Source organism: Prionailurus viverrinus, chromosome D2, assembly GCF_022837055.1.
Source record: "Prionailurus viverrinus isolate Anna chromosome D2, UM_Priviv_1.0, whole genome shotgun sequence".
Classification (NCBI taxonomy): domain Eukaryota; kingdom Metazoa; phylum Chordata; class Mammalia; order Carnivora; family Felidae; genus Prionailurus; species Prionailurus viverrinus.
Genome location: NC_062571.1, coordinates 57,383,250 through 57,671,607, shown reverse-complemented (window position 1 = coordinate 57,671,607; position 288,358 = coordinate 57,383,250). Strand labels below are relative to the sequence as shown.

The following is a 288,358-nucleotide window of genomic DNA, read 5'->3' as shown; positions in this document are numbered from 1 at the left end:
GGTCAGAAACAAGGAATTCTGTCCCAGGGCTTAGAAGGAAAACAAATACCTGTAATAACTGAACTGACCAGATGTGGCCAAATCTTGCTTACACACCTTCATGGTTAGCTTACATCCCAGGCAGGCTGCTCCGGGAGCCCTGCATGGCTCCCACAGCTCTGGCCTCTGGGAATTTATCACATGGGGTATGACAGCAGCTCCTGCTGTATGTAACAGCAAATGCTTCTTCCTCCTCATGCCAATTCCTCAGGCCTCCTCTCTTTTTTCTGTTCTTCACATTAAAAAAAAAAACTGGCTGGCTATTTTTCATGAATTTTCTGCAGTGTTGCCTTTCTTCCTCACTTTTTTTACTTTCTCAGTGCTAAAAGAAAGAACATGAATCTGTAAGAATAGTGTTCAAAAAGCTGAAGCTAGAGAAGGAGCCAGTTGTCCAGGAAAAGCTAAAAGGAGCCAAAAGGACACAATAGCTCTGTTTGGAGGAGAACAGTAAGCAAAGGCTGAACTCACTGCTGGTGGAAACTATGGAATGTACAGGTAACAGAGACGAGGAAGTTGAGCTATTCCTTGTTAGTTTTTTCCCCACCTTTCCAGTATTTATGAAGGTATTCAAACAAACTAGAAATCATATGATGATCAATACAAGAATGTATAGAATCCAAACAGAAGGAAAGCCCCTAAACAATTTACAGCAGGGTCACATCACACAAATTCAACTATTGGCGTTTGGGGAAAGAGAGAAACAAAGAGAGAGAAAATGAGCAAGCAATTACAATTCAAATCGTCTAGCACATTCTGCCTGCCTTTCCACTCACTGAGATTATGTTCCAGTTTGAACATGAGATGGGATACAATAAAATAATTGTTGATATTAACTGGAATACTTACTATGTGCCAAGTTGCCGGTCTAAGGACCTTATATACATTAATGAACTTTGTCCACAGTACAACCCTATGAGGGTATATGAAGTTATAAGCATTATAATTTCATATTATATGAAATGGGATATTCTATTATGCCATTTTACAGATGAAGAAACTAATGCAGGTTGAGTAACTTGCCTATAGTCATATAGCAATAAGTAAGTGATGGAACCGGGATTCAAAAAGAGACAGTCTGGATCGAGCACTCACAAACGCCTCCTACAGGAAAAGCATGAAACCAGATGAGAGTGATTTGGATATTCAGAGATCCATGTTTTTTCATACTGCAGGGCTCCTAATGCAGACAAACCGATTCCTTGGGTGCACAACTAAAGAATCAGTGATTTGTTGCAATGCCAAGGATATTCAAGGAAACTTCCAATGATAGGTCACTTTTAGCTTTCTATGCTGACTTGAGAATGTAACCCTCATGCTGGATGTGAATTCTCTGTGCATGCAATTTGCCTAGGTGCCTAGGCCTAGGTGGAAATCTCCCAGACAGCTGAAAGAATTTGCAGATCTCAGAGCCACAGTTATAATCTTTGAGAAATCCTGAAAAGTAGGACATACCACACTATTTCAAATGAGAAACTATTTGGGCTCATTTTCAAAGAGATTGTACTTGTTTCTAGAAACTGTAATCAAGTACACAGGATGTTAATATCAACTGCTGCTAGTTTTTTAGAGGAAGTTATCAAGAAGGTTAACTCATTCGCTCACTCCACCAATATTTATTTGCTACCTGTTACATGTCAGGCCCTATTTGTTGCACTAGGGAAAAGACAGGAACAAAACAGACCCATGTCTTCCTATAGCTTATATTCCACTAGGAGATTGTTACTTAATAAATAAACATGGGGCACCTGGGTGGCTCAGTCAGGTAAGGGACCAACTCTTGGTTTCAGCTCAGGTCCTGATCTCACAGTTCATGAGTTTGAGCCCTGCGTCAGGCTCTGTGCTGACAACGCAGAGCCTGCTTGGGATTCTCTCTCTGCCCATCCCCACTCATGCTGTCTCTGTCTCTCTCAAAATAAATAAATAAACGTTAACAAATAAATAAACAAACATAATTTCGGGTAGTAATAAATGTTATTCAGGAAATAAGGCAGGGTGGAAGGATGGCGGGAGGTGTGTTTTAAGTCTCTCAGCACAACTGGCAATGGAACAGAGACTGAATGAAGTGAGGAGACAAGCCACAGGGAGGCCTGAGGGAATGCACACAGCTGAGAGCCCCCTAAGACAGGAACCCGGGGGTTTAGGGGACAGCAAGGAGGTCAGTGTGACCAGAGCAGAAAAGTGGAAGAGGTCACATGGGCAGTGAAAGGTGGCCTGGTGCCCAGCCATGCCGGGTCCTACAGGTCACTGTGAGGACCTCAGCCTGACTTCTGAGCATGACAGGAAGCCATGGATGGTCTTGAGCAGGACAGTAATGCCATCTGATTTGGTTTCTGAAGAGATAACTCTGGCTGTTGTGTAGACACAAGAACAAGGCATCTCTGCTCTCTTCGTTGGAAGTAACATTTCCTTTGTACATCCACAATATTTAGCCCACGCTTGTTAGCGTTGGTTTTTGTGATTTCTGGGTGTGTGTCTTCCCCTACCCCCACAAGAGTGGCGTTTCCTCGGAGAGAAAAATCTAAGTTTACTTGTCCTTGTCCTTTGGCCTTGACTGCCCCCCCCCACCCCTGGAGCACTCAGGTCCACTGGCACACGTACACCCATGCACACACAATGCCTAGAATATTGCTGAGCAAATGAAACCCTCAATAACTCTGAAAAATGACTAACAGGACAAGGAGGCAGGTTTCAACTGAAAAGGAGGAACTCTTGAACAGAGGAGTCAAAAAAATGGAATGGCCTGCCTTCAAAGATCACAGTTTTCTCTTAGAGAAGATACTCAAGACCTCCGCCGTGTGTAGGGCATGGTGTAGCCTGGGAATTGAATCATCAGATGGGTGATCGTGCTTTTTAAGCATCTTCAGAAATCTGAGCTTTTATAATTGTAAGAATAATTGTTAAATCCTGAAAATTAACAGGAGTTGGTCCATGTAAGAGTCTGCATGATTCACCCCAAACAAGTTGTGCTTGGAGACACCTTGATGTGCCTTGTCAACTTGGCGAACTCCTTTTCATCGATCAAGCCTTTACCTAAATGTCCCTCTGTGTTGGCTTGTATTCTGTGTGTATTCTGGGCACCACAATTTGAGAGGAAGATAGACAAATTAGGGCATGACCACAGGAGGTTAACCAGAGAGTGAAGGGTCTGAAAACCAAATTCTGTAAGAAACAGCTAGAAGTACTTAGATTTCCTCTAGGGAAAACAAACTAACAACAACAACAACAACAAAACAAAACAAAACAAAAAAACAACACTAAGGAGGGAGAGAGGAGGTACAGAAGGCACAGACATCTGCAGGTAGTGAAAGGGCTCTCATGTAACAGGGCAGATCCATACTGCGTTTTCTTCATAAGGCAGGCGTAAGGTCAATGGGAAGAATTAAAAGAAGGCAGATTTCTGTCCTGCTTAAAGAAGCTCCTTCTCAACACCTAACCAAGGCCTTTCCTGCAGTAGGAACAGTGTGTTTTAATTGAATGGGAGGTTTAACAGTTCAAGCTATTCAACACCCAAATAGTCTCACAAAGCCTCTAGAGCAGCTTCCAGAGAGCTGTAGAAGGGACACCTACTGGAATGATGTTAGACTGAATTGAATCAGGGGAGGTGGAAAGCGTTTGCATTAAGTCCAGCCATGAATGTTTGGCTGTGGCTGCCTGAAACACTAGTGAGAACATTCTGAGTCTACATCTCTGCTCAGCAAGCATGTGGATGTCAATGGGCAACGTCTGCTGTAGAGAAGTAGGGAATGGCAGCAAGAATGCCAGCCATAAAAGCAAAGGGCTCTTTTGACCCTTCAATTGTATGTTCCTCTGTCGCTATATGCTTGTGTATTGGGCCCTCGGTGGCCCGAGTACAAATACAAGTATGAAATTCAATAAAGTGTCTTCCAGTCTCCCAAATGGGTACACATGGTTGTATTCTGCAAAGTCAGCATGAAGCCCCCATCCATGAGCTCCATGGCTTTCAGATCTACTCAGAGACCTGGGGCAGGTGGCATTGATTCTGTTTGTTTCCGTAGAAAGAACAGTATTGATCTACCGCACCGTGAAACCTGCTCCTGGGTCGCCTGGTTCCAACAAGCAATTCCCTTGTCTTTGGCAGCCATTTCAAAGTCCCCTAGACACTCTACTTCTATTTGGCTCAGCCTCCAGCTAACAGTCTCCTTGTGCTGGGCACCACCAAGCCGCCCCCAGTTTCGTCAGTATGTAAAACTACTATTTTTCCACCTTCCAACAAAGCCACATCGAACACCTGCCCCTTCAGTGCCAGGAAGGGCACCGAGCACGTGGCGTATGGTTGGCTCCAAACTTCAGTCTCATGTAGATAACAGATAAACAGATAAGTCACCAAGTCTGACGTAGGCAACTCTGGCAAACAAAAGTGAAACTGTGGCTGGGCGATGGCAGAGGAGGGAGGCCATGCTCTGCCAGACGAGAGGGCTGGGGTGGCCAGCTGCTGCTGGGTGTGCCTTGATGGAGGCTCCGAAGAGGAGGGAGGTGGGTCTAGGAGAATGAGTAAAGAGCTCTCCTGAAGTAATTAGTTCAATGTTACAGTTTGGAAGTCATCTCGAACGACCTGACAAGAGTTCCAAAGATTGGTCAACAAAGTGTGAAATCAGGGCCAGGGCTGGACGTGTTGTGAGGAAGATAAAGTTTGGCATTTCCTTTCCTCCTGGATCCTCTCTGCCTCCAACATGGCTGGACACACTTCTTCAGGCCCAGGAAACCATCCCTTCCTCTACCTCAGCCTACACCAGAAGAGGGCGCTCTGAGGCCTCTCGCGATGTTGAAGGTCCCCTTCAAACACAGGGCTTGCCCACCAGGGCTGTGCTTGGGCCCCACCTCAAGTGAATGTTGCCAAACTCCAGAACACTCAGGCTCCCATCAGAACTGATCTTCCCCACCATGTTTCTGGCAGCATTATTCTCAATAACCAAAAAGTAGAGGCAACCAAGTGCACACCAAATGTGGTATAAGCACATGGAATATTATATATTCATATAAACATATATAATGTTATAGTGGAATGTTAACAAACCTTAAAAAGGAAGGAAAATCTGACACACGCTACATGAGAGACCCTTGAGGACATATGCTAAGTGAAATAAGTCAATCCCAAAAGGACAAATACTGTACGATTTCCCTTACGTGAGTAGTCAGATTCATAGAAACAAAGTAGAATGGTGGTTGCCAGGGCTGAGGTGGGGCGGGGGGTGGGGGGTGGGGAGGGAGAATAGAAACTTGTTGTTTAATGTTTACAGAGGTTCAGTTTTGCAAGACAAAAAAGGTCTGGAGATTGGTTACACCACAGTGGGAATGTACCATATTGCTACTGAACTACATGCTTAAAATGGCTAATATGGTAAACTTTATGCTTTGTGTATTTTACCACAATTCAACATTTTTTAAATTATAAATACAAAATGAAACCAAAAAAATTGCAAAACTCCCCCAATCTTCCCGTGGTGGGATCCTCCAGAACTGAGCATAAGCTTCTGGAGGGAGCTGGCCTCACATCTCACTGTCTCTGATCCTGTGATCTCTGCCAAGAGAGATGCTAGTTCAGCCAACAAACTGATCGTTCGAAATGGACGATAACAGGACAATGTGATACTTCTCCCAGATAGTGCACCGTAACTGGAATCTTCTGGAAATCATTCCTGGAAGCCAAGGGTCGTATGGAGCAGAGAACACTTAGGAGCTGCAGTAGTCCTTGCAGAGAGAGGTTTGGGGGACCTCACTGGACTGGAAGCCCTGTGAGAGAGAGCTGGTGCTTTTCATCACTGTTGTCAAAATTCAGGAGGAAAAAAAAATAGAATTAAAACCAACGAATCACCAAAGTAGTGATTAGTAAAAGTTGGTTGTGCACATACCAAAAAGTCACTTTGCAAACTGGGAGCGCTCAAACCAAAACATGGAATGGGGCTCAGGGAATATCATTATAAAGCAGCATATATGGTGAGAAAGCAGTGACTGCTTATTCTTCACAGCGATTAATTATAATATTAGAATTTTCTTACATGATAGGGAGTTTGGTCAGTGGTTACCTCACATCAACCTTGGGAAACAGTTTAAATTTTGCTTATAATTTTCAGAGGCATAAGCAAGAAATGACCCAGGTCAAGCTCGTCCTGCAAAATAAACTAAATTAAGCCCAGTTTGTATGACTGAAGTGGTGTTGTCTGCTTAGGGAATTTTCAAAGCTGGTCTCCATTCAATTTTTATTTTAACATTTCTTCCCTTTTGGTCACGCTCTCAGGCAGCTGACCAACCCGTGGAATGCTGTCCTCGCTTATCACTGCTGATGTAGCCAGATCGAAAAGTCACACCTTCAGTGTTCCCACTGAGTTGTCAGGACAGAGGGCCACGCAGTCACTGTCTTCATTATTTGTGGTTGTTTTTGATTTCGTCCCGTTCTCTGAATCTGATGGATACCATTTGGCATTTGAGTGGCTGCCGGCAGGCATCTAAAACCCTCACGAGTATATCACGCGCCAGAGAGGTTAAGATGATGACTGTAAGAATAACAGCCAAGGATTGAGAAATTCCCCAGAGTAGAGATTCCCCAAAAGTGCCAAGGTTTAACCAGTTATATAACGCAAACAGGTTATAATTTTTTAAAGTTATTTACATAAGCACAAAACGATATGCTAGTAAATACGCATCCTCATGACTACTCAGGACAGCACAAACATGAGGGTGTTTCCTTTCAGGAGGTGCTATTGTTGGTGACCTTCCAATTAAGTTAGACCTCTACATGATGTGAGCAATCAGGTGACTTAATGAGAGGCATTTCTATAGAAACATAAGAAAAACAAAGGTTAATAGTTTGGGAAAATTATAAATTCAGCTTCTGAGTTTGGATCACAGCCAGTTGAGAAGATGTCTAGATGTTGGGTTCTAAGCATCTTCCGGTGGAGCGAGGGCAGGCAGCAGCAATCCAACAAATTTTTCTGGTTTGCAGTGTGAATGTCTCTGGTGATCTTTCTGAGTGGCCACGCAGCCACAGGCATGAAAATTGTCCACACGTGAGTTGTTGCAGTGGCTTCCCTGAAGTTTACATCAAATTGTCCAGCTTCAGCTTGCATGGCTTTGGAAAAGGGCAATGTTAGTTTCATAGTGATTCCAAGTCCAAAGAATGGGAGAAGATTGGAAATGTTTGTTTGCAGAGTTCTAGCCAAATATTAGAGGAAACTGGAAGAATTCATAATCCTGTCCAGCTTATAGCTAGAAAACAAAACCTCAAAGACAATTAGCAGCAATCAAATCTGATATCCACAAAGGCACGTTACTGAAACATAATTTTTCTCTCTATAATCATCCCCATTTCTACCAAAGATAGCCATAGTAAGGCTAATTTGTTTGCAAATGAACTCTAGTTTCAATAAACTTGGCCTGATTATTTACTTAAGTGCAGCAAGAATAGTGATTGAACATAGAGGCTCTTTTAAATCTGCTTTGCTGGAACTTTTCATAGGAAATCTCAGATTGGACTTTCAAAAGCTTCGCAAGGCTTGGAAGCCAAGCCAAGGACTTGTCTAATTGTGTCTTGTAACAAGGAGAATAGATTCTTACTGAAGTTATGCAAATACATATACTGTCATTAAAAAAAAAGAATATTTAACAAGAGTTTCAGAATTCTGGAGGGATCAGAGAAGGAGAAAAACAGAAATGTTTCAACCTTCGTTGCAAAAATACACTGTATCAAATTGCTGTAAGGTATAGACAGCTTAAAGAGAGGTGGGAAAATGTCCTTTACATCGGAAAACACTATATTAAAGAACTAGCATAATACCTGAGGAGGGCACTTGCCGGGATGAGCACTAGGTGTTATATATAAGCGAGGCACCACAGGACTCTACCCCAAAAACCAAGAGCACACTTTACACACTGTATGTGAGCCAATTTGACAATAAATTATATTTAAAAAAAAAAGAACTAGAATGTTTTGAATGAAGTCATAAAAATTATAATCATGTTCATCAGTTCATTCAATGTTATACAATTAACTCATTTTTGCCTCATCTTGGGTCAGCAGCTTTATGAATCAATCTGTTTTCCATAAAAGTTTTAGAAATTCTTACCAAGTTTAGTGTTATGATCTTAAAGTTATCAAAAACCTACCTTTTAGAATTACTCATCAGGGGCTTTTCCATGGATCTTTTTGAACATGAAGCATTTTTGCAGGGACACTTTGCAAAAGCCTCAGAGAAAAGCTGTCTGTATATGGCAAAAGACTTAAAAATGGCCAAGGTGAAAGATCTGATGAGAGTTCACATATACACACACCCCCCAAAAGGATGTAATTGGCAACTAAATTTGGTTGTTTTTGTGATGTACAATATTTTAAGATAGTAGCTGGAATTATGATTAAAAACATTATACTAGGATATGTCAGATTTTTAAGAATTTCATACGAATATAGGGGTGCCTGGGTGGCTCAGTTGGTTAAGCATCCAACTCTTGATTTGGGCTCAGGTAGGTCACGATCTCGTGGGTCATGGGATTGAGCCCCACGTTGTGCTCCATGCTGACAGCATAGACCCTGCTTGGGGCTTTCTCTCTCCCTTTCTCTCTGCCCCTCCCCCCATAAATAAAATTTTTAAAAACACTTACAATTTTTTTTCATACAAATATATATCTAAAGAAAGTTTGGCATCACTTCCTATTTGACAATGCTTCCCATGCAATTTAACATACACAAAAAGTTACATGGTTGTAAAAAACAGTTCTTTTGATAGAGAAGACTAATTTTTCTTAAGTAATCGAAAACCTGATAAAGACAAAACATAGTCTTTGTTTTCTAGGCAGATGACATTAAAGGTGAACAAACTTCGCTTACAATTTTTTTTTATTAAGAGCAGACAATCGAAAAGTTTGTGATTTTAACAAAGAGAAAATCAATTCTGATTTTTCACCAGTGTACTTTTTTTTTTTACAGTTTATTTATTTATTTATTTTGGAGAGATGGAGGGGCAGAGAGAGAGGGGGAGAGAAAGAGGATTTCCCAGCAGGCTCCACACTGTCAGCACGGTGGAGCCTGATGCGGGGCTCAAACTCACCAACTGGGAGATCATGACCTGAACCGAAATCAAGAGGTGGAGCCACCCTGGTGCCCCTACCAGTGTACTTTAGATATTAAAATTCTCCTTTTCTTTTTAACTCAAATCTTTTCCAATCCTATTTGACTACACCTAAAATTCCTTTCTCAATGTTCTTTTTCCATAAACCATCTGTAACTTTCTATATTCATTCAGCTTTTCCCCTGTCTTTTCCCTTCTTATTCTAGAACAAACATTTTACTTTAGGACAAAAGTACTCTGTTTAAAAAAAAAAATTCCTGGGGCGCCTGGGTGGCGCAGTCGGTTAAGTGTCCGACTTCAGCCAGGTCACGATCTCGCGGTCCGGGAGTTCGAGCCCCGCGTCGGGCTCTGGGCTGATGGCTCAGAGCCTGGAGCCTGTTTCCAATTCTGTGTCTCCCTCTCTCTCTGCCCCTCCCCCGTTCATGCTCTGTCTCTCTCTGTCCCAAAAATAAATAAACGTTGAGAAAAAAAAAATTAAAAAAAAAAAAAAAAAATTCCTATGTCCTCCATATCTTTCCTTACCCAAAACAAAACAAACAAATAAACAAAACATATTCTGTTTTCCTTACCTATTTGCTTAATAGTCATTTTCTTTCACCCTTATCTCTAGTGGTTTTAATTACTTATATTATTAGAACTCTTAATTATGAGAACCCTTAGTTCCTAGTGAACACTAAGAAGAAAGCAATTGTGGACTGGAAAATTTATAAATACATTTCATAATCTGTGGGAGTATATTTTCTTCAAAGTAAATTTTTCAATGTGGCACAAAACATGTTTATTAATGGGCCCCAATAGCTTTTGTCTCTATGTAAAAGAAATTTTCAAGCTAAAAGTAGATAAACTTATATTTAGCATTTAATGTTTATCATCTTTGGAAATAATTTAGATATTTAATGAATATTCATTCTTTAGTTTAACTTAGTATGAACATTCATTTTATTTACATCCATTTAAATTACTTGTTTTCAACAATTATTCTTTAATTACATATTAAACAGCTAACCATCACCTTAAGTTATTTTTCTTATTGACGAATTTTTTTTAGTGTTTATTTATTTTTGAGACAGAGAGAGCACCAAAGAGGGAGGGGCAGAGAGAGGCAGGGGACAGAGGATCTGAAGTGGCCTCTGCACTGACAGCAGGGAGCCTGATGTGGGGCTCAAACTCAGGAACTGCAAGTTCACAACCTGAGCCAAAGTCCAAAGTTCAACCGACTGAGACACCCAGGAGCCCCTTTCCTGTTTACAAATTTTGAAGACACGCCTGCTTTTATTAAACCAACAAATTCAAACTAGCTTTTATTTATCAAACATCCCAGATTGTGTGAACTTAAAAAACATTTAGGTTTGGGGTATTTGGGTGGCTCAGTCAAAGTATCAGACTCTTGATTTCAGCTCAGGTCACGATCTCATGGGTTGTGAGATCCAGCCCCGTGTTGGGCTCTGCGCTGACAGTGAGGAGCCTGTTAGGGATTCTCTCTCTCCCTCTCTCTGCCCCTCCTTTCTGCCCTCTCTCTCTCTCTACCTCTCTCAAAATAAATAAACTGAAAAAAAAATTTTTTTAGGTTACTTTCTATATTTCTGAGACTATGTTTGATGTATATAAATGCTTGATTTTCTTGAAGTCAATTAAATGGAGCTCTTTACAAATTAATTTTTGCAATACCATCCAGAAGTAGGAAAATATCACATATCTATAATATATATACATGGACATACATCAACATACAAACAGATCTCATAGCTGTTGTTATAAAAATTTTTTAACCATGTCTCAGATAAAAAACTTAAAAGAATAATTGTATTCAAATTACATTTCTGGCAGAGGGACTAAGTTAAGGCTATTTATTCCAATGGCCAAAGAGTTTTCACTAAAGATTTTTTACTTGCATGCTGTCAAGACCCACTTAGAGCTGTTTGTGGAGTCATTTAATCTTTTAGAAGCTTCTGCAAACCAATCAAAGAATGCATTTCATTGTCTCTGAGATGTTTGGAATCTCTCTTTTAAGGATGCCCTTTAAGATAAACTTATCTAAGTTAAAGTTTCTCCAAAGTGGTCACTACAGTTCCAAAAGTTCACCCATTTTCCAAAAAGGCACAAGATTTTGGTTCATAGACCACGTGGAACCGTCTTTACCTTTAGGTTTCCTAAAATGTCTTAACTATGAAGGATCCTAGTTTTCAACAGCAGTTCCAAAACACAGAGAGTCACGTGCCCCCACCCTTTTAAACAGAATAGGGTGACTTACCAAGATACTTCCACAAATAAAATCACAATATAGTCCGAGAGCTCCAAACACAAAGAAAGTGGAGCTTGGATCCAAGAGAGACTGACCCTCAAATACTGGGGTCGGCAAGAAAGCAGGGGGCTCGGCGGACTCTGTGGGCACCGGCACCTGTTTGCTCACCGGCCTCCGAGTCATCAGGCGTCTTCTCTGAATTCAACTTCTCACACCATGAAATGTCAAAAGTTCAGAAATAACAGCAGCAATACCGATGACTCACCAAAGTAGTCATTAGTAGAAGTTGAGTGTGCACACACCAAAAAAGGCAGTTTGCAAACGGGGAGCACTCAAGCCAAAACATGCAATGGGGCTCAGAGGACTATTGTTAGAAAGCACATCTACAGCGAGAAAGCGGTCACTGCTTATTCTTCGCAATGATTGGTTATAATGTTAGAATTTCCTTACATGATAGGGAATTGGTCAGCGGTCACCTCATAACAACCTTGGGAAGCAGCTTCAGTTTTGCTTATAGTTTTCAGAGGCATTACCATGCAATGACCCAGGTCAAGTTAGTCTCACAAAATAAGCTAAATTAAGCTTTGTTTTTATGACCAAACTGCTTTTGTCTGTTGAGGGAATTTTCAAAGCTGGTCTCCATTTGTTTTTTATTTTAACACTGCTTTACCCCAGACCTTGGCCCTGAGCCTGGGGCTTAGAGACACTCAAAATGGTTTTATTTTCCCCAATAACAGTGAATGAAGCTGGGCCTCTTGGATAACACAAAGCAGGCAGTTTTAAGCATCAAGCACCTTATGGGAAAGGATGTATTTTCTACTTGTTCACGAAACAAGTTTTGTCTGCTGACATCCCTTCCTTTAGACGGAATGTGTCTCCCTCATTCCTGCAGTTGGTCAACCACTGCATCCTTCACCATGGGCCATAGGGGTGGGCATATGACTCTGGTTGAGTCAACTATAGCACTACATCCTTTGGACCCACTGTCTGGTCCATATGTGGGTACAGGACCCAAGCAGGGTCAATAAGAATCCTTCCATGGGATCTGCATGCAGATGCAAAGATAGGTTGTGAGTCCTTTTGGCTCATAAGAAGGAGTCATCCTTCCCACCAACTAGACAGATCTGGCCTCAGAAGGAAGCCACAGAAGCAGGGTCCGGAGCTGGAGAAAAGGAGATAGCATGCCAACTTCGGTATTTTAACCCCTGGATGCAGCAGTGCTTAAACCCAGACCCACTCTAGAACATTTCATTTATGGGAGTCAATAAATTCTTTTTTTTTTTTTCCTTTAAGCTTGTTTGAGTTGGGCTTATAGACCTTGCAGCAAAGAATCCTGACAAATACAGTCTGTTCATTTCAGTTTGTGTGTTTCCCATATGTATTTCACCTTATCACATTGACTATTTTTAAGAGCCCACAAAATGTATTCTGCACATCTTTGTACGCAGGGCACCAAGACCCAGCATACAAATCAGGAGGGAAAGATTTAGAAAAGCCTGTGTTTGTCCTAAGGGACATTCTAATACAAGTGAAGGGTTAGGAGAAGGAAAGAATTTCATTTAACCAGTATTTTTAAATTATCTGCTATGTACCAGATGTTTTCACAAGTAATTGTAGTTCATCATCCCCAACCCTAAAAATAAGGTAGTCATATATGTACTTTACAGATAAAATCATAGTTCAGAGAGGTTAAACAACTTGCCCGAACTACCCAGCTATTAAGAGATAGAGAAAGCTTTCAAACTCAGGCCTCTAATTCCAAGCTCAGTGGCCTTGCCACGGCACAAGCCTGCCTCTTAGACAGGAGATAAGACAAGCTCAGTGCCAGGATAAGGAAAATAGAGGAATTCATTCATTGATCCATTCAAAAAATTCTTATTCAGTGTCTGTTATTCACTAATGTCTGTGAAAATCCTTATTAAACCAGGCTATACTACATACATGCAAAATATTATCAACATGTGCAAGTCCCCACACTAGGCACTATAGAAGGGGGGAATACAAATGAATAAAGCAGCCTTTTGCTCAGGGGCATACGATAAAGTAGACCTAGAAACACCACATGGCAAAGTATGATTAATGGCATAAGACAGGTTCAAAGTGCTTTGAGAGTTCTGAGCAGGAAATGTTCACAACTGATTGAGGGAGCCGGAAAGACTTCATCAAAAAAAAAGTGTATTAGGTAAGTGCAAATGAATGTAGTGCTAATGATGTGTTTACCCAGATGCCAATGGGATTTTGGAAAGAATGGGAAATAAAAATGAAAAAGAAAAGGAAGAAGAAAGGAAGGGAGAGAGAGAGAAAGGAGGGAGGGTGGGAGGGAGAGTGGAGGGAGGGAAGATGGGGGAGGGGAAGGGAAGAGAAGGGAAGAAAGGAAAAGGAGAAAAGAAAGGGAGAGACACAAGGAGGGAGGAGAAAGGAGGTGAGCAAGCATACGGGCATGCAGGGGCGGCATGGCCGCAGGGCCGTGGCCTAGGTAGCAGGCCACGGAATGGGTGTTCTAACCTTTTGTTCCACAGACACTTTGTTAGCGCAAGCAGGCCTCTGGCTTACTCACTCATCCATTTTACTTATCACTGCAAAATAATTTAAATTATTACTTAATCCGGTAACCCCCACATCTTATATCAGAAGAAACCTTGTGATTGCAAAACTCTACAGGTTTTTAACTTGAGTAGGAATAAGAATCACCGGGGGAGCTTGCTCAAATGCAGACCCCCTAGGCCTTCTCTCCAAAGATTCATTTTCAATAGTACTAGTTTGAGTCTAGGGAATTTTTTTTTTTAATCTAAATCCAAGTCAGTTAACATATAGTATAATAATGGTTTCAGGAGAAGAATTTAGTGATTCATTACTTATATATAACACCCAGTGCTCATCCCAACAAGTGCCCTCCTTAATGCCCATCACCCATTTAGCCCATCACCCCACCCAACACCCCTCCAGCAATCCTCAGTTTGTTCTCTGTATTTAAGAGTCTCTTGTGGTTTGTCTCCCTCTCTGTTTTTATCTTATTTTTCCTTCCTCTCCCCTATGTTATCTGTTTTGTTTCTTAAATTCCACGTATGAGGGGAATCATATGATATTTGTCTTTCTCTGACTGACTTATTTCGCTTAGCACAATACATTCTAGTTCTACCCACATCGTTGCAAATGGCAAGATTTCATTTCTTGATTGCCCAGTAATATTCCATTGTATAATATACCACATCTTCTTTATCCATTTGTCAGTTGATGGACATTTGGGCTCTTTCCATAATTCGGCTATTGTTGATAGTGCTGCTATAAACATTGGGATGCATTGTGCCCCTTCAAGTCAGCATTTTTGTGTCCTTTGGATAAATGCTAGAAGTGCAATTGCTGGGTCGTAGGGTAGTTCTATTTTTAATTTTTGAGGAATCTCCATACTGTTTTCCAGAGTGGCTGAACCAGTTTGCATTCCTACCAGCAGTGCAAAAGTGTTCCCCTTTCTCCACATCCTTGTCAACATCTGCTGTTTCCTGAGTTGTTTATTCTGACAGGTATGAGGTAGTAACTCATTGTGGTTTTGATTCGTATTTGCTTGATGACGAGTGATGTTGATCTTTTCATGTGTCTGTGCCATCTGGATGAACAGGTTCATGTCTTTTGTCCATTTCTTCCCTGGATTATTTGGTTTTTGGGTGTTGAGTTTGAGAAATTCTTTATAGATCGCGAATACTAACGCTTTATCCAATATGTCATTTGCAAATATCTTCTCCCATTTTATCCATTGCATTTTAGTCTTGTTGGTTGTTTCCTTTGCTGTGTAGAAGCTTTTTATCTTGATGAGGTCCTAATACTTCATTTTGTTTTTGTTTCCCTTGCCTCTGGAGACATGTCTAGTAAGAAGTTGCTCTGGCCAAGGTCAAAGAGCTTTTTGCCTGTTTTCTCCTCTAGTATTTTGATGGTTTCCTGTCTCACGTTTAGGTCTTTCATTCATGTTGAATATATTTTTGTGTATGGTGTAAGAAAGTGGTCCAGTTTCATTCTTAAAATAGTCACTTAGGTGAATCTGATGCAAGTGCTCTGTGGCACGCGTTTCAAGAAACACTGAAGCCTAACTCTATTGTCTCACAGGTAAAGGAGTCCCAGAGAGGTCAAAAGACTTGTTCAAGGTCACACAGCTAGATTAGTGAAAGATCTAGGCCCAGAACTCAGGTCTATGGACTCCTAGTCCATTGTTGTTGTTGTTGTTGTTTCCCCCACTAGCATTACTAGCTATACACCTCAGGGTTTGCCCTACATGTTGATAATGTAGGAAGGTAGATCAGCCCTCAGCTTCCAGGAACATCCATATGGACCATGCTCTGAGAATCAGGGTTCTGAAGCACCCCAGGGTGCAAGATTTCTAAGCTTGCTCCCCAGATTCAAGTGTTAACTCACAAATAGCACTAAATAAATATTGGTTTACTTGATAACTCGCTAGCTGGAATACAATAAACAAAAAGAAAACAGGACGTTTCAGTGACTCTACAGGTAAAAGAATAAGACCTCTTCTCAGGCACCTTCTTACAGCATCTCCTCTCCATAAGGTTACCCTTGATTCAAGCTAATGTAATGAGTATTTATTTAAGCAACTTCTATTTTCAAGGCCCTATGCCTTGTGCTTAAGAGATACAAGAGTAAAAATCTACTTGTCTAATTGGATGAGTGCCACAAGAGTGACGCATTGTAGGGGTTCAAAAAAGAAATATTTACCTATTCAGGGAAATCAGACTATACCCCAGTGAGATGTGTTTTGAGACGAGCCTTAAAGAATAAGCAGTATTTCATTGGGTGAAATATGAAGGAAAGGTGATCCAGGTGGGACCAGCAAGATGTGAAAGAAATAATAAATAGCTCACTTTGGCAGTAGCTTGGGAACCAATGAGAAAGTAATGGGATTATAAGATCAGAAAGATCAGGAAAGACCCTGCAGTGGAAGACTTACAGATTTAGGATGGAAAGTTTGGACTAAATCTGAAGCATTAAGAAATCATTGAAAATGTTTGATTGCTTTGATGTTTTAGGGAGATGTTTCTGATAAAGGTGCTGTGTAGGGGGATCAGAAGGTGGGAGAGCCAGGAGGCAGGAACATCACCCAGGAAGATAGTCAACTTGAGAGAGAAGTAATGAAGGTGAGGACGCGACCAAAGGCAAAAGTGACCATAACAGTTGATTGTCTGTGGTAGGAAAAGGACAGGAGCATATGGATGACCCTGAAGTTTCAAAGTTGGACAACTGAATAATCAGACGTGGGGAAGCAGAGAAGTAAAGTTGATTTGGCTTGGGTAATGGTGAAAATGTTGGTGTTAAATGCTAAGATGACAGCTTCCTAGACACATACAACTACTTATCAAAAAGCTGGCCATGCTGGAGTTGGAGATGAGGAGACAGGGGTTAGGTAGGGATGTAGAGGAATCATCCACAAAGATGTGATCATGGAAGCTGCTAGGATGGGTGAGAGCAATGAGATAAAAAAAAGTATAAAGGGAGAATAGCGAAGAGGGCTATAATGGTTACAAGTTTCAACTGCAAGTAACAGCCCTAAGCATTATGATTTAAACAATCCAAGGAATTTATTGACTCATGTAACTGAAAAATCCTAGCTTCTGACCACCGCACACAATCAGGGATCTGGATCCACCAGGCTTCAGTTCTCTCAACTCTGATCTAGTCTGTGTTTTGACTTCATCTTTGTACTAGATTGCCTCAGGGTTGTAAGATGGTGGCCAACAGCAATTAGCAATCAGATTTATATGCTTTCTCATTTATACCCAAGAGGAGAGAAAGAACTGGCTTCCCTCAACTACGAAACAAAAGTCTTGAGCTTTGCTCTCACCCAATCACCATAGGTCACATGTAAATGTCACATGTTGATTGCTCTGGTCTTCTTTCCCGTGAACTATCACTGCGGTAGGAGGAATTGGCTTATACTCATGGCCTTAGGTCAGTCATCGCTTACCACTACAGCTGGATGTGGGATCAATTCCACCCAATTCTTCTGGCTGCCATAGAGTGGGATGTAGAGATAATTTAAAGTTCACTAAAAGGTCCAAGAACAGATTCTTCTTGAGGTATAACGTTGGTAGGAGAGAAGGAGCTCTAAGGAAATTGCACTGCCACGGAACCCCAGACAGGAGATAATTTCACAACAGTCAACAAGGTGGTGGGGATGATGACTGACAAAAAATCGTTTGCTCGGGTGACTAAGAAAATTATTGGTAACCTTGAGATGGCCGCTTCAGCTGAGCGTTGGTCATCAGTGAAAGAACAAAAGGCTGAGAAGGAAGTGGCAGGTGAGAAGGTGAAGTGGAGATCATTCCCTTAGAATGATGGATTGTGACAGAAGAAGAGAATAGTTCGGGAGAGAAGGAAAAATTGCTTGTGGCTTTTAGGAAAAGGGAGATGGGGATATTTGCAGGCTTTGGAGAAAAAGCAGGAGGGACAGATGATGGAAGAGTGGAAAGGCAGGTGCAGCATGGTTTTGAAGAGACGGGAAGGAACAAGGTCAACCATGCAGGCAGTGAGGTTTGTTTGGAGAGGAAATTTGGCACCTCTTCCTCAGAGATTGTCCTCAGAGGGGAGCCAGGGTGAAAATAGCAGGAAGTTGAGGAAACTCAGGGACACACGCCTGTAAAATCACCTCTGGAGGGTGGCTGGATGCCGCAGGCAGGCCCAGAAGATTTGGAACAACCTGCAGGAATTCATTAGGAGGCTACAAAAATAGGAATAAAAAGACTGGAGAATTACGAACTAGTAGTCTTCCTGGAGACCAGTCTGGCACCTTGCGACAAAAGCCATAAAAGTGTTTCTAGCCTTTGACCCAATAATGTCTCTTCTGGGAGTATATACCATGAAAACAACTGAAAAGGAAATATAAGCTATTTGCAAAAAGATGTTTATTGCTGCCTTGTTGATAATAGGAGAATCCTGGAAACCATCCAAATGCTCCACGATTGGGGAATGGTTAAGTAAACTATGGAACGTTAATACGATGGAATATTATATAACCATTTCCAATGATAAATAGCAGTTCTTGTCAACACATGAGAAAGTGTTACACAGAAAAATGTTAGGCGAACAAGGTAGAGTATGAAATAGGACGGATACGTTGATTTCTACCCCCAGAAAATGATGCTAACACAATGCTGTGGTTCATGAAAGGTCACTGAATTACGTAAACAGTTGGTGTGAGGAGGTGAAGAGATTTTTTTCCCCCTTTATAAAATGGCTCAAATACACATTTTTAAAAAAGCTGTCAAGCAGCTGGAGCTAGTCAGCGTGCATTCGTAGTGATGCTGATCTGCAGGGCTCCGGGGCAATCTCCTTCTGCAGAGAAAGGAAGAGTGAGAGCCATCCAAAGCCAAAGTCTGGTAAGGTGGTAGGTCAGGAAGGCAGGGGGGAGAAACCGAGGCAAGAGATGACCAAGTTCTTTGCTAAATAGCTCCTTATGGTGCAGGCTTTGTAGGGAGGTGAGCAAAGACAGAAGAGATAAGGGCACTCAGGCAGTGGAGGGCAGGGGAGAGACTGAAGACCCCTGGAGGGGGTGGGTTATGCTAATGGAAGTGAGTAGGGGGGAGCTTTGGGGTCCTTGGGTGGCATGACAGAACTGGGGGCCATGGGATGATGAGAAGAACGGACTGAGGTGTGGTTGAGGGGGAGGGTGGAAAGAGGTTCCTGGAGTAAAAGAGCTAGAAGGTCAGCGGTGTTAGATAAACAGGTTTGGAATGAACCAAAAATTATTATAAACATAATGGTCATCCATTCATTTATTCACCCAACACTTACTGAGCTTTAGCCACGTGCCAGGCTCTGTGGTAGGCACTAGGGAACCAACAGTGAACAAAACAGTGTGATTTACTGCACCTAGACCGCACCCTGCAGGGTGGCCCTGAACCACTTTTCCTCTCTACTGCAGGTCCTACTATCTGATTGGCATTTAGTTACTTTTGGTTAAGAGAATATAGAGGAGGGAAGGCCGTCAGGGCCCACTGACCTGCCCTAGAGCAGTTGGAGACTTGCTACCCCTAGGAGGTGGGCACAGCAGAGATGGAGAGTCAGAATTGGAGAGGAGAGGAGAGGAGACACCATCCTTTCTAGAACCAGAGGGAGTGACATGAAGATTGAATGCAGGGATACATGAAGATAGAGAGTGGCATATCTGGGAATGCATGCCTAGAAGTTCTCAGTGTCTTCCATGAAGTCATTCATTTTACCATTTACTGGGCATCTACCTGGGTGCACAGGTCTGGACTGGGGATTGTGGGGTCTGTAGAGATGAAAAAACTCCCTACTATTCTCAGAACACTCATAAAGCTGTAAAATCAGAGTTGGTCTTGAAAACTGGGGCTTAGGAAGAGAGGAGGCACTCCTGAATCCTCCAGTGAAGGAAGAAACTGTGACAAGTGCCCAGGACTCTGTCCCCCTCCAGAGTTACCTGAAACCTGGGGCCGGGAGCGAGAACACTGCCCTGTACAGGTTTTCCAGACCTTAGCCAGAGGCTACAGGAACACAGGGGTGGGATGCTGCAGGGAGAGGAGCTGAGATGCTGGCTGCATAGCAGGGCTGGGGAGGGAAAGTGAAGGCGGTTGAGTGATGGGGGCTGGTTCCCGGAAGGTGACAAAGATCCTTCTCTAGGGCCTTGCCTTGTCTGGGGAAGAATAGACAAAGGCCTTCAGAGCAAGCGGTATGATGTCCTAGAGGCAGAGAAAGCCTGAGCACAGAGGGCCGGATTGATGGGATCTGGCTTGGGAGCTAGACATCAGCACAGTCCCTCTGCCAGTCCACCTAAGAGACTACTGGCACCAGAGGGTGCAGTCATTTAGTCAGTCAACAAACATTTACTGAGCTCAGACAGTCCTGGCTTCTATTTCTTACTCTGCCATCTACTAACCCCGTGTCCTTGGACAGGTCCCTCTACTTCTCTAAGTCTCAATAATGTATATGAAGGACATTCAGAATGCTGAATAAGCCATCAGTACATGCTAGCTAGTATTTTTATTAAGAACTATGTCTAGTTCCGTGAGGGATACAGAGAGGAGCAAGATACAACCCACCCCTCCCTTCCTGCTAGAACTTCCTGTAATGAAGAGAGACAGATATAAACAAGGGATTACAAACAACTAGACTATAGTGCAGTAATTGTTAAAACAGTAGCATGCCTGCTATGGGAGCCTGGAGGAAGAAATAATTAGTTCTGCCTGGAGAGGTCAGGGAAGGCTTCCCAGAGGAGGAGACATTTGAGCTGGGCCACAAAGCGGATCACCTGGCAGAGAAGAGGGAGAAAGGCATTACAGGCAGAGCAACTGCCTTGAGCAAAAGCAGGCAGGCATGCAAGCAGCGTGGGTTTGGGGAATAGTGACTAGCACTCCTAGAGAGCAGTCTGGCAGGGAGAGGTGGGCAGAGAGCTGGAGGGCCGCTTGGGGCCATGACCGGAAGAGCCTTGGGCTCAGGGCCTGGGCTAAGGTGTGGAGATGGCCTCCTGCCGCAGTGGGCAATTTCTGAGGTTTTGTCAGCAAGGGAGTGAGATGTCTCTGGTGGGACAGGGGGGGGGGGCGCGGGGGGGGGGACAGAAGGAAGAAGTTGAGAGCAGGTGCAGGGACGCCAGCAGGAGCCTGAGGCTCAGCTCAGATCCTGCCCCCTGCCGCCACGCTCCAGCACTCCCCCAAACATTTCTCCGTTTCTGGCTTGGGGATCCCATCGCTGCACCCATAGCAGCCAGGCCACCCACACATTCCCTGCAGCAGGCGACAGGTTCCCCTTGCGAATACAGTGCCAAGAACCACGGCTCCAGAGTCCCTCTCCTGCCATTCTGGGGGTGCTCTGTGAGGCCCACACCAGTTTGGGGACCGTCGGGAGGCAGCCTTGGACTCTTTCACAGGAAGAGTAAAAGGACATTCCCCACCTGTTAAGTTGATTTTCCTTTTCAAAAAGAGAGAGCTTTGCTGATGAAGAGCGATAAGTGTCTTTCACTGGTGAGGAAAGGATTTTAATAATGTCTGCTGATGACTCTTGCCCTGCTCCACCGAGATACAGAGACTCATTCTTCTTTCCTTTAATAACCCGGCTTGACGGCACCGGGAGGGAGCCAGCTCCGGCCTCTCCCTTTTCCTCACCCCAGGGACACGCAGCTCTGCGCCCCCAGCTCCTCCGTCCCTCAGTCTCCTTCTCTTTCCTTCTACCAGATTCCACTTCCCTTTTCTTCCCTCCTCTGCCTCTCATTTGTCTGAGAGAGTCAGGAGGCTGCGAGACACCTTATTAACAAGGAACTTGCTCCAAAGAGATAAATGAGCTGGCCAGTAGGGTAGTGAGCTCCCCGTCACTTCGGTCCTGATCACATTGGCTGGAGTTCTTGCCAAGGAGATTCGTGTTCGCAGATACAATGCGGTTCTCAGACATCAGCGTCTTCAGGAATCACCTGTGGAGCTTATTAAAAGCATAGTTCCAAGCCCTGCCCCCGAGTTTCTGCTCTCCGGTCTGCAAAGGGCCAAAGAATTGCAGTTTCCATAAGCCCCTCAGGAGACCAGGGCAGGAGGCCATTGGCCAGTTTTTGAGAAACTTGGGTGAGCCTGGACGCGTTGCTGCCTCAGACTTGCCTGCTCACCCAAGCTAACGGCCTTTCCTCCAACGCCACCTGTTTGCCGCCGTCCCCGTAAGTCCTGACCCGTTTTGGTGGTCTGGGAGCTCCAACCGTATGGTAGGTTAAACTTGGTTTTGTAATCGCAGTAGCTAACGGTGATTGAACACATGTGTGTAAGGAATCTGGGTAAGCACTTTGTACGCCACTCATCTGACCCCCCGGCTGTGCTGTGAGCACTCCCTCTACTGCCCAGGCCTCCAGGGTGCTCAGGCAGAGCAGGCGCTGTGGCCCGGGCCCCTAAGCCCGCTCCATGTGGCTCACGGCACAAGCCCGCTGGAGAGGGGCTAAGGAGAGGAAACCCCCCGCCACAGCCCCTCTGGCTTCACCCCTTGGTTCCTCTCTGGCCTCATGCCGGCCCCCACTACCACCACCACTCCATGCCTGGAAGACTTCTTAGTTATCCTCCTGGCTGGAATTCAGTCCTCCCGCTCTCCAGTATTCTAGGGTGGCAGAGTCGGTTACATCTTCCTAAACTCGTCCCTGTCATCTTGCATTACCTTGCTTAACCATCTGCATTGGCTGTGCATTGTCTTCCACACAGAGCCCAAGTCCCCGGCCGCCCCAACTCACGGGTCCCTGCTTCAGCGGGGTGAATCCTCTTTTCCCGCAGGTCCGACAGGTTTATGGTCTCCTCTCCAGCCACAGGCCTTTGCTTCCGGCCCCTAGACATGCCCCACCCCATTTTCTTGAATCCCAACCCTCCCTCCTTCAGCAGCCCAGCTCCAAGCTCCTCACCCCCCAGAGCCTCCTCTGGCTGAGTCTACCTTCCTTTGCTGTTAATTCCCTGATCCGCGGTGTGCAGGCTAGCAGCCCACACTCTCACACTTATTTATTTGTTGTCTTAGAGTTGTGCTGAGGTCGTTTCAGGTCTGTGTGTTTTTCTCTCCCCAGCCAGAAGCTGTTGGTGTTTAAGAACGATAACCAGACCACCTTGCTCTTCAGCACCCCCTCCCCCACAACACAGGGAACGGCTTTAGTAACTTTGCATCAAATTGAAACAATTCCTAAATGACCATCCCTTTAATTACAACGAATGACTCTGAAGTCCAAAGCCAGTGGAGTGTGTGCTTTGTGTGGATGGAAACGATCAGATGATATAATGGGGACAAAGAACACGGGACTAACAGGTAGAACGCCTGCTTCATAGGCGCGCATTTCCTCCGGAGCAGCTGTATGATCCAGGACAAGTTACTCCACGCCTCTGTGCTGAGGGGTCAGGCCAGACGTTTTGTGAGACCCTTTCCAGCTCACGTGCTCTGATCTGTGCTGACCCAACCACCCTGTCTCCTAGCCAACGATCAAGGACACGTGCGTCTCTCTGGACTTTCCTTTACTTACACGTGAAATGCAAACTAAGGTGATGGCAACTAATTTATAGAGTTGTTGTAAGGATTAAATGCAACAGTTCAGCTCTTGGCCTAGAGCCTGGGCCCATAGAAAGTGATAATAAATGGTAGCTATTATTACGTCACTTGGCCAGGGTTAGGAGAGTGGGATGTGCCCACGGGAGAAAAGAAGGTGGTCCCCTAGGGTTCTGATCCAAGTAGGAAGTCCCAGTGTCCATGAAGCCATCTGAGCTCTGAAGAGGTCAGGCTGGGGCACTGCCCAGTGGCCTTGCAGGGGCTGGAATGCCAACTGTCCCGTTAATGACAGCACTGCTGGCAGTTGGGGTGACCCTGTTGTATATCCCATCGATTTTCCCATTACCCTTTAGTGCTGTGTATTAAAGGCTTTGCAGATCCACTCTGTTACCTTCTTTCTTTATTATCTCCAGGGCCTGTCCAACAACTGCTTGGGAGGCTAAATTGCCTGGATGCAGTAAACCTCTCCTGAGGGTGAGACACCCCTTCTCGGGCACAGCTTGGAAGCCAGGAGCCATGGAGTCCTTCCTGGCTCTCTCCTCGAGTTGTGCACACACTGAGCAGGACCCTGCAGGGAACACAGACTGTGCACTTGGGGCCCACACACAGGCCACTGCTGGCTGCAGGAGGAGATACTGGTGGAGGCAGGTCCCCACCCCTCTGCTGGGCATCTCTTCTGGTCTCCCCCGATCTCAGTCTGCTCTTGGGGAGTAACTGCCTTTGTTTGATCCTTCCATCCCATGTTCCTCACTTTGCTTCCTCTCGGCCACTTCAGTCACTGGCCCATCCCACGATCTATCCTCCAGCTCTGCCTCCCGGAGGTCTCTTTGTTTAGTGATTCCATTTAGTATTCTAGATCCCCCTACATTTGCAGCCTCGCAAAAGAAGCTTTATTCTGAACTTAGGTTTGCCTTGATTTTCTTATTTGTGAAATGGGACTATGGGTCCTCTCATCGGGACCAAGGGGAGATGGAATCCATATGGTTCTCTGAGCAAGAGAGACCAGGAGACAAACACTGCTATTATTTTTGAGGTGGGACCAAAGATAATGAGGTTGCTATTTCATACTACAATCATCTATGCAAATTAATTTTCTCTCATTCACCTTGAAAAGCAAAACAGCAGTTCAAAGATGTACATGCAACCTGTCCATGCTCGGCTGGCATCCACAACAGCACGTCTGCACCCTCTGAGGGCAGGTTGGAGTTTTGGATACGATTGATCAGAATTAAGTCCAGTGAACAAATTAAATGATCAAACGGAATATTATTCTCCTCCCTTGAAATCATATAAAGTAAGGAAATGACTTGATTGTTAAATTGGTACTGAGGGAGTTTTTTAGAACTCAGCGAGGAGTTCTAAAACGTTCTTTGGAGTAAGTGTTGCTTCCCAAGGTGACAGTTTTGAGGGGAAATGCACTTACATGATTAAGTTTTGATCTACTGGTATATTAAACAGAAACTTGTTTGGTGGCAGGTGAAAGACATCTCCTTAAAGGGAAGAATAATTTATTGTCTCAGGAATTGAAACACCCGCAGTTAGGTTCTCTTTCAGGCATGGTTGCATCCAGGGGCTGAAATAATATATTCAGGACCTGGTCTTTCTTGATTTCTCAGTCCTTTTCCTGTGCTTTCTTTTTACTCTCAAGCAGGCCTTCCAAACATGGTGGCCCCCAGCTGCTTAATCTTCAAATCCAGTGGAAAAGAGAGATCCACTTTCCTGGCAGTTCCCAAAAAAGCCTCAGGATGGGCCCTCATTGGCCTGGCTTGTGTGATGCCCTTCCCTAAACAATCGCCATGGCCAAGGGGATAGAATTCCCTGAGTGACCAGGCCTGGGTCAAATGTGCTTTCTTGAAACCAGATTTATCCCACATGGACCAAGCGTGGGAAAGGGGTGTCTCCACAAAGGAAAACAGAGCAAGTGCTTGCTTGGCAGACAAAAACAGCAGACATGCACTGTGGCTTTTTTTTTTTTTTTTTTGGTGGGTTTCATAGTTGCTGTATTAAAGTGATGGAATCGTAAAAGATTTTCTTTTAAAATAGTATTTTATTCTTGCATTACAGTTAATAAAATAAATAGAAATACAGATGTCCCTCAAAAGCAATTTATTCTTAAGGGGAAAGAAAAGAAACTGCTTCATTCATTTCTGGTTGCATTTTATGGTGTCCTTGCACTGAAGTGTAAGGGCATTTGTCTGGAGAGGTTTTCAGGAAGGTCTAACCAATTAGCATGGATATGTTCTCATTTGTTCTCCTCTTTATGCAACATCTGGCTGGCATGTTGGGCAACACTCTCCGGTTATAGAATAGAATTAAGGTTTTTAAACTCTCTTTAGAAGTAGAACCCTTTTTGCAAATACCATCTCCTTAACTTGTCAGACAGATGACGATAGGGCTGCTCTGGTGGACCTGGGGTAGGAAACCCAAATCCCATCCCCTAAGCGTTCTCCTTCTCCTGTTCTCACCTTTCCCTCAGCTTCTGATTCATGACTGCAGAATTCTGAGGCTCCAGGAAATGCAATTTGAAAACCACTGGAATATAGCAAAGGAACTAGCTCTCTAGAACAAAGTCTGGAGCTTTGGCTTCAGCACCGTAGATGGGAGATGCACAGAGCATTTATTAAACACTTACTGTTTAGATGCGATGCCTTCTTTGTGTCATTTAATGCCTATGACAACCCCATGAGGAAGGAATTATTATCCCTTTTTACAGGTGGGAAGATTGAGGCTCAGAATATCACAAAGCTGACCAGGTTTCAAAGCCTGTCCTTCTGATTCCAACTGCCCCACGCCTGCTTGGATATTCACGGAGAATCTCCTGTATGCCGGGTGCCATACTAGGCGCTTTGATACAGATTATTTCATTTGATCTTTTCAAAGCCCTTTCCCTGAGGGAAAGAATCCAGATCACAAAGGGCACATATTGTATGATTTTATATAAATTTCAAAAATACATCTACCCAATCTATAACTATAGACCTCAGAAATAGTGTTTACCCTTGGGGGAGCAGGGAGGGAGTGGGTGGGAGTGACTGACTGGGAAGGAGACTGACGGAGCCTGGTGGGGTGCTGGCAGTACTTTGAATCTTGGTCTGGGTGATGGTTGCACAGGTACACATATATATAAAAATCCACCGAGCTGTATACTTAACATTTATGTGATTTATTATATGTGAGTTAAACCTCAGTTTTAAAATTAAAACAGCACATTTTTTTAAAGTATCATTGTACATACAGAGGAACAATGGTTCGGGAAGGTAACTTGTCTAGGGTCCCCTTGTCAGCATTGGAATCGTCCAAGGACAGTGTGATGCAATCTTCCTGCCATGTGGGCTCACCTAGGGCACGTTTGGCAACCTTCGGGGGAAAGCAGAAATATGCATAGACTGTCATCCAGAAAGGGCTGTGTGTTGCTCAAGATGGTGGTCAGTCACTTCAGATACTCAGGGCGATGTCCTTACCCCCACCCTGTGCCATCCCCACTGCACCCCTATCCTCTTCACTGTGTGGCTTTGGTTTGACGGGGCCTTAGCTCTCTCTGGTGTTTCTGTGTTGGCCTGATGGCTATGCAGGCCCTCCCTGGGGATAAGGACAGAGCACTGGGCAAGGCGTGGGCTCAGAGCCAGGAAGAGCGTAGGTGGTGAGTGGGTGAGGGAAGGAAAGCCAGGCCGTCCCGAATGCCATCAGGGATGCTTTGTCTCCTGCCAGAAGGCTTGGCCTCTGCTCCCTCTCACACTCAGAGTCTCCGGGGTCAGTCTCCACGTCCCCAGAGAGACCTTCAGGCATCACTTCTGTCTATTCAAACCCTGCCTGGGTTCTTTGCCTCTTCACTTACACTATAAAAGCGGCTTCTATTTTTAGGTTCCATTGTAAGGGAGACCCTGGGATTCAGGCCAGGGATCCAGGGAGCTGGGAAACCACAGTCCCAGGGGCCGGATCAACTGTATGACTGAGTGGATAAAATGGCAGCAACCTTGGCATCAACTAGGTATAGATCTAAGTCTGGTGATGAATCCCTGGAAAGCCCTGAGCGAGCCCCTGGATCCACGGATCGGAGGTGCTGGACGAGGACCACGCTCAGAGTGAAAGGCCTGCCTCCCTCCCCTCCCCTCCCCCTCAGTTCCATCCCCTAAGAAGCTTTAGGGACAATCAACCCTAACACAAGTCTGGCCACATCTTTCCCTTAAAACTCTGAAATGCCTCCCCTCGCATTCGGCAGCTAAGGAGAACCATCAGAGGGTTTTTAAGGAAGGAAATAAGTGCTACACTAGTGTTGGGCATCTCAGCCAAGTCTTGAAGGATATGTAGCATTTCAGTAAGTGACCAGAAAATCCACAAAGGGGACTCAGGAGCTTTGAGTAAGACAGGTTGCCATTGTCAGCGCCAGGCGAAGATATTAGACTTCGCACACAGGCACTGACAACTAGTGACAAACTTTTTTGAAAAGAAGAATAATCTGGCAATGGTGTTTCCAAAAAAAAAAAAAAAAAAATTGTTCTGCGTAAGAAGATCCGGAGAGAAAATATGCTGGTGGTAGGAAGATCATTTATTTAACCATTCAACCAGCATTTATTGAGCACCTATTATGTGCCAGACACTATGCTGGGTCCTGAGGAAACAGGGTCAAACAAAGAAAATATGGATCTTGCCCTCCTGGGCTTTGTCATCAACAGAAAGGAAAAATACTGAGCAGGAAACTGTCAGTGTGACACATGATATGAAGGAGAAGTCCAGCAGTGGTAGGAGTGCTCATCAGGGAAATGTCATCCCGTCTGGGGCAGTTGTGATGGTTCAGCTGAGACCTAATGGGGGGGGACAGGAGGGGCGGGGAGAGGGGAGAAGGATTCCAGGCAGAGGGAACACGCATAAAAGGTCTCTGCAGCCAGAAAGAGGAACGGGACACTTTTGGAAGTTTTTAAAAAGTTGAACATGGCTCAAGTTCAGGATGGGGAGGAATCCTGGTAGATGAGGCTAGAGAGGAGAGGGGTGGGTGTGGCTGGGGAGGTTTGAACCCGCAGTCCTGTGGGAAAGTCCACCTGCCATTTTATTTTTATTTTTTATTAAAAAAAAATTTTTTTAACATTTATTTATTTTTGAGACAGAAAGAGAGAGAGCATGAACAGGGGAGGGTCAGAGAAAGAGGGAGACGCAGAATCTGAAACAGGCTCCAGGCTCTGAGATGTCAGCACAGAGCCCAACGCAGCGCTCGAACCCATGGACCGTGAGATCATGACCTGAGCCGAAGTCAGATGCTTAACCGACTGAGCCACCCAGGCGCCCCCACCTGCCATTTTAAAGATTACTTTGGTTCCAGGAGAGTGGGTGGGATTGGGCCACAAGAGGGCTACAGGGCCTCCATTTAGGCGGTCACTGTGATGCCAGGAGAGAGATGATGGAGGCTATGGTTGGGGACTGGAGAGGAGTGGATGGATTCCAGGTCCTTGTGGAGATAGACTCAGCAGGACCTGGTAGGGAGGGAGAGGGAGCCATCAGGGAGGGCTCCAGCATTCCCGGATTTGAAGTGACCACACACAACAGTGGAAGTCTTTTTCCCCTTTGGTCCCTCCTGACCACTAAATTGTGCATTCCAAGCTCTGCCCTTTAACTGAATCAAAAGCTCCGGGAAGCCGAATAGCAGGTCTCGCTTTGCCCTGGACAACATCTATCCTAGGACGTTCCAGGTACAAGATGCTCAGTAAATCGCTGCTAAATGAATGAATGATAACCACTAAGGAAACATCTGAATTGATCCCAACTGTGGCTGACCGTGGCCAGACGTGGCTTTTCCCCTTTCTCTTCTCCACTCCCCACTAGTGACAGGCAGAGCCCAGGGGCAACGGGCAGGAGTGGCTTGTGGGCGCGGTGCCACCTGGAATACTTAAAACATGAATTGCGAGTCAAGTGGCCCCTCTCACAGTTAATCGATGGCAGCATATCCTGATCGCTTTCATTATTATTATTTTCTTATGCATGTGTGATCGGGAGATTTATTGTTGAGGCTACAGAGGCAAAATCAATTATTCATGTTATAAATTAGAAAATGATTTATGTCTACAGGAGACGGGGCCTCAGCGAGCCGAGCCCATTACAGATAAGCTTTGCTGAAAGGACCAAGATTTATCTGTAAACTTCACAAATTGCAGCTCGCCAATCCAGTCCTGTCCCCAACCCCTCCCCCAGGGCACCCATCCCTCTTCCTGAGTCATTCTGTCTTCCTCTGTCGTCCGCCATCCCCTTGACTCCTATTTCCTCTCCCTGCTTCCCACTGACTCCTTGTTCTTCTTTCCTGTTTTTTACCTTTGACAAATTCCCCATTGCTTGCTCGTATCTCTTTTGGGGGAAGACACTCCTGAAGCTTCTCAATAAACTTTCTGGTCTCTGGGTACGGCCCGCCCTGTCCACGAAAGAGTCACAGACAGGGGAAGAATCCTCTTGATTCATCGGCAAACCTGTTGAGAGGACTGAGTCACATCTCGCACAGCAGATGATTCCTGCCTCCGGTGAAAACACAACCATTATCCAGCATCTGCAACTGCCTTTCTCTCGGGTCCCTCCCGGGGGACATGGGGATGAAGAGCAACGCGAGGCTATGGAAGGCCACAGGCTTTGGAGTCAAATGGACAGGGAGTTGAATCCTAGCTGTGCTGCCAACAGTGTGACTTTGGGCAAGTCATACTCTCTGAGCCTCAGTTTCCTCATCCGCAAAATGGGCTTCCAGCACCGGCTCTCCCTCCTGGGACTGTTGAAGAAGTGATGGGGACAGAAGCCCCAGCACTGGGCCCGGCACAAAGGGAGTGCCCCCAAGATGTGAGTGTATTTGGGTGGACGAGACACTGCAAGTGGAATATCCCTCTTCCTGCTTCTCACTTTTCCGTCAAACATCAGTGCCTAAACTCAAAGAGAAATTGATCCATCGTTGGGGTCGCGGGGGGTCCTGTGAGTAAGGGCGAAGTATGTGCTGATGATGACCACTTCCAGTACAGGCATCGGGCACACAGGGACGAGGGCTCTGCCCCAGGAGTCGGGAAAGCAAGGTTACAGACTTGCTGTCTCATGAACCTGTGACCACAGGTCCCATTACTCTCTGGGTCTCCTTTCCCCCACCTGTTGGATGTGGATGACAATACCTGCCCTGCTGCCTCAGAGGTTTTGGTATCAAAGGAAAGGAAGGCTCTAGAGTTGTTTGGAAAACCCGGAACCCCTCAACAGTCTTGACAAATCACAACACTTTCTAACATTCTTATTGGGTGACATTATAGGAGAAAATCAGCAAAAAAGACTTTTGGGTCAGTTGGAGGGCAACTGCAGGAGAAACGTGCTTAAGAAGAATTAGTCTTTCTCTCTCTCTCATATATATATGAGAAACAGAGAGGATCCCAAGCAGGCTCCATGCTCAGTGCAGAGCCCAACAAGGGGCTTGATCCCACAAGCCCTGCCCTGCAGAGGCACCTGGGTAGCTCAGTCAGTTGAGCGTCCGAGTCTTGATTTTGGCTCAGGTCATGATCCCAGTGTCCTGGGTTCAAGCCCCATGTCAGGCTCCGCATTGAATGTGGAACCTGCTTAAGATTCTCCCCCTCTCACCCTCTCCCTTTTTTATGCATGTTCTCTCTCTCACTCTCTCAAAAAGAAAGAAAGAAAGAAAGAAAGAAAGAAAGAAAGAAAGAAAGAAAAGAACACTAAAAAGAAGAAGAATTAGTCTCTTCAATGGTTGGGTAAATGCACCTAGAATGCCCTGAAGTAGCCACAGAGCCCCCTGAGGAATCATCACACTGTACCAGGGGCTGTGGTGATCCTACCAGCCCAATGATGCCTGAGCCCCTGGCCCTGACAGACTCCCAGATTCCCAGATCCAAGGCTTTACCCTTTTGAGTGCTCACAATGTGCCAGGCACAGCAGCTGCCCTCAGGAAGCCTACAGTCTAATGGAGGAGGCATACATGAACAAATGACACACATGTAAACCTATGAATTGCAAACTGCAAGAGAATTCTATGATGAGGACATACAGGGAGCTGTGAGATCCAGGGAGGGGGTCTAGCTCCAGTCTGGGAGTCAGTCAAGTCCCCTACAAAGAACTGGTCTAAGCCAAGACCAGAAGAACCAAAGGGCAAACAGGGGTATGGAGGGGAAAGGGACAGGTAGGATAGACTGCACGAGCCCCCCTCAGGGAGGATAGCAAGAGGTTAAAGGAAAGAGAGCAGGCCAGTGTGACTGGAGTGTAGTGAGTCAGGAGGTGGGTAATTGCGGGGAGGGGGAGGCAGGCATGGGTCAACTTTGGAGAGAATCCAAAACTGCCTCCAGCTAGCTCCCCAGCTAACACCGAGCCTGCTTTTGAGTGACTGTCTAATTGAAGTTCAGGAGCCTGATCCCAGGGGCACAGTCCTGGCCTGGGAAACTTAGCCACATCCTCTTCCAAAGGGCTGGAAGCCTGGGATCTTCCAAGGTTCCTCCTTCAAGAGATCTCGTGTTAAAAGATAGAGCTCCTCCCTCTATTCCATGGAAGATCACCAGAGACTAGGCCGCAGTCTCCCTGAGGAAGTTCCAGAGTCCACTTAGCACCACCCCAGAGCCCTGGACTCTTTATCCAAATTCATGGGCCCCTGGCCCTGTGGGTCCTGAGGACTGAAAGTAATTTTTCTCACCTCCCATGGCTCTTTCTTTACGTCCCTATACCTGGTCTTTAAACTGATGGGAACCCCCTGTGCCCAGTAAGACAGCCTCTACACCTCCTGCCCTAGCCCAGGCAAGGACCACATCCCTCAGAGCCAGCCTTGAGTGCCACTAGGGACACATGGGTCTTCTAATGCCTCTCCTACTATTGACCAAGCAGCCTCGGACTCACCTCAGCTCTAAAAATATTCTCACTAGATTCAACTTTAATTCTTTCGTCTGATTCTCCAAGGAATGGTGTTCAGCTGTTTCTTTAGAGTACCAGATAATCCCCCCCTGAAATCCCGCCAATTTTAGAGCCCAGATCAGATGATCTCACTCTCTATCTCCAAATCCCAGTGGCTCCCCATTGGCCATGTCTATAATGAGGTTCAAAGTCATTAACATGGCAGAGAAGTTCCTTGAAGTGGGGCCCCACATGCCCACCATGTCCCCAGCACTATCTGTTCCCAGCTGTACAGGACCACTTGCCATGCAGTGTCCTTCATCCCTTTCACATGCCATCTCTCACCATCAAAATCCTGCTTGTGCATCACAGTCCAGTTCAAACATTGCCTCTCAGGAGGCCCCTGCAGGGATGGAGACAGCATAGTGCAGTAGAGAGATCCCAGGGCTTGAATCTTGTTGAATCTTGGCTTCTCTACTTAATAGCGGTGTCCCCTCACTCAAGACCTAATCTCTTTGGGCCTCAGTTTCTCCATATCTTAGATAGAAGTAGACCATTTCCCTCCCAGGTAACAGTAGAGTCCATGTTTTGGGGCAAGAGCTTGAGGCCTAAATCCAGTTAAGGCGACAGATGAAAACTCGAAAAAAGGCAAAGAGATAGGGAGCAGCATTTTAGAAGCCATTTCTAGGCCTTTTAGGGGCCACAGAGCACTCTTGGAACAGGGCTAATCACTAACGTGAAGCTGAGAGGAAGCCTGTGAAAAAGCATCATAAGGGTTAGATTGCTGTACTCATCATAGTCATCAGCTCTGCATTATCAAAGAAGGACATTGGGGACTTTGGAGGGAGTGGAGGTGTCAGAAGCACTCATGGCAGGAGCTAGCAGCTGCCCCTGGGACACCAACCAGCTTGGATCGGGATGGGAACTTCAGCTCCCGCTGGAGAGGAAAGTGCAGGCGGTTGATGAACTAGCTTTGGCAACGCTTGGTTACCTTGTCCTGCCAATAAAGTCACCAGGATTGAAAAATGAAACCAACTCCCTCCCTTGCCCTTGTCCTCGGGTGTTCTATGTGTCTGAGCTCTGTCCTTTCTGTTGCCAAATTACCTTTACTCCCCTTGCTCTGAAAAGCTGGTGGTGAAATCACTCTAACCGCGCCCCCCCCCCCCCCATCATGTAGGTAATACAGCAACACTGCCTCCCTCATCATGTAGGTAATACAGCAACACTGGATGTGTTAAGCGTGTGGATGGTGCTGGAACTGAAGGTGGCTGGATTCACAGGGGAGGAGAGAAGGGTCTGAAGGGAAAGGACCATCTGGACTCTCACCTTAGGTGAGAAACTACCCATGAGGCTTCATCTAAAGTCTACAGGGAATCAACAAAAGTGTTTATTCACACCAGTTTGGAATCAGGTAGGCCTGGAATGGAATATGGGTTCTGCTACTTAGGAGCTGTGTGATCTTGGGAAAGTTGACTTAAGCTCTCTAGGCCTCAGTGTGCTCACCTGAAAAATGGGGGAATAATGTCTACCTTCGTGAGTTGTAAGGCTTAAATGAAGTTACATGTGTAATTTAATGCCTGATTATAAGTGGTTATTGTAAGTAATAGCCATTATTATTATTAACCCTCCCAGCTGAAACTTCCAGCTTTCTCTCAGAACCATGTGATAGGGCCAGGAATTAAAGTAAAGCAGACTGGGGAAAAAGAAGCTAAGACTGACATTAGGATGGTGATTGAGGCTCAGAGGAAAATAGGTTTGGGTGGGGAGAGACATTGCCCAAGAACTTGAGAGCCCAGCCTCAAATTCCCTTTGGCAAGCCCTCTATTGGGCGGAGGGGGGCGGTGAGCATAGGAATAGAGCAGCCAGCATTTACCTCCCCCCTCCCTAGCCTACACAGGGCACAGATAGGGTCTTGAAAACACTCTAGGTGAGGAACCAGGCTGGTATAACTATAACTGAGCCTGAGTTTCTCCTCTTTAGAAATTAGCTCTCTATGCCTCTGTGCAGGAAAAAAAACTGGTACAAATATAATAAATGCTTAATAAATTTTTGTTGAAAGGAAGGGAGATGGATGGTAGGGAGGGTGTGAGAGAAGAAAGGAGGAGGAAAAGAAAGGCAGACTCTAAAGAAGGAAGCCAGTGAGAGCAGTATGGGGGCCAGGCTCACACCTGCTCCCTGTCTGGGAACCTGTGAGGTAGCAGTCTGCATCTGGTCAGCCCCGTTGTCTCAGAAGCTGAGCTGTGTCTCTTATAGTCTGATCACTTCCCCTGCTGCTCAGAGGCCTGCAGCTGGTCCACAATCCCTTTGTGAAGGTCCTGGCAAGCTTGTGGGCCCCTCACCTCCAGCCCCAGGCTCAGGCTGGGCAGCGTAGGTAGGAGCTAAGAACTCCCAGGCCACTTGCTGCCTCCCTCCTCCTCTGACCCCACGGATCTTTTCAGCTTCCATCCCAGCTCCTTGCCTTGCTTCACTGACCAAGCAGCTCATCAGCGCACTGCCCCTCGGGCTCCGGAGCCTCCACGCCTTTGCGGCATTGGCCTGTCACCCTTCAGAGAGAGCAGCATTGTCTGAAACCTCCCACATCCTCCTGCTGGCTTGTAACTGCCTCTTCCTTTGCCTCCCCATTACTGACTCTCCTCCCTCTTACCACAGTAGCTTCTCTCATCCTCTGGATGGTGGCCCCACTGCCTTTGGAATTAAATCAGAGTATCTGGTTCTGTCCAATGTGGGCACTCAGACATCCAGGGTCATCTTAGGAGGACTCCCTCCCCTGAGCCACCTCCAAACTTGATCACATCCTTGGTCCAAAACATTTTTCCCTCCCCTTGCTACCCCATCATTCTCCTCCTGCCAAAGTCTACAGATGATGCTGTAAGTCCCTACACTTAGCTTACCTCTTCCAGTATAGACTGTACATAAGGCTCATAAGGCCACCTCCTCCGGAAGCCTTCCCAGAGCTCAACCATCAGAATCAATCACCAGTGCTTTGCCTACAACAGTTCTAAGCAAAAGTCGCAAGCTTCCTGCATGAGACTAGGTCATGTGGCTGCCTCCCTACCACACCCCTACCTTTATAAACTCCACCCCTAGTTTTATAAACAGGAACCTTATTCATCTCTGCATCCCTGGGACCTAGCTCGCTGCTTAAAATAATGTATGTTGAGTTGCCTAAATGGTGGGCACTTCTGGATTGTCTGCTTTATCAGGCCCTTGGCTCCCTCAGAAGATGAAAACTTGTACTGTTAAGAAGGACATCGCTTCATGTTCACAGTCCCCCAGGGACAGAGCAATGGCCTGGTAATTTTCCTGTCCAGCGCTGTGGCCTCCAGCGCACACAGCGAATGGCCTCTATGTGCGCAATTCCCATCTGTCATCACACCGCCATACTGGGACCATTGTCTACCGCCACATTGATTTCTACTAGGACCCCCAGATCTTTTTTCATCCATGCACATATATAGCCTCATAGTACTTCCCCAACCTCCACACATACCTTTTCATTTATATAGGTTTTTTTTTCCTTTTTGCATAAAAACATAATTTTGATCCATTTGTCTGTATAATTCCCAGGAAATAACCAATTGGGGCCAGTATTCATCTTCATCCTTTTCCCAATTTCTGTTTTCCTCCTGCATGACAACTTCAGGTTAAAAACGGCAGGCATTTTTGCATCTTCAGATTCACTCCTTCCACATAGCCAAGGAGTCAGTTCATTCTTGGGAATGTTTCCAGATTCATCCCTCCTCTCCCATTTTTAGAGCTGTCACTGTCACGATCTGGTCCTCAACACCTCATACCCAAGGACAGCTCTACTGGAATGCTAGAGCAGAAAGCGACATTAGAAATCATAATCCAAATTCCTCATTTTAGAGATGGGGAAACCGAGGTTCAGATGTGAACTGCCTAGTATCATGATGAGAGAGAGCAAATGCCCCATGAGGGCAGGCTCCACGTCTGCCATATTCAGCTCTATACTCCCAGCACCTGGCAGAGTGGCACATAGCATTGGACCCAATAAGTACAAGGCTTGACCAACAGAATCAAGCTCAGAGCTGGGTCTTCTGCCTCTCACCCCAGGGCGCTGTCCTCCCTGCCCGTGCCGTTGCCACCTGGTTCATCCCCCAGCTGCCAGCCCATCCTAGCCGCCAACCTAAACTATGCCTCAACATCCAACAAATGCTTCCTTTGACAGGCAATCCTCCTGCCTCCAAACTTACCATGGATCCCTATTCACTGACTTGTCATGAAACACACTTTCCCTCCCTTCTCAAATCATAGGGGCACTTATGTTTTTCTTTCAGAGGAAAAGATCAAATAGTACATATTGTTGAGGGAGATAGAAAGACAAGAATAGGCTTCAACTCCAAAATTTATGAAAATCCAGACCTGGTCTCTGGGCAACAGGACCCCAGGCTGGGAGATGATGAACTGTTCAAACTGGCCTGATGAAGATGAGGAGAGGGACAGAAGGGAGTACAGGGCCAGGCGAGGCAAGGTAGAGAAGCCAAAACTAAAGGAACCTTTGCTTTGTCTAGGGGAAGCAGAGCTCAGCAGCCAGGCTCTGTCCCCTAGCTGGTAAGCTCTGCCCCTGGGGCTTATCAAGTAGAGAGGTCAGAGCATGCTCAGTCTTCAGAATGGAGACGAGAAGTCTTCACACAAATTGATGTCTCGGCTGAGTGTTCCTTGTCTTGGGGTCGAGAGCTACAATGCCAAAGGGAAGACCACCACCAAGCATCTGTTGTCTTTATCCAACATCCAAGACTGGTCCTCTCCCTCCACATTCACCTGCTCTCTGGCTGCCAGAACAAAGTATCACCAACTGGGGGTCTCAAATAACAGAAATATATTTTCTCACAGTCTTGGAGCAGAAGTCTGAGATCAAGGTGTCAGCAAGGTTGGTTTCTTCTGAAGTTTCTCTCTTTGGCTTGTGGATGGCCGTCTTCTCCCTGTGTCTTCACGTGGTTGTTCTTTTGTGCTCACACATGCCTGTGCTTGAATTTTTTCTTCTTATAAGGGCACAAGTCATTTGGATTAGGATCCACCCTAATGACCTCATTTTAGCTTAGTTATCTCTTTAAAGATTTTGTCTCCAAATTCAATCACATTAGGGTCATTAGGACTTCAACATATGAATTTGGGAAGAGGGATGGAATTCAGCCCATAACACCCTCTCAGAGGAGTCCAGGGTAGATGAGGTCTGCAGAGGACCTACGTGGATTCTTTGTGACATATGTCCATGGGTAGGAGAGACTTGAAAGTAAACACAAGCTGATAAATGCCTGTGGGTTTGGGGGTTTCCAGTTAAAGACCTTTGAAAGAGCACTACCTCTGAGCACTACCTCTTGTGGCAGCAGTAAACAGGTTCTGAGCATTCAGTGTTTTTATCACAGTCCCAAGAAAGGCAAACCCAGCCTAGGTAAGGGATATCCATAAGTCTACCTGGGCAGAACCAGGCTGTCAGTGAGAATCAGCTTGTCCTATTGGCAAATGGGCTGTGGGATCCCAGACAGAATAGAACTCTCGATGATGAGGGTTGGGAGCCAGATAAGCAGCTCACTCAGCAGGACCAAGATGGTGGGAAATAGAGTAAGACAGCAGAGTTAAATATCTTGGGAATGGATGCCAGGTATAGACTAGTTGTGTTAATAGCTCCAGTTAATGGCCTTGCTGAATTATACCCTCTACCCTATAATTTTTTAGTCCTGCTCACCTTGACTCTGGACTTGGCCAAGTAGCTTGCTTTGGTCAATAAAATGTTAGCAAACATGTGTGTGATCAGAAACTTAAAAGGTGCTTGTGTGTTTGCATTCCCTGTACAACTGGGCTCCTTGGCTGTGCACTTCTGCCATACCACGAGAGTATGTTTGGGCTAGCCTGATGGACACTTGACAGAGAGCTGAGTCATTTCAAATATCCCAGTCATCCAAGATCAGCCAACAGCAAGCCAACCTCCCCACAAATGTGGAAGGATGCAACCATTACAGGAAAACCTTCTAGATGAACACTGTCCCACAGCAAGCTAAATAAATGCTTATTGTTTTAAGCTTCTGGATATTGGAGTGGTTAGACAGCATTATTGTAGCAAGTTCAAGAGACAAAGCAAGACAGGCAGCATCCAAACACCAGACAACAGCCAGTGATCCAGAAACCCTTGGATCTGAGAGAGTCTGACAATTTGAGACCCTGAAAACACAGACTGGCAGAAGACTGGAAGCCAGAGAAACAACAAGACTTGAGCCCTGATGTCAAGGAAAATTCCTCCTCACATTGTATCCCCAATCCTCCCCAAGTCCTGACCTTCACCTGCCTTCCATCAAGGTTATTTAGGAGTTTGCCTAATCCCCCCCTATTAAATATTTTGGCTTATCCCTCATGTGTCTCCCCTTCTTTCCATCTCCCAAAGGGGCTGGAAAAACACACTTGCCAGGAACCAGAAGCCTGACTCTTCTTATACTGAGTGACCTTGGGCATCTCACTCCCCATCACTGATACTCAGTTTAATTTTCTGTCAAGTGAGGGGTGGGGCCAGATGATATCTCGGGTCCCTCCAGCATTGACATTTTAGGGTTCCCTGTCACTGGTGATCCCAGATCTCTAGTTTCTTCCTTTCACCTTCCACCCTCCAGTTGTTTTCTTTGCCTTCTTGTCTGTATGCAGTTTGTTCCAGCTACCCGAAAAATAAAGTACTGAAAACCTATGCATTTCTGGTGCCATCTATTATCAGCGTTCCCTCATCATCTATTAGGAAGAAACATTTCCCCTTATCTTTCTCTTGTTCCTAGTGTATTTTAAAGAATGTTTTTCTATTTCCTTTTATGTGTTTTGCAGGTTGCATCTCATTTCTTTCTTTGATTTTTCTCTTCTCACACCTATAAATTCTGGCTATTTCTTTGTTCTCTTCTTGGGCAATTGGGCCAAGCTTCCTGTTTTTGCTTTTCCAACTGGCAGATCTGTTCCCTCTGCAGGTTTTTGTCTAACCAATGAGATTTCTCCTTATCACTTACCAATCCTGTTTGAGTTGGAGTTTTTTTCATAGGCCTTTAATTCATTCTGTATGCTGGAGAGCTGGTTGGTAGTCACAGCTCTGAAACTTAACTGAGTGACCTTGGGCAGGTCCCTTAGCATCTCAGAGCCTCAGTTTCCTCACCTGTAAAATAGGGAAGTAATAGCAGCCCTTACTACCTGCCAGAGTTATTATGAGGCTCTCAGAAGAAGAAGGTAAAAGTCTTTGGCAAACTGCAAAGAATGATGGTATAAAGACAGGAGTCATTATTTTTGTGGACAAGTGATCTTCTGCCTTATAAAGGTGAGCTCTTCATGTAAAACCAGGAACCAGAGCTACTTTTTGTCCCAAAGAGCCCACTAATCAGGGATTGCTCACCTTTCCTGAACCCTGTTTCCCACAGCCTCCATACTTCCCTCTCAGAAGACAAGATAATCTAGGGAGCCCCTGGCCTAACTACCTGGGACTGTGTGTTTATACTACAGGGCTCCAGAATATTTAACATTTTTCTGCGTCCAGTTTGATTCCTTATCATCTTTTTTCTGGTTCTTTAGTTAGGTCCTCCCTCACTTGAGGTGATACCATTTGAGCCATCACCTCATCATCTATTCCCTCTGTGTGTGCCCTTCTCCCCCCACCCCCTGCAACAAGTAAAACCATGAGACTCATGTTGATCTGTCAGAGTATGTGAACATGACCTAAGGAGGGCTAATCAGAATCTTATCTGTGATCGGCTTATGGAAATTGGAAGGGAGAGGGTACTTTTCTGCTGGTGTTGCTAATCAGATAGGGAGTGATTCCTGGCAGCCATCTTGTCATCACATGATGACAGCCTGTCTCCAGAATAAAGCAAAGCAGAGAATGAAAGCTGGAGGGAGGGGCATAGTCAGGACGACATCATGTGATAAACATCCCACATTCTTTCCTCCCCCTGGCCCCATCCTCCACAAGATTCAGCATCAGAAGCTGGATCTACACTTAAATTTCCTAGTCTTCTGAGCTACTTACCTATCTTTTTGATTAGGCTTGTTTGAGTTGTAGAAATTATCATCTTACTGAAATATTTCTGCCTAATATACCTCGTATATCTCAAATAGTTCTGGAGTCTCTCCACTCCCCTTCGCCACCAGTTGGTGCTGTCACATGGCTAAGATGGCAAAGAGACAGACACTTAGAGGAAAAAGGGAAGCAGACAAGTTGGTCTTTCCCTCATCAGTTCACACAAACTCTGTACAGACTAGAAAGTTCCTTCCTCACATGGTGGCCTTAGGGGGTGATCATGAGGGTTTATAAAGACCCCAGGTTTTAGGTGGAAACAGACATGGGCCTTGATCTTGCTCCTGTTTATAAGCCATGTTGTTTGGGATCCATACCCTCTCCGGACTCCTGTCTTACAAGCCTATTTAGAAAGAATGTACGTACACATCCAGGCTTATAGTAGACACTCAATAAATGTTAACTACTATAAAAAGTTTCCTAATCCTTCTGAATTCAACTTTCTAAACTGAAATGGTCTTTCTTTTGTGTTTCTTTTCCTGTTTTCTTGGAAAACTTTGTTGTCATGGTTTTTGGCCATTTCCTCTAAGGTTATCTTGAACTTTAAAATACTCAAAGACTTCTTCTTCCCTACTGTACCTGGATGCTGCCTGCATGAAATAAGCCCTCAGTGAATGTTTGTGGGATGAATGAGTTCGTGAATGCTGAATTGAAAAGTGCATTCACCTCATTAGAGCTCTACTTTCAGCACCATGGAGCTGTCCGCAGTACTCTCTGGAATCAGGGAGTCCAGTCAGAATTTAAAACTTGAATATGGATTGTCTAGCAGACTTCTTTAACTATTTCAAATGTATTATCTGGTGTCTCAAACCTGGAGGTAGGCTCCTTGGTAAGAGGAAACTCTCCATATGTTTTATTTTTTTCCTTATTCATTCATCCAACAAAATTTGATGCAAGTTCCTGTGCTAGGGAGATATCTATTGCCTTCAAAGAGCCTATAGACTCCCAAAAGTAAACTTATAAAAACAAAAACTTTCCTCTAAAAATTTATAGAAACATGATGTCTGGTCCATGGGGATAAAAACAGAATCACATGACATTAATGGTGGAAGAAAAACCTTCAAAGTCATTAAATACCCCACTCTCAGCACCTCATCCCACTTTCCCAACTACAATTTATTCATACACACAAAAACGAGTGACCAGTGACTTTTCCAAGGCCACACTTCTGGTTGGTTATTTGTTTTTCCAACAAAAAGATGTTTTCATGCACCTATATTCAAGTAGTAAAAGGTTTCCATCTTTGGAATTCTGAAGAGCAACCCAAAGTTCTTCACAATTTCTGCTCTGGTCAAGTGCCCTCTGGTACCCTTGTCATGGGTCTACATTGCTCCCTTCCACACCATCTTCTGCATGAGTTTGCCTTGCTTTGTGTTCGAGGCCACACCACAGCTCTTTCCCTTTTTCATGTATTTCTTGCTTTCAGAGTAGTCTGGCTGCAGAGCTGGCCCAGAATTCCAGTCATACACATCACATCATGGTCACCAACACCAGGAACCCCTCCATGGGAGGATGCCTCTAGGAAGTCAGAATCTCCCTGCCAGAATGCTCTGTCCTCTTCCCCATCACCTTTGGATACAAAATTATTCACCATACTTCTTTTCCTTGCATAAACCAGAAAAACTCCTTCATCTTCCTACAATTCATGTCATTAAGTAGAGGTTGTTATTCAGACATGGGACATTAATTTGACCCTCAAAAAGGGAGGCAGTAATCACCTAGTAGGGTCAGAAAAAAACAAGAACCTGTGTATGATCTTCAATATCCTTTCAGACCATCCCTTACACATTTCTAATCTCCCACTCTACCAGCCCCAGGCTAGTATGCTTAGAGTCCTTTTTTTTTTTTAATGTTTATTTTTGATACACAGAGAGACAGAGCATGAACAGGGGAGGGTCAGAGAGAGAGAGAGAGAGAGAGAGAGACAGACAGACAGACAGACAGAATCTGAAGCAGGCTCCAGGCTCTGAGCTGTCAGCACAGAGGCCGACGTGGGGCTCGAACTCACAGACCATGAGATCATGACCTGAGCCAAAGTTGGAAGCTAGACAGACTGAGCCACACAGGTGCCCCCCCCCCGCCTTTTTTAGAGTCCTTTTATATGGATATATTACCCCTGCCTAAACTCTACCCATATCTGGCAGAGGCTTCCAGAGGGAGAACTGTGCTTGGAGGGAGGAGAGCAGAGGAGAAAAGAAGTACTTGTATGTTTGTTAGCTTATTGCTAGCTCTTTCCACACCCTCCAGATCGTAAGCTCCATGAGGACAGAAACCAAGTCTATTTTGTTCACATTGTTTACCCAGTACCTGGCACATAGCAAGTATTAAATGAATACTTGTTGAATGAAAAAATAACCACCAAAGAAGAGAACTAGAGGGACAAGCAGAGGAGAGGCACTTCCTGTACACATGTCTCTGTCTTGTGGCTAATGGAATGGGATGGATGAGAGGGCAGCCTGTCCTCAGAGGCTTGTCCAAAGGGCCTTTGTGCTCCCTCCCCTCACCAAAGGGCCAGGGTTGCTTTCCATGATTTCTGATCCAGAGCTGACATTAGTCCTCAGAGGAAGACACAACGGGCAGCTGACTCTCTCTCCTTATCTTTGTTCAATCATCTGTAACTCTGACAGATGGCAGCTAGGAAGGGCTGCACGTGAAAAGGGGCAGAGGCAGTGAAAAGACGAAGGAAGAGAGAGAGGAGCTGCCTCTGGAGTTTCAGATTCAGGTCACTTCTGAGTTCCAAATAGACAAGATGGACAGGATTTTTGTTGTTGTTTGTCTACCAATACAGGCTGAGAGACATGGATCTGGAGACATGGAGACATGGGCTTTTTGGGCCAGTCTGTAGCACTGTATGAGTAAGGCATTGCAGACAATATTCCTAAGGGAGAGGCCAGGATGCCAGAAGTTACCTCAGCTTCTTTAGAAATGCCCACAAGTGCTGTAGGCTCTGAAGGTCTTGGCTTGACAATCTAAGCCTCCATTATTTGACCTTCATACTACTTTACCACCGTTCCCCCAGCCCATTACACTCCTTCTATGCCTCAGGGCATTTTCTTCATGGCCTGTATAATTTTTCAGGGAATTTGATTAGCAACTTCTAGAATTCATACAGAGGAGTCAATGAGCAAGAATACCCATAAAATATTTTTTAAAAAGAACTAAGACAGGGGTTTGTACTATCAGATGTCAAGACACATTACAAAGCTATATGAATTTAAATAATGTGGTACTGGCTCAGGTACAGAGAAAGAAGACAATGAAACAGAACAGAATCCAGAAAGACACCCAAATAAGTAAGAGAATCTTATATAAGAAAAAGATGCTATAATCAATTAGTAGAGAAAGGATTAACAGTTCATTAAATGGTAAATGGTGTGGGAACAATTAATCATCCATATGGAAGAAAATTAAGTAGATCCCTACCTCACGTCACATAAAATATATTCCAGATACGTTACAACTTTTATACACCCTCTGTCCTACTGCTTATATTTCCTTAAACATGGATTTCTTTAAATATGCACTTCCACATCTTTCTGCTTTTGTTTGTATTGTTCCCTCCGTGTAGAATATTACAAACTCTAACTCTGCTCCCTCTCTCCTCCAAACAACTTTGCTTTGAAGGCCCATATTGAAGCCCTTCATGGTTTCCCCCATTGGATTGGAAGCTTCCCCAAGAGAGGAGCTGTATCATACTTCTATATACCTATCCTTAAAATCTAGAAACATTCCTTGTAAGAATAAGGAGTTCTGTAAATACTAACTAATGATAGCGATTATGGTGATGATGGTGGTGATGGCGATGGTGGTGATGATGAAGAAGCTTAACCAGATACTCTGGGAAACAGGTTGGATGACTCATGGTTTGCAAACAAAATGATCTTCATCAAGCTTCCAATCAGAGTGAGAGTCAGGACTCCAAATTCCTTCTCTGATATCTATCTATTAATTCCTGATCTGGAATTCAAAACTGAAAATTATGCTTGTTCATTCATCTATTGATATACACTTGGATTGTTTCCATATCTTGGCTGTTGTAAATAATGCTGCAATAAACATATGGGGTGCATATGTTTTCTTTGATTTAGTGTTTTGTTTTCTTTGGGTAAATATCCAGTAGTGGAATTATTGGATCATATTGTATTTCTATTTTTAATTTTTTGAGGAACCTCCACACTGTTTTCTACAGTGGCTGTATCAATTTACATTCCCACCAAGAGTGCAGGAAGATTCCTTTTTCTCCACATCCTTGCCAACACACCTGAAACTAATGTAACGTTGTGTGTCAACTACACTCAAATTTGTAAAAATGATACTTGTCAGCCAAGGCCATCCAAGATCTTTTTTTTAAATTAAAGTATAGTTGGCATACAATGTTATATTAGCTTCAGGTATACAAAATAGTGTTTCAACAATTCTATACATTACTCAATGCTTGCCATGTATGGTGTATGGTGTAGTCACCATCCAAGGTCATTGATGGCCCATACTTAAGAAAGTGAAAATGCCACTATTTGGAAATAAGTAGTAAAATCATAGGAATCAAATTTTTAGAAACTAATCAATTAATTAAAAAGCATTTATTGAGCTTTTCTTCTGTGCCAGGATCTATAGAAGATACAAAGAGCTAAATTCAAAGTAACCAGTTACAAAAGATATACAACGGTACATGCCAAATTCTAGTTCTGTAATTAAAAACATGTGTTTGAAACCAGAAATATGTGGGTCTTAATCCTGACTCTGCCACTTGCTATCTTTATGGGCTTGAGCTGATTATTTTACTTCTCTAAGCCTATGCTTTCTCATCTATAAAATGGACATTATATAAGTATCTATTTTATAAGTTGTCATGAGACTCAAATGGAATTTATGTAAAGCACTTAGTGCTTAGCATCATGACAGACATATAGGAAATTCTCAATATATGCTATCAATACTTCTTGTTGTTGTTCTAGAACAGCAGTTTTCAATCTGTGGGCAATAGACCCTAGTAGGGGGTCTATATTATAGAAGAACCCCAAGTCTGCATGACAACTAAGAAAAAGGTATAGAATTGATAAATAATATACTTCTCACACATGTATGTTACTATTTTTCAAATGGATATAAATGTTGCTGTAATGAAAAAAAAACCTGATCTAAAATAAGAAAGGAATATCATTGTTCACTTTATCACTTCATTTTTTTCCCAACTCTAAGCTACCGCTAATCCAAAGACAGTGAGAAAGTTTTGCTTCCTTTTCCTTGGGAAACTCAGAAACATGTTCAAGAGTGGTAGGCAAAGGACTTTAAAAGACCTTTCTATGCACAAGAGTTTGGAAAGAATTTCCCAAATTTAGAGATTTGAGCTAGAGGTTATGTATCCCTCTCACTACCTTCCCTTATGTCTGTAATTGCTCACAGATGGGAACCAAATGACCAGGATCCTTCCTGATATCAATGCTCAGCACGGGGTGACTGTACCACCACTAATCCTCCAGTTTTCCTATAGCTGTCATTACAGAAAAGAAGAAAAGCCCCAGGCAGAAGCGGGTCCACCTGAGGAGGGTGCTGGTGAATAGAGACCCAAGGAAAGGTTAAAAGGCTACTTCTTAATAGAGCACAAGGGATTTGGAATTGTGAAAGGCAACATTAAGATTGATTTCCCTGCAAAGTGCCTTTTTCGTAAATGCTATCTTTGGGTGTTTAAGTGGATAATCTTTATTTTCAGGAACTTTTCTGAGGGAATTGGACTTGAATCTTTTAAATGCTGAAGTTTCATTTGTTGAAACCCCCATTGGTCTCTGATGGCCCAATATTTTAGTCTTCTCTAACATTATTGCCAACTTTAGATCTCCCAACTGACAAATCCAGGCACATACTGGAAGGTATGGCTGAGAGGGTGTGTATAAAGAGCAGGGGTCAGGTCAAAAAGACTATAAGCATCTCACATAGCAAGACCCAGACACAGAGGCCAAGTGCTCAGCCTTCCCAGCAGAGAGACATAGAGACAGAGAGAGAGAGGTGGGGGCAGGCGTGGAGGGTAGGGGATGATGAAGGGTTTTGCTTTATCAGTTTCCAGAATTATAGAATCAATAAGCCACTGAAGCTCAGAGAGGGAAGACTCCTTACCAAAGCCAAGGAATGAAGGTCTGGAAGAGCTGGAATTAGAATCCAGGCCTTCTGGCTCATCGGTGACACTCTCTGAATCTGCCACATAGCCCTTTCCCACAATGACACCATGGAGAGGGAGATCTAAGATACAGGAACCCCAAGAGCCAAAGATGGGAAAAGAAGTCTATGCTGACTCACTTTTTGCCATGCAGCTTCTAATTGGTGCCAGAGTAAGGATTTGGCAGAATCATAGAATGGAGAAGCAAGGAAAATGAACAAAATTTCCTATGGAATGTGGTTAGAAATTCTAAACAGGATGACCATTGATTTCTGGTTTCTGTGCCACTACCCCCAGTAACATTGGAGGCCTAGGCTCACTCAATTTCCAGCCTACCTCAGCCATTGAGACATCTTCCCCTGTTTCTGTTCAGGAGAATTGCTTCCAGAGACAGAGACTTAAGAACAGATTCAAGGAGTCTGACAGTGGAATAAAAAGTGGCCCCTGACTCAGCAGTATTTGGACATCAGGTGTTCTGAGCTCATTTGAAATGTAACATGGTCTCTTCTGGTCAGTGGATGGGAACGACAAGCGGTTTGGTTTACTTTGGAAGAGACAACACCTGGGCAGGGGCTACTGTCTGGAGCCATGTATAATTATATAATCCAGGATATGCTGAAATGTTTTTAAAGCCCATAATTGGACTCTCCTACTCAATTTCATTCACTCCTGTAACAAGCAGAGTTGGAAGACAGGCATCAGTAAATTCTATCAACAAATTAAGATGTTCCAAAAGAAAGGTGAAAATGGGGAGTATTGTCTTTGTTAGCCCTTCTGGGTCCAGTCTCCCAAGATGGCACCCGATATTCCCATCCCTACCCATCCCATCTTGCCCCCTCTGAAAGGAGTTGACCTCTCTATCAAATGTGAAATCACAGGTATTCACTCCTGTCTCCAAAATCCATCCAGTTACCTCCCATCTGCCACTTTTGACCTCTGGGTAGGTAGGCATTCTTGTATCCCCTGGCTTTCCAAGCTCCATTTTGTTCTGAGTCTCTGGATGGTAACATCAACACCCACCCACTCCTTGTTGATGATCATTAGGTATCTTTCCCGGATCAACTTCCACTCTATTCCTCATACTCCATTCTTATATTTCTTGCCAAGCCCCTTACACAATGGCCCAGAAAAAAAGACATCTATTCAGCCTGCTTCTGTGGGATAGACCATCTTTTTGTTCAGGACCACCTTGCTTAAAGTGCACTCTTTCGGCTCCTTTCTCTTTAGCCGCTACAGTTCAGTACTGAAGTTCTACTGTGTCAGATACCAAAGATGCAAAGATAAATGAGACAACAATCCTTTCTTTCAGGAAGTTCACAATTTGTTGGGAGAGAAAAAGCAGTAAGCAAGGAAAACATATCAGTCAAAATTCAGTTTTACGTGACAAGCTTAGGGAAGAAGGAGGAGGAGGAGGGGAGGAAGAAGAAGAAGGAGGGGGAGAAAAAGAAGGAGAAAGAGGAGGAGAAGGAGGAGAAGAAGAAAAATAGGAGGAGGAGAAGGAAGAAGAAGAAGAAGAAGAAGAAGAAGAAGAAGAAGAAAAGAGGAGGAAGAGAAGAAGAGGGGGAGAAAGGAGAAAGGCAAGGGGGTTGAAAGATGAATTTATTAATTTGTTGTAACATATACCTTAAAACTTAAGGGTAATAACTTCAGGCATAACTTGATCCAGGACTTCTAAAGATGTCCTGAGGAATGTGTCCCTTTCCTCTCTCCACTCTGCTTTCCTGTCTCTACTGCTTTCCTCTGCCTTTATTCTCAGACAGGCTCTGTCTGCATTATGTCCTCCACCCCTATCCAGATGCTCCAGCCTTACACCCCACTAACTCAGCAACCCTAAAGAATATAACTCTGTCCCAAAAACTGCACACAAGTCTAGAGACGGCTTTCTATTGGCTTGATTCAAGACACATGCCTATTTGTGAACAAATTACAGTGGCTGAGGGAATGCAATGCTCCACCTGGCTAAGCCTAGGTCACATGCCTGTGAAATTCCATGGACTAAGATTAGAACAGGGATAATTTCCCAAAGAAAAATCGGGATCCTGTGTCTAGAAAAAAAGATGTTGGGCAGGCAAAAGCAACAAGTACCCACTCCACAACCAAACCATACTGTCTTCTCACCTGTACTCCCCCAGCCTTTCCAGGCCATCAGCTGACTAGCTTGACACCTAGGATGGCTGAGCTGTTACTGTGCACCTGTGTGGTCCCATGTCACCACTTTCTCATCACATTTGTATACCATTGTTCTTCACTGAAAGGCCCAATGCCACACCCTCTACCAGTGACCGAATGTGGAAAATCGCAGTCATCAAAGCGGAAGAGGGGTGGGGAGACTTTGAGAAAGAACAGCCTTTGACGTTCTTCTCAAAAACCAGGCCCCATCAGCATCTTTTCCTTTGATCCTCAAAGAGCTGACCGGGGTTAACGCCACACTCTACTTGTATGTAACACTACTTTAATTGCACCATTTAAAGGCAAACACTGCTGTTTGTACAATAAAGACTCAAGTTTTTCATCACAGGGTGTTTGTGTATTGTGTGCATGCCTCGGTTTATTTCAAGCACAAACAGCCCAGCTTGAATCGTTAAAAGACTTCATCATTTGTCAATATACACATATAACCCCTCTGTCTTCCAGCTACCTCCACTCACCCTCAAAACTTTGAAAGCATTCTGCCACCACTCTTGCTAGGCTGCCTAGAACAGGGTTAAACTCTGTGCCATGTTGAAAGAAAACCTATAGGTTAGCTAACTAAGCTATTTGGCTTACATCAATTGTCCCAACTGCCACAACATTGGCAGTGTCCTGCCAAGGAATGACTCAACATTGTCAAGAATTCAGGAGTAGCTAAAAAAGAAATAGAGGTCCACTTTCCAGCCAAGGATGATTCGCTCAACCTAGAAAATAATGTGCTGGCCATAAAAGTAATGGGCTAAAAGCACAATGTGTTTGAGGCCATGCTCTTCCCCACCACTGAACTGGAGTACCTGAGACTTTGATAAGCAGGAGGCTAGATGAGTCCCAAGACCATCATGAGTCTGTTTGTGTCTGCATCCTGGGCTCTTCCTCAGGGATTATGTCAAAGAACCACCTTCCTTAGGTAGTGCCATAGAATTGAAAACTTCCAAGTTTAGAGATCAGACATACCTGAGTTTAAGTCTTGGCCACGCCACTTACTTGCTCTGCAACTTTGGGCAAGCCTCAGTCTTAATATTGTAAAATAGAGAGGATAATACCAACCTCCCAGATGGCTGTGATGACTTAACAAATATTTACGGAGTACCTACCTACTCAGCTCAGACTCTGGGGATATAGCAGCGAACCAGATATGTGGTACCTGTCATCATAGAGCTCTAATTATATAGGCCATACAATAGTGTATGCAAAGTAATTCCCCATTGGAAATGCAGGTTGTTAGTTATGATGGAGACCTAGGAATTCCAAAATCTCACTGCTATTTGGGGGAAGGAAAGTGATGGAGGGAGGCAGCAGGAAAGGGCCCCATGGGGAAGTGGGCTGAGCTAACATTCTCCCTCAACAAAGAAATGTTTGTTGACAAACCATTAGTGAGTGCTGACTTTTAAATAAGAAAAGTCATCTTCAAGGCTTAGTTGGGGTAATCAGAATCCTCTCAAGCTTAAAGCAATCCTGACAGTGGTAGATTGCTGTCCTCACTCCACCCATGAGGGAGCTACAGCTCAGAGAGGTTAGGTGCCTTGCTTAAGCTCACACAGCTGGTAAGAGAAGGAGCTGGGAGCAGTACCTGAGTCTGTCCGGTGCCAAACCCCCTGGTATAGAACCTACATCTGGGCCATAGAACCTACATCTGCATGAGAGGAATGTGAAGCTCTCACACTCTGAAGGACACAGCCTTTTCCCTGAGGTCCACGCAGCTGCTAGCGATACTGAGCCCAAATACTGAGCCCAGATACCCTGAACAGTAGTCACTCTCCTATTCGTGCAACAAATATTCACTAAGTGTTAGGCACTGTTTTGGCTTTGGGGAAACAACACTGAACAAGATGGACAAAAACCCCTGCCCTCATAAAACTTATATCACAGTGAGGGTGAGAGACAGTTAAAGAAAGGGGGGTGGAACTATATGATAGGTTAGATAGTGATAAGAACGAGGGAGAAAAATGAAGCAGGGAAGGAGGCGAGGGGATGTTGGACAGAAAGTTGCAATTCTAGACGGGGCAGCCAGGGAAGGCCTTGTAAAGAAGGCAGAAGTGAAAGTAAGCCCTGTAGATACGTAGGGGAAGACTAAAGGAAGAGGAAGAATCCATCGAAGGATAGAATCGTCTATGACTTGGTTTTAGGCAGGCCAAAACAGATAGGGTCATGGTGGCCATGAGAATGTGCCTGGCAGACCACCATCTGCAGGGACAAGATTGACCAAGGCTCCCAGTGCCGGGCTCTACAATGCATCACCCAGTTGACAGCAAGGCCCTGCTTCCCCTGGGCTGCTCCCCATCGATGACTGAGCAGAGCAGGGATGCTATGGCTGGGTCATGCCCAGGCGATATCAGATCCCTTAGACAGCCAGCCCAGGCTCAGAATACTCCAAGAGCCTTGGTGAATGTTCTTTATACTGCAGGACAGTCAGGCACACCCAACCTTCCCTCCTGCACTCCGGGTCAGACTTACATTGCTTCTTCTGGCTGTTTTTAGCTCCTTCCCCATTTTCTCTCACACAGGTACTGCCCCCCGATAAAACCGATACTCCCTTAAACCTGTCTTGGCCTCTGCTTCTTGGAGAGCCCACACTAACATAGGGTGGAGGTAAATAAGAAAGAAGGAAAAAAGAAAGAGGCAGAAGAGACAAGGAAAAGAAAGAAGAGAAAAAGAAAGAAAAGGGAAGAGAGAAAAAAAGAAAAGAAAAGGCCTAGGTTTCCAGTAGGTTGTGCTCACTGAGCTCATCTTAAGTTATCTTGGGCTGAAGGGTCCCTGCTCCGCAAACTCATCCTTTTATAGGCTTTTGTACTTTCTCTTCTGGGTTTGTTTGGGTAATTTACTAGTGGAGTTCCTTTTAAGTAAACAGGCACAACAAAAGCTCCAGTGCTGTTGCAGCTGACCTAAGGGGGACTGTGCTCATCCACATCCTGACACACACACGGCAGAAGCCTTGATGACAGTGGCAAGGGTTGGGGGGATCAGAGGCCAGATGTAGTGGTGGCAGCAGCCAGCCTGGTGGGAGGCTGAGGAAGACATTAGCGCTGGAGGCCATCACAGGATACGAGCGGGGAGGGAGGAGCAGGGCAGCCGGGAGTACCTCTCCCATCTCTCAGACCCCAGTTTCGGAGATGTTGGGGGGGCGGTGGTTGATGTGTGGGTATTTCTGGGGACATGAAAATCCTTTGCAGGGATCAGCAAGGTCCGTTCTAGGCTCAATGACTTCAGTTTCCCTATCGGTTTTAAAGGCAAGTAAGTCATTTCCGGCTGTTCTGCAAACATCAGCTCCAATCGATAGCATGGAATCGTTTCTTTGCCCCATTTGTTTTCAACAGCCCGCCACTGGCAGTCCCCCACGCTGACTTTCTCCAGTGGCAGCTGTGTTCTCTGTGCTCTCGGGGCTCCCTGTCGGTGTACGACAGAGGTCCCCAGCCGAGCAGCAATCACAAGTTCAGGCCTTTAATCTCCTGCTCAGAGGGATGAGGCCCCGGTTCACCTCCCAGAGCAGATTACAGGCACTTCCTAGTGCAAGCGACAGCCCTCCTTTGCCTTGTTCTGCGTTTGCTCCTGAGAATAGCGTTTCTGGGTAAGCAGGACCCTCCCTCCCTCACAGACATTCCTGAGGACCTTCCTTGCACACCTCAGCAGCTGCAGGGATGGCTAACAACTAGGTTTTCAGGAGGAAGAGACTCAGCAGGAAGAAAAGGCTTGTGTTCCATGTCCCCCTTGCCCAAGGATAAGGTCTGCTCTTGGACAAAGCCCTGCCATGGCTAGATACCCCAATCAAAGCTGATTACCAGAGTGCCTCGTCCTGCCCTCACCCAGACCCTTCCAAGAAGCTCTGATTATTCATTCCCCCATTTTACCACCTACCCACATTTCTTCAGCAAATCTGAGCCCCTCCTACCTGCCCAGCTGTGTTGTGGCACACACAATGCCTGTCCCCAGTGACTGCAGGAAAACAGGAGGGAGGGTTGTATGGACAACTAATTGCCATCACTCCTTTAGCCAAACTGAAATGGTCTTCAAGTCCTGGAAAACAGCATGGTTGGGCATATGACCTAGAGAAGGGGTGGAGGGAGGTGTTATTTGCTTTGCCACTTATCTGTTTTCCTTTACATATTGGTTTATAACGAAGTCTGATTATACCAGGCAACGGATTTCAGCCATGTTGGGGAGTGTTCTATAATATGGAGGACAAGAGACTCACAAAAACACATCAGCCAAGGAAGAAAAGTGATAAAAATAGAAAAGAAATGTATTAATTAAGCAGTGTGGGTGGAGCTGGGTAATAACCCCACTAGAATATAAGTTCTACATGGGTAGGGAATTTAAACTGTTTTGCTCACTTCTAGATACCCAACTCTTGGCACAGTGACTGGCACATAGTAGATGGTCAATAAATACATATTGAAAGAATGAGTATTGACTACATGGACAAAGAAAGAGATGGGATTTCAAAATTAAGATCCAGGTCTATACTGTATTATTCATTAAAAACAGAAAATAACGATGAATATACTTCTTTTTACTGCTAAGTTGAGAGAAGACACAGGAAGGGAAGTCATCAAGACTGTGGCCAGAGGGAGACACTGAAAAGAGTCTGAGACCAGCAAAGTGCAACCAGTGACTGGGCAAGGCCCACGTTTCCCTCTTGCTTCTCTGACCCATTGTGTTCCTTGCTCACTGCATCCGCTCCGCTACCCAACCTCTCACCAAAATACACCCTCAAAACAATCCAGATTATGAATATTGCAAGCCTCTAGATCCCTCACATGCCAAGGCTGCCAAGCTTGGAAGATCAGTGTGTGCAGTGGAAAGGACAAGCGTGGAACACTATTGGATGATCTCACTCAGGCCTCAGAATGACCCTGCAGGGTCAACATTATCATCTCCACATCATGGACAGGGACGATTGAGGTTCAGAGGGTTAAGTAAGATGTCCAACATCACACCATTAACAAACATCAGAACTGGGAGTTATTCCCAGGTCTGACTTGAAAGCTCATTCTAGTTTTACCTCTGCCACTACTCATGCAACCCTGGTTAAGCCAGTTCATCTACTTGGGCCTCAGTTTCCCCATCTGTAAAACGAGGAGCTCATGGGACATCCACCCAGTATGTTCCCACTTCCAGGACTATATTTCTACCAAGGCAGACCTCCCCCAGTCATCCTTTGTGCTGCCTAGATACCCCCACATAACTCTGTAGCTTGGACCCCCATCCGGCAAACCACGAGTCCCCAAATCCCACCACTTATCTTCTCCACTCCAAGCCAGCCTGACTCCTAGAGCTACTGCTCATCGTCAGCTTCCTCCTCTCTATACCCCCTCCTTCGCTGGACCTACTCCCTCTCTGCATCCCTCAAACTTCAACCAATCAGGAACCACACCTTCTTCTAGAATCCCAGCAGCTCAGGGAGTGAAATGCCTGGGAGAACAGAGTGAGCCCTCCTCAAATTCTGGAGCCTTCCTTCGTGCTGCCATTAGAGTTGCTGGCCAAACAGACAGATGCTCAATTGATCTGTTGCTGCAAATGGTGGGAAGTGGGCAGGAAAGGACAATCTTAGAAGCATGACATAGGCCATGGTTCTTTCTCCTTCGGTCCTTTTCCCTGTACCCCATGGCCTGGGACCTGGAGTTTGGTCTTCTCAGATGTGCAAAGCAGCACCTGATTATGATAGCACTGGTGCTACATGGCAGGCTGGGGTAGAGGGCAAATGGACCTGCAGCAAGTGGCTGCTGGAGTTGGTGAGGATTGGTTGCCAGGGTTGGGAGCTGGCCAGGGCACCTGGGTGAATGCATTGGCAAAACAGGTCAGTGTCCTGGCGCATCTTCTCTCCCTGGGATTTGGGTTGAGTTCTGGGCTGGAAAACAAAATGCCTACTCAAATTCCTCTGAGGGGAAACTGGGGGGAGGAGGGGTAGAGGTTGAGCCTTAGAGAAGCAGGTGGAGAGGTCTCTAGTCAGGACTCCAGCAGAATCACAGGCTGCACATCGCCCCAGGCAGCCGGGACACTTAGAGCTGCTCAACCAATAATGATAATGGCAATGTCTTTTATTGGGCAATGCTCAGTGTTTACAAAGCCTTTGCACCAGGGCTCATTTGATCCACACAATAATTCTGTAAAAAAAGTAGGGCATGAACAGTCCCCACTTTACAAATGAGGAAACTGAGACCAGATACAGCATTCAAACCAGAAATTCATGAGTTCTTCCATGGCCCAGGTACTGCTCCTCTTAGCAGGGACACAAACTTAGATATGTCACAAATGACACAGGGCCAGGAAAGGTACTTTCCCTACAGAGAGGCACCATGGACTATGGAGCCAAGCTTACTGGGTTTGGATCCTGGCACCACCACTTACTAGCTGTGTGATGTTGGGCACACATGCCTCTATTTCCCTCTCTCTTAGAAAGGGATTATAATGGCATTTATTTGATAGGTTGTTGGGAAAATTAAATGCATTTTTAAATGTTTACTCATTTTTGAGAGAGAGAGACAGACAGAGTATGAGCAGGGAAGGGGAAGAGAGAGAGGGAGACACAGAATCCAAAGCAGGCTCCAGGCTCTGAGCTGTCAACACAGAGCCCAACATGGGGCTGGAATTCATGAACCACAAGATCATGACCTAAGCCAAAGCCAGACACTTAACTGACTGAGTCACCCAGGAGCCCCTAAATGCATTTAATACTGGCCCCAAAACCTTGGTACCACACTACATAACTACTTAAGTGTTGCCTATTGTTGCCACAATTAGGTGGGGTTTTGAACTCATATCTCAGTAGGCTGAACTGTGCAGGGACACTCTGCCCTCATATCATAAGAGACCATTTATTCCCTTCAATGTCCAAACTTAGGTCTGGGAACAGGATGTGCTATGAGATACAAGATCACCCCAAGGAAAGAAAGGGCAAGAGAGCAAGAGAAAGGGTTTGTCCCAATGCCTAGAGTGTTGCTGGTCTAAGGCTTCTCCTCAAGGTTCCTTATGTATGAGGAGTCACCCCAAGCCTCATGGCCTTGGGAAGAAAGTATGGGGGTGGATAATGGCATCTTATTACAAGGATGCTGACATTGGACCATAGCCCAACTTCACCATCCTCAGGGTGGGCCACAAATTAGGGTGGCCAGGACCAGGTCCATCACCTGACAACTGCTTTCTGCCCCTTCACCAAACCTCTGTAGTGGCCAAACAGAGCTCTTTTTTTTTTTTAATTTTTTTTAACGTTGATTTATTTTTGAGACAGAGAGAGACAGAGCATGAATGGGGGAGGGTCAGAGAGAGGGAGACACAGAATCTGAAACAGGCTCCAGGCTCTGAGCTGTCAGCACAGAGCCCGACGCGGGGCTTGAACTCACTGACAGCGAGATCATGACCTGAGCCAAAGTCGGCCGCTTAACTGACTGAACCACCCAGGCGCCCCTAAACAGAGCTCTTAAATTAGCATGTTCTATCATCCATGTAGATACAGAACCTGGTCTGCAACTCAGATCCTCTGTCTCTAGTCCTGACTACCCACAATGCTGATTTCAATCTGCACATCAACTCTATTGGCCACTGTCCCAAGCATCTCTGAGCCTTTTTCACCACTGATAAAATGGGGGCCATAATTCTAAATGATCTCACAGGCTAGTTTGGAGTTAGTCTGGGAATGGCAGGAAAGGCCTTTGCAAATGGGGGGGGGGGTGGTTATTCAGACGGAATGAATAGCCAGTTCAGGCTCATGTACAGTGCTTCTAGAAACAAGCAGGGTATGACAGAGTAGGACCTTGAATTCCTGGGGCTAGAGAAAGACCCAAGGGTGAGGCACCTGGGTTGTTCAGTTGGTTAAACATCCAACTCTTGATTTTGGCTCAGGTCATGATCTCTCAGTTTGTGGGATCGAACCCCACGTTGGGTTCAGTGCTGGGTGTGGAGTCTGCCTAGGACTCTCTCTCCCCCTCTCCCTCTGCCCCTACCCAGCTCATGCTCTCTCTCAAAAAAGAAAGAAGAAAGAAATGAAAGAAAGAAAGAAAGAAAGAAAGAAAGAAAGAAAGAAAGAGAAAGAAAGACCAAGTAAAATGGACCCATATTTGGAATGGCCCCAGATATCCACAGCACTGACTCCATTGTCTTTCCACACTCTAAGGAATTCTGCACACCAGATTTTACAGCAATATTTGGAAACTATAGTTTTTCTACAGCTTCACAACCCCAGGGCAGTGTTTCCCAGCCTTTGGGGGACTACAGACCCCTTTGAAAATATAATTAAAGTTATAGGCATTCTCCCAGAGAGATGTGTAGTGTGTGGGTGCTCACAACATGTTGCACACAATTTGGAAAGCATCACAGTCCCCTCTGAATACTGCCCCTGAAAACCTGATGCAGGGCATGCCTTTGGGTTTGGAAGGTATGTAGAAGAGACTAAGTTACCTAAGCAACCTGAGAGTAATCAGAATTTTTACATTTATTCAGTACTTCACATTTTACAAAAATGTTTTCCTTTCCATGCCCTCACAGTCCTTGCAGCCATCATGTTCATGATGGAAATGAGGCTCAGAGGACTTAACTGACTTTTACCCAAGGTCACAGAGTTAATACTGATAGCTACAGTTTACTACAACTAGCTTCCAGGTGTTTTAGAGATGTTAAATCTAATTTCCCAACAGTATCATAAGGCAGATGCTAATCATCATTCCCAGTTTGTAGATGAGGAAACTTTAGCTTGGAAAAGCTGAGTAGCTTACCTGAGATCACCCAGCTACCAATGGCAGAGCAGGGATTTGAACCGAGGGCTGCCTATGTGCAAAGCCCTTCCTGGACATGTAAGGGATCCTTGGAATATGAAGCAAGCATCTTTGTAATAAAAGGCTGTCTGGTTAACAAAGGAAAGAATTTTGTTTAAAAGGAGCATTTGGATAGTGTAGATATATGGGTGTTTCTCCAATATGGAGCAGGAAAAATTGTGTATTTATATGCACTGGACAGTCATAACGGTCTGCCCAGATCCGGGTCTTTCAACCAGGCCAAAGCACTCCAGGCTCCATGCAGCTGGCTCCAATAATAGCAAGCTCTAGGCTTACTAGGCATATTTGCAGTGAAAGTCATGGACCCTCTCAGAGCATGCCCACTTTTGCTCCTTGATTTTTCTAGCACTTACTTGGCACCCGCCCTCTTGGCTTGTCTCCCATGTCAAGCCCCATGCCAACCCCTCATACCTGATGACCAATTGAACTCAACTTGTCCTTGAGCCCTGACCTCCCTCTCAGATGCTGCTTGAGTACATCTTCTGTACTTGCTCTTGCCCTCTCTGGGATCCCCTGTTCCATCCCCCACAAATAATCGAGAATATTCAGTCAACATCCTCCAGCCAGGCATGTGCCTCTCCCCTCCTGGTGGGGTCAGACAGTAGTTCTCAGAGTAAATTAATGGGCTGCATTCTGGTGTAACAATTAGCCTCTTGTAAAGTTGGTTTGGTTAATATGAATCACACATGCACTGATTAGACTCAGCTCAACTTTATGCCTAGGTACAAGGTCTCCTGGTGTCCTTGCTCCTATGCCCTTACTGTGTCAGCAGGGAGATATGACCATTCGTGCATGTGTGCATTTTCACACATTTATTGAACACCTTTTGAATGTAAGGCCCTGTTCTATATGCTGTGGGCACAGAAGGGGTATTAATATTTTTTGGGCTCCTATATTGGGCCAGACTCTGGGCTGGGTGCTTTTCATACATTATTATGCAATGATTAAGACACAGTCCCTGACTTAAGGTGTATATTTTTGAAAACATTTGTTGATAAGAAATGTAAAAGTGGCTTAAACAAAAAATAAATAAATAAAAGAAGAAAGAAAAAAAAACAAACTCAAAGTTTCATGGGGAAGAAAAAAATGCATGCAATAATTACCATACATGATAGACTGTTAAAACAATATACTGGAAAGTGTTATGCTAAGTGAAATAAGTCATACAGAGAAAGACAGATACTATATGTTTGCACTCTTATGTGGATCCTGAGAAACTTAACAGAAGACCATGGGGGAGGGGAAGGAAAAAAAAAGGTTAGAGAGGGAGGGAGCCAAAACATAAGAGACTCTTACAAACTGAGAATAAACTGAGGGTTGATGGGGGGGTGGGGTGGGTGAATGGTATTGAGGAGGGCACCTGTTGGGATGAGCACTGGGTGTTGTATGGAAACCAATCTGACAATAAATTTCATATTAAAATAAATAAATAAATGAAACAATATAAACATTTGGGGCAATAGGGCAATCTTTGCTAGTGGGAGAGGTTTATGTACTAATCCTTCAACTTCAAATGGACTTCCCTAAATTTTTCACAGTGGCTCCCTACATTCTCAGTCATTTATACATTCATTTTTCTTTTCCACCTCTGAGATGGGTAAATATCTTGCCCATTGCATGTCAGCGGCAATTCTACTTGTTCAGGCAGCAGATCAAGGCAACGATATGGACCCAATGCATCTTGATTTCAGCACGGCGTTTGACAAATGCTTTACCTGGTGCCCTTGAGGATGTGATGGGGAAATGAGAACTGGGTCACAGGACAGGAAGTGGAGTCATAGCTGGATGAGCAACCATAGTCAAAGAATGTTGATTAGTTTTTCTGTGTCAACCCAAAGGAGGTCTCTAGTGGCATGCCATAGAGCTCTGTCCTTGGTGCTGACCTCATTGGCATTGTTACCTGTGACTCAGAAGACAACGTACAAGGTGTTCTAATCAAGTTTGCAGCAGACACAAAGCTGGGAAGTATAGTTACCACTATAGATGTCAGAATGGAAATAAGAAATGACCTCAACAGGAAGGAACAAAGGGCTGAAACCAACATGATGGAATGAGAATAGAGAAATGCAAAGTCCTACATTTAGGTTAAAAACTAATTGCACAAGTACCGGATGGGGTAGACCTGGTTTGGCAGCAGTCCAAGTGAAAATGACCTATTTGTTTGTTATTCTGTAAATTGGCCACTAGCTCAGCCTGGTCCAACTGTGTTATGTGGTTGATACATGATACATAAAGTGAACACAATCTTGGCTACATTAAGGGAAGTAGAATGTCTCTGGTCTAGATCATAACGTAGCCTCGATTTACTCAGAACTGGTCAATCATGTCTGGAGCACAGGGCTCAGACCTGGGCATTACAGAGTAATAAGGACATTGAGAAATTGGGCCACATCCTGAGAATGGCAGCCAGATGGTGCAGGAGATGAAAGTCATGTCCATAAACAAGGCTTGAGGGAGCTGGAAAATTTTGGTCTGGGAGAAGACGCAACTCAAGGGGCACATGAGCGCTGCTTCAAACATGTGACAGGTTGTCCTGTAGAAGCTGGAGCAGACTTCCTCAGTGGGTACCTCTAGGAAATGTCACGACTTCTCTCTTGTTTCCCCATCTCCCAGGAGAAAGACCCTTCTACAGCCTATCAGGTCTTGAGGGTACTGACCGGGGCATCCTCATAGGGGTAGAGCCTGAGCAGGGTGGGGAATAAATAAATGCACAACATGCAAATATGCCCTTGGTCTCTTGTGCTCTCATGTACCTCTTGCTGGCAAGTATGGCCTTTCCTCGAGTGGAAAGATTAAAAGCCAAGCGTTGGGTAGACATTTTGGCATGGAAGTTGGCAGAGCAGGCCTTTAGGCTGGCTTTGGTTCTAGGCTGTCTTCACTGAGGTAAAAGAGTTGTCCAAAGGGTTCAGTGTGACTCATTGGCACCTTGCATTGGAGATTGGGGCCAAATTCCAAGAATTATAACCCGTTCCTTTGCCTTGCCTTGTTCCTTCTGTCCTGCACTTCTGGGTGCCTCTCATGGAAACATGGCAGGATTCCCTTACTGGGTCCCTGGGCAAGAATTATATGAAGTTCCCCAACTGTCTCCAATAGCGATGGAATAATTAAAGTTTATCAAGGTAGACAGACTTACCTACCTGTTCAAGACCTTGTTCTGGTTTGTCAGCTGGGTGACCTTGAGCAAGTTACCTAAACCTCTCTTTTCAGCTTCTTCATTTGTATGAATGAAGCTAATAATGGTTCTTACCTCCAAGGATTAGTGTGAGGGTTAGATGCAATATTACACACAAAGTTCTTAGCACATTGCTGGTCACAGAAGAAGGGCTCAGTATTAGCATAATTGTTGACCCATGCTTTGCTCCCTGCAATTACTGCCATCCCTGCGCAGAGATAAGAGAGGATATGGGTGTGTGCAATGTTTATCATGTGGCAGTAACACCACACTTTCTCTTCTAATCAAGAAAGCGCCCAGGAACCCAAGTGAGTAAAAGCAACATTATTATAGGAGTATTCTTAAATCTGCACAATTAAATTTAAGAAGTAAATAATTTGAAAATTATTCCCCCCCCCCTTTTTTTTTTAGGAAAAATGACTGGCAGCATTTGTCACAACTGATTACACTGTTGGGCACTGTGACACCTAGATGGGAGCCCCTGCCTGCAGTCCAGTTCTTATAACACTGTGTGTGTGTGTGTGTGTGTGTGTGTGTGTGTTTGTGGGGGGGAGAGAAAGGGACAGAGACAGAGAGGGAAAGGGGGAAGAGAGGGAGGAGACACAGAGAAGATAGGGTAGAAAGAGATGGAGAGAGAGAAAAGGAGACAGAAAGTGGGGGGGGAGGGGAAAGAAAGAGACAGAGAGAGAGAGAGAGAGAGATACAAATCCCTGAGCTCTACCCTTAGAGATCTGTAGTACCCAATAGGTCTTGGAGGGCACTAAATTCCCTGACATATTTTCTGGAATTTTGAGAAGTACAGTTCCGGAAAATAGAACCTGGAGTTATTTATGAAATCAAAGCACCCTGTAAAGGAAGATTCAATAAAAAAGGGGACTTTTCTGAAAAGTAGAAGCATCCAACTATGGGGCAGACAGGACCACCAAGCTCCCCGTCACTGGAGGCTCTCACACAGGAATCTGCCACAAAAGCTTACAGGCAGAGCATGTCTGTGCTTACCCTGAGGAGGGTGGCCCCAGGCCAGCCGCCTCCCTCCCTCATTGCTGGGAGCCCTAAGCGTCTGGTTGGGATGCCGAGGAATTAGAGGGGAACCCCCACCACATACAGGTCTGAGAAGCAAAAATTTGTCTCAAACAAGCTTCCTTTCCTTTCCCTTCTCTCTCCAGTTTGGGTGGCAGGGAGGTGGGTAAACACTCAAGGTCAAAGCCTTTGTCTCTGGGGCACCTGGGTGGCTTAGTTGGTAAGTGTCTAACTCTTGATCTCAGCTCAGGTCTTGATCTCACGGTCATGAGTTCAAGCCCCTCACTGGGCTCCATGCTGGGCATGAAGCCTACTTAAACACACACACACACACACACACACACACACACACACTCCATCTCTGGTAAGCCATTCCTTAAAAGAACTGGAGAAGCCCTTCTCTCAGAAGTGCCTGCATTTTAAGAAAGCGACTCCTGATGGGGTGGCTGGGTGGCTCAGTCGGTTGAGCGGTTGAGCGTCTGACTTCAGCTCAGGTCATGATCTCACGGCTTGTGAGTCTGAGCCCCACATCGGGCTCTGTGCTGACAGCTCAGAGCCTGGAGCTTGTTTCAGATTCTGTGTCTCCCTCTTGCTCTCTGCCCCTCCTCTCTCTCTCTCTCTCTCTCTCTCTCTCTCTCTCTCTCTCCCGAAACTAAATAAACATTAAAAAATAAAAAAGAAAGGGACTCCTGATATTGGCAAAACCTATGAACTTGTAGTTAGGAGCTAGTGGGGACATTCTTATCCTGTCATAACCTGGCACTTCAGTGTCTACAAATCCTCATTGCTGGAGACAAGATAATGAGAGGGTATGAGCAGGCCACGCAGTCCAGTCCAAACAGAATGTGAGCTACTTATGTCATGTAAAATGTCCTAGTAGCCACATTCAAGATAGGAAAAAGAAACCGGTAAAGTTAATTTTAAAAACATTTTTTATTTAAATCAATGTATATCCAAAAACATAACCATCTTAACATGGAATCAGTATAAAAAATTATTAATGACCCATTTTACATTCTCCCTCTCTTTTTGCACTTCTTTTAAATTGGGGTTATAATTTACAACTAAAGCTCACTTCAGTTCAGACTAGCCACATATCAAGAGCTCAGTAACCGTATCTGGCAAGTAGCTACATTATTAGACAACCTATCTGCAGTCCCTAAACTATCCCAAAGGCTTCCTAGCTTTTCTACTTTACTACTGGCACATGACCTCAGGCAAGTTATTGAACTTTTCTTTATCTGACTTGCCTCCTTTGTAAGTAGTGATAAAAATAATAGTGTCTTCATGACAGAGTTGCTATGAAGAGTAAATGAGTTAATATGTGTAAAGCATATAGAATAGTGGCCAGCACAGAGCAGGTTGCTCAGAAACTCAACCCTCTGAGCTCTGTCGCATAGAAAGGGCAAGAGTTTTCATCTCTTTCTTATAGATAAGACAAGAACATTTATTAAGCCCCTCAATATGGCAGGCTCAGAACTAGAGGTCATGATCTCATTAAATTCCCCAGTAACCCAGAGAGGAAGAGATGACTGCCATGTTTTAATAATGAGGCTCAGAGCAGTCATTGAACTTGTCTCAGGCCACACAGCATGTACATGGCAGAGCAGGGATTCAAACCCAAGTCTCTTGGCTCTAAAATCCAATTCTTTTCACTAAACTGCGTGGCCCAATATGAAGAGATGGCCCATGCTCTTAGAGCAGGTGAGGACAACTCTGGGATTTGAGCTGCCATCTGATCCTCCGGCAATCTCCCCCTCCACGAAGCTGCCCCTCTCCAAGAGTAGAAAGAAAGTCACCGTAATAGGGTGACGGAGACATTTTTGGTGGGAAGATCCTCCCGGGCGTTCCTTCAGATTACATCTCTTTAGATGGATCCCCAAGTCTGCCAACACTACGGGGCCTTGGCACCCAAGCTGAAGATACAGAGGGGATGGAAGAAATGGGAGTTTCTCCGATTTACCAAAAATACTTCACAACTTTGGAGCCTATTCTTGTCTAGGCTCTGCCCAATGTCTATTGCTTAAGTCCTCAATGCTTTGAAAGAAGAAAGTGGGCGCTCTGGCCAGAAGGGCACAGCAAAAGGATGCGCCCCATTGCCTCCCTCTGGCTGCCCCTTGCCCCAAGATATCCCAACTCCACAGCCTGCAGGTGAGAGGTGATCACAGGAAAATGACTAAAAGGAAAACAGGAGGCCCAGGAACCAGGATACAGTTATAGGGAGAAAGGGGGGGACGAGAGAGATAGTGAGAGCAATTGAGAACGGCAATGCAGCAAAAAGAGCTTTTAGTGATAATTAATAATTAACATTTCTAATGATGTCCCGGCGACAGGAAGAGGCCAGCACAGGGCTCTGGGGCACGACTCACTCGGGGTGACTGCGACCTCCAGGAGGACCGGCAGCTTCATTAACCTCAGTGAGCTCCCCATGCACCCCTCATGCAGCCAGTGGGCTGCTGGTGCCGAAATGGCCATTGTCATGACAATCAGAGAAGGGGGAGGCTAGGGGTGATTTAAGGGGGATAGGCTGCCAGTATGAGAGGGCGCTAGGGAATTCCTTCTCTGGACTTATAGATCCAGCTCCTATGAAATCCAAGTTTCCCTTGGCCAAGGCAAGGAGCAGAGGGAAAGCATGTGCAAAGACACAGAACACTCCTAGGGAGCAGCACAGCTAAGAGCCAAAAAAAAAGGGGGCAAGGCAGTGGAAGGAAATAAAGACCAGAGAATGCTTTGTGGGGCACGGGGAGCTGTCCTAGGAGGGGACAGTTTTGGCCAAAGCCAGGAACAGGAAGGACTGGCTATATGGCTATGGCTATCGTGGTAATAGTCAGTCTGAATGGTCCCCCAAAATGCATACATTGAAACCCTAATCCCCAGTGTGACTGTATTTAGAGATAGGGCCTTCCAGAAGTAATTAAGGTTAAATGAGGTCATAAAAGTGAGACTCCAGCCAGATGGGATCAGTGTCCTTACAGGAGGAGAAGGAGACACTAGAGAGCCCCCGTCCTCCCCACAAGCACACAGAACTAAGGCTATGTGAGAACACGGCGAGAAGTTGGCTGCCTGCAAGTCACAAACCAAATCAGCCAGAACCTTGATCTTGGACTTCCCAGCCTCCAGAACTGCAGAAATAAATTTCTGTTAAGTCACCCAGCCTGTGGAATTTTCTTTGGGCAGCCTGAGCAGACCAACACAGTGATGGTTGGAAACATCATGGCAATCAAAAAATGAGGTATAGGCTCTTGGCAACCAACCACCCCAGTTTTCCCAGAACCAAGGATCCTCCCGGGATGCAAGGTCTTCAGTGTTAAAGCTGGGACAGTCTCAAGCAAGCCAAGATGGTTGGTCACCCCAGCTAGTAACAGCAGTGGCAGTAATAGTGATGGCATATGTGGCAGAAGTGGTATAATAATTAACTGATGCTTTATATGACATTTATATAATAATTCTATATTTATTCACTTGTAAGCTGCCGCATTCCTAAAGTCTGAGGATGCTTTAAGCCCTCATACATATACAGGGCTCTACGGGTACAAAGCATTTTCAGAAACACATCTGCCCTGCCCATGTAAGCCAGCTCTTTGCCCACCGAACTCAAGTTTGGCCCATTTTACCCCAAAGGCCAGTATGGACTCAGCTAGGTGGAGGGTCCCTCTGCCAAAGGCCCCCTAGCCTGGAGGAGAAGCCCCCCCCACCCCGTCACTAGGTGCCAAGCAGATGTCCAAAGCTTCATTCCCGGAGCTCTAGATTCCTTCCAGCCAGGTGCGCTGGGCCTCGGCAGGCTTAGTGAACTTTCCAGGGGGTTCTGAGGAAGAACCGTGCTCCAAATGCCAAACAGTGGTTCTATCTACTGCTACTTGGGTTTACTTTACTTGTTATAGCTTTTTATTTCAATATAATGCCAAATTTACAGAAATGTTTCAAGAACTTTCTAAAAAAAAAAATCTCATATCCCCTTTTCCCAGATTCACCAATTATTCACGTTTTGTCCATTTGCTTAATAGTTTCTCTCGTTCTAGGGGCACCTGGGTGGCTCAGCCAGTTAAGCGTCCAACTCTTGGCTGGGCTCAGGTCATGATCTTGCGGTTCATGGGCTGGGCTCACGTTGGGATCGGCAGCTAGCAGCACGGAGCTTTCTTGGGATTCTCTCCCCCTGTCCCTCCTGGCTCACACTGTCTCTGTCTCTCTCAAAATAAATTAATAAACTTAAAAAGATCATTTCTCTCATTCTTTCTTAATCTAAAAAATAAAACAGAAAGAAAGCTGTCCTAGTGTATATAATACACACGGACAGAAGGACATATATGATATACAAGTAAATGCATCCGTATATTGGGAGACATATGTGTATTTTGGCAGCTCAATGCCTGCTTACTAATAAAGATGCATCCTCATAACCTTTGGTGGCAAAGATCATGGTTGTCTGGGGCTGGGGGTAAAGGGAGATTGACCAGGAGGAGGGGTGATGGAAATGTTCTATATCCCAGTTAGTGTATATATATATATATATATATATATATATATATACACATATATGTATATATATACATGTGCCAAAATTCATCCATCTAAATGAATGCTTACTATATATATGTTACTGTAAGCAGTTTGTACTTCAATAAAGTTGACTTTTTAAAGTGTAGGCTTTTTTATTTTTTAATGTTTATTTCGTTATTTTTGAGAGAGAGTGTGAGAGTGCGGGAGGGGCAGAGAGAGAGAGAGAGGGAGACGGAGGATCCGAAGCGCGCTCTGGCCTGACAGCAGCGAGCCTGACGTGGGGCTCAAACCCACAAACCGCAAGATCATCACCTGAGCCTAAGTCGGACGCTTATCTGACTGAGCCACCCAGGCGCCCCCACCAGGCTCTGTTCTAAGTACTTTACAGAATGAGCTCATTGGACCCTCACAACAAGCCTGTGGTATAAGGGCTATGACGGTCCCATTTTACAGATCAGAAAGCAAGGTTAGCTAGAAGCCCAAGATGGCACAGCTAAAAAAGTAACAAAACAGGACTCAGCACCCAGGCAGGCTGGCACCAGGGCCCCTGCTCTTTGACACTAAACTAAACTACCTCCTAATGTGATAGCAAGAAACCAGGTCCTGTGTAAATGTGGACTGTGTGCCACACAGCAGAGGTGTCCCCCGAGTGCCTGGGACCAGCCAGCGGGCAGAGCGAAACCGGCTGTCCCTGGGATTTCGTTGCACAGCACCCACACCACAAGGCTCTGCTCCACGGTTCCCCACCCTCCACACTCCTCGCGTCTGTCAGTCCTGTCTCTAGCGTTTTCCAACTGCCCGGTTTTAGGAAGCACCCACTGATGCCTTCTCGCCTAGTGCTGGAGACAGACTTGAACATTTAAACCACTCTGCCTGTCCCCAAGAGATATTAATAGAAAATAAATATGTGTGTATGATTTCCTGAAGTTCTCCTATGTTTCAGAAGCTGGAGATGGCCTCCTCATGACCTGTGTGCTTCCCGTAAGTCAGGGTTCTGTGTGAGGAGAGCACTGGACCAGATTTCAGGAGTTCAAGCATGGACTTTGGGACTGAATTGCTGTGTGATGTGAGGAAAGTTACTTCCCTTCTTCTGGGCCTCAGTTTTCTCACCTAAAACAATAGGGGTTTAGATCAGTTCAGGGATTCTTTGCTGATGGATCCCTGGGAAATCCATGGATGGGCTTCAAATGTTCAAGGAATCCTCCAAAATTTGTATGCAGAGCGTTTTGTGTATGTGGCTTCAGGGGCCCATAGATTCTTTTGATTTTCAAAGGGACATGCTATTATTCTAAAATTTCAGCATCACTTGCCTGCCAAAATCCTGTCTAGTTCTAACAGTCTAAGATTCTACATGTTAATCTAAGTCTTTGTACTGCACACCAGCCTGGAACCTTCATTTACAGAGAATGACAAAGGAGACCCAGGACATTTGTGGCAAAGAGAGGACTAGCACATGAGTCTCCTGGTTGTAGTGCAGTCTTTTTCATTCATTCACTCATTTATTCATTCACTCGCCGTATATCCATTATGGTAATTGTGTGTTATTCAAATGATAAGTTTTGACATACGGCATGAGTCCCTACAATGCTCCAGGGTCTAACACAGCACCTAGCACATAATAAATACTTGGTGGATGGAACAGTGAGCAGAGAAGCTAACCAGGTCCTGGGAATGGGAATATGGGGAGAAAAGGCTGAGCCCCAAATTAGGAGATCCAAGTTTTGGCCTCAGCATAGCTCCACTCAAAGCCTCTTCTGCTCTGCCCTTCTTTTTCCATCTGTGAAATGAGGGAATAGACTAGCTAAGCTCCAAGGCCCCTTCTGGATTAAGATTCCAGGATGTCAAGACTGGCTCTGGCTACTTAGATGGAGCTGGGAAACAGCAGTGCCTAAGAGCTCCCCAACCCCGGGGAGGCCGCTAGCTCGGTGTATGAGTTATCTACTGTGCTGTAACAAATTAGCCTAAATTTCAGCAACTTAAAACAAAAGGGCGCCTGGGTGGCTCAGTCAGTTAAGCGGCTGACTTTTGGTTTTGCCTCAGGTCATGATCTCACGGTTCACAGGTTTGAGCTCCACGTGGGTCTCTGTCCTGACCGTGTGGAGCCTGCTTGGTATTCTCTCTCTCTCTCTCTCTCTCTCTCTCTCTGTGTGTGTGTGTGTGTGTATGTGTGTGTGTGTGTGTGTCTGCCCTCTCCTCTTTCTCTCTCTCTTTCTCTCACTGAAACCCTGCTGCCCAGCACAGCCCTACAAGGATGAGGACAGAGCTGGGCGGGGGGTGGGGGGGTGCGGGGGGGGGGTGGTGGTGAGGGCTCATTGGAAGCTACCCAAATAACCCAGGAAAACCTCAATTAGCCAGAGAAGAGTAAGATAGTGCCTTCACTTAATCACAATTTTTTCCCTCTTCAACTACCCCCCCCCCTCCGATACATAAATCTAAATACTATGGCTGATGACAAGGAGACAAAAGGCAAGCAAGTATATTGCTGTTAAAGAATTTAAAAAACCCTCACAGGGTCTATACCTATGAGCTTGCATTCTGTCTACATCAAAAATATTGTGAGATACTGAAAAATCCAGAATTATCAATGAATGATCTGTTACCTTTATTTTTGCTTGCTAAGAAAGAAACGCAAAATAAAACATTTTAGGAAGTTTTTAAAAATTAACATTTCTAACAATGCAGCCTTTCTTCTGAACTTCCATCTAATTAGGAAATTAAATTAACCAGACGATTTCACTTCCTCAGTAAATGGGATTGGATTTCTTGTGGTGGCGACTCAGACTCTTTTCTCGATTTCCTTGACATATCCGGCTCTTCCCATCCGTCTTTCATTCCTCCTGCTACCTGGAATTCTTTCTGATCCTGCAGTTAGAGTAGGAAGAGGTGGGTTCTAGTCTGTTCCAGGGCATGTCTCTTACATCCAGGGCATGTGGCCTCTCTGAGCTCCTTTTCCCTCAGAGATTAAAGCAGATGATTCTTTAGGTCCCTTTCATTCTAGGACTCCCTACACTGACCCTATTCTCTCCCTCTTTGCTTTCTAAAATCCAACCACTTTTTCAAGATGCAAGTAAAACGCTTATCACCACCTTGGAGCCTCCCTTATCTCTGTAAACACAAGTGATCTCTTGCTTCTCTATGATACTGCAATTAGATGTTACATTGTTTTATGTATTGTGTGTAATATATATGCACATTTTGTCTCTCTAACCAAACCCTAAGCTCTTTGAGGATAGGGGTCTGGTATTTCTCATTTTTATATCCCTTAGCACTGCACCTGACACATAGTAGGTGCTCATTCTGTGGTTTGAAGGAAATCCAAAGTGTTGTGGTTTTGCAGGACACAGGTGTATTGGATGCCCTTAGCCAGCAGGGGGAGCGCGTCTGCTCCTTAAAAGAAGAAACAGGCTCTGAACCTTTACTCTGTGGAGAGCTGATGGATAGATTTACCTCTGAGAATGAGAGGCCCATGGGACTGGGATGAACGCAGGGACGAAGGAGAGCCTGTTATTTCTCACCAAGAAGCCACCATGTATTTTGTAAACTTGGTAAACAGAATACCATCTCAAGAACAGAAAGTAACCTTCATGATAAATTCAGAGCATTTCCTATCTCTAAAGCTTGCATGGAGTTACAACGGGGATACGTTCTTGATTAAACACTGTGTACCTTGACGCATTAAGTCTATGATAAATTGGGAGATAGGGACCCACAACCTCATTTCTTTTAAGGATATTTAATTACAAAATTCTGTAACAAAATTACAGCCTTATTAAAATGGTTTCTCACCAAAGAGAGGGTCTAGAAAGAGGATACAATGCCAATGGTAGCTTTTGGGTTTTCCAAGATCTCTCCCTGTGCTGCTGCACTCTATTCAGGGGTCAGCAAGAGGAGACAAACATCTCCCTTCAGAAAATAGCTCCTTGGGGAAGGGAATCTCTCTCTTCACCTACCCCCATGATTATGGGGTGCCAGGCAGCTAGGATCCCAGTATGCAGAGAGTCTGGTGGATAAACTAGCTTCTCTTTAAAAGGACAAACACCTGCCAGTAATGAGTGACGCGTTAGTCACTCACACCTTAGTATGAATCATACCGATCATTTTATTCTGGCACCCCTCCAAAATGGGGGGTCAGGAATGGTCAGTTTGGTTGTATACTAAACGAAGTTGTGATTCTCTGGGGGAGGAAAGCCAGGGTGATGACCCTTTATGGAAGGGCTTTGTGCAGGCAGAGAATGGTGTGGGGGATAAGGAACAGAGGGAGCCCCAAGATGTAGGTGATTGTGCCAAGAACCATGGTGACAGTAACCATCGCTGGGTTTTTCCAAGAGCCTGCTCCATAACCAGTCAAACCATGTGCCCCAATTTCTCATGAGGAAAATACAGCTCTTTGGCTTTCCTGGCACGTTTCCTCCTCCACCACCAAGAAGCAGAAATAGGCAATCCTGGTGGTTTGACCTTGGGGTCTGGGTCTTTGTTTCACCTCTCAGAGACTGAGACCGGATGTCCTCAACCAGCAAGTAGGGAGGGTCGTCTGACTCCCCTCCAAAGAAATACGCTGCTAAGGACATTGCTCTGCCTGGTGCACAGCGAGCCCTCAGCCGCCGCCACCGCTGCTGCCGTCAGTGCCCGGCACACGAGCAGCCCTCGAGAAACACTGGCTGCTGCAATTACAGAATCATTCTGGGCCCTGTACCCGGGGTCGGCCTGCGACACAAGGTCTGCTGCTCATTACTTACATCCACGTTAGCTTTTCACCCCTCAGCTGCCTAATTAGGAGCCAGAGCGTGGTGCTGGAAAAAAAACAAGAAATCTGACAACCCCAGCTGTGCTCTCCCTTCCCCCGGTCACTGTGCGAACGCAGCAGTGCTCCTCAGGAGGTGGGCACCACTTCTAGGAATTAAACATTCTGGAGCATCAGGTGGAGATGGTCTGCAAGTGCCAGATGCTTTGTGGCAAAGCCCCATCACGTGCTGGCTATGTGACTTCAGGCGAGTCGCTTAATTTCCTTTGCTGTTTCTTCTCATCTGCAAAATAAAGACCATGAGGACCTGACGCCACCCACGCCCATTCGGTGCCCGATGCAGAGTAGGAATTCAGTCAACATTAGCTTCCTTCCCCGCCAACTCTTTCTTCTGCTCCCCCCACCCTACTAGGGCCCAAAACGCCAGAGCTATAGGGAATCTGAAAAACGGCCAGCTCTGTCTTACCTTTCCAGATTAAGGAAGGACACAGAGCAAGACAGAGGCGGCCCAGGATGAGAAGTCAGGCCGCCCCCTCCCAGTCCGTGCTCATCCGCATTATGGCTCTGCCGTCACATGACCGTAGTGGGGCTGTCAGCTCAGGGTTCAAGTCTCCTGGTTTCATTTACCCTGATCTGTGGCTCTCCTCATTCCCTGAAATTATATCAAGGAAGCTTTAACGACCATCAGCCACGGTGGTTTTTCCTTTCTGAGGTCACTCACATCTTTGGCTAGAAACTCATCTGTGTAAGCAGCTGTATTCTGCGCAGATTTGCAGCGGACCCTAGGAATTGTGCCTGGGCCTGGGCTTCTCCTTACAAGTGCGGGATTCTAAATTCAAATTCACAAACCGAAGCCTGTTTTCTGGAGCACGGCCAAATGTGGGTGAGTGAGAACAGGCAGTTTATAATCCTGAGATGCTAATCTACCTTTCCAGGTTCTGACTGTGGTGGAGGAAGTAATAAAGTTGGAGAACAGAATAGGTTCCAAGCCTGAATGACCAATTAAGCCTCTTTTTAAATGACCAAGAGCAATATCTATAAGATACAAGCTAATTACAAGAATTAACAACAACCACTACCAAAAACCCCCAGACGCTTCAACTATATCAAATGCTGAGGACCAGAAATGCAAGCCATCTTAACAAGATGCTCTCAGAGAGTGCCTAGCCCTGAGAGGACAACATGGGAAATTAATGGGACAGTGAGGAACGGGCCTTACCTCGACGCACCCTGGATGGATGGTTGGAACAGCATCTTTGAGGAGGTGACCACCATAAGTTGAGACCTGTGTAATGAGTAATAAGCGATGGGTGAACCTGAGAGAACATTCCACACAGAGGGCACAGCAAGTGCCAAGGCCCAGCTTGAGGATGATCGTGAAGAATAGAGAGCAGGTCAAGGTGGCTACAGCTCAGGGAGCCAGGGCTGCGGTATGAGATCGGAGAAGGAGGCAGTGGCCCAATGGTGTAAGGGAGAGGGAGGCACGATATGGAATGGTCAGGTAAAAATGGTCTCTGAGGACAGACAAACCTGGATTTGAATCCCAACTTTAAGATTTACCAGCAGCATGACCTTGTGCGGGTCATTTAACCTCTGAGCCTCAGCTTCCTCATCTTTGAAATGGGGATGATGTTAATAGAACCCACCTCACATGATTACGTGAGGAGTAAGTGACAGAAGCCATTGGGGTACACTTGGCAATCAGTAAGTTCCAACTTCTACTACGGGCTTCTTATCATGGACCCTCCCCACCCACCCCTCCAGGCCCTGGACCCAGTTCAGCCGCCACCACTCAGGATACCACCAGGTGGCAGTCTTTCAAGCTTTTCCAGCTTCACCAGTGCCTGGTCCTGCCTGGTTTGTCCTTGTTTTTACCCGTTAGGGAAGTACAAAGACCCCAAAGACTCTTTGGGGGCAGAGACTGGTTGAGTACAGGGTTACTGGAAATGTTCAAGGAATATTCTCTTATTTCAGCAAGAAAATGTAATGGCGAGAATACCAAGTCACAGCTGCAGAATACCGATTCTAGCCTCTACTTCACCTGCAGACCAGTCGAGCTTGGCAGTGCATTTGCTCCCTCTGGGCCCCAGTCGTCCCCGTCTACCTGTACCATGGTATCACTGTGAGGCCCAAGTGAGGCACCGTGTGTGGAATGGCTAGAGTCTGCCTAGAATCTACTGTACAGCTTTGCCACTTAGCTTGCTGTTTACTTAACCTCAGCCTTTTCGTCCGTAAAACGGGCATAGTAATTAGAATCGTAGGCTTGTAGGGATGATTGGAGCGCTAAAAGCACATGAACAGCACCCAGCACATGCAAGCACGGCTCAGTGTGTGCTGTTACCATTGGTAAAGTACCGTGTAGGTAGATCGGCTTATGAGCACAGGCTGTGGGGGCTTTGGGTGTGGTGCGTGCTGGGGAGCGTTTGACACGGGATGGGCTCTCCGAAGGCCACGAGTAAGCAGAGAGAGGGGAGAGCTCTACATGGGGACGGGGAGGGAAGGTGTCCAGTAACCAAGCCAGGGAAACCTCTCCTGCCCTACAGTTCCCAGGAGAGGCTGCAGGATGAAGGAGGAGGGGTGTCACCTGCAGGCCACATCTCCCCAGCCCGATTCTATTCCCTATCTCTTTCTGCATGAGTTCAGCATCAATTCCCTGCTGTGTTGTAAGCTCCTTGAAGGCAGAGAAGGTCTCATTCATCTTTGTTCCCCCACTGGCCTAACACAGAGCCCACACCTAACAAGCTCTGAATAAATGCTGGCGGAGGCCCATCCATCCTGGACCGTGTAGCAAATTGGTCACATCCCAGAAGCCCCTGGGCTGTGCACTGAGCTGGAACTCCTCCGACCCAGGCTCCGAATTGGATGCTCTGCCTGTGACCCGGGGGTGTTGGTGTCTCTGTGCTAATGTCCTTATCTGTAAATGTGTGCAGAGCATGCCACAAGCACGGGCAAGAGAAAAGGCACAGATACCAGCTGGATTTCCCAGGCTTGCCATTTGTCCTGGACCTTTCCCTCCTGCCCGGAAGGCTCTCTGGAGGGGGCACTTGGCAGCGAGCGCTGTGTAGTGGGGAGGATCGGCAGAGTCATGGGGAAGGGCGGCGGGTACAATGAAATAGACTCGGCATGCCAAAAAAAGAGCACCCACATTCCTAGGCCTCCTCTGCCATATGAGAATTTTGCTGAGAAGGAGGGATCACTCCCTCTTTCTGGGCCCGTTTCCTCAACTCCACTACAGGGAAAATATAAATACCCACTTCTTTGTCGTAAAGGGCATAGTGCCCAGCCCACAGAAAGCGCTTAAATGCTCGTTGACTATCCCGACGAGGCAGCACATGAGACAAGGCTTTGTAAATACTGGAGCAGCTCTGTTAAAACTTCTCTGCCAAAATACTCTCAAAGCAGAAGAAAGGGTATCCCACAGCCCCAGCCCAGGGGTCTGGAGGGATCTCACCCAACAGGAAGTTTGAAAGGTCTTTTGTCTAAAAGATGCACGTACAGTGCATTTGCATTCAACTCTGTGATGTATCTAGATTTATCAAAATGGAAAGCGTATTTTCAATTTCTTACCAGTTAAATTATCTACCAACACCTCCTCTTGCCCCCTGCCCCTAGCACATCTTCCGGTAAAAATGGGTAGTCCAGGAAGACGTGGTGCTTTTATCTGGGGTAATTTGTGGTCCTGGAATACTCCCCAAACATCCCTGTTTAAGGAGCACAATGAAAAAGCACTCTTCAGGTTTCATTATTTGCATTTAATCTTGTGGTGGGCCAGCCTCTGCACCCTGCTTTGCTGAGGTAAAATACTTGGCCTTTGTCTGTTTGGGTCCAATCAACTCCCGAGGGTCCAGAATGAGCTCCCTCCCTGCACGCTGCAGTGCTCACGGGGCCAGCCAGCAGGCAGTAATTGGACAGATCAGACAACAAACAGCCTGCGGGGCTCTCTACTCAGAACTCAATGTTGTTACTGCTGTTCTTGTTGCCTGAACCTCTGGCCCCCTGCCTCCCTGGGGCCTGCCCTCCCCTCCCTGCTCCAGCCCCTAGCCTTGTCTTTGAGGTTTTGCCTGCCTCCCGAGATGTCCTAAACCGCACCTCCCCCCCCCAAAAAACCTGTGCCCCAGCTTTCCAGGCAGCCGTTGTTGCCACCTCGCTGGAAAGCCGAATTGTGCTCCAGCTCTTAAAGAGCTCCAGGGGAGCAGTTTCTACAACCTCTGCAGGAATCTGGTTCTAACATCTCACAACTCTCGAGGAGAAGAAAGCCTTCTTTTCATGAAATCTCAATTCCTTTCTGTTGCAATGAGCATGGAGTTGCTTTTATTCTCTATAGTTAGAGCTACACTTAAACAACCATAATTCCTCACGATTTTCTCCTCGCTCACCAGTGTGTGGAATGTTGGCTTTGCTTCTGCTGGTCAGCCTTCATCTACCATGTGCACGGCCCTGGGGCAGGGCTGGGCTCTTCTTGCCTCTGAGGAGTGAGTGGAGTGACACTGAAACAGAGTGGACCCTGCCATCACAGGGGTAGGGCTGAGCCCACAGTGACCCTGCGCTTCTTTGGGTGTCTGGAAGAAGTGACTGAAATGACCCCTGTTGAGGGTCTCTGGTGTGCCAGACCCTAAAGATGTTTACGGGATACGTAAAGCCAGGTCTCTCTGAAAGGAGCAATTACTTGCTCGGCTCTGGACAGTAGGCACTGCCCAAGAGACATCAGTTTGCATCCCAGCTCTGCTTTTCGTTAGCTGAGCCAGGCTGGGCAGGCCACTCACCCCTTCGAGCCATCATTTGTGTCAATGAGGAATTTTTTTTTTTTTAATTCTGTAAAGTTCTGCACAAATTGAAAGACTCACTGTAGATCGGGTGGAGAGATTATGCAGGCAGGGGTACCTACAGATCTGCCAGTGCGGGAATATAAAAGTGAGATGCTGAAGGTCTGGGTGGGAAGAGAAAGAGATGAAAGTGAGTGGCATTTCAAAGGAAGGACGGGCAGGTGGAGGGGACAGATTGTGCACTGAGATTGGAGGAAAGAGAATGACAACAGGTACCATTTATGGAACGCTCGCGATGTACCAGGCGCTCTGCTAAGTGCTTTGCCTACGTTATCTCATGTGTTCCTTATGAAAGTCCTGTAATCGTGTTTATTGTCCTCATTTTGCCCCGGCATCTGGCCGGTCATAGCAATACCTCCAGACCCTGAAACTGAACCTGCGAGAAATCCATTCTATCTTGAATGGAATGTGGCGTCAAGATGAGGATAGAGTTTTAGGGCAAATCAGGAAAGAACCAAGAGGTGCAGGGAGAAGCAGTGGGGGGAAGGGAGTACTCCACAAACCCCGGTTAATGAAATCACGATGGAGTAATAAAAAATAATGCCCCTTGCAATTTCAAACATGAATTCCTTTTCCCAGACGCCATCAATTCTTGTCCACCTGTTCTTGTTAGCCCTCCACTTCTAACCCACCTCCTCTCCAAATGGTCTGACTCCTCCCTCCTCCCTCTCTTTTCCCAATGGCTCCTCCCTCCCTCGCTCCCTCCCTCACTCCCTCTCTTCCTCGCCACCCAATTACCCTTTCCATCTTCTTTTGTGTCAATACTTGACTCTTTTTTTTTTTTTAAGTTTATTTATTTATTTATTTTGAGAGAGACAGCATGAGCCAGGGAAGGGCAGAGAGAGAGAGGGAGAAAGAGACAGAATCCCAAGCAGGCTCCAGACTGTCAGCACAGAGCCCGACACAGTGCTTGAACTCACGAACCATGAGATCATGACCTGAGCCGAAAACAAGAGTCAGACCCTCAGCTGACTGAGCCACCCAGGCACCCTGATACTTGACTCTTTCTTGATGACAAGATCTTCATATTCAGTTTACACATTCAAAACAGATTAGAAACATTCTCCTCCACCCTTCGCTTCCTCTCCAATATCCTTCCTCCCCTTTCTATCTCCTCCTGATTCTTTCCCTCTTTTTATTTACACCTTCCTGTTCACTTTCCTCTCCTGTTCACTTTTCACACATTTCTCTCTTCCCTTAGGATGAAACTGGCCAGGGCACTCCCAGCCCAGGGGCCCCTTGGCATATGCTGCTGGCAAATGCCTGCTTCTACTCCCCAACTGCTAAAGGCTTTTTTATTATTATTCTTTAAGCCGTGACCATGAGTTCATGTCTGTCAGAAACCTGGCTGGGTTGGCAGCTGGAGATGCCAGACCAGGAGTGGCTGGAACCTGAATCAAGATCTACCCACCAAGGCAGGGCCAGGATCTTGGGAGGTCCTGGCAGCTGATGGTAGGAGGAAGTGAGGCCAGGTTGGGGGAATATCAGAGGAAGCTGGCATGAGGCAGTCAGTGGGCAGAGGCTCAGGAAGGCAGTTGATATCAGGGATATGAGGCAGCAGGTGGTAATGACTCAGCTACAGGGAGGGAAGAATCCGGACCCCAGAACCCTAAACACCTGGGTCATGTGGTTGGGTACCAGGATGGGAGAATGAGACAGAGACCCAGTTATTGGAGCAGGAGGTACCAAACAGAGCTCAGTCAGAAGAAAAAGGTAAGAGCGGGTACTAGGACCTGGAGCAAAGGCAAGGCAGGACCAAGGTCAGCAACAAGGCCAGCCTTAAGATTCAAGATGAAGCTTTCCTGCTGCTGACCTTGGGCTCCAGGGAGCCCCCTGACCATGAAAGCTATTGCTGGCTGGCCATCTCAAGCACGAATAGAGAGCTGTGCAGTCGGGGGTTCTCCATGGCCCTGCCTTGTCCCTGTGTCATACTCTTAGCCAGCCTCTCCGATTGCAAAGCCACCCTACAACAGTGTGGGAAAACTTCAAAGCATCCAAGCCACCTGGGTACAGAGTAACATGATTATCAGACGTCTACCCGCAGCATTGCTCCCAGGCTCCCCCACACCCCACCCCGCAGCCCTAAGAGGCTCTGACCTTTCTAACCAGCTTTTCTAGGATTCCATAATGTTCTCCTTTTTCTAGTCTCCTTTCACAGGTCTGCCCTCTTTCCACCTGGACAAGTTTCCTGTAGCATGCACTCCCATTCTAAGCTGTTCTGAATGAGCTCTCTCTGGCCAGCTGGAAGTCCACCATGGTTTGTGGCTTCTCTACAAGATCTGCACCCTCATCCCTACTTGCCTCCCCTCATAAATCCATTCCATGCATCTGTCACTTCTAAGCCACTGTTCACACAAGTGCATCTGAAACTCGCCAGCCATCTGATAAGTACATGTTCCTTAGAAGAAAGGACTACAGCACATTACAAGTTGGTTGGAGAAGGGGTCATTTCTCCACTGTCCCTTAAACTCCTCACTTCTTTCAGTGTATGGTTTCTCACTCGCAACTACCACTGCTGTCGCTTGCCCTCACCAAACCATTCTTTTCTTTGGGGGCAACCAAAGCTAATTCCACAAATCCCTCATCTGCAACTCCAAGTTCTCAAATCTCTCAAAATCAAGAGGTGGATTTTTGTTTTGTTTTGTTTGTGAGTCTGTTGCCAAAACTCAGCTGGTGACAAAACCTGACCTCAACTGATGGGAAGCCACTTTATCCTCACACCTGCTTAAGTGAGAACATTCACGTATCTTACTGCAGAAATATTAGTGCATCCTGTTAAGGGATACCGCCCAAGACCTCACAGGGGACGTTTCAGAGTGTATGGTACATTTCTGAATTCTAAAACCCCTTTGGCTTCAAGGGCTGCAGATAAGGGCTTGGGGACCTGTAGCAACCTCTCTGTTCTTTTGCAACAGACCTGTTGGAACAGAAGCATCTCTAAGATCTGAGATTCCCTGGCCTTTTCTTTCCATCTGGAGAGTGAGAAGACAGCCAGGTGGATCAGTGAGGGTGACGAGAAAAGCAAGGATAGCAAATCTTCTGATGTGGAGAAAGAAGGGCTGACTTACTGTGACTCTAAGTGGCTCGTGTAACCCGTCTGAGGCTGGACTATGGGAGGGAGCTCGTTCCCAAGAGTCCCTGCTCCAAAAGGCTTTCAAGATAACTGAAGTGACACCCACAAAATGTCTTGAGCTTTTAGAAAACAAAGTGCCACATTAACTTTTTAGTATTTTTTAAAGTAAACATGTTTAACTGGAATAAATTAATCAGCGAACACCGTGTGTTCACTCAGTGCCCAATTTCACACCGGCTTCCATGAAGTAGTCAAGTGTAACATATAAACTCTGGGCTCAAAGGGCTCAAATAGGATGGCCCAGTTTTATGCCTAAGAAATAATTAGAAAACTGGAGTGCTAAGATGTTGCAGACCTGCAGGAGAGCAGAAGAGGCAAAGCTTGCTGGCCAGAGTGGTTTGGGAAGGTGGTGTGGGAGGTGAGATTTAGTCTGGGTGTCAAAAGATGAGAAAACCTCTTAGGCAAGTGTCCCAGATAAGAATGCACATTTGTGGGAGAATAGTATGGAGAGAGACATCACCAGAGTGGAGAAGGCTGGAGTCAGGGTATTGGGAGGAGACTGAACACGCCAGATTGGGTAAGGAGTGGGTTGAAAAACGTGTGTGTCTGTCTGCTTATGCAGTCGTAACAAAATACTACAGGCTGGATGGCTTATACAACAGAAATGTATTTTCTCACAGCTGGAGGCTGGAAGTCCCAGGTCAAGGCTCCGGCAGGTTTGGTTTCCTCAGAGGCCTCTCTCCTTGGCTTACAGATGGCCACTTCTCTCTGTGTCCTCACATGACCTTTCTTCTGTCCACGTGCAGAGAGAGAGAGGGAAACCTCCAATGTTTCTTTATTTTTTTGTAAGGACACCAATCCTAAGGATTAGGGTTCTACTCGGTGATCTCATTTAATCTTAATTACCTCCTTAAAGGCTCTTTCTCCAAATACAGTCACATTGGGAGTTAAGGCTTTAACATATGAATTTGGAGGCGGGGTGGGGTGGAGAGACACAATTCAGTCCATAACAGTGTGCATGTGTCCCGAGAAAGCAGGGTGTATCTGGGCAGTTTGTGAGGGCAAGATGTCTACAATGAGGCAGGGCAGGGCTAGCCTCTGAGTGGACACAGACATGAACTGAGTGAATGGACATGGAGGACATTAGAGGAATTAGAAATTATAGGACCAGGTCTGCTTGGACCACAGGCTCAACCCTCCCAAGTTCAAGTGCAGAAACCAGATTGCATTCCCTAGAGAACTTCCTGGAAAGAATGTCTCCGTCATTTCCTGCATTTCTCTGTCCTTCCCCAGCACCTCTGGTCTGTTGCACCCTTACTTGTCTAGCTGCAGGGAAGTGTGACATCATTATAGAGCTGTTTTGTGCAGACAGCCTATTCACATCTGGATGACTGATGCTGATAATTACTGCATTGGTTACTAAATCTGCTGGGTTTAGGTGAGGCGAGGCTCCACAGCTGGGGCTGCTGCTCACAGCTTCACCAGCAGAGAGAGAGGTGAGAACAAAAACCAAGAAAGGTGTGCTTAGGTGCTTGGGATTGAGTGAAACTGGTTAATTACCAGTCACTTGCTATCTCCCTGAGTTGAAGTTTCTAGCTAAGGAACACTCATTGATCAGACAGAACACGACAACCTGCAACTTACCTCCACACTAAGAGGGTGGTGGGAACCAAGATGCAGAAAACAAGCGTGGAAGTGGCCTCTGGGATGCCAGGGGCATCCATATGACTCAGATGCCCTCTGAACAGGATGACGGCGTGATACAGCAGCAGACCGGACTCCTTATGGAAAGAGCTCCGAATCAGGTGTGTCCTTGGGGCAGAGTTTCTGCTAAGTGAAGGTCCTTAATTTGGGGTCTTAGATTAACTTTTAAGGGTCCATGAACCCCCTAAATTTGCACGGCAACATGTATGCATGCATGTGATTGACCATTTTTCTGAGAAACAAACCCCTACCATTAATCAGATTCTTGAAAGGCTCAAAAGAGTTGATCTCCCAAAGGGAAAAGATTATACACCACTGCCCTAGACCCCCAGAGAAACAGGTTGACATTGGGCAGAGCCCCAGGAAAGACTTGAGATCCCTAATGATCCTGACATGATACTCAGAGATGTGTTTGTGTGTGTGTGCGCATGCATGTGTGTTTATAGATTTTTCTAGAGGGAGGATTCAACAATTTTTGCCAGATTCTCAAAAGGGTCCACAACCCTCAAAAGACTAAGAACCTGAGCGAGTTCCAGTTCCAAGACTAAGAACCTTACCCATTTCTTTCCAGAGGACAGTCACAGAGACGGGAAAACAGGGCCCAAAGTAGCCTCTGGTAGTTCTGCTAAAACCTGGCGGTAAGTGGGGCCAGGGACTAGTTGGCAGGAGGGTCTCCATTAAACACACACACACACACACACACACACACACACACACACAACCAAAAACCACATTGGAGTCATTTTAAGAGTCCAGTGCCCAGAAGCCAGAGTGATGGTCACAAAGCCCTCAATAGATGAAAAAAACAGTCCTAGCTCCCTCCTTTCTGATGGTGTATTCCCAGGTCTTTCTCTTCCAGTGCCCCCTGCCCCAGCTTTCAGAAACGCAAAGACTTTACTCATGGAAGCTCAAATTTCATCCAATAAATCCTTACTGATCACCTACTATGTGCCAGGTCTATTCTAGGCGCAAAACAAAGGACTTGTCTTCAGAGTGTTATCGACCTAGGCCCATTTCCTGCCCAACACACGGGTATTTTGGGCACTGCTGACCTGGCGCTTAGCCGGCCCAGCCCCTGGTCCAGAGACACTGAAACCATCTCGGCCACTGCAGCGGGCTGGGGGTCGAGGTGGGGGTTAGCAGTACCTGTGAGAAAAGCGGTGAGAGGGACTGGAAGGACCCGAGCGGGTAGGCCTACCGGTAGACCCCAGATTAAGCTCAGCCCCGGCGCTGCCGGGGTGGGGACACGGCGGAGGCACTGCCGGCGGCTCGCCGGAACTGGGGGAAGGGGCTGCGGCCCGCCGCCTCCGCCGCCTCGGCCGCCACGCCTGCTCTCCGAGCCGTGCTCGCCCGCTCCCCGCCCTCTGGGGCCGTCGCGAAGCTCGGCTCTCCATACTGAGCAGTCCCCGGGAGGCGTTCGGACACGTTTCCAGGCCGGATAAAGATCGGCTCAGCGCTCGCTCCGCAGCGCGAAATCGCGCCATCAGCGCGCCACGCGCGGCCGCTATGGCCCTGCCCGGCGACGCCAGATCACTATCTGGGGGGGGGAAAGGCAAAGCAGCGCCGCCGCTCCCGCCGCCACCCTCGGCCCTGCGCGCTGGGGTGGCCGCGGGGCCCAGGGGCTCGCCTCCCTCCCCTCCCCCCTGGCCTGCGTTCTCGGCGCTTCCTCCCGAGGGACCCCCGCTTCCCGCCGGCCCGGGGCCCCCAGTGCCCCGCCAGGCGCCCTCGCCGCCACCGCCCCCCCGGCCGCCCGCCCGCCCCCAGCCAGGCCCCGCTGCCTCCTGAAGGTTACGCGACGCAGCCGCGGGGTGCGGGGGGCGCCCGCCCTCGCCGCCGCCTGCGCCGCCGCCCACCCCAGCGCCCGCCGCGCCGCGCCGGCCCGGCCCGGCCCGGCCCGGCTGCCGGCTGCTGCCACCGCAATCCCCGCTCCTAAATCAGCGCGAGGAGGCGTCCCCTCCCCCCACCGGCTGCCCGGGCTCCCCGCGCCGCGATTGGCCGTGCGGGCGCCCCCCGCCCCGGGCCCCCCCGCTCCAGCTGCCGCGCCATTGGCTGCGGGTCTCCGCCAGCCTTTACATAAGCCCGGGCGCGCTCGAGTGGAGTTGTATAAAGCGAGCGAGCGGTGGCGGGGCGGGAGGCTCGAGGCCAGCCCGGGACCGGGGCTGGGAGCTGGAAGGCGGCGGCGGCGGCGGCGGCGGCGGAGGCAGTGAGTGCCCGCGCTCCGACGCCCCCAGGCGGTGGGGCTGAGAGAGCCCCAAGATGGCTCCGAGCGCTGACCTCGGCGTGAGTACCCGCTCCCGTGCCCCCACTCCCTCAGGCGGAGAAAGTTTCTCCCGCTCTGCGCGCCCCTCCCGACTCGCCCGCAGGGGTGGCGGGGATGCCGCCGGGGAACCGGGAAGACGGACACCGCCACTGAAGGCGGAGGCTGTGTGTCCAACTTGCGCAGGACTCGACCGGCGCGCGGAGCCTCCCCCGCGGGCTGGGGGCGAGGCGGGCGCGGGGCTGGAGGTGGAGGAGAGGTGGGAGCGGGGGTGTGCGGACGATAGCCCACTCAGCTGGCAGGGAAGGTGTTGGGGGCGCCCTGGAGGTCAGCCGTTTGGGGAGGGGGGCACTGGGGCTGCTAGGGGGGCGGAGCAGGTGAGGAAGGATGTGCTGGGGGTATTTGGGAGTCACCCAGCTGGGCTCAGCTCCGAGCCGGGGAAGCTACTGGCCTCGACCAGTAGTAGCTCACCCACTACGCTGCTAGGATGGGGAAGAGCCCCGGGGAGCCTGTGCTTCTTCCCCGGGGAAGCCGAGCTCCTAGGCACAGCGCTCCGTGGCCGAGAGCTCCAGGAGCCAGCCCCGCGAGCAGCGTAGCTGCCAGCTGCCTTTGCTGGACCGAGGTGTGGTCTCCTCGCTCGCAGCCTGTTTCAGGCAAACCAGCTTCAGGCATTCCAGGGGGGAACGGGGGTCTTCCTCGGCCCTTGGGGGCACATGGAGGCTCTGATGGGGCAGCAGGCCAGACTTGGGGGCATGCCCAACAATGCAGCTCGCTTCTTCGCAGTACATACAGTAGTTGGGAACCCTGGTTAGTCCCGTTTCTGCAGAAACCAACTCAAGAGTCCAAAGTCATCCCAGCCTGGATGGGAGCCTCCCAGAGTGGTCGGGAAAGGCTCCTGGGGTTGGAGGGGGGTGGGGGCACTCCCCTTCCTCAGGGAATGACTAATGAATATTGCTGGCGCCTGTGGTGGAGTGTGCACCTAGTGTGGCTCCTGTGCGTCCCAGGAGGTGCTTCTGCTCTCCAGGCAGGACACGTTCTCGAGTCACACTTGAGATGTCTTCTGGGATGGGTGCAGGACTTCCCAAGTGAAGCCGGGTGGAAAAGAAGGGTAAAAGGTTCCAAGAATGGGGGACAGCTCTGTAGTGCCGCCTTGAATTTGGGGGACTCACGTGGGGAGACAAATGCTGATGGGAGATTTTTTTACCCTGATGGCTTGGGGCTGGACATACCCAAGACTGAACCAGAGTGAATTCAGAGTCTTGCTGTACGTCACTCTTGGCCCTGAGGAAGGGGATGATGGAGGATGGAAAAGTGGGAACATGGTAGTTCTTCCAATACACCTTTTGAGGAAGCATTTTCTCTCTCTCTGGCTTAAGAACATCATTCTGGCAGCAGGTCCCAAAGTCAATTCAAGAAGCAATGAAGGGGGTTTAGGGTCTTGAGGCTGGCGCAGTGGACCACAATTAGAATATTCTGGTTTCCAGTTGGCACTGATGGACTCTGGAGAAGGTCAAAGGCATGCTCCTCAGTTGGGGTATATCCTTCACCTGTATACCATTCCTGAACATGAGTGGGTGTTTTGAACTCCTAGAGGAGCTGCTTCAACCTGGAGATCTTTTAGGGGGGTTATCAGTCCATAACCCCAGACCCAGCTCCATTCTCTGCCTGCAGTCAACGTTTTCTGCTACATTTCCCAACACCTTCTCTCCAGTGTGGATTTGTGCAGCGAAATACCTGCTTGTTGCTCTTTCTTCCCTTCTCTCCATCTGGGTTGCACCTGGTGTTCTGAACCCTGATGTTTATTTTGTGGCATCTTGATGTTTGCTTAAGATGTCCCATCCTGCACAGGTTGCCTGTAAATGTGTGGACCAATAGTCTGTGTAATTCTAGGGAGTGAAACATACGCTGTTGTGGAGAGAGGACCAGGGACCACAAAGGCAGTACTATGAAAGTGCTTATGACAGTCTCCTGTTCTCAATCTTCCTTGCTGCCTGCTGAAGCCATCAGGGGTTAAAGGTGAAGCAGGCTCCTTGGTGTCCAGTAGGGGGCGCCAAAGGCACCCAGGTCAAGACTTTCCCACTTCTTGCTGTTCACTGACCATGGTAACTAAACCTCTAAGCAAGCCGAGACCACAGCCCCCAACCCTCACCTTCATGATTGAAGCCCTTCTACCACAGGCTTCCTGGACATCAGGTGGTCCTGTCATCTCAGGTGCAATGGGGCAGATGCATGTACAACATTCCAAGGACAGAGAGCTAGTACTCAGCCCCACCTGCTCTCTGAGATCATTCCTTTGTGCTTGGTTCTGGTGTGTCCTTTGAACTTGTTAGCAGCTCCTGGAGTCCAAGAGCATTAGGGATAGAAGGGAGGATCCTTGAGGAGCATCTAGTCCAACCTCATCCCATCCCCAGCACTCACATGCATACTTAATTTACAGATGAGAAAGCTGAAGCCCAGTGAAGGCGAGTGTCTGGTCCAAGGTCACAATGGCTCTTTGATGGAAGACACTGGATGAGGTTTCAGGATTTCCAGTTCTCTGCTCAGAGCTCTTTCCACTCTGTGACCTGCTTCCTCCCTTTTTACTATGGAGATGGTGTGTTCTTGGCACACTAGGTACTCGTAGCTGCTGACATTGGTGAATTAATAAAATTAGTAAATTTGGGGAAATTGTCTTCAAATCAATTATTCAGAGTGAGGAGCAGATAAAGTTCTTGTAATGTACATATGCAGGTAATAGAAATTCCTAATCGTTTTTTTCCCTTTCGTCCATTATCTTATCTCATTATTCCAAGCAGTCTTTTAGGCAGAGACAAAGCAACTCCAGTTCTCTGTCCATGCATGTAGGAATCAGAAGTGCCCAGTCCCTCTCTGTGGCCTTGAAACCCAAGTCAAAGCTCTTCCTTTCTTTCACAAAGGCGTGCTGGAGTAGGGTCTCCCTGTCCTGCATCATACCACTGCCGCTGACACCTCCATTACTCAGATACTGGGTGGAGTGGAGAGTTCCCAACAGTTATTTGCCCATTTCCCCATCTTTGCTGCTCCCAGCTCAAGGTCAGAGTGCTAGGATGTTCTATTTTTGCAAAATCCTCGTATTAGGGCTTCTTGGGTGACCTGGAAGATGCTACCATTTCCACTGCCCTTTTTCTGTTCTGTAAGTCTGACTGTCGACATCTGAGCTGGGCCCCGGGAAGGAGGTTTGCTGAGTAGCCTGTGGGCCGCCCCTCCATTTCCTCTCCCCACCCCATTCCTTTGCGCACTGCATGGAGCTCCTCTGGGTTCCTCCCAGAGCCTCAGCAGACTTGGTGGCGACCCTCAGAAGGAACTAGTGCCTGCCAAGCCCCAGAATTCTGAGAGCCAGATCCTCTTCTGTCCCTAAAGCTCACCCAAGGGATGCTTGTTGCCGGGGAAGATGCTTGAGTTTCCTCTTCTCCTCCAGGCTCACAGGCAAGTTGGGTCTTAATCTTCAAGGGGGGAGGGAGGTAGTAAGATTACATGGACCACCAGACAGCAACAGCCCCTCCTTTAAGAAGTGGGGTTCTGAGAGACCGTGCTTGAGATCCATGCCAGCTCCCGGCTCTAGCTGAAGAAATGTGCCTGCATTCCCAAGGCTTGGTCTAGTCTGGATAAGGAGAGGAATATAATTACGTAAAATATGGCTGTAGCATAGGATCTCTAGATTTTGGTTTAATGGAGGAGAGGACATAGAGTTTGAGAAGTGGCATTAGACCCTGAGAAATCAAGAAGCCACTCGTTTCGCGAGCCCCACTGGATGGCTGACCCTTACCTTACTCTCATTGGGAAGGCAATCCGTGGAGTAGAAAGGACACAGGCTTAGGATCTGGCTCCCCCACTTACTGGCTTAGAGACTTTGGACAAACTGCTTAACCTCTGCATGCCTCAGTTTCCTCCTCTGCAAAATGGTGAAGACGGCAGCCCTGTGATGAGGGTAGGATAGACAGTGAAGAGCAAGGAAGATAGTCTCTAACATGCCTCTGCCCTCAGTAAGACATAAAAAGGTATTCAGCTGGAAGGGGATATTGTTGTGGGATCACTGGGAACCACACCGAGGCTTCCTTTTCCAAGCAAGCGAGGCCGAGTGTCCAGGTTTGCATATCAGCCCTCTGCTCACAGCAACATCTGGGCTGATGGACAAGGCCTTCCTGGCAGGGCTCCCTCCTTGCCTTCTTCCTTCCCCCACCTTGGGGCTTCGTTTGGGGGTTCTGCCATACTTGGGGAAAAGAAATTTTACAGGTCCCAGGATAATTCTGAATGTGATGAAGGGCCCTGAGCTATTGATTCCTAAGGAAGGATCTTTGTGCTGGGAGAAGCCTTCCCCGAGCCCAGTGATTTAAGAGTGCTGACAAATCTGTGCTCACCGAGCCTCCTGCAGGCTGCAGATACAGGCTTCCAGGCCAGCCAGGGCTCTGCGAGGGATTTCTGGGGAGCCTGGCTGGTTGCTTAGGGGACATAAACCTGTGAACTCTCCTTAGGAAAAAGTATGAAATCAATTGGCTTATTATCACACCCAACACACCCTGGACCACTTAGGGCAGTTAAGAAATGAGAAGCAGCAAAGGACTTGGAGGCTGTATTTGAAAACCATACAGAAAGGTGTGAAGGGTTTGGGGACAGGAAGTTCACACTGAACCACTCGTGATCTTGACCTTATTGAAGCTCTTTGGCACTGACTAGGGGGCCTACTTTGCCTCCCAGACATTTGGCAGTATCTGGAGATACTGGTTGTCACCACTGGGCTAGAGAGTGCTACTACCATCCAATGGGTAGAGGCCAGGGATGAGGCTAAATATCCTATAATGCATAGGACAGCCCCCCCAACAAAAAAATCGGCCTAAAATGTCAGCAATGCCAGGCTGCGGAACCTGGACTGGAGCAGTACCACACAGAATCGTAGCATGCTAGAAATGGGAGGAATTTCAGAAGCGTTCTCATCCTGCTCTCCCATTTCACAGTTGAGAACACTAAGATCTAGAGAGGTAAAAAAACTAGCAAGGGTCCTACAGCAAGCGGGCGGCCATGCTGGTCTGGAACTCAGATCTGCTGTTTGCTGAGACCAACTTACAGACTCTCTCAAAGATGTGAAGATTCACTGTGAGCTGTGAAAACACTTAGAAAATTATAAAGAGACTATTATTAATATTGCTATTATTAAGAATTTGGGAGTTTGGAAAGTTCTATTTCTGACTGTGCCACTGACTCATTGTGTAACATTGGGCGCATCATTCCCCCACCCCCAGGCCTCTTTGAGTGTGTGTGTGTGTGGATGGCGGGTGGTCTTAGCAAATGGTAAGTACATCATAATCATTATCTTTAGAGAAAAGTACAAAGATTTGCCCTTCAAAAACCCTAGGCACTTAAAAAGGAGAAGATAAAAATTTTCCTTGAAAGACATCATGTTGACTTCGTAAGAAGCAAAGCGTTTTCTTCTTGGAAAAATTCCAGTACCCTGGCCCTGTAAGTTGGTTCCAGCCCAGGAAATCTGATCAACATCCGGAGGACAAACTGATAGCTCCACAAATGACAAGCGATTGGATTTGTCCCCACTCCCTCCGGGAAGGGGAGGTGGGAACTTCTTCACCCTTTCCTGCTCAACCCTCTTGGCACAGGGAAGTTCTGCAAAGAACTTCACTGGAGGGTTGAGAAGGCGTGTCATTAATTAGTAAAACCTTGTTTACTTAACAGACAAATTCTTAAAGATCTCTTCCAAGGGACGTTTTGACATATTACTTTAATTAGCCACAGAAGAATTGCAAGTACAGAGAGTGTATAAAATGACCCTTCCTGTTGTTTCTAGTTACTGTTATCTTTGTTTGTACCCAACAAGTACAGTGACAAGGTCATGGGAATCACCGCTGAGCTCAAGGTGTCCCGTTGACCAAGGGAGAGACTGTGGGGACTTCCACCCTAACAGCAGCCTCCACCTGCCTGGAGAGCAGCCCCCAAGTGGAGCTTCCTCCCTCGGCATCCCTTCCCTGCCTTCCTTTGATGTCTTCTTTATAAGGACCTGTTGTGCCAGGTGAATCCTGACTCAGCTGTCTGGGTAGGAAACAGGCCTGGGAGCCCCATCCCCACCTAAATGGGCAGAAAAGCTCCTTCAAGATTGATAGGAGCGGCCTCGGTTGGTGTTTTTCACTGAAGGCCCATCTCTGGTCTTGCTTTCTGTGCGCTGAGGATTGGAGGTAGGCAGTCACTTGAGTCTCACCTTAGAGGATCAAGGTTACACTCTGGTCAATCCCTGTAATCAGAGGAGCTAAGCAGACAGGCCCTTTCCGTCACCTACAGATTCGTTGTCTAAGTGACGTCGCATTCCCTTTCATCCTGGTCTCTAAGAACAGACTTTCTTGGAAATCGTAATCATGCACCTCTCCTCTGAGAAGCTATATATGTCCAAGGAGGCTTTTGCAAGTGGGGACACAAGAGTCCCTGAGAAGGAGAAATACTGCCTCGTAAGCAATGTCAAGGCAGGCACTGTGTCTTTTGTTCTTAGCCATAATAACCTCAGTGCCTGGCATGGTGCTTGGCACATGGAAGAACTCCGTGGCTGCTTGAATAAATAAGTGAATGTGGGTGGCTGTTCTGGGGCAGAGGTGACTCTTGGTATGAAAGCGGATCTCCAAACTGGCCAGTCTTCCTTCTGGCTCCTTCTTCCGAGAGGGCTCTAGGGACCTCAAGGTCCCACTGCTCAAGCAAGGGTTGAGGAGTTCAGGCAGGGCCCACCCTACAAGGTGGTGGCAGGCTCTGAGCCTTGGGCAAGGCTGAGTTTCTCCTCCTCTTTACCACCCTCCACGCGCTCACTCCCCTTCCCTCCACCTTCCCACCAGGCTGCTGCAGGGAAGCTCAGTGTAAGTATGACTTTGCTTTCAGCTGATAGAATAGATGAGAATTTGGATTTCCACTGAAGACAGACTAGGGAGGGAATCACTGCTTCACCAAAAGATTCCCAGGGGCATGCTTCTAAATAGCAAGGTCCACTAATGCATTTTAAGTGATTTAGGAAAAAAACAAAAAAACAAAAATCCCTGACCCGTAGACTCTTAGGCCTGGAAAAGAAGTCTGGAGGTTGTCCAGTGCCATGCCACTGCCCTGCCCCAGGACGCCAGTCCCCTCTGTGAAACTTTTCAGAAGCTCACTCACTTTTCAGAAGCACAGCCTGCCCGTCCTGAACACTGCTGCCCCAAATCTAAATCGCTCTTTCTCATTAAAAACAATTTTTTTTAATAAAATGCAAGTCTGATCATGTCTTAGCCAACGCCAAACCCTCTCCCACGGTATGACTCCAGGCTCCTGACCTTGCAGGCTCCACAGGCCACAGCTGCTGCCTCCACCTTTTCCCACACCCTGCACTCCACACCCCCGACCCTGCATTCCAGCAACAACTGCCTTTGCCTAGTGCACCCAAGCCTTGATCTGTAAATCCACCTGGAATGCAGCTCCCTTGGAATCTCAGTTTTCCTTCCTTCCTTCCTTCCTTCTACCTGCCCTTCCTACCCGCCTCCCTAGACAACTCCTCTTTTTTTTTTTCAATGTTTATTTATTTTTTGGGGGGACAGAGAGAGACAGAGCATGAACGGGGGAGGGGCAGAGAGAGAGGGAGACACAGAATCAGAAACAGGCTCCAGGCTCCAAGCCATCAGCCCAGAGCCTGACGCAGGGCTCGAACTCACGGACCGCGAGATCGTGACCTGGCTGAAGTCGGACGCTTAACCGACTGTGCCACCCAGGCGCCCCTAGACAACTCCTCTTACAGGCTGCAGCTGCACGTTGTACCTGTTGCTGCTCTGAGCTTATCCCTCCGAATTGTGCCTCACCCCTGCTCAACTATAAGCTCCTGGAGGTCAGGAGCCATGCCTTAGCTGTCATTTCTGACCTGGCCCATGGGCATCTACTGTTTGAGCATGCATGTGTATGTATATGTCAGTAAATGGAGGGGTCCTGTGTGTGGAAGGCAGTGCTGAAGAAGCCAAAGAACTCCACCAGCCTCCCTAGACAAATGAGTCACAGAAAGAAGCCTATCTCTCGAAGTCTGACAGTCAGTCCCCAGGCATTCCATTCAACTTTGGCAACTACTTCTGGAAGGGGAGTACCTGGTGGGCCTGGGCTCCCCCTCCTGAACTGCATTCCTTCATTCAACATTTGTTAGCAGTAGTAATAGTGTGATTGCTGTTACCGTCACCTACCATGTACGGACTTTGTGTTTGCCAGGCACTGTGCTCAGCACTTAACAGGCATTATCTCATTTCATTTCCCGTTTCACAGACCAGGGAGTCTAAGCAATTAACAATACTTCTGAGGCACCTGCTGTGTGCCCTGTGCGTAAGGCTAGGAGACTCCATTTGTCCTCTCACTTTCGGTAACCCCGTTTCATTAGCCTGCTAGTCTCTGTGGCACCTCCTAGCCTGGGTCCCCTGAGTTTTCCTCTGGCTTTTCTGGAGCAGGACCAAGTCTGCTTCCTATCCGTGAGTGCAGCTGCAGGCAGTATGTGGTGTTTTCCCCAGGTAGAGGGAAAGAGAAGGAAACCTTATATTTTCTGGGTGCTGGGGAAGATGCATAGGACTTGGTGGCCCCTGAGGTGGGGGGCGGCGGGGGGAGGGGCAGATTCTGAAAGTCTAGCATTTGGCAATGCAGAAGATGAGGACAGAGACAAGGTGGAGAGACACTCATGACTGAGGCCTCAGAACATATACTCCGTGGGGCAAGGCCTTTTGTTTGTTCTCAGTTGTCTTCCCAGTGTTGGGCACAGTGCCTGATACGGTGTGGGTGTGCGGGAATATGGAATGAATAAATGAGTGAGTGACTGAGGGGCACCTCCAGCTTTCTCTCCCACTTGGGCACAGTATTTGCTTCCCAGCTGGCATCTCAGCTTCCCGCTGCACCCTCCCATGGCTTCCTCCACACCCCACTGCTACACTGGGCTTTCTAACACACCACCCCCAGCTGGGTGGTTCCCTAACCCACTCTGGCTAGTACTGCTCATGAGACTGCCTCTGTTTTCCAGCCTCCTCAGCCACCCTCCTTCCCAAAGATTGCCCTGCCCCATCCTGTGCTCCAGCCACACAGAGCCTCATTGCACAGCACAAGCCTGCTTGTCCACGCCTCATGCCGGCCCCTCAGCCTGGGACACTTTCTCCACCTTCTCCCCTTGGCCAACTCACCACTGCCTCTCTCTTGGGCCCCCCCTGCCACCGCAGGCAATGGTGCTTGCTCCTTCCACTGCGTTCCCATCTCACTTGGTTTAAGACAAGTTTGGTATAGTGAGAGAAGGTGTCTGTCTAGTGTAGTGTCCAGAATACCAATTCTGGAGCTGGTGTGCTTAGACACAAAATCTGGCTCCACTACGTACTAGCTTTGTGACCTTAAGCAGGTTACTTAACCTCGCTATGCCTTTGTCTCCTGTGAAATGGGGTCAGCAGCAACACCTACCTCACAAGGTTACTATGAGGATTGAATGAGATCATCTCGGCGAAGGTTTAGAGTAGTGCCTGGCACCTAGTCAGTAGTTAGGTAAGTGTTAATATTACTAGCCATTCCTCATGTGGTACTTGTTATGCAAAATTGCAGTGGAAATCTGTTTGCCTGGTGTACAGAGTCCCATGAATTAAGCTAAAGAGAGATGTGATCAGTTCGGAGATTAGAAACAGAGCTCTGATAGGCATGTGGAAGTGGGGGAGCTGAGAGGAAGGGGGTAGTTAGTATTGCCACTGTTCGGGTGAAAGACAGAGGAGCTGATCTCCGGCAGTGGGGGTGGAAAGAACGAGCAGTTTTGAGAAATATCCATGGAGCAGCATGGACGTGGTGATCCAGCAGGTGTGAGGAATGAGGAAGAAGCAAGAACCAATTATGACACCGCATTTCCAACCGGAATGACAGTGTTGGGGTTGGAAGGGGCCCAATGAAGAGCATCCCCCCTCCTTACTCAGGTTCAGAACCAACTGAGAGAGAGAAGGGGAGAGGAAAAAGGGAGGAGAGAGGCAAGCCTCAGGCAGAGATTAGAATGCCACGGTCACTACAGATACCACTGTTTGGAAGGCCAGGCTTCAGAGTGGGGTCTGTGGGGCACCTCACTGCGGCCCTCCCTGCGGGTGGGGGAAGGGCTGAGCCTGCCTGACCCACCTCAGCACTGGGCAGAGAGCAGCCTCTGCAGGGAGGCAGGTCCATAAAGGGCTCTCCTGCCCAGTTCTTGCACACTGACCGGTCTGTGAGTCCCTGCTCAGGCCCTCAGGAGGAGGAGTTGGGGGGAGAAAGGAGGCTGGGAATGCTGCACCAGCACTGGAGGTTCTCAGTCGCACCCTGTTGGTGATTTGGGCTGGACACTTCTTTGTTGTAGGGGCGGTCCTGTGCACCCTAGAAAGTTTGGCAGCAGCCCTGGCCTCTACCCACTAGATGCCAGTGGCACCCCCCTTCCCTGGTCTGACAACCAAAAATATCCCCAGACATTGACAGATACTCCAGGGAGCAGGTGGGGAAGCAAAATTGCCCCCAGTTGAGAACCCTTGCTCTAGGCAAGTGGAAGGTCTTCTGGATGGAAACTTCCGGACTGGGAAATTAATGCTTCCTTCCAACTCATGATCAGGGGATTGGGGCCTTTAAATAGGCAGTGCTAGGGGCGCCTGGGTGGCTCAGTCAGTTAAGTGTCTGACTTCAGCCCATGAGTCATGATCTTACAGTTCATGGGTTCAAGCCCTGCGTTGGGCTCTGTGCTGGCAGCTCAGAGCCTGGAGCCTGCTTTGGATTCTGTGTCTCCCTTGCTCTCTGCCCCTCCCCCACTAGTGCTCTGTCTCTCCCTGTCTCAAAAATGAATAAAAAAGTTACAAATAAATAAGTAAATAAATAGACAGTTCTAGAAGGCCAGGAAGGCCGGGGTGGCTTAACAGCCGGGTCCTCCACACCTTTGGGTCTGCTCTCTGCTCCTTCTCTCCTTCCTCTCCTGTCTGCTACCTCCTTAACATCTTTAACCTGTGGCTACAGCACCTACAGCACCCTATCTGTGTGGAAGCACTCCAGTCTCCCACCGCCCCCCCTTCCCCCCCCCCCCCCCCCCCCGCCGGGCTAAGTTAGGTTTCTCTTTGTGCGTCCTCTTCCATGGCACCCTTCACCCTGTACTGCAAATGTTGACTTCCTCCCTGTGACCTTAGTGCTGCCAAGCAGAATCCCAGGCTCATCGCGGGTCCACAGGGAGTGTCGCTATGGGTAAATAAACCAAGACGGCTTCTGTTGCCTCTTCTCCAAAGATGCCTTAGTTCCAAGCCCTCCTCCGTGGGACTCTGCATAGATTTGGTGGCCCAGCCTGCACAGGGCACAGTGACCCCGCAGCTGTCTTTCTCCCTGGAGCCTCTGCCCTCTTACAGTGTCTGGAAAGGGTCTGGGCTCCCTGCTCATCTCTAACATCCGAAGCATCCAGAGCTCTTTTGTAGAGTGAGACTCTGCCCTCCTACAATGTCTGGAAAGGGTCTGTGCTCTCTGCCCATTCCCAACATCTGAAGCATTCCGGGCTCTTCTTTTGTGAGATCTCGGGGTGGTGCCCTTGGCTCTTTCGATAATTGCTAAAGAACTGCTTGCCCTGAAAATTGTCCTGGAAGCCTCTCCCCACAGCTGCCTGACCCCACATCCGAGATCTAGGTTGCTTGGTTACCAGTTTTCAGACCCAATTCAGGAAAGTCCCAAGGCCGCAGAAAACTGAGCTTGGCTGCATGTGACCCCCAGCCAATGTCTAAGGACGATCTAACCTAACACTCTCCGTGTGAAAGGAAGGGAAACGAGCAGTGAGCAGCGCTGCCCTGCCTGGCCCCCGGCAGGTGCTCACTCGCTCACCTAACCCTTGAAACCTTGGTGTGGCATATGATTCCCACCTCACAGATGAGGACACTGAAGATCTGAACAATTAAGGAACATGCCCCAGGTCCTAGTTTGTGGGGCGGGGCGGGTGTTGAGATCCAAATCCAGGTCCCTGACTCCAGGCTTTGGGTTTTTCTTTCCCTCTTTTTATCCCGCTGAGGATTGCTCAAGAAGTTTGCTTAGAGAGCTTTTTTTTTTTTTTTTAATTATTATTACAAAGCAATTCTTCTCACTGCCTGAAACACAAGTTCTGCCATCTCTTGCCCTTGTTAAGACAGACCCCTCTCTGCCCCTGCCCGCTCCTCCCCTGCAGGCGCAGCCCATGTTCCTTATGTAGCTAGGTACAGGTACCCTGGCCCCACTCCCCCACCTGCTCAAGCTTTGCCTTTGGGAGTCAGCCTCGCCTCCTCCACGCCGCTCTGCCCCTACGTCCGCCCTTTGCACTTACACGCTTAACTTACCGCTCGGCACCACTCAGCGCTCGAATACATAGTAGGCACTTAATACCCGAGCATTCAAGAAAACAAAAAAATTCAGTTCAACCTACTTTTTAATTCTATTTTTAACTTCTCCACGCTCTCCCACAAGATTCAGATGTTCACAGTGGTGTGACAGGAGGTTTCCCAAGTCAGCCATGTAAAATGTGAGGTCACTCCGGGTGCCTGCTGTGCCGCTGCTTCAGGCGGTCCCATCCCGCTCGGCTTTCCTCCCCAAACTCCGCATCTCACGTCTTCCTTTGACATTCTCTAGCTAAGCAGGCTTTCTTAGATACTTCAACAAGCTGCTGACGAATTTTGGTAGCAGAAACATTTTTCACTTTAAATCAGATTGTAGCTTACACTCCCGGATATCTGAGGACCATGCTCCTGGGGCAGTGGTTCTCAGCCCAGGCTGCCCATCAACATCATCTGGGGAGCTTCTAAAAATATACAGCACCCAAGCCCACCTCAGACCGATGTAATCAGAACTGGGTGAAGGAGCTGGGCCACAGTGTGTTTCTAAACACTGCCCAGGTGATTCTGTTGGCCAGCTAGGATTTAGAACCGTTGGTCTAGAGCCTTGCTACTAAAAGTGAAGTCTGCAGACCAGCAGCAGAGGCATCCTGTGACGTTTTGTTAGAGTGCAGAAACTCGGGCCCCACCCCAGACCTACCAAATCAGAAACTGCATTTTACCAAGATCTTCAGGTGATCTGTAAGCACGTTACAGTTTGAGAAGCATTGCTTTCGGGAAAGAGCAGTTTTTAAATAAGTGTTTGACAAGTTGCAAGCCATTTCTGCCGGTTCACATTATCATTTGGACATATTCCTTCCTTTGTACATTTAACAAATAATAATTGAGCACCTACTAGTACCAGGCACTATGATGGTTTTTAAGAACACATTGGCATGCATCTCTGTCTTTTTTTTTTTAATATTTTTTTTTTACGCTTATTTATTTTTGAGACAGAGACAAAGCATGAACGGGGGAGAGTCAGAGAGAGGGAGACACAGAATCTGAAACAGGCTCCAGGCTCTGAGCTGTCAGCACAGAGCCCGACGCGGGGCTCGAACTCACGGACCGTGAGATCATGACCTGAGCCGAAGTCGGCCGCTTAACCAACTGAGCCACCCAGGCGCCCCATGCATCTCTATCTTGCCTGCAAATTCCTGCCCATACCCCATTTTCTGTAAGCCTTTGATGGTAGCTATCTCTTTTCTCCTTGACCTGACCCCCCTCCAGTTCCAACCCTTTTCCTCTTCTCACTTTTTTGCAAAAACTGGAGTCAGAAGCCTTCTTTGTCACTCCATATCAAGTGTGGTAATTTAACTTCAAGCTGAAGACAGCTAGTACTTTGAGCGTATAAGGATAAACTGAGCCTGCAGCCCTGTGGATTGCATAACCCTCCCTTGATTTCAGCTCCTTAGATCTGGAGACAGAGGAGAAGGTTCTGGAACTAATCTCGTACCTTCACTGTAGTATATACCCTGGTTTCTGGCCTGGGAGCTGTGGGATAGCTGTTCCTTGCTATTCAATGTGCAGTTTGTAGACTGGAGCCATTGGCGTCACCTGGGAACTTGTCAGAACTAGAGAATGTTGGACCCTACTACAGATCTACCTAGTCAGAATCTGCATTTTAACAAACCCCCAGATGATTCGTATGCACATTAAAGTTTGAGAAGTACTGAAGCACTCGTATAGAACAGCGTTTCTTAAATTTTGTGACATATTATGATCACATGGGAGCTTTTAAAACTCTGATGCCCCTGCTGCAGCCGGTGCGAGTTAAGTGGGAATCTCTTGGTATGAGACCAGACATCTATATTTTTTTATTGTGCTAATATATATCAAGAGAACATAAAGTTTGCCACTTTAGCCATTTTTAAGTTACAGGTCAGTGACACTGAGTGCATTCACATTGTTGTGCAACATCACTATCATCCGTCTCTAAATTTGTCATCTTCCCAAACTGAAACTCTGTATCCATTAAACACGAACTCCCCGTTTCTCCTCTCCCCACCAAGCCCTGGCGGCCAGCATCCTATTTTCTGTGTCTGTGAACGTGACTACCCTGGGTACTGCATCTGAGTGGAATTATAGATTATGTATCCTTGTGACTGGCTTACTCCACTTAGCATAATGTCTTTGCAGTTTATCCATGTTGTAGCATGTGTCAGAATTCTCTTCCTTTCCAAAGGTTCTAGTATTCCATTCTATGTATAGACCACATTTTGTTTCCCCATTTGGACTCTTGGGCTGCTTCCATCTTTTGGCTATTGTGAATAATGCTGCTGTGAACATGGGTGTAGAAATATCTGTCTGAGTCCCCTCTTTTAGTTCTTTCCAGTGTAAACTCAGAAGTGGGATTGCCGGATCACATGGAAATTGTATTTGGGGCTTTTTTTTGAGGCACTGCTACATAGCAGTTTTCCGCAGTAGCTGTACCGTTTTACATTCCCACCAGCAATACACAAAGGTCTTACTCCTCCACATCTTCACGAACGATTGCCATTTTCCATCTTTTTTGTTTTTTTGGTTTTTTTTTTTTTACTATAACCATCCTAATGGTATGAGTGGTCTCTTACTGTAGTTTTGATTTGCATTTCCTTAATGGTTACTGATGTTGAGTGTCTTTTCACATATTAATTGGCCATTTGTATATCTCTTCTTTGGAGCAGTGTCTATTCAAGTCCCTTACCCATTTTTAATTGGGTTGTTCTTTTGTTGTTGAGTTGTAGGAACTCTTTATATATTCTGGATATTAATCCCTTATCAGATGTATGATTTGCAAATATTTTCTCCTGTTTGGTGGGTCACTTTTTTGCTCTGTTGATAGTGTCCTTTGATGTGCTAAAGTTTTAAATTTTGAGGTAATCCATTTTATCTGTATTTTCTTTTGTTGTGTGTACTTTTGGTGTCATGTCCAAGAAATCATTGTTGGACAACAGTATTTTTTAAAAACTCCCCCAGTGATTCTAGTATACAGCAACAGCTAAGCAGTGTTTCTCAAACTTTAACGTGCATTTGTGTCACCTAAAGTCTTATTAAAATGCATACTCTGGGGGTGCCAGGGTGGCTCAGTCAGTTAAGCATCTGACTTTGGCTCAGGTCATGACCTCATGGTTCATGAGTTTGAGCCCCACGTCCAGCTCTGTGCTGTCAGCTCAGAGCCTGGAGCCTACTTCAGATTCTGTGTCTCCCTCTCTCTCTGCCCTCCCCTGCTCTCTCTCTCTCTCTCTCTCTCTCTCTCTCTCTCAAAAATAAATTAACATTAAAAAAAATTTTTAATAAAAATTAAAAAATAATAAAATGCATATTCTGACTTATTAGGTCTGGTGTGGGGCCCAAGATCCTGCATGTTAACACACTCCTGGCTGATGTTGATGCTGGTCTGGCGAGCAGTCTGTGTAGCCATGGTTTAGAGGAGCACTTGAGGGATTTCTTTCATGTGAGCCCTCAGAGTAGAAGGGGATATTTTCCAGACCTTTTCCTGAGTTTCTTCATGATAAAGTGCGTGTTCTCCCTGCACCATGGGGGAGGCTGTCCACTGCGGGGTGATTTCAGATTCCAATCAGATGGCTGATTCCTCTCTGGCCTCGGCCCCTGTGGGTGAACTACTGTAGAATCCTGCCAAAAGCTGTTTTGTTCAAAATATGTTCAATATGCTCAGAAAAGAAAATCACACAGGTTGGTCTCAAATTTTTGGAAGGAGCTAGGGAGAAAAACTACTGAAGGTCTGCTTCTAAAAAAAAAAAAAAATCCTTTAATTCATCATAGAATTTTAGAGCTGGGAAGCACCTTTAGAGTCTATTCCAAACCTTCATTTTGGAGAAGAAAGCTGGGACCCAACAAGGCTGTGACTTGTTCAAGGTCACCAAGCAAAATAGAGGTCAACCCATAAGTGTATTACTTCTTTTTAGTCTTGCTTTAGGGTATTTATCTGGAAATGGTTAACACAGAGTAGCTACCTCTTTCATATGGCTCCTTTAATTAAAAGTTCACCTTTTCACAGAAAAGGTGAAAATCAACAGGCTGGATCAGGCTTCTTGCCTCTCGTGGCCTTCATTAGAAAATTTCTACCAGTTGCTTGTATTACCCTAATAGGGGTACCTGCCTCCCTGGTGGCAGTGACCCAAATTGCAGGAATGGTGCCCAGGAGGGACTACCTAGCTCCTAGAAGGTATACCCAATGCCACTTTCTCTTCTGTGTCCATTGAAAACCTTGTAATCTGATCACAGTACTCTTTCAATCCACTACCAATCAATTGGATCTGGCTCTCAGGTTGAAACTCATTTGCTGTCCCTATAATAGAGGTCATACCTTGAAAAGACCAGTGACCTTCAGATCCACCTTACATTTCAGCATGTCTACACTGGTTATTAAATACTCTTTGGCTTCTCATTTTTACCACCAGCTGCTCATTAATCCAATTATAAGTTTCCTTCATCCAACCAAACTTCCTGCCGAGTGGCAGAACTCTCACAGTGATGCATTTGCCTTCAGTGATTAGACAGCCCACTAGAAGATACTGTCTTGTTCAGACATCTCTGTAATTTAGACTTGACCTCACTCTGACAGTGCAACACCCAACATGTGCCCTGTGAACAGGCTCCAAGAGCCTCCTTCCCGGAAGGTTCACTGAGATTAGTTTCTGCCCTGCACTTGGAGCCCTGCCCCCTGGGTCTCTCTCCGGCCTCACCAGCAAGGCATTAGAGAGACTTCTGAATCATGTTTGACTGTGAAGGCAGTGCCTGGGCCCCTCATTTGAGTTTCTGGGTCCTGAACTGAGGCTGGCTCATTTGCTGGCAGGAGTGTCTGTCTCCGTATGGGAAGCCAGCCTCCCCATCTTCTTCATTAAGACCTCAGCCTCACTCAGCCTTGTTCTCAGCTGCCAGACGCACCAGCATGCCAGCAGGAAAAGTTCCATCAAGAAGGGGTCTGCTGCCTTCTGAAGGCAGGAAGGCCCCACTTTGCCTGCAAGACCGGACCTACAGCCTTCGTGGGACTTGTTCCAGGAGGGCCTTTAGAACACTCTGAGTTCTGATTCCAGGCCTCCAGGCAGAGTCTCAGGGTGGTGCCATCTGTAGCGCACACGAAGAGGGGGTGGAGCCCTTCTACCTCCTTGGCCGTTCTCATCAGTCTCCTGGGTGCATGTCACCAGCTCCCATGGCCCCAGGCTGCTCGGCAACACCCTGAGTTATGTTAGAGATATAATAATGAATTATACAATGGATTATACATAATTAATTTATAATAAAACACGCACACAATGGTTTAATTTATCCAAGTGAATGATGTACCACCCGCCAGATCCTGCTGGAATACATTCCCTAACTGACTGCTTCCTGATCTGGAGATGATGGCCAGCTGCCCTAGGGAGGGACCTTGGCCAGAGGAACCTGCCAAGTCTCAGACTCACTCCAGGCTACCTCTGGGGTATCTCCCATAGAAGGATAATCCTTCACTGCCTCTATTGTTGTTCTAGACCAGGGTACTCATGGGGGCTCGCTCCATACCTGGACTATTTGAAAGTGGTTATTTTGTACCTTCCCCCAATCTTTCTTTCAGAGTATGGGAGATGCTTATATATTTATACTCGGCCATTCCTTCCTTCCTTCATTCACTCAAGTGTGTATTGAGTGCCTATTATGTGTCAGCCCCTGTCCTTGGCTCGATGCCAGCGAGTTAGCAAAGCACAAAGATTCTTGCCCTGGTGGAGCTTGCATTCTAGCAGAGGGAGACAGATGATAAATAGTAACCACAATGAATAAGTAAATTACGCAGTATGTTACACAGTGAAAGGTGCTAAGAAAAAGATAAAGCAGAGCAGGATAACTATGATCAGGTGTGATGCAGGCAGGCTGCAGTCTTAAACATGGTAGTTAGGGCAGGTCTTAGGGGAAAGTGGCAGCCTAGGAATTGCCAAGCCCTCCGTGAACAGGGGGGAAAGGTACTTATGTGCCTACTCTGGGCTGTTTGGTTATCAGAACTTGCAGTAACATTCGTAACTTTTGGTTTCAGGTGTTCAGGATGTTATTGTTCCTGCTGCTGCTGCGGTTTCTGCCCCCCATTGAGGGGTCCCAGCGTGCTGAACCCATGTTCACTGCAGTCACCAGCTCGGTCCTGCCCCCTGACTATGACAGCAACCCCACCCAGCTCAACTATGGTGTGGCAGTCACCGATGTGGACCATGATGGAGATTTTGAGATCGTTGTGGCAGGGTAAGTGCCTCCTACCCTGAGTTTGACAGGTATATTAGTCAGCTTTTGTTGTGATAAGGCTGAGTAACAACCACCAAAAGCCAGTGGCTTGCAACAACACATATTCCCACCCATAGGTCTCAGCTGGGCTCAGCTGGGGCTCTAGTATGCCATGTCCTTGCCTTTTGCTATAGCAGGGAGAAGATGGAGCATGGATGGTTTTTCAGAAAGAGAATTTGAATACTCTGCTTCAAGGCATTCTCTTCATGTTTTTAAACTTCCTTAGTTATACAAGCATTACTTCCTTACCAGTGTAGACATCCCTACATAGGAGTGGCTTAAAGGTGACAATTATGATAGATTGGGATGCTCAAAGCTGCCTTTGCACAGTATCTTCCATAAGGCCAAGAAAACATTAATTGTCCACTTCAAAGAAGGGAGGAAGATGGGAATTCAGGGTAGCTAAACATCCTCTAAAGCATGCCTTGGTGCCCACTGTTCCCTTCTCTTCTGAGAAGCAACATTGCGTAGAAAGACAAGCATGTGATTTAGAGTCCAAATAGCTTGAGTTCATGCCCTAGATCTACAGCTTTCTAGTTGCATGACCTTAAGTCAATCCCTTACTCACTGAGATTCAGGTGTATCAGCTGGAGAAAGGGGAATAATCATAATGCTTTCTTGTCTTGAAGCCTCAATAGGGTATTGCATGTACCAGTGCATTGTCAATTCTGCCAGTTACCATGGATAGTTGTTATTTATGGATCTCTAATACATTCCAGGCACTGTGCTAAGCCTTTTTCAGAGGCATTGTTTTATTTAATCCTCCTGACAACACTATGAAGGACATATACAAGGAAAGGAAATTAGATGGTAAGCCACCTGCCCTAGTCAATGAAACAGGATGTGGATGGGTCAGGATTCGAACCCCTGGGCTTCCTAACTCTAAAGCTGCTGAACTACCGTTGTGCAAAGTTTTGTCATCACTTCAAAAATCAGCCGACCAGTGAAAACACAAGGGCATGTCAGCGTCATTCTGGGAGGCCCGAGCTTTTATGGCAGCACTGAAAAAAGTCACTGGCAGGTAACATTATTTGTAGCAGTTGCATGTAACAGTAGAAAGCACTGACCTTGGAATTGGAAGACCTGGTTTTAATTCTAACAATACCACTCAATAGTTGCGAACTTCATGTAAGTTACTTAGCTATGTGGTGCCTGCTTTCCTCATCTGTATAAGGTGCCTATTGAAGTCTACCCCCACCTACCACCCAGGGCAGTCGTGAGGATCAGGGGTGATGATGTGTAGAAAAGACACTTTGTAAAGCACACTTCTTCTTCCATTTATTCATTTCTTCTACCCTGTGAAGAGTAGAAGGTACCTGATTCTAGACCCTCCTAGAAGTCTGGATAAGTGCCCCATCCAGTGGAACTTTCTGTGATGACATAGATGTTCTGTGTTGGTGCTGTCCAATATGGTGTCCATTAGCCACATGGGACTGTTGAGCACTTGAAATGTGGCTACTGTGACTGAGGAACTGAATTTTTAATTTTATTTTATTTAAATAGCCACATTTAAATTAGCAAGGTTCTGGGTCTTAAGAAGGAAAAACTAAAGAGCAGAGTGTGCTAGAAAAAGGCAAATCAGAAGTGATTGTAGTGACCCTGTTGCCTGAGTGACCTGAGTAGGGTGGGGCCAAGCAGCTTGTCTGAATTCAGTGCTGTGACGGTCCAGTGTCTCTCTGAATCAGGGAGCAGCCCACCTCATCAAATCATTCCTCCCAGAGCCATGAGTCTCTGGTTAGACTTCGATGCATTTCTGAAATGTTCTAGTTGGCCCTGCCTCCTGTTAGGTGACAGCAGCCACCCCTGGTAGACCCTGGGAGTGACAGAGGATGGTGGGGCAACCATCCTTCCCTCCTGCTGGACCCTCCACAAGTTGCTGCTGTGGTCATGCCCTCCCTTCACCTTGGACGCTGGCTTCAAGTGCAGCTCTCCATCACACCCATCCTTTGACGTGCATGGGTTGTACTGCGTCTCCTGAACATGCAGCTTCATTCTTTCCAAGTGCTGGGCACTCATTTCATCTTCCCTTTCAATGAAGTCCCTCTCTCTCTCTCGAGAAACCTCAGGAATTTGCTTCTGTGTCCTCTGTGGTGGGGAGGCTAGACCGTCGTTTGTAGTCAGCTTAGAGTAAACCTTGTCTAGCTTGCTGCTTCCTGTGGGTCCTATATAGCACTTGGGAGTCATCCTCTGAAAACAAACCCACACCATCCAGACTCTTCATCCTGAATCAGCCAGAGATCAGGGAAAGACTGTTCTCTTTAACGCCAGGGGAGGGTTGAGCCAGGTGGGCCCTGTCTGAGAAAGCTTGGGCTGCTGAGTGTTCTTCTGAAAGATGCTATTGCCCACCCCCAGCAAAGGAGAAGGCTTGCATGGAGGACAGGATGGCGAAATTGGGCAGCCTCCCAGCTCCAGGTCAGGCCTTTTTTGTGGCTGTTGTGAAGCATTGTGAATTCTCAGAGCATCAGAAAGACACATTCTAATTTAAGTACCAAATACATTCCAAAGACAAATATAACTTTTTATTATCTTCAGCGTAGGATGATTTGTCACTGTCTTCTTCTTTGGACTGGATAACCAAGGGTTGACTATGCAGACATATTTAAATCAGGACCTTGGGAGGTCATTTGGTCCACCCCTTGCCTTCCAATAAGGCCACACCTATAGTTCTTGGAGGCTCCATTTATTTAAAGCCTTCCAAGAGAACATGTGCAATCTTTTTGTAATCTAGCTCAATTATTTATGTCAAGAATCTGTTTGACAAATCTGAGTCCCTCATATTAGAGTTTAATAAGCCATGTCTTTTAACTTTTGTTTTGCTCTTGCCTTTGAAGATATAAACCAAGTGGTCACCATCCTTTCAAATAAAAGACAGCTAGGATCACTGCTCTGACTTTCATTCTCTGTGGACATGCCACATTTCTGGCTTTGACTCTTATTCTATTTCATCTATTCTGTACCCATAATTAACTCTGTTTCCTTCTCTATTTGATTGTAGACTCTGTTTAAGAATCATGATGCAAGAGTTGAAATTTCAAAAAATTAAATGTGAATGCCTTTACCTGGGGCACCTGCGGTCCAGTTCATGACAGGCCCCCTCTGTATTATCTTATAGACCTTTCCACTAGCTGGTCCCTGAAGGCATTTACGTTTGCGACCCCAGGGATAATGGCTAGCTCTTCAGTTTATAAGGCGCCCTGTACCTGAACTTGTCTTAGATTTGTTGACCTTGTAGTGTGTCTGACTCGAGCCCTGTTGCTTTGAGTATTTACTCTTTGAATAGGTTTGTTTTGTTTTGCTTTTTTGGTATCCTCGTTCTGGGTATTGATGGTATTGATTTTGAGCATGTTGCTGGTGAGTTTGTGTTGTGTTTCAGTTTCTTGAGTTAATTGTGATGGAAGGCGTGTGTGCGTGCATCTGACTCTGGGAGGAGCAGAAAATGACCGCCCTTTGTTCTGCGGGGATGGGGGAGGGAAGGGGCTGGCTCTGCTCCTCTGCCACAGCTGGGCGAGTGCCTCTGCATATGGAGGGCTTATCTGCTGACCGGCAGGTGCTGATTGCGGTCTCTACACACAGTCTCCTCCCTGCGGGGTGAGGGGGGGGATTTGATCACCCCCGGAGACATCCGCACACGCACAGACCATTGAGGGTCTTCAGGACTCATTCCCGGGGTAAGTAAAAGGCTCAGTAGCTTCCCCTTTCCTCAGTGGAACTAAATACCAAATCTACAGTCTCACATCGTCTAGAAAGGAATTCCTGTTGGTGTCAATCTTGCACAATTCCTTTAGAGCAGCTTTTGTTTCCTGGGATATCCCCAGAGGTCTGAGATAACCCCCCTACCCTTTCAGTTTCCAAGAGAAGTTTTGCTCAAATGGAAAGATCATAGTGGTTGTAAAGTTTAAATCACGATTTAGATCAGTTTTTCTACACAGAGCATTCATTTGATAAAACCTTAACACATTCTTCACACTTGGAAGGGTTTCATTTAAAGGGATGCTACATATCATAAAGCAGTGTTTCATTTTGTCCTTAATTTTGCAACTGTGTAAGAAAACTTTTTAATTTACTAAAGTTAATTGAATTATTTAAAAGGCAAACCGTATTCAATTACCAGATTAATCATAATCATATAGGAGATATTTTTGCCATTATAAATAATAAGAACAATGATAAAGAATGAGATATTTATCTATGATTTAACCAAAGCAATATTTATGCATTTTATTGTAAGTATATATAGATGCGTGCAGCATATCTAGATATATATCATGTGTATGATAGATGGTAGATAGATAAGTAGATGTAGTATCCATATAAATATGTTTAGATATCGTAGTCTATGTGTATATATACATGTACACTTTTAACAAAATAGGAAAAAGAGTTTTGAACTTTCTGTCCTAAGTGTTGCTTTGTAAAAACATTTTAATGGATTTGATCATCAGTTTTGACAACTTTAAAACATTAGGTTATTTCATTCAGTTCAGTTTATCTTTCTCTTTTAATTTAAAATATATCTTACAATTTGATAACATGTACCTGTGTTTTGTTACCAAAAAATTCACACAATATAGGTGAAAGTAAAAATTCATCTTTAGCAACCCCTGCTCCAAGCACATGCCAGTCCTCTCCCAGAATAACAGTTGTCTTGAGTTTGGTGTTTGTACTTCGAGAAATTTCTGTTACATATATGTTCGTAAGTTACAATTATATCATTTTTGGAAGAGCCAAACAGATATGTATTGTTCCAAAACTTGCTTTTCTCACTGTACAGTATATTTATTGTTCATACATATAGATCTAGCTTATTTTTTTTAAGTTGTTTAGTGTGGATATACCACATCTGTTTTCCTACCCCTCAAGTGACATTTAAGCTGTCCCTAATCCGTGACCACTGCAAACAACACTGTAATGTACATCCTTAGCCACATGTGCAAATATTTCTCTGGGATAGATACCAATAGATACCAATAGATACCAATCAATATTGCCAAACTATTTCCAATCTCAATCTTTTTCTACTTATTCATAGCCTAGAAATAAAAGGTAAATTTGGGGATTATTGAATTCAACAGCTATTCAAGCCCCTACTATGTATACAACCCACATAGGCTCCAGGGTCTGAACTTAATCAATTTAGATCTAATAGTTCCCAGAAGGAAAAATAGGCCTATTCTACATCTGGAAAAGGAGCTGCTGCTGTTAAAAACCGGATTGAGGAACTTCAATACTTTCTGATTCAAACTGCTAAGAGGACTTCCTCTAAAGCCTTGTCTGCAAAAATATATTTCTTAAATGGTTCACCCTTAACCTCAAGATTCATTGTCGCTGGTATCATGGGAGAATGATTGCGGGGTGCCGGCTCTTCTGCTCTGGTTAAGCATGGACTACCCCTGATTTTGAATACTAATAAGACATGAACTGGAGCAGGAACCAGGGCTTTTAAACCCATTTTTAAGACTTTTCTAAAAAGGTTACTCAGCAGTGCATGGCAGGTTTTCCAGAGATGGCTTTTTGCTGTATCTGAACTTCCTCTCCCCAGAAGCAGTGGGTAAAAATTCCACCCTATCCACCAAGTCATACACTCTCCTGACAGCCTGAAGGTCTGAAGCCCCTTCGCAGTTACCCTGGCTACCCGCGCCCCTCCCCTGCAGAGGGAGGTGACAGAAGGTGTGGTAGGCAGAATAATAGCTTTCCAAAGATGTTGTGTCCTAATCCCCACAACCAATGAATATGTTACCTTACATGGCAAAAAGGACTGTGCAGATGTGATTAAGACCTTGAGATAGTGAGATTATCCTAGATTATCCAAGTGAGCCCAGTGTAATCACAGGGTCCTTTAAAGTGGAAAAAGGGAAGCAGAAGAGGAGGTCATAGTGTTGTGATGTGAGAAAGACTTAAACTTACCATTCCTGGCTTTGAGGAGGGAGGGAGGGGGTCACAGGTCAAGGAATATGGGTAGGCTTTAGAAGCTAGAGAAGGTAAGGAGATAGATTTACCCCTAGAGCTTCTAGAAGGGAATGTAGTCCTACCAACATGTTGATCTCAACACAGACCAGTGATGTACTTCTAACATACAGAAGTGTAAGATAATCAATTTGCATTGTTTTATGCTGCTAAGTTTGTGGTGAGTTGTTACAGCAGCAATAGGAAACTAATACATCAGATGCTTGGTGTGATTTTTCGGAGAGGAGATGGCCATCACCTCAGAGAATTTTACTAGTATTATTTTAACAATCTCATAGCAATAAAATAAATTCACCACCCTCAAGCATAGTATTTAAAAGACTAAAAGAAGTTTACCACTAACGAAAGTATGATTTTTAATCAATGACCATCCCTTGTCTTAGGAACATGTGCGGTTTTAGGAAGAATCCCTAAAAAGCACACTTTGTTCCTTAGTGATCAATCACCTTAATTCACCAGGCAGTTCACTGTTTGACAGCTGGTGCCTTGGATGGTTGGAGGTGGGGAGAGGGATTCAGAGCTTTCAAAGATCTCATTGCCCAGTGGTGGGACAACACACTCAAACTGGGTGAGGTCAGAGGCGACTTGCACCCCTAGAGAGATGCAAGCATTCCAGGTTCCAGGAGGTCAGCAAGAGGTCGGCCAGGGCAGAGAGCACTTCCAGGTGAGAATCACAAAGGCCTTGGAGGGGGCATACGGGTGGCATCTGGAAGGACAGGTAGCATGCCAGTCCATGTAACGAGGGGACAATGTCCTCTCCAGGTCAAAGACAGCTTTAGGCTTACTTGGATTTTGTTGTTTGTTTGTTTTAAAAGTAATTTTTTTAAAAAAAGCATTTTAACAAAAAACTGATTTTCACATAGTGAAGAATATTTATAAAAAGCCATTCCAAAATAGTAATATCATTAAGACCCTAAAATTGCCTCTGCTGAAAAAGGCAAAGCTACTTTTAGTAGTCTGAGTTTTTCATCCATTCAGAAAGTGGATGTGTGCCCTGTCTCCAGTCACTTGAAGTCTCTCCTCTCCTGTCTTCTAAGTGGTGGGCTGGGTGGAAGGCCTTCCTCACCCCACTCCAGCCTCCAGATGTCACAGGCACAGGGCAGGCTGGAGGGGCAGCCGAGCCTCCCCACCCTTACACCCCTACAGCAGCAAGGGCGCTGCTCTCTCCCTCCTCCGCCTCCCCCAAACACATCTACACTTCTCTTTGCCATTTTCACTCCCAGCATCACTTCTGCTCTGGGGAGCCTGTCTGACCCCTGCCTCCCTCTCGCATTTTTCCTCACCCCTTCTCCCCATTGCAACTGACCTGGTGAGTCATGTTCTTTCAAGAATGCTATGGTTATAACTTGATCTTCCCTCTGAAGAAGTAGTTAGTTTTGAGGTGCCGATACCTAGGAAAACATTCAATGATGTGAAAAGCTAAAATAGTCCCCAGTTGGGATTTTTGCCACGCCCTCCCCTTGTTTACCCTCAGCTGTTTTGCAGAGGGAAGTTATGAAAGGGCAGGGCGAACAACCTGCGTCTTGTATTTTACTTACAGCATCTCATTTTAGTCATCACAGCAATCCACATGACATGTAGTATTTAACTGAGCCTCCGTCACACATTTTTTTTTCACATTTTAGCATCACTAAAATTGGGATGTGACCTACAATTGGCAGCTTGCAGTAGATTGGAAGTTTTTTCTTTCCTAGAGATACATACAATAATGGTGAGTCTTATCACTGATGACACCTTAGATTTGATGAAAGCGCTGTAGATAGTATTGTCTCATTTTGCACATGAGGAAACTGAGGCCCAGAGATCTGCTGAAAGTTATAGAGATGGTGAAAGATGAACTATTATTCTACATCTGCCCACTAAATTAAATGTGTTAATTATGTTGTTCAAATCATAATCTTTATTAATATTTTTTGCTCATTAACAACTGAGAGGTTTGGTTTGGAATCTCCTACTGCTGTAGTCCATTTCTTTCCGTAACTCTGTGTTGCTTTATTTTGAGTCCATTTTATTAGGTGTAGTTTTAGAATTCTTTTTTTATTATTCAAATATAATTGACGCATAACATAAGTTTCAGGTTTACAACATAATGACTCAATATTTGTGTGTATTGCAAAATGATGACCACAATAAATCTTAAAAATTCATATATTTTGCTGGTGAATGGAGACATTATTATGAAGTGACCCCATCTATTCCTAATTATGCTTTTGGCCTAATATTATTATTATGCCCTCTAGCATTTTATATTAGTTACAATATTAATATAGTTATAATTATTACATATAATAATATATTATAATTAATATAGCTAATATTATAACTATTCCATCTTTCTTTTTGTTAGTGTTTTCCAGGAACATCTTTTTTCATCCTTTTACTTTGAACTTTCCAAAATCCTTATGTTTTAGGTGTGTTTCTTGTGTGCAGCATGTATATAGCTTACGTTTCTTTTTTAACTATTTAACCAAGTCTATCCTCTCACTGATGAGTTCAGTCCATTCCATTTAATGGGAACATTAATATGTTTAAACTTGTTTCTCTCATTTGTTCAATTTTCATGTGTGCCATGCTTCTTTTCCTTTCTTGCTTTTTAAAAGATTGATTGAGGAGCTTTGGGTGGGGAGAGGAGAGAGGGGGATACTTGTTTTCTAAATCCTGTTTTTTGCCTCTAATTGATTTGGGATTTATACCCTCTTCTGTTCTTTCAGTGGCTTCTTTTGAAATTTTATGATGTCTATTTAACTTAACAAACTCTAAAATGATCTTAACTCCCTTCCATAACATTACAAGGATTTTATTCCTCTTTAACTCTTAAGCACCCCTTCCTGCCAAGCTTGCCCTTGGCAAACCCTACCACTTATTATTATTATTGTTGTTATTGTGATTGTCTAAAGGCAGTATTCTTAAGTGGGAACACTAGCTCTCGTCAAGAGTCCTGGGTTAATGTAGGATTCTAAGGTTCACCATCCTCACTATGCTACCAGCTCAAGAGTTAGTAATACTCTTCACAGTGCTCTGAGCCCCTTATTCCCATTTGTTTAGGTCCTTGCTGCCAGATATACTTTTGACTCCCTTTTTCTGTGGAGTAGTGGTTCTTAGGGATTTCCCTTAACTTTGTGAGCCCAGTAATACATTAAAAATATGTTGTATCTGGAACCTACTTGTTTTGTAGTGATAGGGTCCTTCAGCAGTCTATCATATGGATAGAAACAGAAGTCTGGAGTTGTCGATGATTTAGGATCTCCAAAGCTTCTTTTTCTATTACTAAGAGGACTTGGGAGGGTATGCACAGCTAAAGGAAATAGTATTTAAGAGGTTCTCCCCTTACCTGTTCAGAGATGCTTAAACTCACTTCTTGCAAAATAGAAAGAGCTCTACAGCATGGGAGATTTGGGTGTGAGATGGAGAGGGGTAAGGATGTGTGTGGGGGGAGAGAAGCACATTCAGTAAGCCACAGGCACTCAGGAAGTCAGGCCAGACCCTTGGACTGTGCCTCTCTGAAGGAGCAGGAAGAGTCAAGATCAAAGTCATCTCCAGCATAGATGATACCATCAAAGTCACCAGTGTTTAGCTATGCCAACCAAGGAAATGTGTGACTATACATCAAAAAGGACCTCCTTCCCCCTCAGCAGCCATCTTTCCGTATTGTTTATAGAGTAGAGTTACAGACATATGAACTCATGGACAGCTACCCAGTGTGTTTTGGTATGCCCTAGTGCTGTAGACGCTCTGTATGCTGGCCATGAATGGGCAATGGGAAGATAAACAGGCTAATGAGGATTCTCCCTGGTTGGGAGCTATCCTGGAGAGCAGCATTGCATTGGTCATGTAGAATAGGGTAGCAAAATCTTCTCTTTGGATTTCCACACCACCTTTGTTCCTTCTTTTGGGATAAACATTCCCTCTCCTCTGGAGAAATATTCTTTTTTTTTTTTAACATTTTTTTTTCAACGTTTATTTATTTTTGGGACAGAGAGAGACACAGCATGAATGGGGGAGGGGCAGAGAGAGAGGGGGACACAGAATCGGAAACAGGCTCCAGGCTCTGAGCCATCAGCCCAGAGCCCGACGCAGGGCTCGAACTCCCGGACCGCAAGATCGTGACCTGGCTGAAGTCGGACGATTAACCGACTGCGCCACCCAGGCGCCCCTGGAGAAATATTCTAATCACAGGATCCTGTGGGGCTGCCAGTCAATAGTCTGGGGTTCCCTGTGGCCTAAGACTGTCCAATCAGTCTTAGATTGGACTGAGATTTTCCATCCTGAATCAAAGAAGGAAAGCTCTACCTTGCTCTTGGATCATGAGTTGTAAGGATATATCAGCAAACTACTATGAATATATCCACGTCCCCCACCCCATGGAGGAACCTGAGAGAACAAAGATGAAACTCAGAGAGAAAAAGAGGAGAGAATCCTGGGGCATTAACGCCCTGATTCCTGTCCCTGAGACTCCCAGACCTATGGGACTCCTGCACCTCTACTTCAGTTCTGGAAGCACCTTTTTACCTCCAATAAATTTTCCTCTAGAGTCTTTTTTCTAGAGTGACTTTTCTTATGCCAAAACTAATGACTTATAAATCTAGACAAAGCAGCCCTTTTGCAGGCTAGAGCAAGCACCCTGTCTGATGCTGTGTTGCAAACCAGACCATAACCGTCCCTAGTCCCAAAATAGACCCTATGGCTATCTAGTCAAAGAGAAGATCCTCAAGAATACATAAGAACAGTTGATGATCTGTGATCAGTGTTAACTTATGTTTCTGAAGGAGTTTTTGCCAGGTGGTAGGATTGAGAGGGTAACTCAAGCCAAAGAAATATCACAATGTTATTTAACTAAGCAGTAAATGTTCTATATACACACTTGTATCAAGGATTCTTTTTAAAATTTCCCTTCTCACATCAAATTGCTAACCGCTAAGGGCAGGAACTTTCTCTTTTCCATCTGTGCACCGATAGTGCCTAGCATGTAGTCAGTGTTCAGTGAATGAATGACATGAAATAAGCAGGGGTCTTATGGATGGATGGAGGGTCTTGGGTTAGAGAGTTAATGAAAATAATAAACATTAGGTATACTCAGAAGTGATTGATTCAAGGACCTTAGTCTTGAGAGCAACATCAGTAAATTCAATAAAAATATCCTACATGCCTACCTTACATGTGCATAGCTGTGTGCTCAGTTCTTTGGCAGATACAAGAATATAGTCCCTTCCTTCAAACCATCTTTCTTGTAAGAAAGATAAGGCACATATGGAAATAACAGAGCAGAATGTCATATGAGCTATAGAAAAGAAACTCACTCCATGGCTGGCACATTTATCAGGTGTATCTTCCCAGTGAATACTCCAGTTTTTCCAGTTTCCTATCAACACTGAATTTCATCTGAGGTTGTAGTAATAAGGCTCTTTCTCCCCTGTATGGAATTCCACTATGGTGTCATAGGTTTGATCTTCTGTTACTCATTATAGCCAAGGTCCCTGTGTTCATTTCCCTTTCATTAAACCACAATAATTGTTTGTTGACAGAGTAGTCCCAAGAAACTGACAGCATCATTGAGCCTCCAGTCCTGGTTCTTCCTGGTTCCTGTCTAACAGCTCAAAGTCAGTGAAATTCTCTAGAATGCACCACTAACCAGTCATACAAATTCCAACCTTATTTTTCTTTTAAACATTTACTTTTTCATCAGTAATCTGTTGTCTGTGTTCTTCCCTCCAAGCCACATAAAGCAAAGTGTGGAAGAAGAAGGAGGCAGTCATTTCCTCCCAATTCCCTACAAACAAAATGGGCCATAATTCTAGTTCTTCCAGTACTTTTTCAAGTTGCTTCCTTATCCTGGGAAGCTCTGGCTACACCAGGCTATAGCCAAAGCTGCACTCTCCCACTTCCCATCAGCCTTTGTTCCATCTGGGCTGGCCTGGGAAGGCCTTGGTGAAGCCATTTCAGCACCTGGTTCCTGGACAGCACCAGAGCCCTGGAGCAAGTCCACAGGCTGAACTATGTCATTCCCCCCCCTGCATCCCTACATGCAAACCCTTTTGTTTCCCCAAATTAGGAAGACTTTGAAAAGTATGGCAAGTCTCATTATAAAAGTTTCCTTTCCATACAACTCATTAATTTCAATTTTGAGTGGCCTTCAGAAAGCAAGAGCTAGTGAGATAACAGATATCTTAGAGTTTCCAAGGGCATATCTAAAATCTAAGTTTCAAATGTATCTAACATTTGAAAAATGTTGGAAAATATTCAATTAAAACTGAAAATTGAAAATATTCAATTTAAAAACTAAGAAGTAAAAAGTAGATGAGTTCATTTTTGGTTCACAGAGCTAGAAAGCTAAAAAAAACTTTCAGGGGACACTGGTAACTTTCTGATGCCTATCGGATAATAACACATCCTAGGCTGTGGTGAAGACAAATGATATAAGGCATATAAATTGCTTAGCACAGCACCTGTCACATACTAAATGCTCAGTTTTTGGTGTGTTAGGGGTGATTATGTTTATTTAATGCCTAACATAACAGTAGCAGTTTACCTGGACCACCCCTCATCTGTGTGTGTCTCTGTCTATGCCTTTTTCCATCAATGGGATAACACAGCACTGTGGAATATTTTTTGCATTTTAATTAGAAATATATATCCAGTGTTGTTAATTTTAACACAGTCATTTCAACATTTTTATAGTGTGCTGTCTGCAGACATGCAAACCTGAAATAAGTTGTCTTGTATTTTACTTCATTTCCTATAAATCAATGTCCCACCCAGGAAAAAGTTTATGTACCCCTATTCCATTATCCAGCTCTTATTCACTCGTTCTACAATTTTTAAAAGTAAGCTTCTATGTGCCAGGCACCTTGCTGAGCCCTGGAGGTTAGTAGTGAATGGGAGTAACTCCCGCCTTCACTGAGCTCAGGGAGAATCAATATGCCTGATGAATTAAAGAAATTCTTACTTTGGGAAAGAATTTCAGCTCCCTCCAACCAAATCTTTTATCAGAACTCATAATTTGTAACCAGAATCATTTCTCATTCCCACTGTCCATTCTTACTAAAAGATGCTAATAAGAAGTAGAATGATAAAACAAATGGGGATAGAAAAGAGAAGGACATGATTGGGGCAATCCATGAATTAGTCAGCCCCTGAATAATCAAGAGATGATATATAAAATGTAAGTTCGTGCCTTCTTAAATAATTAAACATATTAAAGGAGAGACAAAAAGACCACATTTCAGAGGAAATTAGTAGCCTTAAGGCAGAGGGTGAGCGAAAAAAAGAGCTCTATAGTAGCATTTACAAGCCTTTTCTATATTGTAATAAACCAAGCAGGTAGCAGTAAGAGGGATGGTTATATGGATTCTCACATATTTGAAGGTAACAGATGCCAACCTAGAGGTCACAGAGTTATTACAAGGCATCTGAGAATCCATCTGTGCATGGGCATTTTATCAATAGACACTAAAGCACAGCTACTGTCATGTGGAGATTTTTTTTAACATTAAAAAGGTATCTTCATATTTGAAAAGAGTTGAAAACCAATATGTGCTCATGTACTGTCAAAAAAAATGGGTTAAAGGAGCCAGAGAAGGGTCACTGAAAGGAGGAGAGTGAGAGACTTCAGGGAAGAGATGGAGAAAGAGTGTGAGAACACAGAAGTGAGAGACAAAGAAAGAAGAGAGAGAAAACGTGCACAAGGCATAGAAGGGAAACGGTGGAGTCATGCAAACCTGCACTATAAACTCCAGCATCTGCTCTTTCTCGCTGTGGGGCCTTAGAACAAGTTACCCAACTTCTGTGAGTTTTGGTTTCCTCCTCTGTGAAGTGGAGATGATAATAACTATCATTTATTTTGTCATAGCAGTCTAGCAGTGGTTAAACAGAATAATGATGCAAAATGCTCGATCCGGTGTCTGACACATGGAAAGTACTCAATTCCCAGCTACCACCACCATCACCATCATTTCTTACTGGACATTCACCCATGAGATCTCTCAAGGCATACCTGTCAGCAAACACCTGAGTGCTACTTTCTGGTCAATTCTCATCTTTAACCAACTGGATCAGTCAGAACTCTTTTGATTGTACAATAGAAACTAACCCTTGCTAACTTATCTTCCTCCCCACCAAAGAAAAGAAGATCTAGTGGAAGCATATTGGGGTAACTCACCTAAGTCAAAGAAAATCTGATTGACCAAGCTTCGAGAAAGCAGGCATAGGGGCAGCAGCGGGACATCAGGACTGACAGGAGCCAGAACCCAAACACAGCTAGAATCATTCTCTCTGACTTTGTGCCTCTCATCCCTGCATCTGTACCTTGGCCTGTCAGCCTAATTATTTCAGAGCACCTTTCTCCCAGACTCTGGCACCTCAACTACCAGCAACTTCTGGGCATATAGCTTCCTAACCTAACCACTAGAAAGAAAACTCCAATTACAAGGAAGGAATTCTGGGTGGCCATGTACTCCTCCCTGTGGCTCAGGAAATCATCTGGTTGGGAATGGAGAAAGGGTTGATCCTCCAGATATAAGGGGGTCTGTTCCTAGATCCAGGAGAGGAGAGTGCTGAGCAAACAACCTTGATACAGCCACTCATTCAGTAGACATTCATTGAACACCTACCGTGTGCCCATGCCTGTCATCAACACTACAGACACAAAGGCAGCCAAGAGATTTATAGTTCTTGCTCTTATGGAACTGACATTCTAATGAGGCAGGTAACAATAAACAAAGAAATGGGAAATTTTAATTTCTGTTGAGAAATAAGGTACATGCACACATGCACTCATGCCTCTTGGGAAAATCTTGCACAGCCTTGTGGGGGCACACCTTCATTACCACCCCCAAAGGTCTCAGGCACAGACCCCTTCCGCTTTTCAGGCTGCCCTAGAATACTTCAGTTAAACCACCCACTTCAGCACCCGTTTATCTTCCCTTCTAACCCGCAATTTTAGTCCTTTTGAAACCTATTGAGATCCAGTGATGCAAAAAAGACACCAGCTAGAATTCCAAGAAAATTTGCATGCTCAGAATTATGAACTAAAGGTAGAGAAGTCTGGATAAATGGTCCAGGTGAATTCCAGTCAAGGGAAAAGAACAAAAGAGAAGAGAGACGAGTAATATTGGTGTCATGGAATTCTCGGCCTGTTAGTTATCTGTGAGAACGTGGCTTAGGAAGGAGTTAACCAGGGTCGATCATGGGGGCAGAGGGTCTACAGGGACCCAACCTCACCCTCACAAAGATTCATGCTTTTGTTGGGTGCATTGCATGTGTGTTTGTGTGTAGATGTGTTCCAAATATTTTGTTCTAATGTGAGTATTTTTCAACTATGTGAATGATTTTGTCAACCCTATTTTAAGTATTTCTTTATTTTTTAATATGCTAACGATCTCAAAAATAGAAGTGATCCAGTCTTCTCAAATTTGGGGAGGATCTGGCATTAGCGTTTCATGTGCACCTACTATCTACCAAACACTGTTTGCCCTTCACACATATTCTCATTTATGGAGGTGCTATGGTTTCCTATTTATGAAGGAGGAAGGTGAGGCCCACAGGGCTGATCTCTTGCTAAAGGTTGGGCAACTGTTAAGAAGCAGAGCTGGGAGGCAGATCATGCCCCATTTGGCTCCAAGGCCCAGATTCTTTCCTTCCTACCACTGGTTCCTGAGCCAGGCCAGTCTGGAATGAAGTTGTTTTCACTTCAACACAAACTTAACTAAATAAGGATGATGTAATTTTTTTCATAAAGCTAAAAATATTCCATCTAAAGGACTAACATTTTTCATTCTAAGATTTTGTCCTTTTGCTTTCTTTTGGTATTGGAAAATACTTTTATGGTATCATATCATAGGTGGTAGTTGTTGGGTTTGTTGTTTGTTTTTGGTTTTTTGGGCTTTTTTTTTTTTTTTTGTCCTTATCTGGCAAAAATAAAACATTGGCCGTCCTGTGAGTGCTGCAAAGTTTGCTTTTTGCAATTGTCCCGTGCCATGAAATCTCAGAGTCTGGAAAGCACTGCGCTTTCTGGGATGTTGGCATCACAAAAAGGCAGAGCTGCCCTTCATTGATGCCTGCTGTATGCGGGCACTGGCCGGGGTGGTCTTTGTACATCATCTCTGATGAAACCCCTAACAGGGGTCTTGCCCTGGTTTTACAGAGTAGGAAACTGAGGCTTAGAGGGACAAGGATCCCTGCCCAGGCTCTCAGGCTCCATCACTATACCTTCTGTCTCCTGTGTGGTGGCAGGTGGCTCAGTCTCCCCATGCTCTGTGCATGTCACCCCAAGCAACCCTCCCCCCACTCCTGAGCCTTGTATGAATGAGACACCCGTGCTCCTAGCTGATGTGACAGCCTCTTCTTGCTTCCGTAGTCGCTCTCTCCCAGAGCCCACCCCTTCCCTACTTGCTGAAGCTTTGATAGCTTTCAGAGCCTCCACAAACAGCATTTCAGAGTGCTGAGGGCAACTTTTGTGGCTCTCTTCAGGTGTTCTGCCTTGGAAGAACTTCCTGGAGAGACTCAACAGGAAGGTAGTGAGCTGTGTGCTTCTGCCCCTTGCTGGCCAAGGACAGTAAGGTTACATGAGTTCCCTAGAGCCTCAGGGCCTGTTCATGATGGTCTCAGTACATACGCATCGCCTTCCTTCTGTGCGCAGAGTTTGGGGGGTGGTTTTTTCCCCTGCCCAGGCTGGGGCTGGTTTTCTTGGGAGCATGCACATTCAGTCTGCACAGGAAACCTAGACACTTTGCAGTGGCAGATGCACCTTTGGGTAGACCAAAGCCTGTCCTCGTTCATGCCCAGCTCATCCAAAGTCACAGCCTCATTGTGTGGCCTCATATGACTGCCCCATATGGCTATGGCAGCCATACACGCAGACAAGAAGCACACCTGCTCTCATCATTAGGAAGAGGAGAACAGAACTTGTCCCCTGGACTCATCAGTGCTCTGAAGAAGGAGGATCTCTCTTCTGGAGAATATGGACCAGATGGTAGACCTACGTGTTTTTTAGGTGACAGTAGATAAGGGGGCAAACTTCCATAAGCGTATGTAACTGGAGATGGCTAATTAAGCCAATGTAATTTACAAAGTGACAAAAATGTTGACAAATAGAGCAAAACTTAATATTATACCTAACATGCAGAATTAGTAATAATAATAGCAGGACTTACTGTGGTTCATGTTTGTCATTCTGGGGCGCCTAGTATTTACTCCCTTTTCCTAAAACTATTCTTCCTTCCTCGTGGGAAATTGCTTTTCTTCTTTTGTGGGCAGTTTTGGAGAAACAGTAATCAAGGAATACTGCCCTCACTCTACAGAAGCCAAAAAGATCCCTGGAGCTTCTTCCATCAGATGCCAAGGGGTAGAGCCAAGAGGTGGGCACAAGCCCTAAGCATATCCAATTGGAATCTCCCCTGACACTGTCATTTTGGGGCAGAACAATGCAATGATGGAAGAAACGTTTGGAATTTAGTCATTTTCACTATTGCCCCTGAGCTAGGCTGTCGGAGGGTTCCAGCTCCTTCTGAAGCTGTCTGTTCTGAGCCTGGCCCTTCGGACTGCCCTTTGAACCAGCAACTCCCCATAGACTGCCAGTCAGTTACCTTCTCACATAAGTTAGGCAGAGTCATTTCTATTATTTATCACCAAAGAACCCCACTGAGCATCACACATCCAAATTAGTGCTGTCCTCTTCTCGGTGGCCTGCTGGAAGGTCACACACCTGGTCCAGTGGTGCTGCCATCGCTCAAACAGTGCTGGGCCTCCACAGTCGAAATGGCCTTGGAGGGCTGTTTCCATGCCACAAAAGAACATGTGACTTCATAACTATGCCTCAATTTGGACCCAAAACAGCATTACCAGCTCAATCAGCTGATTATTCACCAGAGTTGGCTACAAATGCCAAAAAGCCCTTTGACTGTTTCCAAAAATAAAATCCAGCCTGACAGGATGACGATCTGCCACCATTGTGCTTATTCCAAATAATGTGGCATCAGTTTGAAGAAGATTCTCCAGGGAGTCCCCAAAGTATCGAAAACAATGGCAGAAGCCTTGGGATACATATCTGGCATATATGGATGACCGCTCAGAAGGGAGAGGATATTCATTTGGTTGGATATATTCTGGTACCTTTATTAAATAGCCTGTCTCATTATCTAAGAGTCACACTGCATGGTGGAGTCATGTTTCTAAGCCTAAAAATTAGACTTCGTTTTAAAGACCCTTTGGAAAATCTGAGATATCTTTCTGAGCCTGAGAACATTCCCCGAAAAATCCACCACACACCCCCACACACAGCCAGGTAAGGATTTTCCCCTTCACACTGGAAGCAGATGAGGTGTAACAGGCATCAGCTACTGTCTGTTGTTCTTAAGCACAACGTGTGTCCTTTGCCTAAGGTTGGGCTGCAAATCTGAAACAACAGAACACAGAATCCTTCGGCAAATCCTGCTTTAGCCTCTTATGTAGGCATCATGCTTCCTTCCTTTTTAAGTTTCTCTTAGACTAGGGAAAGTCTTGCCCTTTAGTTTCCCAAAACAATAATGAGGGGAACACTGTGGGCCCCACATTGAAACATTAGGATGGGGAGAACACCCCGCCCCCCACCCCCACCCCACCTTGATGTGGTTACCTGCCACATCACCTGTGGACTGTGAGCTGGGTCCCCACTCAGTCAAATGAGGAATGGATAGATCCGCCATCACCCACCTCCATGCCATTGCCAGGGCCAGGGTCCTGGACCATCCCGACAACTGGAGAATCCCACTTTCAGGCAAGAGTCAAGAGAAATGTGGTCATTTTTGGTGTTTCTTTTGATAGGGAATAAAAGGAAGAGTGAAGCTTTCAGAATTGACTTCTGTCTCTTGGTATCTTACAATTTCCATCTCTTTGTGATCAAAAGATCACAGCACAACAAGGGGGGAGAGAGAAGAATCTCTACTTTTGGCAGGCTTCAAGACAGTCTTGGATTATTTATTTGTTCTGTAACTCATTTCTGTCAAACATTCTTTTTCTGTCTCTTGTCATAAAAAATTGAAATGCTAGTTTCTCAGTGGATGTCTTGGCTTTAACTATCTGTCTGACCTTGGACAAATTATTTAACCTCTCTGAACCTGTTTTCTTGAGTGTGAGCACAGTGCCTGATACAACATAGGTGCTCAACAAGTATTTGTGGGTGAGTGAGATGAATTCAGAGATCCTTTCAGCTCTAACACTGCGTGACTCTCCTAGTAATTGGGCTCCCTCCACATGGTGGACATCACTATTGCCCCTTGGCATGCTTCACATTCATTTGGTATTTATTCTCCAAAGTATTGTTCTGCCATTCTCCGAGTATGCTCAGTACCACACTAAGCATATAAGGTTCATGTCAGGAGTCTAGAATTGAAGGTTCACATGGTTTTCCAGCAGAATTGTTCTTGGTCACCATTGCTCAATGCTTTTGGCTGTTGCTTGTCAAAAGTTGTTTGCTCATTTACTCAGTGTACTTGAAAACCTTTTCACAGCAACAATTCTCCCACTTCCTGCAACCCTTAGTTGTCTATGGCATGCCATCCATAACAGATGGGCGAGACCATACACTTTGTTCAAATGTTGAGTCACTGTTTGCATTCCTATTTCTCGGTTGGCCAGCACCTGAATTTGCACGGTGAAGGTGCTTCTAGGGTTAATATTGCTCTTTTGTGAAGTTGATTTACAAAGTGTGTCCCCTGGAGGCTCACCCCTAATCTGAATTGTCAACTGGGGACTGCTAGAGATTGATGATGGGGGATTATGATTGTCTACATGTTGTACCTTCATCCAATTTTCTGATGTGTTTTGGTAATGATGTTGACAGTTGTGTGAAGATCTGTTCCTGAAATTAAAGCAGCGGCAGCAGCATTTTTGAGCTTGATGATTAGATTTGATTAGATCAGAGTGGGTTTTACTTCTCCCTCAGAGTCAGCAGAGATTTACTGTCCACTGACTGATTTAACTTCATGCTAGAAGATGGTTAGTGACATAACTTACCATCAGAAAAAGAAATGTCAAGGAGCATTGGAACGAAAACCCAACCTTGTTTGACTTTAGTGATGACCTTGAAGGGGCTGAAAATGTACACATTATCAAAGGTTTCTGCCGTAGAGCATCCTAGAGAAAATAAATGTTGACATGTTTGGGTGGACATTTGTAATGATGAGTATCTTCCAGCAATAGCTATCATTTGAGTAAGGCAGAGGCTTTCATGAAATCAGATAAGGCAAAAAAGAATAGGATTATGGTTTCTGAATTTTTCTTGCCATTGGCAAGAAGTGAAAGTAACCACTTAGGAGTCTGAGTCTACATGACTTAAAGCCACAGTGAGATGCTAGGAGAAAGCTCAAGGGTGGTCCTGGGCAGGAATTTCCTATAAGGTGATATGTGTAATTTCACTCTATATATGAATTCTTAAAATAATCACAACCAATAATTCACAAAAACAGAAGATGCAAATGGCCAGCAGATAGGAAAGTAACATACAACTACCTAGGATTTTCAAGATACAGCATGAAATCCAGCTGTAGTTTTCAGTAACAAAACTGGCGAAAACTTAAACAGATTATAATACTCAGTGTCAGCAAAGATGTGGTGAAGTGGATATTTTCATGACCTACTAGTAGGAGTTCAAAAATCTGGAAAGAAATTTGTCAAAAGGTACTAAGCGCCTAAAAAATATGCATACTCTTTGACTCTAATTCAGCTGTTATAACTCTGCCCTAGGGACATAATCAGAAATATATCATCAAAAATTTATGTGAAAGGCTATTTGTTGCACCTTTTTATAATAGCAAGAAACCAGAAGCAACTTTATTATCTATTACTAACAAAATGGTTAAGTAAATTATGGAATACCAACATGATAAAATACTATGTGATCATTAAAAATTCTCTTCAAAGAATATTTAAGGACATGAGGGAATTATTTCTAATATCATAACTAAGGGAAAGAAGCATAATATAAAACTTGATATGGTATGGTCCCAACTTTGTCAAACATTTAAATATGCACAGGAAAAGGCTAGGAGGAAATATACCAAAGTATTAGCAGCTATTCTGGTGGTTGATTTAGAGGTGATTTTAATTTTCTTCTTTATGCTTTTCTGTATTTTTTCCAATTCTTGTAAAATTTGCACAAAGTAGATTTTTTATAACCAGTAAAAACTTTTAATGATCATAATCACAGCATTCATAGGGTCACCCAAGAATTTTTTCAGCATTTCAGATCCTCAGAATGAGAATGGGGAGAGCAATTATGTCTTTCTCTTCACCTAATTTGGAAAAATTTAGCAGAAATTCCATGGGCTCCAGATACCTTGTTTTTTTAGTCGCTTGATGATTTTCTGCACCTTGTCAAGAATCAGAGGGATTTTGCAGATTCTTTTGTCTGATATCACAGGATAGAGTTGAAAACGTGTTCCTCAGTAATTGTTGTAACTGAGAAGGTCTCTGAAATGCTCTTTCCAGAGCTCAGTGACAGCTTCATTTTTGTTTAGCAACTGTCCATACAGGAATAGCAAGGGGGCTGGTGGCTACTGTGTGTGTATGTGTGTGTGCGTGCGCACACACGTAGGGGTGCACTTAAATCCACATGTGTTATAAAATGTTTGAGGAATGCTGGATGCCTTCATGGGGTCATTTTTCCATCTCTTCTTTGTGCCAAATTACTTTGAGTCTCTGCCTTGGTTTATAGATGCCTCAATTTCTCTCCCTCTGAGTTGGTGTCAGTGTGCTGGAAATGAAAAGCCTTCTACCTCCTGGCTGTGGTGTGAGGAGGTTGGACTACATGACCTAAGGTGTCTTCTGATTCCAACCTGATTTGTTTATATGATACTTGGAGTTGGTCACTTCCTCTATCCCCTCATTTTTTTCTTAAGAACCCAATTGTGAAACTTTTTTAAAAAGCCCAATTGTGATGTTTTGTGGAAGCAAATCCCAGGACTTCCTCAACAGACACTAATGATAGCAGATTAAGTCAATAATCACCCTCAGTCAATAAGAGTGAGACTGTTGAGATGTAGAGTATAATATCAGAGGCTCAAGAAGCTTAGAAGTAAATGGTAGCTGTGGTCTCTTATTTACAGGGGAGGCAGGACCCAAACATAAGTGCATTGCTAGATACAGCTGCCGAAACCCCACCTTATATGAGGGGGGGTGGCAAGTTACATTCTTTGAGCACTTGCTGTGTTCCTGGCATTGTGCTGAGCACTTTACATGAGTCTACTCTGTACTCTTCAGCAATCCCCTGAGAATGATGCTCTTATTCCCCCCCCCCCATTTTAAAGATGAGGAAACAGGTTTAAGAAACTTCCCTGATGTCAACTTAAGTTGTGAAGCTAGAATTCAATCCCAGAGGTCACAGAGGCCATTTGACCAGTGTGTCCCAAGCTTGCCTAGGAGAATCATCCAGAGTGTTCGTTAAAGAGACAGCCCCCGGGCCCTTGGAGCTTCTCTGATAGGGTGGTCTGGGGAGAATCCTGGAAAGCAGTAGTCTTAACAAGTGCCCCTGGTGATTCTTATCATTGGGAAAGCTTGGGAGAGATGGTGTTTCACAAAACTGCAGTGGACCTCAGGCCTGGCTGCAAGTTAGAATAATCTGGGGAGCTTTTTTAAAAGTCCTGGTACCTGGCTCCACCCGGAGACATTCTGACTTCATCGGACTGGGGTGGGACCCACGCATCAGGATCTTAAAACACTCCAGGTGATTCTAAAGTGCAGCCAGGGCTGAGAACCACCGCTCTGCTGCCTCGGCTGATTAAAATTAAATCAGCCTGACTCACTAAAGAAACACTGGTGAAAGAAGAATCACTCGGCGCCAGCCGTCTTCCTCTTCGAGCCCAGCCATCAGAGGAAGTCATGTGAAGGCTGAAGGAAGAAAAGCAAAATACCCAGCAGGGTGTGACAGCGATCCTATTGTCCATTTGTTCCCCAGCTCCTGATTGAACACCAAAATCTGATGCCCTGAAGGTGCTTCATAGGCCAGAGCTGGGATGAAGAGGAAAATTCTCTTTTGCTTCATCACTGCAGTGATGTTCAAGCTTTGTTGTGTATCAGAATCACGATAAGGAGAGCTTGTTAAAACAGATCATAGGACCCTGTCCCCATTGTTTCTGATGCAGTCGGTCCAGGGTGGGGCTGATGCCACTGGCCACTAGGCCTCTGCTTTAGCATTTTGCCTGTTGCTGAACTCACGTGCCACGTGAGCACAAGGACGGCCCAGCCCCGCTCCCTGGCCAGTGAAAAACTGTGCTTTGGAGGAAGAATTTCTCTGAGAGCGCTTTTGGTTGGGTCTTAGACCCTTTGACCATGACACTTGGGGGACACACCACTGAGGCATCCAAACAGATGAGTCAAGAATCTGCCCCTTTGCCCTAGCCCCCCCGGTGCACCTTTAGTCACAGATTATTACACTCATTTCCGGACACAAATGTTCATGCATCAAATCATTCAACAAAATATATGTAATGCCTTCTTAGTGCCAAGCAGTGTTCTAATCGCTGCAAGAATGGCAGATAAGCAGACCAGATTTTTACCTTCATGGAGCTCTTGTAGGGAACCAACACACTCACACACAGGCTCAAAACAAGATAATTTCAGAGAGCGGTAAGTGACATGAAGCAAGAAAATCAGGGTGACACAGCCGAGTGTGGTATTAGACCTGGGAAGAGCAGAAGGGCCTTTCTGAAGGGAGGACATCTGAGCTGACACTTGTAAGACTAAAGGAATCTTTCAAGGGTCAGAAAGAAGAGTCCCTGTATCAAAAATGTCAAAACTGCGTTCTTAAGAAGATGAGGGCCCAGAGAAAGCGAGTGACTCCAAGGGAGTCAAGGGGCCAAAGGAGCAGCTTGTGCAAAAATTCCTGAGGCAGGAATTGCTTGGTGCGTGTGAAGAGCAGGAAGCCAGCCAAGGTCATAGGTAGGCAACAGCCCCTCCCATTTACCCAGCCTGTACACTCCTGATGTCCATACTTGTGGGGGCCTCATAACAGCCCTGTGATGGAAGAGAAAAGAGTACAGAGGCTCCTGGTGGCTCAGTCAGCTAAGCATCAGACTTTGGCTCAGATCACGATCTTGTGGTTTGTGAGTTTGAGCCCCACATCAAGCTCTGTCCTGTCAGCATGGAGCCTGCTTTGGATCCTCGGTCTCCCTCTCTCTCTGCCCCTCCTCTCTCTCTCTCTTTCTCTCTCAGAAATAAATAAACATTAAGAAAAAAGTTTTAAGAGAAAAAGAGAGTACATATCCCCATTTTTTGTATGAAACAACTGAGGTGAAAAGAGGTAAAGGGTCACTCCCAAGGCAGCAGGGTTAGTAAGAGGCGAAACTTAAAGGCAGTGCTTCTCAGACTCGCGTGTGCACAGAAATCACTGGGACCTTGTTACAATGCAGATCTTCACTCTCTAGGTCTGGGGTAGGGCCTGAGACTCTGCATTTCTGACAAGCTCCCAGGTTGTGTCCCTGCTGCTGGTCCCTGGACCACACTTTGAGTAGCAAGGCCTTCAGTGGCTATTTTGTGCTTTGGCTGTTTGATCAGGTGGACTGTGTCCTTGCAGTTGACCTCCCCCTGCCTGCACAGGGGTCCAGTAGCAGAGGCTCAAGTCCACTCAGATGATGACGTAACACCCAGGAAGAGGCTGTGGGGACCATCCCGCCCCCTCAGGAGCACCAGAAGGGCCGGCTGGGGTTCTGGCTGGTGTGAAATCCTTCTTCTGTCTTGGGCGCAGCCTCGGGTCAGGACATACATACTGATGACCGCAGCATATTGGCTCCCTGCCACTCTGATTTACACTCATGAAGTGCTCATCAATTCCGATAGGCAACTTCTTGAGTTATTTTAGGTTTTCAGTTTTGATAGCAAAACCAACTCCATAAAGCCAACATTTCTCTTCTTGGTTATGCTCCCACACCATTGCAGCCTCTAGTTTACTGGTTGCCTTGCTAACCAGATCTTAATTTTCTATCAGGGCCTTAGAGCTGGTGTTCCTCCCCAGAGCTCTCCAGTCTCAGATTTGGACTGGTACCCTGGAGAGTCACCATTAAGATGGCCCGAGAAAAAAAAAAAATACCATAGACTGTAAACAGCTGGCTTTCTCTTTAGCAATAGGAATGTCATTGCACTAGCCACTGTTACCCAGAGAGGAAAAAACCTGACAAGACTTGATTTGGGGGACCTTTCACAGTGCTCTGCCTCCTTGGGTGAGCGGGGCCAGTCCTAAAAGAAACTGTGGAGATCCAATTACAGCTCCTGTGCCTCGCTCCTGTCTTGCTCATGTGCCAGACAGTGTTCCCCAACCACAATATTCCAGACATCACAATTCAGCTGCTGTCATGATGAGCAGCTTGCCAAAGGACTTAGAACCTGTCACAGAAGATGCCTGAGTGGAGGCCCCTTTATCAATTACCTTGGGCCCTCTTAGCTGTCAGGGGCCCACCTGGCCCAGCTGTTCAGGACTTCCCCATAAATTCCAGACAAACCCAACACTAATTTGGCAGTAAATTGCAAGTGAATACCAACTGCATGGAAATGCTTGACAGATACTCTCCCTTTTCCTGAGATGTCCTAAAGGTCCAGCAAAGACTCTTGAGTTGCTCTGGGAATTCTCTGCTTCTCACCTTTTGCCAAGATGATCCATGGGCCTAAATTAACAAAAATGACTGAGCTGACCTGTATTCATCTACATTTTATTCAGTACAACAAATACCTACTGAGCTATGTGAAGGAACCTTGCTAATGACCTGAGAACCAAAGATATGTAAATCTCAGTCCCTGCTGTCAAGAAGACGGGAATCTAGTACAGTTGAGCCCATAGACGCAGTCACAGATATCTGGTGTGCAAAACAGGATGTGATAAACTCAGGATTCATGGCAGGAACAGAGTGTGTTTGGGAATGGGGTGAGAAAGGAGGTTAATTCCTTTTTTTTTTTTTTTTTTTTTTTGGAGAGAGAACACATGAAAGAAGGGGAGAGGGGCAGAGGGAGAGAGAGGGTGAGAGAGAGAGAGAATCTTAAGCAGGTTCCATGCTCAGTGAAGAGCCCAATGTGGGGCTCGATCCCACAACCCTGGGATCATGACTTGAGCTGAAATCAAGAGTCGGACGCTCAACCAACTGAGCCACCCAGGCGCCCCAGAGACAGGAGGTTAATTCTAACTGGAGAAGTCTAGAAAGGCTTCTTGGAAAAGGTGGCAGTGGATCTGGTTTGCCCATGGATAGACAGAATTTCAACCCCAGGATGAGTATTTTTAGTGAAATGAATAGTATCTACCATTTATTAAGCTCTTACTGTGTGTCAGATGCTGTTCTCAGTGCTTTACATGTGTTGACTCACTTGGTCATCTCATTCACCTCACGAGGTGGATACATATGTTACCCTCGTGTTACTGGCGAGACAGGTGAAGCCCAGCCAGGTCAGGTAACCTTGTCCTGGGCCAAATACTAGTCTGGGGGTGGGCAGTGAGATTGTGGAGCTGGGATTTGAACCCAGACAACCTGGAACTAGCAGCCAGACTGGTGACTACCAAAGCCTATTGTTAACTAGTGAACTCCACGTACAAGACATTTGGTTTTCTTTTTTATTACCCTCTTTTTGTTTTTTTTTTTTTTTTTTTTTTTTAATTTTTTTTTTCAACGTTTATTTATTTTTGGGACAGAGAGAGACAGAGCATGAGCGGGGGAGGGGCAGAGAGAGAGAGGGAGACACAGAATCGGAAACAGGCTCCAGGCTCTGAGCCATCAGCCCAGAGCCCGACGCGGGGCTCGAACTCACGGACCGCGAGATCGTGACCTGGCTGAAGTCGGACGCTCAACCGACTGCGCCACCCAGGCGCCCCTATTACCCTCTTTTTGAAATCACTAATCAACTCTGTTGAGCTTTGTTAGATGCAGAGTAAGCACTGAGGACCTACTGAAGATGTTTGTTTACTCGCTCACTACAGGCTTTTGAGGCATCTAATCAGCAAGGCCCTCGAGGAGAGCAGGCTGCCGTAGCCTGCCTTTCTGAGCTCTAGAAAGCCAAGGATGGGCTCTCCAGGCTGGCCGCTCCCCCCTCTCCCCGAGAGTCTTTCCAGTCCTCAGAGGCCAGCCAAACCCGTCTCCCTTCCTCTGGGGCTCTGAGCTTGGTGTCCATGGTCCCTTTGGAGTCCTAAGATGTAAGATGTGGTTGGGGGAGGAGAGACCATGCACCGGGGAGATGATTCCTCTTTCTTCCATGGCCTCATGGCTCCCGTTCGTGGCCCCAGGAGGCAGCAGAGAGCTGGTTCCTCACAGGACCGGCCCAGGAGCAGGCTCTGCCAGGTACTCTCGGCTTCCTTCTCTGGTGGGAGAGGCTCCTGGTGCAGAGGAGAAGGTAGAATTTAGGCAGGGCTTCTGCGTGTGAGGTGGGGGCTCGTTGTTCCCCCAGCCCTGCACCTGCGCAAGGCTGTGCCGGCCTGAAGGAAGGAGCGCCTTTCTGTCATTTGCACAAAGGGTCCACGGGGACTCTGCAAAGGGGATGTGGCTGACAGGCTGAACAGAAATGGAACCACCTGACAACAACCCCATGTCCTTAAGGAAGAAGAGGTGGCTCAGTCCTAACCTGGGCCAAAGTAGCGACAGGGTTAATCCTCTTACTCCTGTTTGCCGCCAAGTGATGTTGAATCTTGCAGCTACTTCTCCAAAGAAAAGGAAGAGAGAAGGTCTGCAGGCTCCCCATCCCTACCCTTCCATCCCCCCTACAAGCCACCATCTCTGTGCCCTGGAGCTGGGAGGTCTGAAGTCTTTTGAACCTTCCAGCCAGGAGGTAGGTCAGGAACAGGTGCTCCCTGCCTCCCCAAGCCTGCAGTCTCTGAGAGGAGCGTAAGGACCAGCCGAGTCAGTCAGCCCGGCCCCAGGTCCTGCTCTGCCCTGGGATTGGTCCGGGAGCATTTTGTGTTAAATGCCGACATATAAATTTGTGGGTGTTCCTTGTGAGCAAATTGGATTCCTTCACTTGGCCCTTAAGTGCTGCCATTTAGGCAGATTTAACGGGAGGCTCTGGCCACCGCCTCCCCCACTGGCACCCCTCCTTGCACTGACCCCTTCAGAGTCACCAGGGAATAGATCCTAGGCCAGCCCACCGGAGACAGCCAGCCAGCGGCTGGTGCACACTCCAGCCTTCTCAGCCGCCGCCGCTGCCCGCGCATCCTCCTGGCTACCTCCCCACCGCTGCCCGTGCTCCCCCCCTCCGCTCCCCACTCCCGCTCCCTTTCTCCCAGCGCCTCCCTCCGCCCGCCTTCCCCTCCTGTCTCCCCCTCCTCCTGTCTGCGCCGTGGCAGCTGCTTCCAATGCACAGAGATGCACCAATTCATTCAGCCTCGCAGACTCTTTAAGGTCGTTACTAAATATATCAAGCAGAAGAAAGGGTCTTTTTTCCTATCTCTGAGCAGGGAGTATAAATGCCGGCCTTAGGATCCAAGCCGGTCCTCCCTGGTCCCAAATGGGAGGCAGTCCGGAGCCAGAGCCAGCCCGGGGAACAAGGGGAGCCCACCCTCCCACCAGGCAGGGGGGTGACCCCAGGGTGGGAAGGAAGGGACAGAGGTGAGGCAGGGTGGGGTGCAGGGGATGCTGGGGAGACACCGGGAATAAGAGACAAAATCCATTTTATATCTTCAAGAGTTCAACAGCTCTGGAGACAATTTTCGACAGTGCTATTTCTCCCCCTCTAGATTAATTTTTTTTTCTTTATTTTGAAGGAAATTAGAAAGTGTTGAGAGAACCTGACTTGCCGGTGCTGGGGAAGGGCTTCTGTTCAAATGCCCTAAGTAGTGTTGTCTCTGATATTTTTCTAAGTTGTAAGCAGATGACCTTGCTGCTTGAGCAGTAACCAGTGGTGAACTGCCAGACCTTCATGTTGTGATTAGAGGAAATGTACAACAGAGTTAGTTTGTGTTAAGTGCTGGACAGATGCCGGACAGATGCCTGGCCTGCTCCTCAGCCCCTCCTGTTGGGTCATGGTTTCATGGCAGCTCCTCATCTATGCAATCCTCCTACGACACAGACAGCCCCTTCCTGGGAGTCTCTGAGACTTCTTCCCCTCCTCCTAATGCGTGTAGGCAGAGCAGGCCGAGTTGTGATTTAAGAGAAACGCCTCCTCCCCGTGCAGAAATATCTCCCACACAGCATGCAGTGCCCATCGTTTAGAAGTTCTTTGAGGGGAGATAAAAATATAAGTGGTATTTTATCTCCAAATAAAAAGTAGATGAGGTCACTGGAGAATGTGTAGGGCAATCGTTTGTAATTTTTTTGGTGTGTGTGTGTGTGTGTCATGGGATCTTTTATGCTGCGGCTGTCTCCCCAGGTAAAATGTGCGTACTGTCACAGCCACAGAGTTTTGCATAGGGGCGTTAGGAGGTGCGTGAATCCCTAGGGCCTTTCCTCAGACGTGCTAGACCTCCAAGTAAGAATCCCAGGGCCAAGACAGAGAGCATTTCAGTGACTATTGAGAGAAGATACAGTAACAATGGTCAAGAAGGAGAAGTTAAGTGGAGAACATTCTAGAAGAGTGAGATGTCATGGAAGCCACAGGCCAAAAGGGGTTCAGAACGGAGGAAGTGGTGCCCCGTAAATGCCTCAGAGAACAGAAGGACTGGGTATTCGTTAGAATTTGAACTTGTCAGGCTGTCACTGGTGACCCGGAAGACAGTTTTCAGCTAGGGGAGAAGGGAAGGAGTCAGATTTTCAAGGCGTGGCCAGCAGACAACATGAGGAGGACTGTTCGGATGCCCTGTTGAAAATCTTAGGCCAGAACAGGAAGGAAGAAGCAGCAACCAGTGCTTTGGAAACACAGAGGAAGGAACTGTTGCTTTCTGGGTGGAGAATAAACAGAAAGACTTCACAGAGGAGAGGATTTTTGAGAGGTGAGTCATTGAAAAATAAAATAAGAATTCACCGGGTAGAAAAGTTGGGGGGGGGGGGACATTTCAGGTGGGAAGAAGAGCACTTCCATGGAGATGGAGGTATGGGAGGGGCAGGAACCGAGTGCTGGTTCACAGAGCGTGTGAGGAGGAAAGAAGATGTCACTGAAAATCAGGCAGAAACCAGAGGGCACAGGGGCTGAGGAGTTTGTGCTATACCCTGTCAGGCAATGAACACTCATTGAAGAGATATTTTTAACATGCTTTTTTTTTCCCCCCCTTCTGATTCTAAAAGCAATATAAGCTCATTATAAAACTTCTTTACAATATGGAAAAATATAAAGAAACGTAATTACTGTTAACATTTTGGCACGTTGCTTTTAGTTTTCTTCCCATACACTGTGTTTCATTAAATCTAAGACACCATCATTTGGGAGTGCATCGTTACTTTATGTGCCACTAAGACTGTGCGATTACACTTGATACAGTGCTGCTTTTCAGAGAGAGTGAGACGTTGCAGATAGGTTAACATGTGGGGAAAAAATTCTATGCCGTGGAATCAACAAAATGAAGCTGTGTAGTTTTTGACATAAGTAGTTCCCCCTTGTATTCCAAATTTTGTATCGGGCTTCTTTACTCAGAAAGATACCATGAATTTTCTCCAGGTTATAAAAGTATTTGCAAAAATAATTTTTAACAGCTGTGTAATATTCCATCTTGTGGATATTCTATAGTTTACACAACCATTTCTTTATCAACAGGTGTGATGTTGATTTCTATTTTTGAATACTGTATATAGTGCCTCAGCAAAAAATGGTGTGCATAGGCTTCCTGTGTTTTTGTTTTTATTATTTTTCTCAAAGTAAATGTGCCCTACGAGATCAACATTGGCATAGATAATAAGACTTATCTTTGACAAATACATGTTATGCTTTCTCTCTCCAAGGGACATAAAGAAACTATTGGTGAACTTAGCTGTCAGCTCTGTGTTCAATCTTACAGCTTTTTTTTTCTAATTGTGGTAAAATGCACATAACATAAATGTTACCATCATAACGATTTTTTAAAATTTTTTTAATGTTTGTTTATTTATTTATTTATTTATTTATTTTAGAGAGAGCACACATGAGCAAGGGAGGGGCAGAGAGAGAGGGAGACACAGAATCTGAAGCAGGCTCCAGGCTCTGAGCTGTCAGCACAGAGCCTGACATGGGGCCCAAACTCATGGACTGCGAGATCATGACCTGAGCTGAAGTCAGACGCTTAACCGACTGAGCCACCGAGGCGCCCTCCCCCCCCATCATAACCATTTTTAAGCATACGGTTCAGTGACATTAGGGCATCCGTGTTATGTGTGGCTCTCACCACCATCCAGCTCCAGAACTTTTCTCATCTTGCAAACTAAAACTCTGTACCCATTTCCCCTCCTCCAGCCCCTGGCACCCAGCATTCTACTTCCTGTCTCTATGAAGTTGACTATTCTAGGTACCTCACCTAAGAGGAATCAGAGTATTGGTCCCTTCGTGATTGGTTGATTTCACTCAGTCTAATGTTCTCAAGGTTCATCTATAGCATGTGTGGCATGTGTCTATAGCACGTGTCAGAATCTCCTTCCTTTTTAAGGCTTATAATATTTCATTGTATGTATATACCACATTCTGTGTTTCCATTCATCTATAGGTGTGCATAAGCTTTTATCTGAAGGTTGGGCTGTCTGGAAGAGATTCCCAGTCATCATTCAACAGATACGAAAAAAATTTTAAACTCTTGATTCATATTATGGAATTGCTTTCCAAAAAACTTTATACAAATTTATACTCCCTCTAGCAGTGTATAGACATGCATTTCCGCATTGACTATTATTATTTGGTTTATTTTTGCTACTCTGATACTAGAAAAACAGCATGTCATTGTTTTAATATGAATTATTTGAGCGTTCCTAATGAAGGTGAACTTTTTCTTATATTTTCATTAGCCAGATGTGTTCACTCTTTATAAGTTGTCTTTGTGTCCTGTGATCATCTTTGTTTAACTATGTAGTATTTTATTTATTACTTTATGTATGCTGCTCATAGATTAATGATTCCCTCAAACAATCACCAATATTATCATAGCGCCTCCCATCTTGCATCAGGCACTGTCTAGGCACTGGAGATACTGCTGGAAACCATCAGACCAAAACCCCTGCCCTCCTGGAGTTTATGTCCTCGTGAGGGAGACATTGAAGAAGATAAATGAGCAAATGGTGTTATATGTTAGTGTAAGTGCTAAGGAGATGAACTGGGGAAAGGAGGTAAATGCTGGGGCTGGGCATCAGGATGCCCTAGCTGAGGAGTCTGAGGCCAGCCCTAGGGGAGGTGAGGGAGGGAGCCCCAGCTCATCGGGCAGAGGGGCCAGACTGCACTAAGGCCCTGAGGCAGGAATCTGGGGGGAGGCGGAGGAAGGGGGCTGGTGCTGGCACAGAGTGAGGAAGAAGAAAGGGTGAGAAGTCAGGTCTGAGTGTGGCCAGAGCAGCAGCCCCTGACAGCCCTGAGGGCTGCTGGCTCACTTTGGCCTCTTTCTCTGAGTGAGAGGAAAGCCATTAGGACACAGACTTGGAGCAGAGGGGTGACGCGATGTGACTGGCACTCTAAAGGAAAGCTCTGTTTCCACGTTGAGGAGAGACTGTGGGAGGAAAGGGCAAGCCAAGAGAGCTGCTGGGAAGTTCCTGCAGTAGTCCAGATGACAAAGGGCTTAGACCAGAGGTTAGCAGACGTCTGAGAAATAACCAGATTCCGATTCACCGATGAATTGGATGTGGGGGTATGAGTGAGGGGAGAAGGACTCGGAACGTAGGGCCAAGCACCTGGAAGTCAGGAGTTGAGAAAGGAGAGGCAGCAGGGATGGATGAAGAGGGCGCCGGAGCTCAGTTTTTGACAAGTTACATTTGAAACATCTATTAAACATTCAAGAGCAATATCGAGTAGGTAGTTGGATATACGAGTCTGCAGTTCGGGGAAGAGGTCCAGGGTGGAGACATAAATCGGGGAATTGTCAGCATTCAGGTGGTATTTAAAGCCCTGATACTGTGCGAGGTCACTAAAGAATGGGGAGTGATGGGCAGAGGGAGGAGGACCCCGAGCACTGAGCAGGCTGCGTCCAGTGTCAGAAGCAACCTGTTCCCTTGGCATGGTTAGCGGGCATGGTCAGCACGCACCCTGAGGGCTACTGGGCTGGGGGTAAGCAGGTGGCCGTGGGAGGAGCCAAAGACGTGATCACACCTGTGTTTCAGATCTGTGGGCATGTGGGGTCGCCTGTGGTTTATGCCTTCTCTCCTGAGCATGGAGGGAATCTGAGAGCTTCCTATCAGAGGTCCCAGCAGGCAATGGCTAATGTCTCCGATTTCCATGGTTACTTTTGACCAAAGATCAGCTAACTCTTTCATCTAGGGAGCCATCATCAACAGGGCAAAGCACATTGGCAGCCCTTTGATATTGACAGGGGAAACGGCAGGTTTGGGAGAAAGAAAGGAGAAGAAAGGGAAGGGAAAGGCAGGGCCCAAAGGGAGGCTTAGGGCTGAGTGGCAGGCAGCTCCTTTAAGCAGTAATTCTTAAGGGGCTGGGGAAGGGGAGACACATCCAAACACCTGGCAAGTTTGTCAATCTATTTATCCCTGGCCTCCAAGCCTTTGACCCCAGGAGATTTTAGGACCCTCTCCTGCCCCAACACGAACCTCTCCCCATCCCTGACAGAGAACCCTCACTTTCTATTAGATTGAAGCTGGGATGGAATAGCAGTGCTTGGCCAGAAAGGATGCCTTGCCGATCCATGATTCCTTCCCTCTGTGGCTCAGAAACATATCAGTGTGAAGAAGGGTGACTCTATAGTTTGCCACTCAAAACAGGGCACTTTTGACATGGGAGAAAGGGGGACCTACTAATAATTACCCAGAACAACATACCTAAATTGGGACTGTCCTGGGCAAACTCTGGTGTTCAGATCACCAGCATCACTTTAAATGGTCATTGAGAAATTCCAGTTATCAGCGTCACCTAAGGGAGATTATTTTAAAAAATAAATCTCTACACTAGACCGAAGATGTGCTGGTTCAAAATCTTTGGACAAGGCCCTACCGGGAAGGAAGAACTGCTAACCAAAGAGGGATTCTGCTTCCTGGGAAATTCAGGCTTCCATGTGTTCAAGGTGGTCAGTTCCTAGTCTCCTCTCTTGGCCTCTGGGCTGCCCCCTTTTCCCTGACTAGGTGCTGAGCATTGGTAGTAAAACATTAAGAATTATCTCTCTGGGGGCATCTGGGTGGCCTAGTCAGTTAAGCATCCAACTCTTGATCCCAGCTTAGGTCATCATCTCATGGTTCGTGGGTTCGAACCCCGCATCAGGCCCTGTGCTGACAGCATGGAGTCTGTTTGGGATTCTCTCTCTCTCTCTCTCTCTCTCTCTCTCTCTCTCTCTCTCTCCCCTTCCCTTGCTTGCTCTCTCTCTCTCTCTTTCTCTCTCGTATACCCAGGACTCCAAAAGGACAGCAAGATTAACTCCTTATTAGATGTCAGTCCTCTGGCACATGTCCCTCCCATAAACCAGCATCATCCCCTTTCATAATCCATTCTGGCTCTGTCATCTGTGAATTTAAAACCGTTTTGAGTTTCATTTATATTTTAAGTCTGTTTTCTCTTCTTTGGATTACAAATGCCATAAATTTCCCACCAGTTGAATAGTGCTTCGTTTATTTGTTCTAAATGCCAGCTCTCTCCCTGCACGGATCCTAGACTTCTGAAAGGTAGATGACAGTGGATCTTTCCGGGAAGCCGTATATGCTCTTTCCATAAGTGGTACTTCTGTTTCAACAGTCATAGGGCGGGGAGGGACCTTGAACATAGTCAAAGTGAATTTCCTTTCCAATTCTGCCCACCAGATCTCTTTACTTGTAGCTTCCCAGTCTGCTTGAATACACTCAATGACGGAGCACTTACTACCTCCAGAAGCAACCAGCCCCACATCTGCAGAATGTCTTTCTTTTAATGTTGGAGTTTTTTTTCCAACCTTATTGAGATATATACATGTCATATTGTGTAAGTTTAAAGTGTATAACACGATGATTCAATACACATATTTATTGTGAAATGATTACCACAACAAGGTTAGTGAACACGTCCATCACCTCAATGTTGTTGCTTAAAAATCAGCCTCCCCTAGGATAGGATGATTTATGTGGTAATAGAGTTGGAGACATCAGTGTGAACTCCTGTCTAGCTCAATATAGATACATGTGGTTACTATAGAAATATTTATAAATATGTATACATACATGGGTTAGATACACACATACTTTCTTGCTCTGTCATCTGAGAAGACCTAGAAGCAAGGGACACCCCAGTAGCAATGAGCACATCTAGCCCCCAGGTCTTGGTTTCTAAAACCATTCTCCAGTAAAAGGAACTAGGGCTTCCTGGAGAAATGGCTGATTCTAGGACTGGGGCAGGAAATATATAAGACGAAACTGCAGCACCTGTTAGTGGTAGAATGTAAGGAATTGGTCAAAAATCCACAGTGATGGGTATGTCCAAGAGGCTAGGAGCCAACTGAAAGAGCTCCCAGCAGCCAAAGCTGGAACAATTTAAACAATAACAAGGAAGCGTAAGATTATAACCCAAAGTGTAGAATAATATCAACGAATCTCTACTGATATAAATAAATGATTGAACAAATACCTACATGAGCAAGAATAGATAAACTCCCATATAGAAGAATTCCAAATAATGTATGTAGATACTTCACCTTCAAGGTGAATGAAGCGTGACTACACTCCTTACGTGTGGGCTTCACATAGTGATTTCCTTCCAAAGAGTGCAGTCCGGAAAGCAGGGGGAAGAGTAACTTTATAGTGAAGAAACCTGGCAAACGGTACCTCAGCCACGTGATCAAGGTTAATATCAACAGGGATAAATCAGATTGATAGTATGTGTCCTTGATATGATGTGATGAACATGGCATTTTATCCCGGTTGTCTTCCCCAAACCTGTAGCCGTTGTCTAACCGTGAGAAAAATATCAAACAGATCCCAAATGAAGGACATTCGCAAAATACCTGATCAGTACCCCTGATACTGTGCAGGACATCGAAACCAAAGGAAGTGAGAAACCGTCACAACCAAGGGGAGCCTCTGGAGACCTGACCACTAAATGTGAGGTGGTATCCTGGGTTGGGTCTGGAAGAAAAAAGGGACATCAGGTGAAAACAAAGGAAATCTGAATAGAATATGGACTTTGGTTAATAATGTCTCAATATCAGTTTATTAAGTGTAACAAAAGTCACATAGTAATGTAGGAGGTCAGCGATCGAGGAAACTGGGTGTGTGGAATATAGGGGAACCCTCTGTACTATATTTGCAATTTTTCTGTAAATTTAAAACCATCCCAAACCAAAAATTTTTGAAAAAATGAAAATCAGGCTTTCCTGCCTGCCTCCTCCCATTGGCTCTGCCCTTAGCCTGAATGCATTCTCCTGCACAGCCATCACACTGCTCCCCCTGCCCCATCTGTTTTCTCATTTCCAGTCGGATGCCTCCGTCTCCTTCATCAGATCCTAAGTCCTGGTTTCACCTTCTCCCGCTGACCGGATCACCCTTCTCCAGACAACTCAGTTTGACTGTAGCCTCCCGAATTCCCTGACTTGTCCAGGACTGAGCACCGCACTCCCAGTGTGGCTGTTCAGCCCAGGGAAGAACTGGGCCCTGTCACCTCCTTCTGCTGATACACTGTATCTCTATTAGTATAGCCCTCAGCGACTTCAACGACTTATACTTTGGGAGACAGCCACCTCACATCTCAATGTCTCCGGCTCAACTACCCAGTTTATTTTTTTCACGCAGCTTCACTGCAACCAATAGAAGGAATAACTTCCTGAAGAGTTGAAGTGGTAGTGAGTGTTCCATCAATGGGGGTATTTAAGTACACTGGGCAGCTACAAAGAAAAGGACGATTTGGTGGGTGCATTTCCAGTCTCCTGGGCAAGTTACTCAACTGCTCTCACCTCAGTTTCCTCATCTTAACAATGAGGGTAACAATAGAACCTGCCGCGTAGGGTGTTGAGGATTGTACGAGTTCGCGTGTATAAAGGCGCTTAGAGCAGTTTCTGGCACCCTGTTCTACACCAGTGTTTGCTGTTATTTTCAGCTACTATCTAATATTTGTTTCAAGGGTAGAGATAGTCCAAGTATAAGACCTGCCAGCAGCCCCTGACTCACAGGTCCCTTTTGGGATCCTGGCTCTGACACCAGTTCTGACCTAGTTTCCTCCCCAGCTCTGTGTCATCTGCCCATTTGACCAGCAGGCCCACCAGGGTCCCTTCCAATTCATTTGTGTGCAAGTTGAACAGAAGGAGACTGAGGGCAGAGCCCCGTGGAGAGTGTGATGGGGTGATACCTCCCGGCCAGGCTGGTATCACAGGAGTAAAATGAAACACCCTGTCTCTGGGCGCCAGATTGGTTTTACCACAAATCATGACAAGCGCCTTACACATGCTAATGACTCACTTCCTTTGGTTTTAAAGACCAGCCATTTCAGGAACATCAGGGTAAATGATGGGCTCAGTAGCTATCGAGAAAGAAGTTAGAGGTGTTGGCATCTGAACTTAATTAGACTCCTGTGCTCTTTATAAGGCCTGATAAGGTCAGGCCAATACATTCGGCGTTAATAACGTTATCAGCACGGCGTGGTCGGCAAGCCTTGCCAAAGTCGATATGTCAAGTTTTTGTGGTTCGAAACATGTGCCTTCGAGTCACACTCAGGCTTGTTTCTTGTGCGCCAACAGCTGGTGCCACATCTGGAAAGCCTGCCTCTGCTGTGGCTTCTTTTCTCCTATGAGGGGTTTATGGGACACCTCACCCCACCTCAATCCTTTTAAAAGAAAAGGGCTCATCCATTCATTTTCTGATGGCCTGTCAAGTGGCAGCCCTATACATTTGCTCCAGGGGACCCATGTGGACAAGCCAAGCTCACACTCCAGGGCAGCGGAGCTCCAACATCAGCATGCAGAATAACCATGGGGAGGGCGCGGTGCCTAGGAGAGAGGCATTTCTGGACCCCACGCCAAGCCCACTGTGTTAGAATTGGGGGCAGGAGTGGTGCATGGCCTGGGACTCTGCATTTCTCTGCATTTCTGGCTCTGCTCCGCAGGTGTTCCAAGGCCTACAGTTCAAGAAATACTCATCAAAGGGTTTTTAGGCCCCCATAAGCCATCCACCATAAAATACTGGATCATTAGTATAATTAGCAAGTTGTTCATTCTGTCTTGAAGGAGCATCGGGTAAGACTTCACAGAGACTTACAGCCCAAGCGCAAGCAAGAGAGAACGTGTAGGTGGGAAGGGCATAGAGCAGTCACTGAGGTCTCATGTGGGAAGGAAATACATTTAAGACATGAGCCTTGGAGACAAACAAACCTGGGTTGAACTCCAGCCCATCCCTTGGTGCCTGTATGTCCTTAGGCAAGTTACCCAAACTTTCTGAGCCTCAGTTTCCTCATCTGTGAAGGGCACCTCCCTCCCTCTACCTCACAGGGTTGACCGGTTAAAAAAGAATAAATATCATAATCCAGGGTATTCACCAAATTGCATGGCATAATGTAGGGATTCCACAACTGATCATTGCTAATAAAAATAGTACTAAGAAGAAATAACAATCAGATAAATATTATTCTAGCTTATTGAGGAGTTTCTGGGTTATCCTGCAGAGGCCATGAGTGGTCAGCCATCAGAGTTTTAAAAGCCAAGGTCATATTTCATTCAGTCAGCTAATGAACATTTATTATACACCTACCACATGCTGGGCTGTGCCAGGCACCGAGGCTGATTAGGTTTGTGTGTTAGAAGGTGGCTCTGGTGGCAGTGTGGGGGCTGGGCTGGAGACAGGAGACCATTACAGATAGCTGCAATAGTCCAAGCCAGTGGTTTCAAACTTGAGCGTGCATCAGAGGCCTTTGGCCTTTTTAAAAACACAGATGGGGGGCGCCTGGGTGGCTCAGTCGGTTAAGTGTCTGACTTCAGCTCAGGTCATGATCTTACGGTGCCTGAGTTTGAGCCCCGCATCGGGCTCTGTGCTGAAAGCCTGGATTCTGGGTCTCCCTGTTTCTCTGCTCCTTCCCCTTTGTGCTCTGTCTCTCTCGGTCTCTCAAAAATAAATAAATGTTAAAGAAAACACACACACACACACACACACACACACACACACACACACACACAGATTACCTGACCTCATCTTTAGAGTTTCGATGTAACTAGTCTAGAGTAGGGTCTGAGAAATTTGCATTTTAAACGAGTTCCCAGGTGATGCTGATGCTGCTGGTCAGGGGACCACACTTAGAGAACCGTTGGTCCAGACCAAAGAAGAGAGCATGAAAACAGAAACCAGAGGCAGGTACTAACTAGGGATGGTGGGGGGCTGGTTCTAGGCAAGGTCTTAGGGGTGGAATGGACAGGAAATGGTGACGACAGGGCCCCACGGACACTGGGGTTGGGCTGCCTCTCAGTATAGCCTCAGGTTTGCTTGTCCCTGGAATCTCTGCCCAGCACAGGGGTCCTGCCAACCCACCAGCCTCAGGGGGGAGGAACTGCAGCAATGTGGGCGGGCTATCCCTTTGGCACCTTCAGTCCCCTGGTCCCAGTGGGGGTTTCCCACTGTGGTTTTTATCTCTGTGTATGTTCAGAGGAGAGCTTCTTTTTTTTTTTTTTTTTTTTTTTTTTTTGCTTCTCTATTCCTCCTGGGATGTTGATACCGCCAAGATGCGCGGGTACCGTTCCGCAAGAGTGCCCGAGGTGTGTATTGAATTTCGGTCCCGGATCATTTAATGCGTGGTGACAGAGGGAGCGGATGTTGTTTGGATTCATGTGGAACTCTCCGCCTTTTCTATTTTCTGTACCAAAAACCGCAGAGCCTTACTCGGCAGCTGGCCCCTGAGTTCCCCGCCTGTAAAAACCTCGCGGCACCAGGAGCCCCTTGTCCCCACGGCATTGCCGAAGCCGCTTGTGAAACCCAGTGGAAAATTGTAGCGTTTGTGCGGGTCTTTGGAGCATCCGTTTCATTTAAAGCTCTCTACCACTCAAGCTGTTACTGAATTAAACATCGACACCAACAACAATCAATAGCCTAATAACATTATGTTCTGAAATGTGTTCTTTAATAATGACTGTGAAGCTCTTTGAGGGTGGAATGACTCTGTGTTGGTGCGCACTAAACGGTGATCTGCATTCATTCCTTTACAGCTGCTAGTTTTGAAAAATGGCTCTGAGTGTTTCTTACCGAGGCAGAGTGTCCTGTTTTCTGTGGATCAGAAACTTCTCTTAGGTACTGGCTGTGATCCGCCCCTCCTGGGCTTGTTCTAGAAGGCTGTTGCTGGCCTCTCAGCCTCTCCTCTTTTTTCTTGCCTGGAGTGTTGACTGAAAAACTGGACAGAGAGACCCAGTCGTTGTGACCCGAGGCCCAACTTCAGATGGGCGTGGGGTGGAGGTGTGGAGGCTGCGTGCCCAGGAGTAGGGGTTTGTTGCTTCCCGGGCGCGGTCATGTTCCGAATCTTCCTAAAGAAAGTTCAAGACATGGGAACTGTCTTCTGGGATCTTGTGTTCTAAAAGACACTGGCAAAGAAGGCAGAAGCACAAGTACCTGTGGAGGTTAACCAGTTACTGTTAAAATTAGATGCCAGCCTGGGGGTGGGGGGAGGTAGGTGTGTATTGTAGGGTAAGGCATGAGATCAGTGCATGTGAACATTGGCATGTTTATGCTCATATGGAGTCAAAATTCTCTTCCTTAGCCATCACCACTCAAAGGGAAGGAGGAACTAAGAGAGAGTGCATTTTGGCTCTTAGATTTGGGATTGTAAGGCCTCGGAAAGGTTGATGATTTCTTCAAGATCCTATGTCTGGTTGGGCTGCTCCCTGGACACATGCTCAGTCCCTCCCCTCCTTTCCCTCTGACCCAAGATCCAGTCTGCTAATTAATGTTTCCTAATATCACTGAAATTATTTTCATTGGCTTTTGGGAAAAAAAAATTATATTGGAGAATTTTAAGCACATGCAAAAGTAGGCAGAATAGTATAATGAGCTTCCTATAATTTTGGTGAGTTTTTTAATGACTGTTATTCCTAATCATTGATGTCCCAGAGTACATCGATGTCTTGTTTGGGGTAACAAAGGATGAGGCAAAGATTAGGAGAGGCAGGTAGAATATAATGTTGCAAGGATGTAATGTTGTAGAAGGAAGTATAACTTACAACTTCTGTTGACTTCCATCTTCTCCAGGAGGGGCCTTCAGACTCGAATGGGTAGAACCAATCATCTACTAAGGGACCTGCAGCCTAAGGCAGGTGAGGTGCACATCTGGTCATCAGAAATGAAATCACCGGACAAAGTGCATCTCAAGGGCTGGGGAGCTCACAGTCATGCTCTTAATGACACGTGGTGATCCTGGAAAATGGTGCAGTCAGAGAAGAGAACAGGCAAATTATTTCAGATGGGAGGAGAAAGGAGTGTATCTCTCAATTAAAGAAGAGTAAGTTCAAACAAATGGCTTGAAAGTTTTTAGGACACGGTGTGTGATCACCATGAGCTGGCACTGGCTGCCTAAGAATAATCCACACACCAACTAACCGTGTTTCCCTTGCAAGAAGGCATTTGGCTGGTAGATTGGCAGAATGCTGTAGACATAGTTTATTTTTATTTTAGTGAAGCAGTTAACAGCCTCCCCACATATTATAGTAACTAATATGTTGACCCATGAGCCACATGATCATTCTCTTAGCAGGATCATGCCCTGAGGTTGAATCAAAAGCCTGAGGGAGGCTTTAAATAGACTGCCTGGGGCCCTGTTCTGAGTCCTGCCTTGATGGACCCACTTTTATCAGTCACTCAACAGAGGGTACGGAAAGCATGCTCTTCAGAATTATAAATGACAGACTAAGACCAGAGGTGAAAGAAGAATGATTCCACATTTGAAGAGGGACGGGTTTCTTATGTAAGCAGTTACTTTTCCCTCACATACTGGTGTGTGTACAGATATGTGTGTGCACTTGTACACACACTATTCTTTATTTTCCAAGCGGGTACTTGGTTTGACTTGGAGGACACTAGTGTTGGTACGATGAGCTCTTCTTCCTACGGAGAAAGGCACAGAAATTGACACTGCTGCCAATGATAGCTACACTTTATTGAACATCTACTATGTCCCAAACGATGAAGCAGGCTGTTCAGAAAAGAGTTAATGGAGCAGGCCTAAAACTGTTCTCCGTAGAGAGCTTTGCTTCCAAGGTTGACCCTTGGCCGGCATCTGGTAACTTGGATTTGGGGAGAATTCCCACTATCCCCAGCACTGATAAGACGCCCCACTGTGCCTAAGTTGTTGATACACACTATGGTGTATGCTGAACACCTGCTTTCCTTCTGAGAGTCTGGAATTTGGGTACACAGTGGGCAGAGGATGCCTACATGACCAGCCCCTAAAATAACCTTGGGCACTGAGCCTCAGATAAACTTTCCTAGTGGACGGCATTTCACACATGTTGTCACAGCCTCTTGCTTGGCAATTAAGTGTGTTCTCTGTGACTCTACTGCGGGAGGACTCTTGGAAGCTTATTCCTCCAGACTTCGTGCAGTACACCTTTTCCCTTTGTTTATTCCACTTTGTACCCCTTCTCTGTGGCTGTGAGTACCATATGCTGAGTTCTGAGAATCCTCCCGAAGAATCATTGAGCCTGGGGTGGTTGTGGGGACCCCTGATCCACAAGCTTGCTACTCATCCCCTCTTATAGCAGTCCTGCACGTATTGTTGGTAACTGCCAGAGCCGGGGCTTGAACTAGGTCTGACTCCACAGGCTCATTTGTTCTGTGTCACAGAGCAGCCTGATGCTCCTTTACACTCGCTGCTAATATAGGCCCTAAGGCTTGAATGGAGAGTCCTGCTGTTCTTGGACATCCAGACGAGTCTCCTAGTCTCATCTCGGTGTTATCTGCGGTGAAAATAAACCACGAGACAGCCCTCCTTAAAGCAGCTGGGGCTGGTGGGGGAGGGGAGGAGTCCCATGGAATTTACTCCTGTTGGTCTCATGCCGGTGGATTCTCTGTGCCTCTGTTTTTTTTTTCAACGTTTTTTTTGTTTTGTTTTGTTTTTTTATTTATTTTTGGGACAGAGAGAGACAGAGCATGAACGGGGGAGGGGCAGAGAGAGAGGGAGACACAGAATCGGAAACAGGCTCCAGGCTCTGAGCCATCAGCCCAGAGCCCGACGCGGGGCTCGAACCCACAGACCGCGAGATCGTGACCTGGCTGAAGTCGGACGCTTAACCGACTGCGCCACCCAGGCGCCCCTGTGCCTCTCTTTCTTGTTACCTGTCCCTGAAGGACCAGTTGGTCATATTCTCGGGCAAAGAAGGTGTGGCTGTGAGGGCTAATCGAGGGTTAGGGGCTAACCTTGGCTGTAGCCTCACCCCAGTGAGTGGCCGGGAGCCTCTTCCTTTTCCTATCAGATTAACAAAGGACAGTCTCCAAACCCATAAAATGTACACGGAATGAACCCTGATGTAAACTGTGGACTTGGGGTGATAATGTGCCCATGAAGGTTCATCGATGGTAACAAATGTACTTATTGTGGTGAAGGATGTCGATAGTAGAGTAGGGGAGGCTGTGCGTGTATGGGGACAGGGGGTGTATGGGAACTCTCTGTACTTTCTGCTTAATTTTACTGTGAATCTAAAACTGCTCTAAAAAATTAAGTTTATTAATTTTTTTTTTTTTTTAAGCACATGCTGTAGCTCTCCAAATAGAGTTTAGAGAATGGATTAGGGCAGCAAGAGATCGCTGATTTCTTAAAAGGGTGACTAATTTCTAACGTCCCCCACTGCTATCTCCATTAAATGCACTGGAATGTCTTTGAAAGGGAAGAAATTGTCCCCTTTCTTTTGCCAACTGGCATGTGACGTGCCCATCCTCTCCTCCAGCCTGAGAAGGCAGAGAATGCCCAATTCTGTCTTTAAACTGCATCCTTCACCTAAGGCGCCCTGGGGCTGAGAGAGCCAGAGGTGTATCATAAAATTACGCTTTTTATGAGTATCCTGTTTCCAGAAGCCCCCCACTTTAATGCTGGGGCTGCAACAGGACCTATGCAGGGGTAAGAGGAGGCAAAGAAGGAAGCGATGTCCCCCTGTGCAGCCCTGGTGGGTGGTACAGAGATGGGAGGGAGGAGGGCCCCAAAGGACGGGTCCCAGTACCCCCAGATTCAAAAACATTTCTCCCTAGTGTTGCAGGAAGTGGCGAGAGGTTATGTATGTGTTGAAGAACTTGCCAGGTCCTGTTTCTAAACCCCTCCCCCACCATCTCTGCTCCCACCCTCACCCCCACCAAATGTGTCTTTGACTTCTCACCCACTTTGGGCACAACTTCCTGGGTGGAGAGTCCATCACACTCTTTTGTTTCTTTAATGTTTATTTATTTATTTTGAGAGAGAGCACATGTGCTAGCACAGGGGGGAGGGGCAGAGAGGAAGAGGGAGAGAGGGAATCCTAAGCAGGCTTCTCACTGTCAGCCCAGAGCCCGATGCAGGGCCCTGGGTCAGGAATCATCATGGGATCATGACCTGAGCCAAAATCAAGAGTCAGACACTTAGCCGACTGAGCCACGTAGGCTCCTTGAGTCTGTCATACTCTAATGCAGTAGATACAGTCAAAGCAAGGGACAGTCCCCACCGCAACAACATGTGCCACCTTCAGAAGACTGAGTATGGGGATCAGCCAGAGGGAAAACAAGAAGAAAGCCACGTCAGAACAAGCTCCAGGCCCATAGGTCTGGGTTTAAATTAGCTGAGGCTGCTTTCCCGCTGTGCACCCTCAGGCAAGTTGCTTAACTTTGCTGAGCCTTCATTTCCTCATCAGTAAACTAGGGGTAATAATAGTTTCTATCATACAGAGCTGTTGTGAAGATTGAAGGGGGTCATTTGGCTACAGCGCACATGGTTTATAATGAGTGTTCAGTGAGTATCAGCTGCTGCTTCTGTTGACGGTGCTGACGCCCTTAGGAGCAGGCCCTCCCCAGGGCCGCAGGAGAGACACCCTGCTTCTGCCATCCCTCCCTCCCTTTCTCCGTCTGCACTTTACTTCGGTTCCTCTCTCTCTAAGAAATCTGTCACTGGCCCCTGCAGAGGGCCAGTGCCAGGCACACCTTGGTCCCAAAATCTTTTTAGAGCATTTCCTTCCCTTCACCAGAGTGATGCCTCTTCTCTTAAAATGAGTGCCCTGCTTCTCCAAGTGCACTTTCCAGAAAGTTCTCTCTGCCCCTGACATCTCCATCTGAGAGTGTATCTGTCACCCTGGCACACCACTGTGCCTTGAAGAAATGGGTCTGTCTGTGTTAGTGTTTGTACCTTTTAAGCTGTGGTTGCACGTTTCTGTGATTTAAAAGAGAATCTGGCCCAAAGCAAATTTTTGTTTGTTTGGGTTTTGTTGATGATGGTGGTGTTTTTATTTGTTTTGTTTTGCTTAACCACCACTGTTTCTTTTCTTTTTTTTTAATTTATTTTATTTTTATTTTTATTTTTATTTTTTAAATTTACATCCAAGTTAGTTAGCATATAGTGCAACAATGATTTCAGGGGTAGATTCCTTAATGCCCCTTGCCCCTTTGACCCACCCCCCCTCCCACAACCCCTCCAGTAAGCTTCTGTTTATTCTCCATATTTAAGAGTCTCTTATGTTTCATTCCCCTCCCTGCTTTTATATTCTTTTTGCTTCCCTTTCCTTGTGCTCATCTGTTCTGTCTTAAATTCCTCATATGAGCGAAATCATATGATATTTGTCTTTCTCTGACTAATTTCACTTAGCATAATACCCTCTAGTTCCAGCCACGTAGTTGCAAATGGCAAGATTTCATTCTGATTGCTGAGTAATACTCCATTATATATATATATATATATATACATATATATATATATACACACACACACACACACACACACACACACACACCCCACATCTTCTTTATCCATTCATCCATCGATGGACATTTGGGCTTTTTCCATACTTTGGCTATTGTTGATAGTGCTGCTATAAACATGGGGGTGCATGTGTCCCTTCAAAACAGCACACCCATATCCCTTGGATCAATACCTAGTAGTGCAGTTGCTGGGTCATAGGGTAGTTCTATTTTTAGTTATTTGAGGAGCGTCCACACTGTTTTCCAGAGTGGCTGCACCAGCTTGCATTCCCACCAACAATGCAAAAGAGATCCTCTTTCTCCGCATCCTCGCCGACATCTGTTGTTGCCTGAGTTGTTAACGTTAGCCATTCTGACACCACCACCGTTTCTGACTATAACATTTATTTTCAACGATCGGGATAAGATCCTGCCCGAAATGATGACGCACAAGAGCGGGCAGTACGAGATCTTTCTCAAGAACACTGGTCCTAGAGCAGGGTCATGGCTGGATAGAGAGCACACACTGCCTCCAGAGACTCACGCACATCCTAGTCTCATGGTACACCACCACTTCACAACTACGTGACCTTCGGGGAGTCACTTGACCTCCTGCACCTCATCTGTGAAAAGGGATAATTGGTTCATTTAGGGGGAACATGAGAACATGCAGATAAAGTCCTCAGCCCAGTGCCTGGCTGGCGGCAAGAAGTCAATAAATGCTGAGCTCTCATTATGACACATTCTAAAATTCAATCAGAACCTGTGCTTAAAGCAGCTGTTTTGGAATATATTGACGAAGTTGGTGTCAGTCAGCTTGCCTCCTGGAACCCACGTGTTCATTCATCTGATGGCAAATGTAATTGTAAGCCCTTAACAGAGGCAGGCAAGCTTCCCTGTGCCACTTATGTAGCACCTTATGGGGAGTTGCCCTCGGCCACGGAGGCCAAGATCATCTAGAACCCCACAGATGTTGCTAAATAAACCTTTGTGCTGATCGCAGATGTCAAGAAGGTCACACTCCTCCCTCCAGGGCTCACCTTTACAAGTTTTGTCATCACAGCCTATTTGTGGACTCCAGAGGCAATGGCTGCAGAATCTTGTATTCACCGGCCTGAATGTGACTCAGACCCTTTGAGCATAGGGTGGGTGACAGCGCCCTCAAACACAAGCCAGGAAGAGTGGTGTTGCTCATCATTGCCCTGAGATAACACCACCCCTCTCCTCTAGAAACTCTAATGAGGGAAAAACAGCTGGACCCACCTGTATGGAGAAACATTTTTATTTTCAAGGGGTTCCAGATTGAATGTCAGGGGAACTGATCAGTTATGCACAAGCCAAGCCAATGAAGAGAACAATAAAAAGAATAGCTGTTCTTTTTAAAAACATTTTTTTAATGTTTATTTATTTTTGAGAGAGAGAGAGAGACAGAATGTGAGTGGGGGGGGGAGCAGAGAGAAAGGGAGACACAGAATCCAAAGCAGGCTCCAGGCTCTGAGCTGTCGGCACAGAGCCTGACGCGGGGCTCGAATCCACAGACCAGGAGATCGTGACCTGAACTGAAGTCAGATGCTTACCGACTGAGCCACCCAGGCACCCCAAGAATAGCTATTCTCTATTGAGCCCTTTGTCAGCACTATAAGTACATGATCTCATTCAGTTCTCACAACAGCCCTTTGAGGTAAATACTATTATTGTTTCCATGGCACAGATGCAAAATACGATGCTCAGAGAGGTTGGGTAACTTGCCTGAGGACACAGAACAAGGACAGGATAGCAAGCATATTTGAACCTAGGTGAGTGTGCCTCCAGAGGTGGGGCTCCTAAACCCAGGCCCCTGCCCAAACAGCACAAGGCAGTGGCCGCAGTGCTGTGATTTGCAAACTACTTTCTCAGTGTAACCCTTTGGAACAAAAAAACTCTTCTGCAGCCTCTAATGTCTAAATCAGGTCTGGGTGGAACTGTGGTGAAGAGGGTTAGAGGCTCAGGGTCTTACTCATCCTCTCCTCTTCCCCGTGGGGTCCTTGAAGACCTTTGAGCCCCACAGGACACAAACCAAAAAGCTCTGGTTCAGCTGAAGGAATATGGACTTCAGAGCTTCTGTTCTTTCTTTGTGATGGGGAATGCAAATATTGGCCTTACAGAGCTGTCGGCAAGATCAGTTGAGCTAATGCCTTTGAAGCACCTAGTATGCTCCCCAGCTACTATTATTAGTATCCTAACTGGTATGTCTCATGGGAAAATAAGAGTTAATTCAGAGGGGGCTGTAGTGGGTTGGATGATGGCGCCCCAAAAGGGAAGTCCATTCCCCACTTCCTGGATCCAGTGATATGTTAATGGCAAAAGATGCGATTCAGTTAAAGACCTTGAGAAGAGCTTATCCTGGACTACCTGGGTGGGCCCTAAATGCAATCATATCCTTCCTTAAAAGAGACCAACAGAGGGGGTTTTGAGAGAAGAAGAGGCATTGGGACTGTGGAGGCAGAGATTGGAGCGAGGCGGCCACAAGTCAAATGACACCTGTAGCCACAGAAGCTGGAAGAGGCCAGGAAGAGATTCTCACCTAGATCCTCTAGGTCCAGGAACACAGCCCTGCCCATTCCTTGATTTTGCACTTCAGGCCTCAAGGTCTATGAGAGAATACATTTCTCTTTTTAGCCATCCAGTTTGTGGTAACTTGTTACAGCAGCCTTAGGAAGCTAATACAGGAGTGTGCGGCCCCAGCACGGTCCTGGCACACACTTTCTATATGGGAATCGTTCCACACAAAGATGGAGGAGGAGGGCACATCAAAGGGACACGCCTCATTCTTGGATGTGGGCAAGCAGGCTTTGTCAGGAGCCCTCTTCGCTCTTTGAAGACACTTCCGGGGGCAGAATCTCCTGATCACTGTAGATTCCTACCCACATTTCCCTCTCCCTCCTGAGCCTCAGCTCCAGCGATCACAACGTTGAGCTAGTTATTTGTAGTACCCAGATCGTCATTTCTGACAACAGGTCTGCATTTATCCGTTGAGTCCGATGATTGTGCGGACAGGAGCATTATTTCTGCTGTCACCATCGAGCTTCATCACCATCCACATCCAGGCCTGGAGGGGGCTCTCGACACGAGCAGGAATGCCTCCTGGATGCTGCTCTCACTACAGCAACTCCTCCTCACTTCACTTCAGTGCTGGCCTTGAACACTGAAAGTGGCGCTGAGCCAAGTTAGGTCCGGTCCGCTGCGTGGGGCTTGTGTGGTCCGAGGTCCAGCGTGGGCCTCCGTGTTCTCCAGCTGCAAAGACATTCCTCCCAGGGTGATCCCACAGCAGCCAGGCCATTGAGGCTTCTCCGCAAGAGCCATCTGGCATTGGTTTTTCACCTATACCTCCAAGAGTTTGCGAGAGCTGCAAAGTAAAGAAGCAGCAACGCGTTTTTGGCCACCGCACCTGCTGAGGGAGTGTCACGTGCTGGTTCTGCACTCAGTGGTATAATTTGGAGAGAGCTGTGCCAACAGGAATCCCTGGTCTAGTTGAAATAATATGTTAGCTCATGACTAGAATAAGGCATTATTGTTGGGTGAAAAGAAACTAGAATTTGAAGTCAGAGGAAGCAAATTCAAGGCCCAGCCCTCCACTTTCCAGCTCTCCAGGCACATGACTAACCTCTGGCCTTTTAGTTTTGCACTGAAAGGGGGAGGGGAGATGAATAATGACCCCTACTGGATGGCTGAGAGGATTAAGTCATACATGTGGGCAAACCAGAAAGCATTCTGCAACTGCAAGGCGTGTTTTGAGTCCTAAGATCAGGGCCACGTTAGCCCAACTTACACATTTTTCCACTGATGGACCACTGTTGAGGGCTGGCCCGCTTACCATTTATTGAAGCTTCTGAGTCTACAGAGACCTCCAGCCAGGCTCCTATCACATGTTGCCCCATCTCCCTTGTCGTACATTGAATTTCAAAAGATGCTGGCTGGTTTTCTCTTATCTCTAAGAAAGAGTATTATGGTTTGCATCTCTCTCTTTCCAAAGGAACCAATACAGACATCAAAAGGAAAAGAAGAAAGCTCGTGCCATCCCCAAGGACTGAGTGCTCGCAGATGCCTAGGCTTGATCTGCCCCTTTCCTGACCTGTGGTTTGGGAACAACTTGGGCACAGCTGCACAGGGCCCGGACCTGCTGGCTCTTGCGAGGGGTGATGGGCACAAGGAGAGGAGAGAGTTTAGAGGAAAAGGCTACTGAAGTGAATCACTGGTTTCCTGTCTTCCCTGAGCAGGACACTCAGGTGGCTGAGCAGTGGGCTGGGCCTGGCCCAGTAGCCCAAAAGAACGAATGGCCCCTTGGAGTAGAAGTCAGCTCGGCAACAGGAAAAGAGCTAGAAGGACGAGGACAACATGTCTGTTATTCTCTACCCTCAGGGAGAATGCATTTCCACAAGTATGGAAGGGAGACTCAGATGCGTTATGAATATATAGACTCAATATATAATCCTTCTAGGTATTTATACCTTAGCCTGTTCTCTACATGTTCAGCTCTAGCAATGTTGTTATAAACTCCTAAATGGCAGATATGATGCCCATCCAAATTCTTTCGTACTGGACTCAGGATGCCATTTGTCACCTGGCCCTTAAGTGGACCTCAGTAAGACCTGGAAGGACTGAATGGGTCTCACAGTTTGCTGAGCACGAAAACCACCTGGGAGATTATTTGAAATGCTGGATTCCTGGAGTCCATGTCTGGACATCCTGATTCAGTAGGTCTGGATGGGGCTCAGGAATTACCAAGCTCTCTAGGTGTTTCAGATCTAAATGGTCGCCAGGCTTCTCTTTGAGAAACACTGATCCATGGGGCACCTGGGTGGCTCAGTCGGTTAAGGGTCAGACTCTTAGTTTCAGCTCAGGTCATGATCTCACAGTTCGTGAGATCCAGCCCTGCATCAGGCTCTGTGCTAATAGCATGGAGCCTGCTTGGGATTCTCTCTTTCTCTCTCTCTGCCCCTCCCCCTCTCATTCTCTCTCTCTCTCTCTCTCTCTCTCTCTCTCTCTCTCTCTCCCCCAAAAAATAAATAAATAAATAAACTTAAAAAAAAAAGAGAGAGAGAGAGAGAGAGAGAGAGAGAGAGAAACACTGATCAGATCAACCCTTCTCAAACTTCACTGTGTATGTGAGTCACCCAAGCATCTTGTTTAAATGGAGGTTCTGACTCAGAGATCTGGGGCCCAGGATTTTGCATTTTTTACATGACCCCAAATGTTGCAGGTGCCAGCTGTTCCCACCCACACTTTGAGTAGCAAGGATCTTCCTGCCAGTCTTCTGTAATCACAGCGTACCAGCTCGAGTTGGGGCTTTACTCTAGCTGGATAGTTCAAATGTAAAATGTCTGAATTACCTAATATCTTAGGTTATAGTTGTGTACCTTTCATTATTAATTAAAATAGCTGTTTATTTTTAATTGCCATTCAGGTAGGTAATTTTATACTGCAAGCACTTTAAAGAATAACTATCTAGGTACATCTGGTACTTTGTCGCTAATACTTAACACACAACATTTTCTATCGCTAAACTTTTAATGCACATTTGCTCCAACAGCCAGATTCTGATTAGTGTTAATGCATGGCTAAGGGAATTCAAGCCAGCTTGGCAACAAAGACCCCTCTGAATGAATGCCTTTCATTGTTGGCAGCTTTATATTTTTTTAAAGCAAGAGTCTCTTCTAGGACTATTTCCTTCAAATCAAAATGAAGAGTTTAATTCATCAGTTAACACTCCATAGCAACTAGAAGGCTTTTGCTGCCTCCTCCAACTATTATTTCTTAAGACAGCCAGGCATGCCCCCATTAGCTGCAGGATGAGAAAAAACTGGAAGGAACTTGATTTTCCCATTGGGATGGGATCACAGGGTGTATAGGGAGTCGAATCCAGCAAGCAGTACTGTATATCCACAGGATCTGGAGAGAGCATGTGGAGATCCAGGCAGGCGAAGGGGGATGGGGCCAACACAGCATGGCCCATGTATCCTGATAGGCACAGGGCAGGGGTGGGGGTGGAGAGACGCCAACAGTGACTTACATTAGAAATTCCAAGGGGCGCCTGGGTGGCTCAGTTGGTTAAGGGTCTGACTTTTGGTTTCGGCTCAGGTCATGATCTCACGGTTCGTGGGTCCGAGCCCCACGTCAGGCTCCGCAGCTAGCAGCGTGGAGCCTGCTTGGGATTCTCTCTCTCTCTCCCACTCTCTCTCTCTCCCCCTTTCTCTCTCTCTCCATCTCTCTCTCTCTCTCTCTCTCTCTGTCTCTGCCCCTCCCCCACTCGTGCTGTCTTCTGTCTCTCTCAAAATAAATAAACTTTAAAAAAAAAAAAAGGAGAAATTCCAAGCAGACAGTCATCATGGGGGAAGCATATCAGCATAAAGAGGGGCCTGCCACCCAGCTAGAGTCTGGGCCAGGACTCTGGTTGGACAGACCCCTGGGCTAGAAGGACAGGGCTTTCCTAAGCTGAAGATGGCCATCTCCGTTCCCTCGTGAGCTGTGACCGACAGGAGCCCACCTGGTCCTTGTCTTCACGTGAAGCCCTGCCCTCCGCCATCCAAGAGCTGTTTTGTTCTCTCCCCCTCCCCAGAGCCGTGGCTAGTCACCTGTGTCTCCTGTGTCTCCTTGCTTGTCCAATGCAGGCATCAGGGCAGGCTGACTTAAAGCAGCTCCTGCATACCTCATGTCCAGTCTAGTGCCCAGCTCCGGACTCCGTCCCTGCTGGAGAGAACCACAGACACCTTCTGACCAGGCCCTCAACAAATTCCTATCGTCGCCCTTTCACAGGGCTTCCTGCAGCTCGATGGGCCTATCATTCAGCTCCTGTCGGGTAGGGTAGAAGAGCTAGAGCTCCCCGGGGGCCCACGCGGCTGCCTGTGCTGCAGACAACAGCCATATATTGTGTGCGTGCGCGCGCACGTACGCGCGCACGCACGGGTGGGTGCGTGCACATGCAAAACCTACGGCTGTGTCACAGTTTACATACGTTAACTCATTTGACCTTCAGGTAGAACAAATATTATTAGCTCTCCTTTATAGATGAGGAAACTGAATCCTAGAGAATGTAAGCAGGTTCCTTTAGCAAACACTGTGTTAGGGGCTAGAAGAATAAAATATAATCCAAAACTCTGCAGAGCTCAGTCTTCTCTGCTCAAGGCTACCCAGGTAATAATCCTAATAATTCATTCTTTCAAAAATATTTATCGAGTTCCCATTACGTGTGAGGCACCAAGTGTATGTGGGAGAAGACAGACATACTAATTAGTGTTTAGTGAGCATTTGCTCTTTGCCCAACACTGTACTAACAACTTTACATGTATTACCTTCATTCTCAGCACGACCCTAGGGCAGGGGGGCTGATTTCAGGAAATAGGCATGGACAGGCTGGGGTGACTTGCCCAAGGACACCTACACTGTAGACAGTTGCAGAGCGGGTGATATGCCCTCGGGTGGTCTGACTTCTGGGCCACGCTCCTCACCACAGAGCTACACTGCCTCTCAGCCTCTCTGTTCGAACTCCAAGTCCGGTGTGCTTTCTGCTGCCCCCATGTTGCAGCCACAGAGCCCACTCGCTCCCTAGAAAGGATATTCCCACCACCTTTACCCAGCCACTCCCAGGGACTGAGGGAAAGCAGCCCCCATTCCAGATCTAAGACCGTGAATGCCTGCTCCCATCCTGTGTGGCTCCCTGAGACAGCCATGCCTGCACTCCACCTCTGCTTGTGCCTTGCCTCTGGTGGACCCCCTGGCCCCTGTCCTGGCCCCCCTGCTCTAATTGCTTCACTCCTGGTACAAAGCGTGTCCTCCCTGCCCCCTCAGCTAACCCTGTCCCGCCCTGCCTTCTGCCTCTTACCACCCCTCAAGTTGTCCCTACTTCACCCTCTAAGGTGGCTCACCCTGCATGCCCCATTTACCATGGAAAACTGCCATGTATTAACTCCTCAGTTGTTACTTTGACTTCTTCCTCCTTCCTTAAGCCGTGACTTCCACAGTGTCCTCTGTGGACACTAAGAACCTCACTTCTTTTTTTTTTTTTTAACTTTTTTAATGTTTATTTATTTCTGAGAGAAAGAGAGACAAGGTGTGAGTGGGGGAGGGGCAGAAAGAGAGAGACACACAATACAAAGCAGGCTCCAGGCTCTGAGCTGTCATCACAGAGTCCGACACGGGGCTTGAACCCACGATCAGTGAGATCATGACCTGAACTGAAATCCAGCGCTTAACCGACTAAGCCACCCAGGCACCCCAGAACCTTACTTCTTTACCTAGGAGCAGACCAAGGTCTCTGGGCACCAACTTCCCAGTTGCTCTCTTCCACCTTGTCCTGACTTCTTACCCATCCTGCCTTCCTCTCTTCTTCTCTTAATTCTGGGTGATCGGAGCTTAGACGGCTGGTGCTTTAGACTCTGTCTGCTCCACCTCCTACACGTCCTGCAGGGTCCCTCTAAATCCACTGCCTTCTGGGGTCTTTTCCTCTTACCCACAAATATGCACAGGCATGGTGCATGATGGCAAAACTGTCACTTAACTGTGTCCCCTAGCCAGGATCCAAGGCCTTCCTGTGCCCTTCTGGTCCTCAGTGAGTCAGCCACACTGCTGCCCATCCACTCTCCTCTGCCCTCAACCCAGCTCCTCTCTCTTCTCTAAGGAAACAGCTTCCTTGAAGGTCATCCGTGCCTTCCAAGTTGCAAGATCCATTTGCTTGTTCAATCCTTGGCCTTTTTGACTTCTTGAAAGCATTTAGCACTGTTGTCCATGCCTCTCTTTTTAACCCTTGCTTTCTTGATTTCTGTGTCTTCATGACTCTGCTTTGTCTTAGGAGTCATTTGCTTGCAAGGAACAAAAATCTGCTCAAGGCATTGGGGAGTTTTTGGAATAATTCAGAAGAATTTCCATTCCTCTGCACTATCATTTCAGTTCTGTCCCCTGGCCAGTCCCTCATGCACACAGCCACCAGACAGTTCTCTTCAAAGTAGTCCTGTTTTAATGGTACGTCCTGCCCAGAATCCTCCAGCAGCTCCCCATTTCCCACCAGATAAAATCTGAAGTCTTACATGCCACAACATCCAAAGTCCTAGCTGCCATGTACTTTCCAGTTTGCCTTCCTCTCTTTTGCACGACTGTCCAACACACATCTCTGTGTCATCTAGTTATTCTACCTTCTATTCCCTAAGCAGATTTTTCTGCTTCATAGCTCACACTATTTCTTTTATAAATGCCTAACTCATATCTTCTATGAAAATCTTCTACTTCCTTCACGTTCTAGATCAAATGTATCTTCTTTATAAAGGCTTTGCCCCAGCAGAAGTGACCTCTCACTCCTCTGAAAGCTTGGGATTGGGGCCCCTCCTTATTTGCCATATTAGGCTGGAGGCTCTCTGAGCAGAGAATTACATCATGTGTCATGCAGTGTGCCCAACCTGGAAACAGGATCCCAGAAGGGTGGAATGAAGTCATTGGAGAAAAACTGGCTTCTCTTTTTTACTCTTAAAGAAGAGGGAGGCATCCATAGGCTTCTTGCCTCACTGTTCTGCCTCTAAATTGACCCACCTGCTTAACCAGGAGAGAAACAGAGACAAAGACTAGTGTCTTTTTATCTGAAAGCTTCCAGGTACTTACGGCATGAGAGAAGGAAGTTTGACTAGACATTTGAAGTATTTTGTGATGAAGCAGTTAAGTGATTTGCCTGAACCCACGGAAGGCTGATCACAGAGTTGGGCCAGGGCTCACCACGTGTCCTCCCACACCCCACACCGGGCTCGTTACTGCCAGCTCTCTGTGCCCTCTTGCCCCCTGCAGCCAGCAATGGAGGGGCAGGCAGGAAGCCAAGAGCCAGACCCATTTCCAGAACATAGTGAGTCAGACAGTCGCTCCACTTTCTGTGTTTACCTCTTTCTGGAGCTTCTGGAGGGGAGTGGGGAGACCTTGAGATGTATCTAGAGGACACAGGGACTCGGTGTTGCCAGGGAATCATTGCCTTCCATCAGTGGGCCCTGGCAAGTCTGTCTCCGGAATGTACAGACCCAGATGAGTGACTGTCTATCTAGAGACACATCCTTCATCCTTCCTGGCACTTCTCTTCCTGAAAATATGTAGCTCCTGTGATGCAGCTCTCACTAGCTTTGGTACTGGTTGAAGGCTGTCCACCACAGGCTCCCCGCTTCTGATGTGAGCATGTGACTCCACCTGGGCTAATCAGAGCCCTTCCCCGAGGCCTCTCACACTGGAACTGAGGAAGGAAAGCATCCGCCATCTGTGCTGAAGCTGAGAGGCAAGGCTGAGAGTGTTGCCACAGGCCAAGCCTTGCGAAGGAAGATGATGTGAGAGAAGGAGGCCGACAGACAGAGGGAAAAGGAATAGGAATGGAGAAATGAAGTCTTGATAAGCTTCTGGTCAGAACCCTGGTTCCAGTCACCCCGAGGCCTGGGTGTACCCTCTCTATTCTGGCATCTGAGCCAATAAATTCCTCCATTAGTTTAGGTGGAGTGTTTGCCACTTGCAGCCAAAGAATCCTGATTAACACAGCCTCCATCTGTCACCTGAATCCCTCCTTTAATAGTTTAAGGGAGTCCTGCCTCCTCTCTTCACCTTTTCTTGAGATAAACATGCAGTGAGGACTAGAGTCCTGGTCTTCACTATCGTCATCATCATCAACCTCATCATCATCATCAACACCAACAAAAATGACCAAGCGCTGTCTGTTCCTGGCATTGTCCTAGGTATAGTGGGGGAAAGAGCTGCAAATGGTAGTCTCTCCCTTCTGGGTGCTTCCATGCTCATCAAAATACAAGAAATTCCAAGGGCATAAAATACATGCTGAGCACAGATCTTCTTTAGAACAAGACATAAATCAATCAGTCTGCATGGAGTTTTTAAAGAACATAGATACTCATCACTACAGATTATTTTCTGACCTTTTGGTGCTAAACACCCCTTTCTTGAAAAGCCATCCACCCCCTAGAATAAAAGGTTTTTACCTCCATCTTAGAGTTACCTTCTTCTTTGTACTTTTTTGTGGGGTCTTCTCCAACCAGGTTAGCTCCTCATTCAGGATCAAATTTGTTTATTTGTTTGTTTGTTTGTTTGTTTTCTGGGATGCCCTTTCTAGACCTATCCAATTTACTCCACTATAAAGCCCCCAGCCCCAGATTTCTCATGATGCCTAGAGCCCTCCCACTGCCAAAGTCTCCATTCCTTTAAGCTAATATCTGGCCTCTGGATATATCCTCATACAGGATACAATCTGTAAATCTCCTGTTTAAATGTCTTCCCATATGTTTTCTGGTCCTGTTTAACCTCAACAACTTTCAAACAGTTACATATGTAAAAAAAGAAAAAAAAAGAGCATTACACATATTTCCAAACAAATTATCTATGTTCAACATTGTACATTCAACAGCTTTGTCTAGAAAGGAAAGAACAAGATAAACATGCAATTTATAAAGAATGAGAAAGAGGAATAGAAAAAACAGGGTTGTCTGGAATCCCTGTATTTCTTTTTTTTTAAGTTTATTTATTTATTTTGAGAGAGAGAGAATGCACAAGTGGGAGAGGGGCAGAAAGAGAGAGAGAGAGAGAGAGAGAGAGAGAGAGAGAGAGAGAGCGCGAGCGCATCTCAAGCAGGCTCCATGCTGTCAGCATAGAGCCTGATGCAGGGCTCGAACTCACAAACCATGAGATCATGACCTGAGCCAAAACCAAGAGTTGGGCACTTAACCAACTGAGCCACCCAGGTACCTCAAATCCCTGTATTTCTCATTACCCTTCCACTCTCAGCCTCTGCACAGACCATTAGAAATTCTGAGATCCAAGTATCACCCCAATGCATCCAGGCCTTCCTTGGGGAGACATGCCTACTGTGAACTGAAATGGCTGTCCTAGAGAATTCCACTGATTTGCAATACTCTTTCCTACTTTCCAGGAGAGAAAGCTCCTCTTCCCCTTAGATCTGAAATGATAGGTCATTATCTGAATCTTATTCCAAAAATTTAGTAGCTTAAAAATAATTTCTGATTTCTCACAATTCTGTGGGTCAGAAATTTGGGTAGGGCTCAGCTGGGTCATTCTTCTGCTCCACAGGCCATTAGTTGGTGTCACTGACTAGGCTGTTTTCAAGTGTAGGCTTGGCTGGACTGGACAGCCCGTGAGGTCCTCACTCAGGTATCTAGTGTGTAGGTGATCTTCCAGATGGTCTCTCCTGGGGGCTAGACTGGGCTTTCTCAGAGCATGGTTGTCTCAAGGTAGTTAAATTTCTTACATGGTGACTGGCTTCCCCCAGAGACCAAGGGGAAGCTGGTAGGTCTCCTACAGGCTAGGCCCTGAACTGGCTCGACATCACTTCCACTCCACCATATTCTGCAATCGAGGCAAGTCACAGAGCCTGCCCAGATCCAAGGGGAGGCAAAACAGATTCTACTTCTTGATGAGTGGAGTAACGTGTGAATACAGAGAAGAAAGGAAATGATGGCAACCATCTTTGGAGGTCATCTATCACACCACGTTTAACTCCTTCACTCACTTAAAGGGAACATGCTTTTGTTCATTTCTTATCCTTAAATAAACCACCATATAGGGGACCCTGTTCACCTTAGGCAACTCTTCTCAACCCCTTTTATCCCCACGCATTATTTCGCCTCGCAATCTCCATCCTCAAACCTAAAATGTTCCTTACATTTCACCTATACTCACCCTGAAGTACTTGTGTCAGAAAACTGTGTATTCCCAAGTGCTGACTCCAAATTAATTTTTACTAGAGCTTATTCTAATTTCGCATTCTGTTATGATAATGATCACTTAGAACTTGTAATATAACTATAAAATAAGGCTGATGGTCCTTTAAGCCAGGGGTTGGAAATCTTTTTCTGCAAAGAGCCAAATGGTAAATATTGTCAACCTCGGAGGTTTACAGTCTTTGTCGCAACTCCTCAACTCCTCAACTCTGTTGTATAGGAAAAGTGAAAAACAGCCATAGAAAATACATCAATGAGTGAACATGTCTGTGTCTCAATAAAACTTTTTTTTTTACAAAAATAGGTAGCAGGCCATATTTGGCCCAAAGGCCATAGTTTTGCTGTTCCCTGCTTTAGACTAAGGAATGAGTATGTCTTTCAGTTTATTTTGTCTAATAATTAGCTTTTGACTTTCAGAAAGTCACTCTTCTCTGAAAATCTTTTTTTTCATCTATAAATGAGGATATTGAGGGTCACCTGGGTGGCCCAGTCAGTTAAGCATCCAACTCTTCATTTCGGCTCAGGTCATGATCTCATGGTTCATGAGTTCAAACCCCACATGGGGCTTGGTGCTGACAGTGCAAAGCCTGCTTGGGATTCTCTTGCTCTCTCCCTGTCTCTCTCTCTCTCTCTTTCTCTCTCAAAATAAATAAATAAATCTTTAAAAATAAAATAAATAAATAAGGATATTGAAGTGAACAAAAATAAAATACCCCCTTATGCCCATAGTTGTGAAAATGCCACACACCTTTAAAATTCTGTAGAGGACATGCCCAAGATGGCCACAAGATGGGTTGTTTCTCCGTGATAATGTCTCAGAGTCCTGTTGGTATTTCCATGATTTTATGTCCTTCCAAGAGTCTCTCTATTTGTTTCTGTAGGTCTTCATATCCCCTTATCCATGTGTCTCTGTTTCTATATGGGCCATTCTCTTTATCTGTGTTTATGTATGTGATTTTCTGTCTGTGCTCAGGGTTTTACTGACCCTCATCTGTGTGCATTCTTGTGTGTCTCTATCTTGTTTCTTTGTGTATACATACATCTTTCTCTTCTTTCTGCCCTGCCTCTCTCCCCTGACTATAATGTTGAATAGCTGCATATTTTTCATTATTTCCTTTTAGAATGAAAAAATTTTCCTATTCTTAATTTTCAAAATAGATATAGCATATTTTATATAGTTTTCATGTTTTATATGCTGTATATTTTTTAAATTTCCATTTATGTACAATAAGATATCACATGTAAATTCCTTAGCACAATATCTAATATTCAGTAGGTACCCAGTAATTATTATGTCTTTTTATCTGGCTTCCCTTTATGTAACTGCCTAAGTGACTTTTTTTTCACATGGGTCAATGATTCTCAACAGAAAAGAAGGTAGATCCTCTGTATCTTTCTAGAACACTTTGTTGTTCTGTCCCATCCTTACCTAGGGCACCAGCCCCCAGCCTCCTCATTGTCATTACTATGTCTGTACACATCTTGTGGGAACTAGTAAAAATAGGAAATCGAAGTTTATTTTTGCTCACCCACCCAGTGATGATCCCATACCTTCCACAGCTTCTTCTCTTTTGTTCACTCGGCAAGTATTTATTGAGCGTTCACTATGTACTCAGTGATGGGGATGAACAAAGCAGACACCGTCCCTGCCCTCACAGAGCTTATGGTTTACTGGGAGAAATGGGCAATAACTATGCACCTGAACGAGAGCGGAGCAGTGGGTGCACGATTGGATTGGAATACTGGGGAGGGAATGATCTCTCTGAGCTGCCTTTCAAGGTGGGACCCAGAGGGTGAGCAGGAGCCAGCCTAGGACAAAGCAGGAGGGAAATGAAGGACACTTCCTAGGACAAAGCAAGAGGTCATGGGGCTGGGGTGGCACCAGGAACTGAAAGGAGACCAGCATGGTTGGGGGAGGTCAGCAAGGCGGCAACAGACCGAGCCAGGCTCCCAGGCCAGGCATAGTGAGGGGTCATTCCAACATTAAAGGGGGCCACCAAAGGGTTTTAAGCAGGAGAGTGGCTGATCTGCTTTATGTGTTTCAAAAGTGTTTCTGGCTACAGTGTGGGGGAATGGTTAGATTTTAGGGGCCGGAGGGGAAGCAGTGGAAGGAGACTCTCCAGAGATGGTGACAGTGAGTGAGGAAAGAAGAGAAAGCATTAGGAATATTTTAGGAGGTAGAAATGACAAGATTGGCCGATGAATTAGATGTGAAGACAAGGGGGCGGAAGAGCAAGGCTGGCACCAGGGTGCCCGTTGCAGGGAAGGGGGGTGCCGAGCAATCATACTTCCATTTTGGGCACGTTCCATCGGAGACTAGTGTGGAGCATGCAAGGGGAAATGTCAGGCAGGCCGTCGGATGTAGGAGTCTGTGCTCGGACTAGGGATTCGGGTCGGGGATGGAAATGTGGGGGTTGTCGGTCGTGGGAATGGATGCCATCCACCAGTGGAAGGGGACAGAGAGAGGAGAAAGGGGCCCAGGAGCAGGGAGAGAAGGCAGAACCTGTAAAGAGGAAAAGGAAGGGGAACCAGAGAGGGAAAGGAGCCAGGACAGCATGCGTCCTCAAAGCCAAGAGTGCAGGGTGTTTCAAGAGGGAGTGGAGAGAGAGCAGGCCCTCACACTGGGTGCAGCTGGGATGCCGAGGGAGATGAGGACCTAAAGCCTGTCCCTAGATGTGGCCGCATGAAAGCCACCTGTGACAGTAATAAGAGTGGCTTTGCTGGAGTTGGGGGGAATGGGGGTGGGGGTGGGGTGAATGGGTGATGAGAGAATTAGGACCACCTGTGAAGACCAGTATCCAAGAAGTTTGGTCGTGAAGGGGAAGAAAGAAACACGCTGCAGAGGATGAGAGATCAAGGGTGAGGTGTTTGGGATAAGAGATACAAGGAGCGGAGGGGGGGCGGGGCTCAGCCCGCTAAGCGTCTGATTATTGATCTTGGCCCAGGGCATGATCTCATGGTTCGTGGGTGCAGAGCCTACTTGGGATTCTCTCTCCCCCTCTCTCTCTGCCCCTCCCCCTCTCATACTGTCTCTGTCTCTCTCTGTCTCTGTCTCTCTCTTTCTCGCTCAAAATAAATAAACTTAAAAAAAAAAAAACACTAGGGTGTGTTTGGAAACTCAAAATGATCAGCGAAGAGCGAGATTGTGCCTCAGCTTTTGTGTTACTTTTCATAACGATGAGAACTTAGAATTGTGTAACTCTTCACAGTTTACCGAGTGTTATCACACACACTATCTCAGCCTTACAGCCATGCCATGAGGTACGTAGCAGCCCTGAGTTAGGGATGAGGCAGTAAGGGACATGTTCAAGGTCACAGCCAGGAAGGGGCAGGGCCAGGCCCCCGTGCCCACACTGCTCCCCTCCCCTAACCCAAAGGCCCTCCCTGTCCACAGCAGTCCTGTCCCAGAGGACGGGCACCAGAATTAGTTGGCACTCACACGGTATGGGTTGTGCCCTACCAGTGCCCCTCAGGCAGGTTTTCCAGTTGCCACCAAGCCAGTCACTTCTGCCTGCTGGCCCAGCTTTGATGTTATGAAGTCACGGCTGCTTTTCAAGAACACAAGACCCTGTCCCACTTCCCAAGCCCCTTTAACTGAGCCTCAGCTCTTCCTGAATTTCTGGAAGAAACCAACGATTTCTGGCAGGTGTCAGAGAGAGGATATGTGACATTTCACATCCCTCACCTCCAGCCCCTGAGGCTTGTCAACACAGGGACCGCCACCCAGAGAGGCCGTGGGTGGGTTAGTGACTGTGGCCAACCTCGGTGCCTCGGTCTCCACATCTGTAAAATCCTGTAAAATCCATTAGGATGAAGTGAGATGGTGGGTATACGGCACTCAGAAGGGTGCTTGGCACGTGATGACTGCTCTATTGACGCTGCTCGTGATTATTTTCATCCTCTCACTCACTCATACGTTGGACAGACATTTGTGGAGCACCTTCTCAATGCCAAGGATCGCTGTAGGCACAGCAAATACAGAGATGTAGCCACATGCTTCCTGGGCTCGAGAAGCATATGTTGTAACGAAGGGAAGGGATGTTGGAACACAAACAGCTCTGCCCTCGCAGGAGTAAGCGAGGTGCAAAACACCGGGTACCCGGAGAAGAGAGCGCATCCAGGCGAGAGGCAGTCGGTAGGGGCAGGCTGCGGGGGAGGACGGGAGGGGGAGACCATTCCCCACGGAAGGGGGCAGCTGCAGCTGAGCAAAGTCACAGGAGCTGGAGAAGGCAGAGACTGTTTGGGGGTGGGGGGCGGGTGGTGAGGAACCCGACAGGAGCATCTGCTCCGGGGAGAAGAGGGGAGGGGATGAGACTGGTTATCCTGGGGGAGGATTGTGGGAGGCCCAGATGTCAGTCCGGCAGACCCAGCAAGGGGCAGCCTGGGTGGAGGCAGGACGGTCAACTCTGCATTTACTTCTGGCTTCGCATCAGGGCTTTTTGGGAAGCCTAGTAGGATCTGTTGGTTTGGCTTTGTGTCTGTCGTCCTTAGGGGGGGTGGTGGGAGGGAAGGGGCCACAGTGTCAAGATTCGCCCCAGGCCACCAGTTAGGTTTAGGCAGGACTCCACGGCACCTACCCCTTCCGTAACAGATGGAGGAACTTGAACCGGCCTGGTAACCCCACCCCGCTAACCCCTAGGGAATGCCCTGGAACTAGCACCCCCAAGCTCGCCAAAGAAGAGATGATTCAGTGCCATCTGCTCCCCCAGGGCCACCACCATGGGGGAGCAGGGACCTTGTGGGCACACCTGCCACCGAGGCTTCAGGGCCAAAGGACTGGCCTCCAATTTGCACAGAGCCAGGCCCCTACCTCCCTGTGGCCACATTTGTCGACACGTGTTGTGACCCCTGAGTTAGTCCAGTTTGCAGAACAGAAACCCAGAACCTAGCAAGGGAAACTGACCAGCCTGAGGTTACAAAACCAATCTGGGGGAAAGTCAGGACCTGGGAAAAGTAAATGAAATCGAGGATGAGAACGTGCAAGTGCTGTGGGAATGGCAGGCTATTATCTCCTCCTTCATGGGCATTTCTCATGGTCGCTACTTTGGGGGAAGTCACCAGAAAGATAAATCAGAGAACCGGGAGCGTTGACACCATGGGCAGTGTGGAAAGAACACGGGATTTAGACCCTAGAGACAGTTAGAGGCCTGGCACGGCCAATACCAGCTGTGTAACCTTGGACAGCTCACTGCCTCCCTGACCCTCAGTTTCCTTTTCTAGGAAAATGCCTTATCAACCCTCGTTCTGTGGGGCTGAGGTGAAACAATGCATCTGATAGTGCTTTTAATGAGCCCTGGGCTCTAGGACTGTGGTGTCTTGTGAGGAGCAGTAAGATGGTAGCAACCAGCAGACCTGGGGGCTTGGAGGACTAGTGTGCAGCATCCTGGCACTTTCTGTCCCTGGGGGCGGGAGCCAGCTGCTGCCGGTGCTGGAACCCAAGTGTTCTGTCTCTCCTGCCCAGACGCGCCCCATGGGTCATGCCGGGCCCTCGACTTGCAGACCTCAGACACTGTTCATCAAGGCGTGCAAGGCACGACCTTCCATCCCTGGGTGCTGACGCAGCTCCCAGTGAGCTCTGCACCCCCGCCCCACCTTAACACACTGTGGGTGCCAAAATGCGCCTGGCCAGTCACTCAGCATTCCCCAAACTTCACAAGCTCTGCATCTCAGTGACGGAGGAGAGGCCCAAGTTGGATCAGTTTCAGGAAAACAAGAAGTGATTTCTCTCAAAGACCTTGGCGAGGTCTTTCCGCTCACCCCATCCCCACCCCCTGAGTGTTCTGGGCCAGGACAGCCGGAGGCCTGCAGCTAAACGTCACTCAGGATGTACACGCTTAGGTTAAAACAAAAGCAGGAGGCCGGGACTAATGGATGGACGTTGGCCGGGTTCCTTAGGAGAGCCTGGCGAGCTGGTGTTCCCTAGAGGCGGGAGAAGGTCTTCAGACATTCACGGCTATGCCTCCCGAGGGTGACCTTGGGCATGGCGCTTTCCACAGATGGAAAGGCAATGGGAAGAAATCGACTGTGGGACACCTAAACCCTTATGACTCAGACGTGGATTCCGAGGTTTCATTCATTCAATCATTCAACAAGTATTTATTGAGCACCTATTGTGTGTCAGGGACTGTTCTAAGCCCTGGCGAACGAAACAGACAAAAACTTCTGCCCTTGTAGCTGATATTCTAGTGGGATCAGACAGAGAAGGAAGAGATAAACAAGAAGATAGGGAACGGTCTGCTGCTAGTAAAAGCTTCAGGGGAAGAGAGCAGGGATGAGGGATAAGAGTAGTGGGGTGGGGAGTGTTTGCAGGTTTCAGGAATGTGGCAGGAAGGCCTCACTGAGAAGCAACAACAGAGCCAGGGAGACAGCCACGTGGATATCTGGAGGAAATGGCTCCTGGGCAGAGGGAACAGCAGGTGCAAAGTCCCTGAGGCAAGAACATGCCTGGGGCTTCAGTGCAGCAAGAGACTGAGTGGCTGCAGGAGAATGAGACCTGAGAGATGACAATAGATGAGCATTTTAATCTTTTCATATGGAGTCCCTTAGAAAAAGAGATCCAACGGATCCACCCACTGACTTTCAATGTGTTTGTAATCTCCGGGGGAGGTGCCCATTTCATGCTACTGTGTTTAAATGCCGGGGCTCTGTCAGGAAAGAGTCATTCCAAACCTCAGCAACAAAGCCTCTGCTCTTCCAGGGCTCGTTTGTGCAGCAAGTGCCTGCATCCAGGACCTAGCACCTGACACTTACTAGCTGCATTACCTTGGGGAACGGCACCCTGACCCTCATTTTCTCCAGTGCAGCTCATCGGTTGCCTCGTCTGTGAAAAGCATTAGTAATACAACCTCCCATGCCCACCCCACTTGCTTATTAGATTTAAATTAGTAAGATCATAAATATGAAAGTGTCTTTTACATTGAAATGGGCAAGGTAGATCTAGGGGGGGTGGTCATTTTCTTCAGTGAAGCCCGTGGTAAGGGGATTGTCACGGGCTGCCCGTCCCTCTGTGCCACTCTGCTTCTCATACTGTGTCCCATGTGGGCCCAGCTGACTCTTACTTTAAGTGAGTCTGTATCTGATTCAGGGACACTCACCAAACACCCAGGGACTCCTAAATGAGCCAGGACTGAATTGCGCCCCCCCCCCCCCAACTGACCTGTCTGGGAGGACTTTCCAAGCCCCATTGCTGACGGGGGGGGGGGGGGGGGGGGGCAGGGACCCCAGGTGAGCCCAGCTGCTCCTCCTCAACACCCCCTCCCCCTACCTCCTCCAGGTACAACGGCCCCAACCTGGTTCTGAAGTATGACCGGGCCCAAAAGCGACTGGTGAACATCGCAGTGGATGAGCGCAGCTCCCCTTACTATGCACTGCGGGACCGGCAAGGGAATGCTATCGGCGTCACAGCCTGCGACATCGACGGGGATGGCCGTGAGGAGATCTACTTCCTCAACACCAATAATGCCTTCTCAGGTAAGGGTGTGGGGCCCTGGGCCTCTTCCTGCTTCCCACCCTCTTCCTCCCAACACCAGCTGGAGGTAGGGCCTTCCGGGCCCTGGCCTTCCTCAGGCTACTGTCACGGGCTCCCGCAGGCACAGACCCCTGCTGCCTCCAGCACCTCGCTCTGTCCCAGCTGAGACCCCCAGGAGGACCCCTTCTTCTCTTGTAAATGAAGCTTGTTCTCAGCTCCCAGGCCCTGGGCCTAGAAACTTTGGAGCATGAGTGGAGGAGACCTGTTCTCTCCCTCAGACTTTCTGTCCTCCTTGCCCCCCAGTCCTCCTAACCCCTCCCTTCCTTTCCCTCCACTGCTCACTGGACAGATGGCCCCCCGGAATCGCCCTCTATGCTGCTTCTAGGGGACCTTTCAAAATGCTTTGAAATCCTTCAAGGGCCCCCCACAGCTTTTAGCTGAGCTCATTTATTCACGCCACAAATTCCTGCTGAGCACCAACTCCATTCCAGACTAGAGGTACTAGAGGCTGGGGATACAACTTGGAAGAAGACGGACTTGAGTTCATGGAGCCTTTCCCAGCCCAAAGTGTCTCATCTGACTTACCTGGGGGTCTTGTATAAATGCACATTCTGACTCAGCAAGTCTGCGTGGGGCCCAACATCCTGCATTGCTAACATACTCCCAGGCTATGATGATGCTGCTGGCCCAGGGACCACACTTTGAGTAGCAAGGCCCTACAAACCAAGGAATGGCTGAGGAAAATTGATGCCCAGAAAGCTAAGTAACAGTAACAATAATGGTAACAGCTAATGCTTAAGTAGCACCTACTGTGTGCCAGGCCTAGATCCAAGCACTTTGTATTAATCATCTCATCTAAGCCTTGCAACAACTCATTTAGGTAGGTTCTGGGCATCCCACTTTATAGCTGAGGAGACCAAGGCACAGAGGTCACATGACTGGCACAAGGCCACAAAACTTGTAAGTCCCAAGATTCAAACCCCGGGGTCTGACTCCAGATCCACCCTTTAATTAAGATACACCCAAGCCCTGGGGTAACTGGGTGGCTCAGTTGGTTAAGTGTCCAACTCTTCATTTCGATCTCATGGTTCGTGGATCGGGCTCTGTGCTGACAGTACAGAGCCTGCTTGGGATTCTCTGTCTCCTCTCTCTCTGCCCCTCCCCCACTCGTGCTCACTTTCTCTCTCTCTCTCTCTAAATAAGTAAAAAAAAAAAAAAAAAAAAAAAAAAAGGAAAGAAAGAAAGAAAAGAAAAGGAAAAAAAGATACTCCATGGCCTTGCTCAATCCTATGTCCTCAGGACCCAGTGGAGAGCCTGACTCATAGTGGGTGCCTAGTGTTGCACAAGTTGGGGGACTATGTACTTGGGGCTAAATATCAAAATGGTTCCCAGCCCTTAACTCTCCCATTCTCTCAAGCCTGAGCTCAGCCCACTAGAATGAAGTCCATTCCCATGGGGCCACATCTGCTGGAAAGTCCCAGGCCATAATGTCCTCCTGGGGCACTCAGAGCCTCATGTCCCTAAGGGGCCAGGTGGGACATGCGTTGGACTCTTCCAGATGGCAGCAGCCTCTTCGGTTGGTCTAGACAACACCCTATAGTTCAGACTTTATGTATTCACCATCTTGGACCCTCCCAATCTCCTAGAGGCAGGTGATTGCCTGGCTCTGGGGTTCACCTTCCCCACCTCTTCCCCAGCCCGAGCACACACATTAGCTTTCCTTGGGCCCATAATGTTGCCCCCACTAGTTTCTGAGGCCAGGCCAGAATCCAGCCCCTAGACTGCCCTGATGTTGAGCCCTGCCAGTGGCATGAATGGGAGGAGAAGAGGTTGGGGCCCGTGCCAGGGGCAGGGGCCGACACAGGCGGGGCTGACTGGCTGGCAGCCAGCCTTGTGCAGCCAAGAAACAATGAGCCACAGCCCCGAGTGGTGTTTTATGGGTTTTCATCTCATCTTGCCACCAAGTGAGGCCTGAGAGATAGTAATTATCCCTACACAAATATCAGGGCATGATTACCCAGCTGGATTTACTGCCCTCTCTCCAACCAAGCCAAGATTGGATTAGGACACAATTAATTGATGGGCTGATCAACCCTTTAAGTTGATCAAGGTCAGGAGGGGAGCAGCAGCAAGGGACAGCGGTGAAAGGGGTGAGTCCCCAGGAAGATGTGGGAGGGCAGAGAAGCAGAAATAAGGAGAACTGTGGAAGGCGGGGGGGGGGGGGGGGGGGGGGGGGGGGGGCGGTGTTCAACATAGGCTTGGCAGGCAGGATGCCAGAGGAAGGGGACAGACTCTCCTCCCCACTCACCGAACAAAGAGCACCTGGGAGGAGACTTCAGGTGGCTCTGAAGCAGTAGCCCCTCCCATGCTCTTGGAGTGTTCCATTGTGAATCCTAGGACAGAGGTGCTCGGCCCCAGCTGTACGTTAAAATCTCCTGGGGAGCTTTTATCACTCCCAGTTCCCACAGTGCCCCCCAGTGTGGTCGATTCCGAATCTCTGGGGGTGGGACCCAGTTAGCAGACTGTAAAGCTTTCCAGGTGATTCCCATGTGCAGTCAAAGTTGAAAGACTAACCAACCCCCCACCCCCGCACCAGTCATGTTAGTTTCGTGCCCAGCCTAGCCTAACCATGGCCCCATTCATTCATGAATGTATTCATTCATTGGACAACTATTTAATGAGCACCTACTGTGTGCCAGGCTCTATTCTAGGCATTGAGGATGCCCTATGAATGAAACAAAAATCCTACCCTCCTGAAGTTTACACTGTATGCCCAGTACAGCTATATATTTCTCTAGGTACCTGACTCTCATGGACTCTAAAGTCCTCATACCGGCACCCCCAGCCCAGCTAGATTTTGAACGTCCTAAGAGCATAGTCAAAACCTGATAAATAAATCCCGAAAGAACAGACAAGGCATGAGTCATTGGGCCTGAGAGAAGGTGTGCCAACCAAGGTAAGGCAAGGGGAGGCAGCAACATGGAAGACCCCCAGGAGGTCCTGGGCTTCCTGGGTTGGAGGGCACAAGTGTTCATCTGGGAGAGGCTGGAGCTGGGCCCCCAGTGCTGGGGCAAGGGCGACAGTGCCCACCAGCCTCAGCTCCAGACATGCAGCTCCCGGTGACCTTCTGTGGGTTCAAGTTCATTTTTCAGTTGGGTGATTCAGTCGATTCATCGACAGTGGGCAGGTGTGGAGCTGGGATATTTGTGCCACGTCAGCGCCTCCTTGGGTCCAGCTGGCACGATACTCAGCCACTGCCACCCTGCCCACTGTGGGGAACCTGAGATCCCCTCTAGGAGCCCTGCCAACCCACGCCTGCCCTGGCATGTGCCTGGGAGGGACCTGTGGAAGGACAGCCCTGTCCCCTCCCTTAGCCAGTCTTTGGGATGTCAGCACTGGTGTCCTGGAGAAGGGTTGAGACCCTGCATCCTAGCAGTGGGGGGTCAGTCTGTACAACACTGGGGTCTGCACCTTACTCACTGGGTGACTTCTTTCAGCCTCAACCCCTTCATCTGTAGAACACGAAAAATGCTATCAACTTCCTAAGCTCAGCTCCCTCCATGAGCTCCATAGACTATATCCAGAGTCTCTGTCGTGGCCTACAACACCCCTCCTTGGTGTGAGCAGATTGCCCTTCTGACCTCGTTGCCTCCACTCACTCACTTCCTCTTGCTCACCATGTTCCCACCTGAGGCCTTCATACTTGCTGTTCCCTCTGCCTGAAATGCTTTTCCCACCACTATTGTCAGAAATCACTCTTTCCCTTCATTCAGGCTCATCCCCAGATGCCCTACACCTTAAATCCCTATCTGTCTCTGCTACCTTAATTCACTTTATTCCTCTTCCTAGCACTTAGCACTACTGAAAGTATGTTATACATTTGTTGTTCATCTCTCCTACTCAGCTCCACAGGTGTAAAAACTTTGTCTTGCTTGCTGCTGTGTGTCCAGGCCCAAAGAAGTGCTTATGTCACTTAATAAACATTCAATACATACATTTGAATGCGTAACTGAGATACTCAATGAAAAGCACTTATAATAGTGTCTAGGACTTAATAAGTGCTCTCCAAGCAATAACCATTATACTCTTGCAGCGTGAAGCAAGTCAGAGGCTTTAGAAGTTTCCTGGGCAGAGGGGTCAGGCCTCCCTCCTGGCCCATGGGAGAGAGAGACTCTAGGAGCAGAAACCGAAAAGGACCATCATGTAAACAAGTACCACCTAGATAAGGGTACCAGGGGGGCATGGGTTAAGGATTAAGAATTGGAAGATAGGTAGGAGGGAGGGAACAGAAAGACTGACCACAATCCCAAGAAGGCCTGGGCCACAAAACCAGCTTATGGCTTAACTTAACTGGAAAAATACAAGCCAGTGTGGTTCAGATAATACATTACTTGGTGAAAACCAGGTAGGAGGGGATGTAGGACAAAGGGGGACCAGAGGCTGGTGCCAGCACCTCCCTCGCCATCCAAGAACCCAGGACCTCCTGCAGCTCCCGGTCAGAGCCCATCGCCCTAGGGATCTGGCGCTGGCCAGCCTAGCTGCTGTCCTGTGTGGCCCCAAGTTCTCCTGCCCATGTAACCTTGAGTAACGGTGGTGTGGGTAGGGGATGGGCCAGCGGCAACTGTGAGCCCCACCACTTACGTTATTTTTACTCGCTGAGTTCAACAGAATAGTCACTAATAATCTGCTGCCTTCAATCTGCATATACCTCCCTCCTCTTCTACCGAAACAGTGGTGTGTACTCTACTCACGTGGCTACTCTTGGTTTGTTTCATTTAGCAATCAATTTGGGGTATTATTTCACAGCAGCACACAGATAGCTTGCTCATTCTTTTGATGGCTGTGTAGTACTCCATTGTGTTGATTTGCCATTCACCAAATCGGTCCTCTGTTGATGAACGTTTAGGTTGCTTTCAATCTCCTGCTCCGACAAGCCGTGCCACCAAATGAATAAGTTTATGCAACATACCATTGTCCACAATGGCGGGTGCGCCTGTAAGGTGAGTTCCTACAAGGGAATCACTGCATCAGAGGAGCATACGTGTGTGGATTTGATAGGCATTGCCAAACCACCCTTCAAATGGACAGTCTAATGACATTCCATTTGGCCCTGACGCGAGTGAGCATTTCCCAACATTCTCATCGACACAGTGTGTCATCATTTTTAATATTTGCCAATCTTATAGGAAAAAATTTGTACCTAAATGTAGTCTTAATTTTCATTTTTCTCAAAACGAGTGAGGCTGAGCATATTTTTATGTATTTGAGTCTCTGCTCATCGTCTTTGCCCATTTTTTCTATTGATTATTGGCCTTTTTCTTATTGATTTATAACACCTCTTTATAAATTAGGGAAATTAGTCCTGTGTCTGTAATGCATGTTGCAAATAGTTTCCCCTTGTTTGTCATTTTTGTTTTGTCTTTGTTCATCGCGGGTTTTGCAATGCAGAACAATTTTAGGTTTATGAACTTGGATTTATCGCTGTTTTCTCTAATGGCTCGTGGGCTCTGTGTCGTCCTTAGGCCACCGGGAGGGGCTTCTGTGCCCTCTCAGAGAGAAGGGGTCAGTCACTGTGCCAGAAAGGAAAGGGGACGGGGGGGGGCGGGATGCACTTCCAGCTTCTGCCCACACCACAGATGAGCCACCTGCTCTTGAAAGCAACCCCCGTCCGGCAGCTCCCTCAGCCAGGCCACTTGCAGCTACACCCAGACACGCTGTCTCTTGCAACTCAGAGTGTGTTCTGTGGCCCAGCAGCACCGGCAACAGCCAGACGCTCAGGCCCTATTCCAGACCTACCAGACCAGAATCTGCATTTTAACAGGATGTCCTTGACTTCCTGTGCCTGGTAAAGCCTGAGTACCTGCTCAGTCTCCACCTTCTATCCTAGTCGGCTCCCAAGGTCTCCTCATCCCCAGCCTTGTTTCCTTTGGATGCACAGTGCTGATTTTCAGCTCACCCAGCCCGGCCCCCTTTGGGAAGAAGCTCATGAGTGCTCAGGCTCCCTCCCCTACCCCTATGGGGCTTCATTTACATGTGGCCCCATAAGAAGGCAGGATGGATGAGGCTGTCAAAGCAGTTCCATAAAGAGTATGGGGCCCCAAAGGCCATTTTCTCAGAACGAGGTTCCTTAGGAGTCAGGGACTAGACTGCCCTCCACCAGCACCCCTCCAGCTCTTTCATACAAGGGGGGATGGGGACACTTTGAAGTCAGGCCACTGTTTGAAGCTCAGCTTTGCCACTTAACACCGGATGTGCATCTCTAAGCAAATGACTTAACCCTCAGAGTCCCAATTTCTCTCTGTAAAATGAAGAACCTACCTTCCCAACATGACATGGAGAGGGCTAAATGAGCTGATATGAGTGAAGCATCTGGCAGGGGTTGGTCAAGATTTCCCTCTTCACCCAGGGATGGAAGGAGGAAGACTGGGGTCAGAAATTATATCACGGTCAAGGGAAGTCTAGGTTCCTTCTTTATTAAAATGTCCTTTGCCTAAACTAGTCCTTTCTTCCCCTGAGGCCATCACAGCTTTGCTGGCTTTCCGTTGACTAAGTCTTATAAAGCATTTTATATTTAATATCAGCTTATACAGTTGTCTCCTGGGATGTGGCTCATTGAGGACCTGGAGTGGTCATGCCCTGTAATTCCCTGGATGATGATGGTGGCATGGTGGTGATGATAATGATGGTCATGATGGGGAGGATGGTGAGGAGGGTCATGATGATGGTGACAGGGGTGGTGAGAATGGTGGTGGTGATGATGAGGGTGGTGATGATGATGTTTTTTTTTTTTTTGTTTTTCCAAGTTTATTTATTTTGAGAGACATAGAGCAAGTGGGGGAGGGATAGAGGGGGAGGGGAGAGAGAAAATTCCAAGCAGGCTCCATGCTGTCAGCGCAGAGCCTGACGTGGGGCTCGAACTCACAAAACCATGAGATCATGACCTGAGCCAAAACCAAGAGTAGGAGGACACTTAAGCAAGTGAGCCATCCAGGTGCCCCTATTATTTTTATTATTTATGGAATTTATCATGTGCCGGATACTGTCCTAAGTACTTCACATACATTGTAGAATTTAACTCTCACAACAGCCTGATGAATAGGTGGCCGTTCTCCTTATCCAATTTTACAAATAAGAAAAAGACAAGCTGACGACTTGCCTAAGGTCACCCTAGGCCAGGGACGTTGCTGGCTCCCTCCTTAACCCTGCTGTTTGACAGTAATCTCTTTGCCTTATGGAGGAAGTTGGAAGCGGAGCCCTCTTCCCTGCCACACACATAGCTCACTCTTCTCTTTGCCACCAATACCAGACCACAAGCCAGGTCATCTCCCTGAGGTGGGGGCAGCCCATGGGGGAGGAGGCACTCAGGCCAATGATCCTTAGGAAGAGCCCTTTATGATCCAAACGTACCCTCCTAGTGGCTCCAAGTTATCCTCTGGGGACAGAGCTTGGTGTGGAGGGGATGACAGAATGGTGACTTGAGGGCCACTTGCTTAACACTGCTGCCCTCAATGCAGAACCTTCCCCTTTTATTTGTCTGATGATTCCCCCATCTCTGCCCCTTCTTCCTCCTACACCCGAATGAGTCTGCTCCTGGGACACGTTCTTTCTCCTCTGCCCCAGCTCCAACCTCACTGCTGTGCAAGCTGTTATCCTTTGTGGCCAGTGACCTCTTGGACATGTCTTCTCTCCACTTTGGGACCCTGTCAGATGCAAGTGGCCACTCCCAGCTGGCCCAGCCTCCCTGTTTCAGTCGCTGTCCCTACATTGCGGACCTCTCTCACCCAATCCCCCCTGCCCTTCATGCTCCAGCTTCCTATAGCCCGTGCTTCCTCTCACTCCCCCTATCATCACAGAGGTCTCCGCCTTTTCTCCCTTGCTAGCTCACTCCTCACTCCACTGCCAGGTTAATCTTCAGGAAACACTGTCTTCCCCAGATCAGAACCACCAAGGCCCCTTCACCGTCAGTCTTGGAATTAGTGGGTCTCTCTTGCCCTGCCATGTTTTTCCTCCTCAACCTCCACAAACTGTCCTCTCTGGCGTCTCCTCTGCATCTCTGTCTATGCACCCGGCCTGCCTAGAGCACCACCCCTCCACCTAAGCCACAGAGCGCAGCACACAGAAGCACAGGCTTTGAATCTGTCTCCACCACTTACTAGTTCTGTGACCTTGGGCAATTGACTAATCTCTCTGCCCCCTCAATTTCTCCACCTGTAAAATGGGTCTATACCAGCTCTCAAGGTGGCTGTGGGGTTTCGGCAAGAGGATGGCTGTAAAAGAGAATGCTTCACACAAAGCCTGGCCATGCCAAGTGCTCGATAAACAAGAGTCATTGTTGTTGTTACTCTGACCCTTCAAGTACGGGTACACATGCCTCCTCCATCACGAGGCCCTCCCTGCTCACTACAGCCCCTTCCACCCTGACTCCATGGCATCTCCAGGATGTATCATCCTGTCCTGTTTCTCAGAGCTCTAATAACTGTGGGGTCTTAGGTAGGTCCCTTGCCTCTTGTGCATCAGGTCAGGGGAATAGTGCCCACCCCGGGGGTTGTGGTGAGGGTTAGTGAATGAATATATGTGCCTGGCACATGACTGAATATACATGAAGTGCTATAGAAATGTTAAGTAATATTAGTTTCACTGTGGTCCCACAGCATCTCCTCTACTTACCCTTCCTGTTGTAGAATGGACTGTAAGCACCCTGAATCAGCGACCAGGACTCCTGCTTCTCTGTGGCCTCCTACTGCACTTGGTACCCAGCAGGGCATGTTAGACCCCCCGAGCCTCACCTACAGGGCCTTCCCAGCTGGCCACCTGGCAGTAACTGGCAGTTCCAAGCCTCCTTTAATGCCAAGGTGCCAAAGTCAGGATGGGAATTGGGAGCCCCCAGAACTGCCTCTCACAGGGGCTGTGACCCCTAGCACCCCATGTCTTGCCCATGAACACCCTTCTCTTTCTCCCAGGCCTCTGCCCTCTCAGAGTCTCCCACAGGGGCTCAGGAGAGCCCCCGTCTTCTCCCTTCTTCCCGAGCAGCTGCCCCCCGACTTGGCGAGGGACCCCAGGGCAGAGTGCAGCTACAAGGAGCCAGAAGGCGGGATTACACGCTGACATGGGCCGGAGGCCAGTGCCGGGTGGTTATTGCCAGTGCCATCGACCCACACAGCTCACTGTTTATCTGTCTTCCTGACACACCTAATTACCCAGGTTGCAGCTGCCAGAGCGTTTGCTCTTCCTAAATCACGGGCTCCCATCTCTCCTCACCCAGGCCTCCGGGCCTCTGCCTGTAGAGGGGCTGCCATTGATTTTGCCGTTCCCATTTATGATCTACAAGGCTCTGCATCGCTGTTGCACATTTTACCTTAATTAGTTTATTCTTCTGGGCGTCCCTGGTCAGCTCAGAAGCCAGGAGGTGGAACAGGGGAAGAAGCTAACAGCACATGGCGCCCTGACCCTTCTCCAGAGCCTGGGTGGACATCCAGAGACAGCAGTTTGCTAAGAACAGTGCTAGGTCCACGGGATGTTAATAGATGAGCTGTGAAGAGGGGTTCCATGGCCAACTGTATTTGGGAAAGACTGTATTAAATGATTAAGCAGGGGCGCCTGGGTGGCTCGGTCTGTTAAGCTTCTGACTTCAGCTCAGATCATGATCTCGCAATCCATGAGTTCAAGCCCCACGTCGGGCTCTGTGCTGACAGCTCAGAGCCTGGAGCCTGCTTCGGATTCTGTGTCTTTCTCTCTCTCTGCCTATCCCCCGCTCACATTCTCTCTCTCTCTCTCTCTCAGAAATAAACATTAAAAAAAATTTAAATAAGATTAAGCAGGTAATTTATTGCAAGACTTTTTAAAAGTTTTAATAGACTGATGTCCATGGAGAATCTCGAGGGGGCATGATGGAAGGTGTGGTCTTTCCCAAACTCAGATGATCACAAAATCTTTTTTCCAGGCATCTCACAGAGACCAGGGTTCCATAAAGCACACTCTGGGAAATGTTTGTCTTGGGTGAGCGGGAGGAATGGGAGGTCATGAAGCCAACAGAAAGGGACAGAGTCATCCTGGTCCCGTTTGTTCCTCTTGTCTCACTGAGGTAGGAACTCAACGGCATGAGAAATTTCTGCCACTGAATGCACAGGTACCCATGGTGCTCTGTGAGCCCCGGCTGCCGGCAGCTGCCTTCTCACCCCGGCCCGCGCTTCACCAGAAGTTAACCAGGGTACTTCAGTGGGGACTAGACGAGTGGGAGGTTACCGTCTAAAGGGGCCCTGGTGTGACAGAGGAGGGCAGGGCCGCTCACTGTTGGGGGAGGCTGGAGACCTGGAAGCCTGCGGGGCCCTCCGCAGAGGTGCCCTGAGCGTCAGCAAGCGTTGACCAGGCTGCCGCCGCCTCGGGAGCAGCCGTGAGCACGGCGGGCCAGGCCCACAGTCCTCTACCGCAGTCCTGAAATCCTAACCATTCTGAGAGCCTCAGGTGTTTTGTTTTTTTTTTTAAGTTTGTGGGAAAGTGAATTGATAGCAAAACCTGTCCTGGGCTGATGTGAGCTATTTATAGACTTTATTTATCCCACTTAGTGTGAATATTCATATATTTTACAGCAGAAATATTAATGTGTTTAATTATAGGGTGCTGCCCCATCCCTCTTGGGGGTGTTATGTAATAAATGGTGTGTGCGCTGTGTTACCTTTCTAAAATGTGAAAGAAAAAAATCTAAATTTCTAAATACATCTGGCCCCCAGGGATTGTGATGAGGTGCTGTGGGGCTGCCGTGTGCAATGCTGACCATGGCCCCGGGGCTTCAGTGCCTTTTTTTTTATGTGGATTTATTTTAGAGAGAGAGAGAGAGAGAGATAAAGAGAGTGAGAGTGGGGGAGGGGCAGAGAGAGAGGGGGACAGAGGATCTGAAGCAGGCTCCAAGCTCTGTGCTGACAGCAGAGAGCCCGACCTGGGGCTCAAACCCACGAACCATGAGATCATGACCTCATGACCATGAGCCGAAGTCGGACACTTACCTGACTGAGCCACCCAGGCGCCCTTTCAGTGCCTTTCATCCTGTAACTCCCACAGCCACAATGTGGGGGAGGAGGCACAGGAAGGAGTCAACTCCCTTGACCCCCAGGTGAGGAAACCAAGGCTGGAGAGGATAAGGAACCAGCAAGGCCTGAGCGGAAATTGGCGTGGGCACAGGCTCAGGCCATTGGAATCAGCACCTGTGCTCCCATCCAGAACCAACTCCTCAGATGCCCCCGTGGGCTTCCCTCCCAGGCCGCCATGGCTCTGTGCAGACCCCAGATGTGGCTCCTCAGCCAAGCCTCCACAGAACAGACACCTGCAGGCCTCCCGGATCTGCTTTCTGCTCCCCTCAGAAAGGGCCTTTCCCTCCCCCAGATTGGCCTCTGCCCCTCTAAGAGAGTCAGGCTCCAGTGCCAGCTCCCTGGTGTCTGGTGAGCATTTGAGGCCAACTCCAGACCCCACAGGCCACGCACCAGCTCCCGTGGGTCCCTGTGGTCTGAGGAGGTTCCCATGGGAGGCCACTCAGAGAGCAAAGCCTTTTGTTGTCTCCTGGGCAGAGCACCTGAGAGATCCTTTATATCCACCCTCACCTCACATGCTCCCACAGTCCTCTTCAGTCACTCGTTTCATGCACTGACTCTCGCCAGAGTCCTGCAGTGCAGAGCTAATGTCCCTGAAGAACCTTCAAGAGTGGCCCATCTGTAACATGGCAATGACCACTTGTGTCTAGACCACTTGGTCTCATAGCTACCGCCTTGAGGGGGCACTGTGCTAAGCCTTTGGGGTGCATCATCTCACGTATTCCGCACGGTAAACTTGACACAGTTATTACTGCTGTCCCATTTCCAGGGAAACTGGAGTTCAGAGATGCTAAGCAACTTGCCTAAAGTCAACAGCCAGCCCCCAGTAGTAGAATCTGGGTAGAACAGAGACCAGGACCGGGGCTTGTGTACTCTAAACCCAGACGTCTTAACCGCTGCAGCATGCTGCTTCCTTCCGCCTAAGCCCATGGCCTCTCCCTTGGGCCAGCCAGAGAGTCAAGTGCAGGGGCCTGTCCCCAGGTCCACTCTTCCCCAGGCTCACCTTCCTGACTTCTGCAGCTGCTCCTTGCGTGTGTTCCTATGCCAGTCCTTGCGAGCAGAACACGATCCCTCCTAAAATATGACTGCTCTGGGTCTCACAGGAGCAAGAAATAAACTAGGGGTGACAGCAGAGCGGAGAGCTTTGATCAAGTGGTCTTAGAAAAGCTTGAGCCTCCGGCCACCAGAAGTTCTTCCCTGCTTCCCCAAAACCAAGCTGCTTAGCCATGAATGTGCCTCAGGAGGCCACAGACCCCCTGCAGTTACATGTGGTATATCGTGTGGTGCATGTGTGTGCAACTCCCTGAGCTGAGGGTCCTCAGCCTCCATCCACTTCTCAAAGGGATGGAGACCACTGCTCCCTAGGGCCTCCCAGGGCTCCCCAAACCCTGCACACCACCTGGGTGCTGACGCTGCTGCCGTCCAGTTCCCCTGGGTGTGGGAAACAGATCTGTCAGAACCCCACTTCCAGCCCCTTCCTAGATCCGGACTTAGAGCTCCACCCACCAACCAGGATCATTTTTTCTCAGACCCAGATCAGGTCCTGCAATCCAGCAAAGAATGTAGGAGGCAGCTTCTGGGGAAAGAGAGATTCTGGGTTGAGTTTGGGTGCTGAGATATCAGCAATCCCAGATCTCCTGGATGTTGCAGGAACATGGTGCAGAATGTGAAACCCAGCTGTTGAGAGTCATCTCGGACACACAGCAGTGGTAACATTTCTTCTGTAGTTCCTGAGGCCTGGCCTGGCTCTTTTCATAAGCCTCAGAGTCTCTTCTCTCAACTAAAAATACCTGAGTGCCCCCCAGACGGAGCCTCGCCTGCTTGAGTGAGTGCTGCGGGGTGCACTCACCTTGCTGCAGGTGACCCATCCACCTGTGGCCCCGACCACCTGTGGTAGGTGCCCCGAAACATACCTGCACGCCGGCCCGCCATCCACCGGCGCTCCCTTCCTCTTCTCCCCAGGGGTGGCCACGTACACGGACAAGTTGTTCAAGTTCCGCAACAACCGGTGGGAAGACATCCTCAGTGACGAGGTCAACGTGGCCCGCGGTGTGGCCAGCCTCTTTGCCGGGCGCTCCGTGGCCTGCGTGGACAGGACGGTGAGTTCAGGGGTGCGTGGGGGGCCTGGGGAGAAGAGGGGGGCACACAGTGATGGGAGAGCCTGGAGGGGAGCCAACAGGCAGACATCCCCCGACAGAGTGAGGCTGTCCGGGGCAGAGCCCAAAGCTTCACCAGCAGCTCCCACCGCGCCTTGCACATAGTAGATACTACATATCAACAAGACTTGCAGGGTGAGTTGCAGTCTACTTTCATATCCTTTCTCCCTGGAGGCCCTCCCGGCAGCCAATGAGGAAACGGGTCAGGGGCTGTCATCATCGTGTCCGTCGGGCAGAGGAGGGAGCCAAGGCCCAGCTAGGGGCAGTGGCTTGCCTGAGGACCCAAAATAGATTGGCAGTGTGACTAGGACGTGAATCAGACTTCTCTAGCTCTAAACCTCGTGCTCATTTTTTCAACCAGTATTTATTAAGTGCTTACTTTGTGCCAGGCATTGAGCCACAGAGCTCTCCCCGAAAATATCTGTGGAACCAATGAAGGCATGACAAAGAGGTTCATGGGTGGGTGAGTGGAGGGTGGCCCGAACGTCCCAAGTACTCTAGTTAATCAAGAGCTCTGTCGCCGCGTTCGCGCCTGCTAGTACACCGTACCGCAGGGGCCATCCCAAAGCAGGTGGGGAGGAAAGGCTGAGGGGGAGGGCAGGGGCAGATGCAGCCACCTGTCCTATGGGGTGGCCCAGCAGTCCCAGCCAGAGCAGGAGGCTTGCCGTGGAGGTGATTTATCCCTCCTGTCACCTGCTCCCCTCCTGCCCCCTCCTTGGCTTCATAGACAGTCATCAGTAAATCAGGGACCCAGCTGCTGCCTAGCTCCATTCTGGGGGCAGGGTCGAGGGGCCTTGCTCATTTCAGGATTGAGATGGCACAAGGGGATTGGGGATTCAGTGTGAATCTTCACGGCAGGGGCCTCCAGGCCTTGGGAGAAGGCAGGTGCCAGGTATAAATATTTATTTCTTAACAAGCTGGCACTGGGAACAGAAGCCAAGCTGGGCTGTGAAGCCACATTTAGCCCTGACCTGAATCTTTGCCACCTGGACTCCTGCCTGGTGGGAGGGAATGAGGAGGCGGCAGCTCTGGGAGCGGCCCCCACCAAGAGTAAGAAGGGTCTGGGGGGTACCAGACCCGGCCGCTGCTGGGAGCCTCTTCCCAGGCTCCTGCTTCCTGTCTCGCTCCTTCTGAACCAAGGCTTCCCACACGTGGCCAAGGTGGAAACCATCTCCGATCTGGTGGCAGGGCCTGAAGGTTAATCACAAAGAGATGCACTCTTGTCCTAACAAGGTCATCTGCACGCCCACGCCTTTAACCACAGGACAGAGGCACCACGTGAAATGAAAAAAGAAAAAGAAAAAAAACAAAAAACATGCTTTGGCACACAGCACTGTAGGCAGGCACTTAGCGGCTTGCTCAACCCCAGCCTCAGGGAACTAGAAAGAACCCCTACAGTCAGTCTGCCACCAGGAAGGGGGCTGCTTTCTGTGTCCAGCCACCACTGCTGCCTCAGCCATCCCTGGGGCCTGAGAACTGTGGAGGGGAGCAGTAAGGTGAGGTCATGGCCACTCTGGAAATTGAGAAGTAGGAATGTAACCTGGTTTTTGGAAACCCAAAAGCAATCTTAATAATGACAGCTAACCTTAATAAAGTACCAACATGCCAAGCCCTGTGCTCAGTGGTTTATATGCATCATCTTCCTGAATCTTCACAATAAGCTTATGAGGTACATGCTATCATTATCCCCATTTTACAGATATGGAAACTAAGGCTTCAGGCAATTAAGCAACTTGACCTGGGTCACATAGTAAATGGCAAGCAAAGCCAGGAATGGAGCCCTGCCTGCCTGAGAATGAATCAGACGCCATGGCTCCCCTGCTTCTGGGTGAACCCACAGCAGACACACATTTCTAACCACAGGTTCTGTTACAGTGTTCATCCTACTCCTTCCTCAGCCCCGCAGCCCCCACTGGGAGCCTTTTAATCTACCTGTTCCCAAAGTGTGGTCTCCAGACCAGCAGCACCAGCATTGTTAGAAATGCAGATTCTGAGGCCTGACCCCCACTCCACCCTCCAGACCGGCTGAGTCTGAACCCACGGTGGGTGGAGGGGAGCAGAAATCTGGGTTTGAACTAACCCTGCGGGTGACTCTGGTACAGGCTGCAGTTTGAGAGCCATCTTGCAGGTAAATGTCTCAACCCTACCCCGTGCCCTTCCTGCCCTCTCCCCAGCAGCCCTCACTCCCCCTCGCCCCCAATCCTGGCACACTTGCCTGCCCTTTGTCTGCAGCTGCCTCATCATTCACCCACCTTTCTGGATCCAGCTGAAAGCCGGTCTCTTACAAGAAGCGTTCCCTGATCGATAATGATTATGCCTCATGTTTATATAGCATTTTTATCTCTCGGAGACCTTTCACATGTGTTGTCTCATTTCATCTTCTCAACAACCCTGCCAGGAAGCAGGGAGAATATGATTCCCCTTTAACACATGAGGAGACGTAGCCACAGGGGGCGAGGAACCTGCCCGAGGACAAAAAGCAACGTTGGGGCAGAGCCTGGATGAGGACCAAGCTAACACCCCTAGACCATGGCTCTCCGGGAGTAGTTCCTGGGCCAACAGCATCACCTTCACCTGGGAACTTGTTAGAAATGCAAACTCAGGGCCCACTCCGGAGCTCCCGAATCAGAAACTCAAGGGATGAGAGCTAGCGTCTGTGTTTCAACAAACCTGCAGGCAATTCTGATGTAGGCTGAGGGTGAGCCCACTGCCCTGCTGGAAGTCTCTTTCCAGGCTCATCTCTGAGAATCACCTCACTGTCCCAGAGCGATTGTAGTCAAGGTCACATGTGAGTCTCTGCAGCCTTCTATAGCCATAACACATCTGTGTTTGTCAAGTTTTATCAGCCCAATACATTGAAGAAAGGAACTGGCTATAACGGAAGTTTATCAACATCCTAATTTCTAGCAGAGTGCCTTTCAGTTCATTTGGGCTTAAATTGCCCGTTTGTTGACAGGACTGCTAACAGCCGGGAGGCTCAGGCATGGGCACGGGGAGGGCGCACTCTCCCCTTCGGGCCCGTTCATTCAGCCTTCATCCTGTCATTTCACACACATGTACCCCGCTTCTGGGATGGGCAAGAGCCTTTCAGGGTCCTCCCCCAGTCACGAAGCTGTGTTGCAAAGCGGTGCATCTCAGACTTCAGTTTTGCACAGGGATCACGTGGGGTCTTGTGAAAATGCAGCCTCTGATTCATCAGGCCTGGCGGAGGGGAGGGGTCACCGAGAGTCTTTATTTCCAACCTGCTCCCAGATGACACTGATGCTGCCAGGCCAGGGACCACGGAGGAGCGAGATTCGTGAAGCACAGAGTCCCAGGTGGCAGGATGGGGGCTCAGAGAACCAAAAAAGAAGGGGCATAAATATCTTTAGAGAACATCTTTTCCACCTTCTCCAGCTTCAGCCCCTGACACACCCTACCTTGCCTTTCATATTCCAGCAACACTGAACCAACTACTTGTGGTTCACCTACATACATCATTCTCTATCACCTCTGCCTGGAAGGTTCTTTCCTCTACACTTCACCTGGCTGAGACTCCTCTTAGAAAACCTTTTCTGAACTCTGCATGGTTCAGTGCCCTTCCTCCGGGGGCCCTCTTCTGTACACCAGGAAATGCTGTACATATTCTCTTTCTTCTCTAAAATATTTTTAATTCCAGTAGAGTTAACATATTTATTTTTTTAATTTTTTAATTTGAATTCCAGTGTAGTTAACATACATATTCTCTTGATCATATGCGTAATTGTGCTATTGCTGACATGTCTGCATCCCCTCAGGAGACTGTGAGTTCCTTGGTTGTCCTCACCCACCAGTCAGACAGACCCAAGTAGCTCTTAATCAGCTTCCCCAAAGAAAACATGCCGTCAGTGATTGGTTCGGTGGGATGGGGGGTGGCTTCTGGAGTCATTGGGTAAGAAATAGAATCAAGCCAGGAGGGCTGAGGGCCGAGAAGGGGCCTGGAACTCAGCTGTTTCTCCTGGGTTGTTTTGTGTTTATGGCTTGCCTTTAAAGTTTATATTTATTTCTTGGGGCACCTGGGTGGCTCAGTCGGTTGAGCGTCCCATTTTGGCTCAGATCATGATCTCACGGTTCATGAGTTCAAGCCCCGCTTCAGGCTCTGTGCTGACAGCTTGGAGCCTGCTTCGGGTTCTGTGTCTCCCTCTCTCTCTGCCCCTCCCCCTCTCGTGCACACACACACACACACACTCTCTCTCTCTCTCTCTCTCTCTCTCTCAAAAACAAATAAACATTAAAAATTTTTTTTAAGTTTATTTATTTATTAATCAAGCCCCTGCAGAGCCTGGTGCAGGGCTCAATCTCACGAACCGTGGGATATGACCTGAGCTGAAACTGAGAATTGGATGCTTAACCGACTGAGCCACCCAGGTGCCCCATGTTTATGGCTTGCCTTTAAATGAGACTATAGGCAACCGAAGAATGAAGACTTTGTCTTAGGTACATTTATCGCAAGAGCGTGTTGCATGTAGTTGGAGTTCAAGATATATCTACCATCTGATTAATTGGAGGGAAATGATGAGAGGAAAGCTAGAAAACCGTTAGAATTTAGAAATCGTGCAGATCTCTTGGGGGAAAGGAGGCATCCATTGAAGAAATGACACCGTTATACTAACAGACAGAAAAGAGTCTTTCATCCGCAGGGTTTCGGACTAGAGCGGAGAACGACTACAGCTGCAAGGAGCTGGTACCCAGGCTTCTCCTGGATGCAAAGGAAAAAAATATTTGAGACAGTGTTAGAAAGACAGAAGCAATATACTATTTCTTTCTGGTAATATGGGAAAACCAGGGGGATGGAAGAGGGAAGGAGGACCCCTGCATATCCGAGCCGCCTATGCTACCGAAATAGAGGAACAAGGAGATACAGGGTGGGCAGTGGGGAGGGAGCAAACTCCGGAATTTGCTTGTCATCTTGGCTGGAGTGAGCTTGAATGGGAGAGAGACAGAGAGACTGAGAATAATGGGAATTGGTAGATCAATCAATCAGCAAATATTTATTGAGCAGCTACCCTGGCTGGCAGCTGGAGAGAGCTCAGCTGGAGAGAGGCACATTAGAAAATTGTCTATAAAAAGGTGGTTGTGGGGGAGAGGGAGGGATGTGTTCTTCTGGAACAGGATAGAAGGAGAAGCAGGGCTGCTTTGTATTAGGATGCGGCAGGGGCGGGGGGGCGGGCAGGTGTCGTGCACTCTGTAGCCTCTGGGGAAAGCACCTCTGGAGTTGGGCCCGTGCGCAGCTTGCAAGGCCATGCACTCTGGACCAGGGAGGATCACCTGACCCGTGAAAGAGCTATGGTCCTACAAAAGGAGGGGGAGAACCGCTTTCTGGGAAAGAGACCAAGATGAGCCCAGACCGGTCTGCTCACCCACCCTCCTTCCCTTCCTCCTCAGGGCTCCGGACGCTACTCTATCTATATCGCCAATTATGCCTACGGTAACGTGGGCCCTGACGCCCTCATTGAAATGGACCCTGAGGCCAGTGACCTCTCCCAGGGCATTCTGGCGCTCAGAGATGTGGCTGCTGAGGCTGGGGTCAGCAAATACACAGGTAGGCAGAGTGACGTGCGGCGTGCTGTGAGTTGGAGGGGTGGGGGGCCGGGGCTGGGGGCTGGGCGCTGCAAGGCTGAGTCTAGTTTATCAGAGCCCACAGGAGAGGGTGTGCTTGCGTCCCTGGGGAGGGCAGGATGAAGGCTTGATTCCATCCCCCCACCCACACGAAGCTTCTCCAACACTGCCTTTCCAAGGGTTGGTGAGATACCTGTCAAGGGTGGGCTTTGGGGGCGTGGGGGACACAGGACGTAAGGTGAGCACAACATCATCCTCTCCCTGGAACCTCTTGCCCCGTTCTCTGCTGTAACCCAAATCATGGGTGAACAGGTTCTGTAGGAGAAAACTGACAAATCACAAAGGCCGAGATTTAAAGAATTCTTTATTGCCAAACAGCAGATGAAATTATTTACTTATACATAAGCGGCCAGGAATTGAGTGCTAAATCCCTAAGCTTCAGCTGGGTCCTGTCTCGGATAACTGAGCTCAAAGAATTGTTTTCTTGTTCCAAAACCTCTCCAGGCCCTTTTTTTGAAGCCATGCTCCCCCCAAATCTCTCTGGATGGGGGACCTATTGTCAGTCTCTGACAGGGAGATCTTTCTAGGGAAGGCTGTTTTTCTAATTCTAGCACGGCTGCTGACTAAACTCTGATAATCTGCCAATAGACTGCTGATGGCAGAGCAATCCAGTTCCTGTTTTGGGTGCCAAAAATCAGGAAGCCGGAGCTGTGCACAACAACTTCGCACGTGAACTTGGGCCTCACTCACCCCGAACCTGTAATTTGGACATAGAAATCCTTAACTGGTTGACCTTCCCGATATATCCGTCCCAACTTGCACTGCAGACTTCCAAAGTATAGGCCTGCCTGAATCCAAATCCTGGGGCTGGAAGAATACTTGAAGGGTCGTTTGGGCCATCCCCCTGCCTCTGGACAGCCGGGTGGTAGCATACTCTCAAAGCCCTACTTGGAAAGGGTTGTCACAGCCTCTCCTGAGTTTATGATGCCTTTCTCTAGCCAACTTTCCACCTCGGTGAAACAGGGAGATTGATGTTGACCTGTCTGACAAAGTTTGTGGGAACAAATGGCTAGACAGTAAAATAGTGTGCACAGCTCAAGCCCCATCAAAGTGCTCGAGAGCCCCACACGTGAACGTGCAGTCTTTCTGGCTGAGTGTCAGTAATAAACTATGCTTTCCTGGGAAAAGGAATAAACATGCAGGAGCTTCAGCCTAGATTTGTACAGTCAATTTTTCTGAATAGTTCCCAGCTCTGTGCACTGGGCTGGCTTGGCAATTAAGTGCCTTGATCTGCAGGAGAAGGAGAGTGGGCTGGGGAGATGAAGCACTTGAAAATGATGAGATGGAAGGGAGGCAAGGTCTGGGAGAGAGGGTTATACACAGAATAAAAGAATTCGGGAGGTTGCGGCTGGGTTTGAGCACGAAGGGGACATTGTTCACGCTGGCTGGGCTGGCACAGGGGCCGGCAGGAACCAAGGAGGGGGCAGGAGGGGACCGAGAGGAGACAGCTGAGGAGTACGGATGGGGATGGGAGCAGTAGCCAACTGCGCCGGGCTGTGCTGGAAGGGCCAGGCAGCTCAAGGAAGGGACAGCAGCTTCTGTGGAGCAGGCAGGCAGGCCGGGGCAGCTGGCGTGCCCAGAGGACACGTTAGAGCAGCTTTGCAGACTTCCAAAAGCCATTTGGCTGACAAGAACCTATTTGGCCCACCAAGTTACTATTGTGTCTGCCCGCCTTCCCCGGCCCACCCTTTCCTTGCCCGCCAAGCCCCTCAGTTCTACCCTGCAGCCCCCTTTGTCACTCCAATAATGACGCATGGACATCTGGCTAGAAAGCTAGCCCAGAGCACTGCCCTGAGCCCCAGGGACAGACCCCAAATGCGAGGGCCACCACTGGAGGCCGGCCTGATTGCCGAGGCTCTGGCACATGGCCAGTGCTCAGCTCCAGGCTGGTGCCCTGGGGCCTGGGAAGGGGGAGGGAGGCAGGCAGTGTGATGAGCAGGCCAGGAGGGAAGTAAGCCATGGCCAGATGTGCAGTCGGGGAGCCACACGTCCCCAGAGCCAAGCCACACAATACCCGTCTGCCGGACAGACCTTGGAGAAACTCTTGTTTTACAAAAGAACAAATCGAGGTCCAAAGAGGAGAAGGGACTTGCCCAAGGTCACACAGAAGGTTTGTAGAGAAACTAGCATTTAGAGCCCCGACCCCAAAGCTTAAACTGCCACAACCAGCTGACCTTTCTGGTGACCTCCAGCTTGAGCATTCAGCTCCAGCCTGCAAAACGGGAGGGGCTGGTGAAGGAGGAAGGCCTGGCATCCCCCAGGACACAACCCCAGGGAATGGCCCTCACGGGTTTGATTATGACCCCCAGGTTTTGTGGCTGAAGCAGCTGCTTGGCCAAGGCTATGCGGGCAGCAGGGGGAGGCCGGCCAATGGCACTGCCTGCACCATGCTGTCCGGCTCTCTCGGGTGGGGGGATGGGAAGCCTACTCTCCAGACCTGAGCAATTCCACTGGCGGCTGCCACTCTGCTAGGTCACAGTGCCATCTAGCGGCTACCGTGCCCACTCTCGGGGGACTCGCGGGCTGCGGGCCGACATTGGGGTTGGTGCCGAGTTGAATGGAGGGAAGCCCACTCGCCCGTAGTCCCTAGTTCAAGAAGAATGCCAAGCCCCAACTTTCCCAGATGCCGGCAGCCCCTTGGAGCCTGGAAGGTACAGGGAATCCTGAGAATTAGTTGTCCGTGTGGCAGAGGGCCTGGCATGGAACCCGAGGAGGGGGAAGGTGAGGACCAAGAGGTCTACACTGGCCTCTGCAGCCCTGAGTGACCTTGGGCACATCCCCAGCCTCTCTGAGCACCTTGAACTAGCAGCGTGAACCACTGTCTCACAGCGCTGCTAAGAGGACAGGCTCTGGCGTCACAGTGCTAGGTACCAGTCCTATCCAGGCAGCGATCGGCAGCTTACTAATGTCTGTGGACCTCAGCTTTCTCACCTACAGTGGGGGTGTGAGAATGAAGGTTGGCAAACATAGGACATGGCCGGCACAGGGCCTGGCCCACAGGTAGGACCCTCGGAGCGTAGACCCTATCCTCTGAGGTGCCCACAGGGATGCCAGGGCCCTCTGCTGGGCACCTCCTGGGTGCAGGGAGCGTCCTGCAAGGCACAGGGGGCAGCACAGAGCAAGCCCGCCCAGCCCCTGCCCTGGAAGCATTGTCCATTTGTCTCCCGACCCCCACTCTGCCCTTCAGCCCCGGGTACAGCCCTGGGCCTCTTCATGCCCATCTCTATTGGAATCCACTTGTCTCCCCTCTTAACTCTGCCCACCCCCCCCACCTCCACCAGTCTCTATTCCCTCCCCAGGAGCTCTGCATTTGGGCCTCACCCTCTGAGGGAGCATCTGCCTGGGCTGCAAGGCGGTGATTAAAGAATCCTTACAAGAAATTTGGAAAGAAAATGAAGGTGGATTTATGACGTGGGGTGGGGATTTTTGCTGTTGGCTGGGAGTGGTGTAGAACAAAGAGGAGGGCAGATCTGATTTATAGGAAGTCATTATTGGAGAAGGAGATGCCTAAAGCCCAGCTGAGGCCTTCTGGCGGCTCCCCAGCAGCCGACTCCAGAGAAGTGACCGTGGGCAGCAGAGTGGGGGCCACAGAGCACCCCAGTTTGCCAGGGGTGCACTGCCTTGCAGTGGGAGCACAGCCAGATCTGACGGGCAGCACTGGAGTGACGGGCTCCTCCAGCAGGGCCCAGGACCCTCCAGGAGGGCAGCCCCAGACCTGCCCCAGAGCACATGGGGTGTCACTGTACTGGGTGAGTGACAAGAGGGGGCATCATTTTCTTTCAGAACAAACACATATATGTCATATGATACAAATACAATCTTTTCTTCTGCTAAAATAAGGTTTTAAAGGTCAAGCCTGTGGCTGACCACTCCGGGCCTTACCGGGAGCAGGGATCCCTCTTCTGCCTGGAGGGGACTTCTGTAGAAACATCTTAGAGCACGCTGTGGGGGAGTACAGGCTCCAGGGTCATGCAGGTGTGGATATGAACTGTGATCCACTGCCCGCTGGCTGCGATTACACTTCCTGGAGCCCAGGTTTCCTCACCCGGCAAATGGTCAGGTGGGATGAAGCTACAGAATGTCTCGTACATATGACGGGAGAGCAGGGAGCCAGAGGGGCTGCTATTAGATACAAGTCCGTATCTAATACCCTGCCCTCCACACACTCAGAGGCCCACCCAGCATCTGTACGTCTCACAGAGGGTTTATGGGTAGCACCAACACAGTATTATTCCGTGTTTGAATTTTCAGGAAATTTAGGATGAAAGACCCTGTTACCATCCTGCACTATCCTCACACCCCCTTCTCAAACACACACACATACACACACACGTCATTCCTCACCCTTATGTTTTCCAGCATCTTTGCTACTCTTATATAATTGCTTGGATGTTCTCGGAAGCCTGCAGGCCTTGGCATCCACAAGAATTGTAAGAATTTTATTTCTGTTGAGGTCTCAGTAGATTAATCCCATGGGTCCAAATTCCTTGACCAAGGGGCCTCACAAAGCCGCAGTGGTGTGGACTCCAGATGGGCCCAGGAATCCACTCCCAGCCATGCTCGTCCTGAGTTCCAGTCTAGAGGATGCACTGGGAGAATGGGAAGGAGCCTTGGATATCTCATTCCCCCACCCAGTTTACAGGGAGGGAGACCAGGGCCTGAAGAGCACACAGCTCAAGTTCCTGTAGCCAAAGCAGGTGCAAAGGCCGGGCAAGGACCTAGAGGCTTTTCCTTAGCAAGGCAATGCCCGCCTCCTCATGCCTGGGTCCTCTGGCCCACAGTTTGGGGTGGTTCAGCAGCACCCACGCCTTTGTTCTCCACAGCCTCTCTTTTCCGTCCTTACCCCGCCACCCCTGGCTCCCAGATACAATACGGCCTTTCAGCGGGCCACCCCAGTACGGCCTCGATGCAGTCTGAGAAACGGATTGCCTGTACCCAAATTGGACTTGAGTCCGCCTTGCCAGAGCTCAGGGGTTCAGAACTTTAGGGGTGCAGTTATTGAGGATAAATGAGGCTGCCCCGTGGGGAGCAGGACCAATGGGCAGATAATCAGAGGGGGCGGGCAAGGATGTGGCAAGAGGAAGAAGGGCAGTGGGGAGGCATTTCCCCTGTAATTCCACCTCCCCCACCCAGCTTGATGGGCAGAGTGAGAGGCCGCCAGGAAGGGTTGGGCAGGGAGCAGCGTCTACACCCAACAACGGAACAAGGAAGCCTTAGACGCTTGAAAGTCCTGGGGAAATAAGGAGATTTTATTAACCTAGCAGGTGGGAAATTGTCCCAGCTAATGACTCTGTGGCACCTGACATTTTCCAAGGTACCTTCCGAAAACCACTCACTTAATATTTATGACAGCCCTGAGAGGGAACTGTTGTTATTGTCAGTCTCACGTTATAGGTGAGAAAATAGACGCCCAGAAAGGCTGGGTGAGGTGCCCAAGGTCACACTCAAACCTCCTGATCCCTAATCTTCTTTCCCACCACCAGGGCTGCCTCTCCAGCCCCAAGTGGGGAAACTGCTTGTCCCCAAGAGGATGTGCCTGCCTCAAATATAAAAGCATTCATTGATGTAAAGTAGAATTTAACTCACAATTGGGACATCATCCTCCAAGGCTAAAATAAAGATGTTCCTGACTGCCCCTCATGCGGCCACAAAAGGTGTGTGCTAAACCTTAGGAGGGGAAGAGCTGGGGGGAGGGAGAACGGGTAGAAGATACTGAATCAGGAACCTCTGTCACTGGCCACACAAGGAGTGGAAGTATCCGGCTACCCTTAGGATGGATGGATTTTGTTGGCTTGAAGAGGACTTACGTGGTCCACCTGGGAGGAGGGTTTCCCCTGCACAGCAAGGGGTGCCAGTACTTGATCGCCCCCGTCTCAGACCCCAGTTGGACTCTCCATCCTGAGGCCGTGGGGGGCCTGTTCCCAAGAGGCTGTCTCCCCGACTGTCGACTCACCTGCTCCCCAACTGTGCGGCGAACTTGCCAAGAAGGAGTTGTGGGTAACATCTCTGTTATGGTCCAGTTGCCATGGCAATAAATTGTCACTAATTAGTAGTGTGGTTACCATGGCAATTTTCTAATAATTACAGGTTACAAATGGTACAAGCTTTCAACCCAACCCAATTAGTTAATTAGAAAGATTTAGAAATTTGTCCAAGAGGGAAATAACCTGCTTTGTAGAAAATGAAGAGAATGTGTCACAGCTTGAGAGCCAGAGGCAGAGAGGAAATTGGAGAACACCAGAGTGGGGAGGAAGGATGGAGTTGCATGGTGGCGAGTCCCAGAGCCCCACCTGGAATTTCCGGGGGCCCAGGCAAGGCCGAGGGTTTCTCACTGAAGCCTGTTCCGGGGCTGGAATCTGGCAGGACCAGGGCAGGGACGGCTGCCAGCAGCCACTTTGCGGCTCCTCTGAATGGGCAGAAGTGGTGCTCAGGTTGCAGGCCAGCACCCCTCTCTGCTGGCTTTAGGAAAGGCGTCTGAAAGCCTCCCCACCCCACACTGTGGCTGTCCTAATGAAGAACACATTTCACATCTTGGATGATGCTCCCCGAGAGCACTGTGGATTCAGTGACTCCATTTTCATGAGGCTTGGGCTCTCCTTGAGAGCTAATTAGATTACCTGGGAGGAATATGGGAGGCCCAGGGCCCAGAATGTGTTAATTTGGAGCTTAACCATGAGAGCAAGAAGAGTGGCACTGCGATTTGCCCCATCTTCTCCTCCTGGCCCCCAACACTTGTACTGGTGGGCAGACTGTATTGCACGGGTGAGAAAGGCCCCATGATTTCCTCCAGGGGCATCTCTCAGAGGACAGAAGGAGTCTGGGGACCGAGAGAACCTCCATCCCAAATTAGCAGTCACTTTATGGAAACCTCTTCCCCATCCAGGCAGGCAGGCAGGCAGGGCATCACTCAGGTCGGCCTGAGCTCTCATTTATTTAACAAATAACAATAATAAGTCCTTCTGAGTGTTCTGAAAACTATTCTTATTGTGCTGAATAGCCCATTAGAGCAGTGCATTTCAAATTTTACTGTGCACATGACCACCCAGGGATCCTTCCAGAAGGCGAGTTCTGGCTGGGGAAGGACCTGAAACTCTGCATTTCTAACAAGGTGGCTCCCTTGCAGCAGATCCATGGACCTGACTCTGAGTAGCAAGAGGGTAGGATTCACAAAGAGACTCTGTGAGGATCTCACCTCACGTATCCTCTTAAAAATCCTAAAATAGAAAAAGCAGGTCACGCAACCCCCATTGTACAGATGAGAAAACAGAGGCTTAAAGGGTAATATAAATTGCCCGAGCTCACACTCCTTGTGAAAGGCCTTGCTGGGATTAGAATCCATGTCCCAGTCCTGGTCAGGCTGTTTTTCTGCCCAATATTTGGGGGTGTGGCTTCCAACTCTTGATTCAAAGCCCAGTAGTTGGGGCTGTTTGTTCAAGATGTCTTAAGATTGGACTTGTTGACACAGAGAGCTCAAATTTGATCTTGGAGACATCAAACCCTAATGTAAAGCTGGCTTGATTTCTTTCTTTAAAAAAAAAAAGTATGTAGTTATTGGATTTTTTTCCTTTCAAACTACAGAAGCAATTCTGTTGCAACAAGCCAGAGAACACAAAGACATTCCCAAAAAAGGCCAACTACCGTCCCTCCTTCCCTCCCCAAATCCCACCCCATCTAGCAGTCTGGGTTAACAACTCAGGGTGTGGCCTTTCCCACTTCTCCCCCAACTCGAGAACGAGCTTGTGTAAACATGTTCAGAAATATCATGTATTTTCCTTTTTTTTTTTTTTAAATTAAACTAAGATTACACAATACCATTACTTGGTGAATTGTTTTTTCATTTAACAGTATGTCACGGGCACTCCTCCAAGTCAATACATATGGATCTACACAGTCTTTTTAGTGGCTGCAGAATGGTCTGTCATATGGATGCACCATAATCCATTCAACCCGTCGCTGTTGATGGACATTCAGCCTGTTCCCAGTTGTTTGCTCCATCACACAAAGTTAAGAAAACATCCTGTAGCTTTAGCTAGAACCTCTTCCTAGATGTTCTTAGAAGAGGAGCACACCCGGTGTCTTGACTGGCTTATGTATGACTGGGGGTGGGGGTGGGGGTTGTCAGGAAAATCTGTGACTTGACCAAAATGTGGTGGGTAGATCTGGGCTAAGGGAGTATTGGAATTTGGCCTCTGAAGGGAAGGGAAGGATATGGTGGCTTCTGCGTTCCATAGGTCACAGAATCGTTGCTTTGCGCAGAGTGACTCTGTATTGCCCCTCACTTGCCTCATCACCAGTGTGGTCATGCTCCACACAAGTTTACAGGACTGCGAGCCCAGATCTGGGCTCAGAGAAGCATCCAGAAGGTTGGAATTTCCCCCCACCCCCAAAGCTCTTCTGAGGCATCTCGCCGTAGCAGCTTCTCGAAGGCCTCCTCGCGGGCCTGAAGCCTTGCCTCTGCCACTCACTGTGGATCGATGTCCTCTCCTAGGGGGCCGGGGTGTCAGCGTGGGCCCCATCCTCAGCAGCAGCGCCTCAGACATCTTCTGTGACAACGAGAATGGGCCCAACTTCCTCTTCCACAACCAGGGCGACGGCACCTTCGTGGATGCTGCTGCCAGTGCTGGTGAGTGCGACCGCTGCCCTGCGTCCCTCGACGCCCCAGGCCCACAGGGGCCTCCGGGCTGCCCTGCCCCCTCCAGCGTGGCCCACAGGCCTCAGGGAGAGTGGGACAAGTAGTCGTCTGCACCATACAGGGAAACCTTGCTTGTTATCTTCAGTTCCACATCCCCCAGGCTCAGGCCGCGGGGAATGTTCGCCGCTGGGGAAAGGGGGAGCCTGTAACTCATGAGCAGTATCCATTTTCCAGCAACTAGAATTGGCCCGTGTTCCTCTGAGTCCTGCTTGAGTTCTCAGCCTTAATTTCTCCTCCAAGCTGCCTCTTTCCCGGTCCCCTCCCCACATTCACCTTAACCATTGAATTCAATCAAGTAGCCATTTATTGAGCCCCTGCTAAGTGCCAGGCTGGGGGTAAGAGTTGGGGGTGCTGATCTGAACACCACATCATCCCACCACACACACATACACTCACAGGCATAGGTATTCTAGAGGGGGGAAAAGATGGATAAACAAATAGCTCTAATAAGAGGGAGACTAAAATCCACATAAAATAGTACTTCGGGTTCCCAGCTCTCCTCCCCTTCCTCCCTCTTTGTTCATCCCTCATCTGCCTCAGGGCCTTTGCACCTGCCATCCTCTCTGTCTGAAGTGCCTTCTCCCTTTCTCTGTCTGCAGAACTTCTATTTATCCTTCAACACTCAGCTCAGATGTTATCTATGAAGCCTTTCCTGCCTCTGTCTGTACTACCTGGCAAGATTCACACTCCCTCCTCTGCATTCACACCGTCCTGCATACACTTCTTGGTCAGGCTTCTGTTTTGCTAAAATAATCTATGTCTACGAGGACTAGGCACTGTGCTGTTCATTCTTGACACCGCACTTGGCACACAGTGGTCACCCAGTAAATTTTGCTGAATGGCAGAATGGACACTTCATAAAAGTTTGTGGATATAATCAGCCTGCCCTTCAACCACTTCCCCCCACCCGCTTCCTCCGCACGTTGCCAATGGAAGGATTGATTTCACCTCTTTCTGGGCAGCATGGGGATGAGCTGTAGCCTCCAGAAGAAGGGGTGAGCGGGAATCTAGACACATAGATCAAAGGTCCTACAAGCTCCAGCTAGTGCTGACAGCTAGCATCAAATCCCTGAGCGAGCACCAGTCCGTTCTCTGTGACTTACAAGTACCTAATCCCCCAGCTCTCTGCTCGGGAGTTCCCATTTTGAACACCACCCCTCCGCGTGTAGCCAGTCAACTCCCCTCCTGCCTTTCCCTCTTCTCCTTCCCGGCAAAGCCAGAGCTGGAGGCAGCGGCCCTGGCCTGTCCTCCCACCCGGCAAGCACATACGCCCCGGTGCTGTATACTCTGGCAGCAAATTTTCTCATTGCTGAAAAATCATAAAATGAAGGGAGGTGGTAGTGGAGAAAGCCTAGAGGATTTGATAAGGTGTTAAAGAGATGGGAGCAGAGGTGAGCGAACAAGTTGGAGCGGGAGAAGGTATCTGGCGGGAGGAGAGAGGAAAGGTGCTAGGCCCGTAATTGAAAGTCAGAATGATTGCAGGGGTTTAACAAGACATGTCAAGAGGGCATTCATCACCCAAACAGATGCTGCTGTGAAATGCAGCCTGGCACCGATTATTCCCGTGAAAGGGAACCAGCTCCTTGTCAAGGTGCCTCGTAGATAGGAGAGAAATGGGCCAACACAGAAGGCCACCGACATTAGGACTGGGGAGTTTTGTAGAGAATTAATGGGGTATTAATCCTAGAGGTGGGAGGCTGCCCCTGCTCCTTTGCGAAGCCCGCTCCTCAAGCCTGGGCCTCACTGCCTCTTCTCCACGCCCCACCCCCCACCTCCCACCCATCGTCCAGATCCTTCCCTCCCCCAAGGGGATGCTCAGCCTCCAAGGTTCTCAAGGGGCCCCAGCCCTACCTTCTCCTGGCTCCCATCCCCAGGAGCTCTGTGGTTGCAGCTGGCGAGAGCTCCCTGTGCCCTGGATCCCGTGATCCCCCCTCCATTACATTGTCCTGTCACCCACCATCTGTGAGGGCCTGATGGCCACCGGGCAGTTTGTCCTCTGAAAGAGTTGGCGTGGGCGTCAGCATTTAGAACCAGCATCTACAGCCTCTCAGCTCCACGCGTGGCCTGAGGGCATGTATCTGCTTTGCGCAGCCAGGAGGTCAGGCCATCCCTCTGGGCAAAGCCACCCCATGTCCTCCCCCGGGATCAGCTCAGTGGGCACTGGCTGATGCGGGGACAGCATAAGCAGGTCACACTGAACACACAAGCTTCTCTTCCCAGAGCTCATGAGGCACACTGTGGGTTTCTCTGTTATGGTGTGGTATTTCCTCTGCTGTCACCAATGTCCCCAGTTGCCTTCTGTCAAATTATTTATGTCTCTTCGTTCATTCAGTAAGTATTTACTGAAAACTACCGGATCACCACAGGCCCTGAGATGGATGCCATGTGAACACAGGTGAATAAGAAGACAGTCCCTGACCTCATGGAGTGTAAGGTCTAGTGGGGAAACCTGACACTAAGCAAATAAACCGCAAAGGGACATAACTGCACCTGTGATGTGCACGGTGGAGGGGAAAAATGAGAGGCTGTCAGGGAAGATAACCAAGTCATTGGGAGGAGCTGTTTTCATGGGAGTGGTCAGGGGAGGCTTCCTGAGGAGGTGACATTGTAGCTGAGAGCAGAAGAAAAACAAGGAGCCAGGTAACCAAGAGCCAGGGGGAGACATTCCTGGAGCAGAGACAAGCTTGAGCAAAGGCCATAAGCCGGAAAGAGCAGGGCTCATTTGAGGAACGACAGGAACCCAGGAAGGCAGAGCTTATGAGTAAGGGGGAGTTTACTCTGATACAGGGGTATCAGATAAAGACCAGATAAGGTGGGCAGGGGCCTTGTGCTCCCCAGGCAGGAATCTGAACTTGGCCCAGCAGTACTGGGGAGCCACTGAGAGATTTAAACAAAAGAGTGATGGCCAACTTACTATGTACCCCAGTGGCAGTGCCGGGCGCCTGGGGAGAACTTTAGTCCTCCGGAATTTCCATGTCTCCTTCCCGTCCCCATGCTACCCCAAAACTGAGTGAAAATTGTGTGCTTGCTGGGCAGATGCAGCTGAAGACAAGTCTGGTTCTCTTTGTAACCACATGGCTGGCCCACCACCTGCCCCTGTGGAGAAATTCTGGGCTGGCCAGCACAGCTCCCCATCTGCTCAAAGGGCAGGGTCAGTGCAAGGGTCGCCCTCCCCGTCTCTTTCCAAGAAGCTCCAGCAAGGTGTTTGTGGAGCCTGCAGGGGGCGCTGCCTTGAGGGTTCCTGTCTTTCCTCCCCAGGTGTGGATGACCCGCACCAGCACGGGCGAGGTGTTGCCCTGGCCGACTTCAACCGTGATGGAAAAGTGGACATCGTTTACGGCAACTGGAATGGCCCCCACCGGCTCTACCTGCAGATGAGCGCCCACGGGAAGGTCCGGTTTCGGGTAAGAGGGGACCTCTCCCTTCCTCCCTGCCCTCCGCCGGCCAGCACTGTGAGTGGCCCTGGCATATCCTGGGGATACAGCCCTGCGTCCGCCTCCCACCAGGCTGAGAAGAGGCTTGTGGCTCTGCAGAACCTCGAGACAGGAGAGCCACAATGAACGTAGCATCTGGGGGAAGAAGATGGACTCCAGTCTGGTCTCCTAGTGCCTGGAGCAGAGGGGGCCACAGGCAGAGGAAGGGCAGCAGCTTCCCAAGGTGGGCAAGAACAGGTCAATGAAGGCTCTGGAAGGTGGACTTCATTCCTGGATCGGCAGCGTTTTTCCAGGCGGCTCCTGGAAAACCTGACCTTTTCAAGTTGAAGTTCAGGCTAAGCGTGCAGTGGGGAATAGAGGGACAGGGGAGGCTGAGACTACAGACCTCCCAACAGCTGCCCCCCCCCCACCAAGGACAGTTGGCAGAGGGTGGGCAAGATGACCTCAAATCCCTCTCTGTGCCCCCTCCCTGAGCTGTCAATAGATTGTGGTGCCAAGAATTCTCCAAAGGGGCTGTTTGGTGACAGTGCCACCCACCTGATGAGCTTGAGTTTGGAGCTTTCTCAGGGAGCTTCCATAGGATGGTTGGAACGGGTCTGAGGGAGTCCAGATTGTTCTGGAGGTATCTGGGTCTTGCCAAAATCCTCTGCAAGAGTGAGACAGTTCTAGAATTTGCCTGATGCTTGATTGTCCCAGAGGAGTGTCCAGGAACCTTATGTCTAGGTGGCCACCACAAGCTCCCTCCCCCATAGGCAGCCACCTTGCAATGCTCAGACCCAGCTGCTCTCTCCCTTGAGACCTAGGCTCTCTGGGAAGGAAGGGGGCATACCCTGAACTTGGGCAGTTGATCCTGGATGATTTTCATCTGTATTCAGCTTTTCTTCTAACCCAGCTTCTTTGCCAGGGGTGGTTTTCTCCCCAGGCCATTTGACAGTGTCTGGGGACACTCCTGGTTGTCACAAATGAGACGGGTGCTACTGGGATCTAATGGGTAGAGGACAGGGAGGCTGCTAAATGTCCTATAATGCACAGGACAGCGCCCCAGCACAGAATGATCCAGGCCCAAACATCAGTGTGCTGGGTTTGAGGAACGCTGCTAAGCCTTCTGGTGGCCCTGCTCCAGAGCTCATGGGAGCAATAATAATGATAATAGATGCCCCATTTATCAGGTGCCTTCCATGTGCCAGGAACTGTGCTAAGCGCTTTACATACATTATCTCAGAAGCCCAGGCGTCCAATGGGGCGACCCCAAGGGGGCTATGTAGGTTTCCATTTTTATAGGATCAATAGAATAATAACGAATTAGAGATCCTGAGGTCTCTTTTTTCTCCAGCTCTTAAGGCCCTGTTCAGCCTATCCTGGCCAACTGGCCAGGCTCTTAATCAGCCTCATTACTGCGCTGATGGGGACAGCCTCCCTCCTGGCCTCCCCGGAACAGGCAGCTCGCCAGCTGTCCCAGGCTGGCTTGTTCCTGCAGCAGATGGAAGCGGGGACCTGCATAAGAGGCCAAGGAGCAGGGCCAGGCCAAGGGGCAGAGGGGCACCCCCAGAAACACCGAATGTCCCTTCCCAGCCCTTTCCATGCGGTACCTGAGATTTCGACAGGCTGCTCGAATCTTTAAGGGACAAAACCATCTACAATAGATATTCTTCTCACAAACGAAAGAAACGCATCTTTTTCTATTTCAAAGGAAGTCCCTCACCCAGGACCCTTTTGCTAGGTCCACCAGGCCCGTCAGCACTTCGAGGCCCAAGCTGGGCTCTCTTGGGCTTAGGGTCTCCCCGTGAGCCCTGGACAGGTATATCTGATACTGCAAACCCCAAAGCAAATGTCTCAAAAATATTGAAATACTTCCAAGAAAAAAACATAACAGCAAAACCACAGCTAAAAGCCACCTCTGCCACATTCCGTGAGACTGATAGCGTGAGCGAGGCCAGTACAGATCGCCAGGGATCTATTTCATGCCCACTGTGTGCCAAGCATTTTATATGCAGTCCTCACAGCCTGAGCTGCTATTCCTAGCCCCATGTTCCTAATGAAGAAAGTGAGACCTGAGAGGTTAATAACTTTCCTGAGATCACACAGCTACTCAGCAGAGAAGCCTGGATTCAAATGCACAGCACCTTCCAAGGTCCCCCCAACCCCCCAGCTTCTGACTCTCCTGCAGAGGAGGAAGGGCATAGTATCTGGAATCAGAAGCCCTGGCTCCCACCCCATCATTAGCTATGACCATGGGCGATTTCCCTCCTGCCCCGGGACTCCATCATCTCACCTGTAAAATGGGAATACTAATGTCTGCCCTTTCTCAAGTGCCTGATGGGAGGGCTACGTGTGACCCTGCCTGGGGAACAGCCAAGTGCTTCACTGGTGTGAATCAGGACTGTTCCTCTTACCTCCTTGTCCTGCTATAAGCAGCCCGAGTTCTGTGTGGCCCTGAGTGCAGCCACCACAGGTCCCTTCTGGGGGAGGTGAGACAGGAGGTGTTAGGTCAGCTGTCTTTTCTCCTGGATTGCATCCACACGCATATGCAGTGTGGGGAGTCGGCCTGCTGCTCACCTGCCCTGTCCCACTCATCTGTCCGCTGACCTCTGTGGCCTTCTCTCCTCCCAGGATATCGCCTCGCCCAAGTTCTCCATGCCGTCCCCTGTCCGCACAGTCATCGCCGCCGACTTTGACAATGACCAGGAGCTGGAGATCTTCTTCAACAACTTCGCCCACCGCAGCTCCTCAGCCAACCGCCTCTTCCGGTACACACTTCAGCCTGGCCGGGGGCCTCGAGCTCTTACTGGCTGGGAGTTGGGGAGGAAGGTGTAGCACTCAGTGGGTAGTTCCCAGGGCTGAGGCGGGGGAAGGTCCCCTGATGAAGAAACAGAGGAGGGAAGGAAGGATTGAGAGAGAAGTTGTGCGATGGAGGGCAGATCCTGGGCAGGAAGCTGGTGTCCTGCTGTTGTGGGGGAAATGGTCAGAGACATGGCCCAAAGCGTGTCCAGAAGCCAAGCTCTATGGGAGAGAAATCCACACAACCACAAAAAGGAGTTACAGAGTCAGATTTGTTTGGGTGCACCTGTGGGTAAGCAAAGATTAGGCAGGTTTACTGGCTGCAGGACTTCTCAGAGCCTTTAACATGACCATGAGTGTTTTTATTTTCTGAAAGGTAGATGGAGTATTCCAAATAGATTTGACCAGAGGACACTTCTTTCAAAGATTTTCCTCTTGGGACTAGTGCTCTGCAAAACGTGCCTTGGGAAATGCTAGATGAGACAATTTATGGTAGACAAGTTAAAGGGAGTGACAGAATGGAAGAAATCTGTTAAGGATCTGCATCTGGGGAGGAAAGGTTGGATGTTCAGAGGCAATACTTCTCTAAGAGGGGTCCGGGGACCACTGTCATCAGAATCACCTGAGTGCTTATTTAAAGTACAGAATCCCAGGGCCCACCCAGGTTTTCTGAATCAGAATCTCCAGAGGTAAGGCCCAGGAATCTCTATTTTTAACACTGGGCATCCATCAGGTGATCCTATCACACTAAAGTTTGAGAACTGCTGTTGGAGAACCTCAGGACCCATGTGACCTGAGGCAGCCCTGTTCCTGGCCTAAAACATGCTAATGGGGCTCAGGACCAGGTGGGGAGAGGAGGCAGGTGGGGCAGGGGGCTTTGGATTCAGGAAATGGGCCCGATCACCTGTTGGCTCCCCAAGGCCCCCATCGCCCCCATCCCCTACCCCAGGGGGGCCCTAACTATTAATAAAAGGCAAGAGCTGTGACTAAGCATGTTTTTAAATATAATTATTAACAAAGCATCAATCCTGACTGGATGTAATCACCCCCCGAAGGCACTAGATTTACTAATTAGGTGCCTTGCAAAAAGCTTATTCACAACTTCCAGATTAATTGCGGAAGATCAATTGCTCGTTAACAGAGACACCACTTTCCTTCTCTGGCTAATAAAGTGTCACTCGCCAGGGCCCCTAAGCACCAGGGGGTCTAGTGCTCTCATCCCTGTGGCCCCAGAACCCAGGCGCCTCCCCTGTCTGCCTGCCTGTCACACCACCCACCCCGAGGGCGGGCTGGCCCAGAGCTGCCATGGATGAAGACAGTGTCATCACATAGTGGCCCCACGGGTTAGTGTGTTTGCCTCCACGCAGCAGCCGTGGAAGCCACTTCCGAGGTCCGTGGCTGTGCTCCAAATCCCGGTGGCAGATGGCTGGGTCCTGAGCACACAGCCAACAGTGTGAGGGGCTATAGCTCGGGCCACCACTCAGCCAGCCACTTGGGAAGTTTAGCCCCAACCTGTCCCTGTTGCTGAAGAGAACGTGGCAGGCTCCTTGTAGGAGACACTGGGGACCCAAAACCTCAGTGGGTTTGAGCTTGCAATCTTTCAATGAAGAGGAGAGTAACCAGGGAATTCGTCACCCACACCAGATGCTTGCTGAGTGCAAGGGGGTCCTGTTAATGGTGGGACAGCAGGCAAGCAGGGACTCTCCCAGGCCAGCCGGGATATGTGTGGTCACACCAGACGTGCCTCTGATCTGTTCTCATCACCCCTGGACCGCACCTCATCTCTCTCAAGGGGATTCCTGCATCCGCCTTCAGCAGGTGTCTGTGTCTAGTCCTCCAGAGCAAGCTGTTGAAAATGCAGATCTAGCCACACCTTCTTCTGCTTAAAACCTCTTAGAGGGTCCCCATTGCCTTCTCTTTGGCTCATCCCACACTTCCCGGCTTTGTCCCCACTCTCCGCTTCCCCGTTCACAACTGAGCTCCAGAACCTGCCAGCTTTGTTCACTTCTGGGCCGTGCCAGGCCTGGACCCTCGTGCTGCCCACCCACTCTGCGCCTTGCTCCTCCCTCTTCGTCTCAATGACACATACTTACTCATCCTTCTGGTCTCAGCTTAGTTGGCCCTTCCCCCAGGAAGCCTGTCCTGGTTACCTAAAACTGGGTGAGCTTGTCGAGCGCTGCCCTCCCCGCAGCCCCCCTGCCTGTGGGCCTTCAGCACGATGCATGAGACCCCCCGTCCTCGTGGCCCCTGAGCTCCATCCTTCCTGATGTACACCATAGCCACAGGGCCCAGCACAGCGGACGGCACGCGGAAGTCACTGCAAAAGAATTTGTTTAGTGAATACACAAATACAGCGGAACTTATCCTCAGGAACCCTTGAGTGCATCGTCACCTGAACCAAGGGATGTCTCTGCCCAGCCGCGAAGAGTCTGCGGGACACAGGTGGTCAAAGGGACCGTGGTTGCTGGCAGGCTGAGGCATACATACCTCCAGCAGGTGCACAGACGCCCAAGTGCAACCAGGCACGCCGCCCTCGGCCCACGCCACACACGTGGATGTGCTCAGCACAGATGCCCCGTGTGGTGGACGGAGGGTTCTTCCGGGGCAGCTACTCAATGCTGCAGACCCCTTGCAGTTCTGCACCCCCCACCACCACCACAGGCTCCAGCTCAGGGGACCCCTGCCCCCTTCTGAAAGTACTAGCCACCTCTCAGCCCTCTGATGACTCTCTGTGAGGGGCAGACAAGAGCCACCTGCAGTGTTTCGGGGAGAGCGATCACGTCCCTCCCAGCCCTGTCTCCCCCCAGCACTGCTCCACACATCCAGAGCACCCAAGGCTGTGAGACTCTAATGAGAGAAAAATCGGAGGAGAGCTCACCACCGTCATCAGCATTCAGCTCAGTGTGGAGAAAGAGCAGGACATTCACAGTGGGCTTTTCTGAAGCAAATATTACCGTGATTCAGAGCTTAAAGTAGACAGAACCCCTGCAGCCCAAGGGGAGCCCTTTCCTCCCTTTTTGCCACTGGACTTCATCCCTGTGTCCCACAGACGTGCGCCCAGAGCTTTCTGCAAGCCACGCGCTGTGTTAGGTGCTGTGGGAGATGCAAGAATGAGTAACACGTGGTCCCGGCCTGCAAAGACTTGCAGTCTAACTAGGAGATAAGACGCATCCATTCAGAGCTTTAGGACAAGGCAGAAAGTGATAAAGGCCAAGCAGGAAGGCATTGCTTCCAGCAGGACTATCAAGGAGGGCTTGGAGGAGGCAGCGTTTGAGTGGTTTCAATCCTGGGCACACCCAGAACTTGGAAACCTGGGGCCACTGGAAGGAAAGTGAAGGTCAGTTGAAGGTAGCTGCTTCCCTGCCCCTTCTCCATCCATCAGCTGCCCTTCCCCAGGCTGTCTATAATTCATCCATTAGAGAGGGAAAAATCAATATTTACCAATGTAAATTAAAACCCAAGAAGGGGACAGACAGGGTGTAGGCAGGCTCTGTGAACAGAGAGCGGCTCCGTAGACATCCAGGCCGTGGCTGATGCACAGGGTGCCTGGGGATGTTCAGGGGACAGAGGATGGAGTGAGGGGGCCTCTGGATTCAGGGGGCCCACGGGTTCCTGGCTGGCATGCTGCTAATCCAGGAACGACCTGTCTCCTCTCCTGCAGTGTCATCCGCAGGGAACACGGCGACCCTCTCATCGAGGAGCTCAATCCTGGCGATGCCTTGGAGCCTGAGGGTCGGGGCACAGGTGAGGGCACCTGAGGGCTCAGGCCCGCACTCCTCTGTCTCAGCACCGCCTGTACGCCAGGGTGAGGGCAGGAGGGGTGGGGCAGCCAACTCCACAGCACTGGACTCCTTCCCTGCCGTTCTGGAGGTCTTCACCCTGAGAGAGGGTTGAGCCCCTGGGAGCGCCAGGGCAGAAGCAGAGGAGGCGATGACCTATACTTCCAGTCTCGGGGCTGCTGGGGGCAGGGGTTTGGGAATCGTGGGCGGGGCGGGGGGCGGGTAGGCAGTAGCTTCTCTGGCAATGCCTTGCCAGCGACGCAGGTGGGGGGGGGGGGATGGAAAGCAGAGGCCGTGGGTCCTGCGGTCTGACCCCTCCCCTCTTGGCATTCAGCCTGGTGTCCGAGAAAGAGCACTGGATCAGGAGTCCCAAGACCTGGTCCTGCCATTGCCTCATTTGTGGTCTTGGAAGTTGCTTCATCTTCTGGGTCCTGATCTGCACCACCCATAGAAGGGATAACTACGCCTGCCCTCCTCACCTCTCTGGGTTGTAGCGAGGACCAAAAAGAGACCATGCATATGCAAACACGATACATTGACAAAAACTGAAAATGCAAAGGCCGCGTGTAATAGATCAGGAAGAAGTTCTCATGGTCTGAGCGATTTGCATACACGCCATGCACAAGTTCAGGGAAGGGAAAGGGAGCCCTCTTCATGATTTCCTGCCATGAGCCGACTGTTGGGAAGCAGAGATGGGCTTCCACCCTGTCTACCTGCCCCAGCACTGTGCTCTCTGCCTCCCACCCCCTGGCACATGCACCACGACGTGGTACTGACTGGGAGCCCCTCTCCCGCTTGGGTCTCCTGGCCGATGGCCAGAGCGAAATCTGCCTTATTGCAGGGGGTGTGGTGACAGACTTCGATGGAGATGGGATGCTGGACCTCATCTTGTCCCACGGGGAGTCCATGGCTCAGCCGCTGTCCGTCTTCCGGGGAAACCAGGTGTGCATGGGCCCCGGGACCTGTAGAGCCCAGCCTAGTGTCTCCCCTGGGTCTAGGGTGATAGAGGGCAGAGGCGCCCGGGATGCTTCCTTGCCCAGCGTGGTGGAAAATGGACACCCAGGAAATAAGTTCCCAGCCACATAGTAAACCTCCAAGGGCTGCCTTCTCCTGGGAGAAGCCCTTTGTCCCTCTGCCTTCCACTGGCACTTTTGCTCCAGAAACTGCTTTCCCCGAGTCTGTTAGCTTTTCCCTCATTTTTTCAGTGCCTCTCTTTCCAAACTTCAGCCAGTCTGTCTGCCTTGTTCACCTTTTCTGCCGGCTTCCTCCTCTCTTCCCTCTGCACGTTTTCTTCTCTTCCTCCCTCCCTGCGCCCCCCCCCCCCCGCCACCCCTGATACTGGCCTGCCTCCTCCCACCCTGCAGGGCTTCAGCAACAACTGGCTGCGTGTGGTGCCTCGGACCCAGTTCGGGGCCTTCGCCAGGGGAGCTAAGGTTGTGCTCTATACCAAGAAGAGCGGGGCCCACCTGAGGATTATCGACGGGGGTTCAGGCTACCTGTGTGAGATGGAGCCCGTGGCACACTTTGGCTTAGGTGAGTCAGGGCTGGGGGAGGGGCAGGCAGCGAGCTGCTGTGCTTGGTCAGTGGGGTCCCGGGACTGCGCCCCAAAGCATGCTCGGTAACGAGGACTCACGGCCCGAGCACCTGCCGCGTGCAGAGTAGTCCAGGTACCGTGACCGCCGCGGTGGACACCAGCCGTGCAGGCAGCCCTGCTCGGAGATGAACCTGAGCCCAAAAGGAAGGTTTTCATGCCCCTCCTCATGCCCCTCCCCTTGCAGGGGTCCCCACTGCAGTCCTCTGTTGAATGAGTTCGCCTTGGGGTCAGAGTATTTAATCCTCCCTTTGTCCAAGGCTGGGGCCTCGTTCAGACATTGTACCAAACTTGTCCAAACCAGCTGTTTCCCTGGCCTCCTGGGAAGCGGCTTGGTGATTAAAGCCTCATCAAACCCCTGGTGACTTCCCTTAGCTAGGAGCTTGGAGAAGCCATGCATTCTCGGGGGGGAGTGACATCGCCCTCAAGGGGGTAAAAATTGGTTCTTGTCTGGGGGAAGGGGAGCAAAAAAATCCTACTCTTTTTTATATGTATAAAGGCACAGATATACATACAGTACATAAACAGCTCTACAGTACGTCTGTGTTATTAATGAGATATCACTACACACCTATCAGAACAGCTAAAAAAACAAAACAAAACAAAAAAACCCAATAGTGACAATACCAAAAGCCGGCAAGGATGCAGAGAAACTCAATCCCTCATACATTGTTGGTGGGAATGTAAAAAGGTACAGCAACTCTGCAGAATAGTTTGGTGGTTTCTTTAAAAATAAAAAACTAGAGGCGCCTGGGTGGCTCAGTTGGTTAAGCGTCCAGCTTCGGCTCAGGTCATGATCTCAGGGTTTATGGGTTCGAGCCCCGCATCTGGCTCTGTGCTGACAGCTCAGAGCCTGGAGTCTGCTTCGGATTCTGTGTCTCCCTGTCTCTCTGCCCCTCCCCCACTTGCACTCTTGTCTCTCTCTCTCTCTCTCTCTCTCTCTCTCTCTCTCCCACAAAAAAATAAACGTTCAAAAAATTAAAAAAGAACTAAACTAAACATACAACTACTATAAAACCCAGCAATTGCACTCCTAGGTATTTATCCCAGACAAATGAAAACTTATGTCCACATAAAAACCTATACAAGATTGTTCATAGTAGCTTTAGCGGTAATAGCCCATACTGGAAACACCCTAGGTGTCCTGTGATAGATTACTGGTTCATCAAGCTGTTGTCCATCCACACCAGGGAATAGTACTCAGCAATAAAAAGGATTAAACTATTGATACACGTAGCAACTTGGATAGCTCTCCAGGGCATTATGGTCGGGGCGGGGGAGGCCAATCTCATAAAGTCACATACTGTTGATTCCATTTATATAATATTCTCGGAATGACAAAATTACAGAGACAGGAAATAGAGTGGCGGTTGCCAGGGGTGGGTGTGACCATAAAGGGACAGCCTGAGGGAGGTCTTTGGGGTGATAGAGCAGTTCTGTATCTTGATTGTGGGGGTGGGCTGCACAAACCTACACATGTGATAAAATGACACAAAGCCGTACACACGCACGCACACACATGCACGCACGCACACATGCACATGATCAATGTCCACTTCCCAGTTTGGGTATTATGCTGTAGTTGCATAAGCTCTAACCATCGAGGGAAACTGGGTGATGGGTACACAGGGCCTTTCTGTACTATCTTTGCAAATTCCTGTAGATCTATAATCATTTCAACATAAAACGTTTTTAAGGAAATGCATTGGGGAGGGGATTGGTGCAGGGGGCTGTCTAAAAAGAGAGGAAGGGGGAGGGGCAATCATAGAAAAAATGTTGAGGAGTCACGAGTGTCCTTACTAAGACACCATGGCGAAGAAAGCATTTGAGTCAAATATACCTGGGCTCAAGATCAGACACCCTCCCCTGCGTGTTAGCACCTTATGGGGTGATATAATACTAACATAAAAAGAGCAGGCAATATGGTCTGAAATTAACGTATATGTTAATATTATACACACATCATATGGGCATAGAAGAAAACTGAAAGAACATGCAAAAAGTGTGAGCAGTGACTCTGAGTGGATTAACGTGGCAAGTCTTACTCATCCAGGTGGCACTTTACTCCTATTACTGAATTTCATCCTCACGACCACCCTGTGACGCGGGCACTATTTATCCCCACTTTACAAATAGGAAAACTGAAGATCAGGGCAATTAAGAAACCTGCCCAAGGTCACATGACAGATCAGTGGCAGAGCTGAGACTCAAATCCAGATCTGCCCAACCGTGTGATTTTTATTTTCTTCCATATGTTTTGTGTGCATGTGTTCCAATTTTTATAGGAGCACATAATATTTTTGCAGTCTGAAAAAGGAGCATAAATGTTGAGGGGGCCCGGGGCCTGGTTACGTGAGCATGTTCTTGGCCTGTTTCACCCTGGATGGGTCGGCTGGCTGTTGAAGCATTTGTCACTTTTAAGGTAGCCATTTGCGATGCTGGCCAAGTACAAGATGACTTTTATTTTTTTTATTTTTTATTTTTTTTAATTTTTTTTCAACGTTTTTATTTATTTTTGGGACAGAGAGAAACAGAGCATGAATGGGGGAGGGGCAGAGAGAGAGGGAGACACAGAATCAGAAACAGGCTCCAGGCTCTGAGCCATCAGCCCAGAGCCTGACGCGGGGCTCGAACTCACGGACCACGAGATCATGACCTGGCTGAAGTCGGACCCTTAACCGACTGCGCCACCCAGCCGCCCCTCGAGATGACTTTTAAATATGTTGTCCGACGAAACAGCAGTAACCGACAGTCATTGAGCACTTAGTGTATACCAGGCACTGGACTTAAGTGCCTTGCATAAGATACCTCACTCAGTTTTTAACCACAACCCGATAAATCGTAACCCCATTCCACAGGTCAGAAAACTGAGAGGCTGAGAGTGGTGCCCCAAATCACATCTCCAGAAAGTAGAGAGGGCTGGATTTGGACCCCGACTCCTTGAACACCACTGTCTGAATTCTTGACTTCTGTGACTTAACTGCTTGGCCTCCCATAGCTGCTCTGTGTGGAGCCAGCCAAGGTCCTCCGCTCTGCCTCTTTCTTCCTGGACATCCACGTCCCCTCATTACCAGGTGACCCGTGTAAGGCCATCCAGTCACCAAGACAATGCCGTGGTATCACAGGTGGGATGTTTATCCAGGCATCTGGCTGGACGTCAACGCCCCAGCCCACTGTGTATAGATCAGGAAATTGAGGTTCCACAGAGCAAATCCTTGGTAAGGATGGGACTGGGGCTGAGGTTCTCCTTCCTCACATCCTGTGGGCTGCCTGTGCTGTTTTAAGATGTTTTTGTGGGCCTCGCTGGGTCTCCTCTCCAGTCAGTATCTGCCCTTGACAAGAGAACAGACCTGCTTTTTCAACCGGGCAGCCTCGGCTGAGTCATGTGCAGGGACCACGGGCACCCAGGAGCCTCCATGCCTCTCCACAATGTCTGCCTCCCACACTCGGGGTAACACGCCGCTGCGTCTGGTTCAGAGCCTCTCCTTGATATTTTGCAAGGCTGGGGGGTTTATTCTGGCTCTGAACTCTGGCCCAAACAGCTCGACGGGTCCCCTTGTAGGCTCCTCTCTTGCCAGGATCCACTCCCAGAGAGCCACTGAAGGAAGGCTGCTCTTGGGGACCTGTCCCTGTAGCTCACTCTTGAGCCTGGCAGTGAGACTGAGGCGACCGAGCAGGAAGCAGCGCCAGGAGCAGGTGGACTCTGTCCCCACAGCTCCAGGGCCCCCAGTCCAGGAGGGTCTCCTTCATGGATCCAGCGTAGCACAAGCCTTCCTGGCTGATGGAGGGGCCGCGATGGGGTGGGAAGAGAGGGAGCCAAGAGGAAAGGCCAGATGGAAGGAAGGATTGAGGAAAGCGAGGACCAGGACCACAGACAGGCAGTGGGCTGGGGAAACCGAGAGACACAGAGAGACCTGGAAAAGAGACAGATGAGACAAAGAAGAAATACCCGTGCCCTCCAGGCTCACAGTCCAGGGAAAAAGGCAGATGGACACCGGGATTCTGGTGCAAGGTAGATCTAGATGGGCTGTGCGAGGACCAGCATGGGAGAACTTCGTTCTGCTTCCCAAGGACATGGGCCTAGCACGAGGTCTAGCAGGATGGCGGGAATTGAGAAGGCACGGTGGGCAGCTGATGAGAGCACTCCAGGGGCTAGCCTGGCTTGAACACAGACCCAGAGATGGGAGTGTTCAGTGTGCCCACAACGGGAATGGTCTGGTAGGAGCGGGGCCTAGAGAGGGAGGCCAAAGCCCAACTGGAGGGCGGGGGGAACCGAGAACCAGGCTGGAGGGGGACAGGCGGATCAAAGCTCCCCAGAGCAAGCCAAAGCCAGCCCGTGCCATGCGAAGAGAGAGCGGCCAGGAGCTCAGGAGCCCCAGCAGGGGTGGTGTCCTGCACCAGGAGCCCTGCAGGGAGGGCAATGCTTGAGTTGTTCTTAGAAGGATTTAATATATTTTCCTGATTGTAAGAATAATGCATGTTGATTATCGGAAAATTAGAAATTATAGCATGATTAAAAAGAAAGGAAAAATAACCCCAAAGCTCAACATTTTGTTTTGAATACTAAGCAAAAGGTTAACGTTCCTCCCTTCACCCTCTCCCAGTACCATTTGATCCATTTAGTCAATACTTATTTACTGAGCCATCTACTATGTGCCAAACACTAACGAGACAAAGATCCTTGCCACGGGTGATCTTAATTCTAGTGGAAGTAGAAGAAACATATAAACATAATAACTAGGTAAACATATAAACTGTTAGAAGATGTTAAGTGCTGTGAAAAAAGCACATGCAGAACAGGGTAAGGGGATCAGGAATGTGGAGGGGGAGGGGTGGGGTCACCTGCTCCCGGCTCCCCGCTTTTTATGTGCTTTTACCACATGCGCTGTGCCTAGGAGCATATTTATAGATTAATACTCCTTGGGAGTTTTTGTTAACAAAAATGATTATACTCTTCCATTATTCCCAAACTTGCTTCCCCCCCCCCCCCCCACCCTTAACAACATAACCTGGACACCATTTTCGGGCTGCGCATCTCTCCTTTGTTTTCCAAACTCTGTGCCGCACGGTATGTCGCCGTGTGGCGGCATTCATAATTTGTGGAGCAAGTCTCCTATTGACGGGCAGTATGATGGTCTCCAGTCCTGAGCAGATTGTTTTGTGGCGCCTGGGGTGAGAAGGGGCATGTCCAGAACACGAACGCAAGAAAGGCCTGCCCTGTCCGTCCAGTCACTGAGGCCTAGATGTGGGGCCCCTGGCTGTCCCCGGGAGGGGGAGGTCTCTAAAGGGAAGAGGGCCCAAGGAAACCCCCCTTCCAGCACTCACGGCGCTCCCGCTCACCCCAACCGACCCTGCTCCCTCCCTCCCTTTGTGAATCATCCTCTGCCTCCCCCTGACTTTGCAGCAAGGTTCGGGGGAGAGTGCGTGGACAAGTGCGTGGGCATGCACGTGTGCCCCTCGGCACGCCTATGTCTTGCTCATCCCTGCACTGAGCCTTGGTCAGGGGACTAGCTTCTCAGACCCTCATGTACCCTCCCCACTCCCGAGGGTCTGGGCTGCATCGCATCACCACGCAGTAAAAACTCACAGACCTCCCTGGATGGCTGTTTCATTCTCTGGGGTTCCCAGGGGGCCCATTCTGGTGTGCTGTCGGCTCCCATTCTACCCACCCCTGCTCAGTGGAGCCCCTGGCCTTGTTTCACCTCCCCTCTGCACCCTGCCCTGGCCTTGCCCTGCTCCTTCTGGCCAGCTGGCCAGCCAGGCTCATAAAGAAGAATTTATGCTCATGGCCTTTGTGGGGTGGCCCACTGCGCACTGTTTGCTCTGCACCTGCATCCTAGCCGCCCCCCTCCACCCCCCGCCCTGCGCACCCACACTACATATCCCCTACCCTGGCTGTCCGATTCCTGGTTTGCAGAGGACTGAGGCCACTCACCCAAACCCAGAAAATGAAAACAAGCACCTACAGTCTACTTGTCCCAGCCAGCCCCCATCGGAGGCTCACCCGCTGGCCAGCCCACCCCAGGCATTGACAGTACCCCTGCCCCCCCCCACCACACACACACCACCTTTCTTTAAGCGAATTGTTTGCGAGTGACTCAGAGCTGCCTCCGAGCCTGCTGGTGCTCATTTAGGGAAGGAAAATTCAGTGGCCCACATAAAAATTGCTTTATTAAAGTGCAAAAATATTCCACCAACTGTATTCCCACCATCTGTTTTGCTGGTAATTCTGAAAAGCGCAATTCTCTGAGCCTCCTTGGCCTCTGTCCTTTAGAAGCTGCCAGAGGTGACTCCCTTCTGCTCTTGACCTCCCAGCTGTGCTGGTTATGGGGCATCCTCTGCCCGCAGCCCCACTCCCTGACACACAGGCCTGGCACGCAGACTGCTTAAAAGCTGCCCTTGTGCAGTGCCTGGAATGACCTGGGATGTCTGGCAACTTGAGAGGGAACAGTCTGGGGACAGGAGTCTGGGTTCCAATCGTAGCTCAGGCACCTGTGAGTCACTTCACCTTGCCAATGTCTACACCTGGAGAGCGGTGATAGAACGCCCACCTTGCAGAGTCGTCTGGAGGGTTCAGATCAGCCTCACACATGAAAGTTCCAAAGTCTCTCCCCATCTCCCCCCGCCCCAACCTGCCAATACGTTTTCCACGCTCTGCTTCCCCCACCTGGAACTTCTCCCTACTCTTCAAATACACATGACCTTACCATACCTCTGTACAATGCCGCACCATCTGTCTGGACTGCCCCTTCCTTCCCTCCTCTGCCTCACAAACTCCTACTCCTCCTGCAACACCCAAATGGAATGACTTTTAACACCCGCCTCTCTCACCAAGTGGCACCAATGCTATGGCTGCACGTTCCCAGTTCATTATAACATCATCACTATGTTCATTGCCTCCACGGGATGCAGCTCCCACAGGATGGGACCTGGGTCCATCTCCTTCCTGTTAAATCCCAGATCCCTGCAGACACTTGGCCCGTGGTGGGGCTGGGCGTCGGGGCCAAGTGAGCAGTAGAGCAAGGGCAAAGCAGATATGGGCTTTTGGGGTCAGACATCCCTAGCTGGGGAACTGTGAGCAACTTACATCCCCTCCCCGGGTCTGAGCCCTTTTGTCTCTAAAGTGGAAATTAGAAGTCTAGTACGTTCCCCATGGTGCTGCCGAGAGGGTCCAGTGCCAACAGTGAGATCACCTGGTACAGTTTGGGGTACATATTCTCCAGTATTATTGCCAAGAAATGAAGGTGCTTTGGGAACTACAGGTGCCCCCATGTCTAAGAGATGGTAGAGATGGGGATGCTTAGGGGACAGTCGGCTGGGGCAGGGCTCACATTCCAAGGAAGAAGGACTGTCCTTCCCAGGAGTGCTAGAGCTCTGGGCCACACCCCCATCTTACAGATGAGGAAACTAAGGCCCCGGAGAAGGTGCCCAAGTCAGCAAAATCAGCAGCAGCAGAGGAGGGAGTCCTACTGAGATGTGTTCTCCTTGGCTGGCTTCTCTCATAGCCCTTGCCCGTCCTGGGTTGGGAGGAAGGGAGGAAGCGGGACTCAGAACTACATGCTATGAATATTCGGTGACTCTTCTGAGTTATTTGTGGCGCTCCAGTCAGGCTGGAAAATGTATTCATGTAGCGTTCTGTTGGCTTAGGTGAGAAACATTTGCTATTCTTTGTCTCCTTTTTTTAATGGAAAAATATTTACTTTTTATATATGCCACTTAATTTGGGCACTGTACAACCTAAAAATGCCAAATCTCTTTAACTTCAAGAGACTATTACAAAACAGAAAAAAAAAAAAAAAGCCCACAGATGATACCCCCCAGTCCCGTGGTCCACCCTTCTTCTCCAAAAGGAATTATTATAGAAGGAGGGAGTGGGGGATTAGAGGTTTATGAGAAACAGTTTCTGGCTTAAGAAAGCAAACCCCAGAATCAGTGAGGCTGGAAGGGGAGAGTCTGTAGGGGAACAGAAGCAGCCCCGAGTGTGGGACTCTGTGCTCTGGGAGTCTCTCCCTGGTCCCGCTGCCCCACCTGGCCCACAGAGATGGGCTGCTCACCCTTGACGCGTGTGCGTGTGCCCGCAGCGCCCTGCCCTCATTAATCACCGCGCGGTAGCAACAAGGCCGAGGGGAAGCAAATGCGGGGAGGGTCCGGAAGCTGTGGCTCGCAGTAGGGAGCTTCCTCTGGAAGCTCCATAGAAGGGTGCCGGGACTCCCAGGAAGAAGGCACAGCTGGGGCCCTCCACCCCATGACCCCTGCCGTCCCAAGCTCCCCACCAGGGTGAACCCCTGCACACAGGAGTCTACACACACACTCCCCTCAAAGTCTGCTTGTGGCTGCCAACCCTTTTCTAAAATACAGGAATCCCTTTTATACATGAAAATGTGCCACAGACTACCCTCCGCCCCCACAGTAGCTATCCTTGTAAAATCCTTTGGCGGACAGTAAGGGCCCAAAGCTGCTGTAAATTCAGCAGCACTTTTCGGTTTCCCTGTTTCTTCTAGGAGTGTCTGCATACATTAAGGGAAAGTAGCACGTATAAGTGGGTGACATTGTTTATTCAGCCCACGAATGGTGCTTGAGGGTATGACGGGATTTGTGGACCCCTGAGCACCAGGCCTGCATCTGGTCATCCCTGGCGGGTGACGAGGGGGCTGCACCCGCCCTCCTACCTTCACTGAGCACGGCCCTCTTTCCCAGGTGACTGGGGAAACAACCTCTCCTTGCGGGTGAGGCCCAACCCCCCCCCCCCCCCCCCCGGCCTCCCGCCCACCCCCATTCATCACCATTAGCCTGACCTTGCCGCAGTGACAGGCCTGATGCCTCAAGCGGGGGGCTGGGGCTGCCTCTGACACCACCTGAACACCTGACCTATCTCTCCAACCTGCTTTCTACCACCGATGTAACACGTTGCTTTAAGGGCGTGTGTGGATGGATTCTCCGTGAATATTCTCTGAGCTTCACCATTAGCTTCTGTAAACATCTCAGCTCTGTAGGACGGTCCTTCTCCTGTGCCTTCCACCGTCCTGTTCTTTATCACCTCAGCTTTTATTTAGAGCTCAGCTCAAGTGCCTTCCCTCCAAGAGCCTGTCCCTGATCACCCTGGCTAGAAAAGTTCCCCAGCCAAGCCCCGGTTCCTCTTTACCGTGTTGCCCTATCTTTGTTTTCTTCACAGAGCTTGTCAATATCTGACATCATTGATCTGTTCATCTTTTTGCCTGTCTGTCCCCACCAGAGCAGACGCTCCCTGAAAACAGGCACATTCCCAATGGTAAAAGAAAGCATGGCCCCTAGCAGGCTATAATTATAAATGATATAAATTTAAATACAGTGACATGGCCAAAATTACACAGCAAGGCAAGCGGTACCGCTAAGATTTGAACCCAAAGTCAGCCTGCTTACCACCAGGCTTTCCCTTCTCCCCTAAAACAGCTTCATGCTGATTGGCCTGTCCGCCAGAATGTAAGTTCTAGTGCCGTGCTGTCCAATATGGTAGCCACGAGCCACGCGTAGCTATGGAAATGCAAATTCATTAAAATTAAATAGAATTTAAAATTCAGTTCTCCTTCTGTCCCGTAGGGAAGGATGAAGCCAGCAGTGTGGAGGTGACGTGGCCAGATGGCAAGATGGCAAGCCGGAACGTGGCCAGTGAGGAGATGAACTCTGTGCTGGAGATCTCCTACCCCCGGGATGAGGACAGACTTCAGAGCCCAGCCCCACTGGAGGTGAGTAAGGGTGTCCGGGCCTCATAGCCAGAAGAGCGGACCCCCTCCACAGCCCCATGGTCTGAAAGTGGACTCCCAGGAATTTGAAGATTTTGCCTCCAGAAGGATGGAAATCTTCTCAGCAAAGAGCAGGCTTCATAATGAGCCCTCCATGTGTAGTTTAGGGAGGGATTTGTAGTTTAAGAGGGATAGGTTCTGTTAGGTACCCCAGCTCAGGCACCTGGATCCCACCTGAGGGGAATAAGCAGGAGTTTGAACTGAATACATTCTCGTCCTTCCCCCAGTCTCCTCTTCTCAGTGCAAGGGGAGGGGTCCCAGCAGGGAAGGGCAACCCCAGGCCCAGAGCTAAGAGCACCCCTCATTCTGGACTCAGGGTGACAGCTGCTCTGTGGCTGTGATTAGGGGGGAACCGGAGGTGGGATCTTCTCAACTCACCAGTGTCTCTGCTTCTGCCCACCTTGCAGTGCGGCCAAGGATTCTCCCAGCAGGAAAATGGCCATTGCATGGGTGAGTTGCCTGCAGACACTAGAGGATGGGGCAGAGGCCAGAATCTCCCTGGGGAATGTCAGTCTGAGCCCTGGCAAAGCTTAGGCTGCAGACAAGAGGGGGAAAGGTGGGGAGGGAAATGTGTTGTTTGTCCCTGGGGCTCCAGATGCCAAGACAACCGCCATGTGACTCACCAAGGTGGGAGTGACGCCAGCAGCCAATAGGCCGAATCATGGCAGTTCTGGGGATGGAGTGCTTCCTGCCACGAATTCAGAGAGAATGGGCTTGGGGAGGAGACGCATAACTGCCTGTACAGTGCTCACGGGGTGGCCTGGCCGTGCGAGGGGCCGTGCGGCCACCTCACGGTGGCGAAGGTGCGCGTGCGTCTTCCGTGGTGGCTTTGGCATGGCCAGCTGGCGGAGCGGCAAGCACGGGAGCTGGCAGACAAGGATGGGCATGGCCAGGGGCATTGGAGCAACCCGGGCGTGGAGTGTAGTCACAGAACAGAAGGGAGACGGTAGCCTCGTGCAGTACTGGGAGGCAGGTGGCTAGCACACTGCTAGGACCGCAGCTCTGTGAGCGTTCGCTGACTTTCTGAAAGTCCTCCGAGGGCCTGGGGTGGCAGAGGGGCAGCCAAGGGGCTCAGTGTCTGAAAGACCCTCAACCCAGTATCTTCTGTGTCAGGAACCGGCAGTGAGGGGTCAGGTCAAGGACTCCTCCTGCCTTTAGACTCTCAGGCAGCATTCTTCCTAAGTCTGTTCCATAGATGCTTGTCAGCCCCAGGCTGAGTGGGTTTGCTACTGAGACTCAAGAGTAAACAAGACAGGGGCGCCTGGGTGGTTCAGTCAGTTAAGCGTCCGACTCGTGGTTCGTGGGTTTGAGCCCTGCTTCGAGCTCTGTGCTGACAGCCGAGTCTGGAGCCTGCTTCCGATTCTGTGTCTCCCTCTCTCTCTGCCCCTCCCCTGCTCGTGCTTTGTCTCTCTCTCTCTCTCTCTCTCTCTCAAAAATAAACATTTAAAAAAATGAATTAAAAAAAAAAGAGTAAATGAGACAGACACAGCCCCTGCCCTCATGGGGCTTAGAGCCAGTGGGAGAGGCACATGAATAAACAGTGATGACCGGAAATGTGAGCAGGGCTGGGTGGGGGAGGGGTGGGATGTGGGAGCACAAAGGTGGGGCCTCAACCAGCCAGGGAGGGTCCCAGAAGGTGCCCCAGGGAGACAAGGCCTGAGCTGAGACCTGGGGGGCGATGGGGAGCTCACCAGGCAGAGAGAGGGGAGAAGGTGGTCTGGTGGAGGGCCCTCCACCCGCAAAGGACCACAGGGAGAAAGTGAAGGAGTGCAGCTCTAAGGGTGGCTTGGAAGGAAATTAGTGCCCTCCACTCTCCACGTCCCAACCCTGGCCACTCTAAAGAGAGGATGCATGTACACAGAACTTCCAGTGTCTAGCCTGTGCACTGGAAGGACCCTGTGGGATCACCCTTCCAGCCACTTTTTTTCATCATCTAGCAGACAGTTACGTGCCCATGCGAGGTGCTGGGGATGTGGGCCAAGCACCTGCCCTGGAACAGCATCTGTTCTGGGGAGGGGGACCACAAACACATAACCTGGCAGCCGGATGAGATGGACCAAAAGCGCTTTAAGCAAGGTGTCCCTGGAGACTGTTCTAGACAGAGTGGTCAGGGAGAAGCCCTTTGAATTGAGACCTGAAGGACGAGAAGGTCCAGCCACACAGAGAGCTGAGGGAAGAGCAGGAGCGAGGACCACGAGGCAGGAAAAAGGCTCTGTGCGTGAAAGGAATGGGAAGGAGGCTGGCGTGCCCGGAGGTGGTGGGGGAGCCAGGCGCTAAGTCAGGGAGGGTCTCATGGTGTCTGGATTTTGTTCCTGGGGCCCTTTGCAATTAAGCAGGAGAGTATGATTCACATTTTCAAAAGATCGCCCTGCCTGCTGAATTGCAGATTAGATTGGAGGGAAGAGTGGAAGCCAGAGTGCCAGTCTGAAGGTGGCTACAGAAATCCAGGCAAGAGGTGGTGCAGGCTGGGAACGGGCTGTGGCTGGAGAAGGAGGTGGGCAGACAGAGGGGTTCTATGGGGGCAGAGCGGCAGGATCTCTTAACTCGCCTACAGAGGTAAGGGAAAAGGAGGAACTAGGGATTGCTCCTACCTGTGCTTGAGCAGCTGAATGGGTGACATTGATTGACTTAGGCAAGATGGGGTCAGGGGGTGGAAGAAGTTTGAGGGCTGGAGCATCTAGATTTCCATTCTGGACCTACTGAGCATGAGATGCATGTTAGGTTCATAAGTCTGGAGCCCCAGGGACAGGTTGTGGCTGCAGATAGGAATCTGGACTCATCCATCTATGAAGGGAGCACCTACAGGAAGTGTGGTAGATAGAAGACCCCGGGCCAAGTGTGACACCCCCAACACGTAGAGGTCAAATATAGAACTGAAAGGGCAGGTCTACGCTGGCCGACTCCATCTTGTTCTGTGTCCTTCACCTTGACCACACCTCCTCCCCTTGAGCAACCTCCCGCTCACCTGCCTAACAGGACTCGGACCCTTCCCCAGCCAATCGGCTGAGGCCACAGCCATTACCTCACCAACTGCCCCTAGATCCCTATAAAACCTTTGTGCTTTTGAAACTCGCTCGCTCTCCCCGGTATCTCCCCGCTGCGTCGGTGCAGGTAGGGGATTGAGCTCGAGCTAGCTCGAATAAAGGCTCTTTTGCTTTTACGTCGGACTCGGCTCCCTAGTGGTCTTTGGGGATCACGAATTCTGGGTATAACAGAACGAGCCAGCCAGAGGGACTGAAGTGAGGGAATTGAGGCATAGAGAGAAGAAGGGATATGCCCAAGGTCACAGAGTGGGTGGGGCAGCAGAGCCTGAGCGAGGAGCCACTGCCCCACACCTCCCTGGTGAGTGACTCCCCTCACCTTTCAGACACCAACGAATGCATCCAGTTCCCATTCGTGTGCCCTCGAGACAAGCCTGTGTGCGTCAACACGTATGGAAGTTACAGGTGCCGGACCAACAAGAGGTGCAGTCGGGGCTACGAACCCAACGAGGACGGCACGGCCTGTGTGGGTGAGTGAGGCCCAGCCATGGTCCAGTAGGACCCAAGGAAGTTGTCTTCCACCGGGGAGCTTTGGGGAGGCCCCAGATCAAGGTCCCCAGCCCCTGACTTCTCCTGGCTGGATGGAGTCTCCTTAGACCCCCGTTGGGTCTCCGGGGAAGACCGTGACAGAGGTTTGGAGAAGCCCCCACCACTACTGCCACCATCTGAAGGGTCCCTGGGGTGCTGTGCCCTGGCCAGAGGCCACTGTTCTTCTCACGTCTCCCCTTCTCACATATTCCTACCTTAAGGTCAGCCCGTCTTTTCCTACCAGGGATATAAACTAGCTCCTGCTACTCATCTTTGTCTGAATTTCTGAACCGGTATTTGTCTTCTTCCTCCCAAATGCTTCCCCCCACCCCCATCCCACCCCCATCCCCTTTCTCTTTTTCCCACTCTCTCTGTCTCTCTCTCTCTCTCTCTCTCCCATCCTTTTTACAGCTCAAGTGGCCTTTTTAGGTGGGTATCCTTCTGCTGCCTTTAGAATCTCTGAGCCTCTCTCTCGGGCCTCATATCTTTCTCTAGGCCTTGGACTTTGCCTTCAGTTATATGCACTTTAAATCCCATCAATAAAGGAAAAAAAACTAAACTAAACTAACAACCTTTGTGGAAAACTAAATCTCTCCCGCTGCCTGTCTCTCTCTCCACGCCCAGTAGACTCTGCTGCGTGGTCCCTTTGAATGGACCGCAGGGGTGGCCATCTTTGAAAAGGGAAGTTTGGGAGATACTGATGTTTGTGTAATCTTGTTTGTGAAGCCTTTCTTTGCATGTTTTCTGAGAAAACAGAAAAGGAAAGTCTCCCCTCTTACCCCATCTACCCTCCCTCACTTCTTCAGAAGAATCAAGATAGTCCTGTCTTTTCTGTATCCTCCAGTGTCATGAGCACCCTGTTTTGCCCTTAACAAAGATGGCTCCCAGGCAGTTGCTTGCTCAGTTGATTCACTCATGTATCATGTGCCTGCTGGTTTGGCCTGTGCTGTTTCTGCTCTGTGTGCCCTGACTTCCTGTGGTAGAGAAAGCCTTCTGGGAGTTGGTGGTTTATTATGGGAGGGGAAAAGGTGGCCCTTTGGGACTCTTGACAAAAATGTTAAAGTTTGAACTTGCCAAGTCTTCCAGCCTCTTTCTGGAGAAATTATGCCAATAAACTCTCTGCTGCATATTAGTGCCTAGCTGATAAAAACAAAAATGTGTCTGGGGCAAGTAGATGCTGGTTGGAATCCTGAAGTAGCAGCAGCTTTTCTGTCATGTAGCCCTTGGAAAGCAAATCACGAGACAGGGAAAGTGTCCTGGGCATGAGAAATGGTTTGGGTATGTGCACCAATGTTCACGTTTGGGGGGCTGGGGTTTGGGCCAGGCAAGGGATGTAGGATGAGCAAGGAGCAGACCTGGAGGGAAAATTCTGGGCCTTTTACCTGGGAGACAGTTGCTTCTCTACACTGGGCCTCAGTTTGCATAATCTAAATAACAAGAGATTTGGTCTGGTGTATTCCCAAAGCCCTTTCCTTTCTAAGACCCTTCAGTGTGTGGCTGGACAGAGATATGGGTAGTCTCAAGTTACCCTGATTTCTAGAAAAGAATCTTGCAACTTGGTCTCCTCTGCAGTCTGCTTAGAAACCTGGAAGCCTCTGTAGCCAGAGCACCCTTTGGGAATGATGTAACACCATAGAATACTTTCACAACCAGCCTCGGTAGTGAAGGCTTGTTATAAATCACAGATCTGTTCTTCGTGGGGGAAAAAAGTTGCCCCAAGATATAATAAAATCACACTTAAGCATGCAGCAAGCATTTTAAAAACATATTTAACAAAAAAACTACCATTTTCTGATACAATAATAATACTCCCAATAAATCACAAAATATGAATTCCTCATAGCTAGTACTGTTTTTACACTCAGAAGACGAGCTTAAATGAAAAGTTTTAAAATAAAAACCACCACATTGTCACAAGAAAGCGTGTAACAACTTAAAAATCGCTCCACTTCTGGGAAGCCCGCTCCTGTGTGTTCAGGTAGAAATTCAAGGTCTGGATGGGCCCAGACATGAGGCTCGGAGAGATGAAGTGATCCACCCAAGGTCACAGAGCCAGCTGGTCCCCGGCCAAGGCTGGAGCCCTTTCCTACTACACCATCTTGTCAGGGGGTGACAGACAGCACTGTCACTGTTCGGACTATTCCCTAGTCATTCTGGAAGCTGCTGCCTTTTTAGAAATGAACGAGTAGATCTAAGATAGTGAGAGAAGTAAACCCCAAAACCCATAGAGGCAATGGTTCCAAATGCAGTGGTGAATGGCAAGATGACGGTGTCCACTGACAGACCGCACACAACAGCACGAGAAGTAAGGGACAGGACAGCTAGGGAGACAGCCTGCCAAGGACATCGGAAAATTCAGGATGACAGCAAACTTCAGAGGATACCTCGTCAAGTAATAACCACGAATCCTCCTGCACGGAGTTTCTTACAACAGGGTGTGTTTGTGTCGATTTACCCTACTTGGTGGGTGGGGCCAGAGGAGTTACAAAGAGGAGTCCCAAATCCCCCCAGCTAGCAAGAGCACCACTACACTATCCCAGCTGCTGGGTAAGAAGGCTTACTCCTGATGTGACTCATTCAGTCAACAAGTATTAGTTGAGCACCTATTGTGTGCCAGGTACTAAGCTAAGCTCTGGGCATACAATGGTAAGTAGAGATGACCTGGTTTATTTTTCCCACATGGCCTTCCTGCAGCCAGATGGAGGAACCCGGTGCATGGGATAAGAGTGGGATTCACAGGGGCTTTCTGAAAAATCTAGCTAAATGCTTGGGTTGCCACACCAGAAAGCAAGCTCTCTCATTCCAGTATTCATTGGGCAAGCATTCACTGAGAACCACTGAGAATACTCCTCTGCCCAGGAATGTACCCTTAACAATAATAACCACACTTAGTGAGCTCGGCATGTCTGGGCCAGATCTAAGCTCTTTAGAAGAATCAGCTTGTGTAATCCCCACCACAATCCCGAGCAGAAAGTGCTATCAGGATCCCGGTTTTACAGAGAAGCTGTGTGGCTTGCCCAGGTCACACGGCTGGGACACACAGAGGAAGGACTCCGTCAGAGTAGTCTGGCCCCCAACCTGAGCTCTTCACAAGGACCCTTCCTTCCCATTTGGGGTGACTAACCCATTACACAAAAGCCACAGTCTCTCTGCGTTGCCCAGGGGCCGGGGATGGGTTGGGAAGGAGGAAATGGAGTCTCTGACGGAGCCCGGGATCTGTGACACGCGCCACACGGTCACCCTGCAGCTGCAAGATAGAGGTGGCAGTGCCCATGCTGAATCTTCTCACCAGCCAGCTTGGCTGTCCTTAGCAAAGGGAAACCGTGGATCACCTGCACAGCCTCTTCTCCGTCACCAGCCCTGCTCTGGGGAGGTGCCATTCTGAGGGCCAAGAGTTTGATTATGCGTCACTCTGGCTGCTATGGCCCCCTCCCAGGGTGTGGGCCTCACACCCTGACCGGCACCTCTGGACTGTGACCCGAGCAGGAACTGCACGCCAGCCTCCAAACAGGGCTGTTGATCGTCTCTCTGGGGCCGCACAGACACAGGAGGATGAACGCTTCACTTTCTCAGGGAGCCAGCTGAGTTTGTCCAGCAGATTCCAGAGTGATACCCCACCCAGACCGTCAGTCCAGGAGGCAAGCCGAGCCCCTCCCCTCCTCTCCCTCCCCAGGGTCAGCCACAGCTCTCTCCTTCAGCGTGGGCCAGAACCCCAGCCACATCCTGTCAGGTCTGCCGTTGTGTCTCCTTAGCAACAGACACGTCCCAGAAGGGGAAGGAGGCGAGAGAGCGCGGGCTGCTTAGCCCCGCAGATAATGCCAACCTCTCCTTCCGCAACCATCCCCTTAAGGAACTGTGGTTGAACAGCAAAGTGGTCGAAAAGAAGACCACTGGAGAAAAACGAGAAGCGGGAAGAGAAAACGCCCTCCCCAGAGAGCAGAGCTAACATTTACGGAACGCCTATCGTATGCCAAGAACTTTACGTGTGTGTCCCCATGAATCCCCCCGCCCGTGCTGTGGGCTAAATGTTACTCATCTAGTTTATCACCAAAGAAGCAGAGGCTCAGGGAGAATAAGTTCCACAAGGTCACGTGGCCGGTTAAGCGGCAAAAGCTCTGATTCAAAGCGGCAATTGTCTGGCTCCGCAGCCTGTGTTTTTAAGCCTCTTGGGGAACGATCTCCGGGAAACTGACACCTGGGCAAATTATGTAACCAGCTGTCACTCGGCATAGACTGGACACGTGCTGTGTGCTGGGCAGGGTTCTTGTGGCCGGGCCCGTACACCTGTGTACAACCCTGGCTGACCCCTGAGTGCCCCATGACATCCAACATGATCAGGAAGCAGTCAGAAGATAAGTGCTATTGGAGCTGGGCAGCAGCCTGAAGACACACGGAGGTGCGGGGCTGGAGGCAGAAGGGCCCTTGAAATAGGGAGGGGCAGGGAGGGCCTCTCTGGGAAAGAGGCATTTGAGCAGAAACGTAAAGTAAGCGTGCTGGCCTCCAGCCTCGGCTTTCTCATCTGGAAAATGGGGATAGTACCTACCTCACAGTTATTGTATTAAACAAGATGATCTGAACCACTTGACACGGTGCCTGGCGCGTAGTCAGCCCCAAAGAAATTTGAAATACTCATAATATTACTAAGCAGCAAAGTTCAGGATGAAGCCTGGGTCTGTGCGGTGCCGAAGGCTCGCGTGGCTCCCGGCACTCCCTGCTGTGGCCCAGGCCACCCGGGAGTCGGCAGTGCGGGAGATGTGGGGGGGACACTGGCCACCCTCAGGGAACTGACAACTTTGCAGAGAAGAGATCTCAGGACTGAAAATGGCCATAAGGGAGCAGAGCAAACCCTCCCGGGACCTGAGCTGTGGGGATGTTCCGCCAAGTTGTCATGCGGGGCCATTCCCAGAGAGAATAATCACCAAGTAAACCGAGCAGGGAGAGCGTGGCATTGACTGGGCTGCACAGGGCACACGTCCACCGGCAACTGGTGAACTGGCCTGGGATTCGGCGCTTGACTGTCACAGAAGCCCTAGAACGTTAAATCCAGAGGCACCTGAGAAGTCATTTAGTCCTGCCCCATCCTTTTCAGCTGTGGAAACCGGGGCTCAAAAGGAACAGTGACTTCCTGAGGACTATAGCCGCGCCAGGAATTTGACTCCTGCCTGGGGCTCCTCCTTGCCCACCCTGCCTCGTTTTCCAGAAAACTTACAGTATTTCAGGTGCAGAACTTGTTCTTTCCGTGGTGCTGACCCAGAGTCAGAGTCACGGCAAGGGCCCACCAAGCGAACCAAAGAACCATCCCTGGCCCATGGAACACAGCTGGGCAAGAGCTGAGTGAAAGGGCCAGGTGCACAGAGGGTCCTGCTCTGCTAAGAAGGGAGGCTGCAGAAGGGGATGTCTGGTGGGGACGGAAGGAGGACCTGTATCGCTCTTCCCAGAAAGTCCCTGCCCAGCCCCTCATGAACCCAGCCTGCCTGCCAGAAGGAAAGTCTGGGGCCCAGAATAATTCCTATAAAGGGAACTCATTGTCCTTCTTCGTGGCCAGCCCCAGAGCAACCATGAAGGACTTATCACCCAGAACCATTTCATGTACCCGCCCCACCCACCCCCACCAAAAGATCTAAGGACTAACACTCCTCCCTGCACCCCAGACCTGGGTGCAGAGCTCCTGGGGAAGGAGAGAAGCCCAATCACATCGTGCCCAACTGCCCCTGGGGACCGTGGCAGAGGAATAAGCTTGGGCCACAGGGAGGAAGGTAAACCCGATACTTACCTTCATGGGACTTCCTGGTCCCCTGGCTCAAGATTTATAGGCCTTGAAGGCAGATGCAGACAGGAAAGAGGGAGGAGAGGGTCTCAGAGCCTCACCCCAGTGCAGAATGTATCTTGTGTGCCAGAATATTAGAGAACTGGTCCCAAAATCCTATGGTCCTCCCACCCTCCCTCCTCCCTTCCTTCCATCCTTAAAATGTTCTCTTTGCCCTAAGACCCTGTGATCAGATGGCCTGAGGCTTGACTTCCAGACACCCCACCCACATGCCCTGTAAGTGGCCTCAAACAAGCTGCTTCCTCTCTCTGAGCCTCACTTTCTTCCTCCACAGAATGGAAGCATAACAACCTCACAGAGCTGTTGAGATGAAGCATGCAAGGTGCTCAATGCAGTGACTGACTGATAACATGCAGATATTATTATAAAATCTGCCCCAGGCCCTTTAATCTACTGCTTTCACTTCTAGCACTGCCTGATTTTGCAACAATCCATAAGTCATTAACTGGGGCAATGTGAAACCTGTAAGAATCCTTCCCAACGAGACATATCCATCACTCATATGCAGAGCTCATTCGGGGACCAGGTTACACTGTATCTTCCCTTTGAAGAACTCCGGCGCTGTATTTAGATCTGCACTGGGAAGCACAGGGCCGATCGGTACCCATCCATTCACCTGCCTCTCCAGGGTCTGCGAGCATCCATCCCAAGCCAGGCAGCCCTCTCGCCCACCTCTGAACCATCGGTCATCTCCCGGTACCCATCTTCTCTGTATGCGTCCACTTATCTGTTTGTCCACCCATGGTACTTCACTCTCTAGGGCCCCAGGTCCAGATTTCCAGGCAACGTACTCAGCCCCATGAGGATTTACCCACCTTACAATAGTGGTGTTCAGGGAGCCCTGAGCAGGGCTGAGTGGGGTCAGGATGCACACTTCCTCCCCTCTCCTCCCCTCCCAGGACAGGTGGAGATCATGAGCAGAGCCATGAGATCACAGCCAGGGCAACTCAGAGCAGCTGCCCAGCACAGGGGATGGCCCAGCATCACTGCCTCTACCCTTTTTTTTTTAATTTTTTTTAAAGTTTATTTATTATTCTTGAGAGAGACAGAGCATGAGTAGGGGAGGGGCAGAGAGAGAGGAGGAGACACAGAATCCGAAGCAGGCTCCAGGCTCTGAGCTGTCAGCACAGAGCCCGACGCGGGGCTCAAACTCACAAACCGCGAGATCATGATCTGAGCCGAAGCCGGAAGCTTAACCGACTGAGCCACCCAGGCGCCCCCTGCCTCTACCCTTTAAGTGAGTTAGTCAGTGACCACCTGCAGTTGAATTGTTATCATTCAGTGGCCACTCACCTGTCTGCATCTGCCTAAGCAGCCCCTCAGGTCTCATTACTCCAGGGGCCAGAGGATTTCACATCTGTATATCCCTGCCTCTTCCTGCCTCATCCCTTCCTGCCAGCCTTCCCGGTGGGCTGCCTTTTGCATTCACCTGTCAAGGGCAAAGCACTGTGACAGGCACTTGAGGGCAGGGGGTGGGAGGCACTGGAGGTGAGTGAGATAAGATCCCCACCCTCCAAGAGTTTACCAAGGAACTGGGGACAGAGGGAAAAAGGCCATTCATTGCCATGCACAAGGTCCAGTAAGCTAGGTATAACATTTCCCCCTTCCAGGGCCTGGCTCAGGCTGCTCTCAGGTGGTAGCTGGTCCCCAATCACTTTTCCATTACAGAAATCGATAACTTGAATTACTCCAGAATAACTAGCCCCATCATGCCTCTGCAAAGCTAATTCTTCTGTGTCCACATTTGCCCACGTGCTTCTCCCTGGGTCTGGAATCCGTCTTTATGAGGCAATCCAGGTAGAAAGGAGTCTTTCACCCGACTGTGACACAGTGGCAGAATGAGAGCAGGATTTGGGGTCTGACGCTTAGGTTCAGGTCTTTACTCTGACACTTACTGGCTGTGGGCGCTCGTCAAGCTACCTAACCACCTGGAACATCAGTTTCCTCATCTATAAAATAAGAATTCAAATATAACCACCCACCAGAGTGTTAGCGAACTAAATGGAATAATAATGTACATGAATGTTCCTGGCGTATATTAGGGAAGCGGTGAACCCTTGGACAAATGTCTGTTTATTCTATGCAAGAATCTGAAACCTGGCTATAAATCTGTATCACGAGGCCACTGCATAATGAGGTCCTAGAGTAACTTCGGCAATAACAATAATATTTTACTTGGGAGAAATAGATTCTCATTCACCGAGATGCATTTTCATCGTGCTCTCATTTTACAGATGACAGAGCTGGGACTCAGGATAACTGAGCGCAGCGCTAGGGGACGGCAGACTGGTGCAGTCTTCTGACTCCCCCTTCCCACTCTTCCACCGCCTCCGTGGTCCCTGATTCAAAACCGCAAGGCCCGGTGCAGCTCCAGGCTGCCGCACGCTGAGTTCTGCCATCCGGCAGGTGCTGAAATGACAAGCCCGTTAAATAGCCCCTTAGAGGAAGAGCCGTGAGCTCGGCACTCTGCCCTGGGCTCTGCCAAGAGAATAAATCCTCCCAAAGTTGCCTGAGAAGGGTCGTGTGGAAACGTCAGAAGGCTGGACTCTGAAAGGAAGGAAAGAAACTGACGTTACCGAACGCCTCTGTCATGCCAGGCACATTCTAGGCCAGTTTCTCAGATTCCTCAAAACCAATTGTTCTCAACCATTTTTAGTGGGTGGTCACATACCCCTTTGAGAATCTGCTGAAACCTTCGATCCTCTTCCCCAGATAAATGCATGTTATTTTGCAAATATGTGAAGGAGGTGGGTCAAGGTCAAGAGCTCCTGGTGTAAACCTGGGCCGTTTTAGGATTTTCTTAGGTACCAGGGACGTTTCTTCTCTTTTGGAGGCCCCACCCCTCATCATATCAAACATTGTCATATATATCCACAACTCACACTAAATTACACACACACACACACACACACAACCAGAGTTAAGTTGAATTACAGTGGACTGTTTGACAGTATTACATTTTGTAGATATGTAACAAAGTATTAATTTCAGCTTTGTGTTTACTTTTCCTATTTTGGACCCAATAAACTTTTTTGGTAAATTTTATTGAAATGTACCATACCTATAGAAAAATACACAAATCTTAAGTGTGGAGCTCAATGAATTCTCACAAGGTGAGCCTGTCTGTGTAACCAGCACTCTGCTGGAAAAACAGAGCATGAGCACCCAAGAAGTCTCCCCAGGCCCCCTTCCATTCACTATGCATCATCCCAGGACAGCTGCTCTCTTAACGTCTAACACCAAAGATTAGCTCTGCCTGTATTAGAATGCCTTACGAGTAGAACCATAACTTGTACTCATTTCCTGTCTTGTTGCTTTTGTGGAACTGATAAACTTTTATTTGGGCCTCAGACATCTTCCGAGGCCTATAAAAAGGCTCATAGGCTCCGGGCACTGTCAAAACTGGGGGTTCTCGACCTTATTTTCACTCTAGAACCTCCAGGAAAACTTTTAAAAAGCCCTAATGTCTAGGCTGCACCCCAGAACAATGAAATCAGAATCTCTGGGGATAGGACCAGACATCAGTGGTTTCTCTTGCTCCCTAGGTGACATTGACTGCGGCCAAGGATGAGAGGCACTGGCCCACGCGATTTTGTAAAGTATTAGTACCCCTATCTTACAGCTGGAGAGGACAGTGGGGCTCGAGGGGTCTCCACCACGTGCTACCCTCACAAAGCCTGAATTCCAATTCAGGTCTCACTAGGAGTGGTATTTGCATTGCCTTCACGCTTGGTAAATATGTAAAGTCCAAACGAAGCGTAGGTGCCTCCTGCCAGAAACTTTCCTTACTCTGAGTCCTCCCGGAGCTGTGGTCAAGGGAGCTAGGGTTTCCCAAGAACAAGGCGGAGCCCCAGGAGCTGGCCGTAGGGAGAGTCACCGCCAGCTGGACTCCATCTTTGCCCCACAGGGTTTGGGAGCCCTGGGGATGGTTCCCAGGCTGCTGGGTTCCGGGGTGCAGTGCACGATTCTGCCGCTCGGTGGCACCACGAGCCTCTGTAAACCCTGTGGTTTTCACACACCCCAAAGGAAGCTAGAAAGCAGTCTGGCAGCAGTGACCACGGGGGAATGGCAGCCGAGAGCTTCCTGGGGGTTCCTCTGCTCGCTGGGGCCTGACAGGGCCTGTTCCTGGCTGGCCAGGGGGATGCAGAGACGTGGCTGTGACCCAACCCAAGGAGGAGGCCACTTCCCCCATAACTGAGCCAGCAGAGAAGAACCAGGGAGAGAGAAGCCACGCCTCACCTGCTTCTCCCCGCTCTGCCCTTCACCGAGCTGCCCCCGTGGGCTCCGCAGTTGAAGAGCACAGCCCAACCACACTCCCGTGTTACCTAGAAGCTCCAGCCCTGGGCTTGGAGGTACCAGGCACAGCTCCAAGTCCTTACCTGGGAATCTGCCAAATCCTAACCTAGGATGACCGAGGACCTCAAGCTCTGACAGAGTCCCTAAACCTGGGTGAACTTTGCCTAGATTCAAAACCAAGCTCTTCCACTTCCTAGTTGTGTAACTTTGGGCAAGTTATTTAACTTCCGTGAGTCTCAGCCTCCTCATCTGTAAAATGGGAATAATAGTCCACATCTTACGATTGTCGTGAGGACTGAATGGTTATGTGGCATCTTAGCCTAGCGCATGGCACATAGTGATAAAACAAATGTTAGCTACTATTGGGTATTATTATTATGAATAATAACCTTGCCAACAGGACAGAATGAATTTACCCACATGTTAAAGAACAGCCTCCGTTGTGACAACCCCACACACCCCAGGTTTGAGCAGAGGCAGTGAGTCCAGCCTGCCCCAGGGCTCAGGGAAAGGCCCAGCTGCCCCTCAGGAGCAGCAGGCACAAGTGTGAAAGCCACCCAGAGTCCCAGTCAACACCAGCCAGAGGGGATGTCCCCAAAGCCCCCACCCTGGGGGCTGGAGCCATTATCCCCACAGTCTGGTGAGATCCTCTCTTGGCCCACGGACCTGAGTGCGTGACCCTGGCCGCCCTGAGGCCTAAGGCAACTTCCATCCAGGTGCCATCGGCATGGTGTCAGGTTGAGCACTGGGTCAGGAGATCTTGGTTCTAAATTTGGTACCACTGTCGGCCCGCTGTGTGAACTGGGGCAAGTCACGTGACCTCTCTGGGCCTCCATTCTGTCTCATTTAGATGATCTTAAATCCCCTCCCAGCTCTAGCATGTGGTTTTATCAAAGTATCTGGTACACAATAGGTGCTCAATAAATGTTATTTAGTTTTATAAAATCCAACATACGACTCTGCTAGGTTCTAACACCCTAGTCTTTAAAACTGAATGACTTCTCTGATGCAACCCCTAACAGGGCCCAACCCAGGGTGAGAGCTCAAGAAATGGGTATTTATCTCATTACTGACTTTTGACCTGGCTCTCTGTCAAGCTGCCCCCTCCACCCAAGGCTGCAAGTGCCCCATAAAGGCTCCATATTAGAGGATCCAGAGGGTAGCTTCCCCACTAGACTACAAGCTCTAAGAAGGTAGGGTTGGTCCTGCCCACGTCAGCCTCACTGCTTCTTCAAGAACACCCAGCCCCACCTCCTTGGCATGAGGTGGGTGGGCAGCTGAGCATCCGCTCCCTGTGGTCCTGGGGCATAGAACTGATGGCACCCCATCACCATCGGGGAAAGAAGTGGCACAGAGCCTCAAGCTGGGCAAGTCCTTTTATTGGAAAAAGAAATAATAAAACCAAAGGCCACTGCATCACCTGTGCCCAGCCATCCCATAGGAGAGGCACAGGTCAGACATAAGGCCCGGCCACACAGTGGGCCAGAATGGGCATGGGCCAGGCCGCAGCCCTCTGTGGGGGATCGTGGGACCAGGACCCGCCCACTCGGGCTCAGGGCCTGCCTTTGGCTCCCTGGGTAGGCACCTCCCTCCCACACACTGCTGTCTTGTCCAAAAACAATCAGGCCCCTCTTTGGTTCCAGAAAGCTACCTTCAGCGGCTGGTCTTTCACATGCACTTGTAGCACCTCCTGCCGGCTGAGGCAGGCAGCCTCTCTGTCCGTCTTCAGGGCACCAGGGCAGGGCTGCTTCCTTCCCACTGGCCGCCCTGGGCCTTGGCAGGCGGGGGCCTCGGTGGCTGGATGCTTCTCTTCCCTTTCGAGAAAGGAGTTTGCCTTTTCCCCTGCAGGTTGCCAGTTCCTTTGAACATCCACAGAAGCCTTGTTTACACGGCCTTAGAGAGCTCCAGAGCCTGGGTGGGCTGAATGGGCAGCATGTGTGGCCCTGTTGCCTTGTCACCGGGAGCTTGGGAGAGGGACACAGAAGGTCCCAGAAGGTTGGCTCTGCTCTCCTAGACCCCCAGCTTCTCTTCTGCTAAAATGTACACAGTAGAATCAGAAGGTAGGGAGAGCTTTGCAGGCGGGGGAGAGACCAGGAAGAAGAGCCGAGCTGGCAGCCCCAGGCAAGGGGCAAGGAGCTTTAGGACATTTATTTACAAGGGGACAGGCTGGACCCATGCAGGGAAGCAGCCACAGACTATCACATACAAAGATAAGACGGGATGCAGAGAGGGGCAATCACTGGCCTGGCAACCAAGGGGAACAGACAAGTGCACGGTCACATACACATACATACACATGCACCCACAGGTGCAACCACACGTGTACACACACACAACTGCACTCACACACATCTATCCACATGTGTGCTCATACACACACCTACACATACACACGTGCATTTCTGCACATAGTGCACTCACATATATGCACTCACACGTGCGCCTGCATGCACACACACTCATTCTCACATACACACAGGTTCTAATCTCAGGAAGTTGGCTCCAGTTCTGAAGGTTCAAACCTCCCAAGGCTACATGTCTCCATGAAGCATTTCTCCAGACCCCCAAATAACCTCCTAGAGCCCCAGGCTGTGTGCCCCACAACCACCGCCTGATGTCCTGCAAAATCTCAGGAGTTGGATATTTCTTGGCAAGGCCAAGATGGCCTCCAGGCTTTGAGCAGAGGAAGGGGAAGCCAGGAGTCTAGAAGAGGTCAGGAGGGGACTGAGCAGCTCCCATCTCCCCAGACCTCGAATCGGTGGAGGCAGGATCACAGACAGGCAGAGCCCCTGCAGTGGCACCAGAAAGAGCAGATACTGGGAGACAGCCACGGGGAGCAGGACCCTGGGGGGAGAGAGTCCTGGCGGATGTGGGATTTGGGGTGAGGAATCATGCGGGATAAGGGCATTCTCTCTGGGACCTGAGCCCCCCTCCGGGTGTTGGGTAAAGAGCTGCAGAAGCAAAGGGCTGTCCAAATTGTGTTAGCCCCACCCCCAAACCCCCACCCCAGCCTTCCCCTGGAAGATCTGGCTGCGTGTGACCAGACCTCCCCCATGGAGAAAATGCCAGGTCAGGAAGTAGGCCGTCCTGCCAGGGGTGACAGGCAGGAGGGAGTAAAGGGGGGCGCGGGTAGATGACCCGCGGGAATCACCGGGCCAGTCACCCTTCCTCCCGCCCCCCCCTCCCTGGGGAGCAGCAGGGGCCCAGAGAATGACTCAGAAGCGGGTGCTCTGGTAGCGCAGCCGCCGCAGGTCTGAGAGGCCCTCAGTCCGGCCGTACACCTCCCTGCAGGGACTCTCGGCCAGTCACCGGGCCCCCGCCCCGCCGCCCCCGCCGCTGCTGCCGCTGCCGGAGCTGCTGCCGCTGCTGGAGCTGCCGCTGCTGCACCGGTCCTCGTAGATGGAGATCTCGATCTGCGGCCGGCGTTAAGGAGGGAGCCCCTGCCAGCTGCCGAGGAGGGGCGGACGGAGGCCAGCAGGGGAGCGGGCGGCCGAGCCGGTGCCGCGTCCCAGACAGCGAGGCCGGGAGGCCCGGGGCGCTAGACCCCAGCCCCTCCGCGCTCTCGCGGGCGCTCGGTGTGCACACGCACACAGCGACCTGCCGGGCCGAGCACTGCGCAGGCGCACAATCGGAAGCTTCCGCTTTAGTGGGTCTGATTACCAAACACCGGGACAGGTGGTGGTACGGCGTGGGAAGTGGGAAGACCTCGGTGTCCCGAGTTCTAATCCTGACTCGCTTTCTCTCGAGAGATGGGACTTTAGACCGGTCATTTAACTTGTTACCCATGAATGGCCGCGTGTGTAAAATGGTGGTAATAATGGAATCTTGGGGTAGCTGGGGGACTGATTGAAATAACGCTTGTAAAGCTCTAAGCGCAATGCCTGGCACTTAGTAAAAACTCAATTTAAAAAAAGGCCCCTCTCACAGGGCTTTGTAAACAGAAGATTCTGGTCTTTGTGTTTTCTTTCCTCGTTTTCTTCTCAATTTTCCAGTAAAAACATTTTTTTAACACTTCTACTCTGCGAGTGGGCTGTGTGTACACCTTGACCACACTTTTCCAGGGGAGCGAGCAGGCCTATAACCCAATTCCTGGGCCGGCCGCCCACCAAGACTTCATTTTTCTGATCTGTAAAGAGGGGCTCAGGACGTACACCCAGGAGTACACGAGACCGTAGACATGTAAACGTGTGCAGAGATCCGCGTGTTCCCCGAGGGGCAGTGCAGCTTCACGGTTAAGTGTGGGACTGGGCTCAAATCCTGGCTCTGACGTTCACCGGCCGGGTGACCCTGGGCCAGTGATGTAACTTCAGTGGGCTCGTGGGCAGAGGGAAGAGTAAGAGTTACCCCCCTTGTAGGGGTAGTACGAGACTTACATCGTTTCAAAGCAGTTAATAGGATACCTGGCATGTATTAAGCGCTGAAGAAATGCAGCCCAGTAAAAGCAAACCCTGAAATTCACAAAAGGCATTGATAACTTACAGTGGGGGAGGAGAGCTGACGACCAGTGATGTGGGGAATCCTGGGAAAATCCCTGAGCAGAGGCCCCTAGGGTGGTCCCTATTTCTGGGTGTCTTCACCAAGGAACCCACCAGTTGGCAGCTCTGGGCCCTTGCACAGAACAGCCAGGAAGGATACGACCCGCATCCCGCGCTCCACGGGGTCAGTGAGCAGGAGGCCTCGAGGGGCAAAGATCTTCTCGTTCTGCTCCTGGATGTAGCGGGAGATCTTCTTGAGAACCTGCAAGGAGAGGGGCCGGCTGAGGATGAGCGGGCAGCGGGGGAACCCTGCAGGAGGGGATGCATGGCAGTCAGGAGGGGAGCCACCTTCTCGTAGTGGGTCTCCATGCAGAGGAAGATGAAGTAGGCCGTGGCACAGGCCAGGCAGCCCTCAAGGTAGGAGCTGCCCCCGATCTTCTCCGCCTCCGCGTAGAAGCTGTTGAGGGTCTTCACGGTCTCCTCAAAGAGCTGCCGCTCAATCTGGAGGAGAAAGGGACAGGGAACCAGGCTGAGGCCAGCCTCCCTGGACCGGACAGTCACAGGTAGGAGGGCGGGTGGCAGTGGTGGGGCCACACGGATGAAGGGAGTGGCACACAAGTAAGATCGGAGAAGCTGCCCGTGGAACACTGGACTGGGAGTCAGGAGACCTGGGGTCCAGTCCAGACCTGACCATCAACTAGCTATGTGGCCTTCAGCGGATGACTTAACTACTCCAGCCTCAGTTTCCACAGCTATAAAATGGGAATAAGAATGACTACTTGGCCTCCCTTGGGAGCAGGAAACTCCCACAATATCAGAGACGTGAAGGCTTCCTGAAAGCAGATGGTCAGGCAGGAATTCTGGTGACTTCGTCGCCCCCCATTTTCATAGCTGCAAAAGCGCCCAGGACCTAATTGGTAGGGGCTCCCCATGTTTGGATGGGACTCCAACTGCATAAGACTGATTATATGAGATCTCAGGAGTATCTTCTCTCAAAGAGGTCACCAAGAACACGACAGCCTCGTGGGTGCGCACAACTGGGAAGCTGTCCTGCCTGCATCCATAATCATAATAGCTAATATTCATTAAGCACTTTCTATGCTTTCTATTTTTAAAAGCACTTTCAGGTACCAATGTAATGTTGCGTATCAACTATACTTCAATTTAAAAACAAATAATAAGATTTTTATCAATTTATCTGGCAACTTTAGATTAAATTATGCCATTGCGGGGCACCTGGGTGGCTCAGTCGGTTAAGCGTCTGACTTCGGCTCAGGTCATGATCTCACAGTTTGTAGGTTCCGTGTCAGATTCTGTGCTGACAGCTCGGAGCCTGGAACCTGCTTCAGATTCTGTGTCTCCCTCTCTCTCTGCCCCTCTCCCACTCGTGCTCTCTCTCTCTCTTTTTCTCTCTCTCAAAAATAAATAAACATTAAAAACATTTAATTGTGCAATTGCTTCATCTGAAAAAAAAAGCTTTGCAGAGTCTGATATTTTTTAACAAGTTAATCAAAATAAATGAATAAATAACACACTTTCCCACATTTTCACTTCAGTAGCTCAAAGCTCAGCTCTGTGGTCCTGGCCACCATCATCTCCGGCCTCTTAACTGGTCTCTGTGCCCCCAGCCCTGCCAAGGGAGGCTGCTAAAGTCAGATCATGTCACAGCTCTGATGAAGAGCTTCCAAAGCCTTCTCATCTCTCTCCAAGTAAAATCCAAGAAGTCCTTATATGCCTGCTAGGCCCTACAGGGCCTGGCCCTGCGTCCCCTGAGCCCACCTCCTGCTTTCCTGCCCACTCAGTTCCCAACCAGCCACACTGACCGCCCTGCTGCTTCCTGAAAATGCACAAGTCCTTTGCGCCTGTGTCCTCGGATACAACACGCCTCCTCCAGACACCCCCACCCCAGGCTCATACCTACAGGCCTAAGGGCTTACCTTATCTCACAGACCTCCCCCACCATTCACCTCTCCCCTGCTCTCCCAGCCCTGTGACCCTCACACACTTATTTTTCTAGTAGTGGTCCCCACTGGAGCTGCTACATATTTACTTGCTGTTTTATTCTTCATACCTTCCAATCGAAAATGAACTCATGACTTCACTTCTACATCCCCAGTGCCTAATACATAGTATTTGCTCAGTAAATACTTGCTGAACGCTAAGTGAACTTGTCCAAGGTTACACAGCTCTGACCTGAATCTGTGCTCTTTAATAACCCTACACTAGATTGGGAGGTCATGCTCCAAGCAGGTGTCAAAGTGTCTGTAGGCCCATTCTTTACATTCCTCAGAACACCCCCTTCCCCACTCACCACTACAGGATCAGAACTGTCCATCACACAAGCTAGCATGGGACCTTCCATGCCCATCTAGGACAAAAGGTCTCCCTAAGAATAGTCAGAAGCTTTGGGGTTCCCAGCCACTGTCCCTACACAGATCTGGAGGGAACTCATAAGAAAACATTATGCTCTACCCCAAGAGTCGCCCTGCCCCAAAGGACAGGTGTGTCCTTTGATGAGATGAGGAGACCTCACAGCACCCTAAAAGCTGGCTACCGATCAGATTAGCAAAGGCAGCCCTGCCCCACCTTCCCAAACCCATTCGGATAGGCCTGGGCTGCTGAATGAAAGAGCTGGGGTCTGCCTACCGCCCTCCAGAGGGCAGAATCTCTAATTCCAGGACAGTGCTACAGGAGCCTGGGAATGAGGACCATACGCACCCCCGAACCGGGAGCAAAACTGGGCAGAAGGAGCTGACTTGCAAGGGGTTGGTGGTCCATGAGACACCCAGGTAGCTGGCTGAGTCTGGAGGGAGGGGCTGTGGGCAGAGCCCTTGGTCGATGACCTGGGCATCGGGATTTCTTAAAGGTCCCCAGGAAATTCTAACATGCAGCTGGGGCTGAGACTGCTGCCAAGAAGTAGAGATTCCTGAAGCTGATGCCATCAATCGGACTAAGGAATCTGTTTTTGTTTCATAAGCTCTCCAGGCGACTCTTGTGCTACTGATGTTCCAGGGCCGCTGAACTAGGAAATCTCTGAGGCTTTTTCAGCTCTAACTTGCAGTGAGATGACAACAAGACAATGTTAGGGACATTTTTTAATTCTGCCACGTGAAGTGCCTGAACAAGTTATATGTCACATATTACTTTCATCCTGGAAAAAAAAAATCCATTGGAATAAGTCCCTGAGTTCCATCACGGCCTATGTTCCAAGTTTAGAAAAAAGACATCCTTACCCGGCTGTCCAGCTCCGGGGGGAATTTGGTCTGGAACTGACAGATGGTCCCATCACTGTAGTCTCTCTGGATAAAGACCTTGGTGGCCAATGAGGCACTTCGCCGCAGCTCCTGCAGATTATGGACCTGAGGAGGCATACAGGAGACTCACACTCAGGGTGACCATCCATCTAGGTTTGTCCAAGACTGATGGAGGTTTTCAGGATGTGATTCTTACAGCACTAAACCAACAAAGTCCCCGGCAAACCTGAACATTAGCCACCCTACAAGTGCTCCAGGAAAGTCATGGGGAAGCAGAACTGTGGAGTTGACTAGAGAAGACATGTCAAGCTATCCCAGAAAGATCTAGAAAAAGCCTGAATTAGGGCAAAAGCTGAGCCAAAAGGGGATGATGGTTCTGGAATCATCAACAGAGCCAGAAGCAAATTTTAACAGGAGGAAAAGACTTCCTGGTAGCTGGCCCAGATCCTTCTCTCTCTTTCCCCTTCTCCCTCCCTCCCCCTCCCTTCTCCCCCTCCCTCTCTTTCCCTTCCCCCTCCTCCTCTCTCCCTCTCTCCCTCCCTTTTCCTCTCCTCCCTTCTCCTCCCCTCTATTTCCCTCCTTCTCCCTCCTCCTCACTCTCCCTCCCCCTCCCCCACACACAGAGCCTTTCACACTTTTGTTCACTCACCAAGTATCAAATATTCACAAATCATCAGGCCTCGTGCTTGGGGAACCCAGCCCTGAACAAGACTGAGGTCTCAGGCCCCAGAGGTGGGGCTTACAGCAAGGTTGGGGAGGGGAGTAGGACAGAGGAGGACCTGATAGCCCACCAACTGGGAGGGAGATTCAGGTTGAGGCCAAGTTAAAGCCTGGGTCCAAGAGCACCAGGAATAGCTTTCCTCTCCAGCATGTCTCACCACAGGAAAGAAGGGGCACCCAAATACCCAGAGAAAATCATGGATAAGGTAGGCTGAACCCAGAAATTAAAGAAACACCTTGCCCTGGTAAGAATAAGTGGGGCAACTCTGTCCCTTGCCCACACCTGCAGTTTTGACATTGACACAAACTCTAGCACTTGAGGGGACTGGGCTCAATTAATAGAAGAACAGGGCCTCTTTCTTCCACTTCCAGCCTTAGTCACCCATATTTGAAAGAAGCATCCCACTGGGTAAAATATGTCAAACATTGGAACCATGTGGAGGCCAAGCCCCAAGGGCAGAGTGAACACACAGCCAGTTCATCCTGTGTAATTAAGGTGAATCTCTTCCGTCATTCAGCTTTCATTTATTGAGTCCCTACTATTGCCGAGCTCTGGGGATGCTGAGCAAAGACAGTCTGTGAGCTCCAGGGAAGAAGACAAGTAAATATATAATAAATTAGCCTGTGATAAATGCTTTAGAGAAGTAACATCTTACCCAGAAATGCTTACTCAGAAAAGACTTCCTGAGGTCTGTGTTGAGTCATAAAGAAGGCCAGGAGTTGCCAGTGGTAGGGAGCAGGCAGTGGGTGGGGAGAGGGATGTAAAGTCAACCCAGACAGAGGGAGAAGCTTGTGCAAAGAAAAAATATGGCAGAGAACACAATGTGCTCCAGTTGACTGCAGGCAGATTTCAGCAAGACGGGAGTTGGTTTGTGGATTAGGCAAGAGCAGGGGGGAATGACAGTATAGAGGACAGTGCTATCACAAAGAGCTGGAGGGGGGCTCGACTAGAGGGGAGGGTATAGGACAGAAGACAAACTTGCTTAAAAGCTGGGGGAAAGAGTAAGCAACGAGAGAAAGGTAGGAGAGATAACTGGTAGATCAAGGTTCGGAAAAGGGGAAAATCAGAGAACACTGCAGGAGACTTTCCTACATCCGGCAAAACTTGCTCTACGTAAGAGATGTGATACCAGAGTACTGGGGCCGAACTGAAGAATATATAGATGCTCCTCTTGTCTGAACAGTCCTTGATTCCTCTAATCAAGGTTTTAATTGAGAAAATCCCCTTGACATTCACTAGGGTCGTATGATAACTTTGAAAAATAAAGAAGGCTTTAGTGGTATAAGTGTGTTATTTGTTACTCTGTCTGCTCTATCTGGTTAGGATCTCATACTTTTATATTTTCCAAAGAAAAGGAAGGGGCTGTGGCCTTCCTCTGCCCTTCTAAAACCAACTGACGTGAGCCAGTGGATCATGAGGATGGATTCCCCTAGCCCCAGAAGGATCATTCAGGAAGCTCTGTGAGGGATGCATGGGAATTAGGCATGACTGGGTAAGAGGCCAGTGGCTGGGGTAAGAGGCCATTTGAAGGGATGCACTATGTCTGTAGTGTCCAGGGAAACACAAAAGCAGGTCTAACCCAAGAAAAGTGATGGTGAGAATGGAAAGAAAGGGAAAAAACAGTGATTCAACTATTCTTTTTTTTTTAATTTTTTTTTATGTTTATTTATTTTTGGGACAGAGAGAGACAGAGCATAAATGGGGGAGGGGCAGAGAGAGAGGGAGACACAGAATCGGAAGCAGGCTCCAGGCTCTGAGCCATCAGCCCAGAGCCAGGCGCGGGGCTCGAACTCACGGACCACGAGATCGTGACCTGAGCCGAAGTCGGACGCTTAACCGACTGAGCCACCCAGGCGCCCCGTGATTCAACTATTCTATTATGGATAGAGCTTCTTCCCCTCTGACGGCCTCCTTTGTCTATGTCCGAGTGCACACATGCACTGTGTGCTACCATGAAGGTATGTGTCTGTGATTGTCTCTAGTGACCACTTCTTCTTCCTCCTAGGCGTACAATTAGATTAATCCCCACCCTGCCTTGCAATTAGGTGTGGCCATATGACTGAATGGAATATGAGTGGAAGTGATGAATTCATGTATAGGCTTAGCTCACAACAACCAGCCACTCTTCTGTTACCTTTCCTTTTTCACAGATACCAAGGAAGCTGTATGTTGAAGATGATGGGACCACAAATTGGAAAGAGCCTGGGTCCCTGAGTCAGCCTGGAGGAGACCTACTTGCTGATTAGGATCACTTCTCTGGGACTTTACTGAACAATAAACTTGTAGTTTATTATTCCATTAAAATTTTAGGATGCTACCTTGCATAGTATGGTCTCATCTCCTCTTGGCTTTGATCTGTGAGTTCTCAAGTACCCAGAGTAGGAGAGCTCAACACCCTTTCCAACCCCAAAAATCCTGAGCCTTAGAACAAAGCCTCTGGGTGACCAGGGATCTACTTCCCCCCCTGTAGAGTATTTGTGGAGTCTTGAGGAGTTGCTAGAAGATGGTATCAGACTCATTGTATATTCCAGAGCTTTCATCTCCCAGATCTATGTCAAGCACAATATAACACACTCATCTGTAGTTGGCAAAGAGTAGGACTTAAGGCAAGGCAGCATCTCCTGGCTCTCCTCATCCACGGTGGCTCAGTTGTGAAGTACCAAAAGGCCCTGATGGAAAGAGGGCCCACTGACCTGGGAGCAGGGTACCTGGGTGCTAGTCCGGGCCACATGACCCTGGGCCTCCATTTCTTCAACTAGAAACTGAGAAGCTGGAACAACATAATCACTTAAAGCCCCTTCTAGCCCTGACATTCAAGAGGCTTTCTCAGGGATTATGAATGCAAATGTTTATAGGAACTAAGCATCTAAGTGGGTTGGGTGAGGGCTGTGGCTAATCAGAGAACCCACGCCCTGTCTCAAGAAAGCGGCTGACCACTGCCATGTGAGAATGTGAGCCCAGGATGCCACACTTGGACATCTTAAGAGAATGCATAAATCCAGATTTCCTTAATATCAAATGTCTTGATTTTTTTTTTACGTTTCCAATAAATATTTACATTTGTAAGCACTAAGCAGACCAAATAAGGCACAACTGTGAACAAGATTCACTCCTAGAATTGCCAGGTTAGGACCTCTGAATAAGAAATCCCATCATAGGGGCCCTTGGGCCAGAGCTAGAGCCAGGCTCCAGGCACTTGCCAGCTATGTAGCTTTCAGGAAGCGAGCACAGGTTTTCAGGAGAGATCCATGATGCTCTGATCCCACAAGAGGATCCCAGAATATGCCTGCACCTCTAAGAGACCGCAGCTTCTGTGTCTTCCCTGAACAGCGACTCTGGGGTTTCTTAACTGACCCTGACACCTGGGCTTCTCATCTACTTCTTACCTTCCTCAACTCTGCCCTCTCCCCTGCCACCATCCCAGGCTTGCTGGCAGCTGGCTAAGGACACACCAAGAGGCATTTCATGAGGAAGAAAGAGAAAGTCAGTGGCAATACCTGCTGGCATCAATTTTTGAACTGCAGTATGACAGGGATAGGGAGGCAGCCTGAAGAATGGGCCATACACCTGACAGAGCCAACCTGGTAGAGGTGAGGAGCAAGCACTGGAGTTCAGAAGAACATTCCCAGTCCCAATCTGCCCAAGACAAACAGGAGGCCCCATCTGGCCCACATCTCCATCCTCATTAAAAACTAGCTAATTCCAGAGGATGCATTTGAGGCTCAACTCAAGAATCAGGAGATTCAGTTCATGAACCAACACCATGATCCCTGGCTGGGGTGTGGAGGAGGAGTGAGGATCATGAGTCAGAGGCAGCCGAGTCAGGCCTCAGGATGGAAACCCAGGCACAGGGCCTCCCTTCTTCTCAGCCTACACAAGGGCCCAAGCCCAACCCACTGTCTGTTGGCTGTTAATTCCAGGCCTTAGAGATCAAACCTCCAAATGCCTTGCTTGGATAACGCTACTTGGGTGCATTTAAAAATCTCTCAGGGGGGCGCCTGGGTGGCGCAGTCGGTTAAGCGTCCGACTTCAGCCAGGTCACGATCTCGCGGTCCGGGAGTTCGAGCCCCTCGTCGGGCTCTGGGCTGATGGCTCAGAGCCTGAAGCCTGTTTCCGATTCTGTGTCTCCCTCTCTCTCTCTGCCCCTCCCCCGTTCATGCTCTGTCTCTCTCTGTCCCAAAAATAAATAAACGTTGAAAAAAAAAAAAATCTCTCAGGGGCCGGGGGCACCTGGGTGGCTCAGTCGGTTAAGCATCCAACTTCGGCTCAGGTCATGATCTCACAGTTTGTGAGTTCAAGCCCTGCATTGGGCTCTGTGCTGATGGCTCGGAGCCTGGAGCCTGCTTCAGATTCTATGTCTCCCTCTCTCTCTGCCCCTCCGCCGCTCGTGCTCTCTCTCTCTCAAAAATAAATAAACATGTTTTAAAAAATCTCTTAGGGGCCAAACTCCACCACTTAAACTTAAAGAAGCCCCTCCCAGCCAGGCATTTCCCAGTTGTCCTTGGCCATCTGGACCGTTTCCCAGGGCGGACCCTGCTCCCAGTGACACACATTTGCAGAGGTTTGTCGCTCAGGAAATGGGCTCATTACAGTTTTCCAAATGAGGTCAGTGTATCACTCAGGAGGCTTCATTCCTCCTCTGAGTTCCTCACACACACTCCTCCCTTAATGCTAACTCCTAAACAGAAATTGGGAAGCAGAAAAGATCCAGTTTCCATGCCTTCCATCCAGGAATCCAGGGACATCCATGCTTTCTCTGTTTCTGCCTCTCTCCTCCTCACCCATCTCTCCCTCCCTCTCTGTCTTTCTGTCCCTCCCTCTCTTTCTCTCCATCCCCCTCCTCCTTCTCCCTCCCTCTCCTTGTCTTGATCTTCTCTTCACCTCCCAAAACACCTTCTGCTGGAACTGTGGACTTACCAGTCAGAACCCAAAGGGAATGGCCAAGAAGTTTGGCATGAGGTTTTCCTTCTCCCAACAGGTTTTCCCTGGTAATCTTAACTCAGTCCTAACAGTAAAAACAGCCTGGGGAGAATGACTCACTGCACAGCCCAGATAATGTGCACATTCTGTGCCTTGGCAGAGCTAAGGCTTCCTCCCTCAGTACTGCCAGCAGGGTCCACCCAAGGCCAAATTGGGAAATGGGTAATGTTTGTCCTCTGCTCTCCATCCCTTCTGGGCATACCTCTGTCCCTCTGTCCCTCTGTCCCTCTACCCTCAAGCTGACCCAGCCAGGCTGAACAGGAGGCCTGAGTCCTTCCTGAACTCTTCCGCATCCATTCCCCCATCACAGCCTCACGTGCCCACCTCGCTGTTGAGCAACACCGTTGGCTAACTGGATACACCTGGCTGCAGCAGAAAAAAACACTGACCAGGGAGGCAGAAGACTCGGTCTCTAGTCCTTGCCCTGCCTCTTTTGAGCCATAGTCTCTTGAATACGTCTTGGATTCCAGTTGCATTATCTGTAAAATGGGATAATGATGCTACTTCACAGAGATCAAGCAAGCTCCTGAGCCTCGGTTGGCTCATCTGTTAATTGTGGATAATAACAGCATCCTTGCCCACTTCACAGGGTTGCTCTAAAGCTCAAAGGAGATCATACATGTGATAGCGCTTTGTACACAGGAAAGTGCTATATTCACAGAGGCATTAAAAGCAGAGCCTCTCCCAGGGGAGAGTCACGCATGCCTAACAGCAGCCTCCTAGAAACACTGCCTCAACCTGGAGATGTGAGCCTGCTGGTTGGAATTTCTGGACCATAACAGACCTGAAGTGGAGATATGATGGGACAGACGGCCTCCTGGGATCGGTCAGATCACATCACAGGTGTGGCTGCCTTCTCTGCCCACTCCTCTGGCCCAGCTATGCCAAGTTGTCCTTTGCTGCCCAATACCAGCAGGCTTTGCTGCAGCCTGGCAGCCTGGCAGCCCTATCTGGAAGGTGACCAGATCCTTGGTCATTTCTCCTTTGTTCTTCCTGCTCTCCTCAGTAACTTTGGCACTTTCCAAGCTTTCTGATTATTTATTTATTTTGCATTCCTCCACCTGTAAAACCAAGCTCCATGGGTCTGCTTAAGGCTTGGCCCCTCACAAGGTCCTAGAGGATGAGCTCTCCTAACTAACCTTGTGCTTTGTCACAAAGCCAAGCAGTACCAAGCAACTGTACCTTGTTCTGTGGTGGCCACAACAGCAGAATTGCAATGGTGACACTTGGGGTTGATGTCACCCTGCTCACCAGGATGCCCCGATGCAATGCAGAGAGTCATTCAAAAGCCTGTGCTGTTCCCCCTGGCTTGCATCCCAGCTGGGTGAGAAGTAGGGAAACACCACAAAAGAAGTCAACATCAGAACTGGGGAGACCCTGGTGTCCTGGGTTCCGCTCCGAAAATCCAAAGGAAGAAACTTTTCAGCTCTGCTGCTAACATGCTGTGTATCAAATAGGTCCTCCCCTTCTCCATGTGGTAGCTTTACCACTTATAAAGTGGGAACATAAAGAGCTCCACTTCCCACATGAAAGGAGGGAGTACAAGAGAAAATTCCTGACCTCTTAACCACTGCACCAAGATTCTGCCCTCAGCCAACAGGTCCCTGGGTTCAACTTTCAAGTCCCTTGAAGGTGACACACCTATAAGCACACCCTGGAGAAGAAGAAGAAGACAGCTCCTCCCATCAGACCCGGGAAATGTAGACACCCTGGTACAAGAAACTTGAATGGTATAAAAAAAAGGGGGGGGGGGAGGAGCGGGGGCAAGAAAGCATAATATGCAAAAGTAGAGACTGGTGCAGGCAGCTCATTAAACCCAACTGTTTGAGGTTTTGGCCTGAGGATTCTTTGTCCCCTCACTCCCCCACAAAGGAAATGTGAAGGTGGACGTAGGTCTGTCATCTCTTAACCAAGCTTTTGGGTTTAAAAGCCGGATGGCTGCACTGCATAGCAACAGCAACCAGCCGCCTTCCTTCTCCTAAAACAGGGGCGAGCTCACCTCCAAACCTCTAGGGAAGTAGTTTTAGGACTAGCAGTTCCAGGGTAAGAGGAAACCCCAGCTGGGGCCCTGGAGCAAACCTGGTGCTAGTGCCAACAAGTGGCCTGGGCAGCCTCGGGGACTCAGATGGGTAAGATAGCCAGAGATGAGATGAGTTCTCAGGAGAAGCCCCCTCTTCCACCCTGCCACTCTGCCCTCCACCCCTCCCCGCAGTACTGATTCAGGGAAACCACCCCATCCTACCCTACCCCACCCCCTCACTCCACCCCACCCCACCTCACCCCCCCCCTTCTTCCTTTCCCGCTCAGTCCGCCCCTAGCGGGGATGTGTTCCCGCACCAGTCAGCCACTGCCTGCGGGCCGGGCGGTCGCCCCCTACCTCAGTGGCCATGTTCCAGGGGCGCCAACCGCTCCGAGCCTGCTGCGAGGCCGGAGAAGGGGGGCTGTCCGCGGTGCTGACTCGGGGAGCGGGTGGGCTAACCGCGACGAGACGGGGCCCGGGGCACTGTCCGCGGTGCTGATGCGGACGCCGCGGGCCCGGCTAGTTGGTGGGCCGGAGGGCGCCTAGGTACTGGCGACCGCCGCTGTGCTATCCGCGGTGCTGATGCGGGCGCCGGGCCGGGGAGGCGAGGCCGCGCCCGAGGCTCTTCACCGCCCGATCGCCGGCTGCCGCTGCTCCTGCAAGCAACGGCCCGGTTTATCTTTGACAGCGGCGGCGGGGATGGGGGCGGCAGGGGGAGGAGGGGCCAGGCGCCTCCGCGGACCGGGAGGGGGAAGCACGGCCCCCAGACTCCGGCGCCCGCCCGCCGGAGAGGAGCCCCGCCCGCGGCCAGAGGCTTCGCTCCCGCCCGGCCCCGAGGCCCCGCCTCTCCTGTCAGCCCTTCCCCCTAGTAAGAGCGCCAGGAGCTCTGCGCTTGCTACCACGGCCTCCTGAGACTTCCAGACCCAGAGAAGAGAGAGGCAGGACGGTTCTGGGGCAAGACACTCAGCTTGCGGAGGCTGACAGTCCTCCACGCGTTCGCAGGCCCCCAGGTGCGGCCTCTTTACCTTTTCAACACCCCTCCCCCAACCCCTCCTCCACCGTGGCCCCAGGCTTCCTCTACCGTATTTTTCGGTTCTTTCTCCCCGTTTCTTCTCTGTGCCCCCCCTCCCCAGACTTGCATGGACATTCCCTCCTCTCCTCATCTCTTCTTTTCACTGCTTTGAACCCTATTAGCTAGAGGAGAATGCTGCTGACCGCAGAAAATCATTTCCTTTCTTTACGTGCCTGCATTTCATCCCCAAAGAAACCCTGGGGCCCCTTCTTTCAGGGAGCTCCAGAACTGAAGCCAGTCTCTCCACTGCTCTTCCTGACCCTGGCCCCACCCCTACTCTTCGCCCTCTCCCCTGAAATCCCAGTGTTTACATATACACCACCACCACTCAACAAACACAAGCAGATGGTGCCAAACTGGTTTACCCAGGATGTCGGGGCTGGCCCTGGCGCTGCCTTCACAATTTTGACATCAAAGCTTCCAGCCAAATGACCTACCTATTTCCTTAATAAACAAAAAGGAAACACCAACACAAGTGCCTTTTTACACATCCATAACACCCCTAGGTCTTTGGGGGAAGCGGAGTCTGTTCCTCTGCAGCTCATGGCTGCCTGAGGGGCAACAGCAGCCAGGAGACCTGGATTCTGGCTCAGGCTCCTCCAGCTGTATGACCTTGGTCAAAAGCTTCACCTCTGAGCTTCTTTCTGTAAAATGAGGGCCGGACTTCACTAGACCATTTCTAGGATCTTTTCTTTTCTTTCCTTCAACCTTTTATTTTGAAATTTTCAAACCCACAGGTTGAAAGAATAGTACAATAACCATACTGTCCACCTAGCTTCAACATTTGTTAACATTTTGCCATATTTTCTTGATAGATATGGAAACATAGATATATGTTTGGCTAAATTATTAGGAAGTAAGCGACAGATATGAAGTTTTCCCCTTCAGTCCTTCACTGTGCCTCTCCTAAGAATAAGGGCATTCTACCCAACCACAATATTATCATCACACCTTTAAAGATTTCATATCATCTAACATGCTAGGATAGTTTACTGCACCTAAAACACATCATTAGCAATGGCCTCTCACAAATTCCCTTCAGAACTTTTCATTTTTAATAGCTAACATTTATTGAGCACTTACTATGTTCCAAACCATATGCTACATACTTTACTTGTATTGTCTTATGGAATTCTCAAAATTACTCTTTGAATTAAGTGCTATTATTATCCTTTAATTATTCCCACTTTACAAACCAGAAAACTGAGAAAATTGCCCAAGGTCGTGTGGCTTGTGAGAAATGGAGGCAGGATTCAAAATACAAGCAGTCAAGTTCCAGAGCTTGTGCGGTTGATCCTCCTAACTGTACTCCTCCCTTCAACATCTTGTAGACCTTAAACTAGCAGATCAGTAACCATATCTCCAACTGCCTAGTTCACAGATGAACAAACTGAGTCCCAGAGGATAAATGAAATGCCAAAGAAGTTAAAGGCAGATGTTTCACCCCACCTTAGAGTTTTGGCCAATGATTTGGCATCAAAGAGCAAACTGAAAATATCTGTGAATCCTATGGTGGTCACGAGTATTAAATAGTTGCACAATCTGATGATCTCCATGGATACCTCTCCCAGTTCCTCACACTTGATTTTGATCATATTCATTAAACAACTATCTGGAAACCACTCTCTTTGCCTGATGACAAGAGATCTAGATGAGTCCATTTAACAAATCTATTCATTCAATATACATTCCTTGAACATTTCCTATGTATCAGAGACTCTTCTCAGAGCATGGGCTACAGCAGTGTCTACATGCACAAAGACTCTGTTCTTATTGAATTTACATATTAATGGGGATAACAATCAGTAGCCATAACAAATCAGTATAAAATATGTTGAGTTGTGATCATTGCTAGGGAGAAAAGTAAAGCATGGTAAAGAGAGGTGACAGAGGAGAGTTGCTTTAGAAAGATAGGGAATGTTTTTTTGATAAGGTGAAATTTGGGCAGAGGCCTGAGGTAAATGAAAGAACTTAACATGAAGGTACCTAAAGAAAGAGTGAAATCGCTTAGAGGACAGTACAAGGGCAGGTGGCAGGAAGGAGTAGGCTTGGCATGTTCAAAGAATAGCAGGGAAACCAGTGTAGCTAGACTGGAGTGGGCAAGGGGAAGAGAGATGGGATCTGAGATCAGAGAGGTAACAGGAACCAGGTCTTAAAGGACTCATGGGCCCTGATAAGGACTTTGGATTCTATTAAGAAAGTGGGATCAACAGCCTTAGAAAGTTTAGGGTAGAGGCATGGCATTATCTAATTGTAGTTTTTTACATGACTCTGAATGCCAGGGCTGGGATGGAAAGGGGAGCAAGGCGGGAGAAAGGCAAGGATGGAAGCAGTGACACCAGTTAGGAGGTTAAGAGTAGTCTAGGCAAGATATGGTGGTGGCTTAGACTAGGGTAGTAGCAGTGCAGGTGGTAAGAAGTGGCCAGACCCTAGATGTAATCTGAAGGTAGTGCTGGCAGGACCTGTTAATAGATGGGGTGTGGTATAAAAGTGAGTAAAAAATGATTCCAAGTTTGGAAGTCTGAGCCACTGGAAGAAAGGAGTTGCCATTTACTGAGAAGGGAAGCCTAAGGACTGAGTAGGCCTGAAAGGATGGAGAACACAGTTTTGTTTAGTTGATTTAGGTTTGAAATTTGATGTGCATATTATACATCTAAGTGGAGTGGGCATTTGAGGTTCAAGAGAGAGGTAGAGCGTTGGGGAGCCACCAGTATGTGAACAGTATTTGAAAGCGTGTGACCAGATGAGATCATCTAGGGAGTGGATATAGCTAGAAAAATTGTCCAAGAACTGTTCCTGGGCACTTTATTACTTACAGGTTGAGAAGATGAAAGTTGACTGAGAAGAGTGACCAGTGAAGTAGGAGGAGACCCAAGAGAGAGTGGTGTCCTGGAGCCAAGCAAGAAACCTGGTAACAGAGCCCTACCATCTGTGCCGAGAGCTGCTCATATGTAGAAAAAGATGAGGACTAAGAAATGACCATTGGGCTTGACAGCTAGAAGGTCACTGATGAGCTTGATAAAAGCTGTTTCAGTAGAGAATGGGGATGAGATCCTGAGTGAAGTGGATTTGAGAGTCTGAATGGAGGAGAGGAAGGAGAGCTACTGAGAGTGTAGACAAGTCTTGAGAGGCATTTTGCTGTAAAAGGGAGTGAAGAGTAAAACAGTGGCCTGAAGGAGAAGTAGGAGCAAGGGAGGCTCTTTTAAGATGGGAGTACATTGAAGCTTGCTTGTTGCTGATAGAAATAATCCAGTAGAGAGGGAAACACTGAGGGCTCAGGAAGAAGAGAGTTAATTACAGAAGCAGGCCCTTAAGAGGTCAGCAAAGGTTGGGATCCAGGGCAAACATGGAGGGGATGGCTTTAGAGAGGACCACAGACAATTTTCCACCACAGATAAAGGGGGAGAAGCAAAGTAAATGGCCACAGATGTGAGCAGGTTAGGTGTTGTTGTATAAGCAAAGACCCAAGCTCTACTCCTTACTCCTCTTCAGCTAACCAGAGGCTTCATGCATCATGACCTTTCTTGAAAAGTCCATTCAACCATTACATATAGAAAGCTTGCTATGTGCTAAACATGGTGCTGGCACTTTTCTTGTGTGGCCCAAAGAGAGCTCTCCTTCCCAATGAAATTACAGGACTAGGACTCTATGGAGAACCTTGAGCTAGTCCACGCAGGGATGATCCCTTTTAATATCCAGCTCCCCTGACTAGAAAGAGACTGTAACAGCCTCAGCCTTTTATCACTACACCTTCTCCAGTTGCTACACCAATCTTGACAGACCTCAAGGCTTAGAGGCATCAAAGTGGAGACCATGGATAGAGATCCACAGTTGGAGTGGGGAGTTTCATACCAGGCTGACTCAGAGCCAATGGGCAGCTACAGGATGGGATGTTCCCACACTCCAGTCATTTGGACTTTAACTCTTGAAGCAGAAGAAGACACTGAGATTTAATCTGACTAATAATTATTACCCAGCTGCCTTGGGATAAACCAGTCCTATGCAGGAGCTGAGCTCTTTGATGTTTTGTCATAAATTAATGAGTTTGCCCACAAAATAACATCAAAGAAGATCTACTGACTAATTCATTGTTATCATCCTCCAACCTGTGGCTATATTGGAAAGTCTCCAAAAAAAGGACCACAGCCAGAAAAAGAAACCCACTGAAAGATTGGGAAATCATGATATTTGGAAAGGGATGAGAGAGAAATGAACTCCTGCAGACTGCAGAGGAGACAGGAAAAGATTAGCAAATCTCAAGGAAATGAAAATGCCGGGGACACAGAAAGATTCTCAACACTTGGGTCTGGAAGGAAAATGATTGCATGAATGCTTGAGGGGAAAATTGTGGTCTGGATGGTCTCAGATGGTGTGATCTCAGAGCACACTGTGGGGACTACGAGGAAGCGTGTGGTAGGAAACTGTGTCTCTGGAGTCAGATGGCATGGATTTCAACCTCTCTCTCTATTTACCATGTGACCATCAGCAAGTCTCAATATTTCTGAACCTCAGTTTTCTGATCTGTAAAACAGTGGCAATAATTCTCCCTCCCCAGATAGGATCCCTCCAAGAATAGGAGGTTTTCTCCAGATGTTACCTGACTCTTCCAAATCGGGTCTTTCAGGATGAAAACAGGAAAAGATTTATGGAGATGCCTTGCTGGAGATCAGCAGCGTTTATTCTAGGCGAAGCAAGATTTCCTAAGGCACAGAAAAGATCAGCAAGTGTGCTTCATTTAACTCTCTGAGCAGTTACTGAATACCCACTCTATGCCAGGCCGAAAGAAGACCATGGGATGTGTCCAACTCCTCAAGGACACCAAAATATAACCAAGTGATGACTAGGTTCTGAGATAAGTGCTAAGGTGTAGAGAGTTTCCTCAGAGTTAGGCCCAGGAAAGGTTTTACAAACTGCATGACGTTTGAGCTTGGACTTCAAGGATTAGTATCATATCCCCAGACAGCAGATAAAAGAACATGGTACACAAAGCCAGGAAGGCATGAAAGGTGCCTGGAAACACAGAACCTCTGGGACTTCAAAACTCAGGAAAGCAGCTGCCAGGGATGCAGCAACAGGGATGACTGCAAAGGCCCCAGAAACATGAATGGAGGGGACCCGCCCTAAAAATAGTACCAGAGCAGGCAAACAGTGACACATGTCTAGAAGTGCAGTCACTAGGAGGTGACTAAGCTAATGGGGAGTTGCCTCCCTTTCTTGATTTCATTCATAGTCTCTCTCCACCTCTCTCCCTCTCTTTCCCTCTCCCTCTCCCTCCCCCCCCTCACTTCCCCCTCTCTCTCTCCCTCCCTCCCTCCCTCTCTCCCCACTGGAGGAAGTAGAGTGGGAGGCAAGCGTCTATAAGAATTCACAGCTACCCCAGGAGCAACTGCAGATACTGGAACTATTCACCAAAATGCTCACCTGCCGTTACAACAGCCACTGTGCCGGAGGCCAGGCAGAGCACTCAAAGGACCCCTGTTCCAACAGGGGCTCCAGGGGCCCCCTGAAGTAATAATCATCAGATGATCGACTGCAGGGTGTCACTTCCACACAAGCACGCTGGCAACAAACTCACCAATCACTTCAAACCATAGCCAGCTGGGGGAAGATGCAAGGCTTCTGACTAAGAAGTGAAAATTCTCTGAGGAAGTAAACAGGCACGAGCATAAAGGGTTGATAGGTGCTTATAAAGCATCATTAATTACAAGAGTCAAAAGACATCATGGAGTTCAAACCAATTTCAACTGCGGAACCCTTTGTTCAAACAACATCTTGCATGAAAGTCAGAGATATAAAACAAATAAAAGAAAGGAAGGCAGAGCTTACCTAAGTCTACCAACCCCTCACTCTCTACAGAAGCCGCCAAGATACCCCTCTGAACCCCTCCTCCCAGGGCTCAGGAGAATAGGGTTTTTTTTAATCATCAAAGTAACACACGCTTATGGTGTTAAAAATCCAAACATACCAAAAGACTTGTAACAAAGGGCAAAAGGAGTTCTCTGCCTACACTTGTGCCTTCCTACCTTCCACTGTTTTTCCCCCAGAAGAAATGACTTTTCACTCTTTTTACTGTTTCTGCTTTAAATTCTTCGGAGAGTTTCCTTTACCTTGCTAAATGATATGCCTATACTTCTGTATCTTGATTTATTAACCTTAGAAACCTTGTCCTGTTTTCCGCACTGACAGAAGAGAAGTTAGCTCAACCTGCCACCCTCACCTCCCAATATAGTCACAGCACTATTTGAACTTGATTTTTATTTTTATCGAAGTAATACATGCAATTAGTTTAAAATTCCAACCAGGGACAAGGGCTTATAGCAAAAACAAAAACAAAACAAAAAAAAAACAACCAACCAAAAAAGCCCAGAAGCCCTGTCCTGTCTCTTCCTTCCCTCTCATTGCCCCCATGCTCCTTCCCACTCAGGTAGGTTGGCTCGTGGGAGGAGAAAACTTCTGTTTGGTCCTCCCCCCTTTTTTTTCAATAGCATTCATCAGCTTTTCTAGCAAAGGCTTTACTGTGGGCTTTACTATGCTCTTTGTTATGTTCACTGATGTATCCCACATATCTAGAATCAGGTCTGACTCAACAAATATTTGTTGAATTCATTAACAGAAAATTCTGTGGAAAAGGGAGAGAACGAAGTAGGGCTTCTTGGAGATGGTGTACAACCAGTCATTTTACAACCGATTCATTCTATGGGAAGGAATGGGTATAAATGAAAATTTTATTTTATACATAAGGCACAGTGCTTCTGGACGGTGCGAGGGGGGTGCTATAAAGATAAAGACCTCAGTTCAGACCATCTATGTTTGGATAAGTCAGTCCAATTAATTGCCTTGGAAAGAAAGTAGCTATTTGCTTAGGTTGGTCGAGGCCAGGTGAGAAACGAGTGTTGAGAAGTGCCCTTTGCCAAACCCACCATCCCAAGGACAGTTCCTGCTGTGAAAGGAGGAGCCGAGATGCTTCCTCCAAGGGTGACAGCCACCATGGGCCCCAGAACCACAGGCCATTAGCCCAGAGCTGGGCCCCGGGCATGGCCCGGGAGAAGAGAATGCAGTCCTGAGCCCAAGAACTGCACACTGTGAGTCCTACCTTCCAGATGCATCTCATAGCCCCCTAGTCCCAGGAAGACTTTCCTGAACCATCCCACTCCCAACACAGGGCTTTACAGACACCTCTCCGTGGCTAGCATCTTACCGTGTTTTGCCTGGTAAACTCCTACAGAGCTTTTGGAATTCCTGACCACTGGCCAGGTCACAGGGCGGGTTCCAGTGATTGGAATGTTTCCATAGTCTTCAGAGTTCTGCCAGCCTGTTCACCATTCCCTGCCTCTGTGTCATCTACGACTCCTTCTGGCCCCCTGACATGTCCCTGTATCCATAGCCTCCTGAGCTGAAAAAAATATCACTGTCTCTTCATCAAGGCCATAACACCCCAGGCTCCTGTTTTTCCCGGGCCCGGCGCGTCTGGCCCCTGCCCATCCTCCGAACCCCATCTTACCACTTCTCTCCCTCGCACCCTCCATGCCAGCCCCAGCCATGATGGACTTGGAGTTTTCAGTCCCCCAACTCTGCTACACTCTGCATCATTTCCAAGCCTTCATCTATGCTCTGCCTGGATCATTCTTTCCCTCTTCTTCACCTGAATAAATCCCCTGGGGGTCTCAAATTTAAAATTCACTACCTTGAGTAGTACTGGTTTTACTTTATTTTTCCATACATTTTGTTCTGATTATGCTTATTAAAATGTTATTCTTGGGGTGCCTGAGTGGCTCAGTTGGTTAAGCATCTGACTCTTGGTTTTGGCTCAGGTCATGAACTCATGGTTCATGGGTTTGAGCCCCGCATAGGCTCTGTGCTGATAGTGCAGCCTGCTTGGGATTCTCTCTCTCTCTCTCTCTCTCTCTCTCTCTCTCTCTCTCTCTCTCCCTCTCTTTCTGCCTCTCCCCTGCTCACTCTCTATCTCTCTCTCACACAAATAAATATTTTAGAAAATGTTATTCTTTGTTGAGTCTAATAATAAAAAATTGAGAACTGTAAAAAATTAAATTAAAATAAAATAAAATTTACTTCCTTGGGGAAGCCTTCCCTGGCACTTCAGCCATGGTTAGGTGTCCCTATTATGAGCACCCCATGCTTGCCCTATAAAATAATCATACTTCCTAAAATTTATTTTTATTTCCTATTAGACCATAAGCCCTTTGAGGGCAGGAATTTTGTCTCCTCAGTTGCATTCCCAGTGCTCATTGTAGTACTGGGACATAACAGATGCTCAATCAATACTTGTACAGGAAGCTGGGTTGACTGATAGGATAGAAGGTGTCTCCATTCAGTTCTCCAACACTGAGCCTCAGGAAGGGAAAGGCATGGTTCCAATCAAAAAGGGCTTTATAATCTTGTTTGGGAAACCCAGCTTAGACCTCCTGACACAGTGACAAAATGACAGGTGCCCCAGTGACCTACAGAGACAAGCCATGAGTGTTGTGGGTAAGCTGAGGTGGGAGAGATTCCCGGGATCTGGTGACCGGAGCCTGCTCCTGGCCAACAGACCAGAGGTGGCATTCTGAAAGATGAGGTGTTTCATACTTAGAGGATAAGGACAGGCAAGGCTGGACAGAATTGCAGCTAGAATGAGGGGAGGGGAGATGTGTGTGAAATAGCAGACCGTGCAGGCTGATTTGAACTACTCTAGAGAAACAAGGCTGGAGCCAGATAACACAGAGCCATTAAAGTGAGGCAATGGGGACCTGAGAAGGAACCAAAAGAGTGAGGAGCATAAGGAAAGCAATGTACCAGAATGGGTCATCTGGGAGCATCTAAGGGAGGGAATAGACGGGAGGGGCTGAAGCAGGAAGGAAGCTTTGTGCTGGATGGAGGGGAGAAGATCGGTCACTGCCTAGGAATGAGGGCAAAGGGACAGATTCAAGAAACATTTTAAATGGGGTCACCACAGGCCGCTGCTTCTGACTGAGTGCATCAGATGAAAGAGGGAGATGTGTAGACAAAGGGGATGCAGGACTGTCCATCGCCATGGCTGGGAGATGGCATGGTCAGAAATCACAAAGGCAGATTAGATAACTCTATACATGCCCAATGTAAAGGATAGAAGCTTCTGGGATTTTTTTAAGACTAAGGGGATAGTGCAAGACTATGGGTTAAGACTTGGGAGGTCTCTCTATAAAAGTCATAGTTGATGCCATAAGAATGGGTCACTTGACCTTGGAAGAGAGATAAAGAGAGCCATGAGAAAGAGACTGTCTTGAGCAAAATGATGCAATTCAAGTCAAAGATCCCTCAGTTTAAATTTTTTTTTCAACGTTTATTTATTTTTGGGACAGAGAGAGACAGAGCATGAACGGGGGAGGGGCAGAGAGAGAGGGAGACACAGAATCAGAAACAGGCTCCAGGCTCTGAGCCATCAGCCCAGAGCCCGACACGGGGCTCGAACTCACGGACCGCGAGAAAAGATCCCTCAGTTTAAATCCCAGCTGGGTCACTTACGAACTGGATGGCCTCAGGCAGGTTCATGAACCTCACAGAGCCTAGTTTCCACATCTGCAAAGTGGGGATAAAAATGCCATCATGGGATTTTTGTAAGCAGTATATTAAATGACCTCTGGAAAGAGACACGTTCAACTCCAAGTCTGAACGGATGTTCAGCAAAGGCAGATCACGGGGGAAGGAATCAGTGCAAGAAGAAAAGGGTGTCAGATTAAGACCCAGCACCCTGGAACATCACAGAAGCCCAAGGAGACAAAAAAGCTCTGGGAGCCAGGATGAACAGTGGCAGGTATTATAGAAAGTTCAAGGGGAACTGGATTGGCGGGAATTACATTACTGACTCTTTTGAGAACGGGATTTTGAGGAGTACAAAAAGAGCTGGGGAACAGAATACAGAAAAATGCAAGAGAAAGAAATCCACACAAAGTCACCCCTATCAGTCAGGATGTTAGGACTGCAAAAAGATTATCCTAGGAACATGGTTTGAACGATAAAGACATTTAATTAGACAAGAAGTCTGGAGCACGGCAGCTTCAAGGCCACGTGCTCAGAGGCCTTCCTGGACCACCCACTGCAGGTGGCTCCTGTCACTCTTCTTCCTTGGACTCTGCCCTTGGTCTCCTCACATTTCACATGCTCCTCTTCGTCTTGTTGCTTTGCCTGTGTGTCTCCCGGCCCATGCACTAGCGCATAAGCTCATTATGGGTGGGAACGACACGCCTCTGGTCTACCATAGTAGTACGCTCCCTAGCGCTAGGTCTGGAGAATAGCAGATGCTTGATAAATGGTTGTTGAAGGAATAAAAAGACGACCACGGTAGTGAGAGAGGGCCGAGAGGGGAGACATGGAGGCAGATTCAAACCCAAATCCCTGCTCAAACCCCAAATCCCAGAGGGTTCCATCCACCCCTCTGTGTCCAGGAGGGTGTTTGCTAAGCCCCCTCTGCCTTCAGACTGGCGTGTGGGCAGCCCTGGGCACCTGGAAGGGAGGAGGGAAGGCTTTCCAGATGCCCCTGTTATTAGCAGCCCGGACACAACTCTACCCCACGAGGACCCTCCCTTTCTCTATCCGCTCCTAAGGGAGTCTCTCCTGACTGCCACATTGGGTTCTTGGCAACCACCAGTCCAGAAAGATACCCTGAAACTGGAGGATGTTCAGAGATGAAATATCTGAAACAGCGCAGGAACAGGGGAAATGGAATAATTGTAACAGATGAAAAGACCCACCTCTGGGCTTTGCCACGTTAGGCAGAACAGGACAGTTGCACACAAGACTCTAAGGGTGTGAAGCCCCACAGGGGAGGAGTCGTACTGAGGATGACACGAGAGGGTGTGATTATGTGAAATGGAATCAGACGGGAATTTGGGGCTTAGTGGCAGGAACCATTTCCTCCCAGGGAAAACTCTGAGGTTGGGCAGTGGTTTCCTAATGGAAGGACTGAGGCGCCACCCCAGAAGCATTTAAGCCCACCTTAAGTCAAGCCTGGGAGACTCTGCAAGTATGGTGGCCTCATTCTAGAAGGCCCGGGTCAGCTACTGGAGGGGAAGAGGTAATCTGATGGCAGCATGGTATAACGGTTCTTACACAGGCTCTGTGGTCAGAGAGAACTGGATTCCAGTCTCGGTGTCTGACTGGTGAAGCGCAGTGGAGACGGCACTGGATGAACAGTTAGGAAACCTACATCTAAATCCCAGCTCAGCGTCTTACTAGCTGTGTGACACCCAACAGGTCACAGTCCCTCTCTGGACTTCGAGTTCTCCATCATCTAAGAGAGGAAAGTAGACCTCGTGACCCTAAGGGCTTCCCCAGGCTTGACACCCTGCAATTTGCAGAATGTCCAGCCCTCCAGCTGCTCATATATGTCTGGATTTCTTTCCCTCATTAGGGTCATTTTACATGCAAGACAGCAGGAAACTGGAATCCTCCGGAAGCCTCTGAAATGGAAGTCGCTGAGTGGCAAAGCGTCCACACAACACGGTGGGCAGGGATTTCCTCACGGGCCCCAGCGTGGCCCATCTGCTTCATCTGGAGCCCTGTGTTGGGGGCAGAAAGAGCCAGCTGGGAGGACCAGGTGGAGATGGTCCCCTCTGCCCCCAGGACCCCAGTCCTGCATAAAGATCCATGGCCAGATAGAAGCTGGGCCCTGGGGAGGAGCTCTCGCCTCATGGCCAAGGCAGGGGACCAGCTGGCCCCCACCTTGCTTCGCACAGACCTGGGACGGCTGGGCACTGCCTGTGGCTCAGCACTCAGCAGAAGACAGACCCCGCATCCCGGAGCAGCAGCGGCAACAGCCCGTTTCTTGGCCCTCACTCTGCATGACCCCAAGCTAAGGGCCTCATCTACATGAGGAGAAAGGTGGTACCCTTGTTACACCCACTTTTAAGATGGTCAAGCAACTTGCCCAAGGTGACACAGCTAAGTGTAAAGTAAAGTCTGTCCAACCCCCATCTGTCTTATACTGGATCTCGTTCTCTTTCCCCTGGTGGGAATTCAGAGACTAGAGGCCAGCGTATTCCAAAATCCCACCCCTGGCAGCCTGCAATTGCATTAGCCACACCTCAGAATTAAAGCACTGTATCTCTGAAGGTCCCAGAGAGGCCACGATGAACAGGAAATGTATCAGAATGTCGGCCACTCCAACAGCCCTTAAGCACATGGGACATGGAGTCAACAAGTGTCAATAGGGGCTGGGACCAAGGCCATTAGGAGGGGAGGGGACTTCAGAGATACCCAAGGAGGTCCTCCTAAAGGAGGAGGAGCCTGGCCCAGTGGAGCGACCCAGTGACCGTGGTATTTTCCTCCCATGCTTGGACCCAGCCCAGCAATCTAAAAAGACTGGGGATGCACAAGGCCAGGGAGACTCTGGAGAGGCCTCAGAGTGGGTTCCAGCTGCATGAGGAGGGTGGCGGCTAGAGCCCTGCCCTCAGCATCTAAATCAGGCCACACAGGCTCTGGAGCTTCCGGGCGCCGGATTGGTTTGGGACCCAGGGAACTATCTCTGGAAAAAGATGGGACAGGCTGCTAGCCATCCACCCTGCCTGAGCTCACTGGGTTTTCTGGCAGGGAGGGAGCCCCTGAGCGAGGGGAGGGCCGTGTTTTGAAATAAGTAGGGAAGCCTGCAGAGAGGAGATGAGGCCGGTGGAGTGAGTCCACAGCTCCTGGGGTCCTGTTGGAGAGACCAGAGGGCCTGAGAAAAGCCTTTCCAAAGAAGAAAGGCGGGCTCGGAGCCCCTGGCCACGGGCCACCACACCCAACAGGGAAGGCCAGTCCAACCTACCCTCTGTGCTCCAGAGATAATAATATAAAAAATAGCAGCATGTGTTACTGAACATCAATTCTGAGCTAGATGATAGGGATACAGCAGGGCACAAAACAGACAAAAAGCTGTGCCCTCATGGGGCTTATATTCTAATAGGAGTGACAAACAATACGCAGTACAAATAAATGGTACGTTAGAAGGTGATCAGTGCAAAGAAGGGATATAGAGGAGGGAAAGGAGATGGGGGGGGTGCCAGTGTGGGGGGAGGGGAGGCAGTTTGTAATTTTAGATAGCTTGGCCAAAGACCTCACTAAAGAGATGACATTTGAGTAAAGAGCTGAAGGAGGCTAGGAAGCGAGCCACGTGGATTCCTGAGGAGGAGCAGTCCAGTAAACAGAAGAGGGAAGCGCAAAGGTCCTGAGGCAGAAGTAGCCTGGCATGTTCAAGAGGTCAGTGTGGCTAAAGCAGACTGATGGAAGGGAGACAGCGTCAGACATGCGGGAAGAGGTTAGAGGAAGCTTGGGTCATGTAGGGAAGACTATTACAAAAAACTATAGCTTCTGGGATCCCCTAAGGCTTGTGAGCAAAGGAGGGACATGATCTACCCTGTGCTTAACAGAATCATTCTTGCTGCTGTGTTAAGAATAGACCAAAGTAGAGGGGCACCTGGGTGGTGCGTCCCACTTTGGCTCAGATCATGATCTCACAGTTCGTGAGTTTGAGCCCTGTGTCGGGCTCTGTGCCAACAGCTCAGAGCCTGGAGCCTGCTTCGGATTCGGGGTCTCCCTCTCCCTCTGCCCCTCCCCTGCTCACACTCTGTGTCTCTCTCCAAAATAAATAAACATTTAAAATAAATTTTTAAAAAAAGAATAGACCAAAGTGGAACTGGAAAGCCTGGTTACTCTTATTATTACCATCATCATCACCACCAGTAACAACTACAATAGCAATACCGGTTATTAAGCCTGTGTCAGACCCAGTGCTACTCCTTTAATTTTCATTAGATGGTTTCAATCTCACAGCAACCCTGGACAGAGAGAGGGCCTTATTTTTCCCATCCCACAGCTAAGGAAACAGAGACTCCGTCAAAGTCAGAAAGTCACACACATACACCCCCTCTCCAACCTGGCCCCGCTCACCTGCCCAGCCCTGCCTCTCACACCCCAACTTCTAACCCACCAGCCCCAGACAGCTACCCCAGTTTCCCCAGTTCCATAGTCTCCAGGCCTCTGAGCTTTCCTCACATGCTGTTCCACTGCCGAGAATGCTCTTCTCCCACTCCCAACTGCCACGCAAACTCCCATTCATCCTTTGAGAGACAACTCAAGCTCTGCTTCCTTGGGGGGCCCTCCCAGATTGCTTCCAGCTTGGTGGCTCCTGTCCTCTTCCTGGAAATACAAAGCATTGTAACGATCCTGCAGCGGGCCTCTTGAAAACCATACGAGCTCAAGGCCAGGGCCAGTGCTTCTTCGCCTCCATTTCCCCAACAGTTTTGCATCCAGGTTCGAATCCTAGACACGGTATTGGGTTATCCTAGGGGAGTTCCAATTTTTCCAGTGCAATTTTATTCTAAATCACATTTCCTTCATACATGTTCATTCAAGGGTACACACGGCTGACCTGGGACGGATCGGCGCAGACCCTCGGGGCTGATGGGAGCCAACATGCTTTTGGAGAACAATGGTTGCAACAGAGGAGGTGGTACAATATACAGGGAGCCCTCTGTGCTTTAGCATCAGCCAGCCCCGAGTTCGAATCCTCCTCTGCCTCTACTGTGTGGCTGTGAGAGCATTCTTTAGCCTGGGCCTTGCTTTATCATCTGTAAACTGGGGCAAATGACGTCCTCCATATGGGTTGCGTGAGAGCTGGCAACAGCACCAATGCAATGGAGATGGCGTTAATGCCTCCTTGCTCACCCCCATCCCTAACCCAGCTCTGTCTCCAGAAGCCTCTTGTACATTAACACTTGGCCACCATGCTTTGGCCTCATACTTCTTGGAACTTTTGCAATCATTAACCCAGAATCCCCCTTCTGGCTGGAGGCCCAGCTCTGAGGCGGTGCCTGTAGCTTCCTGGCAGCTCACCTGGCCCTGGCCTCTCACCTCGGAGCCCCTGCCAAGGGTGCCCCCCCCCGCCCCTCCCCACTGCCTGAGTACATCTATGCGTTCACTCCTTCCCTCCCCACCAATTGTGGCTCCATTGCTGCAAGGCCTTCCTGCCTGATTGGCCACCTCAGCCACTTCCATGCTTCCAGCAGATATTGGGAAATTTAAAAGGGCAGGGTTCATTTGGGAAATAAGAAGGAGGAAAGACTCCCCCCAACAAAGCAGGTCAGAACAACGTTTGATGCCGGAAGCTAGGCAAAAGTCCTGGCTACCGGTCTTTCGAGGTGTTGTAACATGTCAGGTCCCTTGAAAGTCCAACTCCCTCACTTTGCAAATGAGAGGCCCAGACGGGGTAAGGGATTGGCTCAAAGTCACACAGTCAGTGGGGAGGAGCAGGGAGTCTGATCAGGGCTGCAGACCTGCCTGTGGCCATGGTCTTCCTACTGTACCAGGCTCCCGCTCATCAGGGGCTGAGTATGAACCAGACTGGCTGACATAACAGTGTCCCGTTGAAGGCCCACTGGCTCTGTTTCCCTCCAACCATACCAAAACTTTTCCAGGACGGAATCCCAGAAATCATGATCACAATCCGTGTCCTCAGCGGCCCCCACAGAAGCTATTTGTCCAGGTTCTGGGCAGCTACCCAGTCAATTGATTAAGCTTCACACTCACGTTCTCCTGAGGTGGTTGATCTTCACCTACCGTCACCACGCCAGTGGTTGCAAAGAACTGGAAACCCAAATGGCATGATGCATTTGTAAGGGAAGCTGGGATATATTTAGCCCCAGCCTTCTGAGGTCAGCAGCATACCTGACAGGAGGGCCACGTAGCTCAGAGACACCTGGGTCTCACCCCTGGGAGTCCCTCTCAGTAGGTACCATTGACAAACTCTTCCAGAGATCCTGATGCCGTGCCACATTGGGACCTACTGAACTACAGCTCTTCGCTCAATGAGGAATCCCTTCCTCCACATCCTTACATTCATTCAGAGACAGGGAGCTCACTACCTCAAAAGTTAGAAATGTTCTAGCAGTAAGAGCATGGTATATGCCCGGCTGTTATCAGCTTCCCAGGTCCCAGTCAGCCTTCTGTGGTGAAACCAGTCAATGTCTCTTCTTTCTCGGGGACAATAATCAGGCCCTATGTAAGCACACCTTTCAGACGCCTGGTCTCCTTGGCCCAGGGGCTCCTGGTGTCCACTGGGGACAGAGAGATTCTCCTTGCCCAGCACACAGGGCTCCAGATGTGGGTCACTGCTCCTCCTCCTGTCCCCCACTCCCATCTGCCACTCAACCACACTTACAATGTGCCAGACGCAGAGCTTAGTACTCGCCAAGTTCAACCCTCCCATTTTACCCATGACAGTTCCAGGACCAAGAGGAGGAAGTGACTTGTCATCCAGCAAGATTAGCCCATACTGGCTCAGCTGGCCCAGTCAGTGATCCCCAATGCACCCTGCAGAAAGTGGAGGTGCTGACACTTTCTGAAAGGTGGAGGACTCCTTGGGGCCCCAGAATCACTGCAATGCCCATCACCAGAAGTTAACAATCATCCCAGCATCCCTGGCCCTTGTTCCCAACCAGAGTTGGGGCTCTGCCCTGACATCTAGACAGCTCTGCGGCCCTCAGTACCTGTCACCTGCTTGCAAAGTATCAGGGGCATGAGAACAGACAGCCCACGTCCCTCCTCCAGGTTATTTATAAAGTGTTTTCAGATGAGTCAGGCACCGAGCTGCCCAGCACCAACCGGGACTGTTCCCTTGGAAATGCTAAAAATTATCCTGGTTTTGGAATCCCACCCTGACCCTTAATAGCTTCTTGGAGAAAGTTCCAGGCAGGAAGCTGGGACCTCCACAGGTCTGTGGGGCTTTCATGGTGCTCCCACACTAGTGGTCTGAGTCCCAAGCGGGAACCTGAACTTTGGCAGGCTAGTGTTATGGGACAGATGGGGGAGCCCCAGGCAAGGGAAGAGGGGCCTCGCCAGGTACCTTCTTGGCTTAGACCACATCCCCCTTCCTGGTCAGTGCTACTCCCCCTGCAACCTTCCCAAGCCAGACTGACAGACAAGCCCAAGAAGACAGCTCCCACCCCCGCCCCCAGGCACTGGCTGCCCCCACCTCCATTCCTGTGCGTACTGCTCTCCACCTCCGCCACCAGACCGGCTATTTATATCTCTCTGGAAAGGGAGCCGGAGCCTCCAAGCCTCTCCCAGCTTCCTGCTCCTGGCAGCACTCTAATTACTTCCTCAGCTGGGTGCCGCCTGCCGCGGGCACCCTGGCTGGGGCCACCATAAATAACTGTCCCTGAGCTCACACCCGGCTTCCCACAGAGGTCAGCCTGGATGCCTCAGATGCCTCCGCCAGGAGCGTCACCACCCGGGGCCTGGTCCAGAGGAAGATGCACATCCTTCTGTGAGCCCGAAGGGCTCGGGAACTCTCCCTCTTCACTGCAGCCTCAGCCACAGGCCTGGGGGGCACCGCTTGTCTCCTCAGCAAACCTCCAGGGTGCCTGGCACACTCCACAGGAGTAGGGAGGGCAGCAGATGTAAAAGCTGCGTCCACCCTCAAGGGAGGTAAACAGTAAACAGCTCATTATGCAACCAAGAGTGAAGTAAGTGCTAAATTAAGATACGAGCTGCGCTGCGTGCTGGGCCTCCAGGCCTTCAATTCTTCCATACTTTTTTTTTTTCCTTATTATCAAGGAAATTCAAATGCAGATAACAAAAAGAAAATTACAACATATTCATTATCCGTCCGCCCTAGGACACCCTTATCCATCCCTGAGCCCCAGACTTTTTTAAAGAAGGCAAGGTCAGGCCTCAATCTGAGGGTTCCTCTACCAGGGGACAATCAACATTCAAAAGAAACCAATAGAAAGATTTCAAAGCAAGATAATAATATGGATAGTATAACATGTTTGCATAAATAAAATTTTTTTTTTCCAAAAACTATTCACATGCCTGGAAAATGTTTGAAAGGATACAGACCAGAGAGTTAACGCTGGTGAGGGAAAGGGATAGTATAGGGGTGGGAGAACAGATAAAAGGGAATTTTCTTCTAGCCGTGGCTTGATTTGCACTGTTACAATAAGCATGGATTTATATACAATTTTATAATTTTTAACTACTTTAAAACTTTTCAAAATTGCTCAATAAGTACCTTCTAAAATGTTATAGTATATTACTTTATGCAAAATAATACGGTATAAAATCTTATGCTTGTATTATCTTTGCCCTTAGAACAACATAATCTTAAAACTAAAAGGAGGTGCAGCTGCTGTGAAAAACGGTCCGGTAGTTTCTCAAAAGTTAAGCAAAGAATTACCACACGAGCCAGCAATGGCACTCCCGGGTATGTGCTGAAGAGAATTGAAAACAAGTACTCAAGCAGAAACTTCTCACAAATGTTCATGGCAGCACTATCCACAACAGCCGAAAGACGGAAACAACCCAAATGTCCATCCGTGGACGAACAGGTAAATAAATTTGTGGCGTACTCGTACAATGGAATATTATTCAGCCATACAAAGGGATGAAGTACGGATTCGTGCTACAATTGGATGGGAGAAACCTCGAAAACATTCTGTTCAGGGAAACAGGCCAGACGCAAAAGGCCACATACGGTATGATTCCTTTTATATGAAAAGACGACAGTGGGCAAACCCACAGAGAAGGAAGCCAGATGAAGTGGTTGCCAGGGGGTGGGGGTAGGGAAGGGAGGGGCGAGGACTTAACAGGTATGGCATTCTTCCAGGGTGACGAAAAGGCTTTGAAACCAGAGAAAGGCGGTAGTTGCACAACCTTGTGAATGCACTAAATGCCACGGAATGGTACAATTTACATGTTTAATTGTGTTTTTTGAATTTCACCTTAATTAAAAAAAAAAAAAAAAAAAAACCAATGAAGCACTAAAAAAAACTCAGTCTCACTTGGCCCTCATCCCTTCCCCATCCCAGTCCCTACAGCTCACCACCAACACCTCCTTTGAGGGTCGTGAAGGAGAATCCTTCTACTTGTCCCAGCAGAGCAGAGTCTCGGGTTCTGAGGAGGCCATGAAGAGACAGGGGAGGGTCTGAGGGGACAGCAAATATCACGGAGTGAGATAGGGGTGAGCAGGGGCAGAAGCGAGCAAGGGAGTGGGAGGGCAGAGGGAAGAGGCGTGGCCTCACTTTACTAAGAACTGCTTGGCTGTCACAGAACCTTCAGGCAACCACAAGAGGTCAGTACTATTTCCCGGGTCCTCAGACCAAGGTTCTGTGTGACTCCAGGCAGGGCTGAGACCCCCTGAACTGGGGAGGGCAGCCAGGGGTACCTGGAGCAGCCCCCAGGGCGTCTCAGTCAGCCCATCACCACTGCCCGGAGCCAGCTTCCTCCGGCTCTCTGGCCCCCACTCCTCACCTGCATCTACAGGCCACCCCCACCCCCAAGGCAGGTGAGAGGCGTGGGGATGGGGAAGGGGGAGATTGAGCAGGTGCGGGGATGCCCTGCCTGGAGAGAGGCTTGTCCTACTTGTGCCCCCTCCTTCTCTTCTTCAGAGTCTAGACGCAGCCCTCTGGCTGGCTGACCCCTTCCCTGCGCTTCACCTCGAGGCCAGGCTTGTGTACGAGGCTTGGGTTCTTGTCTTGTCTGCGTGGGTCCGAACTCAGACTCGCGGGTTTATGGCTCTGTGATGTCGGGCTCCATTTCCTTAAGTGTTAAATGGATATGATGATACAGGTCCCACCCAGATAAAACTGATAGATGAGAAAAGGCTCAAAAAGGACTTAGCGGTAACTGTCTCCCTTTTCTTTTCAGACAAGCAGCTGCTGAGATTACTAAAGCTTTTGGGGTGCATGGGACTAGGGCTCTGTCTGGGCCCATCTCTCTCTGCAGCTGAGGAAAGTCCCTTGTTTTTGGTAGATTCTGGTAAACTTGCCAGGTCTAAGAAGTGCCGGTGTGCCAGCCAGCCCTACCAAGGCCTCCTCGAAGCCACTGTCTGGTTATTTCCCTTTTCCCCTTCAGAGCCAAATAGTTCCACCCAGCTGCCTGGATTTCATGAGGCTCCAGATAGTCCAATGTCTAATAATTAAGGTCCAATGACACCTGTGTCAGGTTTCACAATCTACGAAGAATTTTCCCAGATATTACCTCACTTGGTTCTTACCAAAATCAAACAAATCAAATATAAAACAAATCAAAGATCACTGTTTTATATCGTAGATATTAGACATAGACACACAGATCTAAATCACTCAGATAATATTCTTTCTTCCGAAATCTACTTTGCCTGATATTAATATAGCCATTCCAGCTCTCTTTTGACTAGTGTTAGCATAGTATATCTTTTTCCATCCTTTTATGTTGAACATACATGTGTCCTTATATTTTAAGTGTCTTTCTTGAGGGGCACCTGGGTGGCTTAGTCGACTGAGCATTTCAGCTCAGGTCATGATCTCATGGTTCATGTGTTCGAGCCCCACATCAGGCTCTGCGCTGACAGCACAGAGACTGCTTAGGATTCTCTCTCTCCACCCCTTCCCTGCTTGCGTTCTCTCTCTCCCCTCTCCCTCGCCTCAAAATAAATAAATAAACGAAAGAAAGAAAGAAAGAAAGAAAGAAAGAAAGAAAGAAAGAAAGTTATAGTGTGTTTCTTGAAAACAATCAACAGGGGCACCTGGGTGGCTCAGGTGGTTAAGTGCCTGACTTCAGCTCAGGTCGTGATCTCACGGTTCGTGGGTTCAAGCCCCACATCAGGCTCTGTGAGGACAGCTCAGAGCGTGGAGCCTGCTTTGGATTCTGTGTTTCCCTCTCTCTCTACCCCTCCCCCACTCATGCTCTGTCCCTCTCTCCTCCAAAAATAAGCATTAAAAAAAAAAAAAGAATAAAAATAAGCATTAAAAAAGAGAAAACCATCAGCAAAATGAAAAGGCAACCTGTGGAATGAGAGGAAATATTTGCAAGCTATATATGTGATTAGGGGTTAATATCCAAGATGCATGACCATGTCCAAATGATGTTTAGGCCATGTACATTTAACGTGATTACTGATGTGGTTAGGCTTGAGTCTATCATCTTGTTATTTGTTTTCTATTTGTTCCGTCTGTGTTTTATTCTCTTTTCTCACCTTCTTTTGGATGGAGTATTTTTTGATGGTACTGTTTTATCTCCTTACTTGCCTTATTAGCTGTACCACTTTGCTATGTGAATGGTTGCTTCAACGTTTATAATATACGCCTTGACCTTATCACAGTCTACCTTCAAGTGATACCATACCGGTTCACATCAAGTGTAAGAGCCTTACAGTAGGATACTTCCATTTCTCCCCTTCTAGCCTCTGTCCCCTCTAGGGGACACCGTGACCTAGAAACTCACACGAGGCAATAAGCAGAGATCATCATTGAGCTCAATGAGGTCACTGAACTTTGTGGCCTAATGTCCAGTGTCTTGAAAAAGCACGGCTTCATGTACTTGGTCTGTTTGTTGTTTTTTAACGTTTCGGGGGAAGGGTAAAATCCAGTCCCTCTTACTCCATCTTGGATGGAAGCAGAAGGACACCAGGCCTCCAGAGCCAAGCTCCCGGCCCGAGGTGGGGCAGCCAGTAAACGGCCAGGTGGGGCTCCGACCGGATCTCCCCACACCGGACTCGGTGCTCTCCTCCCCTCCCTGCTGCTCCTGGATGAGCCACCCTGAGATAGCAAAACGAGCTGGCAGAATACAACGGACTTTTGCCACCACTGCAAAAAGCTGCTCACAGCATTGTCACTGGTTTTGGAAGCCACTGTGATGATTATTTTGCATAAATTTATCCATTAGATAGCAACTTTCAGCATCTTCCAAACCTCACCTCAAATGTTCCTTCTGCATCTTAAGAAGCCTCTGTGGCAAGTCCCTGTGCTGTCTGCTGCCTGTCTCCTGGGATACAGGGGTCTACCAAGGATGCTGAGACCCACTCCCCAAAAAAGGTACTCAGTAATCCACAATATGATATGACTGACTGAACAGTCTCCCCCATTTGCCCTCCCGTAAGTATTTTCGGCTTGAATTCATGACCTAATTTGTGGAATTGCAGCCACCCTGGTATGTGCATGCATGCGTGTGTGTGTGTGTGTGTGTGTGTGTGTGCAGATTGGCAGGTAAGGAGGGAGGTTCCCTCTTGTTATCACACTATTCAACACTCTTTAGGTCCAGGGACCTATTCAACTCAAAGGAGAGGGAAAGAGAGATTGGGGCAGCCAGCTCAGGCCGACTCTACCCAAGTCTGATGGGAGAAGAAACACCAGAGGAGCCTTCTCTGCCCTCGCCATCCTGCGGCAGAGAAGAGCGGGGGGCTCCATTCTCTCCACTCTCTCCTGTACCTGCTGATCCCACAAATGTTTTGAGAAACCAGTCTGACAGCAACAGTATCGACTTTCATTCCTACCGCTGCTTGCCACCTGTGTATTTCACTTAAAGCTCTGCCATTCCACAGCCATGGGACACAGATGACATGGTCAACGTGGCCAAGATGTGGCCAGGCCCCTCATCTGTAAACTGAGCCTGGGAATAGCCACCTCCCCAAACTGGTTTTTAAATAGCAAATATGACGCATCTGGCACAGACCAGGAACTTGGAGCTCGGGCTTTCTTTCCACTCTCCTCAAACCCCCTCCACTTCGGTGTATGTTTTCCTGTGTCACCCACAGAAGTCGGTGTCGTGCTTGGAAGATTGTTGCTCACGACAAAAATCAATGAAAGGAAAAACAGTAAACAGCACCTGCCTTGCACCATCCAGATTAAGAGGCTCTTGAACTTTGCTGCACGCTAGAATCCCCTGGGGAGCTTTTTTTTTTTTTAATTTTTTTTTCAACGTTTATTTATTTTTGCGACAGAGAGAGACAGAGCATGAACGGGGGAGGGGCAGAGAGAGAGGGAGACACAGAATCGGAAACAGGCTCCAGGCTCTGAGCCATCAGCCCAGAGCCCGACGCGGGGCTCGAACTCCCGGACCGCGAGATCGTGACCTGGCTGAAGTCGGACGCTTAACCGACTGCGCCACCCAGGCGCCCCCCCTGGGGAGCTTTTAAAAACCCCAGTGGCAGGCTGCATCCCAGATCCATTAAACCAGAACCTCTGATGGGACCCAGACATCAGGGTTTTGTAAAGCTCTCTAGGGGCTTCCAATGTGCAGCCAAGGCTGAGAACCAGTGGGCTTGTCTGAGAGATGAGAATGCCCTCAGTGTGCTCCCATCCTTTACCTGCCATCCCAGAACATGTTCCCAGCACATCACAGGCTTTCCAGAGGCCTGGGTGCAGTGCAGTGACCAGGACCAGGGACGGTGAGTAAGACCACATTTAAGGAGGCGCTCCTTCTCAGGTCCTTGTAAGTGCAGTGTGGCCATCTCACAGCCCCGAGAAGGGCCCCCTCATACTTTGCTCCCTAGATCCCTCATCCTTAAGGAGGCACTCACTCTCAGGGTCGTGCACCCTTCACTTACAAGACCCCGAGAGTGAGTGCCTCCTTACTCAATCCCCGAGTCCCTGCCCTGACCACCCCCATACACACCTCCCACCCCTGTAGTTGTAAGCTCCAAAGGTAGAATAGCCAAGGCCCCTGCCCTATCCCGCCCCCACCTCAGGAAAGCATCTTCTCTTTGAACAAATCACCAGATCCTCCTCCGTCCCTGCACAGGGCCGTGGTTACAGCCCCCTGGCCAGAACCCAGCAACTGGCAGGCCACCTGGCTGAGAAGGTGAAGGGGAGACGAGGTGGCTCTTACCTGCCAGCCAGCCACTGTCCCACTCCCTGGAGTTGGCCCCCTGCCCACATGACAGTTCAAAGATTCTGGGAAATGACAAGGCTTGGCAAAAGCAAGAATGACCTTTCCTCCAGGTGCAGGGTGGGGACAGGAAGGCTGGAGAAAATGTTAGCCTTAGCCTGCTGGGGGCTCAGCTGTGCCCAGAATGGGTTGGTGTTCAGAACAAGGCTCCGATAAGGGAGCTGAAAGGTGGAGTGGGGTCCCCAGCGTTGCCTTAGAAACCTTGAATGTGTCTGACCCCACTATCCTCTAAGGCCCAGCCCCCTCTTCTTTGTGGTTCTCAAGTGTAGGTGGCCTCAACAATTCCCTGGGGAACTTTCCGCCAGGTTCTGCTGCAGGAGTGCTGAACCAGCACACCCAGGTGATTCTGATCCAGGTGGCCTCTACTTTGAGGACCGCCTCCGTGGGCCTTGGTGCTATCACCTCAGCATCTGCCCGCCCCCCTCCCAGCACGTGCTGTAAATCCTCTCTCTGGAAAGGATGTGATGAACCCATTCGCCCTGAGGAGCAACAGACTCAGGAGACTTGGAGGGGGGCCGCTCTCACAAGAGGTCAAGACCCCATGTCCTCCTCTGTGAAGCCTGCACTAACTCCCCCATCCACATCGGCTCACAGGTCTGCAAGGCCCAGCAGGAAAGCACTGATGAGGGGGCCAGGCTTGATGCCACAGGGAGTAGGGGGGCTGCAGACACCCGAGCAGACAGATGTGCCATCTGGGAGGACAGGGAGGGGAGCAGCCCCTTCTCAGCCCTGCCGGCTCCTGCCAAGGAGCAGCACAGCCCAGGGTTGCTGGATCTTCTGATCTGTCAAGAGAAGCTGGAAGTCAGATTTTTATGGGCGCTCCAATTTTTAAACCGTGGGGGCCAAAGTAAGCATGTCTGAGAGCCAAATCTGGAGGCAAGTGGGCCGTCTGTTTGCAGCCTGGTCTAGACAGCCAGCCCTTCGGGTTGAGAGACCCTGTGTGCCTCCTTACAATCCTTGGTGCCAGCTCACTGCCTACCGATCCCAGGGGTCCCGGTAAATGTTGCCACATGAGCAAGTAAGTGAAGACACAGCATGGCAGGCAGGCAAAAGGGGACTTCCTGCCCCACCACGCCTAAGTTCATTCATGTCAGTCAGCAGGGACGGGGCGCTGTCTGAAAACCCCCTCACCCCTCCCTCTCAGAGGAGGCCGGGGCTGATGCCTAACTCACCCACCCTGGGAATGGCTCCTTCTAGCATCTCTGGCTGTGCAGTGAGCATCCCCTACCTACAGACCTCTCCTGGGTCTCCAGGTTCATCCACTCCTGCCCCAAAGCCCCCCAGCCTCTCCTGCCTCCAGCCAGGACCTGGACCTAGCCCTCCAGGCCCTGTTTCATAGAGCTCCCTGGCTTGTCCTCACTTCAGGCCACTTCTCAGAAACCTTTGCTCAGGGTGCCCAGCCCAGGCCAGGCCCAGCTCCTCTGAGCCCTGCAATGGCAAGCAAGAATTAGCAAAGCCTCCCAGCTGCCCCTGGGAGATCGGGGAGGGGAGGAAAGACCCAGTCTTGGGGCCAGTGGAGGCATCTATATGTCCTGGAACACCCCCTGCTAGAAGAAGCATATCTGAGGGCTCTGCCAATCTCAGGAGACAAGGCAGACTGTCATGGGCAACGTGCCAAAAGGGAGGAGCTCTGCCCACAAGAAGACCGACCGATAGGCTGCCTTAAAATTGGTCAACAAAAGAAACATAGAAGTGAAGGTATTGAGGGGATAATGTGAAGTACAGGGTATGTAATGTCAATGCATATGAAGTTCAAGAAGGAAGCGAAGCCAAGTGGGTTAATGGGAGGCTGTGGGGCACTGATGGCCAGGGGAACAAGGAAGCCTTCTGGAGGGATGGAAGTGTTCCGTATCTTGACCTGGATGGTACTTACACAGGTGTATGCATATGGAAAAATACACAAACTATACAGTACACTTAAAGATTGGTGGACTTTACTGTGTATAAATTTAATCTCCACAATAGAAGAACAAAATAGCAATGGAAAAGAGGGTAAAGGCCTCTCACAGACACCCACAAATTAAGGAGCTGGAGACCTAAGACCAGCTTCCTGGGAAAGCTTAAAAAAGAGGCAAAAAGGCCAATGAGGTATAAGAACCGTGCTCCCAAGTGAGCCATGGAACAGAATTCTAGCAAAGTTAGTCAGCCAGCACGTGGCCAAGTTCAGGTGCAAACACGTAGTTGAAAATGTGCTCATGGAAGAAGCCTTGAAGGCACGAAGTGACTGGCCCCTAAGAGCGCTGCAGCCACTTCTTTTAAAGTCCTTTGGCCTCCTATCCTAAAGCCACAGCACCGTGGGGTGGCTATTCTGACTCTGATGCAGAGCAGCACAGGGGCCCAGGGAATTTCAAGAACCTGCCCAAGGTCACACTGGCCAAACCAGGACTCAAAGCTCTGCATCAGACTACAGAGTCCTCAGAGAAAACCATGCCCCTCCCGGGAAAGCAATGCAGACGTGTAGAATTCTTTGTCCGTAACAAGAGCCAATTACTAGGGACAGTCATTTTACCCAAACTTGATTTGGGGGATAATTTTGTGCGGGGGCTAATGGTCAGCCTTTTCTTCAGAAAAATCTCTGTTCTCAAGAGTCAGTGGTCTGAGAAGCAGCAGGGTGAGAGCTGTCTCTCGCTCTCTCATCTGTGTCCTACCACCCTGGCACATGAGGTTTGCTGAAAGAGGACATATCTTCCCTTTGACAGATTTGATAACAAACCCGGAAGGGGGAATCGATAGCTGCAAAGAGGGGTGTGACAATGCAGAAGGTGTGCCACCCCTCACCAGAACCTGAGGTCTCCTCAGACAGACACGGGGCAGGCCAGCCGACTTGAGCCAATGAGTTGATAGTGGCACAGGAAAATAGAAAGAGTATGGTGGGCACCGTTAGCACCTACCCTGAAGCCATCTCCCTCTTCTCTTCATTACAGACCCTGTTCTAGCCCCAGAAGGTAAGTCAGGATTGGACTAAGGCCAACACAGTAACCTCATTTGCTTTTCCCAGCTTCTCACTGTCCCAGTTTCCCTTGTAGTCAGGATACAGTTCCTGACATTATATTAATGAAACATAAAGATAAATCTGCTGAAAAGCTTCTTGCTTCCTGGTAAAAAAAAATTGACACTTAGTGCAAGTGTCCTTCTGGCCTTGAATGTGGTTGTGTGAGGCATGATGGCTGGAGCTGTGGCAGCTATCCTGTCATCAAAAGGTAACAAACTTAAGTAGAGCAAGCACAGTGAGGATGGCTGAACAGAGAGATCAAAAAAGTCTGGTTCCCTGTTGACATTTTTGAGCTGTTCATCAACTCTGAATCAGACTTCACATTGAGATAATTCAGTGTCATTATGGTTTAAGCCATTGTCTATTTGGGTCTTCTGTTACACATATCCTATCTGACATAAAGGGCAGAGGCAGAGGAGAAGCTGAGGTGGCTCAGTCAGTTAAGTGTCCAACTTTGGCTCATATCATGACCTCACAAAACCCCACATTGGGCTCTGTGCTGACAGCTCAGAGCCTGGAGTCTACTTCAGCTTCTGTGTCTCCCTCCCTCTCTGCCCCTCCCTTGCTTGTGCTCTCTCTCTCTGAAAAATAAATAAAAACATTTTAAAAATAAAATTAAAAAAATTTTTAAAAGGACAGAGGCAAATAGACACAGCCTACAGGATTCAAGTCACACAACTGAGACCAGATAAGAAGTAGGGGCAGGCCAGTCAAAGGGCAGCAGGAAGTAAACCTTGGTGGCATCATCAGGCCAAGGAATGATTCCTCAGCATTTCCTGGGCCATCCGGCCTAACGACAGCCTGACCGTGCTACACTGGCCCACCCTTTCATGTTCCTCCAAGCGTCTCTCACTGGTGATTACCCAAAGCTAAGGCAAAAACAACCACTGCCCTTCAGAGTCACAGAGTTACTGGGATCTGGGGTTTGACATACTGTCACCTTGGACAGAGAAATGCTAACACGCTGGGCAAGGAGATCTCTTTTCAATTCAGCCCAATACTAAAAAAACAGCTAGAATAATTGCACTGTGGCCCATGCATTAATCAGTAGGGCAGCTATGGAAGATCTTTGAATTCTCTCCTGATGGTAAATTATTGTAAACTTTTTATACTATAATGACCTGTTAAAGGCAGGAAGTAAGCTGCAAAATCCACATGAATTAAAGATCAGACACGAGGCTTCAGATACATTTCTCACTGCAGCAGACTCGAACAGTATTCACACTCCTCTGTTGTCAGGGGTGCTCTGGCGGGGAGGGGGAGGGGAGCACGTGGGATGCTCACAGCAGCCTATGAGCCAATTTATCAGCAGGAAGATTTTATGCTCAGAGCATCCAGCTGGGGCAGGTCAGAAAGGGTACCTCAAGATCTGTAAGACAAGGGAGTTCAAATTCATGGCCAGAGGGGGGGAAAAAAAAAGCCATGAGTCTGGGAACCAGTTCAGGATCCATCTGAAGGGGAAAATCTGGGTTTAGTGGTAAAACTGAGTGAGCTCTGAGATCCAGAACCATGAAGAACAAGGCAATAGCCCAAGCAAAAAGAAACGGAAGCATCCCTAAAGAGAGATCTGCTTAGCCAGTGAGTTTCTGCATATCACCTGCACCAGGTGAGTCTAGACCTGCAGAGGGAGGAAAGCGCTTCAGCTGGCTAAGGACAGATGACAGGAATGTGACTGCAACCAGGATTCTCACGGTGATTCATGCCTTGGGAGTGATCATCACGATGGCTTCCATTTGAGAGGTTGCCATGTGTTGCACACCACGCTAAATGTCTTTCCAAATCCTCACAAAGCTCCATGATTTAGACTCTATCATCATCGCCACTTAACAGATGACAAAACTGAGACCAAGAAAGGTCAAGTCAGTTTCCCAGAGTCCCACGGCTGGTGAGTGGCAAAGGCAGGTTTCCAAGCCCAGGCTCTGAATCACTTCCGTAATCTCAAGTCTACTCTCTCTTCTCCTCTCCTTGTTCTACAGGAGCTCTTCCCACACCCGGTGGCAGCTTCCACCATCCTGCCCTCCTCTCCCACCGGAAGTACCTGCGACAGTGTGGTTGGTGCCAAGTTGTTTATCTCTGCCGCATGGTGACCTCACGATACCTGGTGTGTGCCTGGTCTCCCCAGCAGCACTGTGAGCTCTTTAGGGACTGTGACAACCAGGAACACTGTCAGTTGCCAGTGACAGAATGCCCAACTAAAGCTCCTGTAATGAAGACACTTATTATCCCACACAACAGGAAGCCTGGCAAGCAGAGATCTTCCAGATTATGTTAATTTAGTGGCTCAACAAAATCAAGGCTTTGGGTCCACTTCCCTGGCACTCTTTTGGCTTTACCCAGCATGCTCATCAGAAGGCTGCAACAGAGCTCACACAAGAACATCCAAAGTTGGGAAGGAGCCCTTGTGTCCCTTGTCCTGAGAGCCAAATGCTCCCCTGAGATATTGTGATGTAGAAGAAGAAATATTTGTTTGGACTTTGTCCTTGTTCCTGGCACAGAGCTCCAAAAGCCTTTGGAATTTCCCAAATGATGAGAGGCATCAAGGTGAAAGGAACATCTTTTGTTATTCATAATGAGGCCATTTTGACCACACCTGACTTTCCGTTAATGAAGTGTTTTTGGAAAGCCCCTAGAAACCCAACTGTAGGGAAGGGGGTGGGGGGCTAGTAGTCAGGGAGAAACCCTGTGACTACAGGGTGGCGACTTTCAGTCCCACCCCTCAACCTCCCCAGAGGGAGAGGAGCTGAAGATTGGGTTCAATCACCAATGGTCAATGGTTTAATAAATTGTGCCTATATGATGAAGCCTCCATTTAAAAAAAAAAAAAAACAAAAAAAAAAACCCTAACTGAAAGGGTTCAGAGAGCTTCTGGTTGGTGAACACATAGAGGTGCCAGGAGGGTGACACCCACAGAGAGGGCCCCTTCCCCCATAGCTCGCCCTACACATTTCTTCCATCCGGCTGTTTCTGAGTTGTATCCTTTTACATTAAACTGGTATTCCAGTAAGTAAACTTTTCCTGAGTTCTATGACCCATTCCAGCAAATTAACTGAACCCAGGAGGGGTTTGTGAATACCTTCAGTTTGTAGCCAGTAGTTTAGAAGCACAGGTAACAACCTGGACTTGTGATTGGTGTCCAAAGTTGGGTGTGGGAGGCAGGGGCAGTCTCACAGGATGGAGCCCTCAACCTGATGATAACTCCAGGTAGACAATGTCAGAACTGAACTGAATTGTGGGACCCCCAGCGGGTGTCCCACTCTGGTGACCAGGAGTACCAGAATTGAGAGTAGAGTGTTGACTGGAGAAACGTGAAGTTTCGGCTTTCCACCCCCCTGCACACACCTCTCCTGATGCCCCACTGGCCAGCACTGCATCATATATCCTGACCTAAACAGCCATGAGCAAGAGGACTGCGATTGTTGTGATTAGTGTAGATGCAAACCCTGAGTGCACATTACAATCACTGGGGGGCCCCATGCACACCTTGGGGGTATCTGATTTCCCTGGTCTGGAGTGCCTCTCCTCACCATAGTTTTAAAACCTCCCTGGGTGATGCTAACGTCCAATCTGGGGAATGACTGGTTGGGCCAATGAACATTTGCCCTTTGTTGCTGGGAAAGGGGTCATGAAGCATATGGCTGCCCCACACCCGAACAAAACCTAAGTCAGTCTGAGTGGACAGCCATAAGATCCAACACAGGGCCCTCTACTTCTACGCATGGGATAGGTGCTCAGTAAACACTGGTGTTAGTGAATGGCACCAGCCATTCCCAAGGATGGTTTGAAACTTCTTCCCCACCCCACCAACAGCAATTTTGGTTATCTTACAGCATTTTTCTTTAATTTTTTTCATTACTTATTTTTTGAGAGACAGAGAGAGAGCGTGAGCAGGGGAGGACAGAGAGAGAGGGAGACACAGAATCTGAAGCAGGCTCCAGGCTCTGAGCTGTCAGCACAGAACCTGACACTGGGCTCAAACTCACAAACCATGAGATCAAGACCTGAACCCAGGTTAGACGCTTAACTGACTGAGCCACCCAGGCACCTCATCTTATAGTATTTCTTATTTGCTAATGTATTCTCTTTGATATTATATGGATATATTTGTCTATAAATACATATATGTCCATATACATATACATATATCATATTAGGTAGGTTAGAGAAGTGTCAAGCTCTAAGAATGTTATCAATAATTATATTAAGCAATGTTTCTTTTGGCTGTTCACTATGTGCCTGCTGGCCCCTGTGTAAAGCAGCAGAGGATCTGATATAGGCATGATGATTATTACGTGGGAAGGCAATATTTGGCATCGTGATAAAGAATGCACACCCAGCCATATCAAAGCTCTACCACTTGATGTTGTGTGGTTTAGCTAAGTCCTTAATTTCTCTAAGCCTCAGTTTCCCCATCTGTAAAGTGAGGGGTCATAATAAAGCACTGGCTTTGTTGTTCTAGCTGATCTTGGGTTCAAATCCCAGCTCTGGCACAGACTAGTCATATAACCTTAGGAAGTTCTCTTCACCTCTTTGGGCCTGTATTTCCCCATCTGTATAATAGAGAAATCTTGCTATGACAGCAGCTTTCAGATGTCTGAAGGACTGTCCCCTGGAAGAAGCATTAGGCTTGACTGGCATGAGTTTGGAGGGCAGAACCAGAGCCACAGAGGGGACATCGTAAGGAAGGAGATGTAGCTCTAAGTAAGAAAGACTCACCCTCTCCACCAAGAACAACAGTTTTGTGGGCAATGACTCTGGAGACCTAGACACCATCAGGCAGAGGCCATAGCCAAGATCCCACTAGCTCTGGGTGGTAAATGCATGAAATCCAATCAAGGAAACCTAGCCCCAGCTCCCCAAAATGCTAAGAAGCTTTTCCCTTACGCAGTATTCCTCAAAGTTTTACATGCATAAGAACCCCCTCAGGGGGCATGTCCAAAAAGCTGATGCTAGTCCCCACTCCTGGAGATTCAAATTCAGTAAATCTGAGGTGGGATCTTATTTTCCACAGGATGATATAGGCTCACATGCCTCAAGGACATGAGGCCTAAAGTCCCACTTGCTGCCGTTTCAGAGCCCCAAGATTGGGGGCTGAGCCCATAGTTAGAAACACTGCACACAGAGAACCACTTTGAGCTAAGAAAGATGAGCCCAGAGAATCATCCTCACCCTTGAAGATGCCCAGAGAGAGAACAAAGCAGGTGCTAATGAATTCTGGTCCTAAATCAGGAGGTGTGGCACGCAGGCACCTAGGAAGGAGAGAAGTTATTCAATGTGATCGCTAGAAAGGTCGGGGACGACAGCATCAGGATGCTGACAATAGATCCCCATGCAGCCAGTCTGCAGACAGAGATTGAGAGGAGACATGGAAGGGAAGAGCGACAGGACACAACTAGAGGGGGCACCGTTTACCTTGGAGTCTTTGTAAATGGCACCACTAGAGTTGCTTATGGCTGGGGTCCCTCAAAGTATGGCTACTAAGGCACAGCCCAAATCTTTCAACACAGCATTCAAAGTCCCCCAGGGTCAGGCTCCTGCCCACCCTACAGGTGTCTTTTTCCCTGAGCGGCCCCTCCTGGAGCTGAATTATTTGCAAAGAAAACTGGGAATTCTGCGGGCCATACTCTCAAAGCATCCCAGGTTCCAGCCATGTGGCCCTTGCCAGTCTGACCTCGCCCAGCTCTTGCTTTCTTCTCACATGCACAATGTCCCCCTACCCTGTGTGTCTTGGCAAATCCCACTCAGCTTCAAGACCCCACAGGAAGCCTTTCCTAGCACCCTGGACACACACACACACACACACACACACACACACACACACAGAGCAATCTGTCCTCCCACCTCTGGGTACCCCCAGAACTGTGTTGAATTCCAGAGCAGAACTTAACACCCTTCCGTGTAGCCTCATAAGGGCAGAGGTCTTTGTATGTGTTGTTCACTGGTGTATCCCAGGCACCTAGGACAGTGCCTGGCATGTAGGAGATTCTGTGTAAGCATTTGTTGAATGAATCAATGAACTTGTAAGAGAGAAGCTGCCAGCAACATCAACCAGGTGAACCAGCAAATCACCTTGGGATCAATGTTCTCAATTTGGGGAACAGACTCCTGGGAAACCCTCTTAGTTATGCAAAGGTAAGGCAAGGAGACATTCATCCCCCAGGACCACATATGGCCCAACAAAGACCACTGCTCTCAATCCCCCGTGGCACTCAGAAAAGATTACTGAGGAGCAGAGGGTAAATTTGCAAGGCATCCACAAAGTCCACTGAAGGAAGTCCTGCCCCAGCCCTGTGCCCTCAAAGAGGGATGTGATGAGAAGTTCTCCAGTGCAGGGGTTTGATGCTGGCTGAAGTCACAGCACAGGCTCCAAAGGGAGGGGGCATGTGATGCCCTGAGTCTAATCCTAATCTTGGGCCCTGAAGACTCAAGGATGGGGAATAGCTTGGGACCAAAGCTGACTCTCTCTTAGGATTCAGCCACTTGGGTGTTGAGTGAACATGAACTAACTAAACTAATTAGAGCTTCAGGAGTCCAAGAACAGACAGGCCTGCAACCCACCAGAGACCCAGCCCACCGCATCTCTATGGCAGGCGGGTAAGGAAGTGCAGGAAGTCTAGGACTGGGGCCAACATCTGAAAGCCTGGAAACTGGGGCCCATGAATGGGCAAGTCCCACCCTCCAGACACCTTCCCACTTGGCACTTCAAAGCATGACTGAGCCCACCAGACTGAGTAAGCGCCATGGATTCTTGGATGATTGCGGATTGGAGAGGAAGCCTCACTAGGGAAATACCAGCAAATGGATTTTTTTACATGAGTAATTGGAAAAATAAGAGCCGTGACTGCATTTGGGCAAGGTGGTAATTTAGCGCCCATCCAAACCATTCTTTTTTAATTATTTACGCAACACGTATTTAGCGAGGATGAGGAGAAACTGATTTTCTCTTATAAAACTTGAATACCTTTCTTTAGGTTTAAAATAATGGATTTATTGCCTGCATTTATTATAGGCAATTTTCTAAACCAGACAGCTTCCTGGGACGCATAGACACCATTTAAAATTTAGATGCTAAAATAAATCACTTGTGCCTGGTAAACAGCACTGCACAGGCATTAATCAGTTTCATGGTCTCACCTGGCTGGTGCTGGTAATGTCAGTGACCTACAGAGGGTGCTCAGGATGGGGGGCTTGGCTTGCCGCCCCAAAAACTCAAGGAAGAGAAGATATGAAAACAGTACAGAAGTAGGTCAGCAGCAGCGAGGAGGGGTTTTGTCTTATTTTGCTGTTTCCACTTGAGCACACTTCTTCAGGCTGAGCCAAACCAATTAATTCAGGCCAGGGGTCGGCAAACTTTTTCTGTAAAGGGCCAGCTAGTAAATATTTTAGGTTTGGAAAGCCAAGAGGCAAAATTGAACAGTTCTAGCTAAAGGGCTACATGGTCTTTTTTCACATTTACATTTAAAGCTGTGAAAACCATTCTTAGCTCTTGGGCTGTACAAGACCAGGTGGTGGGCTGGATTTGGGCTGTGGGCCATCGCACGCCAAGTCCTGATTTAAATCAGGCAGTTATCAAAGGGATATGGAAACCTGAGTTCCCAGGCCCCAGGTGTATGACTTATTACTGTTTTATTGCTTTGATTAGGGCAATTTAATAGTTGAGAACTGCTTAAAACAATACTGAATAAAATCAGGATACTACCTGCTGTACCCCATCTTTCTATTTTTTTTAGGTAGGCTTCACACCCATCGTGGAGCCCAATGAGGGGCTTGAACTCACGACTCTGAGTTCAAGACCTGAGCTGAGATCAAGTGTTGGACACTTAACCAACTGAGCCACCCAGGCACTCAGCTTCTTCCCTGTCTTAATAAATACCACCATTATCACCAAATCAAACACTAGTGGTCATCCCTTAATTCTATTCCTGCCCTTCCTTTCTACCACCAGCAAGTTTTGATGGTCCTCCTCCAAAACATAGCTCAACACTGACCACTGGGCTCAAACAGATACTTACACACCAAGGTCATAGCCCACTCCTCACCATGGCCAAAAAGGTGGAAACAGCCCAAATGTCTATCAACAGATGAATGAATGAACACAATGTGCTCTGTCCACACAATGGACTATTATTCAGCCTTAAAAAGGAATGAAGTTCTAATCCATACTGAAACTTTAGGACATTATGCTAAGTGAGAAAAGCAGTCACAAAATGACACATATTGTATGAGTCTGCTTATAGGAGGTACATAGAGTACTCACACCCATAGGGGCAGCAAGCAGAATAGAGGTTGCCAGGGACTGGGGTGGGAAGGAAGATTGAGGGGGATGGGATGGGGGTGCCTGGGTGGCTCAGTCAGTTCAGCGATCGACTTCAGCTCAGGTCACGATCTCACATTTCGTGGGTTCGAGCCCCGCGTCGGTCTCTGTGCTGACAGCTCAGAGCCTGGAGACTATTTGGATTCTGTGTCTCCCTCTCTCTCTGCCCCTCCCCTGCTCATGCTCTGTCTCTGTCTCAAAAATGAATAAACATTTTAAAAAATTGTTTTTAAAAAGTTGGGATGGTACAAAAGTTTTGGAAATGGATGGTGGTAATGGTCACATAACATTATAAATGTACTTAATGCCTGGATCGTACAGTTAAAATAGTTTAAATGGGTGCCTGGGTGGCTCGGTCGGTTAAGCATCCAATTTTGGCTTAGGTCATGATCTCAAAGTTCGTGGGTTCAAGCTCTGCACCAGGTTCTGCACTGGTGGTGCGGAGTCTGCTTGGGATTCTCTCTCTCTCTCTCTCTCTCTCTCTCTCTGCCCCTTCCCCACTTGTGCTCTCTCTCACTCTCTCTCAACATAAATAACCTTTTTAAAAATGTTATATTATGTATACTTTACCATAATTTTAAAAATTAAAAATTAAAAAGCATTTTTTAACCTGCTCACCAGTGCCCATCTCCCCTGCCACCACACTGGCACAAGTGACTTCGATTTCTGGCCTCTTATAACTAGCCTCCTGGTTTTCCCTCCTGTCCCCTGCACTGCATTCCCCAGAACCACAGAAGTTAGGTAACCACTTTCTTACTTGAAGCTCTCCAGTGGTGTCTCCCCATGCTCTTCAAAGTGCAGGCAACAGACCCGCCACACTGGCCTCTTGGGGCCACAGCCCAGAGCATCTTGTGCCTGCCAGCAACTGAGAAGCGGCCGTGTGGCAGATGCAGCCGGCTCCCCCCCCCCAACCCCCCCACCACCACCCACACCAGCTTCCCACGCAGCTCTCCTTTCTGCCTCTGCTCCCCAGACCAGAAGAGCTCATTCCTGCCCTGGACTCCTTTCTGGCCTCCTTTGCAGCCAAGAGCAATCTGATTAATAAGGAGTAAGCAGAGTCTGTTTATATGTAGATGTGATGCCTGGAGCGGCTGCAGCCACTGACAAGCAGCAGGCACAGGCCCGAGAATGTCAGGCCAAACATCACTGAGCATGGAACTTGCTGCAGGCTTCTTTCCAAGTAAGAAAAATAAAAATAAACTTCTATTTGTTTAAGCCATTGGTGGTCTAGTTTTCTGCAACAATATGTATTTCTAACCAATACAACCAGGTCCCCCATGGCCCTGAGAGTAAAGTCCAAACTCCCTGCTGATTTCCAGAAGACTCCTGCACCCTGCTCCTTCCTGGCTCTGTCTCCGTCTCATACTGCTTGCCCCTCGCCTCACCGTGCCCTGCCTCCAGCCAGCCCCTCCTCACTGCCCCTCACCCATAACTCTGCATGGCTGGCTCATTATGTTAGTGAGTGTCACCTGCTCAGATGGCCCCTCTCTGCCAGCTCCATCACCTGTCTTACTGTATTTGGAGAACTGAGCACCATGAGAAATGACCATGCTTGTTCATTCGTTGACTTGGTTATTATATGTCTCCCTGCCCCGCCCCACATTAGAGCTTAGATCCCACAAGGGGGACCAACACAGAGAACTTGCCTGTTCTATTCATTGTTGTATCTCTGGTCCGTGGAGGAGTGACCAGCACAAAATAGGGGCTCAATAAATCACTGTTGATTGAACAATGGATGAATTTACAAATACTTGTATGTCTCTTATTCAGTTCATTCTAACTACAACCCTGTGATGTGATCAGGACAAAAGCATTTAAAACCATTTTGCCAATGAGCAAAAGGAAGTCCAGAGTGGTAAAGTGGTTTCCAGCTACTAAACGGCATGCACACCCATGCAGTGGACACAATGGGATGCAGTCCCAGACGGGACCCTTTGCCTGCTGCATGACCTTGAACAAGTCACTTAAGCCCTCCCAGTGCAGTTTCCTCTTTGAAAACAGGACTGATGTTTCCTTCCTCATGAGATGAAAGGAGATAGTTCATAGAGAACATTTGGTTCAAAGCCTGGCACACAGAGTAAGCACTGAAAACAAATAGTTATCTCACTGTTAATTCATCTTCATTAATCACTGATGTCTACAATGATAGTGCCATAATTATTACGTTAGCTTAAATGTTACTCTCGGTGATAAGGAATGCCATAACCCGGACGGGTGCTTGGGTCTGCCACCAGCCCCCACTGCCCCCTAGCCACACTCCCCACTCTCTCTCTCTACACCCCAGCAGCCCATGAGCTGAGGGCAGGCAGGGGCAGTGCTGTGGTGGGGAGTCAGACATATCCTGAGTAGTGGTTCTGTCGGCTTCGCTTTGGGCCTTCCGGGCCCAGCCCCACCTGCCTGGTTCTGGGGACTCACTCCATTCACACCATGTGCAACCCTCGCCAGCAACAAGTGAGTCAGGCCTTGAATGCTGGCTAATTCAGGGGAGCCTGCTCACGGGCCCCTCAAAGCCTCCCTGCCTGTGGCCGAGGTGACTCCAAGAATGCTTCACTTCAGACTGGGGCGACTCCTCCCTTGGGCCCCCAGCACGTGTCCCAAGATGCAGCTGAAGGCAACACTCATAACACCGCCTGCAAGCCCACATCTGCGTCTCTGTCTGCACGGGGCAGGCGGCATGGAGGTGGCTCTCTGAGCTCTGGAACTACGACGCGCATGGCTGAAGGCAGCCCGGGGCTCGAGCGCCCACTCTGAGTAGAGCCAGTTTGGCTCTGCTTACCATGTGGCCTCAGCTGGCCCACTCTCCGTTCCCTCGGGGGAACGCCTCTCTTCACCTAGGGTGAAGCACAAGCTTTGGCCAACTGCAGAACCTTGGACAAGCTGCTTAAACCCCGGAAGCCACAGAGTATGCCTCAGAATCCCCTGGCCTGGAACCAAGACAGAGGCAGGCCTCCACCCAGAAGCACAAGGAGTGCCACTTCCTGAGCGCCAACTGCATGCCGGGCACCGCTCCCCATGCCCTGCCTGGACTGGGCCACGCTGCGCAATATGTACTATTATTATCTGCTTTGTGAAGATGCGGGAACAAACAAGACAAAAAGGTCTTGTTCAATGTCACACAATTAAATAAGTGTGGGAATCAGGTTTGAGCCCAGGCAACATGGTGCTCAAGCCTCACCCCTCCTCCCTCTGGCTCCATCAGAACCCACTGGGGTGAGCACACCATGATCTCCCTAACTGCCACCCCCTGGCAGGGACCAGAGGCAGAAAGGGGCTGGGCCCGGGTTCTTTGATCAGCCCTGCCAGACGAAGCATCTGCTGCCCCAAAGGTCAGATGGGCCCCACTTATGAGGTCCCGCCAATGGACACGAGAACCGCTAATGAGGGCATCATGACAGACAGAGGCCCGCGTGCCAGCTTCTCAGGAGATGGCTCTCACGTCAGGGGCACAGTGCAGGGCCTTGGGGAGGGGCAGGGGCCCCTGTGAGGACCAGGTGTTCTGGGTCCCTGCCTCACCTCTCTCATTCCTTGGAAAGGTCTCTCCTGGGCCCTTTTCCTTCTGTCCCTTCTCCTTCTCTGACTACCTAGAGGCCAATGACCTTGACTCTAGCTGTATAGTGATTCCTTCCAAAGTCAGAGAGGATTGAAGAAGCAGACATTTGCATTCCCATCCTCTCCCCTCTGTTTGACAGATGAAGTTACTGAGACCCAAGCATCATAGAATCACAGGCTCTCATAGAATGCCACTCTTAGAAAGGACTTCAGAATCTTCTCGTCCAGGGGTACCCAACAGGGAGTAGTAGTATCGTCCCCTCAGGGCAGGTAGAAAAGAGTGGGGTTGTTTGGGTGGCCACAATGCCTAGAGATACTACTGGCATGGCGCAAGGATGTTAAATGCCCTGCATTGCATTAGAACAATTTTGCACAGTGAAGAATTGTACCACCCAAAATGCAAACAGTGCCCCCTGCCCACCACCATCCATTTCTATAGAAGAGGAAACTGAAGTTCAATGAGGAAAAGTGATTCAAGGTCAAGGTCAAGTCAAGGTCACTGTGGCAGAAGCTGCCAGTTGCCTACCAACCTCCCTTTTCCTTGTCTTCCTTAGAAAAAGAACCCTTCAGGGGCGCCGGGGTGGCTCAGTCAGTTAAGCGTCTGACTTTGGTTCAGGTCATGATCTCACAGGTCGTGGGTTTGAGCCCCGCATCGGGCTCTGTGCTGAGAGCTCAGACTCTGGAGGCTGCTTCAAATTCTGTGTCTCCCTCTCTCTGCCCCTTCCCCACTTTCATTCTATCTCTCTCTCTCAGAAATAAATAGACATTTAAAAAAATTAAAAAGAAAAAGAACCCTACAAACAGCCAAGTGCCAGCCAGCTCAGAGATTCCATCTCCCCACTTCCCCGGCAGCTCCCTGTGAGCCATATGCAGTCAGGCCCACCAGATTAAACAGGTGTACTGGGCGGGACCACCGAGAAGCCTCCTTGAACAGGAGGTGTGCCTTTTTCCTGCTCCCCACTCCTCCTCCTGCCTAAACCTCAGATGGAGCCGTGAGGCAATGAACAAAGGATGGAGAAGCAGCAAAACAGAAGGCATCCCAGGTCCTAAAAAAATGTGGAGCCAACACCCAGGCCCCAGCCACCCTGCCTTCAGATGTCTGCTTTAAACTCTTTTAAAAAACTACTGTTATTGGGGAGATTTTCCTAGTATTTACAACTAAATTGACATAGTCATGTAACTTGCTCAGATTAATATTCCTCATAGTTTGAGCATCTAAAAATTTTCTTAACATTTATTCATTTTTGAGAGACAGAGTGTGAGTGGGGTAGGGGCAGAGAGAGAGGGAGGCACACAGAATTGGAAGCAGGCTCCAGGCTCTGAGCTGCCCGCCCAGAGCCTGACACGGGGCTCGAATCCATGAACCGTGAGATCATGACCTGAGCTGAAGGCAGACACTTAACCAACTGAGCCACCGAGACGCCCCTGAGCATCTTAAATGTGTCAAGCAGTATTTTGGGAGTTTTCTGTCATTATCTTGGGGGATAATCTTAGGAGATCTGATTTTTAATCCCCTAATACGTACAGACCACTTAGAAACCAAAGGCCTAAAAGAGGAAATAACTTCCTTACCCACGGCAAGGAATAAGCAAAGCCAAGACTGAAACCAAGTCTACTGACTCCTTTACTCTTGCTACTTCTGCTGCTAGCATGAGAAAAATTGGGGCCAGGTCAGTAACTCCTAAGAATGGCACTGCTCATCCTGCGTGACTAACACAGAAGTGTTCTTGGCCAGTATGGGCTCTTTGTGATGAAAATAAGCCCAGGAAGGTAGCAAAGCCTCCATTAGTGAATAAGGCCAGGTTTGCTGTTTCTTAAGTTGGAAGGTCACAGTCACTCATTCTTCATGTGAACTCCTGGTCACAGTGGACAGAGTAATTCAGGCCAGTTCTTCACTGAGGACAATGAACAGAAGGTGAGCCAAAACACCGGACAAACGTCTTCTTGAAAACACCAAAGATTACAAACTACCGAGGAATTGCAGGGCTAAGATCTGGGAGAAGACAAGAATTCAGAGATGTGCATAGCCTACAAAGCTGCTTTTGTGCAGACGACATTTGCTACCCTGGAAGAAATGGGTACTGGAACAGGAGCTGGGCTTGGAATAACCTCAGTCCTAGAAGCTATTTCCTCTTTTAGGCCTTTGGTTTCCAAATGGTCTGTACATATTATGGGATTAAAAATCAGATCTCCTGAGATTATCTCCCAAGATAATGACAGAAAACCCCCAAAATACTGCTTGACACAATTAAGATGCTCAGGGGAGCCTTGGAAGTGAAAACAAGGGCTTGTCATAGGTGGTAACTCTGAAAACCCCTGCCCTGCGCAAAATTGGGACTACAAACCCTAGATGGGGTGCAGAACAGGTGAAGAATGAACTTGACATAAACCAGCCCTCACACAGACTTATATACCCTGATTTCTTACTCAGCAACATCAAGCAATGAAGTTGAATTATAGTGGTCCCAGAATGATAACACCCCCAAGCTCTTGGCTGAAGCAAATAAAACTACTCTCTGGATTTTGAACCCAAGACTTCAACATACTATTTCAACCTCCATGAGAAGAACCAAAGAAATAAGAGACAATAGAAAGAGACCCAAAAGTACACAAAGTATTGGTATCATCAGACACAAACTGAAAACAATTTTGCTTACTGTGTTCAAAGAAAGAAAGAAAAAAACTTGAAAAATCTGGCAGAGAACTAAAAACTATAAAAAGTGACAGAGCAGACTTGAAAAGAACCCAATAGAAATTCCAACTCTGAAAAAAAAATTAAATTGGGATCTCAAGGGATAGGGCTGACAGCAGATAAGACACAGTTAAAAAGAGAAACAGTAAATTGGAATGTAGATGGAAAGAAATGACCCAAAATGTAGCCCGCAGAGATTAAAGATGGAAAATACAATAATAAGAGTGGGAGACATAGAAAAGAGAGCAAGAAGGAGTATCATACTTTTAATAGAAGTCCAAGAAGGAGAGAACAAAAAGCATATGACAAGGTATTCCTCGCGTGAATTTATTCTGTGCGAGTTCGCTATGGTGATGAAAGTTTTTGCCCTTAAGTAAGCAGAACACTGGTCACAAGCCCTGGGAGAAAAAGCCTAAAGTTTGTCAAAGCCCTCTGCTAATTTTCAACCAACCAAATCCTGAGCAGAGAGAATCCCCCCTGACATCTGACTGAAACCTGAGATGGCAGAGTTTTGCAAGACACGGGAAGGAGACTGGAGTCGGGACTCTGTTCTCCTGAGGTGGGGAAGACACCTACAGAAACCAGGGTGTGGATGCCAGACAGGGAGCAGGTTGAGAGGTACCAGGGGGTTGGAAGGAGCCTGAGGAAGTCTGGGAAAACAGAGTGAAGTCCTGAGAGGGGTCTCCAGGAACACCTCTGAAGGGTTAAGTGGCCCTTAACTCCCTAAGCATCTGGTTTCCAGGGGTCTAGTCACACTGATCCTTGGGTGGGGACCTGTCACCAGGGTGGGCCTCTCAAGCCCAATCTAAAGCAG

General features: G+C 48.5%; 2 protein-coding genes across 12 annotated transcripts; one reads left to right on the top strand and one right to left on the bottom strand.

Annotated features, from left to right (window-relative positions):
- The first annotated feature begins 82,510 nt into the window (after positions 1-82,510).
- Positions 82,511-240,508, top strand: CRTAC1 (cartilage acidic protein 1). Of its 11 annotated transcripts, none has more exons than XM_047826131.1 (15): positions 82,511-82,671; positions 101,000-101,199; positions 167,010-167,206; positions 180,248-180,384; positions 185,845-186,001; positions 194,567-194,701; positions 198,029-198,174; positions 200,815-200,951; positions 204,644-204,726; positions 205,603-205,703; positions 206,126-206,294; positions 215,929-216,074; positions 216,539-216,581; positions 219,499-219,642; positions 240,424-240,508. In XM_047826131.1, the coding sequence occupies exons 1-15, from the start codon at positions 82,648-82,650 to the stop codon at positions 240,444-240,446; spliced, it is 1,842 nt and encodes a 613-aa protein (XP_047682087.1). In that variant the 5' UTR covers positions 82,511-82,647; the 3' UTR covers positions 240,447-240,508. The 11 variants fall into 11 exon arrangements, with proteins under 11 accessions (XP_047682087.1, XP_047682078.1, XP_047682085.1 ...); XM_047826122.1 differs by lacking the exon at positions 240,424-240,508 and adding an exon at positions 233,115-233,788; XM_047826129.1 differs by lacking the exon at positions 240,424-240,508 and adding an exon at positions 229,073-229,134.
- On the bottom strand, positions 234,219-253,486 carry GOLGA7B (golgin A7 family member B). Its single transcript, XM_047826134.1, has 4 exons — positions 253,439-253,486; positions 237,532-237,657; positions 234,647-234,799; positions 234,219-234,560 (listed from the first exon to the last, which is right to left on the bottom strand). Exons 1-4 carry the CDS (start codon positions 253,454-253,456, stop codon positions 234,381-234,383), a joined length of 477 nt encoding a protein of 158 aa, XP_047682090.1. The 5' UTR covers positions 253,457-253,486; the 3' UTR covers positions 234,219-234,380.
- Between the last annotated feature and the right edge of the window lie 34,872 nt (positions 253,487-288,358).

What these genes read in the sequence shown, in the direction of transcription:
- CRTAC1 (XM_047826122.1), top strand. Translation starts at nt 82,648, where the DNA reads ATGGCTCCGAGCGCTGACCTCGGC. An exon ending in CGTGGCACACTTTGGCTTAG is followed by an intron (nt 206,295 to 215,928) that starts GTGAGTCAGGGC and finishes TCTGTCCCGTAG; the next exon opens with GGAAGGATGAAGCCAGCAGT. An exon ending in GGACGGCACGGCCTGTGTGG is followed by an intron (nt 219,643 to 233,114) that starts GTGAGTGAGGCC and finishes ACCTCCCTGCAG; the next exon opens with GGACTCTCGGCCAGTCACCG.
- GOLGA7B (XM_047826134.1), bottom strand. An exon ending in CCCCGGAGCTGGACAGCCGG is followed by an intron (nt 234,800 to 237,531) that starts GTAAGGATGTCT and finishes TTTCTCCTCCAG; the next exon opens with ATTGAGCGGCAGCTCTTTGA. An exon ending in TGGAGACCCACTACGAGAAG is followed by an intron (nt 234,561 to 234,646) that starts GTGGCTCCCCTC and finishes CTCTCCTTGCAG; the next exon opens with GTTCTCAAGAAGATCTCCCG.